The following is a 254,785-nucleotide window of genomic DNA, read 5'->3' on the forward strand; positions in this document are numbered from 1 at the left end:
CATGAACAAGCATGGTGTTGGCCAGCACAGGAGAGCTGGACTCTGTAGACTTTGATTGTACTCTTGTACTCTTGTAATCTGAGGATTAACTCTATTGGAATTCACAAGCTTTCTTTCCCCACTCTTTCTTCTAGCACAAAGAATAGATGTTGAGATAGACATAGCCAAGTAAAATCTCCAGTAATTTGTACTCATTCATATTCTAATACAGAATCTTTGTACTTAGTCATCCGTACTTGTCTTTTGAATTTCTTTTCCAGACTGGTTAAGACTTTGCAATCGCACATTTGTCTTACTGGGCTTCTCCTGCTATAATGACTGGGTGGCTCAGGAAGGTAAGTGCCTCTGATCAAGCTGATTTGGAAATTGAAACTGTAAAACATAGATTCATCCATACCACATTATGACCAACAAACTAGAATAGGCCAGAGTCACATAATCATGTGGGACACCCTTAGATTTTCTATGAACAGAGGCAATGTCTCAGAGAAATGACAATCTTTTTCTTAAAAAATTTTGGATGACAGGTTGAAACAAAATGTAGATAAGCTCTGCTCAATTAGGTTTTTTTTTTTTCTCTTGGTTTACTGATTTTAAGAATGGCTTCTTGGAACACCATCTTATAAATATAGATGAAATACTGAGTAGAAAATCACTATTTTGAAACAGTTACTGTAAAAATTGATCCAAGCAAGAATCACTAATGGGTGCTAAAATTTGAAAATATTTGGTGAAGACCAAGATAGTTATAGTTTCAAAAGATCTCTTTCCTTTCTGTTTTTATGATAACTGTAAGAGATGTCATTTTTCTTAAGAATTATGTACCAAAATATTTAGGAGCAAAGGGGCATGATGTATGCAGCTTATTCACCCATACTTCAAAATAGATGTCTGTGTGTATATAAGTATATATACAAGAGGAAAGCATTATAGAGCAAATGAGATGAAAAGTTAGTGATTGGTAAATCTGGGTAAAGTATATACAGTTATTCTTTGTAACATTCCTACAACTTTCTGCAAGTTTGAAATTAATTCTAAATAAAAGTAAAAAAAAAAACCATTTTCTTAGAAAAGTTATAAAGAAAAAACAGACTTGATTTAATAAAAATTAAAAAATGTCTATACTTTGAAAGTATAATCAAATTTAAAGGTCAAATGACAGCAATGGAAAAACACAATAGATAGAGTTCATATATGTTTCTGATATCAAATGAATATCTGTAAATTAAGAAAATATAGGAGCACTTGGGTGGCTCAGTCGGTTAAGCGTCCAACTTCAGCTCGGGTCATGATCTTGCAGTTTGTGAGTTCCAGCCCCGTGTCGGGCTCTGTGCTGACAGCTCGGAGCCTGGAGCCTGCTTTGGATCCTGTGTCTCCCTCTTTCTCTGTCCCTCCCCCACTTGTGTTCTGTCTCTCTCTCTCTCTCTCAAAAATAAATAATAAACAATAAAAAAATTAAAAATATATAAATAACTCAAATATTAAGTGTAATGCATACAAAAATGCACTTAACAGAAAAAAACAAATGCCAATGAATGTGAATAGATGCTTAATTTATAACGAATCAAAGAATTAAAACGAGGGTAATTTCATGCTTACCACTGTTAGCCAATTTATAAAAATTGATTATGTTAGGGAAAATTGAAGGCTTCTTTATTTTATTTATTTATTTATTTTATTTTTGAGAGAGAGAGAGAGAGAGAGAGAGAAAGAGAGGGCAAGAGCGCATGAGTTGGGTAGAGGGGCAGAGGGAGAGACAGAGGACCCCAAGCAGGCTCCACATTAACATGGTGGCCCATGCAGGATCGAGTCAGCCACTCAACCAACTGAGCCGCCCAGGTGCCCCCCCTAGGGCTTCTTTTTCTTCTACTCTCATGAAGAAAGCACGAATGGACTAACACTTCTATATTTTTCCACTCCCAACTCATTCTATTCAATGAGGATTGGTTAGATTGGACAGAACCTGATCTGCATTGGGCTAAGCTAATCACTATATTACATTGTGAGCTCCCATGAGCTAGACACAGGGTGGAGTACATTATATACATACATTATTTCAGTCAGCCCTTAAAACAGTTCTATACAGTTGGTACTATTATTATTTCCATTTCATCAATATTTTAGCTTTATCATATATTAAAATTAATTAACCATAAGAGAAGTAATTCCAACCACAGGAGAAGGGGTTGGTAATTTACCAAATAGTGCTGGACCACTGGCAAGGTAGTTAGGGGTTTTGAGTATTTATTCATATTCCTACCCTATATCATAGACCAAAATAAATTCTTGATGGACTAAAAATAAAAGGTGGGGGGTGCCTGGGTGGCTCAGTTGGTTAAGCATTTGACTTTGACTCAGGTCATGATCTCGCAGTTCACGAGTTCAGGTCCCTGTCTGTGCTGACAGCTTAGAGCCTGGAGCCTGCTTCAGATTCTGTGTCTCCCTCTCTCTCTGCCCCTTCCCCATTCATGCTCTGTCTCTCTTTCGCTCTCTCTCTCTCAAAAACAAATAAACATTAAAAAAAAGTTAAAAAAAAAGAAAAGGTGAAGAGAAAAACCTACAGGAAAGTGTAGGTTAAGTTATTACCTATTCTCTGGAAAGGGAAAGACTTTATAAATAGAAACGACAAGAAATTATCAAGGAAGAGATACACTTATCACATTAAAAGACCTATTTATCAGGGTCAACCGATACCTACCGACATCATGGACTGACTACCAACTAGGACTTATTTGGAGAAAACACCTAGGGCAATGTTAGAAAATGAGCATGCTGAGGTATGCAGGGTGACATCGAACATACTCTTGAGTCTCTCCTACCAAATGCTGGGCTCCTCCAGGGAAGAACTGTGTATTCTGCTCATCCGTGTGTCCCTGGTGTCTTGTGCTGACTTGGGCCACCTTGTGCATTCTGTTCTGTGTTTTCAGAGACTGGGGAAACAAAGGAATGGTATTCAGGTGTGGCCAGAGAAGCATGACAGGAAGGTACAATAGCGTGTCCTAGACCAGTGACATAGATGGGTCATGAGAGCGCTGGAACAGTTTAGTGCTCTGAAGCACTTTGATTAACTGAGTTCTACGCCCATACTTCTAACTTCCCTAGGAATGTGGATGGATTGCGGGATTATTCTACTGTGCCCAATAAATTGTCATTAAAAGTTTGGGAGACTAAAGCAACTCAACAAAAGTCTGCTTTTCTAGACAGCCAACTAAAAACGATCAATTCACCACATCATCTGAATTACATATTATCATATGGAAACCCCCTTGTACATGGTTTAGAAAAAAAGCCCGTGAAAATAGATTACATTTGTGGAATTACATTTACATATTATCATATCGAAACCCCCTTGTGCATGGTTTTAAAAAAACCCATGAAAATAGATTACATTTGTGGAATTATATATAATGACTAATCTTTAGTAATGTTTTATTACTATTATGTAAAAATAGTATTGTGCCTTTGCACTTAAAAGATGAGGTTTAGAGCGTGTGACAGCCCATTTGGCTGAGTCGCGTGAAAAAGAGGGATGAGCCACGGAATGGTAATGTCACTGGGTTTGCATTTGCCCTTCCCTAATGACTAGTGATGTTGGGTGTCTTTTCACGTGCTTACTGTTCAGTTTGCATATCTCCTCTGGAGGAATTTCTGTGGAAGTCATTTGCCCATTTAAAAACTGGGTGATTTATTTTGTTATTGTTGAATTGTAAATGCTTTCTGTACAAATCCCTTACCAGATAAGTGATTTGCAGACATATTCTCCCATTTTGTGGCTTGTTTTTTTCCATTTCTTGATGGCGTCTTTTGCAACACAGAAGTTTTTAATTTTGGTGAATTCCAATGCAGCTGTTTTTCCTTTTGGTGCTGTTTGTGTGTGTGTGTGTGTGTGTGTGTGTGTGTGTGTGTGTGTCACATGTAACAAACCACTGCCTAACCCGAGGTCATAAAGAGTTATTTCTATTTTTCTTGTAAAAGGTTTTTTTTTTAAAGTTTATTTTGTTTACTTATTTAGAGAAAGAGAGAGAAAGAGTGCACATGAGTCAGGGAGGGGCAGAGAGAGGGGGAGACAGAGAATCCCAAGCAGGCTCTGTGCTGTCAGCAGGGCTAGAACCCACGAACCATGAGATCATGATAACCTGAGCCGAAACCAAGAGTCAAAGTCTCAACCAACTGGCCCACCCAGTGCCCCTCTTGTAAGAGATTTTTAGTTTTAGCCCTTACACTTCTGTCTGATCAATTTTGAATTAATTTTTGTGTATGGTGTCAGGCAGGGTCCAACTTCATTCTTCTGTTTGTGGAATGCTCTGGATTTAGTTTTGACTAACAAGAAAAGATCTCATTGGTATGATGGAAGCCCTGGGCAAGCCCTTTTGTGAGGGCAAAAGTCAGAGGTCAAAGGTAAGGAATGCAAGGACTCCGGGAGTATGGAGCCAGACTTTCTAAATACGTATTCAAAAACTCAACAAAATTATATCCTTTGCTCTGAGACATTAAAAGGGATTGTGGCTCCAGAGGACTAAAAATGAAATTCTGACTCCATGAGAATCAGGAAATCTGATGAAAGGAGAAAGAAGACAACATTTAAGGAAACATGCACAGCTACAAGTTTGGGTGATGAGCTCAGATTTTAACGCATCATGTGCAACAGAAAATAGGCAGCGCATATAATCCAAACTGAATGTTGTGTAAGCTAATGAGAAAAATTCCAAGAAATCTAATGCCAGAATGAAGTAAAGCTTCAAGAAATGAGGGAAGAGTGAGGCTGAAGTACATTCCCAGAAAAAGTGCAAAAGACTGTAGTTTGTTTGCCTTTAGGAAAGGAAGTGGTGGGTTGTTGGGTCACCCAAGAGTTTTCTAAGAACAAAATCTAGTAAACAAGGAGGGCGGGAAGAAACTTTTGGAGGTTGTGGAGATGTTTATGGCATAGGTTATAGTGATAGGTTCCCAAGTGTATACTTTTCTTCAAGACCATCATGTTATATACATTAAATATGTACAGCCTTTTTTTTTTTGTATGTCAATTATAGCTCAAAAAAAGTGATTTAAAAATAAATTAGTGTGGAATTAAAACATGAAAGAACAAGTCAGGTCAAAAAGAATTTGATTTCTTATTGTGATCAGATTTCTTGAATTATTGAGCAGGGGACAAATGTGTTTTGGCTTCGGCATACAGATGGGTCAAGGCTCTTGTTACATCACGATGAAACAGAGAGATCCGGTCTTCCCCGATCCCTCTGCCACCAACTGTGATTTGTGGCTCTCTTCTTTGCCACCTTAACTTCGACTATTGGTCTCTTTTCTTGTGGCACCAAAATGTGGTGTTGACATATATTGTGTGGCTACTTGGACATTATTAATTTTTTTCTTATTTTAGAGAGAGAGAGAGAGAGAGTGAGCAGGGGAGAGGGGCAGAAGGAGAAAGAGAGAGACTCTCAAGAAGGCTCCACACTCAGCACAGAGCCCGATGTGTGACTCGATCCCACGACACTGGGGTCATGACCTGAGCCAAAATCAGGAGTCAGACACTCGATTGACTGAGCCACCCCTGGTCCCCTGGACATTCCTTTTATCTTCTGGTGTTGAAGAAACCAGAAGGCTCAGTGAGTTTTGGTGAAGAAACTAAGCCTCAGTAAGTTTTGCTGACTAGGTTAATGTTACACAATGAGGAAGTCTGACAGAAGAATTTCTGCAAATATACTGATGCTTCCCTCAAGTTTAAGCATAATTATTAGACTGAACTGATAGATATATTTTATGTTCTTGGGGTTTTATACATAGCCACATGCCCTTAGACTTACTGGTTGCTGCCTGTGGATCTCACACTGTCTGAAACGAGAAAGTTCACTTGAGACAGATACAATGAGGTAAATCCCCTGACTTGACCCATAGTTATTTATTTACTCTTTTCTCCGAAGTCCAAGGTAACTGAGAGGCACCTGGAGGGCTCAGTTGGTTAAGCGTCTGACTCTTGATTTTGGCTCAGGTCAGGATCTCATAGCTTTGGTGAGCTTGAGCCCCGCATTGGGCTCTGTGCTGAGTGTGGAGACTGCTTTGGGTTCTTCCTCTCTCTCTGCCCCTCCTCGGCTCTTGCTCTCTCTGTCCCTCTCAAAATTAATTAATTAATTAATTAATTAATTAATAAACTTAACTTTTTTTTAAAGTCCAAGGTAACTGAATTAAATTTTATAGGAATAAATTCTCCTTGAGAAATTTTCCTTCATTTCTGGCCAATATTTAAACTATGGAGACTCTTGGAAAGGCTGGGACTAACAGCTGTTCTCTCTGTGGAAAAAAAGAGACTCAAGGTTCCGCATTTACCCGTGACTTCTTCACCCCTTGCATTGTTTCCTTTTTGTGACCATGGCTCTTCTTAGGGGCTCCCATTGTCCTTGCCAGTAGTAGCGACAGCCAAGGCCATTCCAGAAGCTCAGTCAGAGCCAGTAAGAAGGTGCGAAACTAAAAATCATGCTTTCTTAGTTCCTGTGCAATTTTTCAGCACACCTACAAATGCTCTAAAAAATCTATTAAGAAAAGGGAGGGAAAGAGGGTGCACATTCACACTTCTTCGACAAAACTGAGTGAACGCCAGGAGGTGTTGCATGTTACAGGGTTTTCACCAGCATCGTCTGTAGAAATAGGGAGAGGGTTCTAGGATGTGGGAGAACAGAGGGCATCAGGAAGGGATTGGGTGGGTGGGGGCGGGACACCAAAGACTTTGCTTTCTCCTCTGGCTGTGTGAAGAACAAATGTTTGTCCTCTTCATCTTCTTCTCCTCGTCCTGTCCCCCTCCCTCCACTTTCAAATTAAATGCCAGGAAAATCCTGTCATTCAATTTGAGTATTCACACTGATGTCTATTGCACAGCTTTTCTAAGTGGGTTATATTCTCAGAGCACACTGGGAAACAGATGGTGGTGGAGTGGTCGTTCTCTCAGAAACCCTCATGGGGGAGGGTAGCACCAGCTGGGTAACTTCATGGATAAGCCCTGTGTACACCATTTCTTTTTAGGCCAATTCTGCGCACTGATAAAAACTAGATGAACGGAGGCTTGTCTCCTAAGTTTTGCGATGGCACATCCTACGTACATCATGGCCGGGGCTGCCACTGGACAAGGAGAATTGCAACAGGGGGAGGAGCCACGAGGGAAAGTACTAGAAAGGTAGGCTCCAGCTTGTCTTTGGTGTTCTCTTAGGAGTATTCTGAAATTAGTTGGTCACACCATGTCCCCACCTCCACATGAGAGACCATCGGAAGGACGCTTAAAACCTGACCTGAAAGAAACCTAGCCGGTCTAAAGAGTCATTTATCTAATTGTGCAGAGTAGTGATTGGTGTAGGAGGAGTGGTAAAGAATCCTGACCTTTTTCATGGTTCTCTCAGGGACTTTTCTTAGGAGGGAGAAGGTTTGGTTACCAGGTTTTAGGAGAAGAAAAACTGGTTAGGAAACGACAGTGTAATGGCACCTCCTTCTCTGGTGGAATTTCTGTGAAGTACATTTGACATGGTATAGTCAGGTATAAAAATGTTCGTAGATTTTATCCATTAATTCAGTACTTAGATATTTACGCTAAGGAGACCATCTGAGATTCAGATAAGCAGACTAAAACCAAATATTTTTAGTAGTACTATTTATGTCAGTTGGAAACCACCTAAATGTTGAATTAATAAAAGAATGGATGAGTAATTGACGGCACATTCACATAGTCATTAAAAGTAATTCTTATGAACAGAATTTCAAAATATGGAGACATAATTAGGGTGAAGTATTAAATGAAAAAAAAGAAAAGCAGGACATACAACTACAATGTAGTGAGAACTCAACTATGTAAAAACAGAATGTATAGAAAAAAAGAAAATTGTGATTTGATGGGCTTATCACTATCTTTATTTTTTACTTACGTTATTAAATATCCTCAACTTTCTCAAATAACATGTATTATTTAAAATGCATTTGTAATCTCCTCTCCCAAATTTCTGGCCATCTTTCGAAGTCAAAGCTTTTATCGCTTTTACAGTTATATTCCCAATGACCGTATTATTCTGTGGGTTAAATATGACTTATGGGAACCCAATTTCATGTTTGCAGCCAGTCAACCTCACAGATTGTCTGATTCTTGGTTTATAGGTTAGGAGTTTACAACTTTAACATTCCACAGGACTGCAGGGTTTTCTTTGGTAATGAGGTGAAATCTTCATGTTTGACAGCATTTGCTCCACAAATTATGATTCTCACTGAGTCATGACTCAGGGGTGGGTTTTCATGGAACATCGAGTATACTGTCCTCAAATTACATAGAGAGGAAGGGTCTTTCTGAGGAAATTCAATGCTAGAGCTTTGCTGTAAACTGCAAAATGAATTGAACAGCCTCTAAATAGCTCAGAATTCCTCCAAGGATGTGTTATTTTCCTTAACAAAATATGAACCATGTTTTGAAAAAGACCCAATTTTTTTTTTTTAAATGTTTTTTTTATTTTTGAGACAGAGAGAGACAGAGCATGAATGGGGGAGGAGCAGAGAGAGAGAGGGAGACACAGAATCTGAAGCAGGCTCCAGGCTCTGAGCTGTCAGCACAGAGCCTGACACGGGACTCGAACTCACGGACCGTGAGATCGTGACCTGAGCCGAAGTCGGACGCCCAACCGACTGAGCCACCCAGGTGCCCCGACCCAATGTTTTTTGATGATGAAAGGTAATATCTGGTGAGTTTTGCAGGTGAAATAATTCCTTGGAATAGCCTAACTCAGAGACAAAGAGAAAAACCAATGGGGAAATAGGTCGGGTGAGCCTAGGGGAGAAGGAATGAGGAGCTAAGGAAGACAGAGATACAGACAGGCAACAGGAGAAATTTGTTCACTTGTTAAGTTTTGTCTGAGGTGTGAGAAGAAAAAGTAGTAGCTGGTAAGGATGCTTGGTGAGTCGTCCTAGATAGCTCTGGATTGTAACGTGACAGATAGGTAACAGACACACAGAGAACATAGCTTTCAATACCCGATTCTCCTCTGTCCGCGACACATTACTTCTCTTCATACTTAGCTCAGACAGTAGAGTTCTGTCGCCCTCAATCCATTTGCTGGGAGTGGGTTGGGACACACTGTGAAAAGCATTCCCTTTGGGTTTTGTGTGTTCCATTTACAAACTATGAACTCATGGAGTTTCAGAGTGCCGAAAGGTATCTAAGTTGTTTGGGGAGAATAAGGAACGGAGAGAGAAATCCAACCCTTTCTAGCAGTGCTTTCTAAAGGCTTCCTCTGTAACCTCTGGTTTCCTGAAAATAGCAGGCTGTGAGACGACTTACAAGGAGGCTGTGCCAGTGGAATGTTCTATTTTAAAAGAGCGATAACAGACTTAGAGGTAATTACTTTAATTTAAAATTCATTGAGTTAATGACCATAAACGTGTGTCTTTCCCCCCACTCTGTCTTATAGGCTAACCATTGTGATTCATGGTCATAATTAAAAAGCACATAGAATTACTTGCTCAACACCTGTCCTTACCAGTTTTCATAGGCGGTAAGCCTCGGCTGCTCCCTCCTCTGTGTGATAACTGAATTGACTTCATCAGAGCACAAACCTTCGCTGGGGACAGTTCTCACCGGCTTCCAGGTATGTCCTGGGGAGGCGGGCAAGCAGTTGGTGGTGCAGGTGTCTCTGAGGCCAGTGGTCGCAGCGTTGAAACTAGATGTTTGAAGATCTTTATTCCTGGCATTGGGGGGAAAGGGAGGTGTTACTTTATCATCACATTCTCCTGCTACTTTCTACTTTCACGACTGCGAGCAACTTAATGTGTCTGAGTCCTAGCTTTCCTCATTTGTCTATTAGGAAAACAATGTCTTCCTCCTTGACTTATTGGAAGGACTGAGTGAGGTAATGGATGCGGAAGGGCCTGTGACATATTAGGTCCCCTGTAAATGTTTATGACATCTAGATGCAGGTAAGACAGTCCGGGATGTAAGTTCCTCCTGCACTAGCTGTCATGAGTGCAGGGGCAATCACGTTCTTGCTCACCGGACAGCCAGTGCCTGACACATAGTAGGCACTCAGAAATAGTTATTTACTGAATGGATGTCTGGGCTATTCTTTTACTGCAGTATTCAAGGGATCTAGAGTTTTGTCTGGGGTTGAGGTCAAATCCAAATACATACTGAAAAAAAATTGTAAATGCTTATTTATTTTTGAGAGAGAGAGAGAGAAAGAGAGAGAGAGAGACTGGGGGAGGGGTAGAGAGAGGGGGAGATACAGAATCCAAAGCAGGCTCCAGGTCCTGAGCTGTCAGCACAGAGCCTGACCCGGGGCTCGAACTCACAAATGTGAGTTCTGAGTCGAAGTCAGACATTTAACCAACTGAGCCAGCCAGGCACCCCCCCCGCCAAATGCATATTTTTAATTTAAGAAACTGTATTTCTTATCAGTATATTATAACGTTTGTTCTTTGTAAAGAGAAGTTATATATCTAAAATTTCATAGGTGTTAAAAATTATGGTGCTTTATCATTTAAAGCAAGGACTGGCAAACTTCTTAGTAAAGACCAGATAATAAATATTTTTGATTTTGTAGGCCATATGGTCTCTTTACAACTCTTCAGCTCTGCCATTATAGCTGGAAAGCAGGCACAGACAGTAGTAAATGAATGGGCACGGCTGTGTGTTTATAAAAATTTATTTATTAAAAAGAGACAGTGGGCTGGATTTAACCCAAAGACTGTAGTCTGTGAACCTTGATCAGAATGTTGAAACCCTGGTTTACAATTACAGAAGAAACAGATAGATGTCATACGGATTTTGTTAAGAAGTAAAAAAACATTTATGCAGTACTAATTCTATGTAATTATACTAGTAATACTAACATATTGTGTAACATATTAGGGCAAGGAAGGCTGCATTGTTATTCCTATTTTTTGAATAGGTGAGAAAATTGAAGTTCAAGAGGTATTTGCTCCAGATGTCAGGCTAGTAAGATTCAGAGCGGGATCTGCACCCTCCGATCGCAAATGTGCTGCTGGTTCCGTGTTGTATTCTTCGCCATCTCGTAGCTTTGACCCTCCTGCGGTCCGTGTGTCTCTGTCCCATTGGGGTAGGGAGTGGTACTGATGCCAAGCCTGGAGCCCTCGGCTTGGGATCTAGGAGAACTGAGGGCTTTTCTGGAAAGGGTGATTGATATCTTAAGAGTAACTGCAACTGCTAAAACAAGCTTGGTGTGTTTTCATCTTTATTATTGTTGCTTTTTGTTGTTTTAGTGGTGTGTGTGTGTGTGTGTGTGTGTGTGTGTGTGTGTGTGTGTGTTTGATTTTATATGCTGTTACCCAGGCTTTTAAGTTTGGAGGATAAAACGATGCATGTGAGGTCAGCAGTTTACGTAAAAGATCCATTTTTCATTAGATTCAAAGGCCTCTATGCTGATATTTTCCCCAGACACATTTTGTTTCCTCGGTGATGTGATGTAAAATTAGAAGAAAAAGAGACTCTTGACAATCTTTCAAAAAGACTGCCTTTATGGCACCGGAGAATTTTAATCATATTGTGTTGCATCACCAGCTGGCAAAGACTTCGGTGAATCGTTCTGGCATTCCTGAATTTTTAATCTGGGCAGAAAATGACTAGTTAGTAACGAGTTAAAAGATTGGTTCATAACTCATGATGCGTTGTAACATACCTAGGAGGAGCCGTCCGACTCTGCCCTTGATGAAACTGTGTTCTCACAGCCTGTTGACACAGAAAGCCTTGCCAGCTTGCCTTGCAGTGTCGGGTTAGCGACCTCCAACATTCCTTCAAACTCTAGTGTAATTTGCTGACACTTTAAGTCACTGACATTAGAGAGACTGACTTTTTTCACTCACATGAGATTATTATGTATGCAGAATCGCACACGATGCTTAGCACATTGTAGGTGCTCAACGGATTCTCACATGCTCCTGAGCAATTTATTACCGTACCTGAATATTTAGCTACATTTAGTGGCAGATGTCATCGTTGCTGATTGAACAATCACACCACACCAAATTTTTAGGCTTGTAGGGTACAGTCATCTGTAGTCAGACCTTTGTTGCATTATATCGGAAGATAAACAGGTGATTATTTGAGAGGATAAACAGATGCCATCCTAGATGAAAGATATTCAAACAAGCTTTGAATCTGCTCAGGCACCCAGAAGCCCAAAGCGATGCGAATTTCAGCGCCAACGACAACACATGTGACAACCAGAAATCCGCACCCTGGATTTAATGTAAATAGTATCTTTTTTGAAAGATGATGCTAGACCGCAGCCGTGTGAAGTATTGATCAGCTGGAATGGAGTATTAATTGATTACACGTTAAAATTTTCCAGCCTCTTGTAAGTCATAATCAATGACAAAATTCAACTGAAAAATGATGGTTTTTAGAATTTTGTGGAAAAGTTTAGAGAAAAAACCCACAAGCATTTTTTCAAATGAAAAAAGGAAGGGAAGAGAATTAACCACATTATTTGCTTTCTACACTCACTATTGATAATTGAGAGGCCCTCTCGATGATCAGTTACGGATTTCCATTGGTCAATATCTTGCCTTGTAAAACTGGCTTGTACTTACTGCATTTATACACTACCACTAGCTGCATAAGCAGCTTATATTCTCCATATAGATGTACGTACGTTATCTATAAGCAGCTTATGTTCTCCATAATGGCAATATCCCTACTTTAAAAAAGTTTTCTTTTGAATTTCTCTGTCTCATATAATCATATTTGTGGGGCCGGAGCTCTGAAATATTATTGTCTGTCAAGATGTTAGGAAAGGAAGACGAAGCTGTCAAAAAGGGAACCAGGCCAGAGAGGAGTCCTCATTCTGTCCCTAAATCTTGTCAGTTCCACAGCTTTCACTCTTCCTAACTCTTCCCTAGTTACAACCTTTGTTCTCGATTCACTGACCCCCATGTTTATAGCCACAAACAAATCAGGACTGCAGAATGTTAGAACTAAAAGCAACATCAGAAGCTATCTGACTCAGTTTGAAACTTTGGTTTTTTTAGTGCTGGAATATATTTGCCCCATGAAAACTTTATTAGAAGGCTGATAAGAAAAAAAGGGAAAAAGGAAAGAAGGGGGCAAAGGAAGGGAAGAGGGAAGGAAAAAAGAAGGGAAGGAAGGATGGACAGAAACGAGGGAAGAAGGAAGGAAGAGAGGAAGAAGAAAGGGAGGGAGGAAGGGAAAGGAAGAGAGTGAGTGTCTGGGGCTCTAAAATTCCTTGAGGAAATAAATAAGATAAAGAGATGAGCAGATCACAGGATGTGGAGATGAAATTGGACAGACTTTCTGGAGATACTGGCACACAGTTGATCAGTTCTTAGCTTCCTAGCAAAGTAGTTTTCTTCTGGAAAGCACCCCCACCTGGTCTATCAGCAGATCTTGATAATTTCCATCCTCTGATTGGTATTCAGCTATTCTAGTTGATAAATTAAATCGTAAACCCCATTTCCACCCCATGGCTGCTGCAGGAAAAAAAAAAGAACATTGAGAATAGCTTAACATACATTTTGCAGTCAAAAAAAGGTTAGAAAAATATAGAAATGGGAGTATAAGAGAATGTCCAACACAATGGTTATATGAAGTATAATAGTTCTCTTCTTCTCTCTCTAGTATAGGAATTTGGGTTGAAAGGTGTAGGTCAAATGAGGCATCTCAAAAGAGACCCAACTGGAAAAAGCATAGAAAATACAAACACAGTAAGTTAAGGGGAGCCTGAATGGCTCAGTCAGTTAAGTGTCTGACTCTTGGTTTCAGCTGGGGTCGTGATCTTATGGTTCGTGGGTTCAAGCCCTGAGTCAAGCCCTGCGTCTCACGTCAGGCTCTGTGCTGACAGCGTGGAGCCCGCTTAGGATTCTGTCTCTCCCTCTCTCTTTGCCCCTTCCCTGCTCTCTCTCCCTCTCTCTCTCTTTCTCAAAATAAATCAATACACATTAAAAAAATAAGCATGGTAAGTTAAATATTTTAGTGGAGAGCATAGAAGGTTTAAATTTGTTTGAAAATACATATACCACACACTTCTCTTTTTTGTTCTCTTTAATCAATCAATGACAATTTTACCCTGGATTCCCAAATGGCTCTTGGAAAAGTGCCCTTGTGGGAGGGGCAAAGTTCATATATTTCCACTCCCGACGGGGTGTGGATTGAAACTTACCCAGCCAGCTGTTAGCAGCAACTCTGAAGGCAAGAAGGTAACTGCGAGCATTGCCTAATATCGTTTTTAACAATGCATATTGCACTGGAAAATTATTTCAAATTATAGAAAGCCAAAAGAGATTTGGCTGAAGCCAAAGGATGTGGCATTTTTATTATTAAGTCAATGTCTTTTAAAAAAGAGCAGTTGGTTTGATGACGTGTTGAATTTCTTGTAAATGTGGCAATACTTGCTAGGAGGTATTGGCAACATCTGTCACCTTCTTTGGTCCCCCTGCACCCGGTCAGCTGTCTGATGTACCTGCTTGATTTTCTTAAAATGTGGATGTTTGGATAGTTTTAAAAATCTTTACATACTTGGCAGATTGTATTTTATCTTTTTGTTATTTCTGTAATATAAAATGATGCAATATTTAGAATATCTATTTTTAAACATCACAAGTAAGATTTTTTTATTTGTCACCATTAAATATCTGAATTTTAAGCAGATTTTTGGACTGGCGGCTCATATCTATTAGCCCATTCAACTTTAGCACTGGTCTCATCCTCAGTAGCTTTTCTAAAACTACTACCTTCACCATGAATAGATTGTCAGATTGTCTATATTTTAAATACTATGAGTTGCATTTCTCTTTTGCACCATAAATTGGAAATGCTTTTTTTTAAAAAAAATGTTTATTTTTGAGAGAGAGACAGACAGAGCGTGAGCAGGGGAGGGGCAGAGAGAGGAGACACAGAATCCGAAGCAGGCTCCAGGCTCTGAACTGTCAGCACAGAGCCCGATGTGGAGCTCGAACCCACGGACGGTGAGATGTGGAGCTCGAACCCACGGACCGTGAGATCATGACCTGAGCCGAAGTCAGATGCTTAACTGACCGAGCCACCATTTCCAGATGCCCCTGGAAATGCTTTTGATTGCATCTTTCACAACTATTTGTTTTTCCATATTGTTTGTCATTTAGTTAGCTGTAACCAGAGCTGAGTATTTATTCTAGCAGTAGACCATCTACCTGTATAAAGTTGGAATTTCATTCTTGGGTTATTAATGGTTTTTTGATCATTATGAATATCACAAGACATGAAATATTCTGGGGATATAATTTTTTCTCCCTACTATATAGTAAAGAACAATTTTCCCCAAGATTTTTTTGGGGGTGTTGGAAAACCTATCTTGTCTAAACTTTTATATTTTCACTGTAAAGGAAACCAATTTTCACAAGTGAACTATTCCTAAAACAGTAGAAAGTTAATCAAAAGTTGATTCTGCTGTGTAACATCTTTATCGATTATAGGTGCCTGCAGAATGTATGCAGAGTGAATATGAAATACAGAATTATCATCTAATATTTCAAACATTCGAATTATTTGCAATGAAAAAGGGGCAGATGTTAGCAAATAAATCCATAAAAGCTTATTAAGTGCTCTTATTGTGCCACGATTTATATTCTTTACTGATGGGGTACAAAGATGAATATAAAACATGAAACCTGCCTGGAAGAGAATTGTGCTTTGGAAGCAAAGACAGAAATATAAAAAAATAATTCACCTCACAGCATGATAAGGGAAACAGAAATATGAATGTCGTGTGCTTAATATCTTTATACCTCTGCTATAATTGCAAGATTAGAAAGCACGCGGAAAATAAAGACAATTGATTTGTCAATAGTGTGAGAGAAAAATTCAAATTTATTGTTGAGGTTTCAGAATATCATTAATGATGCCTGATTTTCTTCCCTCTGCACGATAACTTTGAATTTGAGAACCCAAGTGCTTTTGCTTCATTAGAGGTTAAATAATGAATCACTTATTCGGAAAGAACTGTAGGCAAAAATATGCTGATATTTTTATTGATATCCAAGTTAGTTTTCCTTTTTCTCCTGAATAAAAATTGCCAATTAGCCCCTGCCTTTAAAGTTATGGTGATATGGTAGGAGGTGATACTGGGGACAGTAAGTACGAAATGACCTAAGTCAGGTCTAATTTGGGATAAAGTTGTTTGCAATCACGCAGTTCCCATCTATTTCTATGACACATTTGCATGGATTTTAATGCAATGTGTGGGAGATTTTTAAGTAAATGTTCAGTGTAGAGAAGCAATCTCTCAGCAGATTAGAGGAGTCTTGGAAGGATGCACTGGAGCTCAAGATGTTCCTTGGCAGAGAGGTTGGTCAGAGCAGTCCTGATGGATGCCCAGTGGTGGCCACTGGTCAGAGACACCAATGAAACCAATAATACGTGTTTAATTATTTTATTATCCTTATTTTACATGATTATTTTCTTATTTATTAGAAGAACATCTTCCTGTCATGAAACTACGTGGTGGGTTAGTCGAGCCATGGTCCTGCGGAGCACAGGATTATCTGCTCCAACGGCAGCGCGTGGTGTAGGAAGAAAGACGGTGGCTTTGATGTTGGACTGAACGGCCAGATTTGTAGACCGGCTGTGTCACTTAATGATTGGATTTAAAATGAAGATAATTTCTAACTTACACGGTTGTTGAGAATTAGAGACAACGTGTGTGAAATGCCATGCATATTGTAGGCGAATTAAATGGTAGCTATTATTATAAAGTCATCATAGGTGGGATAGTATTAATTCCTTGAGCTGAATAGATTTTTGAAGGACCTTACTATTTTAAAGATTATTTCAACTCTGTTTGGAAATAACGATGACTGAAGTAAATTATGTACAAGTTTTTCAAGTTTTGGAGTATTAAGAAGCAGCTTACATCAGCAATCAGCCTTTGGGCTTAGACTTAGCTGAACTAACTTCTTTGTGTGGTAGATGTTTCCCGAGCGGATGTAAAGAACCTCCTGTTAATGCTTAGGGAACATCCTAATTGCATCTGGAGACTACATTTCATTGTCAGAAGTTAGTCTTCAATTTTCAATAGCATCCTGGTTCTTGTGTTAAACACAAATAAAGTTGCAGTGTCTGAAAATTTGCTGCCATGCTTAGTGATACATCTGCAGTACATTTTAAAATAATTACACTTTAGAGGGGCGCCTGGGTGGCTCAGTCGGTTAAGCGTCCGACTTCAGCTCAGGCCATGATCTCACAGTTCGTGAGTTCGAGTCCCAAGTCGGACTCTGTGCTGACAGCTCAGAGCCTGGAGCCTGCTTCAGATTCTCTGTCTCCCTCTCAGAGCTCATGCTCTGTCTCTGTCTCCTTTAAAAATAAATAAACATTAAAAAAATTTTTAAGTAAAATTAAACTTTAAATATATATATAATTTATGTATATATATATATATACATACATCAATATATAGAAAAGTCATATATAACCGTATTATTATGGACCCTTCCTGTACAGCTTCTTTCACTCAACATTGTACTTGTGAGATCCATGTTATTATGGGGTGACTAGAGTTCACTCAGACCCATGGGTGTGCGTATTCCGTTGTAGGACTTGTAACCCACAAACTGTTTATCTTACTGATGATGGACATTTGGTTTGCTTCTGAGTTTGGGCTGTGACAGAAGTGTTTGTATGAATGTATTTGTGCACACAGTTTTTTAAATCTGAAAATGATTTTGCATCTCTGGAAAATATCTGTTATGGTTACATTTTAGTATGATGATGATTAGATCTCTACTGTCCATTTGTTGGTAAGTTGGTCCCACTTGTAAATCCAGTGGATTTGGAGACTGGTTTAGTCCTACTGTTTTCAGATTAGTACTGATGTAAAGGGATTTTTGGTAAGGACAAGAAAACTGACCTTAGAGTTCTTTTTATTTTACTTTATCTTTTGTTGTGACAACATGACATGACTTTTACTGCCCACCAAAGCTTATCTCTAATGAATAAAAACAGTGTTAAGTGGACTTAAAAATGTTAACAGTATTATATTTTTAAATTGCCTGTTTGAATATTATTAGGATAATGTTCGAATAAGTCTTGATGAGGGCTGTTTAAAATTTTTTTCCTACATAATACTCTTTTGCCTTTTCCATTTCATTTTGTGAATTAATACCGTATTCTCCTATCTATGCTCTTATATCCCCACTGGAGCTGCTTCTAATGTGGTACGTGCTCTATCAGAGGGTGGATTTCTCAGAGGCAGAGACTGGGTCTCATTCATTTCATCCTTTGATGTGTAATCACTGCCCCCCAATGGGAGAACTCGATAAATGTTTAAAGAGCAATTAGGTCACTGTCAAATTTGGCCAGTTTCTGATTTAAAAACAAGCAAAACGACAACAGTACTCCAAAGGTAATTACCAGATGCCATTTTAATAAATTTGTTATTATTTATTTATTTACATCCCGATGAATTAGCATATAGTGCAATGATAATTTCAGAAGTAGATTCCACTGATTCATCTCTACGTATAACACTCAGTGCTCATCCCAACAAGTGTCTTCCTTAATGCCCCTTACGCATTTAGCCCATCCTCTCACCGATAACCCCTCCAGCAATAAAGTTATGTTTCTATATTTTAGAGTTTTCTACAACCCCAGGCAAGATTTTCCTATAATAAATGCTCACCTATAGTCATCTAACATATACTGCGACTTCCAGGCTGGTTTTCCATTACTACCATTCTCACTTCTCCCTTGGAAGGCGGGGCAGAATTAAAGCTCCATAGACTCTCATGGACACTCAGAACCAGTCCACGGGGTAGAAGCAGCTAAGGCTCAGAAAAGGGACTTGTTGCTGGGGGAGAACATGATAGTATTTGGAGCCAGGTTGGGAAACTCCTGAGACAAAATTTAGCATGGGCTCCTCGTTCTTTATGCACCAATGGGCAGAGAGAGTTTGAGGGTGCACTGCAGCTCCCAGCGTGAATAAGGGTAGCGGCAGAATTAGAAATGGGTACAAAACACCGCATATTCCAGGAGAGAGCAGGCCTGGGCGTGGAGAGGTCATAGCCTTGCCTTTCTCCGGGCCAACTTCGTGACTGGGTGCAAATCACTTCACCGCTTCGGGCCTCGGGTTTTTTTCGTCTCAAGAAGAAGGGAGTTGGCCTGCATGAGCAATCACGTCCTTTCCACAGCAGGTTAAGACTCCAGTCGTTCAGTTCCATGCATCTCGTGCCGGAAAGGAACACCCCACCCCTCTGATGCCAGAGGCACATCCACACAAAGAAACAGGGTAAAGTTGAGCAAATGGCTGGAACATTTTTTAAAGAGCCAGATTGGGATAATGCAGTTTTAAATCCAAATCTCTTCTTTTCCTTTAGTGTTGTGTCTCTAGGCTTCTTTAATAGCAATGAACAAAGAGCCAGAATATCCACTGCTTTTTCCTTTGATGCCAAACGTTTTAGTTAAATATCCACCTTGGTTATATGAACGAGGCTTTAAAAAACATCAGACTACTTTTTATCCAAAATTTTATGATTTAACGAAAGCCTGTGCAATCCCCTCAACCCAGACCACCTTGACTTTATCTGATTTCTCTACTTTCTTAGTAAATTTGTTCCTAAATGGGTAATGCCAGCCACTGTTGTAGAGTGAATATGTTGGATGTGTAGATTTCTGAGGTGTGAGGCATTACTGAATTTTGAGGCATGCTCAGGACATAGGTTTCTTGGAAAACACATAACTGAACCCAGTTTTATCAGTACAGAATGAGAAATACAAGTCATGTGCAAATTTGGCAGGAAAAAAAGTAAGGATAAAAATGGACTGTAAGCTGAACAAGGGGGAAAAATACCAACGTATAGTGGGCCTGTGTTTGGTCAGCCTATCCTATACGGAGGGCAACTTAGCAGAAATAGAAGCTACAGCAGAAACAGCACGTAGATTAGGCCAACGTGTGTGATTCGATTCTTCAATTCTTTACTCATCTGGTATAAAGGGACTGCCAATATCTAGCCTGGAGAGTTGTGGGGTTAAAGCTAATATATGTAAAACATATGTCTGGCATATTTTATTTTATTTTATCTATTTTATTTTATTGATCTTACTTATTTTTGAGAGACAGAGACAGAGCATGAGTCGGGGAGGGGCAGAGAGAGAGGGAGACAGAATCTGAAGCAGGTTCCAGGCTCTGAGCTGTCAGCACAGAGCTCGACATGGGGCTTAAGCCTACAAACTGTGAGATGATGACCTGAGCTGAAGTCGGGCACTTAACCGACTAAGCCACCCAGGCGCCCTTATCTAGCACATTCTAAAAAAGGTATCTCATGGTATCTTTTTGAATTAGGTTTATAGACTAAAAAGGCCCATATCAAACTGGGATGATTCTAGAACCAATGTACACCGTTCAATACAGTAACGATTTCTTAATGTTTATAATGTGCCACATGTCTGATGATAAAAAAACACAAACAAGAGGGTTCACATTTCCCTCTAGGAAATACACAATATCCATAGACAAAATGACAAAAGAAAAGACATTTCATAGGAGAGGGATGGTCCAAAGTGAGATCTATGTAAGATTTTCTTTTTTTTTTTTTCAATGTTTTTTAAAAATTTATTTTGGGAGAGAAAGCATGAGCAGAGTAGATAGGGGCAGAGAGAGAGGGAGAGAGAATCCCAAGCAGGCTCTGCACTGTCAGTGTAGAGCCCAATGTAGGGCTTGATCTCATGAACTGTGAGATCATGGTATGATCCGAAATCAGGAGTTGGATGCTTAACCGACTGAGCCACCCAGGTGCTCCTATGTAAGATTTTCTTGATACTTCTAGAATAGATTATTGTGGGGGGCAAGGAATCTGTCCTCAAGGAGTCACTTCCTTATGTTGGTTCTCTATCACCTGTGGTTCAGCGTAGAATTTCTAAACTCCCAACATCTTTCAAAATCAATGATATCTTGAACAATATCAATGACTGACAGGGGCACCTCAAGTCCTACAGGCTGCATGTGGAGTGAGTCAGAAGGATGTGAGGTGACCAAGGACATGGCCCATGACAATTTGCTGGGCATTCCTCAATCCTAGCATGCTGAGGGGAGAGCACAGGCAGAAGACTGAAGCAGAACCGGGAACAGCCTGTGGAGAAGGAGGTGGAATGAAGTTTTCTTGATTGCAAACTTGACTTTGAGGACACGGTTGCCTGTAAATTTGTCTTACCTGAATAAAGGAAGTTCTACCACAAAGTGGGTAGAATTGTGTCCCCCAAAGATTGGTTTAAGTCCTTATCACTGGTACCTGTGAATGTACTCTTCTTGGGAAACAGGGTCTTTGCAAATGTAATCAAGTTAAGATGAGGTCATACTGGGTTAGTGTGGGCCCTCATCCAATGACTGGTGTCCTTACAAGAAAGGGGACATTTAGACTCACACAAAAGACACAGGGAAGAACACTGTATGAAGTTGGAAGCGGAGATAAGTGATACCTCTATAAACCAAGGAACACTGAGGGTTACTGGCAACCACTAGAAGTTGGGAGAGAGGCAGGAAACCTTTTTCCTGACAGCCTCCAGAATGAAGTGATGCTCCCAACACCTTGATTTTGGATGTCTGGTCTCCAGAATGAAGACAGGATAAATTCCTGTTGTTTAAGCCACCTGGTTTGTGATAATTTGTTATGGTAGCTCTAGGAAACTAATTCGCACCCCTAAATGAAAACAGACTTCTTTCTGTATCAATAGCAGTATGGACATCAATATCTATGTACCAGGATGACGGTGACCTTAGTTTTCTGGTTTTTAATAACATATTGAATCATTGTATATTACTGTATCACGTGTATTTAAAATGAGAACTGTTTATTTGTTTTCCTCTAATCATCATGTTCTCTTTCTCTGTTTTGTTTTGTCTTTGGTTTTAGACTATCGTCAATTTCAGGATGGATTCTCTGGTTGCAGCAAACACCAAATTTGGCTTTGATCTTTTCCAGGAGATAAGCAAAGATGATCACCATAAAAACTTCTTCTTCTGTCCTCTGAGCCTCTCGGCTGCCCTTGGCATGGTCCGCTTGGGAGCCAGAAGTGACAGCGCACAGCAGATAGACCAGGTGTGGATCAGTATCTCTAGGTCCACTCCCAGGGTCATACCCTAGTTCCTCCTTGGCAAGCCAAGCTGTTCCCGAGCCTGGGGCTTGAGGGGGGAGCCTGGTCTGCCCCGGAGCTTTCATTTACACCCCGCCTTGCTTTCTCTTCAAGGCCCAATTAAACCTCTGCCTCCGGTATGACACTTCTCCAGCCTCCACAGTCTGATAGCCGTTCTTATTCATCTTCTCCGTTTCTGTCTGTCTGCATGTCTGTCCCACTTTCTCTCCATAGTTATCCATACCGATACTGCTAGCAATATATATTTTTTTAAATTTAGAGGAAGAGAGAGAGAGAGAGAGAGAGAGACACCACGAACCGGGAAGGGATAGAGAGAGAGGGAGAGACAGAATCCCAAGCATGCTCTGTGCCATCAGCGTAGAGCCCAATGTGGGGCTCGAACTCACAAATGATGAGATCATAACCGGAGATCAAGAGTGGGACGAGCCACCCAAGTGCCCCACTGCTAGCAATATTTTTTAATGTATGTATGCGTTTTCTTTCTTTCCATAAATAAATATTTAGTAAGCCCCAGTTACATATCTGGTGGCTAAAGATCACAGCATCCTCCTTGACTCCTCTCTTTCTCTCTCACTTGTCATCAAATTCCAACAGGCTTTCCTCTCTATACACAACCAGAACGTAGGCACTCCCCACTGTCTCCCTGAGGTCTGACCACCACCATCCCTTATGGATACACTTCCTCATGGGCTTCCTTGTTTCTGCTGACGGTCTGTTCTCAACCCAGCTGCCAGAAGGATCCTTTGAAAACCTCAATCAGATCCTGTTTCTCATGTGCTCAAAACCCGGACTTCTGACTTCACTAATGATAGAAGCCGGAGTCCTTACAGTGGCCCATGAAGGTCTGGTACCTGAATCCAGACAACCAGGTGACTCCCTCTCTCATCCTGTCCCTCCCCACTCCTCCAGCCACACTGTCATTCAGAGTCCTTGGGTAAGCCGTGCCTACTCATGTCTTAGGGCTTTTGCTCCGTTCCCTTTGCCTGCTGGCTCTCCTCCCCCCACTCCCTCACCCCAGATATCTGATCTATAATTTGCTTTCTCCTTCAAGTCTTTGATCAGAGTTTACCTTCTCAACCAGGCTTACCTTGCTTGACTAGACCAGCAGTCTAATGCTGCAGACTGGCCCCCAACCCTGTAAAATTCCCTCTTACCTTAGCTACTTTCCCCCTACTTGGCACTTCTCATCTTCTAACATACTGCATACAATAATCATTACTATGTGTATTATTTTTCATATGCTTCCCCCTCTAGAATATCATCTCCCAGATGGTGAAGGTCTTTATCCTAGAACAGTACTTGGCTTATAGTAGCCATCCAATATAAATTTGTAGAGTGAATGAATGAAAGTGACAAGAACAACTTCCCAGATAAACTTTAGGCTCCTGAGGTGGGTCTTATAACTTCCCTGGATCTAGCATCCAACACAGAGGTTATATGGGAACCCAGGCCCATACGGAGGAGCTGAATTCTTGGATTAAGGTAGAATGTGTCTGAGCTCATCCTGCTTTATGCGTTTACTTTGATTTGGAATATTATGCCATCAGCAAAACTCAGCTTTAGAGTGTGGTTGGCACCCTCCACGTTCAGTTTCAGATGTTCTTTCTCCAGGCCCTTGGGTTTCACCCTGCTCAGCAAAAGTGTCCTGGGCAGGGCAAGGCATGCATTTGTCTCCTGCCTTTCTGCACTGCTCTGGGTAACTTGTCTTTTGCTGTCCTCGCTTGCTTGATTGGTTGGAAGGTCTAGATCAGTGCTAACAAAAATATAATTCAAATCCCATATATAATTTAAAAAGTTTTAATAGCCATACTAAGAAAGTAAAAAGAAATAGGTGCAACTAACTTTAATAATGTATTTGATTTTATTTAACCCGATGCATCCAAAATATCTTATCAACATGCAATCAATTAAAACTTTAAATGAGATCTTTTACTTTTTTTTTTTCATGCTAAGTCTTCAAAAATCCAATGTGTATTTTACACTAACAGTCTGACTGGCTCAATAGCCACGTGTGGTCTCATGGATACCTCCAAATTCGTTTAGTTTGGTTACATTCATTCTTTTTTAAAAAAATTTTTAAATCTTTTAAAAGTTTATTTATTTATTTATTTTGAGAGAGAGATCAGGGGAGGGGCAGAGAGAGAAGCAGAGAGAGAGAATCCCAAGCAGGCTCCACACTGCCAGAGCAGAGCCCGATGTAGGGCTCAAACCCATGAACCTTGAGATCATGACCTGAGCTGAAATCAAGAGTTGGACACTTAACCAGCTGAATCACCCAGGCACCCCTCTTTTTTTTTTTTTTTTTTTGAAATTTTTGCTTATTTTGACAGACAGAGAGAGAGCACGATTGGTGGGGAGGGGGTGGGAGGGCAGAGAGAGACTCCCAAGAGGGCTCTGTGCTCTCAGCCCAGAGCCTGACATGGGGCTCAAACTCATGAACTGTGAGATCATGACCTGAGCCAAAATCGAGAGTTGGATGCTTAACTGACTGAGCCACCTGGGTGCCCCTGGTTACTTTCATTCTTAAATGCAGACCCAGGAGATAGCATGCAGTTTCCTTTCCTTCCATTCCACAGCCAAGTAAAACATCCACTATTCTTTAAACTATTGTTGTTTGACCACGTAATCATCGTCCCTGTGACACTGTAAAAATGTTGCTGAAGCTATTCAGACTTCCTGCTGTTCGTACTGTCTGAAAGACCCCGTAATCGCCATCATGCAGGTGCTACACTTCAATGAGTTTTCCCAGAGTGAAAGAAAGGAACCTGATCCCTGTCTGAAAAGGAAAAACCCAGAAGAACTCGCTGATGGCTCTCTGGAGGGGCAGAAGGAAACAAGGGGGTCTCTGACTCTGCAGGTGAGCCACCACAGACCCCTTCCCCTCTTCTTCTGAACCACTCATTCTGGCTGTGCTATATTTGGCAATGGTTTCTTATTCCCAAACATTACGTTGTGGCCATCATCGTCAGCAACAATAGCAATAACCCCGTATGACCTCCAGTTCCTTTCTGATTATGTATCTCAGATGTTGTTGGCTATCAGCCAGTTTTCTCAAGAGTAGGATCTGGTATCTTCTGCTCATGAGAAAGACGATTAGATCAGAACCCCATTACGCACCTAGTTGTACAGGCCACAGGTCCCCAGGATGGAGCATGGTTGAAGATGAAGGGAGGGAAGGGGCATGGATCCGCTGTGGGAGTCTTACCCTCTTTCTCCACTTTTGCCTCTTGTGTTTCATGCTGAAATCTCCTGACACGCAAAGCTTTTACTGGTTGTCTCACAGCAGGAGTGGGAAAGATATTCTCCAGGTTATCCATGCTCATACCTTAGAAAGTTTAAGAAGAGGGTGGAGAGAAGATGGTCTTTTTCTTGTATCTTTTTGAATATAAAGAAAAGTAATGTGCACTGATCTCAAGTGTAGTGTGCACTGCTGAGTCCCCAGATGTATTATTGTTCCTGGATGACCTTGATACAAGTGGGAGCCACGATCATCTCTTGGGACCACTTCCTGGCCTCTCTTCCTCTCAGATTGCTCCCCCACATGGTAACAAAGTGAAATGACGACGTGCCTTAGTGGCATTTCATCCCCCTGATGAAACCACATTTTTTTCTTCTTTTGTTAGGCTGAGTCTTCCAATGACGAGAGTGGACTGCTCAGTTGCTACTTTGGGCAGCTTCTCGCCAAGTTAGACAGGATCAGAGTTGATTACACCCTAAGCATTGCCAACAGGCTTTATGGAGAGCAGGAATTCCCCATCTGTCCGGTGAGTTTGGTATGGCTGGTGATTAAAACTATCATATAGCATACTAATTAAAAAAATCAGTGAGTAGCTGGATTACTCATCTGCCATCTGGAACACAGTCCTCTCTGACAGGAGGATGTGCCGTGGACTGGTGGGCTGTCTGGGGCCCACCTCTTTCTCTCCCACACCTTCCATTGCCCTCCTCCCAGTTTTCAACTTTAGAAGTTTATGAGGCCGGTGCTGGTGGGTGGAAAGAGGGTCATGTAACTAATAGCTTTTGGAACTTTTTGGTAATGGCCTTCCTTCTTGTGACTGTCTTTCCCCGTGAAGATGCCTAGTAGATACACTTGGTAGGTCTTCTTCCGGCCCCTCCCCAACCCCCACCAACACTTCTCTAAAATCACCTTTCATACCACGATCAGGACACCCCTCGATATAATTGTATGCACCTATCAGCAAAATGGTGTAGCAGAAGGAGACTGCATTTGGATCCAAAAAGGTGCTTGGCTTGTCTCCCTGGCTAAGCAGTGTGTATGTAGAGCAGCACGCCTCTGAGCCCTGGCTTCAATTTCCTCTGTCACCACTGGAAGGAGCCACAGACTTAGCAATAAACTTGAGGGGTGTGACCACAGGCAAATGTGTGATACAGTTGGCTAGGCTGGCCTCGTAAGGGGGCAGGCCGAGCACACTTTAGCCAAAATAAGTATGTTTTCTTACAATGGAAATGAGATTTTATATACTGATTTTTCTTTTAAACTAGCTGTATTGAGGTATAAATTCACATATCATATAATCTACCTATTAAAAATGTACACACCAGTGGTTTTGGTATATTACCTTATAACTTTTAAAAAATTGTGGTAAAATACAACATAAAAATTGCTATTTTAACCATTCTTAAAAAATATTTATTTTGAGAGAGAGAGAGAGAGCAGGAAGAGGCAGAGAGAGAGAGAGAGAGAGAGAAAGAATCTCAAGCATGCTCTGCACTGTCAGCACAGAGCCCCATGCGGGGTTCAAATTCACCAACCATGAGATCATGACCTGAGCCAAAATCAAGAATCAGATGCTTAACCGACTGAGCCACTCAGGCGTTCCTTAACCAGTTTTAAGTATACAATCCGGTAACCTTGATTACATTTACAATGTTGTGTAAGCATCACCTGATTTCCAAAATGCTTTTATCATCCCAGAAACTCTAACTAGTAAGTAAGGTTTTAATTCTTAAAAATAGAGGAATGTTATATAGTTAAGTCTCTCAAGTTACTTGATATTCATGTTGCAACATCTCCACAAATGGGATGTCCAAGGTAAAGGGTATCTGGTAGGAAAGGCTTGTGCCCTTGTAACTGTGGACTGCTTCATGAACAAGCACTCTATATCCTAAATTGTCACCACAATGAGTGAAATGCCACTGGCTAATTAAGAGTGGGGATAGCTAGAGACGACACACATCCTGTTTAAATGACTGGGCACATCTCTCTCATTAGGCTTCTCCTGACTGCCTCACTCCTGTTAGCACAGTTATCTGATTTCATTGCACTATTTCCCTTTATTTCAATTTAACAGGAATACTTAGATGGCGTGATTCAATTTTACCACACAACCATTGAAAGTGTTGATTTCCGGAAAGACACCGAAAAGTCCAGACAACAGATTAACTTTTGGGTTGAATCTCAGTGCCAAGGTAAGAAAGACCAAACACATTATGGCTGGTATTCCTTTCCATTTAAAAGGAGAAAAGTCAGCCTGGTTTCTCAGATGGCTAGTCTGTCAAGGCCAGATGCTCACAAACATGGGCCATGTTCAAAGCCCGTTTTGCAGGTACAAAGAGTCAAATGCTTAGATGCTATGTTACTTACTGATGCTTCTTTGCTCCATCATAAAAGGTAAAATCTTTTCAGGCAAGCACACGCCAGCAGGATGTTAACCGTTTCCATTTAAAAAAAAAGTTCAGTAGAAAGATTGTGAAGAGAATCTAGTTATTCAGAGGGAAATGGAAATGATAAAATCTCAATTTTTATCAACGCTTCACTAAGTACATAGGTGTTTTCTGGGTAAAGGGGGTTTAGAGCTAGTGATGAATAGTGAAACTATGGATTCAATGTAAAATGGAGTAAGTTAAAAAAAATTTTTTTTAAATGTTTATTTATTTTTGAGAGAGAGAGAGAGACAGAGTGAGAGCGAGGGAAGGGCAGAGAGAGAGGGAGACACACAATCAGAAGCAGGCTCCAGGCTCTGAGCTGTCAGCACAGAGCCCAAGGTGGGGCTGGAACTCACAAACCATGAGATCATGACCTGAGCTGAAGACTAACACTTAACCGACTGAGCCACCCAGGAGCCCCTGGAATAAGTTTTTAAAGTTTATTTATTTTGAAAGAGAGAGAGAGAGAGAGAGAGAGAGAGAGAGAGAGAATCCCAAGCAGACTTTGCACTGTCAGCACTAAGCCCAAACCCAACCAACCGTGAGATCATGGCTTGAGCCAAAATCAAGAGCCAGACGCTTAACTGACTGAGCCACCCAGGTGCCCCCAGAATAATTTTTTAATGTGAAAATCCCCTGTCCAGCCTTTTCTTGGGAGAAGCACCCAAACTCCAAAATTATTTCCCCTCACTTGGTCCACATGCCACAAAAATTCCCATTCCTTCAAGGTTCCACTCAGTTGCCAAGAGGAAAGTGTGTTCACTAAAAAAGTTCGTATTAAGGCATGACTATCTACTTTTTCCTGGTTAGCCAACTCTTCTGGAATATTGTAAGTGTAGGTGATGTCAACATAATCTATTATTATGGGGTTTAAGTGGAAGTCTTGCAGTAAAAAGCTCTACTCATCTTTAAGGACTCAGCATGCATTCAAATAACTGATGGTTTGGTACTTGGAGGTGGAAAGGGATGGGCACTGAAAATGGATGATTGCTTGACAGCCTGGGATGTTCCAGTCTGCCTCAGGGCTGTGTTACTGTGGAAGGAACCTAGAGCCAGAAGGCCCCACAACTGATCTCAGCTGACCTTGCTGATTTTTGGCTGTGTAGCCTCACCTCTCGCTGGCTGTGGTTTATTCCTCTATAAGAAGGGATAACAATACCCACTTCTTGTGGTTGACGTGGGATGGAATGAAACAGCACACGCGAAAGCCGCTATCAAATAGGTTTTATGTCCTGGTCTAGCACATTTACATGCATTTTTGTTTATATTTAAACATATACACTCTGCTGTGATGAGTGCTTAAGACAGGAAGTTTCCACAATAGTTCTGTTTCTCCAGGAGGTTATAATATAATCAGGTGGCAGGGTCTACTTTGAAAAGTAAATCATGGCATAGGAGAGCTGATGGCAAGTTCCAACCACAATGATTCAGTGAATTGAAGCAGACTCAGTGCTTTAGAATGGGTCCCTCCTTGGGTTGAGTGACAGTTCCTTCCCTATAACTCCCACCCTCACCTCTGCCCCCTCTGGGACGATGAATGGTGTAGTTTTCTTGGGTTCATTCTTGAATCAGACATGCTCTATCCTTGGGGATGTTAAGTGGCATTAAGAATAATCTGTCTATGTGAATCCCTCTGACATGATTCATATGCTGGATATTCTCTGGAACCTTTTTTTTTTTTTTTAAGGTAAAATCAAGGAACTCTTCAGCAAGGATACTATTAACAGCGCAACTGTGCTGGTTCTGGTGAATGCTGTTTACTTCAAGGCCAAATGGGAAAAATATTTTGACTGTGAAAACACAGTGGATGCACCCTTCTCTCTAAATGAGGTATGATATTAGAACACACGGTTTTCTATATATTCTGCTCATAATTGCCACTAAGAAATTATGATTTCAGTATGTACTCTCAACTTGAAAACTTCAAGTCTGTGGGTTGCAGCATACAATATAATAAGAATATTTTGTTATTAGCAAAAATCAGTACCTGAAATTGTTGAACATCTTGGTGCCAAGATGAGCATTTTCCACTCACTGCGCTGAGCATTTTCCACTCACTACTTCATTTGTTTCCCAAAAACGACATTATGAAAGTGGGTGTTATTATTTTTCTCATTCTAGGAGAAATGGGGGAGGGGGAAGAATGCAAGGGTTAGGTTACTTAGCTAAATTCATACATTAGCATTCACATCTGTGAGTATTTGTCTCAAAAACCCACGTTCCAAGCCACCAGACTGTAGAATGGAGTAAAGGGAAAGATCAGACTCCAGCCTGTCACCTGTTAGCAGGCACTGTACATCCTCATCTGTAGACTGATGACCCCGCACGTCCACAAGGTGTTTGGGATGGTGCCTTTCTGTCTGATGGAAGCCTATGGAACAAGTGTTGTTACTTAGCATTTAGATGGTTATCATTTAACCAAGGCTCCAACTGGGTGGGTCACGCAGGCCAGAAAGGGCAAGATGAGGCCAATAGACTGGGTGGTGCAGGCAGGGAAGGTAGAAAGCTGGTGGGGCTTGTTTCCACTGGCTGGACTGTAGGTAGATGCCTGGATAGACAGTTTACCAACAGGTGGGCTTGGCAGCTGAAAAGCCTATTAAAACCAAGGGGAAAAAAGTGTTGGTAAAGGAAGGGCTGACTGATCAGTGGGCAGAAGACTGTTTAGGTTGGATCACTGGTGTGGCTCAGAGCCTCTGGTGAAGACCCTTCTCATCGTAATGGAGCCCTGTTTTCAGGAGTGATGGGGCCGTGTGAGTCTGTGAGCTACTCTGGCAGTCCCGTGACTTGCCATCTTGTCCACTACAGAATGAAAAGAAGACCGTGAGGATGATGAATCAAAAGGGCCTATTTAGAATTGGCTTCATAGAGGAGCTGAGGGCACAGATCCTTGAAATAAGGTATACCAAGGGGGCGCTCAGCATGTTTGTCCTGCTGCCGGCTTTCTCTGAAGATAACTTAAAGGGCCTGGAAGAGGTAAGTCTTCACTTTCAAGTGTCTACGAAATATTTCATTGTAGATCTTTGGAGAGCGGCCCAAGTTACTATTTACTGTCCTGAGGAAGGATGGCACCTTGGCTCTCAGAGATATCAAAGAATATATAAGAATCTGAATTTGTGGAGATAGGTCTTCCTCTGGTGTTTAGAAAAGAACAAATATCAAAAAGGTTGGCTAAGACTTTCCTCTCCAATCTCACAGTCTTCTACAATTGTTCTCTGGACCTATGAATCCTTTTCTATGAATTACCTGACTTCTGGTCCGTTAATTCCTTTACATACATTATCTTGTTCAGTCCTTGCAAGAGCCTAACGGCATTATTTCTGTTTTATAGAAGAGGGGGTTGAACTTCACAATGTCAAGGCTTGGCACGCAACTTGGTCAACTGAGCTTTGCTGGGCTTCGGCACCCAGACACCAGTCTGTCAGACACCAGAGGACAGAAAGCTTACTGTGGGGAAAGGTTAGGGAGGGAGCAAGGGCCTTCGACACCAGAGGACAAAGAACTCAAATTGTCTTGTGACTTCTAAAGAGGAAAGAGACTTGCTTGGGGGAATTTAAATGAAACAGGAGTATTTTGAGGCTTAGGAAAGAACCTCGAAGATTGCTACTGGCTGTTGAAATAGACTCAAGCCCTTGAAGTAATTGGGGCATCCTTTGCAGGCTTATAATCTGACCCTGAACATTATCTTCTCCCTCTTGTAGCTTGAAAGGAACATCACCCATGAAAAAATAATGGTCTGGAGCAGCTCGGAAAATATGTCAGAAAAACCAGTAGCCGTCTCCTTCCCACAGTTCACCCTAGAAGACAGCTATGATCTGAATTCTACTCTACAGGGCATGGGCATCACGGATATCTTCGAGGAAAGGAAGGCTGATCTTACTGGCATCTCTCCAAGTCCCAATTTGTACCTGTCAAAAGTTGTCCATAAAACCTTTCTGGAGGTGGATGAAAATGGCACCCAGGCAGTAGCCGCCAGTGGTGCTGCCAGCATGGAAAGGTCCATACCATCCTGGGTGACGTTTAATGCCAATCACCCTTTTCTCTTTTTCATCAGACACAACAAAACCCAAACCATTCTCTTCTATGGCAGGGTCTGCTCTCCTTGAAAGGAGCATGCTGTCTAGTGCCTGGGACCTGGAAGAAAATGGCAGTATAGTCTTCCCCTGGCGCAATGTGTGCATTTGTGTTCTTGCTAATATCCAAAGCTGATGGAATCCTATCACAGCTCCATGCTCCCTTCCTCCAGCCACTGGCTCGTGTGTGTCCTGATCCTTCTTTCACCCTGTAGCTGACTTTTAACTATGTGCATTAGTATGAAAGGCCCTTGCTCCCTCCCTAACCTTTCTCCATGCTAAGCTTTCAAGCATATAATTCACCCTCTGTCATGGGCAGGTCAACATAATGGGGATGGTACTGACTAAGTTCCCTACCTCGTTATGAAGGAATTCTGAAAGTCCAAATCATTAGACCACTTCTAGGAGATGACAAACTCAGAAACCACTTTAACATGCGTGGCAAGAAGAAACGTTTAAGTGGAATGTGTTTTGGAAGCTCAGCTCTATTTCTATGGCTATTAAAACCATGGCCGGTCGCTGGGCAAGATTCCCTGCCTCTTTCTCGCCCATCTTCTACTGCATGGAAGATGCCCTGTGAGGTGCTTCTCATCTGGCAGAAAGTGGGGCCTGGGGTGGATTTAAGTGGGAGCTCAAGACAGAAGCCTGCCCTGACCAGCACTCATTCTGTGCGGGAGGATGGTGTTTGTTTTGTGAATCTGACGTTGACCCAGGAGAACCGCAGTGCATTTAAAAATTAGTCCCGGCTTTCCTTATTGAGTCTCCCAGGCCATTGTCATGAAGCACTGTCCTCTGTGTCTTCTTCACCCCCTTCCTCAGAGAATTCTCCTCTGTAGTTAACCCTAAATACTCAGCATGCAAGGTGGGGGAGGGGAGCACTGCCCTTACTGCTGACTGCTGGGCTCCCCGTCCCCCTATCTCTGTAGTCTGGCCACCTGGAAATAGAACTGTTTCCTCCTGGAGATCTCATGCCTGGTTACAACCTGAGAGCAGGCCTGGGTCTGGGAATGATGTATGTGGAAACCTTTGTCAGGAAGGCCCTTGGCTTCGTATCAGGCTCTAGTCTACTGAAAGCCTGATGCCTGAGTGTTCAAGGGTCCAGGACCCGGGACCTTAATCCCCTGATACGTCTGTGTGAATTCTTATTCTTGGCCTTAGCAGAATGCTCTGGAATGACCACTAACAACGCCTAACTCAAAGACCTGGACAGTCATTAGAGCTCCGTTTCCCTGCCCTGCCCTATGGCTCCCTCTTCCCAGTTGCCACTGTGTTGGATAAGTGTGGCTGTATCAGTTTTTGTAGGGGAAGGCAGGCTAACTTCGCCTGCTGTCATGCGGGCCCCCTCTCCCCACTTCTCATCTACATTAATGGTTTCTTTGTGCTGTGAACAACTAGTTCCATGTTCTCCATGCAGTCTTTTCATTGCCCAAGGTTGTCTGTGGTCTACAAATTCCTCACTGATTATGTGAGACAGTGTGTGGTGGCTCCCCCAAGTCCTTTCCACGGAACGCACGTCTCCTGGGTCAAGTTTATGTCAGATAATCTAATACAAAGTCTCTCCTGTGGTTCCTTTTGGGGTTGATGTTTTGATGACTCTGGGCCTGACCTGGTATCATTGCTGGATACTGAGTTGGATAACTACGGCCCCCATGAAGGTTTGGCACTGTCTGGCATTGCTTACGTTTTTATTCTTTCCCTTGATAAACACATCTTCTCATTTGTATTGGGGTTTCTCAGAATTTTAGTCACAAAGGGAAAATGTAACTATTTACAAAAATGAGAAAGAGTGAGATTCTTAAACTTTCCTGTAAATCAGTAAATATATTCTTTACTAATCTTCGATTGATTAAAATGTCTCTTCTTAGTAAATAAAGCACTTTGTCATTAGTTAAAATATGTGCAACATGTTATGTGCCAGCTGACTTTTTTAGTGACAGAGACCTAACTTGAAAATTTTTTCATCCAAAATATAGAAATACACAATCTACAGAACTAACAATTCATCTCAATTATGTAGGAAAGATGTATCTTGTGCCAGGAAATCTTTCCCACCTTTCCACCATGCTTACATATGAAGGCATACACAAAAGATGAAGGCTTACAACAGCTCTAAAACCTGGGAGTGACAGCCAATGGATCATCAAATTTGGAAGACATTTCTGCTGACTACAGGTTAAGAGCCGGATGGAAAGCCTAGTCAAGGGCTCCCTGTATCATGCCACCCATGTGTCAGTCTGCTTTGTTCCCTCCCACTACTGCCTCCCCTGGGGTTCAGAAACATAAGAGCTATGCCAATTTAAATTCCAGACATCCATCTCTACTTTGTCCTTGCTGCTGTCTCCTAGCCTCTGTTTTTCTTTCTTTCTTTCTTTTTTTTTTTAATGTTTATTTATTTTTGAAAGAGAGAGTGAAAGTGAGGGAGGGGCAGAGAGAGGGAGAGAGAGAGAGAGAGAGAATCTCAGGGAGGCTCTGCACTGTCAGCTCAGAGTCCAATGCCGGGCCCCATCTCATGACCATGAGATCATGACCTCAGCCAGAATCAAGAGTCCTATGTTTAACTGACTGAGCCACTCAGGCGTCCCTAGCCCCTGTCTTTCTTATCAGTTTTTTCCTTTCTGTAGCCATTTGAAGACTGAATGAAACTCCCCCAGTACAACTCATAGGAAGTGAGGACAGGTATTGGCACTTTCCCCCCAAGGCAGTTTAGTCTTCACAAGCAGAGTAGTTTTGGTGGGATAAAGACAGAAAGAACCCTGCTGGCAATGTTGTTGGGTTCATATATTTCATTTACCTCCTCCATTCAGAGTGTCAGAGAGTCAGATCATACAGGGAGGCAAGAGCTTTCTGACAGTCCAGTGAACTACAGTAGATGCAAGCCTATAAGAAACTGGGAATTATGTTAAAATCAGGAGCTCTTGACTCTTCACTCTTGCACCAGTGAGACTGACCCTTTAATATGGCAGCCAGAGGCAGAGAGAAAATGCAAGTCCGTGCTCTATAATTGATAGAAAACCAGCCAGAACCTGCAAATCGGGGACTGAGCTCCTCCATTTCTAGTTCAAGATTTCCTCCACCCAGCAATGTTGACAGGTAAAACAAATGAGGCCATGCAGATTCAAAAACAAATGATTCATCTACCCCGACTACAAACGTTCTGGGAAGAGAACCACGAATGTGTAGTACCCAACAGGCTCTCTGGCACTCTCTAGTTCACAGGCTCCGTATGTTCTATTTTATTTCAACCTGGGCCCTTCTTATGATTTCATATATTATCTAATGTATATTTCCCCTTGAGCTGGAGCAAGCTAGAACATGTGTTGCTTCATCCCTGATTGATGCTTCCTTCCTTTGGATGTATGGCTTTTTTTTTTTTTTTTTTTTTTTTCAGTATCATTAACCTTAGGCGGAAGCCCTATGATTGGGATGATGGGTGAGGAAGCTGTGTGGTTGTCTCTGTGGGTTTCTTTGTTCCGTAGTTGAATGCCAATGTCAAATGTATTCTTCATCCACATTACTTGTGTTGTATTCTTGTTTTCCCCAATCCATTGTCTTATTCTTTTATTTTTTTACTCAATAAATATAATACAAGGTACGCCTGTGTAGCTCAGTTGGTTGAATGTCCAGCTCTTGATTTCAGCTCAGGTCATGATCCCAGGGTCATGGGATCAAACTCCATGTCCACACTTAGCATGAAGCCTGCTTGAGATTCTCCCTTCCTCTCCCTCTGACCCTCTCCCCCACTTGTGCCATCTCTCTCTCCAAAACAAAACAGCTAGCTAGCTAGCTAGCTAAAACATAAGATTTATCCCAACATACGGCACACACTTTTTACCCATTCATTCTGTATACTTAACATTTAATTTAGGAATTATCGTATTTTCATTGACTGTTTCCCTCCTAAATAATGTTACCCATCAGGTGCTTCGAACAATGTTTTAGCTACAGGTGAGTGAAAGGATTTGAGAAGCAACCAGATGCACAACAGTGGAGCTGGTGGAAACCCACACACCTTTTCTTGACACACATGGGTTCTAAAGAGATCATCCCAGGTTCAAGGTTAAGGAAATAGGGAAAAAATATATATACAGCTGTGAAAAAACAAACAACTAATGCCAAATAAGGAATAAATACATCATGCTATAGAAAAAAAAAGTGAGACTTCAGAAAATGATTCGTGGCAAGAACCAGAAGAGAACTTTAGAAAACTTTTTGGTATGATTGACAGATTTTAGGAAGGCATGCATCTATGGAATTGGAGCAGAGATCTATGAAAATAAACTGTGATGAGGTGTGAAAGAATTTGAATGAAATATAAAGATTTCCAGGGGACTAAAAATATAATATCGAAATTTAAATAGATTTTAGAGGCAGTAAAGAAGCAGAACTGATGCACTGGAAAATTTGATTAGTGATGACTAGGGTGTGTTTCAGCATTTGTCTTAGAATATACAGGAAATAAGAAAAGGGAAATCTGCAGCTGTAGAAAACCTAAGAATTATGGTGTTTCTGAGAAAGCAAGTCTATTAATTGGCATGAAATTAATAGCCAAAGACACAATTAAAGAAAACTTTCTTAACATGGATAGTCACCTGATTACATAGATCAATTTCCAAGAAAAGTAAGCAAAAATTGGCTTGCTAAACAATTATAAAAATAAAAGGCTGAGAAGATAATTCTCTTAGCATTTGGGCAAAAAAAGAAAATCGTTCATTTACAAAGCATAAACAGAGGGTCCCCAGACATTCCTGTTGTATTAAATTTCTGAAGACAAGGAAACCTAGTCTACAGGTTTGAGGGGAAACATATGATTAAAGAATTTCTTGCCCAATCAAGTTGCAAATGCAACAGAAAATCCTTCCTGGCTGTATCTCTGCATATGTGGGCATTGTATGTTTAATATCCAACACCTAGCACCATGCTATAAACACAAAGGAATTGAAACTAAATTCATGTTGCTTTGAGTAGAATCCAATGTAGTCAAAGTCTCCAAAAGGTAAGGTAATTGTAAAAATATGATTTCAACTGACAATCAAAGGAAGAAGAGAAATACTTGATTTTAAATTCTAATTATGTCCCCAAACTGTTGGCAGCTGTGACTCTTCCCTTTGGCACTATTTTTTTGTTGTTGTTATTGCTGTTGTTAATATCATGTCCAGGCACGGATGAATTTCAATATCCAGAATAAGACTGCAGTCATGAAATCTCTGAATTGGAAGAGTAATAGTTCTTGGTATTTCTTGAGTATTTATGTGCACTGGTATTGATCAAAGACCTTTATGTGTGTTAACCCATTTAATCCTCTCAATCATCCTCAGAGGCAGGTTATTATTAGTGTCCATAGCTAACAGGTGAGGAAACTGAGGCACAGAGAGAGTAACTTACAAAGTCACCCAGGTTGCAAATGGTTGAACTAAGATTTTGAACCAGGCAGTCTGGCTGGATGTTATAACGTGGATTTGTAATCACTGCCCAATATACCCTTTCAAATAGAAATAAAGAATATAAGACGTCATTTACTTCCAATTTTTTATTTTGCAAGCATGAACTTTGATGGTCAAGGAATTACTTGAGAGGAAGTTTTGGGTTTCGATGTTCTTTGAGCCTCGAGGTGGAGAATTCAGAGGCCAGGGGAGTACCAGGTGGGCCACCATCATGGTGGCAAGTTTGAGTAATTCAGTAGAAGGATTTGGGCAGGTGTGCCTCTTCCTGGCCCAGCCCGGTGCCAGGCATTGAGTGGCAGAGGTCTTTGCCCCCAGCTGTAAGTGGGTCCACTTGAGACACAGGGGCAGAGTCATGTCCCCAGGTAACTGCCACTGTCACCAAGATGGCCAAGTTCCCACTCATGGGGTATAAGCTGCTAGCAGCCTTGCCAGGAAGCACATGCAGAGTCTCTCACTCCTAAGTTGCTAAAGCAGGAGGTGGTAACCACAAAAGAGCATCCACAGACAGTCTAATGAGGAATCTCAAATACAGAGATAAGCATGTGACATAGATTACCAAATGTGTGAAGGAAATAACCGCATGAAAGAATTCAGAAATCAACTTTGACAGAGTTAATAGATCAAATAAAATACATTAAGAAATATAAAATAAAAACAGGAAGTTAAGATTTTATTTAAAGCTCCTGGAAATAAACTTAATTATTACAAGAGGTCAGTAAGCTGACTGAATAGCAGAATGAACACAGCCAATGAGTCAGCTGGAAGACTGAGCCGTGAAATTCTACAACACGTAGAATAGAAGGATAAAGAGAAAGAAAGCACATTTAAAATACTGTAGTTGAAGAAGCTCCAACATTCATTGGTGAGCATTTCAGGAACAAAGAGAGCTGAGGGGAGGAAGTACTCCAAGATACAGAACAAGAAAAATACACAAAATTGAAACAAATTCACACAGATTGGAAGGGCCCATTGAGAACTACACTTCACACCGTGGCAAAATTATGGAAGATCAGGGAAAGAAGGGAGTATTCTCAAAGATTTGTGAGTCAAAAGAGATAGAATTCATAAAACAGAATGAGAGTCAGATAGAGTTTAGGTTGCTTGTGGGCCCTGCAAGACGACACAGGGCAATATTTTGAAATTCTGAGAAAAAGGAAATGCAATTAGAGTGTGTACCATACAAACTGTTAGTAAAGGGGGACAGCAAAATGCATGAGCAGGGACTTGTAGAGACTGTCTGTAAGCTAAGGAATGTTTAGAAGTTCTACTGCAAAAAAATTTTAAAAGATGAATCAGAGAAGAAATGGTAAGCTATGAATAGCCGTGATGCCAAAAAAGAAAAAAAAAAACAGGAGTCAAATGGGATGAAAGCTTAAATTAGAATTATTAAAAAAATGAAGATTCAGACGATCTCAACATGAGAAGTGGGAGGTGGTAGGGTTGAGGAGTGAAGAGGGATTCACTTTAGACATTATGTTTAACATTTGTGTTAAAAAAATTTTTTTTAATGCTTGTTTATTTTTGAGGGAGAGAGAGACAGACAGAGTGTGAGTGGGGCGGGGCAGAGAGAGGAAGACACAGAATCTGAAGCTGGCTTCAGGCTCTGAGCTGTCAGCATAGAGCCTGACGCGAGGCCCGAACTCACAAACCATGAGATCATGACCTGAGCTGAAGTTGGATTTGGTTAACTGACTGAGGCCACCCTGGACCCCCTAATATTTGTGTTAAACCAAAGGTTGACCAGTTGAAGAACTGAGATAGGATACATACTTGCTGAAACGTTAGGAGAAAAAAGAATGAAAAGTACTTGATCAATTCAAAAAAATGTGATGAAGAAGAAAAAAGAAACAAGAAAGCATAGTGTACACAACATGTAAAACAAGGTGGTAAATAAGTCCAAATAAGACTAGGTCCTAGAATGATCTTGAGGTTCCTGAGTTCGAACCCTGCGTTGGGGTCTGTGCTGACAGTTCAGAGCCTGGAGCCTGCTTCGGATTCTGTGTCTCCCTCTCTCTCTGCCCCTCCTTCACTTGTGCTGTCTCTCTCTCTCTCTCTCTCAAAAATAAACATTAAAAAAAAAAGACTAGGTCCTAGAAATGTGGATAAGTTAAATTGCACAGTTACAAGACAGACTGCATTAAAAAGAGAAAGGTTTATTTATAGACTATTACTAGGACATAGTAATAACAATAGGAAGATTAGAGTAATGATAGAGAAGAGGAAATACCAGAGAAACATTAAAAGAAGTGAGGATAGTAACAATCAGATGAAAAAATTAATCAAAGCCTATATCAGTAACAGAAACAAAGATAATCATGACACATATTTCTTTTTGTTGTTGTTCATCTCCATTCTGATTTGAAATTATGATTTTAAGCATTCTTCCTGTTCACAATTGCTTTTCAAATGGTATTTAATTCATTAGGTAGTATGCAGCAGCTTTTGGTTTTGGTTTTGGTTTTTTTTTTTTTTGGCTCATGGTTGATTTCTCGGGGATTATTTTCATTAACTGAAAAGTTTTGATTTTCACTATTTTCTTATGGTAGTTTTGCACGTTTGTTGGGCAACTTTTTCTGTTCATACTGAAATGTATAGGAATTTTGGGCTAAAAATGACAGGTTACTATAGGAAGGCAATGTGTCTTGGATCAAGAATGCCCAATTCTGTTGGCATAGTTAAGTGCAGCTTGCAAAACAAATGGTGCCTTATTGCTATGCTTGTTGATCTATGTGCACAGATATTTGAAATTAAGTGCCTTCCATTAAACGGGGCAACAGTTCCCCCAGAAGAATAAATATTGGTAAAGAGAGATCAAGTCATTATGCAGAGATTTTATGATCATCTTTCTAAAAAATCCAAATGAGTTAGCTGACAGTTTAGCAAAGAAGAAAGTTCTTCAAGGTAGTTGGCTAGTTATCCAAAATTTTTTTAAAAAGTTGTTTTTACAGCAGTAATCACTATTTGCAAGTTCAACATTCTTTAAAACTTAATAGCACTTAGTTCTACTTGATATTTTCTTGTAGAATGTAAATCTGACAAGAGAAGGGATGTTTTACATCTTATTCATTGCTGTTCCTCGGTACTTAAACCAGTTATCTGACATTGGAGAAAATGCTCAAATAGTCCTTGTTGAATAAATGAATGAATGCAAAAAGCAAAGACTCTGTTCACAAGAATATCAAAACTATAAAATACCTGAATAAGTCTAAAAAGAAATGTGTTTTGTGTGACGAGTAACACAAATATGGAAATATTAAAAATATATAAACATACAGTTCAATGAATTGTCAAACAGTGAACATCTATGCCACCACCATCCAGGTAAAAAAAAGTATAACATCATCATTACTGCAAGGCCTCCCTTGCATCACTTTCCGATTTTTACTTTCCTCATCCTCTTCAAAATATAACCGGTATGCCAACTTGTAGCATTGTAGTTTAGTTTTGCCTGCTTTTGAACTTCTTCTTATAAATGGAACCCCACAGTTCTATTCTTTCGGATTTGGCTTCTTTTCTTCAGTATTGTTTTTGATGCCCACCCATTTTGTTGACTCTAGCTTTAGCTCATTTCTCGTCATGGCTGTATAGTATTTTATTGTGTGATTACACCATAATTTATTTCTATGTTCTACCATCGGACGTGTCTTTCGGTGCCCATGAGCACACATTTCTGTTGGGTGTATAGCTGAGGTGGAAATGCTGGGCCATGGGATATGTGTATGTTCAACTTTAATAATGCGTTTTGATTAATGAAACTTTTTACCTTTTGTGTAGTCCAATTTATTAATCTTTACTATTAATGTTAATTTTTTGTTGTGTTTCATTTAGCTCTGCAGGTCATTTAGGCTTGATGTTTTGCATGTGGTATGAGGCAGTAGTCAAGATTTATTTTTTCCCCAATGGATATCCAACTGTCTCAGCATAGTTTATCGAAAATATCACTTTTCCCCCACTGCTCTGCAGTAATACTTAAAAAAAAAATCTAGTGTGCAGATATGCACAGACACCTTTCTAGGCCTTTCTTTTGCCCTATCCTTTGCCACACTTTATTAACAAGTCTTGCTACCTGATAGAACAGGTCTTACCTCCTCCTCCTCCTTCTCCAAGAGTGTTTTGGTTATTCTCAGAGCTCTGAATCAGCTTCTCAAATTTTTGAAAAGCAACAACAAAAAAAACCTCCTGGGATTTCAACCGAGTTTGCAATGACCAATTTTGAGAGAGTTGACATCTTGGCAATATTGAGTCTTCTAAACCATAAATAAAGCATTCCTTCATCTATTTAGGTCTTCCTAATTTTCCTGTATTATGTTTGATCTTTTCTATGTGGAGGCTTACACATCTTTCATTTTTAGTAGGTATGTGATGGTTTGGGGTACTCTATCAAATCATATACTTAAAAATTTTTTCATTTTTTTTGCATTTCATTGTGTTGCTAGTATATAAACAATATTTGATTTTTTATAGAGACCTTGCATTCAGTAATTTTACTAAACTCACTTTTAAATTCTTATAACATATGTGTCAATTCCTGTGTGAATGATAATTTTATTTCATTTTGGGTCTTGAAACTTAATTAATTATTCAATTGCCATATCACATTTGCTGAATTCTGTTTTTTGTTGTTGTTGTTGTTTGTTTATTTTTTTCTGTTCTTTCCCTCCAAGCCCTGGTTTAATTTTGAATGGAAGCAGTGATAGTGGCATACTTGTTTTATTTTTGATCACAAAGATAAAACTGGTTTTCTATTTCATTCTTTCTCCATTTCTTTCTATCTATAAACTCTACTGAGGGGCATGTAAGATAAACATGTTTCTGGTTCCTAATGTGAAGATGACAATTTCCCCCAATGAATGTGTCAATTCTAAAGGTTCCAATCTAAATACCCAGGGGAATTTTCATTGGCCTTGGTAAACTGATGGAAAAGTTAATCCAAAGGAGAGTATTTGCAAGAATTGCCAAGGACTGTTTAGAAAGCAAAATCAATGAGAGATCTTGGGTGAGATATGAAGACACCTGGTCTTGGTCAGCTTCCCCAGAAGCAGTGCTGCAGACAGGGGTTCTTGTTCAGGGAATTTTTTGGATGGGGAGGAGAGGAGAGGGTTTCCTCTCCTTGAGAGAGGAAGCACAGGGAATGGAAACCTGTTCATCAGTCATGTGGTCTCAGCTAGAGATTAGATTCACTCTGATCCTATGGCAGAAGCTCTGGAGGAAAAATTACACCACGAAATTCATGTCCTGTCTTTTTGTATCTTATGCCAGTGTGTCAAACCTGAGGTGTGCGCTGGCTGGAGGTGGGGTGCCGCATGGTTCCCCACTGAACTGTCAGACAAAATGGCGGCCAGGCGACAGGAGCACTGGCTGGCAAAAGGGATCTGGTTGGGACCCAGTGGCATCCATTACATTATAGTCTTGGAGAAGAAGTGTTACATGCCAGCGTCAGTCACAGACTGATGCACGGATGTAGAGGTTGTGTCCAAACTTGGGATAGATGGGAACCCTCTAGCACTCTGGTTCAGGGCTTAATTATTTTCGTCTCTTCACCCAGAAACATTTGAACTACTCTTCTAATTGCTAATGTATTTTCTACCTTTGGGACAGTTTTGATACTGGGAGGGAGAGGCTGATGAAATAGAAGGTTAGGGAGGGGTGCAATGATTGGAGGTTGTGACGACATTGAAAATTAGGTTTAGGAGGAACAGGGATAAGACTCCATAGCCAGAGGGAAGAATTTCGGTGTCCAGTAATTTCCAGCAGGAGCAGTTCCTGGTGGTGACGACACCTAAAGTATGACCATGTGTGTGGACCATAAGAGGAGAGGGAAGATGTCAGGAATGTGCGAGCTGCCCCTGGCATGGACTATGAAGATGTACAGAGGGGCAGTGGGGTTAGAGCAAACAAGAAGACCATGCCTAGCAGGGGTGGTGGGGGTAGCTATGGTTCGGGAAGGGCACAGCGAGACAGGGTAAATCTCTAAAGGGAACACTGAAGGTGTTGAAGGAAGAAAGGCTTGGAAGGAGCAAAGGTAGGAGAGAGACTAGGAATGGGGACTTTGCTTCCTGATCCCAAAGTATGAGTGTTTGTCCCAGGGAAGATTGTGGGATGTGTGGTCCCTAGGGGAAAGCCAGGCCTCCCTGTGAAAGTGCCTGATAGAGGAAATGCTTTAGGAAAATGTGGAGGGCTTGCAGAGGTATCTGGGCCATACAACAGAGTCTAGGGTCACAGAGAAAGGAATTAGAAGACATATACTGATAGGGAGGTTCAAAAATGGAGCATTATTGCCGACTCAAAGATTTCATACCATCTAAAAAAAACCCTTTCTTGGCATCCAAGGTCAACTCCACAACCAAGTATTTTTTCTTTCCAAACCTTACTCAACTGGCATGTTTCTCAGTGACAATTAGAAAGCAAAGTTAATTAAATACTGCTTTGAATTTGCTTGAAGAGTTGTGTTCAGGAAAAAAACAAAACAAAACAAAACAAAAAACAGAAAGCAAAGTGTGAATATTGAGATTGGTACACACTTGACCATGCCCTTAGAAGGTACATCACTGAGCTGCTTCCTTAGGCAGACATGCGGGTGAGAGGGAATAGCTAAACTGTCCTTCTAAGATTTGTTTCTTGGCAACAACGATGAATCTTCACACCCTTTACCCAAGACCAATGCTGAGAATAATCCAAGCACTGTTTCTTTAATGGACTAGTACAGCCAGTAGGGATGCCTCAGGGTTAGCAGGAAAAACTGGAATTTGGAGGTGTAATCTCTTATTGAGTTGTTTTTGGAAACAGTGTTGTTTTCTTGATACAATGAGCTTGTTGGGTGTTATGAATTATTGGTCCTTAGCCCAGTGTTTGGTACACAGTAGACTCTCAACCAATGCTTACTGAATGAACTAAAATGAGGGATTTCATACTTAAAGAGAGAATGCTTGAGAACAAGAGTGGTGAAGTGCATGCGTGTGTGTGTGTGTGTGTGTTTAGCTACCTGCCCAAATTTTTCTCACCACTTTTTGTTTTTTTATCTTGTAAGGTAGTTTTCTTTCATTTTCTTCTTTTCATTCAGCATCCTAAAATAAGGAGCAACTGCTAAGTTAACTTTATTGCAGAGACTGGGCTTGCTAGGACACAGCCCCATACTTCCATGGTAAGTAAAGCACGTATTAATTCAGATCTTTGTCAGGCTATAAACCAGTGGTTTCCAACCTTGGCTGCACATCATAATCACCTGGGGTGATAAAAATTCTGATGTCTGGTTCCCACCCCAGCAAATGCTGACTTTGTTGTCTGGGGGTAAGGCTTGGGCATAGTTTTTGTTTGTTTGTTTCCCAGGAGATTTTAGTGTGTATCCAAGGTGGAGAACCAGTCATCTAAACAATTCTTTCCAAAGGATCCTGAAGATCACTGGGGATGAAAGCCCGCCCTCTGATGGTTTTTCCACCTGAGTCATAATCTATTTAACTTGGTCATTCTCATGCTACTCTTTGGTCTTGGGTTGAGCTCCTGCTTTTAATCTTATTTTGCTGTCTGGCTGATTTTGATCTTCTTATGCTTGGGCCTCCAAAATCCTTTGTAAGGAATTAGAATTTAAACTCTATTCCTCTATGTCTTAAGGTGCACCCTTTGTGAACTACAGTTCACAAAACAGTTGCTGAGATCAAGTGCACAGCTTCATGGCCATGAGTGGAAGAAATAGGAAATGTAATCCTCAGCTTGTCATAAACCGTGTATGCTAATTTTATTAGAGAAATTATCATTGAGAAATCAAAATTGTTTTACTTGAAATGCAAAGATAATGACTAGGGAGAGGCAGGGAGAGACAGAGAGAGAGCTATAAATTAAAGATCTCAACAACTCCTGCTACATATGCTTCCTGGTTCCTTTCCTAGCCACCTCTGTCTCTCCAAAATCCAGGTAAGTCCTTTCTTTAGCTTCAGCTTAAGACTTCAGTGTTTTGGGAACACTGATGTTTGTTGATTTGAAAGAATTACTTTTATTGTGCATAATTTTCCTTGGGCTGGTTTTATTTAATTCAGTGCCTACATAGTCATGACAATGTATCATCTTGTTTGACTGTAAGTTAATTGATTTTATTTCTTTTTAAAAAAGTTTTTTAGTGTTTTATTTATTTTTGAGAGAAAGAGAAAGAGAGAGAGACAGAGACAGAGAGAGAGAGAGAGAGGAAGCACAAGTGGGCGAGGGGCAGAAAAAGAGGGAGATACAGAATCTGAAGCAGGTTCCAGGCTCTGAGCTATCAGCACAGAGCCTGATGTGGGGCTCGAACTCACAAACTGTGATATCATGAACTGAGCCGAAGTCAGACTCTCAACTGCCTGAGCCACCTAGGCACCCTGATTGATTTGATTTCTGAGTTAACTCGTAAGGAATCCTTGAAAGGAAACTTGGGGTTGAAATGGAAGTTTTAACAGCAGATGTGGAATGCCTTCACAGGGATGGGCCCTTGATTCAAAAACCCCTCAAAGTATTTTGGCTTTCAAAAAATTTTCTTCCACACTAATCTCATTCTTGTTTTAGGATTTTTCTTAAAGCCTTCATTCACTAGTTGTAACATAGCTGGTGGTGAAGAAAGCATAAAATGTGTTGTAATTGCTTATTTTAGTAAATAGTAATTGCTCTTTAAAATTGTGTGTGTGTGTGTGTGTGTGAGATTACAAAAGTAATATGAACTCATGGCACAAGCCTGAAACAATATAGAAAAAGTAGAGGAAAGAAAACACTTTTATCTCTACTTAATAATCCATGGCAAAGAGATCTGTCATTGCCCTTTAGGGAAAATTCAGACAAGACTCCAGTTTTCATGCAGTTAGGGACTGGGGTTTAAGATAGTTAATCCATCCAGTCACTCTCTGCACTAGATTTCAATCAGTTGAGAAATACAAAGTACCTGAGAAGGAGCCACTATGGACTTTATTATTTTAAGGTTGGTTCGGAGACCTGAGATCAGGAATTCTCAGGCCCTTCACTGGCCTGGTCACGGGCCAGCAGCTGGGCCATCAGAAGGGAGCAGGAAAGGGCTGGGCCTGCCTGGGGGGAGGAAGCAGTGGGCAGGCAGACACGGGCAGACTCTGGCAGAGAACAAGAGAAAAGAAAACCATTTAGGTGTCAACCCTGATGCCTAGGGAAATGAGAACAGAAACACCGGATGATGCCAGATTGATTTGTGTCTCCTGTCCAGAGAAGGCCAAGGAAAGGGGTGAGAAGCAGGCAGCAGTGACTTTTCCCTGGGAGGATGAAAATCTCTGTTTCCTGAATCAATGCACGGACAGGAAGAGAAGCAGGACGGGTTCCTGTGACAGAAAGCAATTCAAATAGGTGAAATGAACTTGTTTGGTTTTGACTGTTGTTGCTGTTCTAGATCTTGCTGGGATCTTCATGGATTCGCTTGCTGCAGCATACACAAGGTTTGGGTTTAATCTCTTCCAAAAGCTGAATAAGACAAAAGATGGCAACATCTTCTTTTCCCCCGTGGGCATTTCAGCTGCCATCGGCATGCTCGTCTTCGGGACCCAAGGAGCCACCGCGGCCCAGTTACGGAAGGTAAGGAAGCTGTCCAGGCAGGCTCGTCTCTGGGGGCAGCCCTCCGGCATTACCCTGAAATGGGGCTAGGCAACAGAGAATCCAAGTGAAGGCACAGGACAATTGCAGGTCTATGAGGGAAGTCCTCCTCCCTCTCCAAATATCGCCAAGCCATCTGCTCCCTGGTGCTTGAAATTCCTTTGAGGGGGTGCTGAGTGAGTGGCCTTGTCCAAAGTCTTTAACCTCACTACTAAAGACACAGCATGAAGAACAAAACCTACTGGAAGAAGTTGCGTAATCCCCACTAGCCTATAAAAGACGCATCAAAGATCAGTACATGAAAGGATTAACCAATGTAGGTGAGATCAATGGGCAATCCAGACCTGTGCATGATTTTGCAAGGAGAGAAATGCTACCTGTCTACCACTGAAGTTTCTTGAACAAACATTCAACACCCCCAGACTGATTCTATGTGAGGGTTTCTCTATTCTGACCACAACCATAATATATTCTGTCCTTCCAGATGCTCTCTTCTGAAAAAGAGGCAGGGAACTCAAGAATCAAAGCCGAAGAAAAAAAGGTGAGGAGATATGTGTTACAGTCTTCAGTAAGTCTGCTATGTTGATATGGGCTCCCTGGGAAAATGTGTAGGAGGGGTAATAGTTTATGCTTGTTTTTAATCACTGCAGCCAAGTAGGGTTGCTGCTATTATATAGTAACAAACCCTTAATATATATATATTTTTTTTTTAAACGTTTTTATTTATTCTTGAGACAGAGAGAGACAGAGCATGAATGGGGGAGGGTCACAGAGAGAGGGAGACACAGAATCTGAAACAGGCTCCAGGCTCTGAGCTGTCAGCACAGAGCCCGATGCGGGGCTCGAACTCACGTACAGTGAGATCATGACCTGAGCCGAAGTCAAACACTCAACCGACCGAGCCACCCAGGCGCCCCAACAAACCCTTAATATTAAGAGGAGATTTTAACTTTATTTTAAAAAATTTTTTTAATGTTTATTTCCTTTTGAGAGAGAGAGAGGGAGAGAGAGAGAATGAGTGCAAGAGAAGGAGACACAGAATCCGAAGCAGGCTCCAGGCTCTGAGCTGTCAGCACAGAACCCAACACGGGGCTTGAATCCACGAACCGCGAGATCATGACCTGAGCCGAAGTCGAATGTTTAAACCGACTGAACCACCCAGGTGCCCCAAGAGGAGACTTTAACTTTAAAGCACCTTGACCACTCCGATTTAAATATGCATGGACTGAAAAGTCCCTATGGCAGAGTGAATGGGTTTAGGAGTTAAACAGATTTGAGTTCAAAGCCTGAGCCAGTCACTTAACCAGCCATGCTACTTTGGGTAAGCTATTCATTTTCTTTGAGCCTCTATGAAGTACCCAGTGGAGGTCTGGAACATACTGCTGACTCACCCAGTAATAATGGCGGTAGTAGGCGATACTATCACTACATTCTATTTTTATTTTAAGCTCCCTTGCTGATATTTTACATTAACGATGTATTAGCACAGGACCAATGACTTCTTAGGGTCACTTCTGGCTCTAGGGTTGTAGTATTGCTCCTCAAAGGACAATCTGCTCGAACATGGGACAGTCCAGAGGTCAGGGCTGGCATCTGGGGATGGTTAGAGCTCTCGGGGTGGGGGAAGGCACATCTACCCTGACAGTAGTCATGGCTCGGCACCAGATGCTCATAAAATCGTGGCTCCAATCACCCAGCAATCCGAGCTGTTCATTTCACAGTCCCACATAGCCAGGTTGTCTGGTTGGCTCTGGGGCATATGTGGAGAGTCAGGCTTCCTTACAAAGTTTGTGTAACAGAACTGGGTCAGATAGCTGCTCCACTGTCCACTTGACCATGGAGCACAGTTGTTTTCAGAGCACTCTCCCTCCCAAGCATGGTAGCCTGGACAGAATCTTTGCAGGAATTAGAAAAAGGAATGCCCCCTTGGGGGGTGACGGTTGAATTTCAGCTTTGTGCAGGGCACAACCTGTACAAGTCTGCATAGCAACTCTGTCCACACCTCAGGACTTTTCTGGGACCCACAGAAGCATGAAGGAGAATAGAATTACTGACTGAAAGGACATTAGGACTGAGGCATGTCTTGGAGGCCACATGCTCTAATCTCCTCTTTCAATAGATGAGAAAGCAGAGGAGTACAGTGATTTGCTCAAAGACATGCCAGATGCACATTTCATTATCACATAAACTTAGAGTATTCTGAACCTTGCTTTTAAAAATTGAAGATAAAATTTTAAGATATCATGTACAAAAGGTATTAGGAATTCTTATACACTTCTGCAATTCTGAATAATGCAATTCTGAATACCTTTTAACTCTCCCTTCTAGTGTAAGAAATAAACTATTGAGGGGGCACCTGGGTGGCTCAGTCGGTTGGGCGGCTGACTTCGGCTTAGGTCATGATCTTGCAGTCTGTGAGTTTGAGCCCCGTGTCGGGCTCTGTGCTGACAGCTTGGAGCCTGGAGCCTGCTCTGAATTCTGTGTCTCCCTCTTTTTCTGCCCCTTCCCCATTCACACTGTCTCTGTCTTTCAAAAATGAATGTTAAAAAATAATAATAATAAAAAAGAAATAAACTATTGACAAATTAGCTAATGCCCCCAAGTACTTTCCTTGAACACATTCCCAGCCTTTCCTGAAAGAAGAAGTTCCACTATCCTGAACTTGGTGTTTGTTGTTTCTGTATTATTTCATTGCATGTATTTTTTTTTAAATTTTATTATTCTTTGAAACCTCATTATTTTGGGCTCAGGATTGTATTTATAAGATTCATTTATTTTAGGTGGATACTTGTAGCCATTGATGATTCATTTTCATGGCTATTAACCCACTGATCCTGTTCATAGGTGATTTCTTTCTTGTTTCCTTTCTTCCTTCTTATTAAAAACAGATGACCCTTCTTATACAAGCCTTGTAGTTTCCCTGGATGAGAGTCTCTCTAGTCCTGAGCTTTCAAATATGGTAGCCACTGAATTGGCTATAGAGTATTTGAAATATACCTAGTTCAAACTGAAAGGTGCTGTAAGTGTCAAATATACATCACATTTCAAGATCTTAGTATGAGCAAATAATGTTGAAGGAAAACTGTTTTACTACTCACAACACTTCTAACACCGAATGTGTGAGTTTCCTTGTATTAAACAATTTTGACACTAACTGCATGAAGTCAGTGCAGACCCCACACGTTAAAGAGCTCCATTCCACAAGACTTGCCCTACTTCAGATGCTAATTGCAAGGAAGTAGGTTCCCAGATTATTCACACTTCTGCCCAACTTGGCTACAAATCAGAGGACCCCATTACCCCCTACTCAAATTTGATAATTTTCTATAATGGCTCACAGAACTTAGGGAAACACTGGTTTCTTGTAAAGAATACAAACAAATAGCCAGATGAAGAGGTATATAGGGTGAAGTCTCAGATTTTCCCAAGAGTTTGGGGTGCACCACCCTCCTAGAACGTGGATGTGTTCACCAACCCAGAAGGTCTTTAAATGCTGTAGTTTAGGGATTTTTATGAAAGCTTTATCATAGAGGCACTTTCAGTGATTAGCTCTACCTCCAGCCCCTCTCCTTTCCCTGGAGGATGGGAGATGGGACTGAAAATTCCAAGCTTCTAATTATGGTTTGGTCTTTTCCAATGACCAGCCCCCATCCTGAAGTTGTTAGAACAACAGATGCCCCTATCACCCAGGAAATTCCAAGGAATTTAGGAGTTCTGTGTCAGGAACTGGGATCAAAGAGAAAATATCGAAAGAAAAGATGCTTCCTAGCACCCAGGAATTTGTAGTCAGCAAATTACAAGGTTTAGGAGCTCTGTGTTAGACACCGGAGAAACAGACCAAGTATACATTTTTTTATCATGTCACAGATAAAAAACATCTTGTTAATTTTTATATATTATTTTTGTTGAAATAATATATACTTGTATATTTATATATATATAATTATGTATTATAGTTATGTCAAAATGATGTTCTAGATATATTTGGTTTGATAAAATATAATACTACGTTTGATTTTATCTGCTTTTTACTTTTAAGAATGTAGTCACTAGAAAATTTAAGATTATATATGTGGCTGGGGCGCCTGGGTGGTTCAGTTGGTAAAGCATCTGACTCAAGAAATGATCCTGAGGTTGTGGGATCAAGCCCCACATCAGGCCCCATGCTGAGTGTGGAGCCTACTTAAGATTCTCTCTCTCTCCTCTGCCCCTCTCCCCCACTCACGCTCTCTCCCTCTCTAAAATAATAAAAACTTTTAAAAAAAGATTATATATGTGGCTCACATTTGTGGCTTGCATTATATTTCTATGGGGCAACACTGGTCTATAGTACGTATCTGGAAGGTAGGGTGTATGTATGTTCAACTTTATTAAATATCACCAAACTGTTTGCCAAGGGGATCATACCAATATCTGTACCACTTGGCAGTGTATATTGGCCCATTTCATACAGTTGTACAGAGAGAGTGGGACCTGAAACCCCACTGGCCTTGAAGTCACCAGTCATTGATATTCAGGGATAGTTGACCCTTGAACAACATGGGGTTGAATGGCACAGGTCCACTTAGATGCAGATCTTTTTTTTGATAAATACAGTACTGTAAATGTATTTTCTCTTCCTTATGACTTTCTTAATAACATTGTCTTTTATTGAGCTTACTTTATTATAAAAATACAGCATATCATATATATAACATATATATTGTTTTGATTTTGAAGATTGAGAAGACAGAAGAGATACATCACCAATTCCAAGAGTTTTTGAGTGAGATAGGCAAATCCACTAATGGTTATGAACTAAGAATAGCCAACAGGCTCTTTGGAGAAAAGACATACCTCTTCCTTCAAGTAAGTTTAGCTGTATCCACCACATCTGTGAGTGGTATTCATGAATGGCCGATGGCCCATTTAGGACTGTGGGTCCTGGAGGCATACTGCCTGAGCTGACTGCCTGGCTCAGTCCACATCACTGGGTGTCCCCCTGCCTGTTCTCCAGACATTCAGGCCCTTTGGGAGCTTCTTTTTAATTCTGGCAGTCTAAATCTGCTTTTTGCCTTAACCCTATCGTACCTGCCAAAAACGTGCCTGGAAGTACTCAGAAGTGATTTTCCCAGGTCCTAAGACACCCTGATAACAATGTCAGCCATCTTTAATGTACAGACACATTTTTTAGAGATGTTGGAAATGGATAAACTGAATTTCCGTTTTTCAAAATAAATTAAATTTTCAACCTCCTTCTATTCTTTCCCTGTTCCTCCTAAAGAAATACTTAGATTATGTGGAAAAATATTACCACGCTTCTCTGGAACCTGTTGACTTTGTAAATGCAGCAGACGAAAGTCGAAAGAAGATTAATTCCTGGGTCGAAAGCCAAACAAAGGGTACAGTATGGATGGGTCATTCATCATAAAATGCTTCTTGAGCACCTGCTCTGAGCTGGACACTCATAGGGTGCCAGGGTGCACAAGCCTTTGGGGGGTTCAGACTTGAGATAAGTTTGTTAGGGTTAGAAGGGCAGGGCTAGGCATGAGGAGTGGGAGAAGACACTACAGAGAGTGGAATAGTCTCAGCAAATGGGAGAGAGCCAAGGGGGCCCCAGGGAGGGACCAAAGGAAGCCAGCTCCATAACGAAGAATGATTTGAACATGGCTGTGCCTCACAGTATCTTCGGGACTCCTGAAACTGGACCCGTGTCTGTGTTGGGTTCACATCTTTTCCTTTATATGAGAGCCTTTCTTTTAGTCTGGGTCTGTAAGAGGAAATGTCATAGAGTGTCTCCTTTCTCTTGTCAAGTGAGAGACATTTAGCTCTCCTCCCACCAAGATCTTTATGGCCTCCAGCTGGGGCTTCCTGGCCTTCATCTCCACTAGAGCATCATGCTGGGACGGTAACAACTTTCAGCCCCATCCTCAGCACAGAACTTGACAAAGCCTCACTTCATGCTCTCTCCTTATCCCCTAGTATGAGCCAAACACACAAGAAATACCAGAGAGGACTATTTAATATGGAAATACACTTGGGGGTGGGGGGCAATAGCTGATACTTTAGTGTTAGAATTTCAGAATACATTTTTTAAAATTCCAGTTATCAGGAAGACATTATTATTTCACAATACAATTTTTCCATCTTTATACTTAGACCAAAAAATAAAATAAAATTTGAAGAGCAGGAAAAAAGGAGGGTCTATCAAAGGGTTGACTGATGGCAATATTCTTCAGAATTTAGTGTGGGAGGGGCTAAACCCAGAGACAAAAACATCAGTTTCTTTTCCAATAATATAATAAATCCCTAAATTTTGGGTGGTAACTATATCAAATGGGTAAAAATAAGAGCTTACACTTACTGCGTGCTTCTTATGAGCTGGAGAGCGCTCCAAGTGCTCTACACGTATTAAGTCATCTACTCCTCATAACCACTCCATGAGGCAGGTTTTATTCCTGTTTTGCAGATGTGGAAACTGAGGCACAGCAAGCTTAAATAACTTGCCCAAGATTCCTCAACTGGTAAGAAGCAAAACTGGATGCTAACAGAGGCAGTCCGGTCCCAGAACCTGAACGCTTAACCATCGTACTTCAATTTATCCAATGGGACACACGGGCTGTGGGCAAAGCGAGGGCCTCCCTACAACCCTGCCAGCAAACCCTTTGTCGGCAAGGCCCTCAGGTGCTGGCCTGGCTGAGATTTTAGTGACGAGTCAAGTCCACCTTCATCATATCTGCCTTGCCTAGCACTTGTGATTTTGAAGACGGGCCAACTTTGTTGTTGTTGTTGTTCATTTGCAGAAAAAATCAAGGACCTGTTTCCAGATGGTTCTCTAGACAGCTTCACCAAGCTGGCGCTGGTGAACACAGTTTATTTTAAAGGGCAATGGGACAGGGAGTTTAAGAAAGAAAATACCAAAGAGGAAGAGTTTTGGCTGAATAAGGTATGGCCCCTAATTTATGTATGTGATGTGTTGACACGTGGAACGTACACCCTAAAGCCCTACTTGAGCAAACGAACGTGGTAGACAGCAAATACTGACTGGAGGCCCTGATCTTTAGCACTATTTTTGGGGGAGCCAATCACTTTGGTGGGCGAACCTGGCTGTCTTCCGCCTCCTCTGACACTGCACGCTCTATTGCTTTGTTGCAGAGTGCGAGCAAATGTGTGCCGATGATGACACAGACCCATACCTACAGCTTCACTTTCCTGGAGGACTTACAAGCCAAGATTCTGGGAATTCCGTATAGAAACAATGACCTAAGCCTGTGTGTGTTGCTGCCCAATGACACAGATGGCCTGGAGAAGGTAACACCTTGCATCTCCCCAGTCTTGCTTTCATCTCCTGAGGCTTTGTGTCCCAAAGCTTGTTTCTGGGTAAGCTTGGAAACACGACTACTGATCTGGAGCTGGTGACGAGCAGACACTGTTCCTTACTCTGTGCAGCAGCTACAGACGGACGTCTAAAAAGGGGCATTAAGCAGTATCGGGTTTCCAGAAAACAACCAATACCGAAATAGTTGGGGATGAGCGAACACGAACATTTAAGGTCATATGGGAGTTCCAAAGATCAGCGACTATTCTGAGAAATGGTTGATCTCTGTGCACCTTTTCCCCAGAAAAGAACGGCATTTGCACATACGGCAAATTTTGCATCCTGTTCAGTAGGCTATTAGACTTCCTGAATTTCTTTCTTGGAACTTTAATTTCTTTTTATTTGTTTAAAAAAATTTTTAAGTGTCTTGATTTATTTTGAGAGAGAGGGCACAAGTGGGGGAGGAACAGAGAGAGAGGGAGAGAGAGAGAATCCCAACAGGCTCTGCTGTTAGCACAGAGCCTGATGTGGGGCTCTCAGACTCATGAACAGTGAGATCATGACCTGAACCAAAATAGAGTCGATCGCTTAACTGACTGAGCCACCCAGACACCCCTAATTTCTTTTTAAAGATTTTATTTTATTTTTTTTTTGGAGCAGTTTTGGTTCACAGCAAAATTAAGAGGAAGGTACAGAGATTTCCCATTTCCTCCCTGCCCCCACATACACAGTCTCCTCCATAATCAACATCACTTACCAGAGTGGTAATTTTTTTAATCCAAAGATGAACCTCCATTGACACATAATAATCGCTCCAAATCCATAAGATCTTTAATCTTGAACCCTTTGATTTAGTCCCCCTTCATTTAAACCTAGTCTAAGATAGCTCCAAAAAGAGGTCCAGTACATGGAAAGAACTTGATAAATGATGGATGCTATATTATTATGATACTAGATGCTGTTCTCTGGCTGTGAAACATCTCTAGTTGCTTTGCATGTTGGAAAAATTTGGGATAGCAGAATGGCAATATGTATGAAAGCTTTAAGAGTATTCATACTCTGACTCCAAAATTCCAGTTCAGAAGAAACAAAATTGCTTTTCTGAGTCAAATCAGTAATTTCTGCATTAAATATACTAAGATACCTAGTTCAAAATTCATTATCACCATCATCATCATCATCATCATCATCATCATCATCGCTATTTTCAGATCCACAATATCTATCAGCATCTATCATGCTGCATACTTACTAGATGATCGTAAAATGAGTGGATGAATGTTTGGCAAAATTTATCAGCTCAATGGAAGTATTATCTATCAGTCTGAAGATATTTAGGAGAGATACAGACCTCTGAAAAAGTTTACATTAAAACAAGTAACATGGACATCCACTGTAATTGCAACTATGTAAATATATATATCATGTTAAGTAGACATATATATTATGTAAGGTATATTATTACATATTTATTACAGATAATTCATATAAATATATGACTTATTCTATATAAATTATACATTATGTATGCATAAAAGAGTACAGGGGAATAGTAAAAAATGAAATAATATGTGGATTGATAGAATAAGAAACACCTTATTTCTCATCCTTAAAAATTCATTTACTACTACTGAGTTTTCACATACATAAAGATGAATAAAGAAGTATAAGACAAGTGCCTGCTATAAAGACAACGGTCTAGTGGAATAACATTTCTTTTGTGCATTATTAAAATTAATCATTTCTAACAGCTTCAAATCAGTGTTACAGTGTTCTAACTTTGTGTCGATAATCATACCACTTTTCCTGCATAGATTATAGATCAAGTAACTCCAGAAAATTTAGTAGAGTGGACTAACCCGGGGCATATGGAAGAAAGGAACGTGACCTTGCACTTACCGCGGTTTGAAGTGGAAGATGGGTACGATCTGGAGGCCCTGGAGGCCGTCTTGGCAGCCATGGGGCCGGCAGACGCTTTCAGCGAGTACAGAACGGACTCTCCGGGGCTGTCCTCACACTCCGGGCTGCAGGTGAAGAAGTTCCTGCACAGGGCCTTTGTGGCGGTCACCGAGGAAGGGACTGAGGCCGCAGCAGGCACCGGTGTGGGCTTTGCTCTCACACTGGCGCCGGGTTATGAACATTTTCATTGCAATCACCCTTTCCTGTTCTTCGTCAGGCACAATGAGTCCAACAGCATCCTCTTCTTCGGTAGATTCTCTTCTCCTTAGGACAGTCATGGCCTTGGTGGAAAACCAGTGTTAGAGTATCAGTTAAGACTACGGACATAGCCCGTTCTTTAAGAAAAATTGTCTTACTTGCTTGCATTCCAATCTTACCATCAAAATCAATGACCCGGTGACTGTAACAGGGTGCGTGTGCTTATAATTCTCCTTAAAGCTGAAACATCCTTTTGTTTGTGCTCGGTAAAAACCAAGTTAAATCGAGGCTCGGTAATAATCTGTTGATTTCTTTTGGAAGTAAATCAACCTCTTGTGGTTTTGTGTACTAATGGCGAGAAACAGACTCTTCAGAAAAGACACAGACTAGTGATTCTGGGAGTCCCTCTAGTTCCAATAGTTTGATGTAATACACAAATAAAACAGTAATTAAAAAAATTTTTTTTTAACATTTATTTATTTTTGAGACAGAGAGACAGAGCATGAATGGGGGAGGTTTTTTTTTTTTTTTTTTAACGTTTGTTTATTTTTGAGAGAGAGAGAATGAATGGGGTAGGGTCAGAGAGGGAGGGAGACACAGAATCTGAAACAGACTCCAGGCTCCGAGCTGTTAGCACAGAGCCCCAAGCGGGGCTGGAACTCATGGACCGCGAGATCATGACCTGAGCCAGTCGGAAGCTCAACTGAGCCACTCAGGCGCGCCTAAATAAAACAGTAATTTACTCGATTCATGTGTTACTTTTTTCTTTCTCGGCAAGTGCAGCAAAGTGCATAGAAGAAAGAGGATTTAGAAGGATGTCAGCAAAACATAAATTCAGGCTTAAAGCCAGGAAAAAATAAAACAATGTATCAGACAAAGGATTCCCATATTTTCATCTTCTCTTCAAATGGAGCATATTATCTGTTGTCAGTTGTGTAAGCCTTTTGATATTGTGAAATAAAGGCGATTTTGAGAAGATACATATTGTAGCCTATCAATTATTTTTAACAGCTCTATTGAACTGTAATTTACCTACTATAAAATCCACGCTTTGGAAATTTATGGTTCAATGATTTTTGGTAGATTTCTATAGTTGTGCATCTGTTACCACAATCCAGTTTTGGAACATATCCATCATCCTACAATGTTTCCCTGATGCTTGTTTCCATCCCCAATCCCAGGCAACTATTGATGTGTTTTCTGTATTTGTAAAATTTTCTTTGATATTTCATATAAATGAAATTGTTAAATATGTAGGTTTTTTTTTTTGCATCTGACTTCTTAGCATAAGATTTTCAAGGTTCCTCCAAGTTATAGCATAAATCAATACTTCATTCTTTTTATGGCTGAGTAATATTCTGTTACATGGATATTTCAGATTTTGTTTATCCATTCATCAACTGATGAACATTTATATTGTTTCTGCTTTTTGGCTATTGTGAATAGCTCAGCTATGAACATTTTGTATACAAGTTTTGTGTGGACACATATTTCCATTTCTCTTGGGTACATACCTAGAAATGGGATTAGTGCCTTTGTGTTTGTCATTTTGAGGAACAGCCAAATTGTTTTCCAGAGGGGCTGCAACCATTTTACAATCTCATAGCAATGTAGGAGGGTACCAATTTCTACTCCTCTTCGCCAATACTTGTTACAGCCGCTCTTTTTCATTTTAGCTGTCCTGGTGATTGTGAAGCAGTATCTGACAGTTTTATGGCGTCTTTTGAAGTGCAGAGTCTAATGTAGCAATATTATCTTTGAAGGATAATGTTTTTGGTGTATCTAGGAAACTCTTTCCCTAATCCAAGTTTACAAAGATTTTCTCCTGTTTTCTTCCAGAAGTTTTACAGTTTTAACTCTTCCATTTAAATCCATGGTCCATTTCTGCGTGTGTGTGTGTGTCTGTGTCGTGAGGTAAGGTCTAGGTTATGATTTTTTTTGTATACAGATGTATCATTATCCACAGCATCATTTATCAAAAAGACAATTCTTTCTTCACTGAATTGTCTGGGTACCTTTATTGAAATCAATTAGCCATAAATATAAGGTTTTATTTCTGGTGTCTCAATTTTGTTCTGTTGATTTATATGCTTACTGATATGACCATACTGCATTGTCTTGATTACTATAACTTTGTAGTAAATTTTGAAATCAGTGAGTGTAATTACTTTGTTCTTTTTCAGAATCCTTTTTGGTTAGACTAGGTCTTGTGCATTTTCATGTAAAATTGAGAATCAGTTTGTCAATTTATTTAAAAAGCCTACTGGAATTTTGATAGGAATGGCATTAAATCTATGGACCAATTTGTTCAATACTGAATTTTCTAATCCATGAATATCAAATGTCTCTCCATTTACTTAGTAATTTCATTTCTTTCAGCAATATTTTATAGATTTAAGTGTACAAATCCTTTTTTCATTGAATTTATTTTGACAATTTTTGATGCTATGGTGAATGGGATCATTTTAATTTGGATATCAAATCATTAGGTTGTATACCTTAAATATGTACACATTTATTACACATAAAATAAGAATAAAAGAAGCATGAAATAAGATGTTTAAAGGAATTTAAAAAGGAATTTAAAAGGAGTGTTAATGGGTATTTTGTTGAGTGATTTTTTTTCTTTTTTAATGTTTATTTATTTTTGAGCAAGCGAGAGAGAGAGAGAGAGAGAGAGAGAGAGCGGGTGAGGGGCAGAGAGAAAGAGAGGGAGACATAATCCGAAGCAGGCTCCAGGCTCTGCACTGTCAGCACAGAGCCTGATGTGGGGCTTGAACCCACGAACCATGAGATTATGACCTGAGTCGAAGTCAGACACTTAACCGACTGAGCCACCCAGGTGCCCCTAAACTGAAGTTTATTTAAAAAGGCAAGGAAGCAAGGGAGGAGGTGATTCATCTGAGTTATGAGTAATAAGGCTTTAGAAAGTACAGTGGCTCAAAATGCAGGTCGGGATGTTCTGATAAGAAGACAGATATGACAGAGGTGTCACCAACTACAATGGCAGTTCAGGATCTTAACTGGTGCTTGTCCACCAGCCTCAGTGATAGAGCCTCCTCATTCCACATATCCTTGACCAAGCGTCCGGGATCTCTTTTTTTGGTTTCACAAATGTCCTCAATGGAGCTGGGCAGGTCTATAAGATGGCCTTGGGACAAAAAGCCAAGTGACCCAGTTGAGCAACATCCTATTTGGCAAACAGCAGAGGAGCTGTTGGTGAAGTCCTTTCTGGTGCCAATCTGGGTGAGGTTGCTAACCATTAGTACGAAGTAACCACAGTACTAAAGGCCCTTGAAAGGTGACATGTTCTGGGCTTAGCCAATCATTGTTAACTTATCTTCCAGCCACAGTAATCTGTGTAAAGGGTGGGAATGTGGTCTGGGACTTCACATAAAGATGGGAGGAGAGAAGCTCTCTTGAGGGTTACTAGCTGGAAGATAATCTAGGTATTAGCTGAAGTCAAACACTAGTCTTCTCGTGACATAGGAAGCTTTCCTTTATATAGAAGATGAGATCAATACTGAAAACAAGTGATCTGAAAAAAGGAGACATCTATCATGTATCTACCTGCCTACCTACCTATTTACCTACCTACTTACCTACCCACTACCTACCTGTCATGTATCTATGGAGAGAGAACTTGATACACTGTTTTCACCACTCTACCAAAAAAGCAAAACAAAACAAAAAAACCCCTGAGTTTTGTTACTCGGTGCCTGAAGAATCCTGAAGAATATATAGCCCCCTTAGACAAAAGCTTGAAAGATAGCAGGGAAGTTGGGACCCACGTTTTTGGGAATGCCTGAACTCCTAGTTGTTTTGAGGGATTGATTAAAAATATTTTCATCTGCTGCAGATATTGGGAGTGCCAATGGCACAGCCGATATGCTGTAAGAGAAGAGAAATTTCTCAAGAAGAGAAAACTCTCAGAGTTTAATCTTAAAAAAGATTCCACTTGTTTTGCAAGTCAATCTTTTGCTTCTTGTTCTCAGAATGAATTGGATAATTCACATCTGCTCGAAAATAGATAGGTTGGCTAAGATCTCATTGGAAATATAATCGCAGTAGATCAAACTCTATGCATAGGAACGTGTTTACAGGGCGCCTGGGTGGCTCAGTTGGCTAAGTGCCGACTTCAGCTCAGGTCAAGATCTCTCAGTTCTGGGTTCAAGCCCTGCGTTGGGTTTCTGTGCTGACAGCTCAAGCCTGGAGCCTGCTTTGGATTCTGTGTCTCCCTCTCTCTGTCCCTCCCCTGCTCATGCTCTGTCTGTCTGTCTCACTCTTTCAAAAATAAATAAACATTAAAAAAGAAAGAATGGGTTTACAAATAAACACAAGCTCATCAGAATGAGCTCGGAGCTCTATGCACAGGGAAAAAGACACGTGAGATGACTGGGGTTTCAAATATTCTCTTATGCAAGGCATTTCAGGACACTGTCATTTGGGCTTTCATGGTGGTGGACTGCATTCGCACTACTAGTATTTGGGTCAAATGTAAACTACTGCGTATGTTACATTCTTTGGAAGCGACCTGCTTTTCAGGGAAGAGCAGAATGGGTGAAGGAGTGGGTTGATGTTGTGGATGTGTGAACTATGGGGAATCAAATGGGAAGATGCTTCTGAATGAAGACTCAGGAGTCCGATTACCCGAATTTGATTCCCGCCTCCAGCACTGACTGACTGTGCGACTTCCAGGAAGCCTAGAATGTAACCTTTTCTATTGCAATTTCCTCATCTGTAACATCGGGAGATAACTCAGTAAGATAATGCCCTGTCTGGTCATCGCAGAGGTTAAATAAGACTATTTCTACACAGTACTTAAGAAAATGCCTGGCACTTAAATGGTCAATAAATGTAAGCTGCTGCTTCCTCCTCCTCCTGTTTCTCTTTCTCTTCCTTTTCCTCTTCTCTCCCTCCTCCTCCTGCTTCCTTGTTATTGTTCCTCATTGCTCCTCAATCCTCTATGCTGCTACTGTTCATAGTCATCAAATACAGTGATTCTATCAGTTTGTGTCCCAGGAGGCACAAGATGGCACATTCCATTTACTTCGGATTTTTGAAGACACTGTTTTCTACACAAACCTTTTATTTGGAATAGTTTTAGATTTAAAAAGTTGCAAAGATGGTACGGTGAGTTTCCATAAACTCCTTGCCCTAATGTTATCATCTCACAGCACTAGGGCATGTTTGTCAAATCGAAGAAATCAATGTTGGTACATCGGTCACTGTGGCAGGCAGCATTCTACGATTCCACCTGGTGTCCTAGTCAATCCAATACTAATGTAGGTGTTGCTGTGAAGGGAATTTGCAGAAGCAACTGAGAATCCAAATCAGTTCACTTTAGGGAAGGGAAATTACCAGGGTGGGCCTGGTCTAATCCCATGAACCTGTAGCATCTTGGTCTAGAGCTCAGAGACAGGGATGTCAGAGGCAAAGCCCGAGGGATTTGATAGAAGCAAAATTCTCTTGCTAACTTTGAACATGGAGGATGCTATGTGGCGAGGCCCTGAGAGTCTTCAGATGTTTACGGTGACCCTTAACTCACAGACGGTAAGTAAGTGGGAAACTCAGTCTTGTAAGTGCAACAGATAAATTTGACCAACGACCCAGCTGAAGTGTATTCTTCCTCAGAGCCTCTAGAAAGGAGCACAGCCTGGCTGATACTCTGATTCCAGCTTTGTAAGTCCCTGGGGGTAGTCCCTAAATGGGATTTGGTCCCATTGTGCCAGGACTTCTGATCCATAGAGCTGTGTGGGAATATTTTTGGTACTTGATTATGAAGTAATAGAAAATTAACATAATTACTATTGGGTAAACTCCAGGCTTTACCTGGATGTTACCATTAATTTTTTCATTAACGTCCATTAGGTGTTCTAGAATCTAGTACAGAAAATAACAACACGTCTCGTTGTCATATCTCCACAGTCTCCTCTGATCTGTGACAATTTACCAACCTTTTCTTGTTTTTCATGACCTCGGCAGTTTTGAGGGGCACTGGTTTGGTATTTTGTATTTGGGGCTTGCCTGACTTGTTTCCTCATGGTTAGACTGGGGTTCTGGGATTTCTGAAAGAATATCACAGAGGTGAAGTGCCTTCTCATTACATCATATGAGGAAGAACCTGACATGTACGTGACATCACTGGGGATGTTAACCTTGATCTCCTCCTTCAGGTAGAGCCTGTCAGGTTTCTACACTATAAAGTTGCTATTTTCCCCCTTTCGTACTCTATACTCTTTGAAAGCAAGTCACTAAGTTCCATTTATCCTACTGGCGGTGGAGGGATTAAGCTCTATCTTCTGGGGGGGAGAGTATCTACTTATGTTATTTGGGATTTTTCCATAGGAAGGTTCAGAAGAGACTTAAAAAAATTAACAGTTAATTGGCTTGACAGAGATGCAATTTACATAAAATAATTCACCTACTTGAAATGTAGAAGGTGAATCTTCGTAAATGTATGTATCCATGAAAACACCACAACCAAGATGCAGAATATTTCCATTATCCCTGCAAGTTTCTCTTCTTTTGCTTCCCGGTCAACCGCCAGCCCAGCAACTGCTGATCTGCCTTCAATCACGTCAGGGTAGATTTGTCATTTCTAGGGTTTCATTCGAGTGGATTCAGATAGGATATCCTCTTTCGTGCCCCCTTCTTTTTGCTCAGCGTTGTGTTTTTGAGATTCATCAACGTTGCTGAGGTGTCGGTAGTTTGTTACTCTTTACTGACAAACACTATTCTGTTGTCTGGAGAAACCACATCTTGTTTACCCACTTACCCACTGATGGGCTTTTGTGTTGCTTCTGGCATTTGGCCACCATGCATAACACTACTATGCACATTTGTGCGCGTGAGTCTTTATGCAGACGTATGTTTTCATTTAGACATCTAGGAGTGAAATTGCTGTATCATATGATACGTTTAAATTTCTAAGAAATGTTCTCCATGTTCCACTCCTACCAGGAGCGTATGAGCAGCCCAGTCGCTCTGCATTCTCACCCGTGGTTGGTGTGGCCAGTCTTCTCCATCGCACACATTCTAATGGGTGTGCAGGTGTTCTCTCACTGTGGTTCTCTTCTTCGGTAAAGTGTCTGTCCAAAGCGTTTGCCTGTTTCTATTACATTGTCTTGCCGTTGTCGATTTGTAATTGCTCTTAATATATTCTGAATACAAATTCCACGTCAAATATACGGATTGCTTTTCTAACTCTCTTCTTTCATTCCGCCCACCCCCCGCCGTCTGCCCAGGATCCAGTTTATTCTGCCTTGGGGAGAGTGGTGGGTACCACCCTGTGCCAGAAGAGGGAGGGCCTGAGGGTCAGTTAAGGCCCGTGGCAGGACGAGGGTGGCAGGGCATGGCGCTAAGCCCCTGGAATGTGGTGAGGCCAGGCTGGGGCCCCAGAGGTGGCTGTGGGAGGACGGCGCAGATGCCCCTGCTGCCAGAGCGGAAGGCACTGGCTGGGGCTGGGCTGGGGCTCCAGGGCTATGGACCCAAGCCACACAGGCACCCCAGGAAGCGGGGCACAGGGTCATGTGACACGGAACGTGACACAGAGGCACACAGCTCAAGAGTAAGCACACGGACAAGTGGGCAAAGATTCACAGGCCAGAGGGGCACCCAGCCATGGCCAAACACGTGGATAAAATGGCGGTGTCATACCAGACCACAAGGGACACGTGGCACAACAGGACATGTGGACTCGATGGCCACAGAGGGCTGACCTAGGCCATGGAGTGCAAAGGACAGGGTAAGGGGGCTTTTGGGCTCGACTGCACAGCAATCATGGTAAGAGGGCGGCAGGGGCTGGGCTGGAGGTGCCTGGGGGTTAGCACCCCGCGCAGCCCCTCTGGGGCTCAGTCCGTCTTGCACACTTACCTAAGCTGCTTCCACCTCATCACAGACGACCAACAGGATGGCCACGTCCAGGCTGGCCCTGCCCAGGCGGGGGTCAGAGCCCCGGCAGAGCGCCTTGAGCCGCTCACCGCTCACAGTCTGCAGGCGCGCTCGCACGCGGTTGAAGCTGCGCGTCCCCACGTCCCGCATCCGGGTCTCGATGACGCAGGGACGTGTTCACGCGAGAGCTGGGAGCGCCCGGTGACCCCGGGTTCCGGGCCTCCTTAAGTTGACTTTTCCACACCAGCTGCGTGGGGGTGGGTCTTGACCGAGAGGCGGGTGGCCCGGTGAGGCCCTGGCTCGCCCCCTTCAGCCCTTGTTTGCGCACGATCTCCGTGACCCCCGTGGAAGCATCCTCTGGAGTCGGGGTTGGGGCACCTCTGGTCGTGGGTGAACTTCACGGTGAACGCCTCCGGGAGGCGCCGGACCACTTGGGCCTCAGCCACACAGCAGGCGGCGCGTGCTGTGTGGTTGCTAAGGGACAGAGGGTCCTAGCCCGCCGGATGGAGGCCTGGGGCGAGACCGTCGCCGCACGCAGTCCCCAAAGCCCAGGTAGGCCACTGCGGGCCCTCGTGTAGCTGCGGCTGCCTCTTCACGCGCCGGGTGGTGGGGAAGGTGATGCAGGACGCTAAGGACACCCGGGATCCGGGCCCCGGAGACCCCCGCCCAGCCTCCCGGCTTCCCGGCCCGCCATGGCAGGACGCCAGTGCCTGGGGGACCCCGCGCCCCATGCCCGGTGTCCCTGCCGGGCGCCAGAGAGGGGGCGCCCCCGCAGTGGGATGGGTTACATTTTGATGAAGTCCAGTTCGTCGCTTTTTTTCTTCTATGGCTTCTGGATTTTCTTTTTCATTTTGGTCTTATTTAAGAAATCTTTGCCCAAAAAAGAGGTTAGAGTGGGAGAGAGCCAAAGCATAAGAGACTCTTAAAAACTGAGAACAAACTGAGGGTTGATGGGGGGTGGGAGGGAGGGGAGGGTGGGTGATGGGTATTGAGGAGGGCACCTTTTGGGATGAGCACTGGGTGTTGTATGGAAACCAATTTGACAATAAATTTCATAAATTGAAGAAAAAAAAGAAGAAAAAAATAAACATGTTGAGCAAGAATTAGGTTAAAAAAAAAAAGAAGAAATCTTTGCCTACCTCAAATTTGCTAAGACCATCTTCTGTGTTTTATTTATTTTTTTCCCTAGAACTTTTATACTAATAGCTTTTACACTGAGGTGTATGATTTATCTTGAGTACGTTTTTGTTAAGTAAGGGTTAGGGCGCATTGGTTTTCATGTGAATTTTCGCTTGTTACAGCATCATTTGTTGAAAAGACTCTTCTTACCCCAATAATTACTTGCCTTGGAAACTTTGTGACATATGTATGTGTGGGTCAGTTTCTGGTTCCTCTGTTTTATGTTTCTTGTAATTTTTTTTTTTTAAGCGTTCATTTTTGAGAGACAGAGAGACAGCATGAGTGGGGGAGGGAGAGAGAGTGAGACAGAATGGGAAGCAGGCTCCAGGCTCTGAGCTGTCATCACAGAGTCGGATGCAGGGCTGGAACTTACGAACCAGGAGATCATGACCTGAGCCACCCAGGCACCCCCTCTGTTCTTTTATTTATTTATTATTTTTTTTAAAGTTTATTTTTACTTATTTTGAGAGAGACAGAGTGAGTGGGGAGGGACAGAGAAAGAGGGAGGGAGAGGATCCCAGGCAGGCTCTGCACTGTCCGTGCAGAGCCCAGCGTGGGGTTCAAACCCGTGAAATGGTGAGATCATGACCTGAGTCCAGGCTTAACCGACTTGAGCCCCCCGGGCACCCCTGGTTCCATCAGATGTCAGGACCGCCCCATCCTTGTCCTGAGGTTTACTCTGTCTAATAATAATAATGTAGCCACTCAAACTTTACTATGACTGGCGTTGGCATGGTGTATTTTTTCTATCCCTTCGTTTAACCTAGATGTGTCCTTGTATTTAAAGGTTTTATTTTTATTTTTTTAAACTATCATATAATGGGATGCTGTGGTTATCTTCTGGAGGTAGAATGGACCCCCCTCCAAAAAAATTGCTTGGACATTGAGACTGATGATGCCAGGCATGCACGAAGAAGGTATGAAGAGAATCAGTACTCAAATACTGAGGTTCCGGGTTTCGGTGCCAGGAGGGCTTTACTGTGGTTAGGAGTTGGCCCTGGGTAAGAGCTCCTTAACCTGGTTGTCAGGGCTTGCTTGGTGCCCTGCACTTCCTGCAGGTGCCAAGGGAGGGAGCTCTAGGGCTTTCTTACCAGCGAGCCCAGATGTGGGTCCCAGGGAGAGAGCCATGGGACTTGAATGCCCTCAGCAGTCAAATATCAAACTTGGAGCTGGACTGTGTTCCATTGGGTGTTGCTTTTTCTGGCGGTCTGACAGTTTCTGTCCTTGAAATAGAACGTTTAGATCATTATGTTTGATGTAACTACGCTTGCGTTTGGGTTTAAATCTTCCATATTGCCATGTTTTCTGCTTGTTTCATTTGTTGTTTCCTTTTTCTTTTTTTCTTGACATCTTTCTGATTGAGAATTTTCAGTATTACATTTTTTAAAGTGTTTGATAAGCTAGTTTTTTTAAGAATGTTTTTTTAATGTTTATTTTTATTTTTGAGAGAGAGACACACAGAGACAGAGTGACAGAGAGACAGAGCGTGTGTGGGGCAGGGGCAGAGAGAGAGGGAGACACAGAATCAGAAGCAGGCCCCAGGTTCTGAGCTGTCAACACAGAACTTGACCTCATGAACTGTGACCTGGGCTGAAGCCGGACGCTTGACCAACTGAGCCACCCAGGTGCCCTGATAAGCTAGTTTTCATTTTAGTTTTTTTTTTTTTTTTAATTTTTTTTTTTAACGTTTATTTATTTTTGAGACAGAGAGAGACAGAGCATGAACGGGGGAGGGTCAGAGAGAGAGGGAGACACAGAATCTGAAACAGGCTCCGGGCTCTGAGCAGTCAGCACAGAGCCCGACGCGGGGCTCGAACTCACAGACCACGAGATCATGACCTGAGCGGAAGTCGGCCGCTTAACCGACTGAGCCACCCAGGCGCCCCAGTTTTTAAGAGCTTATTTATTTTGAGAGAGAGGGAGTGAGAGAGCACATGCACGGGCGGGGGGGGGGGGGGGTGGGCAGAGAGAGAGAGAATCCCAAGCAGGCTCCACACTGTTAGCACACAGCCTGACACGGGGCTCAAACCCACCAACCTTGAGATCATGAGCTGAGCTGAAACTGAGAGTCGGTGCACAACTGACTGAACCACCCAGAGGCCCCTTTAGTATTATATTTATCTCCAATATTGATTTATTAGTGGTTGGTTTAGATCTTCTACACTTTGCATATTTAACCCTTCACCGACCATCTTCAGGAAATACACCACTTAATTGTTAATGTGCGAACTTTCAAAGAGTGTGCTTCCATTTTATGCTCTCCTCCGTTTTGCTCTTCTAGTGACAGATTTTATTTTTGTTTCTTATAAACCTTGAAATAGATTGCTGTTGTTTTTGCTTTAAGCCGTCAATTATCTTTTGAAAATGAGCAAAAATGTCTTTCATAATTACTCACAGTTTACCATTTTGGTCAATCTTTAGTACTTTCTGTAGATCCGAGTTTCTATTGGTATGATTTTCTTTACCGTTTAATGAAATTTTGTGGGTGAAATCAAGCGGCTCTTTGGCTAGAGGTATGGAGGTGATTGGACTCCTAAGGCACATATGATGGACCCATGGGGACGTAAAATTGGACTTTTCTTGCCTTGCTTGAGACTCCACATTCACGGATAGAGCCATGAAATGGCAAGCAAACAAAATTTTTAAACCTCTGGTTTTCAATAGTAGAGCGATCAGCCACACACGGCTACATTTCATTTAAATTAAAGTAAAAAAAATCAGTTCCCGTATTCCTTATTTATTGGGTGCATAAAAAATTACACCAAAATGTGCGAGTTGAAAACAGTAAATATTTCTGATCTGATTTTTCCTGTGGGTTAGGAATCTTGGTAGAGCTTAGCATCAGAAGCTGTATAAGAAAACAGAACGTCCTTTCTTTAAAGTTAAAATTATCACACACATTTTCTTTTAGTGTCCCATGGCAGGATTCTGGTGGGACGAAGCATAGTCTTTGTAACTGTGGAAAGTGTTGGGGAAATAGAACTAAACACTAAAGTGTTCTTCCAACCTAGAGATTCTCTTGACAAAGGTGGTAGAAAAAGAAAACACTTTTATTATTGAAGAAGCCTTAAACCAGAATGTGACGCGTATCACAGGCCATTCACTACGAGAGTATAAAGGCAGAGGGCAACCACAGCCTGTTATATAGCCAAGCAGATGGAACTCATAACATACATATTCTGAAACAATAAACCATAACTATTCCTCAAGTAAGAGGACTTGATAGCACCATGTGTCACAAACAGTTCATCCTAGATTCATCTGGGAATTGAGGTGACCATCTGTGTGAGCTACTCGGCTTTATCCAGAGGAAAAACAGACTTCTATTTTTAGGGTCGGAGGCAGTTTTTGAAACCTGGCCCTCTGACTTAGGTGCCTACCCTTCTAGAAAACTGGGAGATCGGGGTGCTGGCTCCCATGAAGTTTACATTTCCAAGAGGTGGTTCACGGGTCCTTGAGAAAAGGCTTTCCTCAAGCCATGAAGCTGACAGAAGGCTCAATCTTCAAAAGGGGGTATAGACATTTCAAAGAGGAGAAAGTGCTTAGAATTACACATTTTCTAGAGTAAATGATGAGAAAAAGGAGAGGAGGGGAATCTCTTGTATTCAACAGGAAGAATTAAGCCTCTTATTTTTAATTTATTTTTAAAAGTTTTTTTTAACGTTTATTTTTGAGAGAGAGGGAGAGAGCGAGAGAGAGCAAGCACAAGCAGGGGGAGGGGCAGAGAGAGAGGGAGACACAGGATCTGAAGCAGGCTCCAGGCTCTGAGCTGTCAGCACAGAGCCCTAGGCAGGGCTCGAACTCGTGAACTGCGAGATCATGACCTGAGCCGAAGTTGGACACTTAAGCAACGGAGCCACCCAGGTGCCCCTATTTTTATTTTTTTTTTTAATTTTTTTTAATGTTTATTTATTTTTTGAGAGAGACAGAGACAGAATGCAAGTTGGGTTAGGGGCAGAGAGAGAGCGAGACACAGAATCTGAAGCAGGCTCCAGGCTCTGGGCTGTCAGCAGAGCCGGATGCAGGGCTCGAACTCATGAGCCATGAGATCATGACCTGAGCCGAAGTCAGACGCTCAACCAACTGAGCCACCCAGGTGCCCCAAGGTGCCCCTATTTTTAATTTGTATTTGCCCTTAACGTTGTTGGCATTGACCTTGTGTTTTTGCATTTACTATTAGGGCAGTTAGTCGCAGCCTACTTACCACAGCTGTCCTATCTCACTCCAAAATTTATGTAAGACAATGCGGTCGTAAATATACTTTCAAGTCTCTGTCTCTTGGAGCTCATTACATTGTTTTCTTTATCATCGTGTTTACTGTCTTGAACTGATAGTGCCAGATTTTTGGAAATAGTATCCAGCAAGCCCACTTATTAGAGTTACAGAGTGTAGAAAATAGCGACTCCTCGTAGACAGTAGGATAATTGCCGAGTTTTCTGTTTTATTTCGTATGAGTCATGCCTTGTTAAACCAAATCACGGTCATCTTGCTTTTAGCCACCGTATTAGAATATAAGGTGCCGTTTCCTCAGTTCTAAAGTGTTACTGGATTCCAGGTGGAGCAGCAGTTCTCTCCCAGGTTGCTTTATGTCTCTGCATCAGAGTTTGGAAAAGTGTTCCAGGACCCCAATATGTGTATTAAGCCCATCAAGGGCGTTTACGAGGTCTGGCTCACTGAGCTCACACAGACTAATCCCCTGGGTTTTAAAACTACTCACGTACGATTCTCTATTTGTGATGGCATTCTGCATCTGCAAACAGACGGTATCTCATTGCCACATTGGAAGCCTGTCACTGCGGGATGTGTCGGCGGAATGACCGGTTCTCAGCGGTGTCAGCGTGCGTTGCCTTCCAGGTCGTTGATGTGCCACTCTTGGAGTGGGCGTAAACATCACCTCCCAGGCGGAAATGCGGACGGTGCTCCGTTGTGTGCAGGTTATCTTCACTTCCCTTTGGTCTGACCGCTCAAAAAACATACTAAAAACGCAAGCTATTGTTTTTCTTAAAATGAGTGTTAGATAAAAAATACAGGTCAAAGAGTCCTTCTTAGGGAGAAAGCAATTACATTAGTAGTCTCAAGTGAAATATGAATCATCTTAGGCAATCTTCTGGGTTGTGCGTGTTGCCGGTTTCCACCCATTTGGGTAGACAGTGATGAGACACAGAAACAATAGCAGTCTTAAATGTTAAGATTCTAGAAGGCCGGGGTCCGGCCTTGGGTTTCTGTGCTCTGGGACATCCCTGTCCTCTGGGCAATCACACACGCATAGCCACTTGGGAGGGAGAACCCTCAGGGAAGTTCTGGGCTGTTCTGTCTATTGTAAAATGTCTTCCTGAATTTATGAGTTTGCCTTTTCTTTATGGGATTCTTAAGTTTTTTGGATATTTAGTTTTCTGATTGCCCACCAGCTATTTTCTGACCGGTCTCAGGTACTTACCTGTAATATATCGCATTCATACTCCTCGTCTAGGTCCAGACCTTGAACTCTGCCTTGATCACTAACATTGGGACGTTTTCCCAAATTTTGGCCTGCTTGTGTTTTGAATCCAGTTCCCATATTCTGGCCTTCAGGACGCTTGGCTTATTTATTTATTTTTTGGTCACCCTATTATATATGGGAACCCACTGCCTGATTCAGCATGGCACACTGTAGGGACAGAATAATTGTTAGTCGAATGGCCTACACTACAGTGCACACAGTGAGGCAGATAACACATTTTCCAGATGTTTATTATGTCTTTTATAGTAGAAATACAAATGAGTTCTTATAGGACAAATGATAGGCTCCTGAGTGGTTTATGGGGAAAGACTCAGTCATTCGTTAATTTGTCACATTGTCACTGACCACCTGTGTGTGCTTCAGGTATACAGCATAAATAATTTGGGCAGACTCCCTGTTCTGAGGGAGTCGGTAGGATTGTCCATTGAGGGTTGTCCCCAGAGGACGATATCATCTCATAAGGGAAGAAGGTATGTATCCTTCCATTTATAAACAGAAATAGTTTGTGAAGCTCGGCTTTCATCTTTGACTATTGTGAAAATTGTGTCAAAAACTGACATAAAAATAGCTTGAAATGCCAAATGTTATCTCATGACATTTAACAGAAAATTATCTGGAAATGAATTTTCTCATTAAACTCCCTCAAGTCTCATATTACAATTTAAATATGGTCATTTTTAACATCTTGATGACCAGTGAAGGCAACTTGGTAGATCACAGATCACAGAATTTCATTTTTTAATTTGCAGTTTCATGATGCTTCCATATGACAGGGACACCGGCGTATATCATTAAATATGGTTAAATGTATATGAACACATTGAGCATTGGCCCGGAGTTGGTAAGAAGGAGGTTGCTCTTAAAAACAAATTTAATTAAGAAGTCTTTTCCACCCAAGTCCTTCCAGAAACAATAGTAATTATGTGTGTTTTGTGCAATTCTCTTCCTCATCCTTCTCGGCTCACTTTATTGAGTCATAATTTACATGAAAGAAAACGCATGCCCTGTAAGCGTGCACATCAGTGCCTTTCGAAAATATAAACTCCTGTGTAACCACCAGCCAATCAACTTGTAGAGCGTTCGTCCCACCAGAAGTTTCCCTTGGACTCTCTTACCATCAGTATCCTCCCCAGCTCCAGCCCCAGGAAACCGCCAGTCAGCTTTTGGTCACCGCAGGCTCGGCTTCGTAGATGTGGAAACACACATTACGTGTTCTCTCCGTCCCGCTGCTTTTGCTCAGCACAGCGTGTGGGAGGTTCATCCCGCGCAGGAGTCGGTACTTTTCTTCCTGTCTGTCACCGAGTCCTATTATTCCATTGTTTGTCCATTCCCCTGCTCATGCATATTTGAGTTATTTCTGGCTTTTGGCCCTGCGAATAAAGTTGCTCTGGACATTTGGGTGTAGTCCTTTCATGGATACAGGTTTTCAGTTCTCTTAGGTAAATATCGGCGGGGGGGGGGCGCTGCTAGGTCATATGTTAGGTACCTGTTTACTTTTTATAAGAATTGGCCACACTGATTTCCAAAGGGGTCGCACCTTTCTGTGTCCCCCTCCAGTAGCGTATGGGCGTTCTTGCTCCGTATTCTCTCCAACATTGATATGGCCAGCTTTTAGAACTAAAATTAGAGTTTGGACCCCTGTGATGGGTGCGAGGTGTACTCTGTGGGGGCAGAAGCTCGAGAGCACGTAACTATCCATTCCTTATACAACTTTTCACTGAGGCATTTCTTTATTTATCAATACGGAGTCAGTATATCCTGTGTTAGGCAACGAATTATAATGTATTACTTTAAAAATAAAGACACGAGATTTGAATTTTCCATCCATTTCCCTACGCAGGGCCCCAGTGCAGGCAGCAGTCGCTGGTTGCTTCTCTGACTGGCCTAGAATGCAGGCAAAAGTTTTCAGTTCTCACAACTAGGTATCATTCGTGCCCTCTACCGCATAGGATTCCGATGCCTATGAGCCTTTGTCTTGCGTGCTTTTGTAAAGTTTCTTTTGAACCCCAAATAAAATAACAAGCAGTTGAAAGTTGTGGTCTAAAGGCATTCCAACAATCAAGTCTTCGAACCCCCCAGAATGCTATACCAGTTTCGCCTTCATTGAATCATTAGAAATGAGTGAAGACTGAATTTAGAAGACTGAGCGTTGACACTCTGAATTTACTTCGTACTGAAAACTTTCTTTTAAAATACTATTCAGGATCCCAGGTCTTGGGCCAACCTTCTGATCCTTTTACATTTGTCACCAACTCATTCCTCTCATTTCTTTTCTTCAGCCTTGTCAGGTAGCCCAGAGCCTCTCTGTGCATCCAGACAGCCGCGGGCCACCTTGCCTTCCTTTCCCAGCCTGTTCACCGCGTGGTCGCTCAGTTCTCGTGGCCGAGTCTTATCCTTACGTGCTGAAATATTTACTTGCTCTGCTGTGTTCTTGGGCTGCTGAATTCTGCCGGAGAAAATTTAGACCTTTCTCAAATCCTCCAGAATTCACGTTTTATGAAATCAGCGGGGATTCAGTACTGACTGAGAAGGATTTGGAATGAACACAGTCCTTTTAAGCAAAGCTGTGTCCTAGAAACTAAAACTTGTCAATACCTGATCTTTGTATGTTGATGTACTTCAGAGGCAGTTCTAGGCCCTCCTTTCTCATCACGTTACATTCTCTCCCTAGGATCTCATTCTTGCCTTTAGCTGCCCTTTTTTATTTATTTTTTTTTAACCAAGTTTTAGAGTTCCTGAATAAATATGGAAAAACTTTTATGTTGAACATGACAAATTTAGAGCTTCAGATCATATCCTGCACTGGCTTTCTGGACTCATGTATTCTAGTGCTTACTGGACAAGTCCATTGAGATGTCTCAAAAATAATTAAGGGGCATCTGGGGGGCTCAGTTGGTGAAGTGTCGGACTCTTGATTTCAGCTCACGTCATGATCTCATGGTTTGTGAGTTCAAGCCCTGTACCTGCGTCTGCACTCACAGTGCAGAGCCTGCTTGGGATTCTCTTTCTCTCTCTTTGCCCTTCCCCCCTGCATGCGCACCCCCCCAAAATAAATAAACTTAAAAAAAAAGCAGTTAAAATTCGACAGATACAAACCTAAACCCACGATCTTTTCTTCCTTCCAAAACAAAATCTTCTTCCATGCGACCAGTTGGGTAGGCCAGAAACTTGGACATGGTTTTTGGCTTCTGTCTCTCATTTCTGTCATATATAATGTGTTGCTGGAATTCTGTGCACTTTACTTGTGAAGTAATTCTTACATATCTGGTTTTCCCCAGTGCCACTTCTGACATTCTGATGGCTTACTGATTAATCTCACTGTATCTACACTGTTCTTTTCTCTCATCCATTTATATCACAATAGCCAGAGATATAATTTTAAAATGCAGATATGATGATCTCAGTCTCATCTTTGGGAAACAAACAAATGAAACCCGTACTGGCTTTCCATTTGTTTTAGGATAAAATAGAAAGTTGTGAACGTGGCCTACGGCACCTTTCATGTTTGGTACCAAACTACCTTCAGCCTTACCATGCTCTGCTCCTATTTTGAATTTTCTTTTTAATGTGATAGTATATTTTTAAATTATCTTTCCTCTGTGTGGTGGGTCACTTGTACTTTGTTGAAACGAAAAAAAGAGGAAAGCAACAAATAATTTGAATAAATGTTTTATTGATCATCTATTTCACAAAACAAAAGAAATTTAGACAAGTAAGGGTGCTAGATGTCACCTAAATTCAAATAAATGTGGGTATTTTTAGTACGTTTGAAGAGTAGATATGGTTTTTGAAATAGATATTATTCAAATTTAGTAGAAGATAGAGTATTAAAATATCCTTTTACCTCGTGTTGAACATTTTGTCCAAAGGGGAATTATCATGGGGAGATAAAGTAGGTTTACATGTGTTTGTAGAAAGAGGGAGATAGATAGACAACCATTACGTTCCCAGTGATGACTATGAGATTGGAAAGGAACAAAAGAATGAAAGAGAATATGTTATTTTTAGCAGTCAGTGTACTGGAAAAACTGCATTTCTCAGTAAGTAGTGGCAGGCTAATTGTATCTAAGGGGAAGAGACTCTGCCCAGGAAGAGAATGCAGTTGGTCTTATTGTGCTTGATGAAGAACAGGAAAGGGTGATCACAACGAAAATGGTAAGTTGGCAGTGATGTATACCCAGCATTTACGTCTGTAGAAGCTGTGGCCTCGGTGCCCTCTTCAGTCACCTCCACAAAGGACTTGTGGAGGGCTTTAGACACCGCGAGATCCAGGCTCCCTGTCATGCCTGAGAAGTTGGCTCTCTGTGTATTGAAGGCATCCAGCATCCCCAAGGCTTGCAGCGTGGCCTTGAGGTCATAGTCGTCTTCCACTTTGAACCGAGGTAAATATAAATCCACCCATCTATCGCTCATATTTTGTGAGCTCGTCCACTCTGCTAGTTTCTCAGCGGTGAGCTGGTCTTCAAGCTACAGCGGTAGAAAACAGGAACAACCGACATGATTCTCATTGGACATCAAACATGATTTAACATTGGATTGAATTATAGAAACCTTTTATTTTGACAGTAAATGTAAATACAGGAGATTCAGTTTATTACATCTTATCTGAGGAGGCAAAAATAACACAGTCATAAAAAGATATTATACAATTGAAAAATGTACTATATATTCATGACTGTGTTATATTTCTGTATCCATAAATACATATGCATTGTATAAATATATACACATGGATACATATGCATACATATATGCGCGACAGAATTATTAAATCAGATCATTTTGTGAGAAATGAACTATGTATCTATTTTTTACAGTCCCCACATGACATGCTTCATTTTCAAATAGACTCGTCTTGTTACTATCCTTGTATACCTAACTTTTTACACCCTGATTTAAATAATGATGATAGTGTATGTCCTACTTATATTCCTTTTTCTTGCTTGACCTATTTGTAAACATTTCTCATACAGATATATAGTACTCTAAACAAGTTTAAATTGTTACACACTATTAACACTAAATTGATGATTCAACGTATACATATTTTTAAACATTCACTATGTGTCAGTCGCTAAGTTAAACTCTTGGCGATAGGAAGATACGCCATTGTTCCTCGTTCTGAACCTTTCAATATTTTGAGCTCCTTGCCTTGTTGGATTCGTTACTTTAAGTTAAAATCCCAGGACTGGGATTCCTGATGTTATTGATCATGAGGATTGCTGAGCTGGAGTATGCACAGGGTCGTGGCTCTTCATGTGTACTGCCGTATTACTTTCCCTGAGGATCTCCAAAGCCCAGCGTTAGCACAGTATCTGTTTTGGTTGCAGCAAGGTCACTGGGATGTCAGCAGCATCACGGGCTGTTGGAGTCATTGCAAGCTGCCATCTTTGGATTGTCTTTTATGCGTCAGATACTATTGTTGGTATTCTTCTATATTAACTTCATTATAACAGTTTTAAGAGGAAAATGGTAGTCCCTCCACACACATTTTTTGTTTGTTTGTTTGTTTGTTTGTCTCTGAGCAATGAGACTCTGAATGATTTTCGAGCTCCTAGCAACAGAATACTTCCAGATTGAAAAGCTAAATCTGTTTGTCCGTTGTCTGCAAAACGACTGTGATTTAATATTTCAAATGTACCCTTTGTTGTTTTAATTTGCTCGTTTTGTTTATAAGTGAGCTTGCAAATATTTCCATGTGTCACGTTGCCTACATATGAGTGCTTATTTCCTTGTCTTCACGTGAATAGACTGGAATATATTAGAAGTTCTTATGGTTGCAAAATATTAATGTGTGTACCTAGGTAGGTTTTTCAGAATATTAATGGGACCTGTGATGTTGAGATTTTCTGTATAATCTTCTTTATCACGCTGCAATATTTAAGATCTTTACTGTTTGAGGGGCGCCTGGGTGGCTCAGTTGGTTAAGCGTCTGGCTTCGGCTCAGGTCATGATCTCACGGTTTGTGAGTTTGAGCCCCATGTCGGGCTCTGTGCTGACAGCTCAGAGCCTGGAGCCTGCTTCAGATTCTGTGTCTCCCTCTCTCTCTCTGCCTCTCCCCCACTTGTGCTCTGTCTCTCTCTGTCTCTCTCTCTCAAAAATAAATAAAATGTAAAAAAAAAAAGATATTTACTTTTTGGAACACACAGCATTCCAGATTCTGCTTAACAATTCTTTTTTAGGCCGTTGGCAGAGAAGAAATGACGTACTCTGTACTTGAACTCTGTCAGCCACCACCAGCTAACTGTGATCATTGGTGCAGTGAATGACGCACACAAGCATTGTACTGCTGGGAAGTCAGGCAATAGTAGGAAGAATCAGAGATACAAGACTGTACCTTCTGCAGACCGTCCACTTCATTTGGCAACAGCAACATCATGCTTAGATCCTTGCCTTTGTATGGCATTTCCAGGATCTTGGCCTGTACGTCCTCCAGTGAGGTGAAATTGAAGACACTGGATTGTTTCATCATCTGCACGGGTTTGCTTGTATCCTGAGGTAATTGACGTGGCAAACAAATGCCAAGTGAGGCATTATTCAACGGAAGATAACGCTATTGAGATACACATCCTCCTTCTAACAGATGGTAGGGTTCTTCAAGTATCCCCAAGTAAATAGAGTCAAAAAAATCAAAGAAGAGGACAATGCAGCCATGACAAATTCTGTTTTCTACCTGCAGTTGTACACACTATCAGATAGGAGTTGAAAGTTAACATTCCATGTATGACTGTGTTACATCATTATAAATAAATTACAGGGGCACCTGGGTGGCTCTATCTGTTAAGCGTCCAACATTGGCTCCATTCATGATCTCACGGTCTGTGAGTTCAAGGCCCGCGTCGGGCTCTGTACTGACAGCTCGGAGTCAGGAGCCTGCTTCGGATTCTGGGTCTCCCTCTCTCTCTGCCCCTCCCCAACTCATGCTCTGTCTCTCTCTCTCTCAAAAATAAATAAACATTAAATAAATAAATCAATTATAATACCTTGTTCAGCCAAAATTTTTCCTCCACCGTATATTTTTTATCAAATTTCTTGTCCCACAGTCCTTTGAAATAGACTGCGTTCACCAGAACCAGAACGGTAGACTCAAGAGAGTTTTCGGGAAGCAGATCCTTGATTTTTCCTGCAAAAGTAAGAACATCAGAGGTCTGCCGTAGAAGTACAAGTGGTTTGTTTGGAAGATGCTCTGAAAGTTACAAGCAATCATTAATTATTCACACAAGTCAATACTTTAGGGACAGTGAGCAGTGGTTCTCGAGGTTCAGCTTGCCTCACGGCACCAGCCTGGTAGAGACACCCCTCGTTGTCATGGGAAAGGTGTTCAGCTTCTGTTTTTGGAGGACTTCGGTCACCACACACTGAAGAGTCATACACTGGGGTCAGCTGCTCTTGCAAGCGACTCCACCCCCCTCCCCTCCCTCAGTTCTTCCACTCCTCCCTCCCTCCTTTCCTTTCTGTTTTTCAACTTTAGGCTCATGGCTGTGAGGAAATAGGGCTTGATTGTTCTTTAGGACAAATGGCGCGAGCTCTCTAGTCTGAAACATATGTGCTGTCAGACACCACTCCCCGCGGTGTCTTCCTCTTTATTCTCCACTAGAATAGAGAACAGAGGATGTGAACCGAAGACAGGGTCTGAGCAGAGTGTTGAGGTTCACAGATATCCGGTCATCTCTGGCCACGAGCAAACACAGATTGCCAGCCGTGTTTCCTTGTAGTCGTCTTTCTGTTCTACCTCCCGGGCTCCCCTTGTTACTCTCCACGTTGACTTGGACCATTCGGTCATCTGCAGTGCCCTTCTCCATCCTCTCTTCAAAGCCAAGCCCCGCCCCACGGGCATCCCATAGGGTGTCAAGAATAGGTTTCATGCACAGCAGGGACTCAAAAGTGTTTTGATTTGTTTTTTAAATGGGAGAGCTCCCATACTCTACCATTTGTTTGGCTTTCCACCCAGGAATTAATCTTCTTACGAGTTTCTTCTGCTGCCTTTTGAAAATCAACAGATTCCACACTGGCTAGGTAAAATTTCTTGACGTTATCCATATATTCCTTTGATGTGGGAAGGAAGGAAGGACACAAAGAAGAATTAAGAGTAATTTGTCAGTAACTATGTATTCCCAAGTTAATTATCTTCAATCTTGACAAGACAGAGTACAAGGAATCTAGACGAACCCTGGAGAAATCTACTTTTTCCTGCCCATGCATATTTTACACAGTTACCACGTGGGTAACGTGAAAAGGAAGCACAGGCTGGTGCAAGAATGAAGTCTTCGAAGGGCAATGCCTTCTGTACCTAGGCTGGGACAGGAGAGGCCGTGCGTTGCAAACTGCAAAGCGTGATGCCCCAAAGGAGATGGTGTGCTTCTGGGACTTCTCACCAGTACTGTCAATCCTTAGTCTTCCATTCTGGGCATTCAGTCTTCCCTGGTACTTCCCCAACTCTCCTTAGAGACTCACAAGCCTGCCCTCTCATCAGTATCCCATTAGTCATTGCCCATCAAAATTTATACTGTGTAACAGTGGTGTCAGCTCACGAGGGGCATCTCATGACTTCCTATGCTACTGAGGCTTCCCTTGGGTTATAAAGTAATCCCTGAACCCACACTGTATACTGGCAGATTGTCAGGTTCTAGGAAACTTCATCTGGTATAGTTGAGGCAAGGGAATCTTGCACCCCGTGTAAATGCTCCCCATGTGGATCAGCCAGGTTCATCTGCCTGACTGTCTCCCGTTTGGTCATTGAAGGACTGACGGCCCAGGATTCAAATAAGGTGTGGAAGGCCAGGTGAAACTTACTTGAAGAAATGGAAACTTGTTTTCTCCATAGAACTTGTTGGCAATGTTCAGTTCATATGCATCAGTGGGTTTCTTTAATTCCGTTAGAAGCTTTTGAAATTGGTGGTGCACATTGCCCAACTTTTCAACCTTCAAATATCAAAAAGTAAGCTCATTGTAGTCTCTGTCAACGTAAATATAAATACTAACCCCGTGTATATCTATTAGATCCGAAGGTAAAGTTTGGTATTCCCACAGATGACATTCATTGTTGTTCCCTGATTTTCGGTGGATTTACTTAAATATTCTTCAGAATCTTTACATTCAGCCTCTTCTAGGAAATTCTTTGTTCCTGCTCTAAATAATCCAGTCTTTTCACTTTTGAACTGTAGATGCAGTACAATTCCACCATTGGATTGCCTTCTAATTGCTACAAACAATTAGGTTAAGCTTCCCAGCTAAACGTAAGCTCCCTAAGGACTAGAAGCATATTTCATTTTAGCAGCATCACTGGTATGATAATGTTGGATTTGTACATTTCAGTTACATTATGACATGAAGTCCTGTGCCCTCCTAGATGATATTATGTTCTAAGACCTACTGACCATGACCTTCACTCATGATAGCCGTACTCTTACATGTAGGAACAGTATGTGCCTGGTAAGGACTTCACATTGGTATCTGTGGGTCTTTAGACTAATTCAGATGAAAAAAGAAACTCAGAATTAAATAAACTTTCCAAAGAGCCATGGGTAGCCAGCGACAATTTTTGAACCTAGGCCTGTCTGAATCCAGAAACTTCCACTTGCTAGCTAAGAGATTTGGACCATCAGGTTATAAACTCTATAACTCACATAATCATTTTTCACAATTTACTTGGATGTGTGCTTATTCCTCTTAATTCCATTTGTGAATTAATTAAAATGATACTATTTTAGCAACAGTTTTATGATTACTGTAATTATTGTTTTTCTATGATGACAATACATAAAATTTGTCAGGGTTTCCAGTAATCTAGGCACTGTCGTAATGTTTTACATCTGTCTGTATGTACTGAGGCAGATTCTTTTATTACTCCCAGTTCTCCAGGCTGAGGTCACTGTGCCTCAGAGCAGTTGTGTCTTGTTCACGTTCCCCAGTGGTGAACAGCAGAGCAGGAATTTGAAGCTCTTTAAGAACAGTAGTGATCTCCACTCCGGAAACAAAAATACGAAAGAAATCAATATGTAATATGAAATGAGAAACAACTCTGTCCAATCTATTTTGCTTAAGATTTCTCCTAAAAGCTGACTTTTCCCAGTTTATCTGAAATTCCCGTTTTAAAGTGGGACCCTCTTGGGTGTGTGATTCTCCTTCTAGACCCCAGTGCTCTGTGACTCACGTGATCTGTCGTAGTTCTTCCTCTCGTGTTGTGTGTGGCTTCGTTGAGGTGAAGGACCTGGAAGAGGCAGGAAGTGGGACAAGAAAAGTACTTAAAAGATCTGGAAGTCAAAAAGAGAGAAAGAACCCCAATACAAACAAAACAAAACCTCATAGCAAACCAAACCAAACCAATACGCAAAGGAAAAAGAGAAAACTGCAGCGTAAGCATTTGCTCCTTGAAAAACGACCGCAAAGCTGATTGATCAGCGGCCACTTCAAAGAATCCTGTGTTGTTATTCATTGTTCAGGAAACGTGAGGATGTTTTCCATGGATTTCAGTCAGCGCCTCACTTTGACTGTTACTCTTCCATTTAAGCCTCTCCTCTACTTGTTGTGCAGCTGTGGGAGTTCATCCCAGCTCCCAGAGGAAATGTAGGCACAGGGAGGCAAATGGGGCAGAGCCCAGGGGAGGGCGTGTGCTCCCCACAGCTCTGTGCTCACCCAGTTATGGGAATGTTTGCCCAGCCTCCTGTGCTGCGCAGCCGGATCTGTGGTCATCTGCACCCAAGCCAACGGAGAGATCCGTCTAGGCTGGTCAGTGTGTAGGCAGCTGACACCTACCTTCCCAATTTCGAGGGCGGTGTTTTCTTTGGCTCCTAAGTAGGTCATGGCTAATGCTGATGCGATGGATAAAGGGGAATAGAAGATGTTGTCATTCTTCTTTGATGGTTTGAACTGCTGGAACAGATCCAATGCAAAGTGGGTGTTTGCTTCACTGAGTGAATCCATGGCGACCTTGATGTGACCTGAAGTTCCTAGAGAAGCATCAGGTTCATATTATGGCTTTACTGAAGGGAGGGTTAGTCTATCATGAATTTTCCTAAAATAATTTTTTTTAAATGTTTATTTTTGAGAGAGAGAGAGAGAGAGAGCTGAGGAGGAGCAGAAAGAGAGAGACGCAGAGAATCTGAAGCAGTCTCCAGGCTCTGAGCTGTCAGCACAGAGCCTGATGCACGGCTTGAACCCACGGACAGACCGCGAGATCATGACCTGAGTCTAAGTCCGACACTTAACAGACTGAGCCACCCAGGTGCCCTGGTATAATGAAATTTTCTGAAAAGAAATGACTTTTATTTGGATTGTGGGATTTTGGCAACTAAAGTTTTTCTTCCTTTTACTTTTTAACCCCTTGCAATGTACATGTATACATTTCATAATTAGACAACTATCAAAATTACTGTACACATAAAAAAAAACTTTTGTGAGAAAGTAATGGAACTTCTTTCTTTCTTTCTTTCTTTCTTTCTTTCTTTCTTTCTTTCTTTCTTTCTCTCTTTCATTACTGGCAGGACTAGGCCTCGGTAGAAAATGCTTTATTGCAGATACTAACACACAGATTCATGTCATAACATTCAGCCGTGTCCCATGAGGCACCTCTCTGCCTTTTCCTTCAAGGTTCTGTGGGTGCCAGACCCTCTCCCCACCCCCCATGTTCCACAGGGGGCATTGCATAATCAGAAATAAATAAATAAAGGGTAAATCAGATGAAGAAGGTGTTTCAAATGTACTCTGGCAGAGTAAGTAGAATATAATCGCATGGAATGAAATAGACGCATGCTATAAAGCGTCATTGCCATTATTTTCAGAAATGATTCCAGTTATTAAGCTGGAGCGGCTGGAAGCACTTACCTGTGTCCCTGGAGGAAGCAGAGGTGGGCAGGGAGCCTGTCAGCCTGTTTGCAGTGAGTGGGGAGATCCTGAATATATATACCTCTCTCCTGCCACCTTCCGCTCCTCCTTGCAGTTGGTATTTCAAGTAAATCAACTTTTGATTTCTTAATCAGGCTAACCGTGACATGTATCCACTCAAAATATTTATGAGAATAAAACATGATTGTTCCATTACTGTACTTCCTTTCCACATGCAGCAGAAAATACTGCAGCCCTGCAATCCTCGGCTCTTAGGAGATGCATGTAGGTGTCTTTTCTAGTACCAGTGAGGATAAAGTTAAAATGCCAGCTTCCTCTCACCCACCTGCTACAGCCACCTGGAAATAACCCTTAAAAAGTCTTCTCTTGGATGTTGATGTCTTTAAGGCCCACATCAAACAGAAATAGTGAAAAAGTTTACATTTTCTGTCTCCTGTTCTGAAACAGGCTTGTTCAGCCTGTCCATTTCCTTAGTAATTATTCTGTATAACCAGGAAAATAGCTCGAGTTCTGTCGAAAGCTCTACTGCCGAGGTGGCCCAGCAATAGCCAGGGAACAAGAGTCTGTTGTCTTCCCCTAAAGGCTGTGCCTTGAGAACTGTCCTCCTTGGGACCGCCCATGCCCCCTCGCAGCCAGTCCCGGATTTTCTCTGTGTTTGAAGATCAGTGTGGGGCTCATTTACCTCGCGGTGTTCACCTGCTCACAATGAGAAGAACAATCGATATCAACAGGAACCATCTCGAGTGGCAGCATTCTGATTTTTTTGTATAAATATGAATCAAAAATAGATCGTTTGAGCTCCAGAATCATGACGTTTATCTGTCACTTGGCCTTCACTATTCCGGTGTCATATTCATGGACTGGACACCATAGTCAGAAAAAGTGGTAAGAAAAAATGAGGAAAAGGTGTTCTTTGAATGCCATGGTTAATTCTTCTATCACTGGAACCTTACGCTGCTCACGTGCATAGATGGGCTAATATTAAAAACCTGACTTCTATCGAGTGCGGACACCTTTAACAGCTTATTAAGGCAGGTCTCTTTGTTATCCCCATTTCACAGATGACAGAAACGAGGCACAGAGCAGTTGAATAAAGGCTCAGGTTTCTAGGGGTAGTAAATTGCACAGGTGAGCTATCCAGGCAGATAAGCTGGCTCAGGAACCTGCCTGTGTATCCGCTACCCAGACTAGGTTAGACAGACTCTGGGTTTGAGATGACATATCTCCTTGTGTTTAAGTGAAAGGAACCTTCTGCACTCTCAAAAGAAAATAAAGTCTTCCTACAAAATCGGAAGAGGTGAGGCTCAGTCAAATACTAAGTCCCACGGTCACCAGGAGAGGAGGCTGGGCTTTCAGATGCCCGTTTAGGGCTCCGTCCTGAGACAGCCAAGAACAGCGAGTGGCGAACCAAATCAGGGTGATTTCCTTTGAGCGTGAGGCTCAGAGAGAGAATCAAATCATATCCAACCCTCCCTTCCCCCAGACAGCTCTCTCAAGCTGGGGTTTAGTAGAAATTAATAGGAGGGCGGGGAAAGAGGCAGACGAAAGAAAGTGTTTTTCCCCAGATACACCGTACCCTGAAGCCTGGCTGTGGTGGGGAGAGGGTGGTGATCGTGGGACATCTGGCACAACATCTGCCCTGCCATGAGGGTGGGGGCTATTTGTACTGCGGGTCGAATTTATAGTTCACATGCTATGAGCTTCCTTTTTTAAAATGTAAAATTCACTAGTTTGTAGTACAGTGACAAGGTTGTGCAGATCACCATGAATTAATTCCAGAAGAGTTTCATCACCCCCACTAAGAGACCCCTCCATGGTTCTCCCTTACCACAGTCTCTGGAAGCTACTAATCTTCTTGTCTCTGTGAATTTGTCTGTTCTGGATTTTTCATTTAGATGGACTTGCAGGGTGTATGGCCTTGTCTCATGTTCCTTCCACTTAGCGGTCTTCACCCATATTGTAGCATGTGTTGCTGCTTCGTTTCTTTATATGACTAAATAACGTTCCATCGTGTGATAATAGCACTGTTTGTAATCCATTCATGTGCCAGTGTACATTTGGGTTTGGTCACTCTTTGGCTATCGTGAATGATGCTGACGTGACCTTTCGCGTAGAAATTTCAGCATGGACGTATGTTTTCATCTCTTGGGCATATACCAAGGAGTGAACTCACTGTCAATATGGTAATTCTGTGTTTGATTCTGAACCGCCAGACTATGCCATTTTATATTCCCACCAGAATATGACGGGGTTATGTGTGGGAGTTCTAGCACGCTTCTCCAGCACTCGTTACTCTTGTGGGTCCTTTCTAACACTTGCCAAGGACAGGGTCTTGTGTCTCTGCACATCATGAATTCACAGGAAGATTCACCTACAACAATGTCCCAGGAGCTCAGAAGATGGAGGGAGGGGGTGGAGGTAGGGGGCCTGACCCCTTGGGCATGGCTGCTTGCTCTTAGCTCTCCTCTAGCCCCCTGTGTGGAGTGAATTCTGAGTGGGACTGTTATGTAACAGGACCCCGGAGTTGAGACTGGATGAGGGTAAGGGAGGAGGAAGACTACTGGGGTTTTGAAGAAGGAGTGGGTCCAAAGACAGAAGTAAATGACAAGAAAAAGAACCACGATGAAAAATTACAAACACGAGGAATAGGCGCTTCTCTGTCAAGCTCCTATTCAGTCACAGGAGACAATCACAGGCCATTGTCACCAGATAGAAATGGGGTTTCCTGGAGGAGGAGGAGAAGGAGCAGGAGGGGTTTCTCTGGGCTCCAAGAGAAAGGGACCTGACCTCACGGGACAGAAAAAAAGCAGCTCAGGCTGGGCTTGGAAGGAAGAAATTTGGTGACAATGTGGGATCAGTTGGCTTTGAAGGGAACTTCTGACCGAGGCCGAATTCTCCTGAGACTAAGCTGCTAAGATTTGTCATGCAGAAGTGAGTCTGAGGAAAGGGGACTCATTATAAGGACCAGGAGTTTGCTTAAATTTAGAGAGAGCTTGGGCTCACATGAAAAATAACTTCATACTTTTCTTCTGTTCCCAAAAAGCATTCCTGGCACATAATAGACAGGATTGTGACATCCTGATGTCTTACACTGTCACAGAAGACTCAGCAATTCTCAGACGTTTTCGCATGTGATTACCTGCCAACTTGTGTCTCTGGGTATTTTCTAAATATACACCAATATCATTAACCAATGATATTAGGTTCCAGGAATCCAGGAACCCAATAAAACTTAGGAATGTACACTTTCAGGAGCCATCCTCCTATTGTTAATGCCTTTATAGGTTGGTGAAGAAATATCCCCTTGGTTTTCCTGACCCTTACTTCCTTGTGAAGGGCATGATGTGTCAAGTTGCACATCCTAGGGGAAATCTTATTTCTTCCTTCTTACGAAGCATATGCTTGTGTCTGTTTGCAGGCAAACTGGTTAGTGGAGACTAAGCATCCAGTAATAGAATATCTGCCAATTACTGTATTCCCTGCAGATACAGATATAGATACAGCTATGTATACATTGAATGACATCAGAATGGGGTTAAGTAGCTTTGTAAAAAAAATTCACAGAGGATCACTCATTCCGCTAAGATTTAAAGAGACATCAGTTAGGGCAGTGGTCTCCTGTGTAAGTATATCATGGAAGACAGACAAATCCATATTACCCCCACCCATTTCCCCATTTCCACACCTCCAGCACCACCCAGAACAGTCATCCTACTCTGTGCTTTCGATTGAATCCAACACTGTTCCTTGTTGTTCTCTTACAACTCCCTCCCTGATTCATGGTGACATTCCTTTGGCAAGAAACACCAATGTAGGCATGGGCTCCCGCTTTTCCTCTTCCTCTTTGCTTTTCTGAAATAATGGATTTTCCCCATGACTGACTGCATGTCACTTGATCTTTCCTCAGAGGCTCCTTCTCACTCCCCCAACTTCATACTGTGAAGCCAGGATACATGGTCTTTTCTTTCTTTTATTTCCACTGCTTTTTCTAGCCATTGCTTTTTTACTGTCTTCAATGACCTGTTTTCAGTTTCCAGCCATGAGGGTATATCACCATGTGCCCACTGACCGTCTTGTGTGTTACTCCTTAATATTCACCAGGTCATCTGTTACCTCTGCGCCCTTTTATGGTTTTAGCTCTTCATTCTAAATGCTTCCAGTATTCCGGGTGACTTCAAAACTTTCATAGTCAACAAATGGAATCCATACGTATTTTATTTTACATTTCTGTTTTAGCTGAACCTCCTTCTTTGTGAAAAGCTTCTCGTGTCTTTTGCCCTTTTCTTCACTGGATTCATGATGTTTCTTATCTATTTGCTCTTTATATGCTCTTTATATAAGGTAATGTTGTTGATGCCTTCTTTGGAGTATCAAAGGAAAGGCAAAGTTCTAGAGGGGTAAAGAAACTTGAGTATATGAGATGTTGGTTTGCTGGGGATTTAATTTGCTTTTCCAGTTCTACCCTTTGCTCTTTCAACTTCCTGTGGGTTCCAGGAAGCTGAGACATAGGGAGCCATAATCAAGGTCTCGTCCTCTGACAGACAGTTGCATTTGGCCAGTGTTGAGGCAACAAGAGTCACCTAGCTTCCTCTCAGCTAGGTTGCCAAGGGATGAATGCATTTATTTCCCAAAAGCCACAGATGCTATTGGGAAACCTTTTCTGTAGCTACAGCTGTTTTCTGGATTTTGGTAACCTCTCCCTTTGCTCTTTAGGTCTAGGGATGGCAGTGTCTCCCCACTGTTGTCAGTCTTGTGATATTCACTATCTTTTCTCGGTTTCTCTTAGACCTGACCATACATTGTATAGTCTCTTTATTAAACTTTCCTGAATTATCCATCTTGACTATGTCATTTGTTTTCTGCTGGGCCCTTGACCAATACAGTAAGTAAATTGCTTTAGACGAAATATCTTCAAATGGAAATCAGGTTGCTCACGTATTGAGAAGCACGTGCTGAGAGCAAATGGGGCATTGGCATATGGCAACAAGTTCCCATTGATGGAAGCAAGACATAAAGTGCAGTGGAAAGGTGTGGGGACATCAGGTGGCTGTGGTGCTTAGTTGCTATGGTGACAACTTTGATTATAAAGATTGTGGGATCAGCTGCTTACTTATGATGGGCTTGGGAAGTTCAATTCCAACTGAAATCTGAAACATGTTTTCCATGGATCTTGACAAGTAAATACTAAAAGATATAATACGTTTGTAGTGATAAGATGTTTCACCTTTCTAAGAAAATGCAATTAAGACAACAGTGAGATTAACACCAGTAACAGTTTTTAAATACTCAGGATTGGTGTTATGTGGAAGAAGAGAATTATTGATAAAATCTTGGTGAAGATGTTAGTACAACTACTTTGGGAATATTTGGCAGTATGTGCTTAAGAGTCAGCAGTTCTCGGGATGCCTGAGTGGCTCAGTCAGTTAAGCATCTGACCCTTGGTTTCAGCTCAGGTCATGATCTCATGGTTCTTGGGTTTGAGCCCCACATTCTATACTGTCAATGTGGAGCCTGTTTGGAATTCTCTCTCGCACTGTCTGCCCTTCCCCTATTGTGCTCTCTCTCTCAAAAATAATAAGTAAACTTAAAAAAAGAGTCGGCAGTTCTCTGTCTAAATATAGTACACCTTAGATGTACCCCTACATGCAGTGCTCAAGGATACACGTGTAAGGGGGTTAATTGCAGTACAGTTGGCAATGGCAAGAGGTAGAAACAATTTAGATGTATATTAATAGAAGACTAAAGAAATCATGCTATGTTCATCCAACGGAATATTGTACAGCAGTGAATGTAAATGAACCAGATATTCATGTATCAGAAAGGATAGATCTTTAACCATAATGTGCCGTGGAGAAAAATCATGGGGGAAAGGATATGTAGTTATCATTGTTTTTTGTTTTTTTGTGTTTTTTTGCAGTGTGGGTGGGGAAGGTAGGGAGCTTCATCATTGAGATGTAATTCTTGGGAACTAGGGGGCACGCCTGCTTCAGAAATGGAGAAATGTCATTGGGTATCATATAGCACCTATTTGTGACCAATGATAATTAGCATTGAGGGCCAACTGCTCTTAGAAAATCTGTCCAAGCAGGAGGCATCACAGTCCCAGACTTTAGCCTCTACTACAAAGCTGTAATCATCAAGACAGCATGGTATTGGCACAAAAACAGACACATAGACCAATGGAATAGAATAGAAACCCCAGAACTAGACCCACAAAAGTATGGCCAACTCATCTTTGACAAAGCAGGAAAGAATATCCAATGGAAAAAAGACAGTCTCTTTAACAAATGGTGCTGGGAGAACTGGACAGCAACATGCAGAAGAATGAAACTAGACCACTTTCTCACACCATTCACAAAAATAAACTCAAAATGGATAAAGGACCTGAATGTGAAACAGGAAGCCATCAAAACCCTAGAGGAGAAAGCAGGAAAAGACCTCTCTGACCTCAGCTGCAGCAATTTCTTACTTGACACATCCCCAAAGGCAAGGGAACTAAAAGCAAAAATGAACTATTGGGACCTCATGAAGATAAAAAGCTTCTACACAGCAAAGGACACAATCAACAAAACTAAAAGGCAACCAACGGAATGGGAAACGATATTTGCAAATGACATATCGGACAAAGGGCTGGTATCCAAAATCCTATAAAGAGCTCACCAAACTCCACACCCAAAAACCAAATAATCCAAGAAAACCAATAAACCAAGAAATGGGCAGAAAACATGAATAGACACTTCCCTAAAGAAGACATCCAGATGGCCAACAGGCACATGAAAAGATGCTAAACGTCGCTCCTCATCAGGGAAATACAAATCAAAACCACACTCAGATATCACCTCAGGCCAGTCAGAGTGGCCAAAATGAACAAATCAGGAGACTATTTGGGAGGGAGGAAGGGTAGGTGATGGGCATTGAAGAGGGCATCTTTTGGGATGAGCACTGGGTGTTGTATGGAAACCAATTTGACAATAAATTTCATATATTAAGAAAAAAAAAAAAAGAAAGAAAATTTGTCCAAACACCAAGCCACATCAAAACCGTCTGTGGTTTGTCCTTTCAGGCTTGAGGTTTAGCTAGATGGGGACAGACAGCTCATCTATTTCTATATCCATTGTACTCTAACCCCATTATACCCTGTCAACATTCCTGCTAAAGTCCATGCGTGGGTGGTTTTGTCATAGCCTTCTGATGGCCCTTTATCCAGTCCTTGACAGGGAATTTTCTGAATTGTCACTGTTGACTCGTCTCCCTTGGGATTCTACCTTTAGTGCTCTATATCTCTGACCCCCCTCCCACTGCTACCCCTCAGTTGCAGGTTTCTGCTTCTCCTGGGGGTCTTCTGCAGGCGCTCCCTTTCCAGCCTACCTGGGCCCCCTCGCCACTCTGCTTCAGTCCATGAGTTCCCTGGTCCATTTGTCTCAGTTTAGAGCATTCCCTTCCTCCCTTTCCATCTCTAGTGCCATTCATACAGCCTTTCCTTTTCATTAGTTTTGGGTTGATGTTTATCATTTTGATTGATTGATATTTTAAATCATTTTCATCAGTTCTGTTTTAAAATTTCATTCTATAACTTTTCATCTTATCAGAAAGATTACACTGCTGTCCACCCCTTCCGTTTTGGGCTTCTGGTGATGTTTCAGTAGAATTAGCCTGTCTTTGGAACATAAGGAGAGAGCATTCTTTCTGTGCTCCAAGTCTAGCAGTAACCAGGAACAACTGATTATTGGCTGTTTACATTTGGGTGAATGTTTCTTGAAGATTTGTTTGAATTTAGGCGTGGTTACATAATATGTTTGGCCATCATATTTTTAAGGCATCTTTAGTGACCCGTTGTCCATGCAATGGGTTCTTAGTTATTTTCTGTGACGTGGTAGGCTAAATGCGTGGTCTCCAGCACAGGGCCAGAAGCAGGGACGTCACCGACAGGGGAAGTTTGCCAAGGTTCCTTTTACATTTGGGTGACAAGTGACTTAGCCTCATACCCTGAGCCAAAATTCCATGACCATCCTATCACCATATACTGCCCATCTCATTAACCTCTGGAACAAGCCTCTGCATTCTGGAAGTGACGCTGCCTTTAACATCTGTCTCTCCAGACTGCCAGGAACAGTTATCATCACCTCCTTCAGTTTTCCGGCCACCCAAGCATGACAGATCTACTTTCATAGGTACCAGTAATTATACACCACTGCGCAAGAAACTCCTGGCCTTGAATTGTTCCAGTGATGTCTTCCCTACGCTATGAGGAGTACTTGACAAAGCGTATTAATTCATTGTACTTTTACCTAAAGTGCAATGAATTAACATGGATTCCTGAAATTCAGGGCATTAAGTTGAATTTTGGTCAGTATCAATTTGATATACAATAGTATTCCAGTGATGCTTGGAAGTACATGTGCTTCTTTAAAGGTGTTTTTTAATTGTTGAAATACTTGATGCTTGCTCTGGTAAGTAAAGATTGTTCAGAAACGTAGGCAGCAAAATACAGGGGGAACTCCTCGTCCACTCTCAAGCACGGTAGTGGATTCCTAGGACCACCATCGTTAAGTACCTAAAAACTGTGTGGATGGAAATGAACAAAATGTATTCTTTCACCCTTGTGGAAGCTAGGACTCTAAAATCAAGAGGTTGTGAGGACCATGCTCCCCTGAAGGCTCTAGGGGAGACCCCTTGCCTCTTCCAGCTTCTGGTGGCTCCTGCTGTTCCTTGGTTTGTGCATTCGGTCTGTGCCTTTGTCTTTGTATGATCTTTTCCTCTGTGTGTCTCTTCTCTTCTTCTAAGGACAATTGGATACTGGATTAGAACTTACCCTAAGCCGGTATTTCCCCGTGTTAACTAATTACGGCTGCAGAGTTTCTATAGCTAAATTAGGTCATACTCTGAGATACTTGATAGACATGAAGTTACCTTTACTGTACTTGTGCAGTGCGTATTCACTCCACTACAGTTAACACTCCCTTAGCTGAAGTCAAAACTTTTAACAGTGGAGAAGAAACCATCTAGCTGTTTTTACCTAAGTACAAGACACATCCCTGCATCCATGTGCTCCTGGGTAAGCGTGAACAGCCCAGACACTGGGTAATCCATGGACACCAGACTGTACTTCTTCGTGATCTACTGACGATGCTGGGGTCAAGACTGTAGGTGTTAGGATTGACACAGCAAGTGGACAGGCCATGGCACTGGCAGTAGGAGGGACTTGCAGCAGCCCTGAAGGAACCATCCGACCGAGGTCATGGCTGCTGTGGTGCTCATCCACACTCGGCCTCATGAAACAAGCTCAGAAGGAGCTTCACTTTGGCTTCTCCATTGGTTTTTGGACCACTTCTGGTGGCAGCACTGGAGAGACCATGGAGGTCAGGCCCTAGTTTCTAGAGCGGACAGTGAGGGAACAGTAAAGGAAGGGGGCAAGCTATGTGAGTGGCCCTACCCCAGACTTCCCAGGAGTGCTAGTTCCAAAGGCAAGATGTGTTTAATGATGGACCACTTCTGGCTTAGCCCCCTTGGTCGGATGATGTGTATGTGTGGTTATAGGATGAGAGGCGGGGGGAAGAGAGAGAGAAGTGGGGGAGGAAGACTATGCATGGAGAGGCAGGGAGGGAAGGGAAGAGAGGGAAGGAGGGAAGGAAAGAGACAGAACGAATGCCACCAAGGTGGACCGGTGGGTCATGGACCCTTCACAGCCGACTATCCTAGAGACAAGAGGCTTCCCCTAACCCACACATCTTCCAAAACAGCAGTCCTCAGATTAGAATAACCCCAAAGGTGCCCACAGAGACTTTTATAGGAGAATTACAAAATTTCAAATGCATGTGTCCTCTTCTCCAAAATTTATATGCCTGAAAATGTCCTGTGTTCACAGAGGCAGGCGTCCCAGTTCTTCCACATTTCACAAAAGAAAAGCAAACTTGTCACCTACTTCAGATCTTACTATAGGGATGCCCAGGAGGCAACAAAGACAAAACTCTTTCACGATTAATTGAGATACTTCACGCCCACCCATAGGGCTTCTCCCTTTCCCTATTTTCGACAGACTCCTGTCATCTGTGAAGAATAGAATGTCAGAAGGGAAGTATTTTAGCTCATGGTGAGTTCCGAATCAAGAATATATATAAATGAAGGCAGAGTGACCGTGGGAGTAATGATAATTTTTCAATAACACAGCCCCTTTAAGCCTCTGACTATTATCAAGATTGTGTTAAACGGGAGAGACAAGCAGAAGAGCATCTCAAAGGCTACTGAACACTAAATAGGACTTTGCTACTTACTGTGACAAATTCTTTTCTGCTGTGCCAGATACTGTCTCAGGTGCAAGAAGATACCAAACTAACTGGTTGTACTGAGTGTTTTACCGGGTTATGTATTTTTCAGATACATCACATAAAACCTATGGAATTTATTTCAGATATGGTGTGTATTATTCAGTTCACATATAAAATCTATTTTTTCAAATCTCATCATGAATATTTTTTCCTATGAAAGTGAATCTTCATTTTATTTCATTTCTAAAAATGGTTAATGGTTCAACCTGCTCCTAACAAAGTCCAAAAAAATTTTTTTTAGCATTTATTTATTTTGAGAGACAGCAAGCGGGTGAGTGGTAGACAGACACACGCAGAATCCAAAGCAGGCTCCAGGCTCTGAGCACAGAGCCTGACGCGGGGCTCGAACTCACGAACCGTGAGATCATGACCCGAGCCGAATTCGGACACTCACCCGACTGAGCCACCCAGGCGCCCCGCAAAGTCCAAAATTTTGTGTTAGATGCAGAACCAATGATTTTTTAGCAAGATACATTTTTATCTTAAACGAAAAAGCACAGGGAAATGTTCTGATTCATCTCATTAAGAGATGTTTCTCTAATTGAAAAAAATAGCTTTTGTGTTCAATAATTACGCATCAATTTTTTAATATTTTCCTCCAGTTTTATGCTAATAGTAAGTGTAGGGATAAGAAAACATATTTTAAACATTTAAAGCAATATGATCATGGGAAGTAAGAACATTTTATATTTTAAATTCACAAACATTTTCATTGGAAGGAAGGATGACCAAGTTATCAATAGAAGACTTTAAGATATAAAAATATTAAATCAGGATGAAATTCTTTGAAGAAAGTGAAATGGAAATATAATTTCCAGGTGACGAAGAATGATTTAAAATCTTGAAAAGTGAAAGGGCTTGTTCGTGTGTTTTAGAAACGGGTAAACAGTAGGTACTATAGCTTGATTCCATTGGATGCCTTTTAAAGAGTGCTACAATGAGTTTATTTTAAAATAGCCACACGCATAACATGTCATAAGTTATATCCTTTGTAACTGTGTTGTGGACACAAATTTAGGTGTCAACTAAGACGTGTGTGAGGCTTTAAAGTTCCGGGTTGCTCTTGAGCAAAGGGTCTGGCGGTCACTCTTGCAGGGTCCAGATCCTTGGTGTTGCCGTCTGCTACCCGCTTCAGGCCACACCACTAGTGACACTGTGTGGCAGTGGCTGCAACAGCAAGTCAGTAGCACGAGACTTCCTGGGAACAAGAGAGGTTTCTGGTATTTCTTCTGTAAAACACATAGAAGACTGAGATTCCCCCTCCACATCTGCACATAATAAATGTTCTGGGATTCTTAAAGTTGTTAAGAGAGGGAGAATCCAGGGAGAGAGAATGGCATCCTAAATAGGATGGTGGATGGATTATATTTGATCTGATCATAAAGACGAATGTGGTCTTATTTTGTATTCATTAAAGTCTTAGTTTCTTCCAACAAGGGAAAGCGCTGGGCTAAGTCACATCGCAGGTGAATTGTATATGATACTGCAAAAATTAACCTCAATCCTTTTCAGACGTCTCCAAAAACTGAAGTGGAGGGATGACTTCCTAACTCATTCTCTGTGGGCAGCATTACCCTGATATCAGAGCAAGAGGGACACTACAGCAAGACAAGTACAGACCAATATCTCTTATAAATATTGATACTAGAATCCTCATAAAGTACCAACAAACTGACTTCAGCAGCGTACTAAAAGGATTATGCATCATGACTAGGTAGGATTTATTTATGGGATGCAAGAATAGATCAACAGATGGAAATCAATCAATGTGCTACGCCACATTAACAGAGTGAGGAGGAAAACATCATGTGACCATCTCGAATGATGTAGAAAATCATTAGACAACATTCAACACCTTTTCATGATAAAAATACTCAACAAATTAGGCATAGAAGGAGATCTCCTCAACATGATAAAGGATATTTCTGAAATACCCACAAGTAACATCATATTGCAGAGAGAAAGACTGAACTCTGTTACCCTTTTTCCATTTCTACCTCACATAGTATTGGAAGTCCCAGACAGAACAGTTAGGCCAGAAAAAGAAATTAAAGACATTCACATTGGAAAGGAAGAAGTACAATGATCTCTGTATTTAAGACGATATGATCTTATATGCAGAAAACCCTAAAGATTCCACAAAATGTCTGTTACAACTAATCAATAATTCAGGAAATTTCCAAGATATGAAATCAACAAACAAAAATTGTTTGTATTTTTGTACTCTAAACAAGAAGAATCTGAAAAGGAGATTAAGAAAACATATGCATTCACAACAGCATCAGAGAGAATTAAATACCAGGGATTAACTAGGTAGGCCAAAGATTTATAGAATGAAAACTACAAATCATTGAGGAAAGGAATTAAGACATAAATAAAGGAAAGACACCCTGTGTTCTTGGAAAGTTAACATCGCTAAAATGACAATACTATTCAAATCTATGTACAGGTTTGATACAATCCCTATCAAAATTCCAATGACTTTTTTTTTTCTTTTCCAAACAGGAAAACACATTATTTATTTATTTATTTATTTATTTTTTAACGTTTATTTATTTTTGAGACAGAGAGAGACAAAGCATGAACGGGGGAGGGTCAGAGAGAGAGGGAGACACAGAATCTGAAACAGGCTCCAGGCTCTGAGCAGTCAGCCCAGAGCCCGACGCGGGGCTCGAACTCACGGACCGTGAGATCGTGACCTGAGCCGAAGTCGGCCGCTTAACCGACTGAGCCACCCAGGCGCCCCAGGAAAACACATTTTAAAATTCAAATGTAGTCTCAAGACATTCCCAGTATCCAAAAAAACAATCTTGGAAAAGAAGAATAAATTTGGAAGTTTACATTTTCTAGTTTCAAAACATACTATGAACTTACAGTAATCCAAACAGTGTGGCATAAAGACAGACTATATACCTGTGGGATAGTATAGAAAACCTGGAAATAAACTTTTGAATATATGGCCAAATGGTTTTTGACAGGGTGTCAAGACCATTCAGTGGAGAAGAGGACAGTCTTGGTAAAACTGGATATCCACATGGAAAAGAATCAGGTTTGGGCTCTCACCTTACACCGTATATATAAACATTGTCAAAATGGGCCAAAGACCTAAATGCAAGAGCTAAAACTAGAATGTTCTTAGAAGAATGCATAGTGGAAAACATAACATTGGATTTAGCAATGATTTCTTTGATATGCTACCTAAAACATGGGCAGCAAAAGACGAAATTGATAAATTGGACTTGATCAAAATGTAAAACTTTTTTTTTTTGCATCAAAGGGCACTATCTAGAGAGTGTAAAGCAATTCGCAGAATGGGGAAAAAAACATTTGAAAATCATAAGGGATTAATATCCACAATATATTAAGAATTCTACCACTCAATAACAAAAAACCAAAACCCAATAAAAAGTTGCAAAGGACTTGAATAGACATTTTCCCAAAGAAGATATACAGACGCCCTCCAAGAAAATAACAAGTGTATGCAAGAATATGAAGAGAACGGAACCCTTGTGCATTGCTAGTGGAAATGTAAAATGGTGCACGTGTGTGTAAAACAGTTTGAGGAACCACCATATTGGTGATGGCTGCACAAGGGTGTGAATGTACTTAATGCCACTGAATTGTAGAGTTAAAAAATGATGATGGTGGTAAGTTTCATGTTAGGTATATTTTAGCACCCTCACACACATGCAAGTCATGATTTCTGATTTAAGCTGTTCTCCCAACATTATTTCCCAATCTTTTTATCATCTTGAGTCAACTCCCTTTCACATTTCCCTCCAAGCTTCTATTAACTTTCTTTCCTTTCTCAAATTCTCTACTCATCCTATAGCATTATCACTTCCAGTTGATGTCTTTTCCTATTTCATTAAAGGAAAGAGAAAAGGATATTGTTTTGGAACTTTTTGAGCTTCTCATCATCTTCTAAGCTTCAGACCTATGTGCCCTGCACTTGTCCTTCTTTATGTTCTCTTATTCACATTTTCTATTTTCTCATGAACTTCTTTCATTATAACATGCCTTTTCTAAACAACCTCCCCCTCTTGTGAACTCTTTTATTCTTAGGTAAGCAAATCACTTTCTTCTAACCACTCTATGCAGTAAACTTCTTTTGTCACTCAAGGTTTTGGGAGTCTACAGTCCACATTTTCCCTTCTTTACCCACTGCAAATTTAGCATCTTACCAGTATTTTAGCAGCATACTTTTTGCTTAAGTTAATTATATAGACTTTCTGAATTTCTAATCTAGTAAACATTTCCAAGGTTAATATGTGTAGAAAGGATTCTTCTTGTGTGATCTGCAGACCCTGGAAGTTTTCCAGAGCTCAAGATGGGAACCAGTTTCATAAAAACACTAAGACCTTATTTGCCTTTTTCACTCTGTTGAGATTCATACAGGTGGTGCAAAAGCAATGATTTTTAAAAGTGCTGGCACTTTACCATGAATCAAGGCTGTAGCCCCAAACCATACTAGTATATGGATTCTCCGCTTACACACACACACACACACACACACACACACACGCTGTTTTTGACTTCATGGTCTTTTTGAACCATTAAAATATTTAACTGAAGATTTTATTGAATCTACCTCACAAAATTAGGTGAGGTGACATGAGAAGTATGCATAATGTAACCTGCAATTTTTTCTTAAGTATGGGGTTATTCTTGAAAACAGATTTAATTAAGACACGTTCTGCCCCCCCCCCCCCACTTCCAAAAACAGTAGTTACTTTGTGTACTTTGGACAAACCTTTTCCTATTCCTCTTTGTTTATCAATTTTATTGATTTATAATTTACATAAAATAAATTCATGCATTATAAAAGTATAGTGCAGTGACTTTTGACAGATGTAAACACCTGTGTAATCACCCCCCAATCAAGTTGTAGAGCATTCATTTCAACCAGAAATTTTCCTAGGGCTGTTTTATCATCTTTTTCCTCTCTAGTTCCAGCCCTAGGAAACCACTAATCAGATTTCTGTTAGTTTTGCCTGTTCTAGGACATCATGTAAACAAAAGTATATAATATATACTCCTTCTGTCCCACTTCTTTTGCCCAGTGTAGTGTTTGGGAGTTTCATTCACGTTGCTGCAGGAATCTGTAGTTCCTTCCTTTGTATCACTGAATACTCTTCCATGACCATTCGCCAGCTGATAAAAATTTGAGGTATTCCCAGTTTGGGGCTGTTATGAATAAGGTGTCTATAAGCATTTGCATACTAGTCCTTTTGTGACATGTGCATTCTGTTCTATTGGGTAAATTTCAAAGCGTGGAATTACTGGATCGTATGGTAAGTATATGCTTTAACAATGAATGTCTCTTTGTACATGTGAGGAAGACTTTCTCTAGAAGTGAAATTGTTCATCCCTGAGAGATTTAAAGCTTTCTGGACTGCTGTCTCCAAAATGGCAGCGTAAGAGACCCGAGCCTTCATCCCCCCACAGAGATGAACAATTAGCTCTCCTTGAACAAAAACAGCTCACGCACACACAAGAAAGAGAGGATAATCACGTGACATGATGGCGGTGTTAGCCAACACAATGGCAATGGTCCTATTGCAGTATGTAAGTGTATCAAATTAATAGTGTGTTCACCTTAAACTTACACTGTGTAATGGGTCACTTATATCTTAATACAGATGGAAAAAATAACACAACCACATTGTTTTCCGAAGTGGTTGCACCCTTTTGTATTCCAGCTGGGAGAGTATGAGGGCTCCACATTCTCTCCCCACATAGTTTGAACAGTCTTCAGCAGCATCGGCTGTTATAGTAATGGAACCTGCTGTTTTTTGAGTGTCTTTTATAAGCCTAATACATTATTGGTATGATTATACATTAAAAAATTTTTTAAAATATAATTTATCGTCAAGTTAGCTAATATACAGTGTATACAGTGTGCTCTTGGCTTTGGGAGTAGATTCCCATGATTCATCACTTACATACAACACCCAGTGCTCATCCCAACAAGTGCCCTCCTCAATGCCCATCCCCCATTTCCTCTGTCCCCCACCCTGCCATCAGCCCTCAGTTTGTTCAATGTATTTAAGAGTCTCTTATGGTTTGCCTCCCTCTCTGAAACTATTTTTTCCCCTTCTCTTCCCCCATAGTCTTCTGGTAAGGTTTTCAAATTCTACATATGAGTGAAAACATATGCTATCTGTCTTTCTCTGACTTATTTCACTTAGCATAATACCTTCCAGTTCCATCCACATTGTTGCAAATGGCAAGATTTCATTCTTTCTCATTGCCAAGTAGTATTCCATTGTATATATAAACTATATCTTCTTTGTCCATTCATCAGTGGATGGACATTTGGGCTCTTTCCATAATTTGGAAATTTTGGAATTTTTGGAACAACCATATTGTTGGTACCACTGCCATAAACATTGGGGTCCATGTGCCCCAATGAATCAGCCCTCCTGTATCCTTTGGATAAATTCCTAGTAGTGCTATTGCTGGGTCGTGGGGTAATTCTATTTTTAATTTTTTGAGGATGTTCCACACTGTTTTTCAGAGCGGCTGTACCCTATTATACATTATTTTTAATCATTATGACAATGCTAAGGAGGAAATTACATTAATCCTTCTTTTCTTTTATTCCTAGGAACAAGGCTCTAATTGGTTTTTGCACTCCTAAGCTCAGAATGCTTCTGCACGAAATAGTGGGCATCAGGATAATTCTGTTTGTCCACTGTCCATTAAGTCACCTTGTTCTGATATGTATAAAATGATACTCTCTCGTTCGTTTCGTTTTCTTGGTTTTGCTCATTGGTGGACTCGCCCATGTCTTTCATGTGCTTCCTGAGTCTGTGAGTTTATTTCTTTGTCTTAAAATGCAGATTGGACTACATCAGAAGTTCTTATGGTTTCAAAACTGTATGAATGTGTGCACAGGTATTTTTTCTGAGGTGAGTTTTCACAATATTCATCAGAACATTAATATTAACATCGGTGATGTTAACATATTCTTAATTCCTTTCACACCAGATTGTGATATTTAGAATATTGATGTTTTGCAACATTGCAAGGTAGCCAGGTTCCCATAAATTCTTCTTTAGGCTGTATTTAGAGAAGAAACAAGATACCATCCAATTTTCGTATTCGTGATAATTATGTTCTTTAAAGTCATCATGAAGCACTGAATTAGTGGATACTGAACCATTCCTCTTTTGGGAATTATAGGGTTAGATTCCTTTGAGCCTCTGGTCACCATATTTATGTTAGCCAATGAGTACATCACCTTGTTTTCTGCTTATAGACACTCTCATTTAAATGTATGTTGTTAAGTCCTCAGCATTGATCTCCTGGCCAACTGCACTATAATTAATGTCTGTACAAACTTATCTAACCCATATATTTTCTATGATCTTGGCTTGCATGTCCTCCAGTGAGATGGAATTGAATTGATTTGTTTCATCGTCTGCATAGATTTGCTAGTATTCTGCAGTAAATTAATGTGGCAAAAAAAAAAAAAAAAAGTGCCAAGTGAGGCATAAGTTAAAAAAATGACACTGAAATACAAAATACTTTCTCCCTTTAAGAGATAAGGTAAGAAATCTGTGAATGAGTGACATGTGAATATCTTAAGTATTTTATTTTTTGAGAAATCGTAAGCAAATCGTGTGTTTTGAATTTAACGTATGTTTTGGTTTCCACATGCTCATTGTTAGTATAGAGAAATGAGATTAACTTTTATGTGTTGATACTGTATCCTGCAACGTTGCTGAACTCACTTATTAATTATAGACGTTTTCTGGAGATTCCTCTATAGGAATCTGGGATTTTCTATGTAGACAGTCCTGTCTTCTGAAAATGAGGAGCGTTTTCTTTCTTCCCAATACATCTTTCATTCTTTTTTTCTTACCTTATTGAAGCAGCTAGAATTTCCAGGACTATGGTGAATAAGAGTGGCAAGAGGGACATCTTGGTTTTGTTCCCGGTATTAAGGGAAAGATTTAAATATTTCACTTTTAAATTTACTGTTAGCTGTAGGTTTTTTGTAGATGCTCTTTAGCAAGTTGAGGCAAACTTTGCCTTTATTCCTATTCTGCTGAGGTTTGATCATGGGTGGGTACCGGATTTTGTTAAATGTTTTCTGGATCATTTACTATGATAATATGATTTTTCTTCTTTAAACTGTTGATATGGTGGAGACTTTTGAATGATGGACCAATATTTCATACTTGGAATAAATTCCACTTGGTAATGTTATCTAATTTTTTCTATACATTATTGGATTTGAGTTGCTAATATTTTGTTGAGGATTTTTGCATTTATGTTCATGGAGAGTTATTGGTTTGTAGTTTTCTTTAGTTTTTTTAAATACTGTCTTCATCAGTCTTTGGTATCAAGGTAATGCTGGCCTAATACAATGAAATGGGAAGTGTTTTTTCTCTTCTGTTTACTTTCTATTTTCTATTTAGCATTCATTTTTCTTTAAATGATTGTTGAAATTTTTTTCATGAAACCATTTGTACTTGGAGATTCAATCCTTATAAAACAATTACGATGACCTATTTCACCTTAGTTTACTAGTTTATGGTTAGCATAGAATTGGATCATTTTTTCTAAATTGTCAGAGTTATCCGTTTGAAGTTGTTTGTAGCTTTCCCTTATTACGCCTTAATGGCTGCAGGATCTGGTAAAATATCCCTTGTTTTATTAATGATATTGATATTGGTCTTTTTCTCCCTCACTTTAAAATTTCATTGTTGTGAATTTCAGAGAGTGTTATTTCAGTCATCAATATAATTTCTAAAACGAATGAGGTAAAAAAAATTTGTTAAAAATTTTTTTTTAATTTTTATTTATTTTTGAGAGAGAAAGAGAGAGACAGAGCATGAGCGGAGGAGGGGCAGAGAGAGAGAAGGAGACACAGAATCCGAAACAGGCTCCGGGCTCCGAGCTGTCAGCACAGAGCCGACTCACAAACCATGGGATCATGACCTGAGCCGAAGTCAGTCACTTAACTGAGCCACCCAGGCACCCCACCATTTATCATTTTGCTTTAAAAATTTTTTTTTAAACATTTATTTATTATTGAGAGACAGAGAAAGACAGAGCATGAACGGGGGAGGGGCAGAGAGAGGGAGACACAGAATCCGAAGCAGGCTCCAGGCTCTGAGCTTTCAGTGCAGGGCTCACTCCCAAACCGTGAGATCATGACCTGAGCCAAAGTCGGATGCCTAACCGACTGAGCCACACAGGTGCCCCCCCCCCCCCCCCCCATTTATCATTTTAAAAGTCATTGCTTGGAAATTTAGAAGATTCACCTTTTGCACTGCTGGTGGAAATGCAAACTGGTACAGCCACTCTGGAAAATAGTATGGAGGCTCCTCAAAAAACTAAAAATAGAACTACCCTATGACCCAGCAGTTGCACTCCTAGGCATTTATCCAGGGGATACAGGGGTGCTGTTTCAAAGGGGCACATGCTCCCCACGGCTTATAGCGGTGCTATCAACAATAGCCAAAGTATGGAAAGAGCCCAAATGTCCATTGACTGATGAATGGATAAAGAAGATGTGGTATATATATATATATATATATATATATACAATGGAGTATTACTCAGCGATCGAAAAGAATAAAGTTTTGCCGTTTGCAACAATGTGGATGGAGCTAGAGTGTATTTTGCTAAGCAAAATTAGTCAGAGAAGGACAAGTCATATGACTTCACTCATATGTGGAATTTAAGATACAAAACAGATGAACATAAGGGAAGGGAAACAAAGATAATATGAAAACAGGGAGGGGAACAAAGCAAGAGACTCTTAAAAACAGAGAACAAATTGAAGGTTGCTGGAGAGGTTGTGGGTGGAGGGACGGCTAAACGGGCAGGAGGCATTAAGGAAGACACTTGTTGGGATGAGCACTGGATGTTATATGTAGGGGATGAATCAGTGGATTCTACTCCTAAAATCATTATTGCACTATATGCTAACTCACTTGGATGTAAATTAAAAAAAAAAAAAAAAAAGAATTAAAAAAAAAAAAAAAAAAGGAAGAGTCAGATGTCATCAAGGTAAAGCGACCTGATTGGTCAAGGTGCAGACTGACTACCAGTAGGTTCCAGTCCTAGTCAGGTCCCGACCAAGTAGTCAATTCTAAGCTTCCTTTTTTTGTCTTCTGTAAGGTGAGCACTTTGACCTAAGTGAACTTGGGGGTCTCTCTCAGCTCTCGTGTGTGTAAGCTGAAACCCATCCATTTTACATGCAGTTGAGTGAGGGTGTCAGGCCAGTTTCTTCCACACCCCACCAATGTCTCCCAGAATTGAGGCAATTGGGTTTGGGGACGACAGGACCTAGAGACCAGCTCTGGTGCGTCTGCTTGTACCACAACACGATTTGGTCATTTGTTCACTAATGATGTATTCTGTCATTTGGTTCATCATTACTAATTAATCTAGCGTGTTTTGTGTGCTTGCCCTGGGCGGGTTTCGTCCTCGCTTCTGTAAGAGTAAAATGAGACCAGTTCTACCCTACGTGGCTCCGCCACTCAGTTGGCAGAGTATCTGCCACTAAACGCACATTCAGCGAAATGAAGAAGTAATTTGAGAGGCCGAGACACAGAGTGTGCTTAGACTCCGTGTACAAGGTAGCAACGCTGATGCTCCATGAAGCTACCTGAAAAATCTGGGACCGTTGTTTAAACACAATCAATCTTAAAGCCTTAGGACCCTTTGCCACCCGCCCCCCCCCCCCCCAACAAGCTCTGGCGATTCTGCAAGCTTTTGTCCTTTAATACATTGATCAGACGTGAACTACAAATGTTATCACCTCGTAGTTCTTCATCGTGCTGTGTAATTGGAAGAAGCAATTCTAGTTGGCCTCTTCCTGTGAAGCAGCGAGTTAGTCAACAGAACGGTCTTCTGACATTGCTCCCCTCCCCTCCCCACCCCTCTCCTCCCCTCCCCTCCCCTCCCCTCCCCAAATGAGACTGTTTTGTATACACAAGCTTCAGATAACAGCAGCATATAATATTCACCACTTCCTGCTCTCAGCATTTCACTGGTTGAAAATCTAAAAATAACAGTATGACTGCACCATAACTCCTAGCTGTCAACCTGGGTCCTCTCTGGGTAAGGCTTTGTGCAGCTGAACTTCGCCTCCCCGTCCCAGGAATACAAGCACCGTGGAATGCAGCCCCCCAGGGGCATGCCAGTGGAGAGAGTGGTGCCAGGTCAGGCTGGGGGGTGGTGGTGGTGGTGATTTTTTGGGGGACTGAGAAAGTCAGGAGGCACACCAGCCTGTAAGTTCTTAAATTCAGGGCCTGTGGCCGTCAGAAGAGGGGTTGAACAGAGTTCACAGATACATCAGATATTTCTAGTTTGGGCACCATGGATGTTCCCTTTCACTTCAGATTCAATCACCCACCACTCCGGCCAAGGCTTAGGCAGAGAGGCAGCGAGGTGGGAACTACAGTTCCAAGATGGAAGCTTCAGTGCCCATAGATGCGAGAGAGATACTCCCTGGGATAAAGGGGAATTAGCAGCAGACGTCAGGCAGCTACAGAAGAAAGCACTCCTCTTTATAATCGACGAAGATGCTGCACTGAAAAATCTGAATTACTGACAGAAACTCAGAATTTCCTGTAACTAAGTAAAAAGGGCTTCTCTATTACTATTTTTACTATTTTTTGAAGTTCATTTATTTTGAGAGCGAGTGAGAGAACCAGCGGGGGAGGGACAGAGAGAGAGGGAGACAGAGGATTTCAAGCAGGCTCTATGCTGATAGAAGAGAGCACGAAGCTCGAACTCACCTTGAGAACTTGACCTGAGCTGAGGTTGGATGCCTAACCGACTGAGCCACCCAGGTGCCCCTCTATTTTTATTATATACTTATTTTCGTAACAAGAGCATCAGGAGCCTTCTGAAACAAGGGTGGAGGAACGTTTGCAAAACCTGGATGTCTCAATAGGGTCCATCCAAGCCAGCTCACCACTTGCCACACAGTCACTGAAGGACACATCCCTGGTGACAGCTGCTTTGTGGTTTTCTCTGCCAGTCGCAGCATGCTAAGCACAGTGCCTGGCTCATGGCAGGCCCTCCATAAATATCGGTTGAGTATCCACGTATGCCTAGTGAGGAAGGCTTAGAAATGAAGGCTGGGAACCACCACCTGCCACTCCTCTGTCGCTTACGGTCATGTTTGCCAACTAAACATGCTTTACACAATGAGATCAGCTGATCATTGACTCCACTCCTAAAATTCCAAACTAAAGGATATGATAGCAGAAAACTGAACTGACTGCACCCCCCTAGTAACCTCTGCTGAATGGACAGAGCGTGAAAGCCGCGTGCCTTCATAAGGCCTATGATTGTTTTGTGAGTCAGTTATACTTTGCACTTGCTTGGAGCCAAACATGATGGGGAAGGGAGGCAAAACAAAATACCTGCTGTTCTTCAGTAACTTTTATGTTGTTTGGTCTTTTTGACTTATCTATCGCTGAGTAGCAAAACTTCAAATAACCATTTTATTTGCTCATGATTGTATGGGGTCAGAACTTCAAAACCGGGCACAGAGGGGATGGGTTGTCTTTCCTGCATGGCGTCTGCTGGGACTGGAAACTCCAGGATGACCGCTCACTCACATGTCTGGTGCCTCTGCGAGGCTGTCGGAAGTGGCTTGGGAGGCTGGCTGCGGTGGCTCAGCTGGGGTCAGGGTCTGGGCCTCGGATTTTGCTGTTGACTGGGTTCTTTGACTCTCCTCTGCTGTTTCTGGGACTTTTTTCTCCGCTTGATCCCTCCGTGTGGCCTTCTCACATTGTCCCTCAAGCATGGTACTGGGACTTAATGGTGGCTAAAGACTCCCCACGGCACAGTGGCCAAAACTAGTGGGTCTTCTTAAGGCTTATGTCCAGGACAGGCATCGCATTGCTATTTAAAACAAACACACACACACAATGAATAGACTTTTTCATAGAGCAGTTTTAGTTTTACCGAAAAATTGTTCAGAAAGTAGAGAGGGTTCTCTCTGTACCCTCCATAGTATTCCCTGTTGTCAACTTGGATTAGTGTGGTTATATTCGATGGATGGATCTCGATACATTATTATTAACTGAAGTCCATAGTTTACCTTAGAGTTCACTCTATGTTATACGGTTCTTGGGGCTTTGGCAAATGCATAATGTCACATATCAACCATTACAATATCTATAGAAAATTTTCCTGCCCTAAAACTTCTGTTCTCCACATATTTATCCCTGCCTACTCCCTGCAAACTGCTTATCTTTTCAGTCTCTACAGTTTTGCCTTTTCCACAATGCCATGTACTTGGAATCAAACAGTATTTAACCTTTTCATGTTGGATTTTTTTCACTTAATCGTATGCATTTAAGATCCCCCCGTGTCTCTGCATGGCTTGATAGTTCATTTCTCTTTAGTGCCAAGTGATATTCCATTGTATGAAGGTACCACAGTTTGTTCATCCACTCAGCTACTGAAGGGCATCTTTGCTGCTCCACTGTTTGACAATTGTGAAGAAAGCTTCTATAAACATTTGTGTGTAGGTGTTTACGTGGACATAAGTGTTCACCTCATTTGGGTAAATACCTAGGAGCATGATTACTGCATCACGTGGTAGAACTATATTTAGCTTTGTTAAGAAACTCCCAAACTTTCTTCCAAAATGGCAGCACCATTTCGCATTTCCAGCGGGTGAGAGCCCTTGTTGTGCCACATCTTCACCAGCCTTGGGGGTTTTCAGTGCTTTTGATTTTGGCCATTCTGCTAGATGTGTGGGGCTATCTCACTGTCGCCTCAATTTGCAATTCGCTAATGGCAAATAATGTTGAGTACCTTTTTGTGTTTGTCACCTGCATATCTCCTTTGGTGATGTCTGTTCAGATCTTTTGCCCCCTTTTTAATTACGTGGCTTATGTTTCTGATAGTTGAGTTTTGAGTTCTTTGTATATTTTGAATACAAGTCCTTTATCAGATGTGTGTTTTGTAAATATTTTCTCCTGGTCGGTAGGATTATCTTCTCATTCTCTTCACAGTATCTTTTGCAGTGCAGAAGTTTTACATTTTAACGAAGCCCGACTTACCAAATGTGTTGCTGGGAGAATGCTTTTGATATTGTATCCAAAAACTGTGTTGTTACCTAACCCAAGGTCACCTAGATTGTTTTCCGTATTGTGTTGTAGAAGTTTTATAGCTTTGATTTTGCATTTAGGTTTGTAACCAGTTTTGAGTTAAGTTTTACGAGCAGTGTAAAGTTACTGTCTAAATTCATTTTTAAAGATGATTGTCCAGTTATTCCAGCATCATTTGTGGAAAAGACTATTCTTTCTCCACTAAATTGCTTTTGCTACCTTTGTCAAGGTCAGTTGTTTTTATTTGCATGGGTCCATTTCTGGCTCTCTATTATGTTCCATTGATATATTTGTCTATTCTTTCACCAGGAGTACCTTGTTTTAGTTCCTGTAGCTTTATAGTAAGTTTTGAGGTCAGGTAATATCAGTTCCCTACCCAAGAAGACTTTGTTTTTCTTTTTCAGTATTGTGTTGGGAATATGTCAGAACTAGTAGGTAAATAAGTGCTGGAGAGCTAATGCACAGCCCAGTGATTATAGTTAACAATACTGTATTATACACTTCAAAGCTGCTAAGAGATGAGATCTTAATTGTTCCCACTACAAAAAAAAAAAATAATTATAGGACATGGTAGAAGTATTACTTTAGCTACAGCTACAGTGGTAATCATATTGTAATATATAAATATATCAAATCAACATGTTGCACACCTTAAACTTACCCAATGTTATATGTCAATTTTGTTTCAATTTAAAAAATAGGATAACCTTCCCATAGCTATATTCTTATCCTAAACAAATATCGTGTTGGTTATTCTGGATCTTTCGCCTGTCTACTTAAACTTTCGAGTCAGCTTGCAGAAGTCTACCAAGTCACTTGCTGGGATTTTGATTGGGAACGTTTTGAATCTGTAGGTGAAGGTGGGAAGAACTGACATCTTAGCAGTATTGAGTCTTCTTATCTATGAACATGGAATATCTCTCCATTTATTTATATCTTTGATTTCTTTCATGAGACTTTTGTAATTTTCCTCATATAGGTCTTATAATATTTTGTTAGATTTACATCTGAGTATTTCATTTTGGGCGTGCTAATGTAAATGGTGCTTTGTTTTTAGTTTCAAATTCCAGTTGCTCAGTTGGTTGAGCGTCCGACTTCGGCTCAGGTCACGATCTCGCGGTTCGTGAGTTCGAGCCCCGCGTCGGGCTCTGGGCTGATGGCTCAGAGCCTGGAGCCTGCTTCCGATTCTGTGTCTCACTCTCTCTCTGCCCCTCCCCTGTTCATGCTCTGTCTCTCTCTGTCCCAAAAATAAATAAACGTTAAAAAAAAAATTAAAAAAAAAATTCCAATTGTTCATTGCTAGTCTATAGGAAAGAAGGAATTGACTTTTATATATTAACCAAAACAAAATTTTTGACACATTCTAATGTTTAAAGCAAGTCACAGAGGGAGGGACCACAGAAGGTATAACTATTGAGAGTTTCATTGAGGGCCATCAATGTAAGAGATCACATTGGAGAAGTAATTTATACACATGAACTATTAGAGAACCACAAGAACCTCCTTCCATTCATGCCCTAACTTGTATGATACTGATGAAGTCCTACAAGAAATATTTGAAGTCAGTGTCTAGTGTGGGCAATGGGAGGCTTTGTGGTTGAGACCCCGACAGACTGGTACCAGTGCCCAAACCCTCTCCAAGTGCAAGGGACTAGGATTTGCAGTGTATGTCCTAGGTGCTTCTTGACTGTTCCAGGGTCACTAAGGTTTGGTGACTTTCTCCTGGTTTGTAAATTATGTCTGAAAGAGTATTATTTTAAATACTAATTCTAAGCCTAACAGCCTTTTAAACTAATTATTTTAAAGAGGAAGAAGAAATACGAATTATCATTCTATTCTGTTATAAGATGTATTATATAGATAACCGAGATTGTGTAGTATTGGCAAAGGGATAGTCACAATGATCAATGGAATAAGAACTGAGAATCCACAAGAAGATTCACACTAGTATGCCCAGTAGATTCTTGACAAGGGTTCAAAAACTATTCAGTGGAAAAAGGAGCATTTTCAACAAATGATGTTGGGGAAATTGGACAGCCATAGACCCTCCCCTCCAAAAAAATGAAAGAAAAAAGAATCTTAAATTTCACACGAGTGAAAATCATATGGAATTTGTCTTTCTCTAACTGATTTATTTCACTTAGCATGATACCCAACTCATGTTGTTGCAAATTTAAGAAACAAAACAAATGAACATGGTGTGTGTGTGGGGGGGGGGCGATGGGGGGAACAGAGAGGAACCAAGAAACAGACACTTAACTATAGAGAACAAACTGATGGTTACCAGAGGGGAGGTGGGTCCGGGATGAGGGAAATAGAGGATTAAGGAGGGCACTTGTGATAGTGCTGGGTATCATATGAAGTGCTGAATCACTAAATTCTATACCTGAAACTAATATTACACTGTATCTTAACTTGCTGGAATTTAAATAAAAATTTGGAAGAAAAAAAAAAGAAAAAAGAAAGAAAATCTTGACCTAAACCTCATACAAAAATTAATTCAAAATTAACTTTTATTCGTTAAAAAACATTTTTTTTAAGGTTTATTCATTTTTCAGAGACAGACAGAGATAGAGCATGAGAGGGGGAGGGGCAGAGAGAGAGGGAGACACAGAATCCGAAACAGGCTCCAGGCTCTGAGCCATCAGCCCAGAGCCCGACGCGGGGCTCGAACCCACGGACCGTGAGATCGTGACCTGAGCCGAAGTCGGACGCTCAACTGACCGAGCCACCCAGGCGCCCCTCAGAATTAACCTTTAAATGTAAAATGTAAAACTATAAAAATTTTTGGAAAAAAGAAAATATTGGGAAAATATTGGGAAAAGAAAATATTGGGAAAAAATATTAAGGAAATGTTGGGAAAACAAATTAGATTATCTAATTTAAAATAGAACACTATTATTACTGTATCATTTACATATAGTGAAGTGTTAAAATCAGTCAGTTTACTCACTAATGCCTGCACCGAGGTGTATGCCCCTTCCCAGTTAACCCTGCCCCAAGAGGAACAACCGCTGTTTTGATTTTTTTTTTTTTTAAATCGTATGTACTTACCGGATGCCTGCGTAGTTTTTTTTGTTCCCCTCGTCTGACTTCTTTCACTCAGCATTAATGCTTTTCACATTGACTCAGTGTTATTGTATGTGTTGGTAACTTGTTTCTTCTCAATGCTTTGTAGTTTTCCAGTATATGGACGTGTCATAGTTTGTTTATATTTTCTCTTGTCGGACATCTAGTGTTCAGCTCTTGTGTTTGAAGCCACTGTCAACATTCTCGTACAAGGCTAGGGGTGGAAATGCGTTTTCATTTCTCTTGGATAAATACTTTGAAGAGGAACTGTTAGATCACAGGGTAGGTGCACGTTTAACTTTTGAAGAACCTGGCCCTTTTCCCCAAGTGGCTGTCCGATTTTACATCCCCGCCAGCAGGTGTGCGAGAGTTCTCTTTGCTCCAGTTCCTCGTCAACCTTTGGTATGGTCGGCCTTTTTTATGTACTCATTCTAGCGACTATGAAATGTTACGTCTTTTGTTTTAGTTTGCATTTCTCTGATGACTAATGATGTTGAGCACTTTGTTCTGTGCTTGTTGGCCATTCATACATATTCTTCGGTGAAGTGTGTGTGCAAATATTTGACCATTTATTTGTCTTCAACTTTTTTGGTTGTAGGTGTTTGTGTGTTCTAAGTACCTATCCTTTTTCAGGTGTATGTGTTGTCAGTATTTTCCCCCGATCTGTGACTTGCCTAGTTTCTTACCAGGGTCTTTTGATGAGACTTGTAAGAGTTTTTGAGAGACCAGTTTTTTTTGTTTTTTTTTTTTTAGTTTTTTCAGTTTTTTTGTTTGTTTTAGGTAGTGAATTCCTCTTGACTTACCTGAAGAATACCGCAAGTATACGGACTAAAGTATGGAGACCTATCGAGGGCTGAAGGGCCCACCTTTCTAGTACTTGGAGTTGCTTGTTGTAGTTGAAAGGCTCTTTCTGTGCCTCGTGGAAAATAAAACAGTAGCATTGTTGATTATTTTTCTTGGGTCGGTGCCTCACACTCTTTCCATTTTGTTGCAGCCAGGTCTTTGTCGAGAGCTAGGGAAGTGCCCTGAGTGTTGTTCTCCAAACTCTTGGTTTTCACGTGACTTGACTTCTTTTGAAAGAGTAGCTTTATGTCTGGGAAAGTAGGAGTTCTAGTTTCACTGGAAAGTCCTGTTTTTTGTAAATGTTCCATCAGAAAACTGAAATGTTTGCAAAAAAAAAAAAAAATAGATGGAGATTGGCTGGGTGATTACATTCCAAGGGTCTGGGAGTGTACAAACCGCAGCAAAATGTACCTGTTAGCACATCACTCTCACCTTGTGTCATGAATCGTGTGGTTCCAGCCCCAAGTGACAGTCAATGAAGTCTTTTAGGTCTTATCAGGCCCTTCTTCACTTTTCCCAACCTTCACGTCTTGCCCCATCTCCGTGTGAAACACATCCCTTTCCCCTCCTGTCAATAAAGAGATGAGCAGTTCAGTTTAACAAATGGTGATTGAGTGCTTACTGAATGTCAGGCATTTGGCAAAAATGTGGTCTCTGTCCATAAGGAATTAACAATTTGGACAAAACTTTTAACTCTCATATATGCAAAATTTTTTTAATGTTTTTATTTATTTTTGAAGGAGAGAGAGAGAGACAGAGCATGAGTGGGAGAGGAGCAGAGAGAGAGGGAGACACAGAATGCGAAGCAGGCTCCAGGCTCTGAGCTGTCAGCACAGAACCCGACGTGGGGCTTGAACTCACAGACTGTGAGATCATGACCTGAGCTGAAGTCGGACACTCAACCGACTGAGCCACTCAGGTGCCCCTCATATATGCAAATTTGTTTAAATGTGTATCTATTTTTTTCTGCTCTACTTTTTTGTTTGGGAAGGACCATCTGTCATTTTGGGTAAAGTTGGTTCTTCCATCCGCATAGCATCTTGCCACATTATATCTCTTTGGGTGGTTTTACTCATCAATTTTTCTCTCTTTTCTCTTAACAATAGCCGCTTGTCCATTTTGTTTTTCTTTTCTTCAGTACATAGATTTGGTACCCAAATCTGCATCAAGCTGCCTTGTGGACCTTTCCTAATTCTGTGTCTAGGTCAAATAAATGTCCATTAAATATATATATTTACTATAGTCTCTCAGGAAAATGTCAAAGAAGTGGTGTTGCCAGATAAAATACAGAACACCCAGTTAAATTTGAATTTTAGATAAATAATGCTTTTTTTAGTGGAAACGTGCTGTATATAGTATAAATTTGTTTCATACAATATTTGGGATATACTTCTGTAAAATTATTCCTATAACTGGGCATCCTGTAGTTTTACTTGCTAAATTTGGCTACCCTACAAAGGGGGATGACATAATGCAAATGAAAATTCCAGAAGTCATAATAAATGGTTACAAATGAAAAAAAAATTAAATGGAAAAAAAAGAAAATTCCAGAAGTCAAATTCTCCATCCCTTTCTATCTCCCACATAGAGTAGGTGCTCCTGAATTCCTCCTCACCCTCTCTTCCATGCTAAGCTCCCAAGAACAACTTACTCAATAAAGTCACAGATAAAAGTTCTTCAACTTTGCTTCCTCTAGCGTTCTTATGTTACAACTTCCCTTCAAGGGTGTGTTCTTTTCTAATATGTTCTGCAATGGATTACAGCCTACATTCTTCCTTTAGAACACCATTAAAGCAATTTCTGTTAAGATTACTTATGCCCTCTTGGTTGCCTCCAGGTTCTTTCTTAAAATTTTTCTCTAACTTCTTGTTTGTTTTTTTTTTAAATTTTCTTAATGTTCATTTATTTTTGAGGGACAGAGAGAGACAGAGCGTGAGCAGGGGAGGGGCAGAGAGAGAGGGAGGCACAGAATCCGAAGCAGGCTCCAGGCTCCAAGCTGTCAGCATAGAGCCCGACGCAGGGCTTGAACTCACGAGCTGCGAGATCATGACCTGAGATGAAGTCAGACGCTCAACCGACTGAGCCACCCAGGCTCCCCAGATGTTTCTTTAACTCCTGATGGAGGCCATCATCAAGATGGTCTGCCCAAGAGGAGGGAATAGCTGGGGACAGAAATCCAGCCTGTACTCTGTCTCTAGCCCATGCTAACTGTCGTAGGCTATGAGGTCCAGTAAATAACACTCTTACCTCACCTGCGTCTTGAAAAATATTGAGAGAAAAGTGAAGAATTAGGGAGATGGAGAACAAAATATTTATGACAGGTCAGATAGGTTGAAAGACTGGATTAGGTATGAGGCAGCAATGGATTCTAATTATCATCCACAGGGACACCTGGGTGGCTTAGTGGGTTACGTGTCCAACTTCGACTCGGGTCATCACCTCACTGTTCATGATTTCGAGCCCCGCGTTGGACTCTGTGCCGACAGCTCAGAGCCTGGAGTCTGTTTTGGATTCTGCGTGTATCTGTCTCTGCCCCTCCCCCACTCGTGCTCACTCTCTCTCTTTCTCTCTCTCTCTCAAAAATAAATAAACAGTAAAAAAATTATTGTCCACAGAATTAGACAGATGTACAACCTAGTCATAGGAATTCCTGGACCCTCAATGTGGGGCACTGCCCCAGGAAGTACCTAGGGCAGGACGAAAAGACCAGAGTCTTTTGTGCACTTCCTTTGGGTAGCTAGCACCCACATAAGGAAACTGGCAGCTTTTCTCCCAAATCTGCCTACAGGTAAGGTCATGGCTTAGAGGGGTGGGACAGCTGTTCTGAGCCACTGGACATTCTGTCACCCACCTAATCTAGCTGCTTGGGAGGCTATGGGTTGTGCACATGCTTTCAATGCCTTCGTGCGTTGCAACCTGATAACATCTCCACTCACATGTTGCTTCCGGCTCCGCCGCTTTTCTGATGCCCTGGTGTGGGATGTGCACGCTTGACGTGCGTACAAGTACGACCCGAGTTAACGCCCACGGGGTCACTTTTGACCAGTGGGGATAAATGCTTCCCTCACTTTTCCTCTATGTGGACAGTTCTGAGATACATTTTATAAGGTTCCTTTGAAGGTCCATGGGATCAGGTATCGGTGGCCACCTTACAACAATCATCGTATTAGCTTTTTGCCTTTTCCTGGACCCCTTCTTTCTCTTCTATTCCCTGAGATCATTCCTGAATTAATTCCAGGCAAGCAAGACTTTGTCTAAGGCTCTGTTTTTGGGGAATCCAGGCTGGGACACTGGGGAAGGAGGAGTGGGTGAGAGAGTAAAGAGGGACAAAGAGTGTTATGTTAATGAGTATCCTTCCACCTGGAAGAAAAAAATCAAATGGAGTGCAAGAACTTGTTCTCTAGCGGAAAATAACAGGGGTTCCGTCTAGACCAAGGATGGAGAAGATCTTGGATCAGCTCAATCCTTAGATAGCAAGAAAGCTAAGCAAATCCGCCTTTTCCTTATTAGATCTGCAGGGAGATGAGACAAGCTGAAGAGGTGGAAGGTGAGTGCTAGCCATGGACACGAGGCTTCCAAGTGGATGGAAACCCCCAGGCAGAATGGGCTCATGACAGAAAACACTTGCCCTGGGCAAAAAAGACTGGACAGATCTAGGACTCTTTTTAGTTCCGTAGGGTTCGTTGTATACACTTGTTTCTATGAGAATCTTATGGGCCTGGTGGCTATTAGGGCCACAATTTTACATCTCACTCTTCTGGCTCTTAATGTCTTTTAGAATGGTTGAGTTTCGACTAGGGGAGAACATCCTGTTGAAAAGAAAAATCACTGGCCATAAAGGGCTTTCTCTTATTGCAAGCGCAGTGCAGTCTGCCATCATAGTTTAAGTGTGGACAGTGGTATTCCCCCGGAGAGGCTGGGCTCTGGATCACACGGGCAAGAATAGCCTCTGGGAAGCTAGGCTTGTCTCTTGGTGCTGATTCTCGACTACTGCACAGCCCCCCCTTTTTTTTTTGTCTCCAGCTTTGATCTCTACCCCTAATTTGTAATCTTTCTTGCATGGTGCTGAATCATACCTCTGAACTCAGTTTAGGTAGAGGTGGCTTGTTGTTCCTACCAAGCTTTTAAACTGAAACCACAGAGTAAGTCCTGCTTGAGCTCATTCTTATGTCCTTTATATGGGACAGGAATTACCTGCCAGCAGATTGCAGAAGCTTCGCACAAAAACATCTACTCCGCGCAACAGAGCTCAGAAAATCTCGGGATGAATGGGCCTCGGGCCAGGAAGCAGCCATCATGGCTGGAATCTTTCTGCCACAGCCGAGAGCTTTCTTTTTGAATTGCTCTGTGCCGTGCACACGGAAACAGCAGTCTTTGGAATTTTGAACACGGCCCTGCCCACTTGAATATGTTCCAGGTACTCCTTTTAGAAAGACAGCTTATTTTCTCGAATAGAGATTAGGCTTGCAAATGTTTCCTCCTTAGCAGGGCAGAAGGCGGGTAAGCACTGCACACTTGTCCAGAAAGCACTGGCCGTCCTGAGAGTCTCCTAGAGGCAAGGCAGCTCCGGGTGGCCTCTAGAGGGACTTCCTTCCCAGGGCTGTGCTTTCTGCCAGGCGGATGTGGAGTGAATCACTAAGGACCCAATGGAAAGGGAGGGGCAAAAAGTGAAGGCTTTATATTTCCTCGTCAGGGACACAGCTCCAGTCTCACCTGCCAAATTGTCCGCTTCACCCGGGAAAGCAGCAAAGGTAAAGAGAAGTATTTCTGTGCTTCAGTGTTTCAGCTGCGCTTGTTGCCAGACCCGAACAGATAAGAGCAGTAAAACAGGACGATTGGACAGGTGTGTAATGAGCCACACGAGGGCGAAGATTATTCTTTGAGCGTGCCTTTTGCCGATCCCTTGATGAGTACATTATCATGCTTGTTAATACATTAACGTGGATGGTGTGCATTTTTAAAATCCTGGAGGCAGGCTGACTTAATTTCCAACCTCTGATTTGTTTAGCAAAACAGAACTCTGTTGATACTTTCTACTTACCAATAACCCTTATCCAGAACGGAGCTGGTTACACATGGCCGTGGCCTCTGTGTAGCAAAACTCTTCTTGGTTCTTTAGAAGATCTTAACTGCACTGGACTGGCCTTATCAATAACTTGATGTCCTGGGAAGAATGCCTTCCAGTGCTGTGTCCTCTTTCAGTACTTTATTGCCAACATCCCCCTCTAAGACATGTCCTCTCTTCGCGTTTCCTGAATAGTTTTTTATTTTTTTCCTAGAAATCCCCCTTCTTAACCTAGAAGGGCTGCAGTTTCCGGCATCTTTTTCTTGGTTTTCTCCCACGGCAGCCTCCAGGTGACCTATTCCTTTTGCTTGGGAGGGGTTTTTTCAGTCTAAAAGCAGGCAGGACGATACACTACAAGGAATTTTCTGCAATTCCTTCCTTCTTTGGGAGCTCAATTCAAAGTCCTTCTACTTCTAGGGGCACGTCAGCTCTCCCTCATCTCCTGGGTGGAACCTTCTCTGGGGTCTGTGCATCTTTGGTAGGATTCTTTGTGCCTTGGGACTTCTGTCCCTCATGGCATCCTCTTTTCGGCAACTGACTGCATAATATTAATTAGACCAGAAACTGTAAACCGTTTATAATGTTGACTTCTCTAATATGTGTTGGTGATTGGGTGGTTGTGCAAGACACTGATAATTTCACCGGTAGATTTTCCCTGCCCTCAAAGAACGCTAAATCTAGTGAGGAAGTTACTCAGTTAACAAGAATCGGCGAATTCATCCACACATTTGTGTCTCAGTGTTTTCCAAAGACAATTACTCAGATGTAGGGGAAATTGTCAGTCAAGGTTACTGCATAAAATCTATTGAGTTTAAGATTAGTAGGGACACTCTGTTGTACTAAGAAGAGTGGGGCCTTGGAAAGTGAATGATGAAAATAGAGATCTTAAGAGCTAGGTTAACGATAGTGAAAACTCTATCTTGCAAATAGACATGCCAAATGCCAAAGTTCGTGAATTAATTAGAATTATGTATTCCCAGTAATTGTTGAAAAACCTAAGCCTAATGTTTCTCTTCTTGGTATTGTGAACCAAATGCTTGGAGAGCTAGAAGATCTCACTGTGAAGTGAGGCAAATAATACTATATTTAGTAACCATTCGTGAACAGATTAAGCCTATTAATGCCTTATATCTTGGATATAATTTTTCTGGTAAGGTGCTGTCCTTATCAATTAGGGATAATAGTCACAGTGCCACAAAAGTAAAATCATGTTACCTCAAATAAAAGCTTATCTGAATGTGTCCAGTGGCAAGTGGAATGAGCATAGGTTTCAGAAGACGTGGACTTGCATTCATGTCATGGCCACCCCACGTATGCCATGTGAATTTCTCAACCCCTCACCGCCTTGTCTGCAAAACTGGGGTAACCCGACCCATCCTGTACGACTTAAACTCTGAATAACGTATGCAGTGCTTGGCATGTACATGGAGCCTGTGATGCAGTCCTTTCCTTTGTGAAGAGATCTCACACAGGAGCATCGGGGGGTCTGTGTGAGGATGCCCATCGCAGCAGTGCTAGTGACGACGTGAGGAGGAGGCCGTCTGGGCGTCTGTCACTGGGGAATGGATTGGCAAAATGCAAAGGCACAAAAGCACAGTACTTGCAAGTAACAGATGATGTTTCCAGAGTGACACGGATGAGTCTTAAAAAAGTACTCGGTGAAAAAGAAATTACTTGGTATAAGCTCATTTATGAAAATGAAAAGCTACATAAAGAAACAAATATTTTTTAAGGACACATGTAGGTATAAGAATATGCTTTAAACGAATGATAAGTGTTGTCTATGGGGATGGAGGAGAAAGAAAATGAATTGGGTTGAAGTCAGTTAGCCAAGAAGAGAATTATGGCCCAATGATGGCTGTGCCAAGAACTGAGGGGTGTGATTACTTCTGCTTTCTATGCTTGTGGTTGAAAAAAGAGAAAGAAACCAACAGATTAGTAATATAAAAGTAGGTGGCTCATACAGGTGGTCTATCAGTATATTCCAGACTCTTTTGCTAGGCGCCCCCATAACTGTAGGGCTACTGTTCACTCTAATATGTAGGCAGGTTTTTAATAATGACAATATGATGATGAAGATGTAAGAAGAATAAATTTACATTCACTTATAAATCTGAAATCTGAAATTTCATTCTAGAACTTGATTCCATTAGCTAACCCCATTTACCGAAACGCAGAAGGCAGTGCCTCGGACGTGCCTCATTATTGGACCAAAACTGGTTTCATTATTAGGGTAGTGAAATAAAGAGCTTTCAAGCTCTATCCATGTCGCTCTGGAATAACAACAATAATATTGTTATTATTAGACCAGCTACAGAGAGCTGTATTAAAACTAACTTGAAGAACAGTATCCTTTTAAAGGCACATGCTAGTATTTTCATTAAATAAGATTAGCAAAACCTTTGTGTTATACCTTTAAAAAAAATTGTCCAAAGCAAAGAAAAATACAGTCCAGGCTTGTTATAATATAACTGCTAGGCTCTATTATACTATCTTGGGTGGTCTGATGATTTGAATACATAGCACTTAGTCCTTAATGATTATTTTAGGACAACCAGTTTTAATTACAGGGATGTGTCATCACCATTTTTGCCATATAAATTTGGTGGGTCATTATTTTGAAAGTCTACAAGCGACACGTTTCCTTTCAGCTGTCTCTGCCCGAGAAGCGCTGAGCTGTGCACCCTCCTCCCAGCCCCAGTTCTGAGGCATTCACCTTCAGCTTAGCTTCCTTTGGCTCTAAAGGCACAGAGAAGTATGTTTTAGTGAGAGGTATGACACGAATGCCTACATCAGTAGCCAACAGAGTCATGCCCCAGAGAACACACTTCCAGTGAGCTCAACTCAGATATGTACTGAAAACAAGGCAGGTTAGTAACTAAAATAAACATACCCGGGCGGAGGCCGTGGACTGGTCACCTGTCATAATAGCCTACAGAATATAGGCCTAGACTTGAATTCTACAAGAGTGCGAAGCTGTAATCTAGAAGATGAGAGGAAGAAGAACAAAGTAGTTGTAGATCGCTGGGGAACTAAATAAGGGAGAAAGATGTAGCTGTGCTAGAAATGTGTGAATGTGAGGCAGGTGGGCTAATGGGTCCTAGCGGACAAGGACGTAGGAAGAAATGCCTGGGGAGGCTGGGGTGCTTTTTGTTGCAAGTAACAGAAGACTCAACCAAAATGAGTTAAAATATAAGGAAACATCATCCTACATGATGAGAAATCCCAAGGTAGGACAGATCCAGGGTGGATTAATCCATCCACTTAATGGTGCATCAGCAAGGACTCAGGTTCTGTCCACCTTTCCTCTCCGACGTCTGGCTTATCCTCTTGGGCTGGCTACATCCCGGTCACACAGTCGCTGCTGTGATAGTAGTCACATGAAGACAAAACAAGAGGAAGAAGAGGGATGTCTTCCTCTTGTGAGTCTCTCTCTCTCTCTCTCTCTCTCTCTCTCTCTCTTTTTTTATCAGAGGGAAGCCTCTTCTAGAAGCCCAGCAATGACCTTTTGTCCTTATTGGCAAGAATCACGGCACCTTCTGATCGTTAAAATTTTATTTGTTTTCCCCCAAACTTGACTGAGCAATAACTGCCGAATATAATAGTATATATTTAAAAGGTACAATGTGATGATTTCATATTCATAAACACCGTGGAATGATTCCCAGGATCACATCCAACCCCTGACACAGTTAACTTTCTGTGTGTGTGCGCACGAATGCTTAAGATCTACTCTCAGCAACTTTCAACTAACTATATGATACTGTATTATTAACTAGAGTCACCATGCTGTACATTGGATCCTCAGAATATAACTCAAAGTTGGTACCCAATTAGTCACTGTTGCAGGAGACAGAATTACCTCACTTGGCTGAGGCCAGTCAAGGCTGGCCCCTGGGGTATGGAGATCCTGAAGCCTTCTCTGAAGTGCATGGTTACATGAAAGTGGATTCATGAAATCTGTGTCCTCTCAGCACAGAGGAAGGGAAGGGGAGGGGAGGGGAGGGAAAGGAAGAGGAAGGGAAGGGAAGGGAGGGAGGGAAGGGAAGGGGGAGGGAAGGGAAGGGGAAGGAAAGGAAAGGAAAGGAAAGGAAAGGAAAGGAAAGGAAAGGAAAGGAAAGGAAATGAAGGGATGAGCAGCAGGTAGTTAATGTTTTTACAGTGCTATCTGGGGAGAACTTGAAGGTATCTGGAAAGAGAAAAGTGTTCTCCTGTGAGGCTGTGAAGGTGTGCAGTCTAGTGGTAAAGCAACTTGTTTGGCTGAACTTGTGTAGCTAGAGAATTTCTCTGTACAAATTCCAGGATGAGGAGGATCTTGTAGCATGGACATTAAGAGCCTGAAGACCTAATTCCTTCTGTTCTTCTGCCGCAGAACAATTACTTTTAAATGTTCACAAATGAGAGTGAGACAGCTTTGAACCACTGGTTGAAAGGAACACTAAATCTTCTATTCATTAGTGATTTCTATTCATTAGTGACTTCTATTCATTAGTATGTAATTTTTCACGAAGCAGTGTGCTCAGACTCATAAATTCATGAAATTTAATAACCGAACTCTATGTATTACCTGTACTTCCAAGTAATATTCTGAGATTTTTTTCCCTCCATGTGTTCTCAGGTAGTGCTTGGCATAAAATGGATCCTCTCAGCACAGCAAACGTTGACTTTTGCCTTGATGTGTTCAAAGAGCTGAACAGGCACAACGTAGGAGAAAACATCTTCTTTTCACCACTGAGTCTGCTTTATGCTCTAAGTATGGTTCTCCTTGGGGCCAGAGGAAACAGTGCAGGGCAGATGGAGAAGGTATGGAACACAGTAGAGATTTCCACAGACCTTTCACGTGTTCTGTGCACCCGTCTGGATCAGCCAGATACACGCATCTTGATACCAAGGAAATTCTGCCGTCTTGTGACTGAAGAAACACATTTGGGAAAATCATATTTCTTAGAATAATGGTTAAATGATGCAATACTTATAGTGCAAATAACACAATAAATGCAACACAGTCTCTTCCTTCCCATTGGTGTTCCCATGCATACCCTTCTGTAGTTTACTTTTGGAGTTCACTTTTTTTCAGTGATTTAAATATGACAGAGAACACATGTGTGATACTATTCTTGCCCTCCAGGATTGCAACCAATAGAAAAACTTAATAACACTTTAAAAGCTCTCAAGTGTAAAAAAAATAATTCATTAGTACATTTGACGTTCACAACAGCCCTATGTGGTAGGTAGGGATTATTATCCCTATTTTACACGTGGGGAAACAGAAAGACTAAGAGAAAAGGGGTGACTTTTCTGGTTACAAAGGCTGATACATAGTGATTTTTCCATTATATGTATTTTTGATCGCTATGGAAAGTCTAGGTGAATATCACTTAACAACTCTTTGGATACTTATACATCATATTATTGTTTGTCCTTTATTTCTTTCCTCCATATTTTGATGCACTTTCATGATTTTCTTGGCTTAAAGTAGATATTGTAAAGGGACACCATGTAATGTTTTACATGACCCTAGAGGGTCACTGTCATAGTGAAGGGCCTGAGAACAGTAGGAGGGGGCAAAGGAGCCTCATTACTGTCTGGAGACGGACAGACAGTTGTCAGGGAACCTCTCTCTTGATCTCGGTTTCCCTACGTGAATGGGGATAATAGCATCTACTTACGAAGCTCTTACGAGGATTCAGTAAGATATGCCAAAGCTTAGTTCGGTACCCGGAAGATGACATCACTAAATGTTAGCTGTTATCATTGGTCATTTTCTGAAATGGAAAAACAGTAACTTGTAAATATTCACGTTTATAGACTGTATGTTGCTTTTGATATCAATTGACTCCTCTTTTTCCTTCCTAGGTGCTTCACTTTAATCGTATTGCAGAATCCTTAAAACCAGAGTTCAAGGCCTCAGCTAAGGTATGATAGTATCACTACTGAGCTATCAAATGCTCTTCAACATAAGAGCACCAAGGACTAATAGTGCAGGGGTTGAGTGGCAGAGCCTCTCTTTGGCCCCTAAAGGACCCAGAAGCATTGTCTCTGTTGGTCAAGTCCTTTAGTCTTCCTGGTAATTGCTACAGCCTATACAGTTAACATAATGAAAATAATTACAGTATTAAAGTCCCCCAGCTTTTATAATATGTCTTATTGTTATTCTTGCTCAAGCTTTCTGTTCTTTCATGGACTGTGCCGTAAATCTCAACATGGGACTGAGTCTGCCAGCCTCATCTGTGAGGGAGTAGATTTTTGCAGTGGGGTCACTGAGAGAGGACCCATTGCCTTATAGTTAGACCTCAGGAAAACGGGGCCTGATGTTGCCCAGCCCACACTGCCTGGGACTGTGATTCCCACTTCTCTCAAGTAGGAGAATTCCTGTTGACATCAAAATTAGAACTCACACGTGATATGGTTATGTGTTTGATTGTGATTGATTCAGAAAACACATAAATACATACAGGTTCAAAAAATACTTGCTTCACAGAACCCAACTTGTTGTGAGGAGATTAAAGCACGTCCGTAGTTTGGGAAACTTTGCTTCAGGGAATGTGGGTAGACCCCAATAATGTCCTTGAGTGCAGATGCCTCAAAGCCGTATGTCTAACAGAATTGCTCCTGGGAATGGGTTGGATGGGTGAGTGAGATCAGTTCAGCAAAGGGCTAAAGTGTTTGGTTCCATGGTCACACAGAAAATGGAGACGTTGGAAGGAGCGTGACAGAGATGATTCTATAGGTACAGGGACAGCAGCAAAACTTGGATCGTCACCCTAAAGACCCCACTAGGATCTCTTTATGAAAACTTGTGCTTTTGGATTTAACCATAGGGGCCAACAAGTGTTTGTGTGTTTTGCAATAGCTTACAGTTCTGCACACAACTTGTGACTAAGGTCACAGAGTGCTGAGATTGTTGTGCTGGAGGAAATCTAGAGAAGGAACATGCTTTAAACTCCCCAACTCTTTGCTTGTTAGTATTCCCTACCCTTTTATTCAGAGGCAAACACCTTGCTGTCTACTTACTGTTTCCACATTATTTATAACCCTCCAATGGCAAGAAATCAAGCAACTTAATACTCCATCCTTTGTTTATTGGTGCCTCAGTGCAGCCAAGCTGGAAGGATTCATTCAGCGTTTGGAGTCTTATTCTCTCAAATTAACCAGCCAGACTCTAACTATACCCTCAGCATGGCCAACAGACTCTACGGGACAAAGGCGATGATGTTCCATCAGGTAAGTCCGTCTGCAGTGGTGACCCACAGCTGTCTTGGCATCCTCTAGTTTCAAACCATAAAATAAGGGAAGAGTGAGAAGAGCCACATGGCATTCATCTGTAAGAGATTAAATTTTGAGCTGACTTAGAGTTTCAGTGAAATGGTTTTATCAAAATCCCATTTAAAGTTGTGAAATATCACATAACAATTTTATTTTTGCAAAAACCACCAAAGTTGTCCAAGCAGCAAGGTCAGGGATGAAGCACAAAACAAAGTAGTTAAGAATTCTCTTGTGGATCACGAAAAAGCAAAATACGTTTCTCGCCCCTTCTTCAGAGGTCTTTAATGGCAGAGTACTAAGAATCAATGGGAAGCATACCGGACTGGGAGCCAAGAGATGTGAATTCTGTTCCCTGTGAGACACATGACTTTGGGAAAGTCACCTTTATCTTTAAAATGAGAGAATTAGACTTAAATCCCTTTTAGCTTCAAGATTCTAACACTATTTATAACATTTCCCAACAGTAGTGTAATATGTAGTTTTATTGAGTGTTTACCATGTGCCGTTTACTCTACTTAATACGTTGTAGGTCTTATCACATTAACTGCTACATAGTCCTAATATAAGTACAAAATTGCCATTAATTCTACAATTGTGAGGCGGATTCTGAAAAGTCAAGTTGACAAAGGTAGCCGAGATAATTAAGTGGCAAAGCCTGAGTGCGACCCCTATCCAAATCTATCTTCCTGTTTTAATTGCTGTGTTATCCTGATGTGATTAAGGTGAAATGCTAGCCTCAGTGACATAGCTTTTATTTGACCAATTTTATTTAAATGCTGGCTCGGGGAAGCAGAATGAAGTCCTGAATTTCTAATGTTCTCCTCTAGTCTGGTAATGTAGTCTGTGTCTTAACAGTTGATTGTCAGAATTTTTGCAACTTGGGGTGGTCCATCCTGGGGTGTGGACCTGTTTCAGAAGTGTTGTTTCCTACTGTCCTAAAAGCTTACAGTGACTCTTCTATGGAGTGCCTGCTGATGTGGTAGGGATTAGCAGTCATGGTCCCTAAAGTTGGAATACTCTCTCTCCTGCCCCGTGTCTTCCCCAAACAGTGATCTGGACGTAGGTAGTAGAGAAATGTTGATTTGAGATAATGACGAATGCATCTGTTCCTAAAATGTGAAGCTCCTCATTAGTGTCGTGCAGATTGTCATGATCTGTATCTTACATGAGATATTATTATCCCAGGATTCTGTCTGGAAAAACTTTCATCTCATGGATTAAGGACAATCACTTAAGCATGTTCTAGCCACAGTTGGACCAGCTCAGGACAAGAGTCATCCCGAGGCCCAGAGTTTGCTCTTAGCAAGCTTTCCTTTTGTTCTATAATGGATTTAGGCACAAGAGAACCCAGTTAAGCAAATGGCAAGCCACACCCCAGGCAGCCACTTTCATACCTGCCATATTTCTAAGTCTTGTATCATCCTGCTCAGTTCATGGTGGGGCCTTGGGTCCTACTATGGACATACCATAGAGGTATGTCCCCAAGGTCTCAAGAATGGAACAACAGGCAATTTCATTTGAGTCGATGTAGATTTGACTGCTGCCTTGGCAGTGAGGCAGTGGAAAGTTCCCAGTTCTAGAAATCAAGGGCCATGCATGGGTGGTAATCAGTGGTGGGTCCAGAATGTCATATTGGGGCCAGCTTGGGAACTTGGTTAAAAGAGAGGGCTAGGTTCTTTATACTGATTTTGCACACTGTTTTTACTTGGATTACTAGTATAGGTGAGTAAAATAGTGAATTCCTTAAGTTATTTTTGTTCACATTTTACATAAAGTTGAAAAAATGTCAATTATGTCCACTGGAGAATATGATTACCATTTTAATTATAGTGGCTTTTAGGGAGGTTGATACAAATACCACGGGGAGACCAAGCCCTCTGTTAGGCCTCCAACAAGCAAAATGTAATCACCCTGGTCCTGAATCACTTCGTCATTCTAGTCCTCAGTTTTCTCATCTAGAACGTAGGGCAGTGACTCCCATTTGTCTGTTTGAGAGGACAGAGCAGTGAGAGTAAATTGTAACTTGCCATTTTGCTTTGAGCATTTTAGAACAAAGAATGCCAATGATAGGGCAGAAGAGGCAACCAAACACTTCTGAACATTCCCTTTGGAAAGCTGTTTGATTTGTTTAAATCCATTTGCTTTATTAAGAATAAGTATACATGGGGGTGCCTGGGTGGCTCAGTCGGTTGAGCGTCCCACTTCGGCTCAGGTCATGATCTCACGGCTCGTGAGTTCGAGCCCCGTGTCAGGCTTCGTGCTGACAGCTCAGAGCCTGGAGCCTGCTTCAGATTCTGTGTCCCTCTCTCTCTCTGCCCCACCCCTGCTTGTGCTCTGTCTCTCTCTGTCTTTCAGAAATGAATAAACATAAAAAAAAAATTAAAGAATAAGTATACATGGATTCGGCTTCCTTTCAGACATATAAACACGAGCTGCTTTTGTCTCTGTGTTGCGATTTTATTTTACTTATTTTTTTTTTAAGTTTCATTTTTTTTATTTTGAGAGAGAGTGTGCACGCGCAGAGGAGGGATGGAGAGAGAGGGAGAGAGAGAATCCCAAGCAGGCTCCATGCTGTCAGCTCAGAGCCCAAGACTTGGGGGTCAAACTCATGAACCATGAGATCATGACCTGAGCCAAAATCAAGAGTTGGATGCTTAACCGACTGAGCCACCCAGGTACCCCTCTGTGTTGTGATTTTTAGAACACATAGAGCTGTAGGCTTTTGCTTCCCTTCTACTGTTTTTGTGTTGTGCTATTGTCCTTTCTTTTTACAGCAATATCTAAACTGTTCTGAGAAACTGTATCAAACCATACCGCAAACTGTTGATTTTGAACGGTCTCCAGAAGAAACGAGGAAAACTATTAATGCTTGGGTTGCAAGTAAAACTAATGGTAAGAATAAGTCCCACGGGTGTCTTCAAACTTTAATTGGACTGTTTTGATAAACTCCCTGAGTCAGTGCTAACAAGGAAGCTGGGTGACCTCCAGGACCTAACATAGATCAACAATGGAGGACAAGAAGGGAGTATTTTGGAATATTCTTTACAATCATTTGTCCTGATTGTGAGCTAAGCCAGGTGATTCTGAGAATGAGAAGAACAGTATTTCTACTTTATAGAAGGGTTGTACATTCTGCAATTAAAATGTAATTAAATTGAAATCCGCCTTTCGTGATTTTAAAATCAATCTTGCAGTTGTCAAATACTTCTTTAAAAAATGGCAGATTAAATATTTAGATTTAAAGATGTGTTCATTTCATTATTTAAAAACATCTAGTTAAGGAAATATTTAAATAAAAAAGAGAGAGAATAATATAGTGAATCCTTATTTACCTCTCAGCTGCAAGATTTATTACTTAAGGCCAATTCTCTATCTGTACTCTCACTCTTCTCTCACTGCCTCTTCCATGACAAAGCCCAGATATCTTTTTTCAGGTTGTGTCTCTCAAAAATATAAATTATTTAAAAGAAAATACCACTGCACCATTGTTACATATAGGAAGTTAAAAATAACCGTTTATATTAACAAATATGCAGCGAGTTTTTGTATTTCCCCAATTGTCTCGCTTTTGTGTGAATCAGGACTCAAGTAACATTTATACATTGCAGTTGGTCAGTATGTTTCTTACGTCTGGATTTTAATTTAATTTAATTTAATTTAATTTAATTTAATTTAATTTTATTTTATTTTGAGAGAGTGCAAGTGGGGGAAGTTTGGGGGAGCAGAGAGAGAGAGAGAGAGAGAATGAATCTTAATCTCCATGCTCAGTGGGGTAGATGATGCGGGGCTTGATCCTAAGACCCTGGGATCATGACCTGAGCTGAAATCAAGAGTCAGACGCTTAACTGACTGGGCCACCCAGGTGCCCCTTATCTTGATTTTTAAAATAATTTTTTTGACTGAAATATATATATATATATATATATGTGTGTGTGTGTGTATGTATGTGTGTGTATATATATATATATATATATATATATATATACTTACAGAAATATATACAGTATATGTTTGCTGTTCAATGAATTATCACAAAGCAGAAATTATCACAAAAGCAAATGCCCTCAGGTAACCCCCCTCTACCTTTAGCAGGTCAGAGAAATAAAACATTAGTTACTAGGAAGGGCACACTCCAAGGCCACTCTCGTGTTTCCTCCCAGAAACGAACCCACCCTATTGCCAAACATTAAGATTTCTCTGACTCCTTTTACTATATATTAGTTCTGCCTATTTTTAAATTTCATGTTAACTGGAATCATAAAGCATGTGCTTACGGTTTTTTAAGCTCAACATTTTGTGAGATTCATCCCTGTGACTACATGTTGCATGGTTTGCTCATTTTCATTGATATCTATCTTTGTTCTCTGAAAATACCTAAATATATTTATTCAGTCTACTGAGTCTTAATGAACACTCGGAACATGTTTAGTTGGGTCTATTATGAACAGCACTGCTATCAGCATTTTGATTCACTTCTTTTGGTACATATACTGTATGTGATTTTGTTGGATGGATACCTGGAAATGAAATTGCTGACCATATAAGGTATGTGTGTATTTAATTTTAATAGATACAAAACAGTTTTATTTTTTTTTAATTTGTTTTAACGTTTTTATTTATTTTTGAGACAGAGAGAGACAGAGCATGAACAGGGGAGGAGCAGAGAGAGAGGGAGACATAGAATCTGAAACGGGCTCCAGGCTCTGAGCTGTCAGCACAGAGCCCGATGGGGGGCTCGAACTCACGGACCGTGAGATCATGACCTGAGCCGAAGTCGGACGCTCAACCAACTGAGCCACCCAGGCGCCCCCAAAACTATTTTCTAAAGTGGTTTACCAATGCACTTGCCCAAGCAATGAATGAGAGTTTTATTTGTTCCTCAACTTTGCCAACACCTGTGAGTCTTATTAACTTTAGCCATTGTAGTGAGTTTAGTTTTAATTTGCATTTCCTTTTTGAATTATATCATTGAACATTTTTATACACTTCATATCTTCCTTTGTAAAGTGCCTGTTTAAATATTTTGTCCATACATCAGGATGATTTGTCTGGTTTTTTTCTTACACATTTTTAGGGAATTCTTTGCATATACTGAATATGTATGTTGCAAGTAATTTCTACCATTTTGTATCGTGTCTTTTCCTTCCCTTAATGGTGCCTTTGATGAATAGAAGTTCTCAATTTCAAAGGAGCAAAATGTATCAATCTTTTCTTTTATAGTCAGTACCTTGGCATACTTTTAAATAAATCTTTTGCCTACTCCTACCTCATGAAAATATTTTTATGTTGTCTGCTAGAAGCTTTACTGTTTCACTACAGTCAAGATTCATTTAAAAGTTCATTCCACTCCACATGGACATCTACTTCACATACCACTGTTTATTGGGAAAAGGTTCCTGTCACCATTACACTCCAATGTACATTTTCTCATAAGCCGGATGATCATATCTGTTTCTGGGTTCTTCAGTGGGCTCCATTTGTCTATTTATTTATTCTCATGAAAATACCACAATTATAGTAGCTTTATAATATGTCTTGATAGCTGGAAGTCTAAGTCCATTGTTGATCCTCTCCAAAGAGCCTTGATTTAACTTGATCTTTTGCATTACACATACATTTTATTTATTTTCATTTGAGTATAGTTGATGCACGCTGGTAACATTAGTTGCAAGTGTACAACATAGTGATTCAGTCTATACATTATGCTGTGTTCACCGCAGGTGTAGCTCCATCTGTCCCAACACATCACTATTACAGTATCCCTGACTATGTTTCTTAGGCTGTGGTTTTTGTTCCCTTGACTTACTCATTCTATAACTGGAAGCCAGTATCTCCCTTTCCTCTTCACCCATTCTGGCCAACCCCCAACCCCCTCCCCTCTGGCAATTACTACTTTGTTCTTTGTATTTATAGGTCTGATTCTGCTCTTTGTTTATTTATTTTTTTAAGTTTACTTATTTATTTTGAGAGAGAGAGAGAGAGAGAGAGAGAGTGAGCACAAGCAAGCGAGGGAGGGGCAGAGAGAGAGGTAGAGAGAGAATCCCAAACAGCTCCACACTGTCAGTGCAGAGCCTGATGCGGGGCTTGAACCCATGAACGGTGAGATCGTGACCTGAGCTGAACCACCCAGATGCCCCCGTTTGTTGTTTTTCTTATGCAGTCATAAAGAAGGATGAGATCATGCCATGTGAGACAACATGGATGGATCTAGAGGGTATTATGCTAAGTGAAATAAGTCAGCCTGAGAGCAGATGCCATATGATTTCACTCATAAGTGGAATCCATGTACATTTTAAAATCAACTTGTCAATTTTTGTCAATATTCTAGTTGAAATTTTAGTTGGAGTGATATAGAGTCTATAGAGTTGGAGAAGAACAGGCATCTTTATAATATTCAGCTTCCAATCCACTTCCACGAAGTTTATCTCTGTTTAGGTCCTCTTTAATGTCTTTCATTAACATTTTGTATTTTTCTATGTTAATGTCTTGTGACAAATGGTTTTCAGATATTTGAGGTGTTTACTGAATTTTTACTAGTATCGGTTATTCCAAATTTTATTTGTTGTTGATGTAGGAGTGTATAACTGGCTGTCATATATTAAGATTGCTGAGTTCTCATAACTTTAGTTTACTCTTATATTATTTTAGATTTTCTATAAATACAGTCATTTCCTCTTCAGCCTTCCTTGCTGCTTTTCTTTTCTTATTGGCTAGGACCTTCCGCTGAATAGAGGTACTGATATTGGGCATCCTTACGTTGTGTCTTGTTTCTGGATTTATATCTTGTTTCTGAATGGTTTTGATAATATGTATTTAAGCATAATGTTTGTTGCTGTATTTTTATGAATGCATTTTTTCAGATTAAAGAAATTTCTGTTTCTGGTTTACTAAGACTTTTAGGCATAGATACTAACCATATCATATTGAAGCCTTCTCTGTATCTATTTAGCTATGATTTTTGTTCTTTAGCATACTAATTTAGGGAACTACATTGATTTTTAATGTTAAACCAACCTTTTTGTCCCAGGATCAACAAAACATGATCATGGTATGTTATGCTTTTTGCATATCACCAGATTTGATTTCCTGATACTTTCTTTAGAGGTTTTGCACCTGTGTTCATGAAAGAATTTGACCTTAGTTTTTATTTATTCAAATATTCTTGTCAGTTCAGGTATCCAGGTTATGCTCACTTCATGAGACCAGTTGGCAGTGTTTCTCCCCTTTTTCTAATTTCCAAAAGAGAGTTTATGCAAGATTGGTGTGAATTTTTCTCCTTCAAATATTTGGAAGAATTCACGCCAATCTTACATAAACAATCTTACATAAATTCCAAGGTGAGCCCTCTGTGCCTGGTGTTTTCTATGTGGGAAGATTTTGATTAGAGATTTGATTCCTCTAATAAATAGAGACCTACTTATATTTTCTGTTTCTTCTTGTGTACGTTTTTGAATTTTTTTCTCACGGGTTACAGCCATTTTATCTGAATTTTCAAATGTATTAGCATAAAATTGCTCATAATAAAGTTGTATTACCTTCTTAATGTCTTTTGGTTATATAATGTTTTCTCTTTTTTTATTTCTGGAAACATGAATTGTGCATTTTTTCTTTTTTCCTAATTAGACTTGTTATGGATTGGTAATTTTTTAGTCTTTTCAAAGAATCAACTTGTGTGTTCCCTATTGTAGTTTTTTTATTACATGAGTATTTATGATTATCATTTATTTCCTTCTTTTTACTATCTTGGTATTAAATTACTACTCTTTCTGTAATTTTCTTGAGATGAACAGTTGATTTTCAGACATTCTTTTAATATATGCATTTAAGACAATTGCTTTCCCTCTAGGTATGACTTTAACTCCATCTCACAATTTTTCATTGTATTTCCATTATCGTTCAGTTCAAAATATTCTCTGATTTTCTTTTTTTTAATGTTTTATTTTTAGAGAGAGAGAGAGAGAGAGTGTGTGCGTGCATGCGCACACATGAGCGGGGAAGGGCAGAGAGAGAGGGGGATAGCGGGTTTGAAGTGGAATCCGTCCACACTGGAGGCAGAGAGACTGATGTGGGACTCAAACTCATGACCTGAGCCAAAGTTGGATGCTCAATCAACTGAGCCACCCAGGGGCCTCAAAATATTTTCTAATTTTCATTGAGATTTCTTCTCTGCCTCAGGGGTTATTTAAAAGTGGAAATTTTCTGGTTGTTTTTTAGTTACTGATTTTTAGCTCAGTTCTGTTGTAATCAGAGAACATAATAATCAATTGTTTGCAATTTATTGAGACTTTTGAGGTAAAACATATGTTTTAATTTTGGTAAAATTTTCATGTGCACTTAAAAATAATGTGTATTCTTTAGTTACTGGGTGAGATTTTTTAATTTTATCGGTTAGGCTGACTTTGTTATTTGTGATGTCTGTGTTTGAGTGTCTTTGCTTCTTTCTTGACTGCTTTTTATCATCATTTACTGAGAAAAGCTGTATTTAAAATCTTGCACTATGATTGTGGATTTTTACGTTTCTCCTTTTAGTTACGTCCAATTTTGCCGCACATATTTTGAGGCTGCGCGTTTTTAAGTGCATAGGTATTTAAATTGCCATACATTCTCAGTGGATTGCTCCTTGTGTTATTCTGAAACATCTCTCCCACCTTGCCAGCTCCTGAACTTCATTATTTTTTCACTAGCACTGAGACACTGAGAAAAGTAGTTCTTAAATTCTTGGTCTTCAGTTTCTGTCATGTTTTTCCTTATCGAGGCTTGGGGAAACTTTTGAAACTTCACTATACCTTGAGGAAAAAATTATTCAGAAGTCCCTGTTGAGCTCATCTGTTTGTGTTTCTCCTGCCTATGAGATCTTTACCCCTTCAGCGTTGACTGCCTGGCTTCCTTTAGCTCTAATTTTTTAAAAACACTTTTTTTTTAAACATTTATTTCTTTAAAAAATTTTTTTAATGTTTATTTATTTTTGAAGGAGAGAGAGAGCACAAGTTGGGGGGTGGGAGTAGAGTGAGAGGGAGACACAGAATCTGCAGCAGGTTCCAGCCTCCGAACTGTCAGCACAGAGCCCGATGCAGGGCTCAAACTCACAGACCGCGAGATCATGACCTGAGCTGAATGAAGTCGGACGCTCAACTGACTGAGCCACCCAGGCGCCCCATGCAGTATTCCAATTCTTCCATTCCTTCTTTATAATCTGGATTATGAGAAACTTCTCATAAAATATTTGGTTATTCTAAGTACAGTTGATATGAGGAAAACAAAAAAAAAGGATGCCAGATTCCTTCTCTTCAATACCAGTTTTTGGGCCAACGTTTACTCCCTCTGAGCATCCTCGAAGACAGCCAATGAGTTTTTTCCCAAAGATTTTTTTAAATGTTTTTTTACTTATTTTGAGAGAGAGCGAGAGCGAGCTGAGCAGGGGAGGGGCAGAGAGAAAGGGAGAGAGAGAATCCCAAGCAGGGATTCAGTCAGCATAGAGCCCAACGCAGGGCTCGATTCCACGAACTCAGAGATCATGACCTGAGCCAAAATCAAGAGTCGGACGCTTAACCAGCTGAGCCACCCAGGTGCCCCGTTTTCTTTTTAAAGTATCATTATGAATTCATAAATTTAAACATTTTGAGATGTTTCCATTTATTGTCTCCTTTTAGTCAGGGGTCCCATCTTTATATTGGCTCCTAAGTCCTTTTGACCCTACTCTTATGGAATTTGATGGCTTCTTTGCTTTCTGATTTTACCAGATGTTCCAGACTCCTGTCCTACTGATGACCTAGAATTACTTCTCGCGGGAATCCTGGATCATTCTCATGAGAAATGATATTAGAGACCATAGCCTGGGTACAAGAGTTCCCATTGATACTGGCATGGTCATTGTTTAAGGCCTTCTCAGTGAATATATTTTTTAGATGAAATACAGCATAATTTCTTACTGATACGACCAATTCAAATTCCGGTTCAAAGGATTTTTACTTAACAGCCCTCCCTTTTTTACATCTATTTCCCTTTTATCTTGTGTCAAAAATCCCAGATTCCAGTGTCACCAATATTATTGCAAAATTGCATCATCCAACAATACACACAGTCTCCAAATAACAATACTAATAAAATATAACAGTAGCTTAAGATGTTGTTTGGAGTTCTTTTTGTCCTTTGGGTCTATCCCACTAGAGATGCACGAAGTACCATACTGAAATCCCCGTCTGTGTGGTTATGCCATCAACTCATTGTACTGGTAGTCTCTGAGGTTTATGAATGTAGGCAATCATATTCCTTGGTACAGGAGAAATAAAGCTTATTAAGTAATAACATTAGGATGAAATAACATCAAAGTATTAAATTAAAGCTAATTGCATTTATGAAGAACATGTCAGTAGAACAAAATAAATACTTCTCTGCGCCTAAAGACTGCCCCTAACATATTTGTATCTCACTATTTCACTTATCAGTGAAGTGTCAACAATATTTTGTTGATGGGTGGACTGATGGGTGTTATTCAAGTTTAGTAATAGGTGACAAGATTAAAATATGCATTTATTCAGTTCTTTGTATTAAGTTAGAAAATGCTTGGAAAGGTCTACATATTTTCAGATCTGTTAATTTACTTAGAACAGTAGTGGAAAAATTAAGCTTAGAGTCTGATGTTCCAGATATCCTTATGTTTCCTATTGCTAGCTTGTATTGAATTAAGGTTTTGTAAATTGCAGCGTAGCAGGGTGCACCAAGGGGGCTTGGTGTTCAATTTGAACAGTATATTAACAAAGCAGTAAACATCTTGTATGTTTTTTATAAATTCTGATTTTTAGATATGTATTTACTTTAAGTGTTGGTATATACTTGTGATACACGAATTGCTAGTACATTGTAAGAATCAGTGAATCTTTTGAATGCTTAACCTATTTGGATGTGGTGAAGTGCTGGTAAGTATGAAGCCTGATAACTATTAAAGGGAAGCCATAAGAAATTATTAAAGATTTTCTAAATAAGCAGTAATGTATAGGAAGGCATTGGATATGACTAGGTATCAGACAAGTGGATCATTAGCTAATATACTAGCTACTCTCCAGATGCCATCTTCTGATTAGAAATAACAAAGCATTCAATCCTGTGATAAAAACTTCATTTGACAAGGACAGCCTCCATGGCCAGGAGATAAAAGGGTTCTTCTGGTGTCTCAAATTTATAACTAGCCTTAAAAAGGAAATGGTTCCAGGGCTGCCTGGGTGACTCAGTCGGTTTGAGCGTCTGACTTTGGCTCAGGTCATATCTCACAGTTTGCAGGTTTGAACTCCACGTCGGGCTCCGCACTGACAGCTCAGAGCCTGGAGCCTGCTTCAGATTCTGTGTCTCCCTCTCTCTCTGCCTGTCTCCTGATCGCGCTCTGTCTCTCCCTCAAAAGCAAATAAACATTAAAAAAAATTAAGAAATGGTTCCAGGTTTCTAGTGAATGTTCAACTCTCTGTTATCAATAAACCCAAGTTCTAATCCAAATATATTATCTTTTTTTTTTTTAATTATTATTATAAGGAAAAGTCACAAACCTCTTTGGAAAGGGCACAATTGATCCTTCTTGTGTAATGGTCCTGGTGAACGCCATATATTTCAAAGGACAATGGCAAAATAAGTTTCAGGAAAGAGAGACAATTAAAACCCCTTTTCTGCTAAGTGGGGTAAGTATTTTGTTTTCAGACTGATGATAAATTCTGGAGAATGTTAAGGCCAATTTAGAAAGTTTCAGTGAAGACACTGGTCTAGGTTTCTTTCTTTTTTAAAAATGTTTATTATTTATTTACTTATTTATTTGGGCAGGGGTAGAGAGAGACAGAGCATGAATGGGGGGAAGGCAGAGAGAGAGAGGGAGACACAGAATCCAAGGCAGGCTCCAGGCTCCGAGCTGTCAGCACAGAGCCTGATGTGGGGCTCGAACTCACGAACTGCGAGATCACAACCTTAGCCGAAGTTGGACACTTAACCGAGCAAGTCACCTAGACGCCCCTCCATAGGTTTCTTTAATTGTGTTTTCTGTGAATTTTACTTTCATTTTTCCACACGAAGTGCCAGTAATCTTTCTCATGGGGCCCGTAACTGGAGCCTTTGGACACTGGCACCCCTCTCGCAGATAAGAGAGCCTGTTCCCGTAGCCATGCATTCTGTCCACGTATGCTGGGGTTGCTTTCTCAGCACAACACAGCTCTCCGTATTACTTTTCTGCTAGAGAGCCTCCAATTGGATTAGCAAAGAAAATGATCCTATGATGTCATTTTTCCACATAAATCATCTTAGGTGGTAATGCTAGCTTCGTTTTGAATGCGTCTCAAGCTAATATATAAAAGATATTTTATATGTAGATGACTGTATATAGTATTTGAACTAGACAAGCTCTAACAATGACTTATTTTAAAATAAAAAATTCATAACCTTTGCAAAGGAAAGTAATAAAGGGTGTCCTTTATTGGTTTTATTTTACCCACGCCTTTAGTGTTAATGCAAATATTCGTGTTTTGCAAAAACATCAGCATACGTACATGTGCATGCAAATATGTGACTGTTGTACCTAATGAGAACCCCCCCCCCTTTTTTAATAGGGTAAAAGCGTACTTGTGGAAATGATGTATCAAACGGGAACATATAAATTAGCCTTCATAAAGGAGCCGCGGATGCAAATTCTGGAGCTGCCCTACGTGAACCACAAACTAAGCATGATTGTTCTGCTTCCCGCGGGCACGGCCAGCCTGGAACAGGTGAAGTTAGAAAATGCTAATGTGAAGAGGAAACACATGTGCATGTGTGTGTGACGCTAGTGTGGTCAGTCCCTAATTCAGTCACACGCTGGGTTCAGCGGTAGGCCGCAGGGGCTGTGAGAGGAAGGGGGACCCTGGGCCCTGCCTTCGGGACCATGCATTCCAGGGGGAATAATCTATTGTTCCATAAAAGAGGGCACAAGGAGGCAAAAGTGCCATCTTGTACTAATACATGCACCTGCTGCTTACTTGACATTTGGGAAGCATCTTTCTCTAGTGATGGATTTGTAATGCCGGTTAGGGTCTTAGTACACAGCAATCTGATTAAGCCACCTTCCACTCGGGAGCAGTTTTTCCAACCCAGTTATAACATGCTTTCGTGAGGCAACCACTCTTTTTTAGCATCCTGCTATTGTAGGGGAAATGAGTGCCACAGCCATTGAGAAAAGGTCATGGTGGTGGCAGGGGTTTGGGTCAAAGCCCCCCCTCTCTGGCTGCAGCCAAAACTGCCTAGCACAGAAGCAGGCAAGCCACTGACATGAAGTGAGCGCACCTCCCCAGCCTTGCTGGAACTCTCCAGTGCTCTGCGGGAATGACAAAGAGGAAGCTGACGTACATGCACGGACGGGATGGTCCCAGTCAGAGGTTTCTAAGGCAGGGAGCGCCTGCTTGAGGTTAAACAATGTGGCACGGGCGGGTGGGGCCTAGGGAAGGCTTCTTGAAGCACCTGGTTTGGGATGTGTGTGTGTGGACCTCTAGGAAGAGAAGCATGGCTGTGGCCAGGAGAACAGGTGTGATACTGGCGTGGCCGATTCAGAGGGGCTCAGACCTCTGGGCACCTGTTGTGGACTGCCAGGGAAGATATTTGGAGGCAGATAGCATTTTGGAAGCAGTGTAGAAGTGGTCTTTATTAGCTTGTGATGCATTCATTTATCTATTCGTTTAGCCATTCATACACCAAACATTGTTTATGCTGAGAATTCTAGTGGGTTCTGGAACATAGAACATAGACGTAGTGGGTTCTGAAACATAGACAAATGTGTGGTTCCAACACACAGTTATAAGTAGCATGTAACAAGTGCCATGATACTTTGCCGGAAGTCCTGTGGGAGTAGAGAGAGTAGACAATGAGGGGATCTGGAAGGCTCCTGGTAGAGTAACCTTGATGTCTCACAGGTGGAGGGGTAGAAGATGAATAGGTGAACAAGGGTACCCTGGGGTTCCAACTAGAGCAAAATGCTCATGAAAATGCCCTAGAGATATGAGACCAGTAAGACAGATTTGCATCATGGTAACTCAGATTAGGGCAGAAAAGGACAAAAGGAAAAGATAGTTTATGTCTGATTGTATATTGTCAGGATGGAGAGAAGGTGACAAAAAGTTTTCAACTCTTGTTGTGGGATGATGGGCTTTGGCCTGCTGGTCTTGGAGCTGTGGGGAGGACTGGCTGGAGGGATCACATGCCCAAGGGGAGCGGTTTGAAGGGCTTACACGGAATGATGGCACTGGGTGGGGGGATGAGAAGGGGCCTGGTAGGCTGCATGGCTGAGCGGAGGTGTGGAAGGTGTGTAGAACCTCAGTTCTTCGGGACTTCGGGAGTAGTCACATAGCAGAGGCAGTGAGGGCAAGGGCAAAGTCAGGAGGGAAGCCAGTGTAATGAGGGGTTCCTGGCATCACAGAAGTCAAGTGAGCAACAAATTTGTAATAGAGGGTGTGATTTAATGTTTCGGAGTTGAGAACCAAATCAAGAAATGGTGACTTCATCCAGGAAACACAAGGACTTCAGAGGCAAGAGAGGGAGTTTAGATGAAGTCTGCATCTGAGGGAGTTAAGGCAGAAGACTGTAGGATACACGTTTGGGGCGTTTACTTATGAAACATCGATGAAAAGTAGACAATAGAATGGGGAAGATGTGGCTGAATGCAACATTCTTTGTGTTTTTTGTTTTTTTGTTTTTTCCCAGATAGGACTTGAGCATATTTTCAAGGTACAAAAGAAAGCAATACATGAAATCATTCACACTGAGAATTATAAAACGAATGGCATTTAATGCCACAGGCACGTGTTTGGCTTACATGGGCTCATCTGTGTTTTGTCTCTTAGATAGAGAAACAGCTGAACATGAAGACGTTTTACGAGTGGACCAGCTCTGCTAACATGATAGAGAGGGAAGTTGAAGTCCATATCCCCAGGTTCAAACTTGAAATGAAGTATGAGCTAAATGCTTTGCTAAACTCCCTTGGGATGACAGATATCTTCAACGAAATCAAAGCTGATCTCTCTGGAATATCACCAGCCAAAGGCCTGCATTTATCAAAGGTCATCCACAAGTCATATGTGGATGTCAATGAAGAGGGCACCGAGGCAGCAGCAGCTACTGGGGACAGCTTCGTTGTAAAAAGACTCCCCATCCGAGCTCAGTTCATGGCGAACCACCCTTTCCTGTTTTTCATAAGGCACATCCCTACCAACATGATCGTCTTCTGTGGCAAGCTCGCCTCTCCCTAAACAAGTGGGGCTGAGGGGGGCTCAGGGTCACAGAAGAGGTACAGGGACAAACCCATGACTAAAAGTAGCTCATCCCTTACACACCTCTGTGCCTTACTTTGCTCATCAGCAAAATGGGTCTAGGATCTCTCTCAACTTATACCTTGAATTGGTGAACCCTAAAATTATGGAAATCATGGAAGAAGATACATTTACAAAAAAAGCTTCTCTGGTTCTCTTATCTTTGGGGCCTCATTTAAGTGCTATCTGGGTGACATGATCAAGTCAATGAGAACAGTTTTCAAGGGTTAGATTTACTTGACTTGTATGTATCAGTGATCTCTTGAACAAGTGACCAATCTACCTTCAGAAAACTAAATTAAGGGCTTCAGCTTTGGTTGGATTTTTAAATATAGTTTTCCTTGCATGTGTAGACATAACATCATGAATTTTAGTTCAAAATTCTGTATTCATTATAATAAATATATAAAATGCCTTCAGTTCTGTGAAGATTTTTAATATACTCCAGTAATTAAATGACTTACCAAAGGAGATTGAAGAAGGAGGAGTCTAAATCAACATTTTCGTGGAATTTTTGGCCAAATGTTTTCAAGCCCTAAATTGGATAACTGATTTTTCTTTTTGCCTCCCTCCCTTCCTTTATTCTTTCCATTTTTCCTTCATTTTTCTCTTTCCCTCTCTCCTCTCCTCTCTCTCCTTCCTTCCTACCTTCTTCCCTCCCTCTCTCTTTTTTTTCAATAATGCAATGAATAAAAATTCAGAACAGCAAAAACAGAAATCAATCAGGAGATTTTTATTTAAAAGATAACCTTTTTAAAAAAAGAAATCCTCCTTAATTTCTACTCAAGATAACATGAAGTGATAATCAGATAATGATGGCCATGATACGTTTACTGCCTTTTCAGTGCCCTCTTCATAAATGCTTCCTACCAGAACTCTCTCAGAGATGTGAACAAAGCATAGGGGCCCTTCAGTTCTCTCTTCCGTAACCCAATCTTAGAAGGGGCAGTCCATAACAGGCCACTGCTTCCCCCCTAAGGTGATGGGACACCCTCTTTTTCTACTGACAGTGGTGGCAGCCAGTGATGGCTTTTTTTCCCCATCAGGGCACTGAAGGATGGGCTATCCTAATGATCCTTTATAAGCCCATTTGTCACATGGCATAAAGCCAAGAGGCCACCTTGGCCTACTTCACAGAATAACCCAGTGGTCCCCAAGCACAGAGGGTTTAACTGTGCTACAGTGGAGATACCTGAAGCAACAATGATGGGTGGAGAAAAGAGTTGTATCTTGGCATCTACTATTCACTTTAAACATCCTAATGAAACGATGACTAGGACCTGTCCAGTGAATGCCGCGTCCTTCTACATGAACCTGGCATATGCTGTATAGGAACTCAGGGGTATCACATAGGCCAAGTGCTGTGGGCTTGACCATAGCAGAGCATCATGGCGATCACTTGGCTTGGCCTCTGTCTGTTAAAAAGACTCAGACTGAGTGTCTGCTCACAGGCTGCAGTCCTAGAACCCCAAAACCCGCTTGAAGGGATGGGGACTGAGCTGGTGATGGTCATCATTTAGAGTCAAAGCCAGGAATAAGTCTCAGAGAGGGGTCTTCAGAAACACCAGTGTGAGTGCTGGGATAGGAGAGGAGGACTTGGAGAGACAGTGACTAAATCAGCCTGGGAGAGCAAAGCTGGGAGGGGTGCTGGAGTCATTCTCCGAAGTCTGTTTGTAGGATGGGGAGCTTTTTAGGGCACCCAGGCACCCGTTGCAGGGAGTATGGCCAGAGTTGCAAAAGATGAGTCCTTAAACAAAATGCAGTTAAGTGAAGGTCCTCATGCTGAAGTCAGAATGAGGCCCCCTTTTATTAGGGAAATTGCTAAAGACTACGTGCAAAAAGTCAGCTAAGCGAGTGTGTTAATCAACTTAATGGTTTTGTTTTTCAAGGTTGAATTTCTAGATGATTGTTCTTTATGACCAGGAAGGGTCAGCCATGAAGGCCCTGGACAATGCTAATGGCTCAAGGCATTCCTTAAGAGCAGCTGTGAAAACATGTCCTAAGGCCTTGCACCTGCTGCAGCCTTTCCCTTTTGAGGTCTTTTCCTTTGACCTTTTTCTCCTACATCTCCCCCAGATACAGAGAACACAGCTATTTTCACTCTTTCAAGAGCTAACATTATATGTCAATTATATCTCAGTAAAAAAAAAAAAAAAATGGGCAAAGGACCTGGAAAGACATTTCTTCAAAGAAGACCTCCAAAAAGCCAACAGGTACATGAAAAGATTACTCAACATCACTAATCGTCAGGGAAATGCAAATCAAAACCACAATGAGATATCACCTCACACTTGTTAAGATGGCCGTGTCAAAAAGAAAAGCACTAACCAGTGTTGGCAAGGATGTAAATAAAAGGGAACCTTATGCACGGTCAGTGGCAGTGTAAATTGGTCTAGCCATTACTGCAACAGTACAGAGGTTCCTCAGAAAGTTAAAAACAGAACTACTATAAAATCCAGCAATCCCATCTCTGGATACATATCCAGTGGAAATGAAGTAAGTGTATTGAAGATACATCTGTACTCCCAGGTTCATTGCAGGACTATTCATAATATCCAAGACAGGAAAACAACCCAAGTATCCATCACCGAGAGCCATGAAACTGTTGAATGTGACACCATATGGGAGGATACGTGTATGACTAATGCCAGATGTTAAATAATGGGGAAATTCAGAGGGATGGGCAAAGGGAGTAGATAGGAAGTCTTTTTGCTTGATTTTTCTGTAAAGCTAAAACTGCTCCAAAAAACTTAAAGACTAATAATTAAAAGGAAAAAAAAAGTAGGGAGGAAATCTCCTTTACATGGATTTCAAAAACCAAAAAGTCTCTACTTTTTTTTTTTAGGTGTTTTCTGATAGTATTTTGTTTTCATTTCTATCAGTTTTACTCCCTTTCATACTTAAACACTCTTCTTAGTTTATCAATCGTCTTTTTTTCTATTTCAGGAACACTGAACCTCCAGATCAGTGTTTGGTATATACAATGTCACAGTGACTCAGGCAAAATTGCTGCTTTCCTAACTGCATTCACATCCTCACTATAATGTACAGGGAAGCCTGGGACGCCCCCCTGGACAGTAAATAGCATCAAACCAGATTCTGTGTCCTTGTGCATTAACGGGGCATAGAACGTTGGACTTTTCTCGGATCTCTCTTTTCGGAGTGACCTCCTCCATGTGAAATTACTGCACAATTAAAAGATGAAGTGAAAAAAAATATGGTACAGTGAGAGATTTGTCTGTGTGTTTACTGATAAGTACAGCTTTTTCCCTTGACTTCTAATTTTTTTTTTTTTTTCAGGAGTAGAATGGAATGGCAGAAATGAAGACTTAATGGAGACACTTCTTGGGGAGAAATCCCCCTCAGACTTCTGCATTGAGGAATCTAGATCCTTCTCCCCATGCTGTCCTTGGAGTGCCTGGATTAATGGGGTAACCAAAATACTGGTGTGACTGGCCCAGTCTTGGCTCACCTCTATTTTCCTTGTGTAACAACCAACAGCTTCCCATTTCATGCTCAAAAGTATCCTGGTTTGGATTATAAGTTATATGGTTTTCCTACCTTAATCCTACTGGATATTATGTCATGGTCTGTGGTCAAACTATCAAATGGCTGTTAGTTACCTAAGGCAACAGAAAAGGGCAGCTGGAAGGAGGCTCCAGTTCTCTCGGCAGCTATAACACTGATGCTCGGCCAGCTCTTGGTGTTTGCTTTCATGTCCCATGTTCCTTTGATTCACTTCCTGAGAGTGTCATCCCTCTTCTTGTTTTGGGGCCTTTCTCGGGGAAGCTGCTCCTTCTATGTCTTATTGTGGGGGAACCTTCTCCTTTTGTTTCTTTCCATTGGTGGCATTATTCATTAATTTTTGGAAGATATATTTCTGGAGCACCTAAGTTCTAAGCCTTGTGTGTATTATTATACATATTATTTATGTATTTTATTCATTATATATATATATATATATATATATATATATATATATATATGAATTTATGTATATATAAAATGAATACCAAAGAGCCTCAGAGCCTCAGTCCTTGTCTTCATAAACAGAGAAGACAGACTTCAGAACAGTAACACCACTTGGGTGCTGGGCGCTGTAAGAAGGCTTCGATGAGCAAGGACAAGCGTTGAGTGATGGGTGGGGACCTCCTAATGCGGAACGCTGTAAGCCATTACAGGGAATGAGGACTTTCTTCCGAGACAAATGACTTGATCAGATTTGCATTCTATAAACATCACTTGAGCTTCTACATGGCCACCTTTGTAACGGGAAAGATGCAGTATAAGCCACATAAAGTACATCATAAGGAGTATTTTCCACGTTAACAATTATTTTGACAGAACCCGAAGAGGCTAGAGGTACGGGTACAATGCCTGCTCATGGTTTGTTTTGGTTATATGCAGATAGCATCTTTGACAATTTAGGTGTGACAGTGAAGGCGCCGTTAAGATGCTTAAATGGGTGATGGAAATGTCCAGTAATGTGGACATGAGTCGGCGTCGCTCACAGCAGCTCTGATACATCTATGCCAAGAATCCCCCAGTCTAGTCCCCAAGCATCTTTGACCATCAATGTAGAAAAGACTCATGTGAAGAGGTAATAAGGCTGTTGGCTGACATTTACCAGCGTGGGTTTGGCAGGGTTTCTAAGTTCTGTACGCAATCTTCAGATTTATTTTTTAAAATACTGCTTTCTATTAATTAAATCTTTGTAAGTCTTACAGAACTTACACCGAACCAACAGACTCTTCCTGCGCTTGTTCCCACTGGTTACTGTGGGTCCTCCAGAATCCCACCCCTTACTTCCATAGTGCCCCAAATCCTCTCTGGGACTCCCCACTTTTCCCTTCCCTGTGGTTGGCTCAGTGTCGAATCTGCTCCCCTCTCTCTGGTGCCACAGAAGCCACCTGTGATGTCACTAATGGGTCCACGAAGGGGCCACCCTCTGTTGGTGCTGTGTCCAGAACCGCACTGGGTTAGGCCTGGACCTGCTGCCCCTGTCCAGGGGGCCCAAGGATTTGGTGTGAGGAGGCAATTCGTTGCTTGCAGTGGAAGCTGGGGTCGGAAAACTCTCACTACCTGTTTGCCGTATCCCATCCCGTCATTCCCAAGCAGGGCTGCATTGCTGTCCCAGTCTTGTTCAAGGATGACGCAGAGGCTATTTGAACTGTCCCACGAAGCTTTTTGCCCTGAGACTCAGGCTTGAGTGTGGGAGGGACATGACCTGAGCATACAGGTGGGCTGCTTATACAATTGCCCTTCATCTCTGAACCTGAGCCACTGTCCTTGGTTCATGGACGCCCTGACTCTCCTCCCGAACATGAATTCTTTCCAGGATGCCTCTTGGTTCCTCGTGCATATGGGCTCCAGTGCGCTCTCCCACCTGTGTGCCCATGCCACCTGAATTCCTGCATGGACCACAGGTCCATCTGGCCATGCTCCCAGTTTTCACTTACACATATCAGCCTCCAAACTTCTAATTCGCAGCCTCACTACACACAGTCCCTCTTCTCTGTTTTGCTTTTCTCATTAATACTTGTCACTCTCATTATATATTTCATTTATTTAGTTTAGTGACAGTCTTTCCCCACTAGTATGTGAACTTCATAAGGGCTGTTTTTTAAAATATTTTTTGTTGTCTCAGTGCCAGTAATGCATAGAGCATAACAGATGCTCAATAAATGCCAGTTGAATCAGTTGAGGAATTAAATCCTTAAATCCTTCAATACGTCGAGTGTCTACTATGTTCTTGATTTGGGAAATGAAGCGCATTTATTGGTCTGAGTGAGATATGCTGAATGGGGGCTAATGCAGTGAACTTGGCCCATGGCAGAACTCATGTGACAATTCTAATAGGATTGCTTATAGTGAGATTAAGATGACCCCAGGCTGCAATGTGGAAAAATGTTTTATTTCTGCATGCGCAATCTCTTCTGATAAAGAAGGTGAAAGAGCCTGTATACTCCGATGTAAGATAGGTTTAAGATGCACCTTGTGTTGAGCTGGGTTTCCCAGAACATCTAAACCACAGTTGAGGAGAGTCCATGACCACTGGAGTCAGCTGACCCATTGCAATGATGCTTATAAGTGAAAGGGGACATCCAACCTGTCTAACTGAGTGCAAGGTGCTGATAACAGCGAGCTGAGCAGTTTAGCGGTTGCTAGTTTGTTAGGACATCATTCAAATCAAGTCAAATTGTTAAGGATGGTCAAGAGTCTTCTGGCATCTCCAAAACAAAATTTCATCGTGTTATATAATGTAACCAGGTTTTGAAATTACTTCGGCTAAATTTTACTCAGCTTCCTCCCCACCCCCAGATTTTTATTTAAATTCTAGTTCGTTGACATACAGTGCAATTTTGGTTTCAGGAGTAGACATTAGTGGTTCATCACTTACAAGCAACATCCAGTGCTCAGCACAAGTGCCCTCCTTAATACCCATCACCCACCTAGCCCATCCCCCAGTCACCTCCCTCCCTTAACTGTTTGTTCTCTATCTTTAAGTCTTCAAGGGTCTCTTACGATTTGTTTCCCTCTCTCTCTCGTTTCCCCTCTGCCATATGTTCATCTGTTTTGTTTTCTTAAATTCCACCTGTGAGTGAAATCATACGGTATTTGTGTTTCTCTGACTGACTTATTTTGCTCAGCATAATACACTCTAGCTCCATCCGCATTGTTGCACATGGTAAGATTTCACTCTTTTTTATCGCTGAGTAACATTCCATGGTATTTAGAGGCCATCTCTTCTTTATCCGTTTTGTAGTCGGTGGACATTTGGGCTCTCTCCATAGTTTGGCTGTTGTTGATAATGCTGCTATAATATTGGGGTGCATGTACCCCTTCAAATCTCTACTTTTGTATCCTTTGGGTAAATACCTCGTAGTGCAATTGCTGTATTGTAGGGTAATTCTGTTTTTAACTTTTTGAGGAAGCTCCGCAGCATTCTCCTGAGTGGCTGCACCAGTTTGCATTCCCGCCAACGTTGTAAGAGGACTCCCCTTTCTCCACATCCTGGCCAACATCTGTTGTTTCTTGTGTTGTTAGTTTTAGTCATTCTGACACGTATGAGGTGGTATCTCATATTCAGCTTTTATGCTAAGTCACCACCTCTTTGCCAGTCAGTGTGTCTTAGGCTCTTCCTGCTGGGTGAGACCATAGTATAAGATGTGTAAAGAACATAATCTGCTTATAGGAGACCGTGATGGCAGTAATGGCAGTGGGAACTAAGTTTATTGAGGTGTTACTACATGCCAGCCACCATTTTAAGATTTTACCAATTTGATCCCCACAACTGTATGTGATGTCCCTCGGTCACTTGGACTGAGTAAGAATGAGTAACTTACCTAAGGTCACACTGTTGGTTGTAGGGCCAAAATGTGAGCCCCAGCAGCTTGACTTTAGAGTCTGTGTTCTGTCCTCTGCGCCATTGCTGTAATGCTACTTGGTACATTTGTGAAAGTTGGAGCGGGGGGTTAGATTGGCAGTTTAAAGGCCTGTGTTCTAACTCTGCTTCTGCCACACTCCCCTTTAAGTCCTATAGTCCTTAAACACTTTGGGCTAATTGACACTTGCTTAAAGGCTCTAGATGTATTGGGGCAGCTCCCCTTCCTATCACTAGATGGCAGAGTTGGTGGCGGGAGGGAGGGGAAGGTGTGGTATAGATGTATGTATGGTATTTACTTTGTAAATCTCTATCCTACTGGTAAAATAGTTTATGGGCTATTTCAGTTGGTATTATAAATATTCATTACATTTCTACTCATTACATTTCTTTCAGTTTGTATTTAATAGTTCCCCCTTTTCCTGTCTATTTGTTCAATGTATACAGTATCTACAAAAGGAGTATAAGTCAGATAGCAGGGAATTTGGCTGCCTCGCTCATGACAATGACCAGAACAGTATCTGGCCTATAGTCAGGACTCAAAATTATTTGAGGTTTTCTTTCTTTTTTTTTTTTTTTTTATGTTGTAAGGATTTCCTTTCCCTTTTCATTTTGAACAAATGTTAGTGTTATAGAAAAGTTGAAAACATAATACAGAGTTGCCTTATATCTGTCACTCCATTTCCTGTAATGTTAACGTCTTACATTACCTTAGTGCAGATATCAAGAATATAAAATTAACATTGGTACGGTCTTATTAATTAAACTACAAACCTTACTTGAATTACGCCCATTTTTTTCCCTGCTAACGTTCTCTTTCTGTTTTGGGCCCATACTTAGGGTTTCACATTATATTTAGTTATTATGTTTTCTTAGTCTTCTCCAGTTCTGTAAAAATTCCTTGATTTTTTTCCTGGTGTCATGACCTTGACAGTTTTTATCGATCCATTATTTTACAGAATGTCCATTAGTTTGGATTTGTCCAATGTATTCTGCTAATTGGAGTGAGGTGTTGCATTTGGGGCAAGAAAACCAGAAGAATGATGTGCTTTCATCTGTGCACCACATCAGGGTGTTCATGATGTTGATATGTCTTATTGATGGTGATGTTTACCTTGATCGCTTGGATGATGTGACGATTGCTAGGTTTCTCCATTATAAAGTTACTTCTTTATCCCTTTGTCTTACTAAACACCTTTGAGGAGATTTTTTCTGGAGATGATGCAAATCTAGTCTCCCCTCAAGCTTCGCCCACCAATTTTAGCATCTTTTTCTGCTGTACATTGCCGTATGATCCATTTGGCCAATCGCTATACTGTTGGCCTCAGTTTTTATTCTTCTGTGACCCTCTAGGTACTTGCACTGGAGTGTGGATAAGAGACAGCGAAGTGTGCATATATTGTACACCTACTACCTATTTGCTGGTTCAGGTAAAGATTATTTTACTGACATGTAATTAAATTCCCCAACTGGATCTCTCTGGACCTCAATTTGGATATTTTTAAAGTAAGAAACTATGCTCTGAAATAAATGTTGGAAGCAAATTTCAACAGTAATGAACGGAATAGGATCCACCCTCTTATATCCATTGAAAATTTAAAGAGACATTGTATTTGCAAAAATTTACCCAGTGTATAAACATTAGAAATCATAGGTAATCATAAAGAAAAAAAAAACCTTATTAATTCTTCCTTGAACTCTAACCTTTGTTAAGATTATGCCAGTATCCTTTATAATTTTCCTATGTATATATACACATATATTTCAATTTCTGTTTTAAGAAGGCTTATATTGCATATATCATGTTAAACTTGATTTGTGTACTTAAAACATTAAATAATTCTTAAGAGCAGTACAGTGTTCATTTACAGGATGCAGCAGGATTTCTATAAATAATTCCTTATTATTGTATATTTTCAGTTGGTTTACTTTTTAAATTTTAAACGTATCAGATGATAGCTTGCGATAATATTTGAGGGCTACTTGCCCCCTTGATGTCTCAGATCCACCTCTAGGCTTTCTGTGTACATTGGCTTCATGAAGCAAGAGAATGCTCTGGGTAGTGAAAGGGTTCCTCAATGGATTTTCTAGTTAATAGCCTTGAAAGTCAAGGTTTTGTTTGCATATACCTGAATTTGAGAGACTAGGCTTTCTGAATTTCCAAGATTTGGCACTAAAAATGCAGGATGCAAACCATGAGAGAAGCAGAATATGCAGTTAATTTGACACATGTGTGTGTACATTTCTGCTGAGTACGTATATAGGGCTGAAACAGCTTATACACAGACTTATAATCAGTTTGAGATACTGCCAGAGAGTATCCCAAAGTAGAGTTTGCACTTTATACTCCCACCAGCAATGTATGAGAAGTTCTTGTTCAAATCTTTTGCACATTTTTCTATTGGGTTTTCTTTCCTTTTATTACTAATTTGTAGAACACCCTTCATGTATTTGGATAACAGATCTTTGTCATAAATATTTTTTGCAAACATCTTCTACCAGTTTCTGGCTTATGTTTTCACTCTCTTGAAGGTGTCCCTTTGATGACCAGAAAGTTCTTAATTTTAATGGAATCAATTTATCAATCTTTTCCTTTACGGCTAATGCTTTTTGTTATCCGTTCAAGAAATTTTTGTCTAAACCTAGTTAACGAAGATATTCCCCATTGTTATCTTCTAGAAGTTTTAGTGTTGAATCATTTCCCTTAAGAACTATAATCCATCTGGAATCTATTTTTGTGAAGGCTGTGAAGTATAGGTCAGACTTCATTTGTTTAAAAGAAGTATGGCTATCCGTATTCCCTCCCTCTTCCCCTACTTAGTGGTGTCTTTGTTTTAAATAAAAATCAAATTGGTTGATCTGTTTCTAGCTTCTCTATTCTGCTCTATTGGCCTGTTAGTCTGTCCTTCCACTAATACCACTCTTAATTTCTATAGCTTTCTAAGTTTGGCATCTCCTAACGGAAGGCTCCAACTTTGTTTTTATATTTCAAGGTTGTCTTCTTTTATGTATATAATTTTTTATATTTGTATATAAATTTTAGAATTAGCCCATCAGTCAAGGGGAATTAAGGAGGACACTTGTGGGGATGAGCACTGGGTGTTATATGTAAGTGAGCAATCACTAAATTCTATTCCTGAAATCACTGTTACACTACATGTTAACTAACTTGGGTATAAATTTTAAAAAAATAACAAAAAAATATGGGCAGAGGAAATGAATAGACATTTTTCCAAAGAAGACATGTAGATGGTCAACAGACACATGGAAAGATGCTCTTTATCACTCATCATCAGGGAAATGCAAATCAAAAGCTCATTGAGATACCACCTCACACCTGTCAGAATAGCTGAAATCAAATACAAAAAAATAACAAGTGTTGGCAAGGATGTGGAGAAAAAGGAAACACATGCACTGTTGGTAGGAATGCTAGCTGGTGCAGTCACTGTGGAAAACAGTGTGGACATTCTCCCCAAAATTAAAGATGAAATTACCATATGGGCCAGTAATTCTGCTACTGGGTATTTACCCAAGTAAAAGAGACATTATGTGCCCCTGTGTTTATTTCAGCATTATTTATAATAACCAAGTTATGGAAGCAATCCAAGTGTCCATCAATAGATAAATGGATAAAAAGATGTGGTATATATATACACATACATGCTATGGAATACTAACTACTCAGCCACAAGAAAGAATGAAATCTTGCCCTTTGCAACAACATGGATGGAGCTACAGGATATAATGCTAAGTGAAATAAGTCAGAGGAAGACAAATACCACATGATTTCTTTCATTCATATGTGGAATTTAAAAAACAAAACAAATGAATAAAAGAGAGAGAGAGAGAGAGAAACCAAAAAACCAGACTCAAATATAAAGAATAAACTGGTGGTTGGTTGCTGAAGGGGAGGCAGGTGGAGGGATGAGTGGAATTGGTAAAAGGACTAAATACACTTATAATGAGCACTAAGTAATATACAGAATTGTTGGAATCATTATACTGTACGTATGAAACTAATACAATACTGTATGTTAATTATACTTGATTAAAAAATGTCTAAAAAATAAAAAAAAAAGAATCAGCCCATCAGTTTACAAATACATACACATAAGTTACTGGATTTTGGTTGAATAGCAAAAAAAAAAGTCTATGAAAAAATTTTGAGGAATTGACACATTTCCAATATTTAGTTTTCCATCCATAAGCATAATAAGTCCTGCCACTTAGACTTTCTTTCATGTCTCTCAATTACATTCTTTTAATGTTCTGTGAGGAGGTCTTGACCATTCTTGGATTTTTGGATCCCTTTAGAAATGTCATCAATCTTCATATTTGCTAATTCAGCAAGGAAAATGTCAGGGCAGAAGATGAGATTCAGAGTCATGAACAAGCCTGCTAGGGAAGACTCATTTCTGTGCTGTCCTGTCTCTGTTTTGATTTGTTTGTTTTGCTTTTTTTTCTTGTGGTGGTGGTTGTTTTTCGATGCCTTGAGGTAGGTGTGGGATCCTCTGTGGCCAAGTATCCAATCCATTTTTGAGTAGAAGAACCCTGTTTTATTCACCAGTTTATAACAAAGCCACCCTGGGAATTCACTCTTCGAACACTTTGCCAGTGGTATCTTGGTGGAACTTCTGGTACCCCTGGTTTTTAAGACCTTTTTTTTCATGAAGTTCCTCACTCTAACATGTCTTCTTATCTCAGGAAATCTCCTTCTAGGGGCTTTCTGCCTTTGTATCCATCTGAATTTCTAGGTTCCACTGGAACTCTGCTTTCCAGTCCCACCAGTCTGCAGCAGCAAAAGAGGGTCCATGTGAAGCCATTCTCCGCTGGTCATGTCACCTGATTCTCTTCCTCCACTTCTTTCTTCTATTTTCATGTCCAGGAGGGGAGTGCAGGGTCCCATCACTTACTCCCTCTGAGTCACTGCTCCTTGTGATAGTGATTTGCAAGTCAACCCTGTTTATCTTTCCCTGGCATTTCTGGTACTTACATAACTCTCTTCCCTGCCATCAGTGATGTACTTTTTATCATTACAATTTCTTACAGAATTTCCATTAACATTATATGGGGGATGGGATGAGGGGGTGAGAATTAAATGTATGTTTTCAAATCTCATCTTTTCCCACAGCTTTAAAACCGTTTTACCAGTTAATACATTAGAATATGGAGAGGTGTTATCTTCAAAACTCTTCCACCTGCTTCTGATGTTGAAATCTCTTAAGGGATCGGGGCGCCTGGGTGGCTCAGTCGGTTAAGCGGCTGACTTCGGCTCAGGTCATGATCTCGCGGTCCGTGAGTTCGAGCCCCACGTCGGGCTCTGTGCTGACAGCTCAGAGCCTGGAGCCTGTTTCGGATTCTGTGTCTCCCTCTCTCTGACCCTCCCCTGTTCATGCTTTGTCTCTCTCTGTCTCAAAAATAAATAAACGTTAAAAAAAAAATCTCTTAAGGGAAAAACTCTTTCCTCCAAGATTAGAGGGATATCCAAGTACGGGTTTCTTTGGGAAAGTGATTCTGATAAAGGTTCAGATTAAGAAGTAATGGCAAATATCACTGCTTTTGAGGTAAGAACAGGTTTTGTTACTGGGGAAGGGGTCAAAACCTAAGGGAGATTTGGAGGGCATTGGGCATTTGAATGGGAGGGAATGAGGAAAAGGGATGTACGCATACTTATACCCTAAGTCTAGCCTTGGCAATGGGTCTGACTCTTCCTGTATCCATAGGGGTGAGTGTGTTTGTGGTGAGGGGGTGAGGGGGTACAGGGGATGTTGTTTCTATAAAAGCCTAGTGACCTTCAGATAACTTACTGTATTTTGCCATGCTTACCCTTTCTAACCTGGCACTCACCCCATGGACCAGGGCATCCAGTAAGATGGAGACTGGGTATCCCCAGCCCAAATAAATGGAAATAGAGAACAGAAGTGGTTCCATAAATCAGTGATGCTGGCTGACTTTATTTAACACAAGCAGGGATGTCTCCTTATTTCAGCACACAGACACGACATCTCCATGTTCCACTGTCACAGGGCCATAGCTGTATTTAACGACAAAAGCAAAGCAACAATAATTTTGCGAGGTGGATAGGATTTTTATTTTCCATATAGATCATGGTGCAATGCAAACATGAAAAGTCTTCTTTCAAAAATAATTTAGGAAATGTGCAGGTGGATATGAAGGATGTTTATAGGCCAACCAAAAATACTGCTTGGGCCACAATTAATTAAGTACATATTTTTCAAATGCTTATCAGGTCTCTTACGTTATATTAAATCTTTGGGATTTTAAAGTAGCATGGCTTGCTTTCTGTGCTCAGGAAAAGATCTTATAGGAGGGACTTAGAACTGGCAAGGTAAAATTGTATCTAAAAGGTAGAACATTCAGTAAAATATATGTTGAAAACATATTATCAAGAATGAAAGAAATCAATATGGGTGCATGCTCATATAGAAGATGGTGAAAATGGGGAGACTTGACATGGACCTTGAGTAGTGGGTAACAAGTAGATAGAAGAATAGAACATGTAGATAGAAGTTCTCATTATAGATACAGATTTTCCAGGACTGCCTCAATCTGTTATTACGTTAATAACACATTTATTAAATGCCTACTATATACTAAGTACTTTGCGTATGCTACCTATAATCCTCTCAACCATTAATCCTCCCCGTTTTTCCCCATTACCAAAATCCTCCCCATTTTTCAAATAAGCAAAGCAAGACTTAGAGAGCTTGCCAAAGGTCACATGGGTACAAGGTGAGGAGCTGGAATTTCCAGTACACCACACCCTTCTGTATTCTGCCACCAAAAGTGTGCTTCCCAGAAGACATATCCTGACGTCTGGTTCGGAGTATATGGTCTCTGCCGTGTATTGGGTCATCAGTGTTTCTCCAGAGTCGCACATTGCCATCTGTCATTGGCACAAACGATCCATGTGTTGCAAGCTTATCTTGAGATCTGGGACTTGAGTCGTTTCATCTTCCAGGGACACCATTTGAACTCTAGATAGTGAGTGCCCTCGGAATGGTCTCAGTCCTGGGCAGAGGACAGGACTGTCTGAGTCCTGCACCTGGTGCTTGGCCCCTCTTGGCTCTGGCTTACCCCATGTGCCTCCCTTCTTTGTGTTCTATTCTGCTGGCTCTGATCCTTGGCTCTTGACTGATAACCTGCCCAACATCCAGGTACATACGGTTTAGATGGGGATGTTTTCTTTCTGTGGTTTACTTGCTCATGAACAAATAGTAGGATGAATAACAGACACTATGGCACCACCCTAGGCTTCCTGCTGAGCAGGGGGCTGCCGTGTGCCTTCCTGAGCTGGACAGGGAAGCCTAGTTGGTATGCCTCTTTGGTGTCCCCTCCATGATTTTCGTACTAGTGCAGTCTGGGAGGGGGGAGGGACTTCCGTGCATTGCTGTCACTACTGCTGCTGTAGTGACCGGCCTCTCCCTCAGGGGTTGAGCCAGTGGGAATTCTGGAGAACTTTCCCTGGACCTTGGCAGAGGTGAGGTGGGAGGAGTGAGGAGTAAGGAGGGAGGAGGCAGGAGGAACCTGAGCCCATCAGTGCAGGTGGCAGAACTGCAGTGGGAGGAGGTAAGTGGCATTCTTATGCATGCTGGGTTATTCTAGAGTATTCTCAGACACCCGAAAATGGATGACAACCCCCAGAGCCTGAGGGCTGTCTGTGTGAGCATTTATCTGCCTTCAGAGGAACAGCTTTGCCTCCGGCATCTGGGTTTCTGGAAGTCAGACAATGACTTGCTTGGTAAAACTGTAGCCTTCTCTTGCTTCCCTGAAGGCATTGTAAACTCCCCTGTCCTACTCTATTCTCTTCAGGGTCGTTGTAGAGTGATTTTGCAATGAGGATGACAGTGGATGGCAGCCTCTATCCCACTGGCCGACATATTGGATATAGGAAAATCAGCTTTGTTCTTTACTGTGTGTGAAAAATGCCTGCCAATTGCAGAACAAAGCCATGCTTATAAAAGATAACTTATGCACTGAATGAATATACTTAATTCTTGCATCTGGGCTTTCTATCCCCCAGGCGTAACGACACGAATAAATATGTGTGAATGAATGAATGGATATTTACAAGCTAGTGTTTTCTACTTTTTTTTTTAACAGCAAATGATCTAAAACCCTGATGACAAGTTGCATTCCCCCCAAAAGTCTGCTACGTGTTAGACGCTCCCTGTTGATTGATATTTTCATTATTATCAATGATATTTGGCAACTTCTAGCAACAATGGTGAGAGGCTTGAGCTTGTTGTTGTTTTTAGTAATGTTTGGAGCTTTTGAGTACTTGATAAACTTATTCAGAATCAAAAGTTCTCCAAAAAAAGCCAAAGCTGGGTACAGCTGAGCTTTAGAAGGTCTCTGTACTGTAAATGTTGTCTTCTATAATAATTTATAGCCTGGATATCTCTGCTAGTATTTTTGCATTCGATACAGACGGACTAGGGAGTGGGCTTCTCATGGGGCCCCCAAACGGCATGACACAAGAGGAGGGGAAGGAAAAGGACTTTTTAATTTGTGACGCCCTGACCTCTGCGGTTAGAACAGAACTACAACAGGAAACCTCGCATTTAATCAAAGTTGTAGCTGGAAGATTTTGATCCAAAGTCTATGGTGGAGTTTTCAATGCTAACATATTTGAAGAGAAGCTTATATTTATATTGATAAATCAATTTGCATTTATTCCTTGACAGGGATGAAGTAAAACTATTCTGGAAGTTTATCTTAGAAAAGAGGTGTGAAGTCTTTTGTCTGGCTGAAAAGTGCTGGGAGATCCATATAGAGCGGACTGAAAACCTCAGTTTCACACTAGGGAAGTGTGCTATTCTATTCATGTTTCGTGACAGAATATGGGGTCTGGGTTTGCTCCAAAGCAAACACAGATTTCCTCCTTTATTCTTTGAGAAATAATCAGATTATGTTTTCCTGTCTGAACTTGGTAGTGTTGCCATAGGTGATGCTGCCTGGAACACCAGCAAATAGATAAAAAGCTCCACCTGTGACATTTTCTAGGTACAAGCCCTCTAGTCTTAGAATGTTCCCCAGAGGCGCAAAGATGGGATAAGGCTGGTTGTCCGGGCCATCCAGAGAGAAGCTGGAGCCCCAAGGACTGTAGTGCATGAGATTCTCTGTGCCCAAGCCCTTCCCTCCAGCTCAGTCAACCTCACTGGCTTCTCTCCTTCCTTGTTCCAGAAGGAGTTGGCGCATCGTCTCTCCTGGAAAGCCTCCTGCAGTTAGTTGCTCTGCCTGCCCCAAAGCTCTTTCCAAGTATCTCCAGCCATCACAGAGCATGGACTGTTGGAAGGAGGCAGGGAAAATGTTAGTAATTTCCTAGTGCCCACAGTGTTCAATCTGAAGTGTTGAGTTGAGGTGGCATTTCGGGCCATAGCTAGAGGATTCCTGTTTGTTTGTTTTTTTTTTTCCTATTTCTGAAATGAAGGAAAACAATTTTTCTATACTTCTTTTCTTCTCATTTCCCCTCCTCTCCCCCACCTTTTTTTCCCCCATTTTTTCTTTTCCTATGAGAAGTTGAGAAATTTTGGGGTTAGAGGAGGCATGAATAGGGACAAAAATCGGGATAAGATGAGAAGGACCCTGATTTCTTTCTACTGGTCCCCTTGGCATTACAATTAGCCTGTTTTAATGGCAGACACTGGAGTTTGCAGGTTCACTTACAATAGGTTTGCAGGTTCACTGAACAGAATTCACTTACAATAGTATCATTTTAAAGGTGAGTTAGTGAGGCAAACTTGAAGAATTTTAAAAATCTTTATTCAACTATGGACAAGAATTGTATCACATCACCAGTAAAAAGCCTACAGTTCTCTATATAAGATCATTGTAATGGTTGACCAATATGTTATTACCTGTCACCAAAGGTGGAAACAAATAGCAATAACATTTATTGAGATAAATATTAGGGATTTATACATGAGACTTTGAAGTTTAAAAGTAGGAAGGTACTCATCTCAGGGCACATGATGTTATGTAATGAGAGCATGCCGTAGGGGATACAAAGTAAAGACCGGAGCTGTTTTCTCACACCTGTTGCTACCTGTTTTCAGGCTCAGATTATGAACTTTGATGTGTGCCAGGTCTCATAAAATCATTACATGGGGTGGGTTTATGAAGTGTTTCAGCAAAGTGGTTGGGAATGTGTGTTCCTGCACATGGACAGTGACTGGCCATTTCTGTCCGTGGGGCACAGAGCATCCATTTATGAGTGGTTTGCTCTCAGCCACACCCGCAGGACCCGCAGAAGGATCCAGTGACAACACCACAATCTAACAGCAGTCCCAGCCCGGTCTCTTGTTAAAGGTTGTGAAAGCCAGGCAAGCCATTCATCTCATATGACAAAGTGGGTCTGGACCTCCGCTCCATCACAGTTGAAATCAGGGTGGAGGATAAACAGAGGTTGCTGCTCAGTATTTTGGGGGGAACTGGTGAAGGAGATTCTGTGAGATTAGAAGGCATCAATTACCTAGGGTGGTTAGGCCTGGCACTCCAAGACTTCCTGGCAGCTTCCTCCAAGACTCCTGTCCTACATTTTAGATTTTGCCAGTTATTTCCAGAGTTTTGGGTGGACTCAGAGTGTGTGTGTGTGTGTGTGTGTGTGTGTGTGTGTGTGTGTGTGTGTGAGAGAGAGAGACAGAGAGAGACAGAGACAGAGAGAGAGACAGAGAGAAGGAGGAGAAAGAGAGATGTAAGGAAATGGAAACACTTACAAGGACTCTGATTTGTTTGCGGTTGTCATAACAGTGAATTAAGTCTTTCTTTTCTCAAATTCTCTACTGCTTCCCAAGTTAGTCACCATTACCATTTTGAAAGTTTCTGTTCCGTGTTTCGAGTTACAAACATAGAAAGTTTATCTTCCTTGTCTAGGAAATTTGGTTAGCTACAAAACAAAAATTTGGATTCTGGATTTTCTGATTCTTATGGAGTCAAATGATTGTGCATAAATTCTATTTATTACAGCATGTGTACCCTTGGAAAAGCAATTGAATCGCTTGAAATTTTCAGCTGAAAATAGGAATAACAATAGTGACAATAATAAAATAACGATATTGTGGGATATGCTTGTGAGGGTCAAGAGAGAGGCTAATTTGCTGTTGCCTTTTTATAGTTTTAGTTGGTGTAATAGTTTTAAGTTATAAAGTTGGATAGAAGTCTGTCAAGAATCAATTGTGTGGTTTGCCAAAGTCTTTAATCTCATTGATTTCCAGAGGGGCATTTAATGCTTTAGGGTAGGAGTTGGCAGACTTTAGCTCTCAGTCCAAAGCTGATTTTGTAAATAAAGTTTTAGTGGAACATAGTCATGTCCATTTGTTTACTTACTTGCTATGTCTGCTTTCACGCTACAACTGAAACATTGAGCTGTGAAAGATGGCCACACGGCACACAGACCCAAAATATTTACTGTCTGGTCGCTCGCAGAAAAAGTTTGCCAACCTCTGCTCCCAGGAGTTCCTGATGAAATAAACGGTCTCGAAATTTCTGCACTGCAGTACTCAGTCTTTCATATAATTGTCAACACTGGACACCACACTTAGCAAAATATCAACAGAGCTCCCCTTCGAGTTCACAGTCTAGTTTGCCTCTCTGGTAAGTTTTAGTTTCTGAGGGGTGCTTTCCTGTTCGCTTGTTTGTCCCTCAACCACAAGTGGCTTTACCAGGAGGGTGTGTTGCCCACATATTCTAGTAATTACTTCTTCAAACCTTCAGTGTCACATTGCCACATTCTCACAGCACCTGGCCCCGCCCCTGTCATGCACACACTTGGTACAACTGCCATCGCTAACTTTGGCCTACGTGGCAGGCAACAAATGGCACGATTGGTGTGACTTTAAAATATTTACAGATATAAAGCCCCAGAAATCTTTATTAGTATCATGACCACAACTTAGCCCAACTGCCTACCCGTGCCCAGAGCCTGACACCATCTGCGGAGATGAATTCTTTTTCCTCAGATATTTGTGCATGTCCTGGCTGGTGAAGAGTGGCACATGGGACTTAAATTTTATAATAAACAAATGTTCACTGCCTAGAATGGATTAGTTAATATAAAGTGAAGCAAAAAGTCATGAACTCCTTTCTTAAAGATGCTACCTGATTCACCGAAACCCTCAGAAATAGAACCACTGTCTAGAAACTGGCTCTAAACACCAATGACTTGGCTCTTATCATCCAGTCTCAAATCTTCTGTGTCTGGCCCCTGGAGAGGCAGTGGTTGACTGTAGAGAGAAGTTTCTGGGACAGTTACAGGGAAAAGATGCTTTAGTGCATGGGCCCGTTTAAACAACCGATCCTCCTAGCATCTGGATTTTTGGTATATGTGACATACACAAGACTGTCATGGAAACCCTGGTGGCTGTGTGTGATAGGCTTCCCTCCCTGACCCTCCCTCCAAGGTGAACGACCACTATGAGGCCCCTCCTCCCCACCTTTGGCACAGAGCCCAGCTCTTCAAAGGCATTCTCCCAGCATCCAAGTTCACTTAACAGCAAAGAGCAAGAATTTTACCTTTTGGCCAGGGTCCAGGAGCTTTAGTAAGCCCTAAATATTTAAGAAAGATTTCAAAGGGATGCCAAGACTTGATTGGAATCGTCACTGGACCCACTTCTTGGTGGGTGGCTATCAAGCAATTGTAATTGATCACATGCATGGGTACCCATGAAATAATACTTGCCCTTCCTGTGAGCAGTGCTTTATGATCTATTCTATTTGTTTGTTCTCATGTGTCCTATACTATTCTGTCTTATCATGTACCAATGTATTTCTTTTTTTTTTTTAATGTTGATGTCCATCCACTAAATTTATTTCATTTTCCCCAGTGGATTATAATCTGCAGTTTGAAAAGCAACGTTCTAGGTACATTACTGACTCTTGCCTACTAAAATTGATGGCTAGGAAACAATATATATTTTCTTTCACACACGACACAGCATGACACAGGGACCTAATGGAGCACTCAGGCCTCTCTGGACATACACATCTTTTTTCCTTCTACAACTGGATGGGTTAATTTAAAGTCCTGATTGTCTTTTTAATTTCATTATCTAGCTTTTTCTCTTCCTTTCTTATTTCCCCTAGTCTTTTTTTTTTCTTTTTTCTTTCTGCCTTTGACCACTAGTTCCATCGGCTACTTAAAGGGTTGCCATGTTCCCTACTGTCCCTGAAGACTTGCATGTGTGGCTCTGGCTTCCTTTCTTCCCCTCCAGACTGGATCAAGTCCACTTGTCTCTGCTGGGTTTCCCTGCTCCCTCTAGTTCTCAATGAACTCTTATTTCTTGGTTGTTCAGACAACACCCCCCTGTGGCACTTTTCATGCTGCCTTGTAATTGTTCATCAACTGTCTCCTTTACCAAACTTTGGGCTCATTGAAGGCTGGGACGGTGTTTTAATTTACCTACCACGGCATCCCCACGGTGTGGCGCAAGCCTAACATCCAGTTGGCTGGCCCCTGATGAAGATTTGTTGGATCAATGAGTAGATAATTTGGAACTGCTGACTGGAGGGGGAAGAACCACTAGATGAAGGATTTGAATGGGCAACCTTATTAAAATAAGTTCTATGGGGCGCCTGGGTGGCTCCATTGGTTGTGGCTCAGGTCATGATCTCACGGCTTATAGGTTCCATCTCCACGTCTGGCTCTGTGCTGACAGCTCAGAGCCTGGAGCCTGCCTCAGATTCTCTCGGTCTCTCTGCCCTTCCCCTGCCCATGCTCATGTTCTGTCTCTCTCTCTCAAATATAAATAAACATTAAAAAAAAATTGGTTCTGTTAATAGTCTTCTTTGGTTTTGTGAATGATGCCAAAATGTCCATAGAATTTCCTCCCGAAATAATACTGTGAGGTTTTTTCCCTCTTCTCTCTGGTGTACAGTCTTTGCATCTTCATTCAGGTCATCCTTGGCCAAGACATTCTACTACTGCTGAGTCTGACTTAAAGATTGTTATGTGCATTAGTATGTGGATCAGATGGTAGGAGACACAGTGGCCTCCTAGACATGTTTATGGGCTGCAGGGAAGTGGGAAGAGATTATATGCATATTAAGGATCCTAGCTTCAGGCACATTCATGAAAGACTGCATGTGCCAAAGATCTGATCTGCATGGTTTTCATTGGCATGGTTGTTGATTGGGTATCGTGGCTGTCTCAGCCAGTGCACATGGGGGTTGGTGCATGGAAGCAACTGGGCTTGTTCTCCAGCAGACCAGATATCTAAGAGGAAGTACTTTCCCTTGCAGTGGCATTTTCATCTCAAATTTTGTATCGATTCAATTGAATTAATCCTATATCTATGGAATATAAGAATATAATTCATTTTATCAATATTTAGTTAAAATTTAACTTTAATATGGTTGATGGCTTTCAACTAATTCAACATGGGAAACGCCACTTCTCGGAAAACTCACCAACAAGAGGAGATTGTTTAGTCCTCTCTTCTTTCTGTAATTTCATTTATGGAAGGACTGTTGTTAGTTTCTACTAAGATAGAGGTTATTGTAGTGATACAACAGACACAGGCATTGCCTTCATGGGGCCTAAAGTATAAAGGAGAGACAGACATTAAACAAATACACATATACATAATTGTAAGCTCTTATAGCTTAAGAGCTATAGTTGTCAGCTCTAAAGGCGTATAAGCAATGATGGTGGTTTGGACTAAGGTAGTCCAGGAAGAGATGATAAGAAGTGGATAGACCTGGGATAGGTTTTGGAGTAGGAGTTCACTGTAGGACTTGGCAATGGATTGCATAAGTATGGGGGAGATGGAGAATTCAAAGGTTACCCTCAAAATTGTGTGCTGAACAACTGGACAAATAGAAGTTCCATTTACATAGAGAGAAGGGCTGAAAAGGAAGAACAGGTTTGGGGAAAGATCATGAGGGAAGATCATGAGATGCTTGTGAGATGTCCAGTAGACATTAGAATATAGGAATTAAAGGGTCTGGAGATGCAATTTTGGGAGTCCTCGGTGGTGGGTGACCGTGGAAGTAATGGGAGTGGCTGAGATCTTCCAGAGAGAGGGTGGGAAGAGAGGACCAGCGTTTACAGCAGGAAGCAAACAGGAGGATCCCACAGAGGAGACTGAGGATGGGTAGAGGCTCCACTAGACTTTCATCCACCTCTGAAGATGTCCGAGGGGCAGGGGCACGCGCAGGAGACAGAGCGAGAGGCCTGAGTTTTGTTGATCCATTTGACCCTCACTTGTTCTGTGGCTTTGAGCATTTTCTCTCTTCACAACCAACTGCTATGAACACTTAACTTTTTAAAACAGATAGGTAAAATAAGGGCTCTATTAAACGTGACCTCTCCAGGTATGAATATTTAGGAAGAGAAGAGTCACTTAACATAATGACACATTTCACTATATTCAGTGGCACATTCTAGATTTATTTTTATGTATTTGACCATAAAACAAGAACTATATAAATATCATAACATTTAAAATTAAACATTGAATTACTCTCATGCCTATAATATTAGCAGATAATTGCGAATTAAGAGGCTGATAAGATATGTTTGAGGTTAGGTCATATCCTTACTTTCAGACTCCATCAGAAATAAAGGGAGGGGGGCCCAGCTACTATAGTCTAGTGTTAAACATATTCTGTAACCTTGGGAATTGGGTGGATGAGGTTAGCCACAGACTCACTTTGTAATTATGGAAAGGAATAAAAGGATGGATGAAAGTCCAACTCCAGAAAGAGATTGAGCACCCTAACCAATATCACACAAATCTCTGCTTTTCATTATCAAAATATAGACATCATTTTTCTGAACTGCTACAGGGAATTGTTGAAATCTTTGTCTTCTCTATGTAGCTTTGTGCTACAAACTTTCTTGCTGCTTATGTTTGAGATAGTCTAGTTTCAGTATTGAAAAACCTGGTAACTAATCCACTTCAAATTTATTAGTGGGTCTAAAAAAGGCCCACTCATAAATAATTTTATTTTAAAATAATCCTGGGGAAGTTACAGCCAAAACTAAATTTGGTAATGTTCCAGTTCATCAGCTGCTTGACCTAAAGGATTATTACTTGTCCACATTTTAAGTAGTTGTTGTTAAGGTGTTAAGGGAATATAAAGCATTTATGTAGAGTACTTTAAATAACAGAAAGTCAGAGAAAGGTTAGGGGCTGGAGCTAGGAGAGTTGCAGGTGTTAGTGATAGCTTTGATTTGGGTTTAGTGAGGCAGAAATTAGTGGCCATTGGGCAAAGAAGACTATAACTAGCTTCCTTTGTTAAAGATCGTGTCCTTGGAACGTGCACTAAGTTATTTTACTAACATGCACTAAGTTATTTTACTAATTTTTGGCAACTTGAATTCTATCATCTCACCATGCCATGCTTTGAGAATTCCATGACTTGGGAACATATTCCAGGCCAAGGAACCCAGAAAAGAACAAGTTTGACCTGTGTTTCTAAATGGGTCACTATAAAGAATTGCATTACAAAACAATTACAGTTGTGTAGTATTTCCCAAGTTATGAAAACAGAAACTGCATGCCATTTACGTGGTATGAACTGAATTGAAGGCAGGCCCAACAGTGAAACTTACCCAACCTTAAGGGTAAAAGAAAATTCTCCCAAGACTTGGACTCTTATGAGTGATGGATGATCTGACACGTTTGGGTGAATTGTTCTCCGTCACTTACAGCCTTGGTCCCAGGATCTGGAGTAGAATAATGTGAAAGCAGATGGGATTTGGTTATCTAACCTACGAAGATGCCACCTCTGTTCTTCTGCAGACTGTACCCCAGTGACACTGGGGTTTTTGGATGTTTCACGAGACCAAATTTGTTTTCTGTCTGATTCATATTCAGGTAAACATGGAGTGACTGAATAGTCTGGCCCTTTGAAGGAAGTCAGGTCTCTGCTTGTTTGAGTTCTGACTGTCTCTATCTCTTTCTACATCCCTTGTATGTTCTTTCCTGCTCCTTCCAAGCTGCTGATGGAAGTGTCCTGAGGAGCCTTCATACTAGTCTTCCAGGAGTGGCTGTCATCAGAGAAACAAGGCTAGTCTCCTTAAGGAACACATGACTCAATGTATTTTTAAAATCACAGACATTAATTCCACTATACTCTGTAATGGGATGTTTTTCTTGAAAAATAAATCTAAAATTCTGTAGAAAATTGAAGTGAGTTGAAAATAGTCAAGACTGTTTTGAAAGCGAGGAGCAATTGGAGGGACTTGCCTTAGCAAATACTGAAACACACTTTCATGAAACAGTTTTAATTCACTGCAAAGAAATGGACAGATGAATGGCATGGAATAGAATGCAGAGATAGACTTACATAGTTAAAACTTAGCTTGTGATGAATGGGAATCACCCAGATTTGGAGGGAAGAGAGTTTAAAGGAATACTAGTAGGATAATTGATTATTATTATTATTATTATTAAATATGTAGATCTTCATTTCATACCAAAAAAATAACAGAAAGAAACAAAACAAACTAGCAGAAGACATGGGCAAGTAGATATTGAATCTCAGAGCACAGAGGGAATTTTTAAACATAAGAGCAGTAGAAGAAATCACGTATTTTTAATTGCATAAACATTTAAAATAGGAGTGGGGAGGAGGGGAGGGATGTGTAGGCAGAGCACAGAGGATTTTTAGGGCAGTGAAACTGCTCCGTATAATACTATATACTGGTGGCTATGTGTCATTGTACATTTGTCCAACCCACAGAATATATAATAAGAGTGAACTCTAATTTAATCGACTATAAACGTTGGGTGATTATGATGTGTCATTGTAGGTTCATCAGATGTAACAAATGTACCACTTAGGCGGGAGACATTGTGTGGGAGGCTAGCTATGAATGGGGGTAGGGTGTATACGGGAAATCTGGTTACCTGCCACTCAGTTTTGCCGTGAACCTAAAATTTCTCTTAAAAAAAAGTCCATTAAAAAAATTTATTTTATGTATGAATTGCCTGGTCACGACTTTTCTACATTTTTTCCATCAAGTTTTTGGTCCTTTGCCCTTCACATTTAAGACTTCTTTCCATATTCGAAGTATAGACCTTGTGTCTGTGGTGTATGTTGTTAATGTTCCTATAGCTTGACTTGGTTTTTGGTATTTTCTGACACGCATTAATTTTAATTTTTTAGTCACATTTATTAAGCTTTTCTTTTATTGTCTCTGGATTTTTACAAAGCCTTTTTCTTCACAGAAGTTAAAGAAGAATTGACCAGTATTTTTTTTTTTTCTAGTACTTCCATGATTCAGTTTTTTACATTTAGATCCCTATCCATTTGGAGTTGATTCCTATAGATGGGGTGAGATATGGATCTAATTTTATCTTTTTCTACCCAATTGTCCTACCTACAATTGACTACCCAGTTGTCCCAGAGTTGCTTATTTAAATGTCCATCTTTATTCCATTGATTTGAGATGCTGCCTTTATCATATTCTAATTTGCCATAAGTATTTGGATGTAACTGTGGACTTTCTTTAATGTTTCTTCTATGCCTGCTACTTCATTGAATTCTTTAATTGTTTGATTTGCTCTTATTACTGATTATCTATGGCTGTCCAGCTATACTATTATAGCATCTAGAAAATACATGTGACTTAACTTATTTTTTTCGTCCACTCTTATTCTTCTGATTGAGTTCTCTTGTCTAAGGGAATTTGCTCCTACCTTCAGTGCAAAGCTGAGTAGTAGCAGAGATAGTGGACATCTTTTTTCTTCAGCATTTAAATTATTTTTTTTAATCACGAATGGGTATTAAGTTTTGTCAGTGGATTTTTCATCATATGTCCGGATAATCATAATATTTTTTCCTTAGATTTATTAATATGGTATATTATAGCAGTAAAGTTCCTAATATTGAGCTAACCTTGCCTTTCTGTAATAAATTCCACAAGGTATTGGCGTATTGTTTTCTTAATGTCGTATTGGATTCTATTTGCTAATATTTTGTTTAGAATTTCTGCATCAATATTTGTGATGTGTGGTATGTGTCCCCTCCCTGCCCTACTGTCTTCCTCTGGTTTAGGTAGCAGTGTTACACTTGCTTCAGGGAAGGAATTGGGATGTTTTCTTTCCTTTCAGTGTTCTAGAATAATGAGCACTGGGACTCTGGTCTTTGGAAGTTTGGTAGAATTCTACTGTCAAACCATCTGTACCTGATGTTTTTTTGTGGAGTAGTTCCTTAATAATGCTCTCTATTTCTCTAATGGAAATTGGTCTAAGTTTCTCAGCTCTAATCTGGTTTTAGTAATCTGTATTTCTTTAGGGAATTATCCAATTCAGCTGGATTTTCCAGTGTATCTGCATTTATTTGTTTGTGTGTCTTCTATTTCTTACAAAAGTGTTTGAAACTGCTAGTTGTAGCATTTTCTAATAGCTGTTTTAAAATCCTCATTTGGGGCACCTGGGTGGCTCATTCGGTCAAGCATCCGACTTCGACTCAGGTCATGATCTCACAGCTCGTGAGTTCGAGCCTCGCGTCGGGCTCTGTGCTGACAGCTCAGAGCCTGGAGCCTGCTTCGGATTTGTGTCTCCCTCTCTCTCTGTCCCTCCCCACTCACACACTCTCTCTCTCTGTCTCTCAAAAATAAATAAATGTAAAAAATATTTAAAAAAATACATAAAAATAAAGTCCTCGTTAGATAATTCCAACACCTGTATCATCTTGATGTTGAAATCTATTAATTATCTTCTGTCATGTGAATTGGGATTTTCATGGATTTTGGTATGATGATTAATTTTGAATTGTATCCTAAACATTTTGAGTATTTTGTAAGGAGACTCGGGTTTCATTTCAGTCTTCTCTTTGGTAGGATTTAACACATTTATTATTACAAAGCACATCCTGGCTCCCTTTGGTAGGCTGTGGTTTTAGTGTCGATTTAGTTGCCACAATCTTTGCAGTACTATTCTGGTCTGCCCCACTTCTGCATTATCCAGAGGCCTGTGTGAAACTGCACCACAATTCCCTTCTCCCAGTGTTTGCTTTATTGATTCTGTTTGGTTTTACAGATGAGTGGAACAGGGGTGTGCCTGGGGCTTCATATACAAATTTGAAGGATCTTTTTTTTCCATCTCTTGCCTTTGTGTGATCCTTCTCAAACTCTGTAGTTGGGAGAGGAGGGGGCTACTTGTTTGTTGGTTATTGTATTCTTCATTTTCCTTCCTTCAGGGTGGTCAGAGTGGACAAGATCCCACCTCAAAGACTGTGTTCTCAGTGTAAATGGGAAGGAGTAGGGTTCTATTTTCTGTGGCTGCAGCCACCACCAGTGGCCAGACGTGTGACACTGTTTGCTTGAGGTAGGGTGGGGACGCTCACCGTGGTTTCACCCCACCGTCTCTGCCGCAACCAGGCCAAGGTGAGGGGGAGTTGGGGCGTTGCTTCCCTCACGACAGCTGCCTGTAATTGTTTGGGTGCGGTCTAAAGGGCTCTGTCCTGCCGGGCTACCCTCTTCCTAGACCTCTGGCTGGAGAGAACAGGCTTTCCTTCAGATTTCTTTCCTGTCCCTGGTAGTACTTCCAAAGTATGGAACACAGGCTGGAATGTATAGGAGGATAAAGACCCAGCTGTGCCTCTAGTCCTGAGGTTCTAGCCTTTCTTCCTCCTTTTTTTTCCCACCATTCACAGTTGTCTCATGGCTTTTGTCCAGGGATTTTAGTTGTAATTCATAGGAAAAAATGGGGTGGGATGTGTTTTTCCTATTCTGACTAGAACTGGAAACCATTGTCATTATTATTATTATTATTATTGTAATTTCAGTTTCTATTTTCCCTTTCCTCTAGGAGTTAACAGGACGTTTACTCTCTATGTGGAAGGGTCTTTTTGTGCTCTGTGTTTGTTCGTAAACTCTAGTTTTGCTGCGATGGGATCAGAAGGTGTTGTTGGCAGTACTCCCTTTGTTGAAGCCACTGATGGATGCTTTCTTTGTGAGCCAGTATATGGTCAAGTTCTATGAATTAGCCATGGGCATTTGAGAAGAGTGTATTCTGTGTTCTCAGGATATAAAATTCATATAGGTCCATTAGATTTACTCTGATGACAATGCTGTGTAAATATGTTAGCATCCTACCTTATTTTATTGCCATGTCTTTCTCTGTCTCACACACACACACACACACACACACACACACACACGCCAAAGAATGTTACCACCCTTCACCAGAATAAAGGGGGATGATAGTCTCATGAAATGTAATCAGAGTGGGAGAGAAGCTGAACTTCCAAAAGATGTGCATGCACTTCGCGTGGTGGGGAGGAGCGGTGGGTCCCCTGCCGTTAGGTGTTCCGTGGGCGGGGATACTGCAATCTTGAGTAAAACAGGAAGGGGTGAATGGAAAGTGGGGCATAATCGTGGTGAGGAAATATGTATTTGCGATACAGGGAAGGATATTTAGCTGCTGCTGTGAGTGACAGTTTGGGGGTGGGAAGAGAGATCTAAAAAGGATCTAGGAGGGACTTTTTGTGTGGCAGGCTTTGCAAAGTCCTTAGAATGGTCTCTTTAAGGAAGCTAATAAAAGGAGTGGGATATGTGTTTTCTTTGAATGTGACTTTTTTTTAGAGTTTATTTATTTTGAGAAAGAGAGGGAGAGAGAGAGCAGGAGCAGGGGAAGGGCATGGAGAGAGGGAAAGAGAGAGAATTGGGGCCCAATGTCACAACCGTGACATCATGACCTGAGCCAAAATCAAGCGTTGGATGCTTAACCTACAGAGCCGCCCTGGCGCCCCCAGAACCATGATGTTAAAGGATGAGGAAATAAAAGGTTATAGAAAAACTAAATACAAAGGTTTCCCCTGCTATCCTTTTGTAAGCTGAAATGGCCTCAAGCGAAGAAGAAGAAGAAGCGATTACTATTAATTTACATGGCAAATATTTGAGTATTCCCTGACCCCAAAATAACCCCTGTTAGGCTTTCCTGGTACCTTAGGACACAGATGCACCAGTAAATGGAGACAAAGCCCAGATGCTCACACACACAGTTCAAAGGTCTGGGGCTTGCTGCTGAGACGCCTTGTGCGGTTCCCCGGAAGGAGCTGGGCAAGTACCACTCTCGCTGCTAGGTTAGTGCTGCCTCTGCAGTGGCTCCTGCAAAACTCATTTTGTACCTTTTCTCATAAAAGAGAAACTCCTCTTTGGAATTATTTCGGTTAGACCTACTGATGCAGGTCTTTCCTTAAAAGCCAGGTGGCTTAACTTGGAGAAGTGGGGGATGTCTGTACATCACTTATGTTCAACTTGACCACCAAAGTTGTTCAAAGCTTCATGAGTCTGCGGATTTAAAATCTTTATTTTTCACGAAAGATAGGTGATATTCCAGTTGGGGTGAAAATGTAATTCAGGAAACCAAATGGGGCCGATTATTGCATTTATTTGGGAAATTGGCATTCTGCGATGGAAAAGTGGACTCTAATTTGCTTCTTAAGCTAGAACTAAAAGAGTTCAAATAGGAAAGGTTACTAAGAAGCAACAGTGATGACTCAATTCTTTGGGAACTTACCACTTATTATTCTGTTGTTTGTGACCATGACCCCAGTGCAAAATGACATGGCAGAAATAAGTGGAAACCAATAAGGCCTCCGATATTTGAAATTCTCATGGGAAAAGATTGTAGGACGTTCCAATGACTGCATTCATTGAAATGTCGGAGGAGAATGCTCCATCACGGTATTTATGGCCAGGTGAGAGCTAAGCTCATTCATTTCATAAATAAAAGGGGGAAGAAGAAAGTGGAGGAGGAAGACCAAGAAGGGAAGATTGGGTAAATACATGGAATTCTTTTGTGCCCTGCCCATCTCGCAACAACAGAGAATACAAGAAATAAAAATAGACCTAGCATTCAAAGCATTTAGGATGAATTAACCATGACGCAATATGATATTAAGCCATGGAACTTGCTGCTGCAAGGTTTTACTCAAATAGATAACTTAGATTAGAGGATTAGATAGGGTACACACAGTTTATAATAAAATTTCAGTGTCTGCAATTCAGAACAAACGAACGAAACACCAAACAAAACAAAACGCAAATGACTTCAGCTTCCAGGGAGGGAGTGTCGTAATCTATTTTAAGATGTGTAGGAAATTTCCCTTAAGTAATGTTTTATTGCTATGCTTTTTGATGGATTTTAATAATAACCTCCAAAACTAGCACTGCTGAAGAAGAGGCAGAAGCGATGCAGTATGAATTCGTTGCTTTTCAAAGGAAGTGGCCATAACTGTATTGTAACAGTTAAAAATTGTGTAAAGAGAAACTTCAGGGAGAAAAGGTGAAAACATCATTACGTCAGTAAACAGTTTAGTGTAGTGAGAGGAATAAGCATTTTGGAGGTCTGCAAACTTCCTCCCAGTTTTCCTCCTACTCTCTCGCCTCTTGCTTCTGCCTTGGATGCTTATTCGATCGGACTGAATCCTACCTAGCCCACCAATGAGAATTCAGCAAGCCCGTGGATTGCAAAACATCAACCTGAAATGACAGGTAGATCTTGATTAGACTATTTGCATACCTCAGAGTGTTCCCTGCCAACTCTAGGAGCTCACAGAGGAATATTTGGTGCTGAAGAGGGTGACGATGATGGTTGTAGTAGAGGAAACAGTCAAAATACGGCAGCCTAGTCCTCAGGGGTCTCCTACAGGTCTCTGTCCCAGCTCTCAAACTTGACCTACACATGAATGCTATAAGGGACCCCAACTGGTCTCTTTCCCCTTCAAGCAGTGAGGACATGAAATGTGTATTTTATCCTTTTTTTTTTTAACTTAATTTAATGGTGTACTATTGTTCTCTTCCTAGACTGTCATTCCAATAGACATTTTAAATTGTTGTTGTTGTTGTTTTTAATATTTAAGAGAGACAGAGACAGAATGTGAGTGGTTTAGGGGCAGAGAGAGAGGGAGACACAGAATCTGAAGCAGGCTCCAGGCTCCGAGCTGTCGGCATGGAGCCCGACGCGGGGCTCAAACTCGCAAGCTGTGAGATCACGACCTGAGTCGAAGTCGGATGCTCAACCGACTGAGCCACCCAGGCACCCCTCCAATAGACATTTTAAAATTACATTTTATTGTTTCTGAAGCACATGCAGAGACAGAGAGAGAGAAAGTAGTCTAAAGCAAACCCTGTATCCACCAACCAGATTGAACAGATTCAACACGTGGCCAGTATTGTTTCATCCCCACGTCATTCTTCCACATCGTGGGGTTATTTTGAAACAAATCCTTAATAAGGTGTCAATTTTAATGCTCAGGTCAGGTCTTTCCGATGCGAACATCCTCTCCCGGAGTAGCCTTCCTGCTTCTCTTCATTCTAAACACACAAGTTCAAAACCGGCATCGTCCATGCCGCAATCGTGACGACTTCAGACTGCGAGGATCTCAGCCTCTGTCCACTTAGACTCTAAACTCTATACACTTAGACTGTGTATTATTTGTCAATGCCGCTCTGTATCTCTCCTTCTTTGTATGCATTTTAATGTCCTTTCACCCTAAGTATACTGAAAAGTCCATGAGGACAGGGACTTCTTTTTTCACTCCCCGTCTGTGCTTTAATCACGCCCCTTTTAGAATCTTACTATGGAAGGCACGTAATAAAGAGTTTTTGTTCTGTTCCTTGGGAAAGTCAGCACTAAGCCGTAGGCCAGTCCCCTTTCAGAGCACCCTTCTAGATTTGCACCCTCCAGTATGCCCTCCCCGTTAGTATTCTTTCACCACAGAAACTGTGTATTCTCAGCCCAACTACAGAGCTCTCTAATCAGAGTTCACAGCCTCCTCAACCCATACCTCATATAATCCTGAATTTATTCTGAGTACTTGCTACAAATTCTTCTCAATGGAAGCTGTTTACTCCCTATGAACTCCTTATCTGAGGCCAGGAGAAGAAGGTAGGAGGTTTACTCTGGCTCCCCACCATCATTTTCAGAGAATTTTTCTATCTTCTTGTATTGCCCTTTCTCCTTTCTCCCATCTGCCAGATTCTTAGTTACCCCCTTAGAACTCTAGAGGACTTTGGCATCTTAGTTACTGTTTTTGATTTTGCTTCCAAGCGTTCCTGGCTTGAACATTCACGTTGGTATGCCATCTGATATCTAGCCTCCTGTCTTCCTCAGCTGCCCATTTCTCTGAGCACGTGTGGACCTTGTTATCTGCTGAAGAGGGTCCACTTCTGAAGTTTTGAGCCCTTTACCCCAGTCACATGTACTGACCTTTGTGTGGCCCACATTCCCAATAAACATGCTTAGTAACATCTTGTCTTCCAGCATAGTGATGTGCATAATCTTATGTTCCATCATTTTTTTAATAAACATTTTTAAAAATGTTTATTTGTGTATTTATTTGTTTATTTTGAGAGAGGGAGAGAGCACACCCATGAGTGGGGGAAGAACAGAGAGAGAGGGACAGAGAGACAAGGAGAGAATCCTAAGCAGGCTCCACTCTGTCACTGCAGAGCACAACGCAGGGCTTGATCCCCTGAACCGTGAGATCATGACCAGTGCCTTAACCAGGAGTCGGATGCTTAACTGACTGAGCCACCCAGGTGCCCCACATTCCATCTTCTCTGTAGCCCGCCAAGGCTCACCATGCTCAGAGCAGTTACGGGAATTTCGGGTGGGAGCCCCCTGTGTTGATGTCCATGGTTCTGAAACAGTCTCTGCTCTGGGATATTGTGAAGATGGTCATGCTCTCTCTTTACTACGCTATGTCTAACCTGAACTTTGTGCTCCACCATTTCAACCACACTTTCATCAACACTAACTTTGAATCCACCTCATCTGCATTTAAAATTCAAAACCCAACCATTTTTTTTCTCTGCGCTGCTCTTGGACTTCCTGCTGCTACTGTGGAGAAGTCACGCGACCTTGCTACTTAGATCCTCTTCGGGTATTTAATTTCTAGCCACAGCTGGTTGCCTGGACTTTGTAAGTCTCATTAGGGGTCTAGATCCTTGCTGTGCCTATCTTGTAAATGGAGAAATGTCTCAGGGATCCTTCCCAATGAGGTTTTAGTCTTCTTGCTCTGGACCCTTTGTCTGGTAATCTCAGTCATGGTTTCAGTTACCATCCCGGTGTCAAAGATTCCTAAATTCGCATCTGCATCGCCAACTGCCTCTTTCATAGACCTGAATTTCCAAGTACTTTTTTTTTTTCCATCTGGGTGTCCTCTAGGCATCTCAAATTCAACATATTAAAAGCAGACCTTGTTACCTCTTCTTCTCCTGTCCCGCATACTCTTCCTGCTGGGTTCTTTGTCTCTGTTCATGACATCGTCCGTCACCTATCCAGGCGGCAGAGCCTACGGGGCCTCCAGCCCTCCACGCCACCTCACTAGGTACTTGCCGGGCTATTCCGAGAGCACACTGTGTACAGCACTTCCCAAGGGCTTGCACTCCTGCTGTTCTGTCTCCCCGGAATGCCTCTCATTTTCTCCATTTCCCAAGATCCAGCTCAAATGCTTGTTCACTTCTGAGGCCTACTTAAGACTCCCACTTCCAATTAATTATTCCTTCTGTAGAGCTCTCACTTGTTTGCTTTTCTGTCATAACATTTATTTTACCCTAGGCCCTTTCATTAATTCAATAGTATTTATTAAGGCGGAATGAAATACCAGACGCTGTCATATACATGAGGGAAGAAAGAGAGATGCCTTTGGGTCTAGATAGACTACTTTGTTTTATTCCCCAGACTTCTGTTGGAAAGAGTGGGCATTTTATTCACTTTATATTATGCCTTTAAAGAGAATATATGCCTAGTGGGCCATTTGAGGACAGTAACAGAAAAACATGCTTCAGATAAAGCCTTTGTATTAAATGTTAAAGATAGAAAGTGCAGGGGCGCCTGGGTGGCTCAGTCGGTTAAGCGGCCGACTTCGGCTCAGGTCATGATTTCACAGTCCGTGAGTTCGAGCCCCGCGTCGGGCTCTGTGCTGACAGCTCGGAGCCTGGAGCCTGTTTCAGATTCTGTGTCTCCCTCTTTCTGACCCTCCCCCATTCATGCTCTCTCTCTGTCTCAAAAATAAAAACGTTAAAAAAAAAACTAAAAAAAAAAAAAAAGAAAGTGCAGTAGTTACTTTAAAGAAAATGCAGACATATTTGGGTCATATGATGGCTCGGTAGTCCCCCAAAGTGCCTGCTTATTATTGTTTAATTGAGGCAAGGAGCCTATCCAAAGGATGTTCATGCATAGGCATTTATGGGCACCACGGGCGAGTGAGAAAACAAGAACAGAGGAACCTCTGTTATTCGTCTGGTCCTAAGGATAAGCATCAGCCAAAGAAACTGTTAAGATGACAAATCCTGGGAGATGCATCCCTGCTAGGTGCCTGGCAATACAGTATAATATGAGCAGGGAAGGGACCTTCTTCCCATTTCTTCATGGGGCCAAATGAAGATGTTGAAAACCCCTCCATGACAGTTGTGAGGGCACCAGGAAGGTATTCTTGGTAGGGACACCAGTGCTCCCTCATTAAGCACCAGCAGCAGTAACAAGGGTGAGGGAGCCTCAAGGATCCTGGAGGTTGAGGATGTTGATGAAGGTACCAGAACAGACAAGAAATATGGAAGGCTTATGTAGTGGTTCCAGCTGATGAGCAAATTTGTTTCCTTGGGAACCCTCAAGCATCATAGCAGGCTTCAGTCCTGGGTAAATAAGTGAGGGCAAGAGACAGTCAAATTTAGCTTATTACAATTTATGAAACCTCATCTGTACTCATGAACTGGTGAGGCCTTTGGAAATTGGGGTTGTTGACGTGTGGCAAAGGAGAAGAATTGACGTGACACACCAGTTCCCATGGCTGAACTTCCTTCCCAGACTTACGTCACTTTGGGATTGGTTAGTTCTAAATAGCCTGTTGCAAATACGGTAGTAAGAGAGTTGCCTGGGTTAAAGTGGAGAAGGAAACAATGATGAGAACTTTAATTATGATTGACTCTTGGTAATTCCAGGAGGATTGGCCAGTTTATGTGTCACTCGAATCTCTTACCTTTTACCTATTGGCTGTTTCACCACTTGGAAGTACTTTCTGCCTACAACAGGTAGATAGATGGTAGGAAGAATTTGGAATTCAACGTATTTCAGCTCTGTGCAATGAGAATACAGAGAACAGGAAATCCATCTGTAACCCTGTCTTCCGTATTAACAACAGCCTTCTCCATCAGAAAATTTATTGAAACTGCTAAGTCAAAATCAAGTTTCCCAGATTAATTGTGACTTTATTTTTCTCTACTGTTATATTACTCATAGACCATCATGGAAATAAATGATCCATTTGATTCTGGATAAGCTAGTTGGATCTCCTTCTTCCTGGGAAAGAAACAAGACTAGACAAAATTGACAAGCCACTGTAAGATTATGGCCCCTTCAGATTCCAATAGCTCTTTACAATAGAGGATCCAGTAATTTGGGTAAGCGTTGGCGACTCTTTGGAAAACATTCAGCGAGAAGAACTAGGCTTGTAGTTCCTTTTGTGCACAGCAGACGCATGTGGGTACAGCAAGGAGCTCAAACATGTGATGTTAGCACAGACACTGGAATGTATGCCCCAGTATGGTATGTTCTGATGGTAAAGGTGTCAGCACCCAGTTGGTCCCAACCTACCTTTGTCTACACGTGGCCACTTAAGCAAGGGGCAAACCCATTTCGATGAACTCTAGCCAGTATTCTAGGAGGGAGAATCTAGGTGTTGTAGATGTGGCTTTCCATTGCCAGATCAGAAGGGTGGAGAAGAGTCTGGCTGAGTGACAATAATGAACTAACACCCCAAGTTTCAGCTTCTACCTGAGGCTGCTGCATTCAGGTGTGCATCTAGAGAAGCCAGGTGGGATTACAAACCCAACAGATATGTTTCTGGAAAATTTCGGGCCAGAAAAAAACTGGGATAAAGGGAAAGTAGGGGAAGGATGGAGGACAGGACAAAAAGAAACCAGTGAAAATAGTCTGAGGTCCAGATGAACATCTGAGTCTGAGGAATGATGAAAATATTGTATTAAATTCTATTTTAGGCCCTTAAGCTAAGCACATTTACACAGGATAGGGTTGAAAGGAATTAGAGGATTAGAGATCATCGACAAGGTGTGATAAAACTTTGTAGAAAACTCAGAGTCTCTGCTGTCTTTTTTTAATCTGTTGATGATCCTTCTCACAAAGGATATGTTTTGAGACAGGCTGATAAATACTGTAGATCCTGAATTTTTTTTTCATGTTTACATTAAAACCATTGGCATTGTAAAGAACAGAGATGGGCAAGTTACACCTTTACATTTTGGGGCACCGGAGTGGCTCAGTAGGTTAGGCGTCCGACTTCAGCTCAGGCCATGATCTCGTGGTCTGTAAGTTTAAGCCCTGTGTTGGGCTCTGTGCTGACAGCTCAGAGCCTGGAGCCTGCTTCAGATTCTGTGTCTCCCTCTCTCTCTCTGCCCCTCACCCTCCCCCACTCACACTTTCTCTCCCCCCCCCCCAAGACAAATAAAAATTAAAAACAATTTTTTAATTTGACTCATATACAAACTGAGTGAATCCCATAATGACCGTCTTTATCCAGAGACTATTCTGAAACCTGGGGCGAAGGTCTAAATGCTTGTTAGCTTCTTTAGAGACAGTGCTTGCTCTGAGTCACAGGGAATCCATCCCAGAAGGTAAGTCTACACATCAATAAGCAGGTGCTTGGGCAGGGAGGGTGTAGACTGCACCCGCAGACAGCCTTTAACACCTAATCCTAAGGTTTTTAGAAAAAAATCTACTTAGGGACGCTTGTTTCTTTTTATTGGCGGGTGGTGACTCAGGCTTTCAGCTTGCCTCTTTCAGCTTTTGTCCTCTTCCTAACTGCGCAGGGAACACATGGAGGCTGAACAGTCCAGAGCAGCATGGAAATATTTCCTTTGTGAGAATGCATCACTTTGAGAAAGGAGATCAGATTCTCATCACTGCATTGTGCACCAGGGATGTGGGTATGAATATGCATTATTGATTTGCATATTCAAAAGGCTTCTCCCATTTCTGCTGCAGTAGGGAAGAGGAAAGCTCCCTGCTGAATCTCCAGAAAGATGTAGAAAAATGGCCAATGATTTCATGCAGAGGCCTGAAATCTCTCCAGGTCGCTTCTCCGGAGGGATTGCTAGGTTTGGGGGTTGCTGGAGGGAACACGGGGACCCCTGGTCTCCATCATGCACTGTGTTGGTCTGGCCTCTTGGCCTTCTCTGACATCCTACTCTTTACCTCATTGCCACTCTGTTTATCTTGGGCTCAGGGTCCCCAGCCCATCCTCCATCAAAATCTGCACTCAGGAATAGACCAATTATCAGTTAACGTACAACACACTTGCTCCTGTTTTGGAGGTATTTTATTTCCTTATGTATTTTGACCGACTTTTTAAAATTATGAAATATAACTTGGATACATACAAGTACATACATACGTTTTATGTATGCATATTTACATATGCAGTTGTATATGTACACAGTTTAACAAATAGAACATTTTCAGAACCTCTGACACCTCCCTCCTCATTCTTTTACCAACAAAAACTTCCCTCTCCCAAGAGGTAAGTAGAGCTAAGTAAAGGGAATCATTCCCTTAACATACATAGTCTGCCCACCTATGTAGGCATCATTAAAAATGCAATTTTTCTTGGCCGGATCTTTTCATAAAGGGAATCGTAATGTGTGTAGTCTTTTGTGCCTTACTTCTGACTGTGGCTTGGGACCCCACCAGTCACGGTGATTTCACGCATCAGTGAGCAGATGAGGACATATTCTTAGCGTCTGGAATACATGTCTGTCTCAAGATAGTTTGAGTCGAATGACCATGACCTGCTGTGGAGCACAGTTTTGGGGTGTGCTAGATGAGCAACGGTCTGGGAACTGTTCTTGCATCCAACCAGGACTGAGGGGGTCCCAGGATGTGGGACTTTCAGGCAAACTGGAACCAATAGAATACTCAGTTCTTTTGCCCACATATCAAGCTCCATGCCAACAGTGGTCCCTTCCCCCACTCTTAACTCTCAGCTTTCACTCCCAACTGCCCACTAGTCCTAAAAGTCTTCCCCATTCCTCCTATGAAGGAGGATGAAAATCTCTCAAATATTTTGAGAGAGAGAGAGAGAGAGAGAGCGAGAGCAGGGGAGGGGCAGAAGGAGAGGGAGAAAGAGAATCCCAAGCAGGCTCCAGGCCCAGCAGAGCCTGACTTGGGGCTTGTTCCCACGAGACCATGAAATTATGACCTGAGCTGAAATCAAGAGTCGGATGCTTAACTGACTTAGCCACCCAGGTGCCCCCCCAAATCTCCATATATTATGTATCACTGTATTATTTCATAGGGATGGAACTATCACACTAGAGGGATAGTAGCAGTAAAACTCCAGATTCTGGAAGGCAGAATGCTACATAAAAACAGTTGAAGTGATCCAACTTCTTATACTGTGTGTAATCACAGGTAATACGATATAGCAAAGGCAAAGTGAGCATTGAGGAGGATTAACATTTTCGAGGGCCCATCCTGCAGCCAACGCTGTGCTGGTGTATACAGTATCTACGTATGTGCACATGCATTCATATGTTTTCAAATAACAATAAAAATAGTACTGATCTGAATTCTTATTTTACAGATGGGAGAATGGGGGGCTCAGAGAAATGAAGTTATTTGCTCAAGGTCACACAGCTAGTTGAGTTGCCTGGCTGGAATGTATTCCTAGATCTAGTATTTTATCCATCTATTTGCCAAGTTCATATAGGATCTAAGCAGTGAATGGTCTCTAAAGGAGACCAAGGAGACCTCAGAGCTGATGGAGTAGACCAGCAGTGCCCTCCTCCCTCCCCCTCTCACCCTCCTTCTCCCATAACAGGAAAAACAACTCTCAATGCTTCTGTTTTTAAAACCACTTCATTAAAGTATGATTGATTGTGGTGGTGATTTCATGGGTGTATACTTATCTCCAATCTCAAGTGCTTGGATCTTTCTCCAGACATCTCAATACCATGCTAATGTTGCTTGGTTTTTTGTTTTTGGGTTTTTGGGTTTGTTGTTGTTGTTGTTTTGTTTTACATTTTACTCTTATGGATTATTTGTAGACTTCGTTTCATGGAAGGAAGATATGCTTCCTGGATTCCCCATTCCCCACCCACCCCCTACAATTTCCTCCCAGCATCCTTAGAAATCATGAGTCTTGTTTAGATAAATACTTGGTTGTTTAAATCATTACAACTAAGAGAATATTATCCACAGCTGAACTATAAAATGCAGTGGGGGGTGCCTGGGTGGCTCAGTTGGTTAAGCATCTGACTTCAGCTCAGGTCATGATCTCACTGTTTGTGAGTTCGAACCCCATGTCGGGCTCTGTGCTGACAGCTCAGGGCCTTGAGCCTGCTTCAGATTCTGTGTCTCCCTCTCTCTCTGCCTCTCCCCCACTCACTCTGTCTCTCTCTCTCTCTCTAAAAAATAAATAAACATTAAAAAAAAAAGTGTAGTGGGATATATGTTTCATTGTGGAATCTGTGCTTTCTCACTAATTAACAATTATATTCCCCCCCACCCTTTTTCGTTATTTGTTTAGTTTCCAGGGTTCCTATCACCAGCTCATTCCTCTCTGGTGGAGATAGGTATTACGCCATGTTTTATATACGTTCTAACACATCTATCCCTCTGATGGGATATTCACCTTAGAGAACTTTCAACTTTCAATGATCAGGAGATCAGGATATTCCCTTTTAGCATTAAAACATACAACTAAATGAAGGCAGGGTGGGCGAACGCTTGTAGGAATAGCGTGTAAGGCAAAATGAGAAACACTATCTATGTGAAGTAAAACCTGACGACTCCTGAAAGACTGAGCTCCCCTGCTCTCCCAAAAACAGAAATCCCCAGTCTTGGGGCCAGAGCAGTGCCTCCCAGCACTCTGTCCTCCAGCTCTTTGCTCTCTGCCCTCCTCTAGGGAGGAAGCCTTTCCATATGGAAAAATACCACGTGTCCCACGATACATGAATATTTACATATACTACATAAAAATACGATGTGATGTTAATATCAAATTAGATAAAATTCCATGCTAAAATTTGACTATTAAAACCTATCTGTTTTGACTACTTTGAATTGGATCTGTAGGACGTATGTGACACATTTCTCTTCATTTGCTTTATAAAGGGCCTTAACATAATTGCATTTTAATGCCATTATTTAAAATTTCCATGGTCATCACAAAAGGAAGCAGGGAGTGTCTGAGTCAGAGGCTTTATATTTCAGAGTAATGCAAGGAACTCTTTCAGACTCACCCAACCAGCTGCTAACTTCCTCTATGAAGAGAGTAAGGTAAATATTTCTGAAGCCCACAACTTGAAGTCTGGCAGACACTTTGAATGAGAGTCAAAGAGGTTAAGAGAGAAAGGTAGAGAGAGAGAGAGTGCGAGAGAGAACAGTGGCTGTTTCACTGTACCTGAGGGTCTGAACTCATCAAACAACATCAAAGTCATTGTCTAGTCCTGTCGTCAGCTTCTCTGTCTTCTGGCTTGTCTATGGCTGAGTGTATGTGGTGTCGTGGGGAGGATGGCAGGCACCATCATGCAGGGGATCAGCGACAAGTTGAATACCTCATATTCCATTTTGGAATAGAGAAACATTCTGTACAAATCTAGATTCTGTATTTCCAGTGTTTTTCTCCAAGGCATTATGGGTTGGAATATACTAAGTTTTGAGATGAGAACTGAACTTTAAAAATCACTCAGCAAGATTTTTGATGACAGAGTTATCAAAATTTGAAACCATATTCTGAAAGAAATAGATTTGAAAATACTTGGGTAGAAAAGTAACTACTGATAGCCTTACATCTGATTTATATGATAGGAATAAAAATTAAGCATGCTCAATAGTAGTTTTTACCTACTGCTTTCCCCCTCCAGTATGTGTATTCTAATTCAGTAACTATAGGAGTTTTTATTTTCTTCAACAATGTACCATGAAGTAAGATTGCTTTTCCTTGTATAAACAAAATTATCCTGAGATTAGGTAATATTTTGATCAATCATTTAAGGCACATTATTTATCAATCAAGTATAGTAAGTTTGGGTCCATAAAATATCACTATAATTTCATGGGGTTTTTTAGTGTGTTTTGTCCCTAGTTTTTCCTATGCTTTATTTAAAAATTATTTTTCTTGCCTTTTATTAGACTTAAAAAACTTCAGTGAGAACATACGTATCCTTTTGTTTTGACATGAAAAATGTAGTTAAGAAGGATAGCACATTTCTTGCATTGAAATATACCATTAAGTAAGCAAATGGGCTTTGGGCTCCTGTGGACTTTTAGATCCTTAAGTTGGATGTTTGGGATTTAAAAACCATCATGAGTCTTTGTTAGTTTGTGTTAACCTGTAAATTGTAAATTTCATGTCTGTACATTAAACTAAAATGTTTGTGTAAAGAATGTAAGAATACAGTATATCTTTAGTGGAATGAAAAATTAATCTGAAGCCAGATTCTGTCTTGATTTGGAAAGAATATTCCTTGGTTGCTATGTCTGGACCATGGCCTAATGGGTAGAGTCATGCTGACATTTTCTGTGGCTTCACGTAACTTATTTTCTTCTTCAACTTCCTTCAGTTATTTAACTGGGACCCAAATCACTGGATACTTGTGCATATTAACTTATTTCTGTTGGTGCTTGTTTATTTCTTTAAAAGATGCTATGCAAAGTAATTATAGGAGAAAGGAAAATCACACTTTTCCTTATAATAATAAGGAAATAATACTCCAATAAATACTAATGCTAGTATTTATTCATGTCACCAGATGGAATCTGGGGAGTGTATAAAAAGTAATTTGACCTTAAATATAGTTATCTATTTGCCAATGGGATTTAGACTTTATATCAAAAGAGAAGGAAAGAATCTTGCTTTCATTTCTGGAAACTAACCGTGCACCTGCGTAGAGAAAGATAAAAACAAGTATGTGAAGTGGAAACATACTATTGGCATTTATTTTCAAAATGCATAAACATGTCTGTACAGGAACGTTTAAGGATAAGTGATCTGGTACCATTAATTAATTAATTAATTTTGAAGTTTATATATATTTGAGAGAGAGAGAGAGAGAATGGGTGGGGTAAGGGCAGAAAGAGAGGGAGACACAGAATCCAAAGCAGGCTCCAGGCTCTGAGCTGTCAGCACAGAGCCGAACGCGGGGCTCGAACTCACGAACCGCGAGATCATGACCTGAGCCGAAGTTGGACACTTATCCGACAGAGCCACCCGGGCAACCCTGAATAAGATGTAATTTAGAAGGTTACGGAAGTGAAAGACTTGACCCAGGTCATACAACTGTTAGTAACAAGTTTGGGATTAGCAGTGGGTCCCTTAAGGAACTCTTGGAACCTGCCACACCATTAGGTGTAATGTCACAGAATATTCAAGGAGAATAATTTGGAGGATCCATGTTAATCCATTTAGTCAGGGCAACCCCACCTGTGGGACTGGGGATCAGTTTGAGTATTGTGGAAAAAGTCTGCAAAGAAATACCAGAGCAGATACCTGAAGAATTCCATGCCGGTGGCAGCCTTCTATATTTCGGAAACATTATCAAGAATTTGAAGACAGCCTCATTTTCATCCTAGATTCTAAATTAGCTGTTATACCTTAGGTTCTCCGGTAAGAGATAGACCTCTGTGTTGGAAGGTCATGTGCGTGTTTGTGATTCATAATACGGTTAATAGCATTTCCATTCCCCCTAAATTAGAAAAAGGTGTGACAATAACAACTACAGGATTAAGGATGTATAATATTTGAAATTGGGGAAGTCCTGAAAAGAGTTAGGATATAGGATCACTCTAAGCACATGTATGGTGGCTATACTGGAGAGTAGAAAATTATGTGTTCAATCTCCAAATGTTAACCTTTTTTAAAACTACAGATTTAGAAAGCAAGGACTATAGCTTCTTTAATAGACTGTCTAATGTCCTAATATTTGTTTTACTGCAAAGAGCACTTTTGCTCTATTTCAGCTTAGGAAGTTGAGGTGATTCACTAAACGGCCCCAGGAGGGGGTCTGCTTAGGAGGTGAGAACAGAACTGTCTGAGGCCACCGATGCTAGAAATGCCCTATGAAGGACAAATGGGAATCCGTCCTGGATGTGAGTAGGAGAGCAGAGGCAGAGACATAGAGACATTGCACTAATGTGTGTCCGTGTAAAAAAGATGCATGTATCATGATGTTGCCAGGAGAGATCATTTTAGAGTTGTTGGTAACAAGGACACTGGACCAGAGGAAGTTGCTTTCTTTTTGTTCTAAGTTATTTGATGGTTACCTCCAAGGCTGAAGAAATGAAGCTTCAGATCTAAAACAACAGATGAATATAAAAACCTTCTTACGTCCAGAGGGTGTACTTGGAACTCATCCCGTTTCTCTGCGTTCTCTAGGCTGCGCACCGTTCCGCAATGGCCTCCCTTGCTGCAACAAATGCAGAGTTTTGCATCAACCTGTTCGGAGAGATGGATAACAGTCAAGGAAATGGAAATGTGTTCTTTTCTTCTCTGAGCATCTTCACTGCCCTGGCCCTGGTCCGTTTGGGTGCACGAGGTGACTGTGCTTCTCAGATTGATAAGGTCAGTCTCGGGTTGTGCCACTGCCCATGGTTCCGGCAATGAATCTTTTAGGGCAGATTGTTTTCTGCAAGAGCATATTCTACTGCAATGGTCCCATGTAAATGAGGCCATCTCAAGGAGGCGAAGGACACACGCTGCTCCTAGCGCTTGGGTTTGAGATGAGAGACAACAGGAATTTTCTCAGAACTGTCGCTTTGATTCTTTACCTTGGTCAAGTGGTTCTCGAAGTGTGTTTCCTAGACCTGCTGCATCAGCATCACCTGGAGAACTTGTTAGTGTTTATTTATTTTTGAGAGAGAGAGAGAGACAGACAGAGACAGAGCGCATGCAGGGGAGGGGCAGAGAGAGAGGGAGACACAGCATCCGAAACAGGCTCCAGGCTCTGAGCTGTCAGCACAGAGCCCGACGCGGGGCTCGAACTCACGGACTGCGAGATCATGACCTGAGCCGAAGTCGGACGCCTAACCGACTGAGCCACCCAGGTGCCCCCTGGAGAATTTGTTAGGAATGCAAATGCTTGGACCCCACCTGAGACCTAGTGAATCAGAGATTATGGGGATGGAGCCCAGCAATCTGTGGTTTCATAAACTCTGCAGGTGCACGCGAAGGCTTGGGAGCCAGTGCCTCAGTAGAAGTAGATAAGAAAGAAGCACAAGCAGAAGATGCCAGGGTCCCAACTTAAACATGAATGACCTGGGCACAAATGATGCAATAGTACATTCCAGGTAACAGCAGCCTACCTGAGTGGTTTTCACATTGTCACCAACAGCCGTAGAAAGCGCTTTTTACGTTACCCTTCGTACACTACCCCGAACCAGGCTGGACGGGGAAGCGAAACGATCATGGTTTCCCTCTCCTCTTGGGAGTTGTAGGAGCTCGATGGCAGGTGAGACAGCAGGTCCACGCTGCACGTGGAGGTCTTTGTCATCCCTTTCTGCCCCCTCGTTCCCCCCATTATTTTCGTTCATAAATTGGAGCTAGAGGAAGCTGGTCCGTGTTGTAACCTTTCGCAACTAAGCACTTGTTAAAGAGTGTTTGTGCAGGTAATTTAGAATTACTCATTAGAATATTATTAGAATAATTCATTTCTCTCTCCCGATAGCTCAGTGAATATTTGCTGCTAGGGAATAACCAGGATGGCCTCAGGATGCCATTTGTTTCCAAGAGCCGGAGTGAGTCCCAGCCAAGTACACTGAGCACCTTTAATGCGATGACAGCAGCTATAACTGCTGGGAACTTCGTCAGTGTCAGGCTCTGGGCTAAGCTCTACAGATATCTTATTTGCTGCTCGCAGTGACATCAGAGTAGGTGGTATTACCTTGATTTCGTGTGTTCCCGTGCCACCTTGACTAGCAAGTGGCAGAGCTATGATTCAAATTCAGGGTGACCTTCTAAATCAGGGTTTCAAAACCTTGGACATTTTGGGCCAGATAGTTCTTCATTGTGAGGGGCTTTTCCCCCCACTAGATACCATTCGGGTACCTCTTTCCAGTAGTGAGAAGCAAAAATGCCTCCAGATATTGCCAGATATCCCCCAGGAGGCAGAATCAAAAGAGTCGAGAACCATTCTCCCTAAAGCCACCGAACTGAAATGCAGCCCGAAGTACATTATTACAAAGCCTCAGTTTTTATGAAGTTAGTGCTTTGATAAATATATAGCCTTTGGGGGGGGGAGGGGGCGGGTGAGGAATGTAGCCACTAATAAAAATGTATTCATTCATTAGTATAAGTACATAATGCTTTAGAACCAAGGAAGGCAACTTGGTCTTGGAGTTAGAAAATTAGATCCAAATTCTGGTTTGGGAAAATTAGTTCATCTGTGTTAGCCTCAGTATCCTTACCTGTAAACTATAGGGTGGGGGGGGGGGAGGGGGGACTTGTTGGTACCCACTTAAAAAATAGCTTAAAAGGTGTTTCTATTCCAAAGACGTGGAGACTTCACACCTATGATGAAACACCATGCCTTTAACACGACAGAAGACACAGTTACTTGTTATTGTATGATGTCAGGTTAGGAACTTTCTTGGGCTATTGACTGATTCATTTCCTGAGGTCTCTTTGCGAGCCCCTCTCCTGCCCCCCTCCCAAGCTGCCTGGCAGGACCAGTCAACCCTTGGGAGGTGGGTCACAGTGAATTCAAAGAGCCTGTATTGCTGGGGTCTGTTCTCTTATAGTCACTGACGGGATCAGTGCCTTTCCTGAATTACTTTTTATAGCCCCTGCTCTTACAACCTCTTATAAGAAACAGGTAAGAGGACCCTCTCTCCCTCTCTGCCCTTCCCCTGCTCTCTCTCTCTGTCAAAATAAGTTTAAAAAATAAAAAAAAAGAAGTATGTAACAGGAAAAAAATGACAACTGTAGGCACAAAACCATTCACATAACTCATTTGTACAAATATTTAGTCCTCTGCAGTATACCTCCTTGGAAATCGATTGTTTAGCTTCCCCCTCTCGCCCCCACAACCCTGGCCCAGTTAGTTTCTTGTCGCAGTGCCCGACACTTGATTGTGTGTGTCACATATGTATATTTGATCAGTTTAGTCTCTGTGGCATCCATCTATCTGTCTCTCTTAAGCATTGCCATGGACCAGTGGTCATTCTTATTTTTTATTTTTGATGCTCGGATGGTCACAGTTGGGCCAGGAGAAATCCCTTTAAACTTGTCCCTTTTTTTTGTTTTAAAATTTATTTTTATTTGAGAGACAGCGAGCGAGCAGGGGAGGGGCAGAGAGAGAGAGAGAGAGAGAGAGAGAGAGAATCCCAAGCACGCTCCTCACTGTCAGCACAGAGCCCAACATGGGACTCAATCCTGGGAACTGTGAGATCATGACCCGAGCCAAAATCAAGAGTCAGACACTAAACCGACTGAGCCACCCAGGTGCCCCCTAAACTTGTCCTTTTTAAACAGTCCTTTTAGATGGCTCTAAATCTTTGCTACCCGACCCGGTGTTCTGGGCCTGTCCTGAATTTTCTTGGTTCAAGATAGGTCAGCTACTCTCAGCAAAGATGTGATTCCTTTACTGGATAACAGTACTGAAATCCAGAATCGGCATGAAATCTGCAGTCAATTCAGTGGAGTTCAGGTGACATAGCAGGCTGATTCCCATTTGAGTGAAAAAGCAGAAAAGTACATTTATTTACAAGATCATGTGTTCAGGTTCATATTTTTTCATTTAGCTTTAATATTACTGTGCTTTTTAAATACAATGGTTTTTAAAATTTAGTTTTGTTTTCTTTGAGATGCCTACTTCCTCTCTTTTCTCTCACATAACATTTCATTGAAATAAAGTATGTCATAAATTTTTGTCTTAAATCATGTCTTTATATCACAGTGTTTTTTCAAAGTTAGGCAAATTTGAATTTTCTAAAACAATTGGGTTTTACCAAAAACATTTCAAAAATAATCACTGTAATATGTTACTTATTCTACCACTTCTGTGAGAAGACATAATAGTTTTATCATTTGGCAAGAATACACAGGTAGAAAGAAGTCCATTGGGATGCAGATAATTCATAGTCTTTTTTTTTTTTTTTGGAAAAAAAATTTTTTTAATGTTTATTTATTTTTGAGAGACAGAGTGTGAGGTGAGGGAAGGGCAGAGAGAGAAGGAGACACAGAACCTGAAGCAGCCTTCAGGCTCTGAGCTGTCAACACAGAGCCCAACGCGGGGCCGAACTCCCGAACTGCGAGATAAGGACCTGAGCTGAAGTCAGATGCTTATCTGACTGAGCCACCGAGGTGCCCCAGTCTTTTTTTTTTTTTTTTACCCTCAATCCAAAGATCCTGAAATATCTTACATTGTGTAGATCCAGGATTTTCCTTGTTTGTCGTTATCTGAATATGTTACCAGTTATGAACAAGAAAAAGAAATTCTGATTTTCCTACATGGGTCAATCAGGGAATATGAGACCACAGGACTACTGGCATTTTGGATTGTGATATCTATGCCCTTTGATATTTTATTTCATATTTATTACATTTGACTATTTACTAGTGTCCCTGTTCATCTTTAGTCATGGTAATTTTATTGTTGAATGTACAATTTCTTAGAGTTTCTGAAAATGTAAAAACATGTATGTATCACCTCAATATTGTACCAGTCAGGTTTACTAAAAGCCAATTGGGAATATCAGAAGAGATGGCCAGATCATTATCAAAATAGATTAAAATTAGAAATGATCAAAGAATGATGTTAAATGTTTGTGCTTGTTAAAACTTTATTCAAAAACTTAACAAGGATGATTTCTAGGGATTCAGACACCTTTTATAATATTGCTTGGGTTCCACAAAAGTTAGTTCAGGAAAGACGTTTGCATTTTTGAGTCCTGACCCTGTCCCACGATACTTTATGTTTCTGGTACATCCATATATTCCCAAATGCCCATCTATCCAATGTCAAGGCAAAATGAGAAAGGAGGCTGATAGTTTTCATGCTCCACAATGGCACAGTCCTGGGGGGTGGGGGACGGCGGGATGACCCCCTCGTTGCCAGGCATGGTGAATTTTAAACTGACTACCAATTTGTGTATTGAACGTGCCTTGTTACCTGTGCCTTATCTCTCACTCCATCTCATTAATTATTATTCCAGATTAAGAGGATGTAGAAATTGAGGTAGGCTCCAATTCTCCGTGACCTGTTGAGACTAACAGTGACACTCATAGCCTTCATACATTTTCATATATTTTACTGAGCTGTTCCATTTTCTCCTACCCAGTAAGATGGTGCTATTGATTAGGGTCCTGAAGCCTTGAAGTTGAAAGCCTGCATAGAGGCACGGATAGCAGCACTGACTTAATTAAATTCCCATGCGTAATTTCTAATGGACTTCACCCCTTCTCCCTCCCTCCACCTCCCACTAGGGATATTGTTCAAATGTAGCACATACGAGCCCTTCAGGAAAACCTACATCTTTCTTACAGAAAATCTTAGCTGTTTCTGTGTATCATCCACCCACGCCTGGGAGTCAGAACACATTCGGTTTGCTCCCGACAGTTGCATAAATGAGTATCATATGCGTAGAACACTCTATGAGAAGCTGTTTTGCATTTCAGATCCTGTGGACATCAGGGCCTGGGGAAATTCAGATAAAGTGCAACAGAACATTAAAGCTTGGGCAGAATAGCAATTATGAGAGCAATGGGATTATAATATAAGAGCCACACAGGAAAAGCAAACACCTAAAATGATTTAATTCCAAATAATTGAAGAAGCTGAAATTACATCTCTCAAGTCCCAATTTCGCTTCACATTTAGGATTTCCTAGATGTTCAGTAACTACTTCTCCCTTTTCCATCTTGGTGCCTACGTAATTAGCCCTAATCTTGGCCGCCACGTAGGTAAATAAAGTTTCCATTTTTTTTAATGTTTATTTATTTTTGAGAGAGAGAGAGAGGGAGGGAGAAGGAGAGCATGAGCAGGGTAAGGGCAGAGAGAGAGAGAGAGGGAGACACAGAATCCGAAGCAGGCTTCAGACTTTGAGTTGAAGGCACAGAGCCGGACGCGGGGCTCAAAGTCGTGAACCACGAGATCGTGACCTGAGCCGAAGTCAGACAGTTAACCCACTGAGCCACCCAGGCGCCCCAAAGTTTTTTATTTGATTTCAGTTTTTTATGTGATTCGTTTTGATCCTTGTCTACGTTTAGTCAGTGAGTAATTGTAAGATTGTTCCACCAGAATGAGCAAACCAAAATAGTTATCAAACACATTTCATTTTGTAGCCATCAATTTATTAACTCTGCCGGCTGGTGGCACTTGCCCCGAGTAATCTGTGTTCTAACCATGTCAGTAGGGTGGCTGCACCTGTCCCTGCTGCCCGGTGTGCTAATAAGCACACACACAGATACAGCCATTAACAATGAAGTATCTTCCTTGCTTGGTTCTGTGGGGTCTCTTCTCATTCATCAGGACCTGGTAACTGCTTTTCTCCTTTCCTGTCTGCAGATACTTCACTTCCACAGGGTCTCAGGATGGGGAAACTCTTCTAACACTCAGGTAAAGACAATACGTTCTTCTAGGGAAGGGGAATGTGGGGCTAAAATTCGAGAAATTACTGTCTCGCCGATGTATTTAATTATGCTCGCTGTCTCCTCAAAGCAGAAGAGTATGTCTCACTCGGATTGCCATATTGTGGTATCTCAGGAACAAGTTTTGATAATTTACTTGTTAATTGTTAATTTCCCAATATTTCACCATGTGTTGGCTGGATTTTGGCAAGACAGTATGGAACTAAATGTTTTGCTTTTATCCTTTGATATCCATGGCCAACTTAGAGAGGTAAAATGAATTATTTAGCACACATATGAGGCAGATTCATTATCTGCTGTTAAGAATTTTATTCTGAGGTTAATTATTTTAGTAAAACTTTTAATTAACTTTGATCACAGATACTATTCTGAGAAGGGCAAGAAATCGTAAATTTCTGTGGCATTGCTGCTTTTATGAGCATCATTCTTTTTCAGTTCTTTTATAGCACAATATACATGTTTTATTTCATGTGTAAATGAGAACGTGGATATATTTGCCATCCCATAACACATTTTTTTATAATCTTTTCAATAACAGCCAGGACTTCAGTCTCAGCTGAAGAGAGTTCTCTCCGACATAAACACATCCCATAGGGACTATGAGCTCAGCATTGCCAATGGTCTTTTTGCAGAAAAAGTGTTTGACTTTCACAAGGTAAGTGCGGCCTCCCATGTCACAAGGTTATTTCCACTCTGGATCCCAGTCTTGTTCGATCCATCGTCTGTAAAAGGGCTTGTGTCTTTCTACAGAGCCAGACAATGGTGATTTTTTTGTTTCTTATAGCTGCTAATCATGTTCCCAGATATCTTTGAAATATCATCACTGTGTTTCCAGAGTACAGCTTTACGTCTTTAGCTGAGGGATCCCCACGTTCAGGGTCACCAGACTGAGAGGCTCCAAAACCAGAAGAGACAGTGCTCTCTGGCAGTGAGGCAGAGCTATAATCGGGTGGGAGGAGAAGGCAGCTCATTTAGGGTTGTCCGTGGGCAGCAGAAAAAGTCTACCCACTTTTCCTCTAAGCTCTGTGATCCTGGGATCGCTGTGCATCCCCAGAGCTGAGTTCACCTCCTCTGTTCTCAGCTGTGCCCCGTGATCTCTCCTGCCAGCAGTAACTTTGCAGGGCGATCACTTACAAGAGCCTCTTGTGGGGGACGTAGGCAGGTAAGGACCCCGGCAGGGGGGCAGATCGGGCTGGATAGAGGCAGGGATATGGTTCACTCGAGGTCAGCAGGTGAGTGGCTCATACTGCTCGTGAAGTCTGAGCATTTGCTGTGGCATCCCACTCACCCAAGGACCAGGGAGACCCACACTGTGTTCTCCGTGCCACTGTGCTCGATCCATGCGTTCGAGCCATCGCTGCTGTGACAACCGGAAGCTGGTTAGTAGATGCATTCAAGCGGATGCAGTGCCCGTGATTTTCAGGGCGTGTGTGTTCTCCCTTTTAATTCTCCACTTGTCAGACAACCGTAAAGCTTTGCTTCCATGCCCTCTCCGGGCTAATCTCCACTTGTATCTTTGCCAGCATTCTGTGTTCCACCCAACCATCATCGTCTCCTCTGTCTGTCACCCACACGGATTCTTTGCCCCCTTCTGACGCCACTCCCAACCCTTTGGCAGCCTGCCAATTATGAGGCATGAAGCCACTTTGTTTTTTAATGTTTCCAAGAAGAATCCCACACAAGCTTTACAGGGGCCACCCTGTATGTTCAGATCCACATTTTGTGTCTCTTTTCCCACACACTGCCGAGTTCCTGAGGGACTGCCAACTCTGTTGAACAGGAAGTCGAGGTGTCTATCATGTTACTGTTCACAGCACACATCCGGGTTCCCGTATCCAGCACTTAGTGTGTGTGGGGAGCAGGGCACCCAGAAGCACTGTGAACGTGAGATCTGACCATGAACATGGAAAATAGAGACACTGCCGTCTTTTCCCTCCCAGACATTTACAAGTAGAGGTAGTTATTCTAAAGAGTCCTTTTTGGGGGTGCCTGGATGGCTTAGTTGGTTAAGTGTCCGGCTCTTGATTTCGGCTCAGGTCATGATCTCACGGTTCAGGAGACTGAGTCTCGAACTGGGCTCCTCGCAGAGTGTGGAGCCTGCTTAAGATTCTCTCTCTCTCCCTCTCTCTCTCTGACCTTCCCCTGCTTGTGTTCACGCTCTCTCTCAACAATAAAAAATAAAATAAAATGAGAACTTTTAAAAAGTTTCTCTACTTTGAGAGAGGGACAGAGCATGAGTAGGGGAGGGGCAGAGAGAGAGGGAGAGAGAGAATTCCAAGAAGGCTCGATGCTGTCAGCACAGAGCCCAATGCAGGGCTTGAACTCACAAACCATGCATGAGATGACCTGAGCCGACATCAAGAATCGGATGCTTAATCGACTGAGCCATCCAGGCGCCCCATAAAAACTAGTTTTGATTAAAGATGTAACTATTGTTAACTTTCAGTTGTCCGATCAGTACAAAGATAGATCATCTCCAATTTTTTTACATTTTGTTTTACAACAGTTTTTTTTTTACTCATATCTGAATATGGATAAGTCTATGAGAACTGATGAGGATAATAATAACGTATAAATTGTCTTTACAAAAAGTAAGGTAGCATAGAAGACCTAACCACCATCTCCCCATACTTTCTCCCTCCTCCCCAAATCCGTGCTAAATCTCTCTTGGTCAGACCTCTGAGGATGTCATTCCATTACTCCCCCAAGCTCTGCTATCATTTTGGGTAAGTTCAGTGTCCTGCGACACCCAGCTGTGAGGTCACCTTCCCTCCTTATAGTCTCCTGACCCTCTCTCTCTACCATTACAGTGACAAATGCTCAAGCCACACCCTGAAACTCATCAACGCCCAGAATGTTGCACTCCTGAAATCTACAACTTGAGTTTCCCCTTAGTGGCCACATCATCCCATACTTCTCAGTCTCTCATTATTTCATGCCCACTCTACCTGTTCCTCAACTTGCACTGACTGAGTTCTGCAATCTTTCCCTCTCTGCATCGGCTCTCAACGTATCAGCTGTCTCTTTCCCCCAACAGAACCCCACCTGGATCAACCCCATGACTTCTCTCCACAGGTGCACCTCAGCTCCTACGTGACGCTTGTGCCACGCCTGGATATGTGGTCACCACCGCAACACCCTGGGCTCCCAGCCTAGCTAGGTGTTCTCAGTGCTGACCGACAGTCAGCTGTGTGCTCATGGTCATTTCTTTCTCCCATTCCTCACAACAGTTATTGAAATCTCTTCTGCTTCTCTCAATTTCCCAACAACCTCTTATTGCCACCATCAGTTTCAACTGGGTCTGTGCCAGGAGCTCCAGGTCTCTGATGCCTTAGATTTTTCTAGTTGGCCCTGGAGCAGGAGAAGGGCCCAGTGCTGTGGGAGCCCATGTGAGGACAGGAAGTCGTGGGATTTAGTGGAAAAAAGCCTGGGCTTTCTTCAGTATACTTGCTGCCTCCCCTGGTCAGAGAATCACCACAGTAACAGGATTTCAAACACTGCCTTTGGGTGGGTGGATGTCTGGATCATGAGGGGTTGCCCGAGACCTCAGGGTGACACCCCTTTGCTCCTTAGAGCTGCCGCTCTGGGCTCCTGGAATGACCAGCCAGAGGGAAGGGATGGCTCTGCTCGCCCCCCCTCTCACCCCCACCACCCCACTGCTCTCCACCTGGTCATGACCACAGACTGGGACTTGATCCTAAATCTTCCAATCGTTTGCCATGTACCCAAAAATAGTTTCCATCCCTGGCACAAGCACTTTCAACTTTCAAATGTCTTTTTCTTTAAGAGAAAATTAATTTAATACTGAAATGAAATATATGTTGTAATATACACAGGATGAATATTTTGTCCTAGATAGGCAATTTGATCTTAAAGTTAATGGAGGAATTTTCAAGAGACAAAGCAACAGTATGACTCTTTCTTAAAAATGAACACATTATGTACGTTCATGGAACAAACTGTATATGGAGACAAAGGATTGGACATGAGTTGTCTTACGTTTCAGCTTCTCTTCTACAGGTAGAAGCACATCCACCTCAGAATAATGTGTTTTCATTTTTACGCAATAAATTCCCATCTCCACTTGTCTTTTACTTGACAAAGACAATAGAGGCCATCGGGGGGATCCACATCTAACTCACACCCTGCCCCCTTTCCCCTTCCCTTCATTTTCAGAGGGGATACTTTGTTTAATGGATAATTCATCCATTTCTTTTTACCTCTTCACCCCCAGTTGCTTGGTGACATGTTTCCAGCAGTATTTTTCTGGAATCTCTCTCACTCTACCGTCTTCTTCCTCATAGCATATAAATGTGCTCCAGGTACACATCTTCTAAATTTTTCTCTCCTTTTTTTTTTTTTTTTTTAAAGCTACCCCATGATTCTCTTCCCTTTTCTGGGCATCTCACTCTGTCAATCTAAACTTGAAAAGTCAAGCTTCTCCAATCAAGCTTCTGTATAGGCAGAATCCGTTTTCCACCCTCTCTCACTGCTCTCTCTATTGCAATACACCTTCTACCTTCTACTTCTCCTGAAGCTTCTCTTACCGAGGTGACTAATGGCTTCCAGTGGACACCAGGCTGTGGGCTCTTGGCAAAGTTTTGATCTTATCTGCCTCCTTAGCGTTCACACTGCTGTAGCAACCCTGAAAACTTTCCCCTTTCGTAGTTTCTGTGGCATTGATTTCTCCTGTTTTTCTATCTTCTCCTTTATCTCCGTTTCCTTTGTTTATCTTTATTCGGCTACTCATCTCTGAAATAGGAGTGTTCTTTAGAGTTTTGCCCTCAGGCAACTTCCAATTTGAGTCTACTCGCTGCCTCAATTCAGGACCTTTCTATATCCCTCGGGATAAACTCTAAGGACATTTTAACAAGTTCCTCTATCTCCAATCCATTGTTTTTCCTAGGCTGATTTCAGAGTCACCTTTACAAAATGCACATTTAATTACATTACTCTCCTCTTCACATCCTTTCAATAACTCTCCCTAAAATAAAACGAAAGCTCCTTATCCAAGGAGACAAGACATGCTCTTCCTCTGTCCTGGCTTGTGCCTCCACCTGACCCATTCACCATAGGCTTCAGGCATCAGAAACTCCTGCTGGGCTCCTGAGTGTGCAAAGATCCTCTTACTCCCCTGAGGGTACTGCTGCCTGGAGGGCTCGCCTTTTCTGCTCTTCCTCCTCAACTTCACATCTTCCTTTCTTTCTTTCTTTCTTTCTTTCTTTCTTTCTTTCTTTCTTTCTTTCTTTCAGTTTTATTTATTTAAATAAGCTCTATACCCAATGTGGGGCTCAAGAGTCACATGCTCCTCTGACTAAGCCAGCCAGGCGCCCCAACTTCATTTCTTTCAAGTACAGGCAAGTCTAGGGGCTTGAGCTGTATCTTAAGTGCAGGAAGTAGCCCGGAAGCCTTCCTACTGCTTTCAGTATGAAGGGGGTGATGCAAGCAAGGGAGGCAAGCTAGGAGGCTGTTGACGTGTTTGTGATGAGAAAGCAGTGGTAAAGCCAAGGGAATGGGCTTTAGTCGTAGTCGCTGTTAGCCTCCCCTAATCCATTTCAGATAAACTTACGTTCAAATAGCGTGCTTGCTGTGCAAATTCAGTTGCAGGCTTTCCAGCTCCCCTTCCAGCCATATTTTCATATTTCTAGCCATATTTCCCCATCTTTGAGTGAGGAGTGAGTCCTCGAGTAAGATGGTGGAAATAAAGAGACAAGTTCAAAAACAGATTTGTTATATGCTTAGTTAATGGTGTAAATACAAGAACTGTGTATTGCTTATAGACTTACTTATTACTGTAATTATTTATGTTTTTTAGAACTATATTGAGTGTGCTGAAAAATTATACAATGCCAAAGTGGAACGAGTTGACTTTACAAATGATGTAGAAGATACCAGATATAAAATTAATAAATGGATTGAAAATGAGACACATGGTGAGTGCAACCCTATTTTTCTAAAAGATTTGTCAGTGATATGTGAATCCTGAGAATGGTCAACTTCAGAGCTGGAAGTCTTTTGTAAGACGTGAAAGGAAACAGTTCCTCCTAATCCAATGTAATGATTGCTGTTACTGAAAATTGCTTGTGCACTGTTGGTGGGAAGCAAATTGGTGCAGCCCCTGTGGAAAACAGCATGGAGGTTCTTCAAAAAGTTAAAAACAGAATTATCAATATGACCCAGTAATTCCACTCCTGGGTATTTACCCAAAGAAAACAAAAACACTAATTTGAAAAGATATATGCACGCCTGTGGTTACTGCAGCATTATTAACAGTAGCCAAGTTATGGAAGCAGCCCATGTGCCCATCAGGAGATTAATAAAGAATATGTGGTATATGTATCTATATCTAGATAGAGAGATAAATAGATAGATAGATAGATAGATAGATAGATAGATAAGAGTATTACTAAGCTATAAAAAAGAATGAGATCTTACCATTTGCACCAATGTGGCTGGACCTAGTGGGTATTATGCTAACTGAAATAAGTGAGACAGAGAAAGACAAATATTATGATTTCACTCATATGTTGAATTTAAAAAACAAAACAAATAAAGAAAAAAGATACAAACAAACGACCAGACTTTTAAATACAGAGAACAAACTAATGGTTGCCAGAGGGGAGGCAGGTGTGAGTATGAAATAGGTGAAGGGAGTTAAGATACACTTATCTTGATGAGCACTGAGTAATGCGTAGACTTGTTGAATGATCATATTGTATACCTGAAAGGAATATAACACTGTATGTTAGTTATACTTCAATTAAAAAAAAAATAGAATGGCGGTTACCAAGGGCTGGGGGTTGGTGCTTAAAGGGGAGTTGTTCGGTGCATTTAGAGTTTCAGTTTTGTGAGATGAGTTCTGAATATGTGATATACAACAAAATGTTTACCATTAATGCCACTGACCTGTTAGATGATAAATTTTATGTTTTTTCACTCACATTAAAAAATGGGGAGCAAAAATTTCTCACAATCCTAGCACCTCAACAAATCACTGGCTTCATTTTCCCATGTTCTATTCTAGTTCTTGGCCTCATACATAAGGAATAAGTTGACCTAGTTATGTTCATAGTTTATGTTCACGTCTGTGTCTAGATTTTCTTCTTCACATTCTATCTCTGACATTTTTACAGGCGACTTTGCAATTTTTCATAACCATTTAATTGCATAGACCAAGTATGAAATAAAGAATGTAAACATAACCCTTAATAATTTTTCTACTTCTTATATGGTGGAATGATAATATTTGAGACATACTGCTTAAATAAAATATATTATTAAATAAAAAAGAAAGAAAATTGCTTTAGTATTTGTCCACAATGTGGTTTTGAGTAATTTTAATAATGGGAATGCTTTATACTTTTCAGAAATCTTATCTATTATTACATTATCTCATTGGATTGAGAAAGAATCCTGTGAGACAAATACTGATTTTATTATGACCATTTCATAAATTAGTGACAAGCTGAATTAATATACTCAATTATCCTCATTATCTTACACCTGGTTAGTGAACAAAGACTAAAAGTGGTTTATAGGATATTATTTTCAATGACCACAGCATTATATTTCATTCTAATGATTAATCCAATATCTTTCTGTTTTCTTCTTGGGTTGAAGAATCGCATTAAAATTATGACATCCTACTGTGAAATGTATTTTTATATGATTGCTTCTCTTACAAGATGCGTAGTTTATCTTTCACTTTAAAATTCTCTTCATTTATCAAAATAATATATGTGTCAAAGGTAGTATCTTCCCGAAAAAGTACATTGCTTAATTGGTTGGTAAGTGTCTTGCACAGCTAAAAACTGAATTCTTGCAAATGTTCTGGTTTAGTTCAAAACAAATAAGAAAATGTATTCACTGCTATTTTGCTAATCGGTCGATTCCAAACCGAGTCATTTCTTTACCAAAGGCTGACCTTGGTTTATACTCTGAAAAACACACATGTATTTGCTGAGTCTGGTTCTGTTTCAAAAATATGAGACATGACTTGCATTCTTCAATGCAAACATACTATAATTAGCCCTGGGAATAAGAGTGCGGTGTCTCAATTTGCTTTTTGTTCATTGGTCATTACCTCAGTAGAGGGTTACTTTGACCATTAGCCATCACATGTTTCAAATATACTACTCTCAAACCAAGAAAAAATATGCAATTGCTTTTTCTTTCTTTTAAGTTTATTTCTTTATTTTTGAGAGAGAGAGAGGGAGACAGAGGATCTGAAGTGTCTCTGTGCTGACAGCAGAGAGCCTGATGCGAGCTCAAACTCACGAACCATAAGACCATGACCTGAGCTGAAGTCAGAAGCTTAACTGACTGGGCCACCCAGGCGCCCCTGCAATTGCTTTTTCTAATAACTGAGTGGGACTCTATTTAGTGTTTAGTGTTTAAGGGTATCAGATTGCTAATACGTTTTTCCATCTGGACCAATGATTAATTTCTCTTCCTTTTTTATTCAAATCTATCCGAAAATTATTCTCATTTTGGTAAGCATTGGTTCTTAATGCTGAATACTTCAGAATGCTGCCAACATTTCACCAAACTCACCCAAGTCTTGTTGCCCCTTGCCCATCCTCCGCACACTACCAGAGCACCCCTTTTGGAAGGTAAATCTGACCCATCATGACCTTGTCCTTTCTTATCTTCCAATGGATCCTCAGCAATCATTTTCCATTGCCTTCAGGATAATCCAAAATTACTGCCAGACATTCAAGACTCTTCATTAGTTGGCCCCTCCCTCTAACCTTTCCAACCCTCCTTTCCCTAATGCATCAGAATGTGCTAGGCTTTCCCCAAACACACCGTGCTTTTCCAGGCTTCCATGTCTTCGAATAAAGAGCTTCTGCTATACGCAATTTCTCTCCACCTCGCGCCTCACCCTCAGCTCAAGCAGAGGGCCGAGCCAGAGAGGGCAGCCCTTGTCTGTGCTCCCACAGCACACTGAGCACATGACTATGGTACCAGTGTGGGCAGCTCCCTGAACTGGACTGTGAGTCCAATGTTGGCAAAGACTATGTCTTTCATGGTTGTGATTCAAGCATCAAGAATAGGGTTGACGTCGAGCAAAAATCTTGTTATGTGGAATGAAGGAAGTAATTAGCCCTCTCAACAGAATGGAGTTAAGTTATATCTGGGATGCTGTGGCCTCGTCCAGGTGGTAAAGGTAGTTTGGGCTTACCAGCAAGGAGGGGCTTCGGGAGTCCTCTTTCTGGGTTGGAATCCTGTTGCCGTAACTTCTTGTTGTGTGATGTAAAAATTACTTACTCTCTCTGTGCTCCAGCATCCTCAACAGAAAATGGAAACAATCATAGTGCCTACCCCACAGAGACTTTTGTGAGGATTAAACCAAATCTTGCACACAAAGTATTTAGAGAGTACTGGACAGAGTGATTGATTGCTCATAGGCTATGACAAATATCATTGTTATTATTCTAATTATGTCATAAGGAAGAATATCATGTTCATCTTGTCTTTTTAGAAAAATTACATTAAAACTTAACATTTTTTTCCTCTACTTGTTTTTCAAAAGGCAAAATCAAGAACATCTTTCAAGAAGGTAGCATAAGTTCTTCCGCTGTCATGGTGCTGGTGAACGCTGTGTACTTCAAGGGCAAGTGGGAGTCGGCCTTCTCCAAGAACGAAACCCTAAACTGCCGTTTCAGATCTCCCAAGGTATGGAAATCTATTCAATTAAGGTTCTTTTGCCAAGAGTATTCCCACACTTGATCTTAGCCAAAAGGCCGAGAAGCGATTGCCAATAGTATTCCTTTGCAGAAATTATGATATTTACATAGACAAAGGATGGACTCATCATTTCTTTGCTCCTTTCTTCCACTGCTCACCAATGCTTTGTGGTGGATTGCTTATAAAACACACTTTCTATTCTCCTGATAATGCAGGTTATGGATCACAATTGGAGGTATCCCAGAAATTGACATTTCTTAAAATATATTCAAAATTGAGAAAGGTAATAAAGTACGAATTCATTTTTAAGATATTCTAGTTGGATGCCTGTAAGAAGAAAATGGGACAAAAGCGTGTCCTGTATTTTTCTTCTGATTCTAACTGTGGGTGGGGTGTACGGTTCTAGTCATTTAATACCGATGAGTTTTCCCGAGTCAAAGTGAGGGTGCATTTGTTTCCTTTTACAGAGGAAGAAGTTATGTTTAGTAACGTTATGCATTTCCAAGTGTCAGTCCTAATCAACTTTTGTAAAATATATATTCTTGTGTTTTTTGTTTGTTTTTTGTTTTTACCAATTTGTACACAATAATCTTAGAGTATAGTAGTAGCATCAAGGCTTTGGAGTCGGAAGTACTGTGTCGGGGTCCCTGCCTCGTGTCACAGAATCTGCGTTGTCCTAGGCAAGTCAGCTTAACCACCGTAGACCTTCCTACCCTCACAAATAAGGCGATTCCGCTAACTGACCTGTAAAGTTTCTTTCAATCATTCAGCCTTTTATGTTCATGCAGAGAAGACTAAACTTGATAAATATTGCTATGAATACTGAAGATGTTTTCTTTCATTGGAGGTAAAATACAGACCAGTACTATCAAAATCACACAATTTTAGATGAGGTCTTATTAAAAAATCTATAGCATTCATTTTAAATTATAATTCTATTTAATAATTATTCATTACTTATATAGACATTTTCAGGTAAAACACTAGGTGCAAGGCCATGTACCAAGTTCTAGGTATATTAAGTCACATCATCTCTACAACGGTCCTATGCAGTAGAGACTATTTTTACCCACATTATATGGATGAGGAAATGGAAGCACAGAGAGGTGCTAGCCCAAAGCTATACATCTGGGAGTTTTAAACCCAGGCAGTTAATCCCAAAGCTGGGAACCAATGCAATGCAATCACTATTGGCAACAGGTCAGGAAGAATCTACTGAATCGACTGGACAAAGGCTAAAGACTATTCTTATTTTATTGTGAAATAAGGTGGGCTTATAAAATGTTTTTTGTGACTTGACTTTCAGTGTCCTGGGAAAGCAATCACCATGATGCACCAAGAACGGAAGTTCAATTTGTCTGTCATTAGGGACCCGCCCATGCAGGTTGTTGAGCTCAAGTATCATGGTGGCATAAGCATGTACATAATGCTGCCCGAAAATGACCTGTCCCAAGTAAGTTAATACTGCCACTTTCACTACTGGGGATTTAGAAGATTTTTAAGATATTATTGATTGTGTTTTTATGCATCCACTTGATGATTTCAGGCTGTAAGAATCAGAGATTTGCCTGCTGATTCCTTTATTGGACAAATATTTAAGGAGTACCTACTCTGTGCCTGACACCATTATAGATAGATGCTGAGATTGACTTACTTCAGTTTAGCCTAAATTTTAGTTGAATAGCTATGAAATTGGCACCCTCTCAAACCTCAGCGTTGGAGGGAAAAGGGTATGAGTTTAGGTCTTTGCACTTGACCATCAAAACAGTCTTGCATGTGTTATTAGAACTTTGATAGACCATTTTAGGCAGGAATGATACAGTGGGGTTTTGGGCCTTTGAGCATCAAAATGTACGGTCTCACCGAGTTTCTGTGTCTCTGCGAAAAGTGTAGGTTAGGGACTGCCCTGTGACTGATGTAGCCAGGGCAACAGACCAGCACAGTGCAAGGGACAAAAAGAGGCATCCCAGGGGCCCCACAAGGCCACATGGCATCACCATGTCTCAGATCCTGATTTTCTTCCAGTCCTTCTTTCTCGTTTCCTCCCTGTGAATTTGGCCTCCTGAGCCTGTGACCTGAAATCCCAGAAGCCTGGATCTTTGGTTGCTCTCTGTACTTCCAATCAGAAGGAATAATAGACGCCATTCAGTGAGCACCTACTGTGTGCCGGGCCGTGTGCTCTGAGCCTCATTCATGTTGTCTTATTTGGTCCACACAGCAACCATGTGGGATAGGGAAAGGAGGCTCATGGGATTTGGTCAATTTGTCTGATAAATACCTATGTACAAATGTGTGTGTGTGTGTGCACATACATCAACTACCCTAAAAAGTTACATCTAAAGTTTAAAATATTTTTGTGTTTTGATTTGTAAAATAATGAATGTTGCTTGTAAAATAACTGGGAAGTAAAAAGAATATGAAGAAATGCTCCTCCTACCCAGAGGCATTATTTTCCATTCCATCTTTTTCCTATGATTTAGAAACTTTGGACTTTAAAACTTGGGACATGTAATTTCTACAGGGACAAAACCACCCAATCATTATAATGATTTTCATTTAGCTTCATTTTAATTACCTTTTTGGACATGGACAGCAAGAAGAATGTCATAAAGTTGCTATTATTAAATCTAAAGTTGACAATATAAAATATTGGTATTCCTATGAAATCAATAATTCACTCGATCATCTTTATCAACATTTTAGCACACATCAATTATTTTAACTTCAAATAATCTACAGTAATAGAGAAAGTAGCCCATATAAAACAAAAAGTAGATAACTCGAAAGATAGATTTGTTCTTACACTTATTGTCTGAGTTTTTCTTTTCTGTCATGGATTTTCCTAATGATGTTTCAATCAGATTAATATAAATCCACTATATACCTACATTATCCTACATAATGGAATAATGAGGAAGTTGGCTTTACAGTGAGCCATCAAATGAGGAAAAAATTCTAAGTCAGAATGAGACGTTATTACCGACTAACCATGAACTGGATAATTTACACACATAAAATTTAAATTAGGCCAAATTTGATTATATAAGTTTAGGTTCTTGATAAGGATAGCTGTGAAAGGCTGTTTAGGATTCTAGTGAGCCTGAATTTGAGAACAAATGTCTATATATAAGATTTGTAATCAGTGTGCGTGTGACTAGTCTCTGATCAGTTCTCAGTATTCAGGAGTTAGTGAATTCCACTCATGAATCATCTGGGGCAACAGTGGTGCTGGAGAGAGAGCCATGGGCTCCTAGCTGTGTAACCGAGGTGCCCACCTATGCAGTTCAGCACATTTCCTTACAATGTCTTGAACTTCAGTTGTCAAGTTGGGTAGGAGAGCGTGTTTGGATCCAAGCCGCCCAGATGGTGTAGGTGACGGTGCTGGAAGGTAGTGATCACCTAAACCCTCGAAGCTAGAGCTCTGGGCTCCTTGCCTTGGGCCACCTGGGGTCCATTGGTTCTTCCCGCAAGCTGTGCAAACATTACCATTTTCTATGTCTTTAGTGATGGGAAATGGTCGAGAAATGCTGACTTAAATGACCACTAACTTCCTTTCTCCCTCTGATGATCTCTGATACCCTAATTCCTTCACTTGCCCGTTGTTCCACTTTGGCTATATTTGTGGCTATATTTGTTTGTATGGGGGCAGAGAACAGAAATGCCTGGAAATACAAGTCATACCTTGTCACAGCAGAGCAAATTAAACAAGTGATTTAATAGAGTGCTTGAACTGTTTGTGTTAATAGTTTCCCATTTTCAGACTCTCCAAAATCCATTCACATACTTACATGCAAATATCTAGGAGAGGATAATTATGGAAAACTGTCTTTGTAGTTGATGATATTTCATTTCTCTCTTAAGCATATATTTTTTTTTGAGAGAGATAGTGTGTGGGAGAGCAGGGGAGGGGCAGAGAGAGGGGGAGAGCACTAGCAGGAGAGAGGGGCAGAGGGAGAGAGAGAGAGAGAGAGAGAGAGAGAGAATGAATATCAAGCAGGCTCCATGCTCAGTGCAGAGCCTGATGTCGGGCTCGATTCCACAACCCTGGGATCATGACCTGAGTCAAAATCAAGATTCCCATGCTCAGCCAGCTGGGCCACCCAGATGTGCCTTAAGCATATGATTCTAAATTGCCTTTTCAACATTCCTACAGATTGAAAACAAGCTGACCTTTCGGAATCTAATGCAGTGGACCGATCCGAGAAAAATGAGCTCTCAGCATGTCGAGGTGTTTCTCCCTCGGTTCAAGATAGAGAAGAATTATGAAATCAAGCATCATTTAAGAGCCCTGGGGCTGAAGGACATCTTTGATGAATCCAGAGCTGATCTCTCCGGTGTAGCTGCTGGAGGTCGTCTGTATGTGTCCAAAATGATGCACAAGTCATACATAGAGGTTGCTGAGGAGGGCACGGAGGCGGCCGCCGCCACAGGGAATAACATAGTAGAAAAGCAGCTCCCTGAGTCCAGGGTGTTCAGAGCTGATCACCCGTTCCTCTTTGTCATCAGGAAGGATGACATCATCTTGTTTAGCGGCAAAGTCTCTTGCCCTTGAAAATCCAGTTGGTTTCCATTACAGTAGTTCCCTGCAACATCAAGGAACCACCACAAGGGAATAGATTTGAGTGTGACGGAAGCACATGGTGTTTCCCTTGCATTTGCTTCCTTCTAATATTGGTCGGGCAGATGATTTGGGTGTCTTGACCCTTCGCAGACACCTGGTGGCTTGTCCTGATCCTGCTTTAGCCTTTCTACTACCGTGTGCCTCACCCATTTCTAAGTTCACTCTCTTTTTACCCCCACTCATTCCCGCCATTCTCCCCTGGAGCCCCTTGCACCCAGAGCTGGGCCCCGTCTGGGAATTGTGGAGTTGCTCTGCTGGCATTGACGATGCAGAAGCGGCCCTCGGATCTTGTCTGAAACTCTGTAGTTATCCCAGCTACTGGATATGGATATCCCAGCTACTCCGGTTTCATGGTTAACGAGCTCGGAAGGAAGCCCGGCTACTGAACCTGGGTGTGAGGGATAACCTTTCCTTGCCGACCTAAGAAGACAGTAGAGCTTACTTTCACACATCTGATTTGAAATCAGTGTCTAATTTAGATGCTAAAAACTATAGATTTGGGATTAGGGGACAACGAAAATATTTCGTCAATAACTTCAAGTTGATGTCTTTCAGTCTTTCCTTGATACAGACTTTTTTTCCTTGATAGAGACTTAATATGTACATAGTTTTTCAAATATTAAATATCTTTTCACCACTGCCATTTGTTATTTACAGTAGATATCTCATGTGCTGTGTAGTTTACAAGTTTTTCCTCTTATTTATCAGAATAAATAAATACAACAGAGCTGGACAGTGTGATTGTTCTCCTCTAACCAATGGTAAGACGACCAGCACTTTCTTTATCTGGTAGTCCAAGCAAACAAGCAACAAGCGGAAAGAATGGTTTTTAAGTATAAATCTGATTTGGTTCAATGTTGCTAATTTATTACACATGAAAGTTACTTTTACAGACACATAGGCTGATAAGGTATTTTAAATACTAAGATTTAAGTTCATTAGGAAAAGGATTTGCGTATGTGAATATTTATAATAAGACATAAGTAACTTTACAAAACAGATCAAAAATAAGTTGAGAATGAGTAGACCAAGCTGAACTCATTTAGAATTTTATAAACAGGAACAGCCTATTGACTTATGTTTTTATCACAGAAGACTTTCACCTGAATAGAAACTAAATAAATCTGGATAGTCTATAGCATGGCATTGTGGTGCATAAAACTAGCCCTGGCAGCTATTTGATTTTCAACCATTATTTTGGAGTCCGTGAATACAGCACGAATGAGTTAATGTGACATGATTTGACAGATGTAGAAAAACCTCCGACCGAATAATCACTAACCTGCCACACCTGAAATAACTATTGTGTCTTTAAGAGATATTTATGGTGGGGGGTGGGGGGAGTGAAATTAACTGGTATGCATCGGTATCTTTTTTTTTCAGGAACTAATTTTTCTGATTAACCCCATTCCCACCTATTGCCATTCAAAAATGACATACTTCTAGATTCTGCTCTTAGATGATAAAGATACAGGATGAGGGTACAGGAGCATGAGTGGTGACGGTAGCCATAGTGTTCAGAAGCATGGACGCTCCTCTCTGCGGATAGCATTTTCTGTGGGACTCGCAGCTACTGAGGTTTGAAGCAAGCATCAGGAAGACTTCGGTCAGGTCTGTAAGGAGATAGTTTGGAAAAACTCGTAGAAGCTTGCCCTACAATTTCGGTTGGTTGGTCCTGCCCACATGGCCACCTCATGGTTAAGGACCCTAGCTCACGCAGAGAAGGTCTACCTTGTCTAGTCATGATCTAGGCTTAGTTTGGTGTTACTTTCACAAGTCTGTAACTGTTGTCAGTACACCCCTGGCTCAGTGACAGCAAAGGTAACAGCTGTTGAATTTTGTGTTAGCATTGAACTTCATGCTTCTTGAGGCAGGAGCCATGCCTGATTTGTTTCTATAACCAACACCTCTAGAACAATGCTTAATGTATAACAGGCACTCATTGTGTCTTTAAAATAAGTGTAGTTGTGAGTCCCAAGGGTGTGATTTGAGACGGAAATGAGACCTCAGGGACCACTTTGGTATAAGATCAAGTCATTGATCTTGTAATTGATTTCTTTTTATACAAAGACTACTTTTTATCTTTTAGGGTCATATTTTTTTTTCAGTCTGCTTATTTAACCATAAGTATTTCCAAATCTCTTCTTCACTTACTCAAAATTCTCTCTCTGTATGATCCCATCTAAACACGTGGCTTCCGTAATAGATGATGGCACCTATCTCTATGTGTAACTTCATCCAAATTCACTACTGCCTCCTGAAATGTCCACCTGAATTTCCTAGAGTAAAACTAAACATGTCTCAGCTAAAACACATCACCATCCTCCACATGATCTTCTTGGGGGCCCACCTTTAGTTAAGGACAAATGTTTTCTAAAACTCCAAGCTCAAAACACCAAGATTATCTTTGTGTATTCCTTCTTTTTCACACTGGAAAAACTTTCACACTGGTCTTACTACTAAAACGTCTCTTGAATTTATCTCTTTTTCTTCCTTCCCATGAGTACTGCTTGAGTTTAGGCAAATTCAAACTACTTCTGTAGTTTGTTGCTTATCTTTTCTTCCTGCTTCTTGTGACTTGTATTTCCCTTTCACTCTTAAGCCCAAAGTTGTGAAGATTTCTGTTTCCTTCTTAAGAACAAAATTTTAATGTTTATTTATTTTTGAGAGAGAGAGAGAGAGAGAGAGAGAGAGAGAGAGAGAGAATGAGCGGGGGAGGGGCAGAGAGACAGGGAGTCACAGAATCCAAAGCAGGCTCCAGACTCTGACCTGTCAGCACAGAGCCCAATGCAGGGCTCAAACCCATGAACCTCAAGATCATAACCTGAGCCAAAGTTGGACCCTTAACTGACTGAGCCACTCAGGTGCCCCAGAGATTTCTGTTTTCATCCGGAGATGCCAGTTATCTTCCTGAAACACAGATGGGAAGAAGCCAGTGTCTTATAAAAGACTTGATTCCTCTTTACCACCTAAAGACAGAGTCTAAACTCCTGCATGGCACTGCAGGCCTTCCCCAATTTTCCTTATCCTCCTCTTTACCTCGTTTAGCCACTTAGCCACTCTCCGACAAGACTCTGAACTCAACACACCTTGGACTAATTGAAAACCAAATCCAATATTTCATATTGTTCAACCTGTCCCTTCTGAGTGACATACTCTCCCCATCTTCGCTTAATATCCATCCACTTGTTCAAACATCTGACCATGTTCATATTCCCTGGGGAGATCTCTATTCGAGTAGACCCACAAAACACATCGTGCCTCCTTTTACGAGAGCTACGCTCACATTTCTTGCTATGTTCTGTTAGTGGGTGTGTGTGTGCGCATGTGGCTAGGTTATAAGCTCTTTAAAGGCAGGGTATGGCATATGGTTGGTATGGTGAGTGTCCCTTCCTCATCTCAAATCAATAGGTCCTCTAAAGGACCCAAGAAAAAAAACTCGGACAGTGTGGTATAGATGGAGGCTCTGGCCAGATAGTGGGGACCCTTGCCAGCACCTTGTCAGTGCCTCCTTGAGGGCGTGCTGCGTGAGTCAGGTGCCAAAGCCAATCTAAAGGCAAGCTCTCAAAGGTGGGTGAGAGCACTGTTGGATCTTCTATGTTTGCAGGAACGGGAAGAAGCTGTTTTCCACCCATTCTTCAATGAAGAGGAAGAGCAACATTGTCGTCGTCCTTACCCACCGTCACTGCTTCATCATTTCCAAAATGTTTTCGCGGACCCCATCTCGATTCTGCTTACAGTCCTGTAAGGTGGAACCTATTATGATTCTTAATGTTATTTATTTTTATTTCATCAGGAAAATTGGGGTCAGAGAAGCTGGGCAATTGCCTGACATCACGTGTGCTCTTTCCATCGTAACACGCTGCCTCGGACGTCCTTCCGAATCTCACTTGCACCTTGGTTCTGCTCAGGATCCTCCCATCTCATGCTCCAACACCTCACATGGCTCACTCCTTCTTTGGCATGCCTACCGACTGACACCACGTGTCTCGGATGACCTCAGGCTTTCCTAAAACACCGCACCTCTTATAAATTTGGGCAAATCCAAAATTACATGACTCTGTGTTCTTATATTTGGGCCATTTACACTTTTATGATTTAGGTGATTAACTTGACTCTGTATCATTTGTCTTAGTAATACACTTTTTGAGAGTCTATATAGGAATTATAATGATATTACAGACTCTTCCAATCGTAAACCCTCCTAAGTATTAACTCTCTGAGACAAGAGACAATTATCTTCTGCTTGCTTTGTAATTTCTCTTCTGCACGTTCAACACCCCTTCACTGACTGACAGGTTCTAGTCATCAACAAACAAAGCCAGCATATGTGTCTGTAATCTGGTTATCATTTGACACTAACATTGCATTTCTGTCCTGACCGACAAACCTAGAATTTGTAAAGAGCCATGACTAGAACAGCCTTCATAAGCTTAATCTTCCCTATAGATGCCAGCAGCACCTTGAAGAAGAGAAAGCCACAGTGAGTTTACCTCCAAGTGGTAAATGTCGGCTGTTAGAACTTAATTGTGTTATGAGACATTTCTCTGATATTCTCTGTACTTCTTCTTTCTTGCCTGTGGCACGGCAAACCAAAAACAAGAATGCCATTGTACTTGAAACTTGAAAGTCATTTAGTGAAACTAAGGTGACTAATCTTTTCTAAATATTAAGTTTTATGATTGGCTTGTAATTTGAATGATGAAAAATAATGTGCTTGGGTATACTCAGTGTGTTAGGAGGGAGAGAAAAGGGAGCAGAATGGAAAGAGAGTGTGGAGGGAAGAGAAGACAGAAATACTTTTCTAGATATTTTTAAAACATTTCATTTTTAAATGTAAAATTTCTCTCCAAGTGTGTCTCTTCAGAAAGGACTTGTCGACGCTGCTATTAGTTTGAGTCTTAGGCTGGACAGAACTATCACAATTTTTGCAAACCATAGCAGTGTGATGAGTTCTGTGAATGAGGCAGAGATGCTGTGAAAGTGTGCGGCAGGGGCTTCTCAACCAGCCTTTGTAGAACAGGAGGGCTTCCTGGAGGAAGGAACCTTGTAGCTCAAACCAGAAGGAGGAGTAGGTAAAGGGACAAGGAGGAGAGGGGAGGAGGGGTCCAGTAGAGGCGCCAGAATGTTTAAGGCCCACCAGCGAAAGACCCTGGGCTCCTCTGATCACTGCAGGGGTGACCGCGGAATGTGAGGGCAGAGGGCTGTGAAAAGTAGACTGGTAGGAGCTGGAGCAGGGCCCCGGGAACTACTATGTGGGGTTTGCCTTATTCAAAGTTTGGTGCAAAGGCAGGAAAGGCTTCAAGGAGGAGAGCGACGGCTCTCAAGTCTGCATTTTGAATGATTGTGTTTGCTGCGTGGACGCTGATATGGTGCTACAAGACTGTTAGCAGGGAGAAGTGGGAAGTGGTCCAGCTGGGAGGCAATGATGGTCTGGACCAGAATGCAGGTCTTAAGGGTAGTCAGGTGACAGGTGTCGTACATAGCCTTTGGTTGAATGAATATGGGGTCAGGACTTCGTGACTGAGCGAATTTGGGGGCAAAAGATAAGGACTTCTCAAGATTCAATTTAGCACTCTTTAAATGACGGTGACATCAGGCAGCCAGAGCACAGAGGGTGGACACCAGAGATGGGGAAGGCTGAAGCACAGGGGCACCAGTGTGAGGCCACTAGGAGCTTTGATTGTCGTGCTCCTTTATTTTTGAAATAAATGCTCCCTTTAAGAATCAGATTAAAATACCAAAACAAGCACATATATAAGAATTTACATGTACAAATTTAAGTTCAAAGACTGCTTGACTCTCATCGGCTGGATTAAAAATCATTGTTACGTATACCTCAGGGGTGCCTGGGTGGCTTACGTGGTTAAGCGTCCAACTTCGGCTCAGGTCACAATCTCATGGTTCATGGGTTTGTACCCTGCATTGGGCTCTGTGCTGACAGCTCAGAGCCTGGAGCCTGCTTCAGATTCTGCGTCTCCCTCTCTCTCTCTGCCCCTCCCTTGCTCATGCTGTATGTCTCTCAAAAATGAATAAATGTTAAAAAAAAATTTAAGGAAAATCGCTGTTATATATATACGTCAGTTAATGAATTCTGGGTGGAAGCCATCCATCGTAACACAGAGAAAATTAAATGCAAGAGCCATGATCCACTAAATGCGTACTGTTTCTATGAAATTAGGGCTCCAGGGGTGACTGTATACAATTATCTGTCCATTTAACCATCTAGGACAATAGGCAGGAACACACAGCCTCACTCCTATCTGTTAATCAGAGTCTTTATAGAGAAGAGGCTTTATATGCAAGATAAACCAGTACATGCCCTTTTGTTAGTAGTGTTTACAGCTAACAACAGCACAGGAAGTCATTGAACACACCCAGCCAACTCTTTGCAAAGAGCCCCATGGTTCTGTGACTAGCCAACCAGTGAATAATTTACTTTTTCTTTTAAAATATCTGTTCAGCAGATACTTTATCTGAACATCATCTATAGATGATGAAAGTCTTGTGAAGTTGATAGACTTCTTTATTCACTGGGACCCCTTCTCCTCCTTGAATCCAAATCCTTCTACATGAGAGAAGTCAAGTTGTCTGTATTGGCAGACAAAATATTTCAAGATGTATTTCTTTGAGAGACTGAAGAAGATTTTAACAGTCATTTGGAAGTTCATTTCTCTCCAGAGCATGAATATTGACCCTTTTCTCTTTCTCAAGAGTCCCTGTGCCCTTCTCCACTCCTCAACAAGGGACACCACGTCTCCTGCATCCCTTTTAAATGAGTCTTTACCCCGAAGGGAGGATTGCAGCCTGGAGTGCTTCGGGGAGGTGAGTGGACTCTTGAGAATACAGTCTGAGCATCCAGGATGCCTCATCTGTCATAAGTCATTAAGTTGCTTCATTTCTTCCCTTTACCTTCTGAGAATCTGAGAACCCAAGGGAACAAAGGGGTGTTTCCTACTGGCTTGTGTGCCATTTTCTTTTCCCACTCATTAGGGTGAAGCCAAACACTGACACTAATCTAATATGATGGGTGTTTGACAATTCGGTTTTGTGAAGACACTAATCCAAGTTTTTATTCCTGGATGTGCCATAATTTTATAAAATTTTCTATCAGTTCACTATAAAGTTGTATAAAGGGAACTATTGGATTTGTTTCCTGTTACAACTCTAATTTGTGTCTATTTTTATGTTACCTGCACAAATCAGGGGTCATATGATGGAAATACAAAGGACCTAAATCCTGCTCCCCATCCCCCCACTTTTTTTCTTTTTCTTTTTCTTTTTTTTTTTCTTTTACTTTTTCTTTTTCATTGCCTTGAACTTGAATCTTTTTCTTCCATGAGTTATATTCTTCTTCCTCTGGACATATTTGTAGTTTGGATATCATTTTTAAAAAGCAGAAGCTTTTCTATGTATGAAAGGAGTTGGTACAAATGGCTGGATCTGACTCTAATTGCACCTAATTAGTGTGAGATAATAATTTATTGCGGTGATTCTTTATGAAAAAGGCAAAAATGTATGCCTTATTTTTAGCAAGGAATGCATTTGTACTATAGTGGTTTAATTTGTAGGGGTAAAATCAAAGCCAAAAGGTGTTAGGGAATTTAGATGAAATGAATGAACTCAACCGGGAAGCCTAGTACCAATATATAGGTAAAATCTGCAGTTGAACGCAAACACCCAGAATTATCATCTTTTATTTAAGTTACTTCCCTCTACTAAACAATTTGAAAACATGAATCCATTCTAGTCTAAGCACTGTATTAAATGCATACTTAGTTATATTAAACTTATCTAGGGCTTTATTTCCTCTTGTGTAAGATGAGACAGTTGGGCTAGATCAGCATTTTCCAACTGTGGGATGGGACCAATTAGTGGGTTGCAAAAACAATTTAGTGAATTGCTACCAGTGTTTAAAACATCAAAAAGGAGAGGATAGAAAAGAAAATATCAGAATGAGTCATTAGTCCTAAGGGGAAGTATTTTTTGCGCAACTCTTGTTTCCATTTTGAATACCTATTCTGGATCACAGTGTAAGGAGTATTTCTTCATTGGGGTTTAAAAGTCTCTGAAGAAACCCTGTTTAAGTTCCCTTCATGTCTCACATTCTGATTTTATACCACATTGGTCTTCCTCTGAGTTGGAGCTATAGTTGATCTGTAACTTTCTCCCTGTGGGAATCCTGGCTACATTTGCCATGAGAAGTCTAAAATACTCAACAAGGGTTACTTCATCCTTGGATGCCTCTGTTTCAGAGAGAACAACATTTCCTTCATCATGTCTCATCTTAGGAGTCAAGGAAAGAAATGTGTTTCCAGTTCCCAAGACAAAAATGCCTCCACTCTGCCTTTTAAACATCAGTAATTTATTGTCATAGCCAGAGGGTGCTATGTAATAAATATACGCACATTACATTTAATTTTTGAACATCTAATATATTCTGTAATTATAAAGTAGCACCCAATTTATTGTATAAAATCCATGGCATTAAATGTTTCATTAAGATTTTCCACATCTTGGGGCACCTGGGTGACTCAGTCAGTTGAACATTTGACTTCAGCTCAGGTCATGATCTCATGGTTCGTAAGGTCAACCCCGCACTGGGCTCCGTGCTGACAGCTCAGAGCCTGGAGCCTACTTCAGATTCTGTGTCTCCTTCTCTCTCTTCCCCTCCTCCTCCTCCTCCTTCTTCTTCTCTCTCTCTCTCTCTCTCTCTGTCTCTCTCTCTCTCCCTCTCTCAAAAATAAATAAACATTAAAAATGTTTTTTTAAATAATAAAAAAAGATTTTCCATATCTCTTGAGTCACTACGTTGACCAGAGAAGCAGTGTGTTTTACATTGCATACATCAGCTGGCTTATTCTCTACTCCTTTGCATAAATACTTTAAATCACTTCACAATGCAAAGAAAAATGACTTGTGCAACCAAATTCTGAGAAGACTTTGGGTGGTGAGTACTGGAGTACTGTGTTTGTCTCTGTGTTGTAGACACAGCTGTGGGCACACAGAACAGAATTTCAGCCCATCTGAAGACAAGGTATAAATGCAAAGTAAACCGTAGCTTCTTTGACACGATGTTTATAACTGCTGATGAGTCGTCTGAGGAACTACAGGAGAATGTATTTGGTTGTAATCAAAGGACAGTGAGAAGCACCATGGTTTGAGGGGCGGGGGGCGGGTGGAAAGGAGGCACAAATGTAAAACAAGGCATTGTGGTTCTGTTTTCCACTATTCACACTCACTGAGGGAGCTTTTTGATGTCATGTTTTCCAACACCGGAGAGAGCCATTCCTGTCACCCATCTTTATTCCCAGGTTAAGGTAAGGACTTTCATGGTGACTGAACTCAGGCTGAGTGAGAAATTTGCTCGTAGATGGCTACAACACGTACGAAGAAACTGTGCTCTGTGGTGCCAACGTTAGATCTTCTTTTTCTACGTTGTGTATCTATCTGGTAAATTAGAGGGTAAGATGCTGGCCAGTGTGTCAGGAAAACTGGGTGTTCCTGGTGAATTGGATGTTTTCTAGCTGTGTGGACTTGAGTAAATTATGCAGCCCTGCTAGGCTCACTTCAGTTTCCCCATTTGTAGAATTAATTTGGGGACCTGATACTTTCCTTCTCAAATCTATGACTCTTCCTTGAGTTAAATCCATAATCCTTAGAAGGGGGGAGGGAGATAAGAGTATTGAATAATGTTTCTATTCAGAGGCTTTATCTACATTTCACACTCACCACAACCTGGTCGGGTGACTCCTATTTTGCACTCAGAGATTTATTTTATGGGTAGGTTCAGAGAAGTTAAGGAAGTTACTCACACGTGTAGCAGAAGGCAAAGTTCATATTAGAACTCAAGTTTGTCAGATTTAAAGGCTCTCTGTTATCAAGACCCGTGATTGGCCATTTCAGCTAATTATCCTTTCAGCAATCATATTTCTCAGATTCTGTGGATCCAGTTAGAATTAACTGGTATAGCCAGAGGACTGTTTTTGCTTGTAGGGTGGCCATGAAAGGTTACCAGGAGGTAGATTTCTCAAACAGTTGAATGAGGGAGGAAAAAAACCCAATGGGTCAGTGTCTCACAAACTCTGAGAAACAGATCTTAGCCTGTACATCTGTTTCTATTTTCTTGTAAACTTGAACCCCATCTGACCCATATTTTTCTCCCCCCACTCGATCCCCAGAATATACAGAAATATACTGGTGTCTTAGAGAATTTTACATCCCTGTTGATGGGAAGAGAGTGGTAGCTTTTAAGCAAGTCAGAACATTTCTGGTCCCTATGAAACGTCAGCTTCCTAGCTAGCCAAATTGTTTAAACTTGATCCTCTCTGTGTAGGAACTCTTAAGGCTGTTTTATTGGAACCACACCCCTGGGTTGGGAAAATTGCTTCTGGGCCCCCGGATATTGGCAAGACGATGTTGTATAAGTTAAATACTTCGGTGGAAAATATAAAGATATTTATATCTTTACTCAAACTCAGCAACTATATTTTTCTTTTTCAGATGTTTTTTAAGGAAATGTACCATGTTGAGTTTTTTCCCCTTTAAAATGTGCAGGAAAAAGAAGGCATTTTCCTAAAACACTTTGACTTTCCTAAGGGTAAGATACTCCATTGACATCAACAGCAGACAACGGGAGAATTTCACTCTGATTCCGATATCTTAATGGAAACCCTTTAAGGTGTCTGTAGTATAATAGAACAGTACAGCCACCAGAAACACAGACCTGCAGCCTCCTGTATCCAAAACCCTGACCTGGTGTCCCAAGCAGGGCCAGGAGCAAGGACAGGCAAGCAAGGTTCCCAAAGGAGCAAAATTTAAGGAAGCACTCATTCTTAGGTGCAGGCCCTGCGACTTTATGACCCTGAGTGCCCGTGCCTCCTGAAATTTTGCTCAGTGGGTGGCTCCTTCTTAAGGACGTACTCACTGCCAGGGACAGGGCCACACAAGCAGAGGGTCAACACAGTAAAGTGAGTGCTTCCCAAAATTTTGCACCCTCGGGTCTTCATTCATCCTTGTCCCAACACTGATCCAGGGGGCCCAGACTCCAAGTGGTTCTTCAGAATAGCCCCACACAGTACATGGGGTCCCATTATCTGATTCCACCAAGCACCAATAGGAGCAAAACTCCTGAGCCTCCCCATTGTTCTTTAACCTCATTTCTCTAGACATTGCCCAGGGGAAGGGAGAATTTAGTGAATGAAGAAGGAATGACAGACTGTCCTTCATCTAAGAATGCTCCATTTACTTGACTTTGCATAACTCCCTTGGAGAGATTCAGAGCTTTGAAGCCCTGCTGTGGTTGTGAGTGGCCACACGAAAGCGTCAAGTCAAAGTAAGGTCTTCCAGCCCGACAGCCTAGAGCAGGGATCTCCGTCTTTCTCAAATATTTGAGGACTGAAAAAACAAATTTTATTATTATTTTTTATTCTAGAGAGAGCACACGAGCAGGGGAGAGGGTCAAAGAGAGAGAGAGAGAGAATGAGAAAGAGACAGAATCCTAAGCAGGCTCCACACTCACCACAGAGCCCAACGTGGGGCTTGATCCCATGACCCTGGGATCAGGACCTGAGCTGAAATCCCACTGTGGGAGGTATGGACTTTGAGATGTTTTTCCAGTGAGGCAAATGGGTTTTTGGTCGTGTGTCCTTACCCTCTCACTCAGTCAGTCCCTTTTGTGCACTTTTGAAAGACTCAGTGAGGTCATGTGTCTACTGGGATCAAAGCTATAACCTTGTCCTGTTTGTCATTACCCTAACCAAATGAACTACACTAAACGAAGGGCAACAACAATAATGACAATAGTCACTGACCTATCTGACCACCCACTATCTGCAGGCACAGTCCTGGCTACTTTACAGCTATTACATAATTTAATCCTCACAAGAATCCTGCGAGAAAGCGGTCGCTTAGCCACTGCCAGAGAGAAAGGAGAGACCAGGAGAACTGAAGTAACTCTCCTAGGGTCATGAGGCTAGATTGTGGCAGAGATGGAAAGGCATTTTGTTCCAAATCTGTGTTCTTTTTGCTTCCATAAAGCCCCTCTTAGAGCATTTTGATTTCACGAGATAGAAGTAACTCTTTGCCTAACGTGAAATAAACTGCTAAATAGTGCCGGTTGCATGTGCATTTTTGTTGTGTGTGCACTTGTATTCCAGAACTCAGTGAAGGAATGATCGGTTCTGCTTTGATGTCTTTTTTTTTTAAGGTTTATTTATTTATCTTGAGAGAGAGAGAGTGTGTGAGAGAGAGCAGGGGACGGACACACACAGAGAGAGAATTCCAGCAGGCTCCGTGCCGCCAGTGCAGAACCCGATGCAGGGCTCGAACTCACGAACTGTGAGATCATGACCTGAGCTGAAATCGAGAGTTGGACACTTAACCGACTGAGCCACCCGGGCCCCCCCTTCTGCTTTGATGTCTTTAACAAGATGAGCTATGACCTCACCATGCGATCGTCTTCTTTTCTCCCTTGAGTCTCCTCTCCATCCTGGCTGCAGTGCTCTTTGGGGCCGGAGGCCATGATGCATGGCAGATGGAAGAGGTTATGTCACAAAGGCACGTTCAGCCATGTCTAGAAGAAAATCATGGGAGGATATCAAGCACTTGTCAGGAGATTTCATAGCTGCCCCACTCTGTAAACATAGGAGAATGTCCACCTTCATTTCAGGTTATCTATCAAATTGGCTCTTTCAAAAAGGGTTCAGAAGGTAAGGTTTTCCACAGCTCTGTTCTGAGGGGCCAGGGGTAAGGGAACGCAGCTGAGGCCAAACAGGCACACTGAGCCAGGTAAACCTTAGCCATTACAGAACCGAGAGTCCCCACCTCCACCCCCACCCACCCAACAGGCCCTTCCTGTTGAGGTTCACATAAAGAATATTTTCAAGGATTTATAATCTATGCCATGAAATTTTCAGAGCGATCACGAGCGCCTTAATTCAACCAATAGTTTGGGGTGACTGGAAGAAACATTTCTTAGTAGGCCTCAGTCAACATGCCTTAATCATCTCTCTGCTTATTACAGAGGGAATGCTTACCTCAAATGATTAACAAAGCTTCTCCCCAGTCAGGATTTCAAGTGGAAATGGATTTGAAAAGCTGGAGTCAAATTCTGAATTTAATGACATTTCAACTCAAGAAAAATTACCTGTAAAAGCTCTCGTGTTCAATTTTGTTCTGTTTCTGTGCATTGGAAGACTAGGTCCCAACTGTCTTACCCACCATAGATGTTCAGTCAATACTTGTTTGTGGACAGGGAGAAATAGTCGTGCCTGAGGATGCTGAGGGCTCTTCACAAGTTGTCATGGGATGAGTATGTGCAGAGTCACCTCTTCCTGTCACCCCTCCTTCAACATGAGGGATAGCCTGCTCGCCGGCGGCTTCATCTACCCTTGTTCTTGCTTCAGGTTTTGCAACCGGAGACGGCCTGGCCCACTGTGCTGAGGGCGCAAGTCAGGCAGAGTCTGGAGCAGAAATAATTTATTGCCTCTTCTGCCAAGCAGCCTGAGTTAGCAGAGAACTAAAGAATTCACATTTTTTTTTCTTGCTGCTTCACATACAGAATGGAGGAAAATCCCTCATATTTTCATCCTCTTAATGATTCTCTCTTACAACATTCAAAGACAGAGGCGGACGCTCAAGAGTTCCAGGTTCAACAATCGTGCTTTCTTTTGAGGAGTCGGAGGATGCTGGGCACTGAAGCTACACCAGGGGGCGCCATTCATGCAGAGTCCATGAGTTATGCAATATTATGTCCTATGATGTCGGACACTGACAGGCAAGCTCAGAACCAGGAGTCATTCAGCCCCCACTCTCCACTCTACGCTTCCATCTGGAAGCCAGCAGGCAAGAGGTGGCTCTTTTCTTTGAAGTCCTCCAACAAGGCAGAGCTTAATAGTGTGAGGTAACTTTTTAACGAACATTCAGAAAATTCCACATTGTAGAAAGTTCTTCCTTGCCTTCAGCTAAAGTCTACCTCTCCATTACCATTGGCCCTTTACTGGCTCATTTTCCTGTCTTAAAGACATGCACAAAAATTATATCCTCTTCCGTGTGTATTTTAAGAAAGTTGAAATATTTGTCCTATATCAACTGCCTCTTTATCACATTTCTACTAACCTTTTAAATATATGAAGAGCATTCCAATGTTTTATTTCAGCTGTCTTCTGATAAAGGTCTTAGGAAGCTACAATTACACCTTGGGTTAGTCAGTAGGACTGTAAGAAACTTAACCTTTGTGGGGAAAATGATACAAGCTACTGGAATCTCCAAGGAATACTGTGATCATCAAATCAGATACAGTTTGTGAAAATAATTTGACAATAATTATCCATTGTATTAATTTAATCATCATCTTTGCATGCTTGGTGAGTAACCAATGATATTAACTGCCCGCAAATGATGTTAAGATCCCTTCATTAATTCACACAATCATTTCATTCTTCACTCAGCAAATACTTACGGGATTTCTACTATGTTTCACAACTGGGAATGTAGGGATGAACACAGTTAAGTGACAACACAAATGAATAAGGCCGAAATGACTTTTAAGCACCTTCCAAAAACTTTTAAAAAAATCTTCATCTTGCATTCTATCACAGGGATTATAAAGATACACACACACACATGTAAGTGCCTACAACACATCTCTAACACAGTAACATTCACTCCTGTTTCAGAGTACATGAAAGGTTTTGTTTTCCAAACTCACCTTTCTTCTTTGAAATAATACCTTTTTTCCCCCATGAGGAACAAGACTAAGAAACAGATAAAAGAAAGAGGTGATGAAGAAAAGAAAGTTCATAAAAATGTAAACAGCTTAACGTTTATGGCAAGAAATTGATTTCCTATATCACCATCTGGTCTGTTGGAGCAGCATTTGAACAGCCTTTGTAAATAATTCTTTGTTTCCCACTGTAGATGCTTGAATGAATTAACAAGAACTGCAAATTCCTTAAACACAAAGGTATGCATAGTTCCTACTTCTCTTTTCATTTTTTTTTTTTTAATGGCAGTTCATGTTTAGTCCACGAGGAGGAGGGCTAAAAGTTTAAGGCAATAAAACAGGGTATTTATTTCACATGCCCTTTCAGTCTAGAATATAGATCTAGATAGCGAAACTCCTGCACATGCTGTTTTAAAATGATCACATTGAGGTTTGGACAAACGAGATGATGAAATGGACACTGTCAAAAAAAGTTGAGAAAGAGACAGTCTTCAAGAAGAAATGTTATTCCCTTCCTTGAACAATAAGTACAGAGGGGAGATTAGTATTAGACTGACTTCATAATGGAATCCAGAAGCTACCCAGACAGAAGTGCCTGGACCATAGTCAGTGCTCAAAATATGTAAATATACTATTTTTTGAGAAGGTAACTGAAGATGGTTTATCTTTATGAGATTTATTGTTAAATGCCTTTTTCTTATTGGTAATTTCTACAGAAACAATGTAATACATTCCTTCATTTATGTAAGGGGGTCTATAACTTTCTAGAAGATGTGACCTTCTAGACCACTGTTACCTATGGTGGGCTACTAAGACCCAACTTCATTGCCCAGAATTCTTATTTATTACAAAATATAGCAAACACATTTTTTTCTGATGCCAACTATACTAAAATTAGTATGTCTGTATGAATGTGTGCTCAGGACCATCTTGTGGAGGAGACAGGGCAAGCTCCGACCAGGGCATGGACTGCGCCATTGTCCCTCACACCCATAGGGTGATTGTGACATGCTGTGGCACCTGCTCTCTGACCATGGTCTCATTGTCAGAGTCAGTGAAAGGCAAAAAATTCAATTTATCCAAATGGTGGAACGAGTAGTCTTTGAATCTTTTTGTTTGTTTGTTTTTCTGAAATTGCATGTCCAATGCAAACCCAAGACCCTCTCGTCTAACCTCAGCTGATACTTAAGTGGGGATGATATGGCCCCTGTTTTCAAGTGTTTTCTAATTTCACCCTAGTGTGAACAAGAAACAGGGGTCCATTTACACATTCAAACACTTCTGTCAGAAATCAACATGTCCAGTCAAGTCCACATGGCAAGTGGACTATTGGCAGAAGGAGCCCATCCATGCCTCTGAGTTAAAACAAAGCATGTTTGCAGAAGGAAGGTAGAGAAGCCTTTCCTTCCTTCCTTCATTTAATTTATTCTAGCATTGTTTGTATTATCAAAACTGTAGGAAAATAAACAAGAGATAATGTACGTATTGAGATAGATATTGCTATATGGAGAACATACAATATATTTTATATATGAGTTTATTTCACACTTGATCTTAGCCAAAAGGCCGAGAAGAGATATATATGAGTTTATTTCATACACAAGGGTTTAGGCTTCTAATTTTCAAATGTTAATTTGTGACATGTTCAGTCACGTTTCAGATGAGCCTGGTTGAAGCATAAAAAGAATACATTTTACATAGTTTATGATTAAAAGCGACAACACTAATGAAATTTTGATATCGGTAATAAAAAAGGAATTGGTATCTTGGAACCCAAGATATCTGACACTAATTACTGATGGCATTAATTCTTCTGTCAGATTATCCTAATTATGTAGTTATGGTATAAAGTACACCCTCAGAGGCTGAAAAGAAAGATAAATGTCCTTTGTCATTGACATAACATCCTATAATAATTTGTTCATTTTACTTCAAAATATGCCTCAAATATGACAAATGTATATTGTTTTTTAGTTGGTCCTAGTCCTGCATACTTGAATTTTGTATAGTTCTGCCTCTATTTACATATGATTTCTACCATGTATGGTCTAAATGGATTAAAATCATAATTTATTTACCACCTCTCTTCTTTTTCTATGCTCACTTAATAGGAATATTTAGACTGCATTGAACAATTATATAAATTGAAACATGAAATTTTGGATTTCAAAAATAACTTAGTAGAAGCCAGAATGCAGATTAACTCATGGATTGAAAATAAAACAAATGCTGAATTTATAGGTGGCAACATTGGAATCTGACTATAGTTTTGCCACAAACTCACTATCGAACTGTGAGATGGTCATTTAACCTCTCCAAACCTTGATTCATTCACACCATGAAGACAGTCCAGTAAATTATTCCTGTGGTTCCTCTGAGCTCTTCAATTTGATAATCTTATGAAAGGTCAGTGAAATGGCATCCATCTAATATAAGGTGCACAATGACATTGACAATGCTTTGTGGTGTACTTCAGTATCCTTGACCTGGGTCGTAACATCGGAACATTTTAGAATAATGTTAAGAGCTCTGAGATGGAAGCAGATTCAGAGGCACAATCGCAGTTGGATAAAATGATCTTAAAGAGGGAATGGGGGTGGAATTAGTTGGTCTTTATAGTCAAACAATTTTTTCCTGTTACGGTACTTAACATTAATGCATCTTCGTGGGTATGGACAGTCAGCCCTGGTTTCTCAAATGAGTGTGAGTTGCAGAACAAAATTTTTTTTTCTGCTTGAGATTGCATTGTTTAGTGTCTGGTCTGCCTACTTCCTGATAGACTCCATCCCCAACATAGTCTAGATGAGTCATGGAACACTTAAGCCTTCTCCTAGTAAGGACAACTGGAATGAGGATAAGCCAGAGAAGGTGCTCTGTTAAGAATGAATGAATAAAGGGGCACTTTGTTCGGGAGTGTGTTCATTGTGTCACAATATCTCCTGCCTCTCTGGAAGAAGGAATGGATAATGTGCGGCTCCCGAGGGAAAACCAAAACCAATAGGTGGGAATTACAAGGAAGAAGGTTTATGGTCCAAATGGGAAGGGCCTTTCTTGAGGGCTGAGCTGTGCCACCATGGAGCCTGGCTGTTTTCTAAAGAGGCGAACCACCAACACAAGGGCTTCTCCGGTGGGTGCTGACTGGTGTCACTAATGCTGTGGGAAGCGCTCCTTGACGGTCTTTTTCAAATTTCAGATTATTTGATTCTAATCCTTTACCGATGTTACTGTGATTTAAATTCAGTCTCTTTGGATGCCTGACTAATGAGAATGTTGGTTTGAGTTGAGGTAGAAACGTAAGTCGGTCAGTCTAGAATTCGAATTGATGGTGTCAACACTGGAAGATCTCGGCTTCCAAAGATGTCTCTGAATGTGGGCGAGGGAAAACGGTAGGCACTTACAGAAAGTGTACAATTATAATACATGTTGTGCTCGTTATAGAGTGATCACAAAAGGAAGAAAGTAGGAATTCCCTATGATGATTTAGTTTTCTTTCTCCCCCCCAAGTGAGTCTTGGACGGTGTGTCTAGGCATAGGTTCCGGGGCTTTCAGTTGCAGCTCGTGCACACGGCTGCACTTCTCTCTCTTGTTCTTATAGAACCTGCTTTCCAAAATGGCTAGGGAAAGTAGCCTTGCCTATTCATAGCCTCACATCCAGCCCTTAGAATGCTTCACATTTGGGTACAGTTTTTGTCTAAACACAATTTTTCACATTTTGCTTCCTGCATTCTTTCCCATAGGTTACCACGGAAATCACTTAGGAGAAACAGAAACACTTAATCGTTTCAGTGACCGTGAAAGAGACTGCTGTGGTCTGCCTCTGCCCCAGCTCAGACTTGACGGGTGTCACGAGGGTGTAACTTGCACGTGGGCGGCTTTGGGAATGACTGATGTCTTTGACCCCCTCAGGGGCTAACTTGTCTGGCATAATTGCAGGAGGAGGCCCTGTGGCCTCCAAGATCATCGATAAGGTCGTGCTAGAGGTCACTGAGGGTGGTTCAGAGTGAACATTTACCAGCCAAACATGCAAAGTGGAAAATCCTGAAATCTTCAAGGTGGACTGGCCTTTCCTCCCCTTAGTTTTAGGAAACTAAGATGATTCCCTTCTTTGGCAGACTCTCCACCGCTTAAGGAAGGGATAATGAATTTATACTCAAATAACTGATTCTTTAAATTAGCTGGATTGTACGAACTGGAAGAAAGCATTTAACATAGTTGCAACTGAAACAGATAAACCATACTTCTTAGCAATGTTTTTCTTTCAGCTATCTCATGTAGAATACCCAACCCATTCTTCCTTGGTTTGGCTTACACTGATTAAACGAATTACAGCATGCTGTTAATTGTACTTATTTTTTTTAAGTTTATTCATTTTTGAGAGAGAGAGAGAGAGAGAGAGAGAGAGTGAGAGCACAAGTAGGGGAGGGGCAGAGAGAGAGAGACACAGAATCCGAAGCAGGCTCCAGGCTCTGAGCTGTCAGCACAGAGCCCGATGTGGGGCTTGAATTCACATGTCGTGAGATCATGACCTGAGCCGAAGTCTGTCGCTTAACCGACTAAGCCACCCGGGTGCCCCACCAATAGTTGTACTTACTAAAAAATTATGATCAACACCATTTCTTTTCTTTGATAGCCTTCAACTTACTCAGAACCTCGTTTATAGGTTGCTAAAACTCAGAATGCCTTTTTTCAAAGAAACAATGTTGTTCAGTGTGATTATATTACCAAGGTAGTTCTTCAAAACTTGTTTCCCTCATCTGCAGCTGAACTATGGTATCAGTGAGGAGCTAACCTTCGCTGGGCATGGGTACGTACCCGGCACAGAGCGAAACTCTGAGAGGAAGGAATTATTATTTTCTCCACTTAAAATGTTTTTACACGTTTATTTATTTTTGAGAGAGAGAGAGAGAGACAGAGACAGAGGGGGACAGAGGATCCGAAGCAGGCTCTGTGCTGACAGCAGAGAGCCCGATACAGGGCTTCAATTCACAAACCGTGAGATCAAGTCGAAGTCGGACACTTAAACGACTGAGCCATATTTTCTGCATTTTACAGATGGGAAACCGAGGCTTAGGCTTAGTAATTTAACACACAAGTGAAAAGTGACAGACTGGATTTTCAGACCCAGAGAGTTTGATACAAGCCCTCAGCCCTTGACCATGATAAACCCTGCCCTATTTACTGCTTTGTGTTGTGGGACTCAGAACCGGGGCCTCTGTGGCACAAAATGAAGCAGAAAGGAAAAAAAAAAAAAGGAGTCTATTCCTCCTTTCCTTCATGCAGGAATGGGCACAGTTTAGAAATAACATTTATGGAAGATTTGCAAGCTTCCAAAGAAGTTTCATACTTGAAATCATTTCATGGGCAAGTGTGCTTTATTTTATGTGCATTCTTTTTTTCTGTGTGTAACTGCAGTTCTTATCTCTCACTTCCTCTTCGTCACGCTCTTCTTTCTTCTGGCCTTTAGGGGCTCATTGTCGCAAGTCCCTCTCCAGAATGGAATGGAAAGAGCCCTGGATTTGGTGTCGGGAGATCTCAGTTGAAATCCTGTTTCTGTGCACCTAGAAGCTGACGGGCTTGGGGGGAAGGCATCCGCTTCTCAGAGTTCAGTCTCCTTCCTGTGCAGAATGCACATTCCAAGATGGCCTCCTTCACTAGGCTGCTGGGAGATTCTAAAGGAAGGGCTTGATAAGCTGTTAACTTTAAACTCAACACCTAATAAACAAATAATCCAGTCAAGAAGTGGGCAAAAGACATGAACAGACACTTTTCCAAAGAAGACATCCAGATGGCTAACAGACACATGAAAAGATGCTCAACATCACTCCTCATCAGGGAAATGCAAATCAAAACCACAATGAGATACCACCTCACACCCGTCAGAATGGCTAAAATGAACAACTCAGGTGTTGAACAACAGATGTTGGGGAGAATGCAGAGAAATGGGAACACTTTTGCACTGCTGGTGGGAATGCAAACTGGTGCAGCCACTCCGGAAAACAGTTTGGAGGTTCCTCAAAAAATTAAAAACAGAACTACCCTATGACCCAGCAATTGCACTAGTAGGTATTTATCCAAAGGATACAGAAGTGCTGATTTGAAGGGGCACACGCACCCCAATGTTTATACCAGCACTATCAACAATAGCCAAATTATGGAAAGAGCCCAAACGTCCATTGACTAATAAGTGGATTAAGAAGATGTGGTATATGTAGAAAATATACTATACAGAATGGAATACTACTAGGCAATCAAAAAGAATGAAATCTTGCCATTTGCAACAGCGTGGATGGCACTAGAATATATTATGCTAAGCAATAATAAGTCAGTTAGAGAAAGACAAGTATCATATGATTTTACTCATATGTGGAATTTAAGAACCAAAACAAGTGAACATAGGGGAAGGGATGGAAAAATAAGACTAAAACAGAGAGGAAGGCAAACCATAAATCCAGAGAACAAACTGAGGATTGCTGGCGGGGTGTTGGGTAGGGGGATGGGCTAAATGGACGATGGGCATTAAGGAGGGCACTTGGGATGAACACTGGGTATTATATGTAAGTGATGAATCACTAAATTACTCCTGAAATCATTATTACACTATATGATAACTAACCTGGATTTAAATTAAAAAAAAAAAAAAATAAATAAATAAATAAATAAATAAATAATTCTATTGTAAATAATAAAAAAAAAAAATTACAGGCTGCCAAAATGCACAGCTATCTGGGGCCCTGCACAAGGGCCCCAAAGAATGCTCTTTGGGTCATGCTTTCTTTTGTTGTGTCTCTTCCTACTTCTCTCTCTGCTTACTCCTTCTCCATGTTGTCTGCAGGCTTGATTATCTAATGCCAATTCCTTACTTACCCTAGTGGTGTCATTTTGCAGTCATTCTGAATTTCTAGTTTTGTCTGGTGGGAATGATTCAGAGAAACAGTTTTGAGCACTTTTCTCAGATTTTTAAAATTCGAATTGTATCTCTCTTTTTAAGTGAGTTGAGGACACATTCCAACTCACAACTAGTTCAATCCCTTTGTTTATGACAGAACATTATTTTTTTCATTTTGCCATTTACCTTTAAACTTGCTGATATAATAAATCTAATATTAACCACTTCCCTTAACTCATTTTATGGGTAACTTTGAATCAGGTGAGTCATTCCAGTGATGCGGATTCATTGTAATGAGATTGTTTCCCAATCTCCACTACCTCACAATTTAGATTTTAATTGCTTTAGGTTGGATATAGCAATTATATTTTCACAGGACTGAATAAAATTCCGCAACATATAACCACTGAGGAAATATTGGTGATGCTGCGCTATTAAAAGTTTACTGTTGCGTAGAGTGTTTTCCAGTGCATCACTTTGCACAACCCATGTGGGTTGGTTCACGCTAATAACACATTCCCAGAGTTTGTTGTAAATAGCTTCCATTGTCTCAGCTGACCTTTGAGTCCTCATAGTTTCCATATGAAGTGCTGTTGGAGGCAGCCAAAGAGGTACAAGAAGACAATTAATGCCAGAGAAGCCAAGGAAGTAAAAAATAAAAGGTGGGGAGCAAAGCATACAGTATGTTGGAACATTTTAACTATGGGGTTTTTTCATTTTAATGCTGCGGGGTTTTCTTCCTTTTCAACTTTCATATCCTTGCCCCTAATCAGTTATGCAGGGGAAAGAAAGAAAAGAGAAGAGAAAAGAAAGAAGAAAAAAAAAAAAAAAGACGAGAAAAAAGAAAAGGAAAAAGAAAAGAAAAAATGTAATTAGTGGAAAGAGGGACTCACACAGTTTTGTGAACTGTTTTCTACGAACATAACGTTCTAACATTCTAGGAGCCTAACCTTTAGTTCAAACAGAATGTACAGAGGCTGAATATTAAGCCATTGTATCTCTAATGGAAACAAGACAATCAGTTCCCCCTCCTGAAGCCTTTTCTTGCCAGGGATATGCTTCTGGAGGGTGTAGCAGCCAGTTCTGCTGAGGGAGCCCTCTGGTTATGGAATGCCAACCCTTCCTCTCCCAACAAATGGAATCAAGAAGCTTAATTGGCCATTTTTTTTAATATGGTGACTTTGGTTCTGCTCATGAAAAAGTGTGATAAAAAGAAGAGATATCTAAATCATTTTAGTATCTCTCATAAATGAATTTGCTGAATGCGTGGATTTGTCCACAAATGGTTCCATTGATTATACTTTCTAAATTCTACATTGGCTTATATCATCACTTATCTGACCAGGTGTCCTGGTTCATTGATGATTTTTTCTCTTCAAATTCAAACCATTTTGACTTTTTTCACTAGACTTGCATTTTGATATTGATTGGATAATGGGGGGCTGTAATTGTGTCTTTTCTGTACCCTCATTATTTTATACCTCAAATTCCTCTGCCTTCTCCCTCCAAACTACGTCACTGCAACCCTCACACACAATTTCCATACTCTTTGTCTCATGACATTCTTTGCCACTTTCTGCTCTTCCATTTTTATTCTGTCAGCATGTTTCTTTCTGTTTTTCTTTTGGGGAAGTAAATTTTTTCTGGGTTTACTAGAGTATTACTAATTCCCTTATAGACTTAACTCTCTCCCCAAACTGATACTAATTGATGTCAAACATAATATGAGAATAAGACGTTTTTCTTTCCACTATCATGTGCGAGAGCTTAATTTTAATCATAAAATCATTACTGAATATAGAAGTAGTTTGACACCTTTGATTAATATATTTTATTTTAAACAGGATAACATCCATTTGATAGAAGGAAACAATGCAGTCAAAATCAGATCGCGGGGAGCGTGGATGGCTCAGTCAGTTAAGCGTTTGGCTCTTGGTTTCCACTCGGGTCATGATCTCACAGTTTTGTGAGTTCAATCCCCCCATCGGGATCCGTGCTGACAGGGCAGAGTCTGCTTGAGAATCTCTGTCTCCTTCTCTCTCTGCCCCTCCCCCACTTGGCTGTCGCTATCTCTCTCAAAAATAAATAAACTTAAATTTGTTTTAAAAATTAGATCGCAATTTCTATTTCCGGGAAAGAGATATAAATAGATAAGCATGTTGCATATAGGACACACCAAGAATCATATACAGAAACTACCACCCATGGGTACACTAAATTTCTTAACATCCAAAGATGGCAATTGTAAATAGAATTATGTGAATCCCAGCTGCCTCATGAGGACAAGTCAAAATAAAACAGAAAATCATGTACCCATTAAGAGGAGAAAATATCTGTGTAAAAGAAAAAAGAATACATCCATAAATCAATTACTAGTTTTTTAAAATTAGAAACCTAAATATTATTTAGAATTACTTTTGACAAGCATCTGTTTTTGAAAATAAGTGCTTTGAAAAAACCAACAATGGTTTCTGGTAGATAAGATGGATTAAAGAAAAATGCCTTTACATCAAATAAAGAAGGTCTGTTTCAGAAGAGTCTGGAATGTGTGTGGAATATACACAGACAGGCAAAAGTGACCATGGAGATGCATAATAGCACAAACAATGGGTTCAGAGGAATTCCTTACTTCATACTTGATGAAAATATTTCATTTCTCTTCATCAAAATTTATATCTTCTATGCTTCACCTTGGAAAGCTATACTTAGATCTATACATGAATTGAGAATATTCATGAAGTTGAGTCAATAAGCCAGCCACCACCTGTAGCTTGAACATTAGGGAACATGGCGCCACCCAAAGATTTCTCCTTCCACCTTCAACATAGCAACAAGGAGACTCCATTGCACAAGAAAACCTCAGCTCCCTCACACAGCTCTCCTTCTAGAATGCCTGAGGGCTGTTCCCTGTGCAACTCTGTTCTAGCAGATAGGTACTGCTGTTTTAAGAAAAATTTGGCATGAGATTAAAGATAAAATTTGAAATGAAATGTCTTATGAATTAATCTCCTTGGTCTTGACATTGAAAAATTGAGAACAAGGAATGAAGGGAGAAAATCTGTCAAAATGATGAATAAATCATTAAGTTGAACACTTAAAATAAGCTTCACCTGGCTCTATCTTAGACCAAGACATCTAGGCCAAAGGATCAGGAATAAACACTTGTAAATAATTTTATGGGAGTAATTAAAATTTCAGAGCAGAAAACCATATACTTCCATATGGAGAATAATATTTGAGAAATATAATTTAACAAGTGTTCTATTTAGGAAATGTTTCTAAACAAAGAACCATGAAAGCTATGGACTATAACTTGTACAATATCTTATTTTTCCTGATTGAAATATATATACTTTTCTAGAAAAGAGCCTTCCCTCTACCCCTATGACTGTTCTACAAAAAAAAAATTTTTTTTTCGAGAGCACAAATGAGCAAGGTGGCAGAAAGAGAAAGAGAGAGAGAGAGAGAGAGAGAGAGAGAAGTGGGGCTTGCTCCAAGCAGGGCTTGTGTTTACCTGAAGCAGGGCTAGAGCTCACCCAATGGAGGCAGGACTCGAACCCATGAACCATGAGATCATGATCTGAGCCAAAGTCAGATGTTTAACTGACTGAGCCACCCAGGCACACCAACAAATATTTTTTAAAAGGAGTTACTTTCCTTATGATAATATTGTCTCTCTTTCATTAATTTGTACCACATTTAAATTAGTTTAGATATTATATACATTAGCTTGTTCTTCTTTATCAGGCACAAACTGCCCTAAATCTGGCCACTTGAAGCCCCCTCAAGGCAGATTCCAAGTTATTGCGACATGTTTTCATCATGTTTGAAGCACTTCCTTACTCCTTGGTCCTACAAGATATCCCAGGACTACTCTGTACTTTCCCTGTCTAATTTCCCAAATCAGCCAATTCTTTGAGAAGCTCTAGTTCCTTTTATTAGAGAATGGTATTTAGAAAACAAGATTTGGGTGCCAGAAGTGCTCCTTGCTTTATGGGTATCTTCATTTCTAAGACATTTCGGTAGGCAGAGAGAGAAAAGTACCATGAAGTGATATGATATATAACAAATGTAATAACAAATATAATTAATAGCGTATCGTATCATGTCATATCATAATGTGTATTTACACCGGTAGCCACGTGTCAAATCCAGCCCTGCAGGGTTTGTCTTCACCCTGCTCCATGTTTTATTTGCAAATCGCTCTCCCACAGTGAAAGACCTGCTTCTCGGAAACATCGATATATTTACTTACTTCCTATAATGCATACAAAAATATTTTGGAATCAGTTTGAAACTCTTGTTAACAGGCTGAAGGTTACTTAGGAAGGGACGTTTCGTGAGTTCTTACTGACCCCTAGTGTTTTTCTTTGCTGCTTCTGTAGTTTCTCAAATGGTTCTCCATCAAGGGTTGCCGGTTGTACCTCCGGTTTTTTCACCCTCAACATTAATGGCATTTTCTGCCAGATGAATTTTTGTTGTGGTTGACTGTCCTGCACATTGAGAGCTACATAGATTTAGTAGCATCTGTCGCCTCTACATAATCGAATAGCACCACTTCCTCCCAAGTTGTGACAGTCAAAACTGTCTCCAGACATTGCTAACAACCCCTACTGTTCTTAATTTTCTAGTTGACCGCAATACTATCTTTGCCTCAGAGAAGGAATGGAAATCCTGCCAAGTTTGAGGATTCAAAAAAAAAAAAAAAAAGGAATAAAGAGATTAAGATCATTGAGGGCAAAGCCCTCAACTCAGGAATGAGGATTTTAGAGGCTAGGCTGATCCAATAAGGGGCTTTTCTTGACTAGAACATGCTACCTGTAGATTGACCTGGGAAGAATTCGATACTATGACCAGATTCCCTGAGCATTATGATCCTACACTGTATAAAGTATATGGAGCTGATTAACTAAGTGAACTGGCAATTTGACATCATCTTGGCTTCATGAAGAACTAAGAAATAAGCATTCTAGGATCCTGGATGCCTTTATTGATAGGCCCTCTGTGTTGATGTGGGTCTCAGTTGGTTCCAAATTCCATCACTTGTCCTGGGTATCTATGTAGGAGGGAAGTCATAGAGAATATTTGCTCTGAATTACCCCTTTTCCTCCAAATAGCTTCATTGGGAGTCATGGGTAAACCCCTTTCTAGTCTGGGGCGATCTCCTATAGGATGTGGGAATTGGAGACCCACACCTTCATAAATACTGCCCCATGTTCAAATGCTTAAATCCTCCCTCTACATTGCTCTTGCAAATCTCTGCCAGGTTTTTCAAAAATCTATCCCTACTAAATTTTACATTTTTGGATTTGATATATTCTGAATGTATTATCTTACCTACAGAAGAGGAACATATTTCCTCTTAGATTCGTGTCATCTACGAATTCAAACAACTGGTCATCACTGCCTTTGGTAGTCATTAAATAACATAGCCGATGGCTCTGTTTGCCCTTTAGGGGGATACCAGTAGCCCTTAAAAACCCTGTGGCCAAAAACTTCAGCTATGGCCAGAAATTTATATTAATGAACAATACGTTTGGGTTAATGCCTGAGAAGATTTGTTAAAATTAAAACGTAATATCTTTTAGTGGTAATCAATTAAGTTTTGAAGGTAAGAGGACCAGGGATTGAAGCCAGGCTCCAGTGCCATGGGAATTTGGAGACTTACTTTGCCTCTCTGGCTCTCTGCTTCTCCAGTGAAAATAGGAAAGACTAGTGCCAGCTTTGGAGCACTGTTGTAAGGATTAACATGGTGGCACGTATAATGTACCTATCACTGTCCCAGTACACGGTTGACCCTCAATGAATGCTTGTTCTTTACTAAGTTGTTCCAACATTCCCTTCTGGCAGAAAATAACCTGAATAACTACGTGTGCCTGCTTTTTCCAAAGTACTTCTGGTTTAACACCTGCATAGAACCAGGAGTTCCTAATTTTATATCCTTCTTAGACTTCTCTAAAGAGTTCTCCCATCAAATGTTAACTGTCACCATATTTACTCTAGGGGAATGCTTTTTTTTTTTGTTTTTCATTGGTTTTTTTTTTTTTGAGAATGGTAGGGCAGGAGGCTATCATACTAAAACACACCAGTCTTTTTATTTGATGCAAAACTAAACACACACACACACACACACACACACACACCCTCCAATACATCTTAAGGCTACTTTCCCACAAAGTGAGGTAGCGCATTTACTAGTTTGAATTATTTTTCTGGAACAAGACTGACCCCTAGAGGACAGGTGTTGCACTTAAACTACCAAGAGCCAATGTCAGCTACTAGTAAGTTACAGAGTATGGAGGTGGTAGAAGGAGGCAGACAGATGCTGGAACTGGCAGGGTATGAGTGAGGATCTTACTTCCGCACTAACTAATGAGAAAATTTTCATATCTCCTTGATCTCCTTGTAAAAAGTGTATACTTTTTACAAACTTATTGGCATGTTCTGTACAATAAGCTGCATTTTAACAATATTTGTTCTTCGAATCCATGAGCATGGAATGTCTTTCCATGTCTCTGTGTCATCTTCGATTCCTTTCACCATTGTTTTATAGTTTTCAGAGCACAGGTCTTTCACCTCGGTTAGTCTTATTTCTAGGTATCTTATTGGTTTTGGTGCAGTTGTAAATGGGATCCATTCCGTAATTTCTCTTTCTGTTGCTTCATTATTGGAGTATAGACATGGATGAGAATTCTGTATGTTGATTTGGTATGCTGTGACTTTCCTGAATTCGAGTATCAGTTCGGCCAATTTTCTGGTGGAGTCTGGGTTCTCTACATACAGTATCATGTCATCTGTAAGTAGTGAAATTTTACTTCTCCCCTAGTGATTTGGATGCCTTTTATTTCTTTTTGTTGTCTGATCGCTGTAGCTAGCACTTCCAGTACTATGTTAAATAACAGTTGTGAGGGGCGCCTGGGTGGCTCAGTTGGTTGGGCGGCCGACTTCAGCTCAGGTCATAATCTCGTGGTCCGTGAGTGTCGGGCTCTGTGCTGACAGCTCAGAGCCTGGAGCCTGTTTCGGATTCTGTGTCTCCCTCTCTCTCTGACCCTCCCCCGTTCATGCTTTGTCTCTCTGTGTCTCAAAAATAAATAAACGTAAAAAAAAAAATAACAGTTGTGAGAGCGGACATCCCTGTCTTGTTCCTGACTGTAGAGGAAAAACTCTCCGTTTGTCCCCACTGAGGATGATATTAGCTGCGGGCTTTTCATCTATGACTTTTTTATGTTGAGGTATGTTCCCTGTAAACCTAAACCTACTTTGTTGAGGTGTTGTTTTTTTTTTTTTTAATCATGAATGGATGTTTTACTTTGTTAAATGCTTTTTCTCCATCTCCGGAAATGATCATATCGTTCTTATCGTTTCTTTTATTAATGTTGTGTATCATGTTGCTGATTTAAAATAATTGAACCACACTTGCAACCCAGGAATAAATCCCACTTCATTGTGGTGAGTGATTTTTTAAAATATATTGTTGGATTCAGTTTGTTAGTATTTTATTGAGAGTTGTACATCCATGTTCATCAGGGAGATTGGCCTGTAGTTCTATTTTTTAGTGGAATCTTCATCTAGTTTTTGTATCAGGGTAATGTTGGCTTTGTGGAATAAGTTTGGAAATTTTTCTTCCTTTTCCGTTTTTTAGAATAGTTTGAGAACAATAGGTATTAACTCTTCTTTAAATGTTTTGTAGAATTCACCTTTGAAGCCATCTGGCCCTGGACTCTTGTCTGTTAGGAGTTTTTTGAATTGTGATTCAATTTTTTTGCTGGTTATTGATCTGTTCAAGTTTTCTATTTCTTCCTGTTTCAGTTTTGGTAGTTTATAGTTTTGGGGATTTATTCATTTCTTTCAGATTGTCCAATTTGTTGGCATATAGTTTTTCATAATGTTCTCTTATAATTGTATTTCTGTGGTGTTGATTGTTATTTCTCCTTTCTCATTTGTGGTTTTGTGTGCATCCTTTCTCTTTTATTTTTAATAAGTCTGGCTAGAAGTTTATCAATTTTATTAACTTTTTCAAAGCACCAGCTCCTGGTTTTATTGATCTGTTCTACTGGGGTTTTTGCTTTGTTTTGTTTTATTTTATTTTATTTTATTTTATTTTATTTTTTAGTTTATATATCATTTATTTTTGCTTTAATATTCATTATTTCCTCCCTCCTTCTGGATTTAGGCTTAATTTGTTGTTCCTCATCTAGTTCCATTAGGTGTAAGCTTAGGCTTTTTATTGAAATTTTCTCGCTTCTTAAGGTGGGTCTGTATTGCTCTATACTTCTCTCTTAAGACTCCTTTTGCTGCATCCCAAAGGTTTTAGACCATTGTGTTTTCATTTTCATTTGTTTCCATGTATTTTTAAAATGTCTTCTTTGATTTCCTGGTTGACCTATTTGTTGTTTAGTAGCATGTTTTTCAACCTTCATGTATTTGTGATCTTTCCAAATTTTCTTGTGGTTGACTTCAAGTTTCATAATGTTGTGTTCAGAAAAGATGCATGGTACGATTTCAATCTTTCTGTATTTGTTGAGGCCTGATTTGTGAGCTAGTATTGGTCTATTCTAGAGAATGTCCCACGTGCACTTGAAAAGAATGTGTATTCTGTTGTTTTAGGATGGAATGTTCTGTATATGGCTGTTAAGTCCATCTGGTCCAGTATGTCATTCAAAGCCATTGTTTCTTTGTTGATTTTCTATTAGATAATCTGTCCATTGATGTCAGTGGGATGTTAAAGTCCTCTACTATTATTGTATTATTACCAATTAGTTCCTTTATGTCTGTTATTAATTGTTTTATATATTTGGGTGCTTTCATTTTGGGTGCATAAATATTTCCAATTGTTAGATCTTCTTGTTGGATTGTCCCCTTTATTATGATATAGTGCCCTTCTTTATCTCTTACAGTTTTTGTTTTAAAATCTAGCTTGTCTGATATGTATATTGCTCTTCCAACTTTTTTCGACATCCATTTACCTGATAAATATTACTCTGTCCCCACACTTTCAATCTTCAGGTGTCTTTAGGTCTAAAATGAGCCTCTTGTAGGCAGAATGTAGATGGGTCTTGATTTTTTATTCATTCTGACACCTTATGTCTTTTGACCGGAGCATTTAGTCCATTTACATTTGGAGTAATTATTAATAGAGTAATTTGGAGTAATAATTAATATGTATTTATTGCCATTTTGTTACTTGTTTTGTCACCGTTTTTGGAGATTTTCTCTGATCCTTTCTTGTCTCTGTCACTTTCAGTTTCTCCTTTCCACTCTAAGAGGCCCCTTTAATATTTCTTGTAGGGATGGTTTAGTGGTCATGAACTCCTTTAGACATCCCATGCCCATGGATTAGAAGAATAAATATTGTTAAAATGTCTGTACTATCCAAAGCAATCTACACATTTAATGTAACTCCTATCAAAATGCCAGCAGCATTTTTCACAGAGCTAGAACAAATAACACTAAATTTGTATGGAACCACAAAAACCCTAAATAGCCAAAGCATCCTTGAAAAAGAAAAGCAAAGCTGGAGGCATCACAGTTCTGGACTTCAAGGTATATTACAAAGCTATAGTAATCAAAACAGTATGGTACTAGCACAAAGATAGACACATAGATCAATGAAACTGAAATGAACCCACAACTATAAAGTCAATTAATGTCCAACAAAGCAGGAAAGAATATCCAATTGGAAAAAGACAGTCTTTTCAACAAATGGTGTTGAGAAAACTGGACAGTAACACGCAAAAGAATGAAACCGGGCCACTTTCTTAAACTGTACGCAAAAATAAATTCCAACTGGGTTCAAGACCTAACTGAATCCCAAGCAGACTCTGCACTGTCAGTGCAGAGCCCAGTGTGGGGCTCGATCCTACAAACTATGAGATCATGACCTGAGCTGAAATCGAGAATCGGTTACTTCACTGTCTGGGCCATCCAGGTACCCCAAAGTTTAAGTAGCTTGCCCAAAGTCACACAGCTAGTAAGTGGCAAAACCAGGCTTGGAATCCACTACCTACCTCTGTAGCCTGTGGGTTTAGCTATCATGCTGTTCTTTTATCATTGCGTTGATGGTGGATTTTCAGTGGAGTTAATGAGACTTAACTAAAGGTGGTGTAGTCAACAGAGTAGAGCAGTGTGGAACTAGATGGTGTGTTATGCTCTTGGGGCTTAGAGGCACATCCTCTGCTGATCTTGGGCTCTCAGGGGTGTCTCCTAACACCTACCACCCCCCGAAACCCAAATCCAGGCATCTGAACACCTTTAACTTCGTGCCCAGAGAGTATTAGAGTTCCAGCTCTGATCCTTACTATCTGTGTAGCCTTAATGTCTTTTGAACTTGTTTTCTCCTCTGAAACAGAGTAACAATAGTACTAAATGCGTTGATTACTGTATAAATTAAATTAGATCACATGTAAATCACTCAGTACAGTGAACGCATACGGTAGCTACTCTACAACTGTTATTTGTCACTGTGGTATTATTGTTATTGTTATTAATTACATCGAAGCTGGTGCTCTTTTCACTGGAAAAACATATTGTCTGTATATAAGTACAAAAGTAGGGGAAGCAGAAATGAGGTGGGTCCTTCAGCACAGCATTGATGGAAGGGGGTTGTGGGTGGAGGTGGGAAGGAGGAAGCAGTGGTTCCTGGAGGGCTCACAGAGAAGGTGCCGGAATGGCGGTGCAAAGGATGTGGAGGGTGGCTTTGGGTGGCTGGGGGGGCTTGAGTGAGCACCACGAAAAATAGCTCAGTTGAATTAAATTCACTCAACAGTCACCGAATGCTTGCTTTACTCAAAGCAAAGATAAATATGATACACTGTAAAATCATGGCCAAGAGGGCAAGACAGACAAGTAAACCATTGCCTGTTGGAATTTGGGGGGGAAGGAACCAGGTATGTGCTGAAGGGTTAGGGGAAGTTCTCAGCCCCGGAAATGGTTATAGCAAGAACAAGGAGCAAGACGCACTAGAAGTCAGATGTGCAACTTTTTACACCCCTCCCCACCCAAAAAAGCCAAAAAAGGAACTTTAAGGATTGCCAAAGCCAAAGGAGGCCCAAAGCAATGATAAAAAAACTGGGATATGGAGGCAGAAACTGAGAGTCAGGAAGGAATCAACATGTTTGAACGAGTGAGAGTAGCTGGGTGGGGTGAGGTGGGGAGTCGGGAGTGGCGGATACTTTACACAGCTGTGTGTGCCCTTGGCTGAGTTTTAAGACAGTAATAAAACACTCTCCAATAAAGATAATGTAAACCCTCATTGTAAATCGGATTAAAAACTTTTGACTTATTGAATCAAATGCATAAATTAAATAGTAAATAAAGCAACAAAAATTTAATACTAATTACAACAATAAATTGTCAATGAATGAGTGTTCACAACTTCCCTCCACCCCTGTTTCCCTCTATTCTCTCTGTTTCTGTTAGGTGGGGAGCTTTCTTGCCTCACAGATTCGCTTCCAGGCAGGAGAAGCTGAGTAATGCATATCACAAAGAGGAAATGAAAAGAGGCCAGAGGGTAAATGAACCTATACAGTCCTTTAGGGCTGACCAAAGAGAGGTGAGGACAGGGGCCGAATGAATTGTTGTCCAGCGAGAGGTCCGGGCTGAAAGAAGGACAGCAGAGCGGGGAGCTTGGGCGAAGAGGGGACTGGGCTGGGAAAATCATGGCAGGGGTGCCTGAGTGGCTCAGTTGGTTAAGCATCTGACTTCTGCTCGGGTCATGATCTCACTGTTCTGTTAGTGAGTTCGAGCCCCACATGGGGCTCAGGCTCTCTCCTGTTGGCACAGAGCCTACTTCAGAACCTCTGTCTGTCCCCCTCTCTCTCTGCCCCTTCTGCCCACCCAAAAATAAATGAACATAAAAAAAAAAAAAGAGTGGCAAAGGGACTTACCAGGTCATGTTCTGGGTTCCCAACTGGAAACCCTTTAATATTCTCCCAGGAGATGAAAGTAAAGGGTGGAATTGGTTATTTCTGGTCTCTACACTGTCGGCACAAGGCGTGCCGTGAACCACATGTTCCTGGCGTTAAGTGTTTAACTCAGGTCAGCTTTGTCTGGGTGGAACCTCAGGAAATGACCAGAGCACAGACATTCAGAAAGGGAGAGAAAAAGTTAGCTTTAAGCTTCCCAAGGAAATAATGTGCAAACTCACCACGTTTTCTGAATTTACGTGAATCCACTCATGGTGAGGAAACCACATTCATACACCTGTCCTATTCACGAGCAGGGCTTCAAGTGTCAACATAGCAAAGTTCTCTTAAGGGGGTCCAGGCTTATTCAGGGTTTTATTCTTTGAGGGACCATCACCAGATCTGAGCGTGTTATTAATGATCTCAGGATGCCATCTGTTTGTCCTTGTATGCAAGGTGTTGAATCCCACTGGAAGCAAGGAACAGTGTCAGGGTTTTTTTTGTTTGTTTCCACACTAACGAGGTTTCATAGTCTATTATAAAAGCGTGAAAGAATAATTAGAAATGAACAAATGTGGGCCAAGGCTACCGAAAAAAAACCCAAAAAATCAAAAAAACAAATAAAACAAAAAAACAAATAAACACCACCAAAACCCAAAAAACATTAAATGAGAAAACTGCATGAAGAGCCAAGAATGAACAGTAATGCAAAATGTAAGACAGAGAGAATCACTTGCCACACAGGTGTGTGGGAGAGTGTTTTAGGCAAACATCCTTTGACACTGATTTCACTCATTAAAAAAAATTTTTTTTTAATGTTTATTTATTTGCGTGTGTGTGTGAGAGAGAGACAGAGCATGAGCAGGGGAGGGGCAGAGAGAGAGGGAGATACAGAATCCGAAACAGGCTGCAGGCTCTGAGCTGACAGCAGAGAGCTCCATGCTGGGCTCGAACTCACAGACCGCGAGATCGTGACCTGAGCCAAAGTTGGACGCTTAACGAACTGAGCCACCCAGGCGCCCAGATTTCACTCTTTTGTAAGCCAAAATAAAATGCTTCAAACCTCTCCTCGGAGATGGAGATTGTTACTTGAGAAACCATTTGTTCTGCCTTTTTATGTTTGGGTGTTTCTGTGGCCAACTACCTCTATAATTGTATTTTTCGCATTGTGTCCACATGGGCCGTGATACGCGTTGACTTTCGGCTTCATTTCTTAAGCTATGCAGGAACTTGAAGGGACCATAAAAAATAGAAGATTTTGTGAACATCTGCTTGAAAACTTTCCATGTAGATTCATTGTCCTTAGAATGACGATGTTTCCTTCCACGTGCGTGTTTGCTGGGTCTGCATTCCAAACATGTTGCAAGAATACGTGCACCGTGGGGTTGCCACACGATTCAGCAGCTGCATGATGTGCTGCCATGACCAACATGCAGGAAATGGGTTTGCGTGTGGAGCGATCTTCCTGTGTTTCCTCATGATTAGAAAGCCATATTATCAAGGAGGAGTGCTGGGTCAGCAGCTCTGTGTTGATGTGGCAACTTACTAGATATCCTGGGGTTCTTTTCTGGAGCGGGCGTGAAGGCTGGAGCGAAATGGTTGAGGCAGGCCTGCCAACGACCAAGGTCTTCAGTACAGGTCTATGTAAAAAGAGTGGGATCTGGGGACATTTGTGGCTGAAGCTTCTATACCGCTGGAGATCCCAGTAGTGTTTGAGAGGTTTAGAGGTGTGGGAGTAAATGGGCCAACCCTGTCTGGGCAGGTATTCCTGTAGGAGGAGGGCTCAGGCTCTGCCATGACCACAGGATCAGAAAGTCACGTAAGGTTTTAAATCAATTTTATTGAGAAAGTTGACTCAATCATGCAAATCATTCAGCTTACCAAAAGCAACACGAAAACGATTGAGGAAAGACTTTGATGTCCTTCATTCAAGGGAACCAGTGTATGGATCACAGGCAGTGGGGGGCCATTCTGGAGCGGGGGCAAGAGTGAGTTTTATGGAGCATTAGGAGAGGCAATGTGGAAACAGGACATGATTGGCTAGGAAGCTGGGGATTTCCTTATAAGGGGATTTTCTAGGGTAAAGTAAGCTACCTAGAGCTGAATGGCAGCATCGTGATTGGTCTGGGTTAGGTTTCCTTGATAGGCATTTCCTGTAAGTGCAGGTTGACTTTGGTTTACCTTGTGATGTGGGCCAGGCCAGTGGCTAGGGACTCCCATCTTGTGGGTCCAGATATATAAATGAACTTTATCAAACGAAAATGGATGAAGCATTTCCTACATGCTGGGTGCTAGGCTGGGTGCTGGGACAGAGCAGCACACAGTTTCTTAACGTGGAGTTTTTCTCTTATTAATCTCTCTCTTGGAGGAGGCCACCTGTTTTAGGTTGCATTCTCTCAGAAGGAGACCTCAAGCCTAGGATTCCTGGAGAGCTGATTTATTTAAGGAGAGACCTCCAGGGGAAACCAGGAAGGGCTCAGGGGAGGCAGGATGAGGAAGGAGAAGAAGCCACACCAGGGTGGAGTTTCAGGGGAAGTCCCAGACTCACCTGATCCCGCGGGGAGCTCTAGAACATAACACTCAGGACACAGGAGCTGGGCTTCTGTATTCTCACATCCGGCAGCTATTGGCTATGGGCCTCCCATGGGAGATGTAAAACTCACAGGCACTTCCAGCTCTCATTACTGGAGACATGGCTTTACCACCCACTGGAAATTTTCTGAATGTTCCGTTGCAAGCCTGTATCAGCAAGTGGACAGAAGCTAGAGGGTGAGCAGGCGGGCAAGGTACCAACAGTGTCCCCCACCCACCAGCGGGGGAGTTGGTAGACAGGTCATAAAGAAGAAAAGAGCACCCCGAACCTTGCTACTCAAACTGTGGCCTCAGACCAACAGCATCTGGCCTAATGGGATCCACCAACAAGGAACTTGTTAGAAACGTGGAGACTTAGGCCCAATGGAAGACTAGTTAATCAGAAACCAAATATTAATAAGATCTCCGGGAGATAGGTATGCACATTAACTTCCAATGGTCTTGGCTCCAGAATGTTAGAAAAGATGATCTACAGACCTCCTAAACTGGCAGGAATAAGCATCACGATCTGGGCTGCAACATGGTGGGCTTAGAAAGTTCTTAGTCTGAAGGCCCTCTGGCCTAGCAGCTGAAACCAGGGGCAAGAGAATGCGTTCCTGACTGCGGGCAGGGCAGTGCTCGCTTCCCTACCTGGAGCTCTATCACACCAGGCTTGCAGGTCCCAAATTTCCAGACTCTTCAGTCTCCATTATTTCAGCAGGAACTAGGGTCTTTTGGGGAGGGAAGTGGGGAGAGGATGAGGAGGAAAGGTTTGGGCACTGACAGAGGAAAGAGCAAAATATAAAATAATGCAAGATTTAGAGTTGACTCCACAATCTAAGCTTGAAAAGCATATTGAAAAGTCACAGCAGGTAAATCACTTGACTCAGTTATGCATCATTAAAGGAGTCATGGCACAAGTCATGCATGAGGAGAATACTCTGGGGTAAAATATGTTGGTCACCAGGAGGCCCCCAACAGGACAAAAATGTCTCTTCCGCAACATTGAAACTTCCTGCCATTAAAGTCACACTGTAGTCAGTCAGCTGACACCATCTCCGAGGGGACACCATCTCTGGAGGGCTGCTTGCAGCACAGTTTGAGGGCCATCTGGCTAAAGACTCAGATGACACACAGTCGTTTAACCTCAGGATATTTCTAAAATGACACACGAACATCGTAGTTTTGACTGCTGTTGATTTAGAGCAGTGAGCTAGGAAGGCAAAGGGAATTGAAGAGAATGTAACAGCAATAACTTTTAGGAGGCAAAAAGTAGGTTGCTTATTGTGGGTGGTGGTTGACTTAGGAGAACCAAGAAACCTGAATCCTAGAAAGTGAGCAATCAGGAAGACTGATAATAAATGTAATGTATCCACAGCATGTCTCTAAAGGCTGAAGAATTAGCAGCACCAGGTACCTTAGGGATGGAAGCTTGAGCCAAAAATAGACCAGTGGACCTATTGGTAGTCTGCTGAAGATTCAGTCTGGCATTCCGATCCTCTCCCACGGTCCGTGCATCAGCATGCCGCCCCTCCCCCTCTAGTAAGGAAGGCAGGTGACTGGGAGTTGATTCTCCAGAGACAGCAAAACAGATGGTGGTAGCCTGTAGACAGCCGAACGCCAGACACAGCTAAGCTCAAGGCTGCCATAATGAAAAGAGAAGAGTAAGGAAAAGTTTAAATTTTGAATTGGATAGGTCTCCATAGGACCCAGAAATCCCACAGCCATTAGATCAGAACAGTTTTCTCCAGGCATTGAAAGATAGTAATATTGGGGATCTCCCAAAGACACAGCCCAGATTGATCACCCTACATTCCACACTTTTCTCCCTTTCGGCCAGGCTCCCTTCCGAGCAGAGTTTCCGGTTAGCTTTTTGATGTTCCATTCTGAACCAGGAGCAGACTAGCAGGTATCTACAAGTGATGTAGCGGGATTCTCGCACAGATGGTCGTGACACTGAGGCTTTTTAATTTCCAGCAAGAAACTTTTATTCGTGCCGGCACCGCTCAGTTGGGTTCATACCCAAAGAACTGAGCACCGAACGCCACGTGGCATAGTTTTTTGTATACATTTTCTATTTCTTTGTCTCCCGTAAATGGTAACACACATAAACATGCAGTCTGATTAAGTGGTCTCAGTTTACAAGGTCATGAGGGATGTTGTCACCTAGGCGCACAGCCAGGTTATCTTGAAGTTTTCTCTCCCTTTTTTCCTCTCTCCTTAGGGAGGGGACCCTACCACCTCCCCCCGCTTTGATGCTCGGACCCCTCTATTTTGGGTCAAAGTGCATCATGTTCGTTTAGAGGTCTATATTTCCATAACATCATTACATGGGTGGCCGTTTTTCTCTCAACCGTAGCCTCGGTGAGACTGGAGACAGACCATACAATCAAGGGAGCTAAGCAGGGTAAGATCAAGCCCCTTCCCGCGGTATCTAATAATGAAAGAACATCAAAGCATTTTCCACGCTTCAGATGCTTCTCCCAGCAGCTGTCCAGAGGGGCTGGAAAACAGTTCAGAAGCTAAAAGAGTTAACGTTCCACAGAACAACTTGGACCAGAGACAGCACAGGAGAAGAGATAAACCCATAGAGGAATCCCTCTCTGTTCACTTTGAAGGACTGTCCCAAGGTATGCTATTTCCGTACGGCTTCTCTGCGATGAATACGCTGGGTGGATGAGTACCTGGTTGGGTTTGTAAGCTCTGGCCAACGAGGAAGTTAGCTTCCCTTCTTCCTCTGTATCACTTTCCTTCTCTTTCCCCCTGGATGCCCCAGAATTGCACCGTACAAGACCCATGAACATGCGAGCTTTTCCTTAGGCTCTTTTGCCAGATAACACAAGATACTACACCCAGGCCTGAGAATGACCACACAGAGCAGATGGTTCACTCTCTACCCACTGGTTCACATGGGCCTCTGGAGGATTTGAAAGCAGCCTTTTAGGGCATGAAGCTATTGATTTTTATTTTCCTGTGATTACAGAAAATGCCAAATGTATACAAAAGCAGAGAGAACAGTTTAATGAGCCTCCATATACTCACCAGGTAGCTTTGGTTATTGTCACCCATGGCCTCTCTTGGCTCACCCATTCTTCTACTCTCTTTCTCCCTCAACTTTGATGGCTTTGAAGCAAATTCTAGGCATCATCTCATGTTACCCACAAATACTTAAGTGTCTCTTACTAAAGGTGATGGGTCTTTAAAATCATAACACAATACCTTTTATCATAACTAAAAAAATAACTTCTCCATATCATTTAAAAAAACCCAACATTCTTTAAATTTCTCTACTTGATTTAGAATTTTTTCCTTTTGTAGTTGGTTAATTCAAATAAGTCCACCATATATATACATATGTATATATACATATATATAATTCCTCTAAGTATCATTTTAACTCATAAATTTTAATGTATTTGAAATGTTTAAATTCATTTCCATTTTAATTTTTCTTTCATGCTCAAATTGCCTTATTTTTGGTCAGTGGGAACTTTTTCACGTTGGCTTCTGGGTCCTTTTGACATGACCCCAGTAGTCTTTAATGGCCTCTTTGCTTTCTGCCATAACAAGATACTCATATTCATCCTGTATTTCCGGCCCCGGGCCTAGAATCAGTTACAGTAAAACCTTGGTTTGCGAGCATAATTCATTCTGGAAACATGCCTTGTAATCCAAAGCACTTGTATATCAACACGGGTTGGTTTCAAGAACCGTTGGCTCCGTTGCGACCACGTGCTGTTGAGCACCGTGTCTTCCTTATATTGCAAGACATGGCTCACTTATTAAGTTGAAATTTATAGAAACGTTTGCTCATCTTGAGGAATACTCGCATAACAAGTTACTCGGAATCCAAGGTTTTACTGTATTTTTTTAAGTAGCCCTAGTTGTCTCTAGCAACAAAAGTTTTAGAAGTTACTACAGGAGAACATCTTCCCGACTGTGAGATGGAAAAAATTTCCTTAAAAAGATACAAAATGTTAAGCACATAAGGAGAATACAGATATATTTAACAGTATCAAGACATATCTTAAACACTTTCAAACGCCAAATTAGAGTATTTTGGCAACGTATATAATCAACAGTATATAGAAGGAACTCCAATAAATCAATTAGAAAAAAAAAAATGTTTCTCCAAACTTTCCTTGACCAAAATAAATTTCAAATGAGGATTTCACATTCACAAGAGAGGAAATCCACATCGTCACAGTCTTATGAAAGAATGTTCAATCTCTTTGGCAATCAGGGAAATGCAAATGATGACCTACCATTTTAACCGTGCTCAATGGTCAAAAATCAAGAAATCTGACAATATCAAGCTCTGGAGAGGTGCGTGACGGGGATGTCTTTGTATAGTGCTGTTGAGAATATATATTAGGAAATTGGCGAATGCGTAAATAATTTGTAATATTTTAATTCATTCAACTCATTGCTATTCCATGGAAAAAATGAACTATACTGGGATGCCTGCGTGGCTCAGTTGATTAAGCGTTGGACTTCAGCTCAGGGCATGATCTCGCGGTTCATGAGTTCAAGCCCTGCATCAAGCTGTCTGCTGTCAGCACAGAGCCCGATTTGGATCTTCTGTCCGCCTCTCTCTGCCTCTCCCCAGCTCACACTCTCTCTCTCTCTCTCTCTTCCAAAAATAAATAAACATTAAAAAAGAAAAGAACTATACCTAGAAACAACCTGAGTTTTAGAAACATAATGTAGAATGGAACAACCAAGATCCAGAAGACTACGGAATATGTAGAATTTTAATAAACAATTTGGCATTGTATTGTACATACCCTGGAGAAACTCTTGCATTATCTGTGTACCTATGCAGAGTCTCTCTAGGGCGGGGGTCAGTGAATTACAGCATATGGCCTACCACATGCTTTTGCAAGTAAAATTGTATTTGAATACAGCCACACCCATTTGTTCATTTCTGTTTCCCCACCACAGTGACAGAGTAATGGTAATAGAGACCAGATGGCCCACAAAGACTAACATATTTACTATCTGGCCCTTTACCAAACAATTTGCTGCCCCCTACTATGCTACAGTACGTGTAAGATAGTGCCAATTTTTTTTGAACATTTATTTATTACTGAGGGACAGAGAGACACAGCGTGAGCAGGGAAGGGGCAGAGAATGGGGGAGACACAGAATCTGAAGCAGGCTCCAGACTCTGAGCTGTCAGCACAGAGCCTGACACAGGGCTCAAACTCACAAACCGCTAGATCATGACGTGAGCCAAAGCCTGACGCTTAACCGACTGAGCCACCCAGCCTCCCCTAGATACTGCCAAATGTTACCAAAGCTCACAAAGAAGCGAAAATAAACAACCTATTGTTTTCTCATATTTTCATGATAAGGATATACAAATAAAACCAGGGAATGATGAATAAAAATTCAGAATAGTGTTTTCTTCACGTAGGAATCAGAAGGTAGAGGATGGAATGGGGAGACATACATAGTAAATAGAAGTTAATGGCACTATTCCTTCTATGCATTAAATATTGTACTAGAAATATAACAAAAAGTAAATTTAAAAAACCAAAATAAATAATTCCAGAAAAATTTCTCAGGACGGAATGACATAAGCTTCCAGATTAAAAGAGGCTGAGTACCAGTAGAATTGTACAAGAGTAAGTCCACCATTATGAAATTTCAGGACATTGCAGACAGAAATTCCGTAAGCTTCCAGAGATCAAAGTTAACGTCATAGACAAAAGATCAGAAATTAGAACAACTTTTGAGTTTTTACTAGCAAGGCTAAATACTAGACTATGACAGAAAATGCCTATTGGTATTTCAGAAGGAAAATATTTTTTAGCCTAGAATCCTATACAACACCAAACTAATAATTTAGCAAAGGGGAAGGAAAAGGCATTTTGAAGTATTCGAGATCTAAAAAGTTACTCCCTGTGCCACTTTTTTCAAGTTGCTAACGGAGCATGTGCTCGACAACATTGGGTTAGTGAACCAAGAGAAAGATGATGAAGAATGTAGGATAAAGAGAATCCAATCCCAGAGAGACATCAAAAAACAAAAAACAAAAAACAAAAAAAAAGAACAACAGAAAACCCCACAATCCTCAGATTCTAGGTCATCACAAGAGGACAGACTTTCAGGAGCCTTGAGACCAACTATTTGGTCTGAACCAGATCAGAGGCTCTGAGCATCGTTATTTTAAGAAAACGAAATTGATTAGATACTTCACGTGCATTACATATAGTACTCGTTTGTCTTACAACTGGAAGTGTGTGCCTTTTGACCATGTTCTTCAAGTCCTTCTTCTCCCCAACCCTTGTCTCTGGTAAACCCAAGTCTGATATCCTTTCCTATGAGTTTTTTCTTTCTTTTTTAAACATTCCATGTATAAGTGAGATGATATAGTATTTCCCTTTTTCTATCTAACTCATTTCACTTAGCCTAATGCCCCGTGGGTCCATCCATATTGCAATACTCCTGCCATTCCTCCTATTTTATGGCTAAATGATATTTCATTATATACATACACAACTTCTTTATCCAGTTATCCATCAGTGGGCATTTAAGTGGTTTCCATGTCTTGGCTGTTGTAAATAATGTTGCTATGAACATGGGGGTACAGATGTCTTTTTGATTTACTGTTTTCATTACCTTTGGATATATTCCCAGAAGTGGATTTACTGGATCATATGGTAGTTCTATATTTAATTGTTTGAGGGACTCGATACTATTATCCATGGTGGCTTCACCAATTTACAGTCCCACCAGCAGTGGACAAGGGCTCCCTTATCCTCACATCTACACCAACCTTTGTTATCTCTTGTCTTTTGATGGCCATGTAACGGTCATGAGGTAGTATCCACTGCAGTTTTAATTTGCGCACAGCTAATGACTAGGGATGTTGAACATCTGTCCATGTATCTGCCTTTCATATATCTTTCATGTATCTTTGGAGTGATGTCTCTTCATGTCCTTTGCCCATTTTAAATTGGGTTATTTGTTTTTATTTATTTATTTGTTTTTTTGCTATTGAGTGTCATTAGTTCTTTATATATTTTGGATATTAACTCTTATCAGATATATGGTTTGCAAATACTTTTTCCCATTATGTAGGTTGTGTTTCTACTTTGTTGATGGTTTCTTTTGCTGTACAGAAGCTTTTGAGTTTGATGTAGTCCAATTTGTTTATTTTTTATTTTGCTGCCTGTACTTTAGGTGTCATATCCAGAAAATCATTACCAAGATCCTTGTCAAGGAACTTTGTTCCTACGTTTTTTTTCTAGAGGTTTCATGGTTTTAGGTCTTCTATTTAAGTCTTTAATCAATTTTGAGTTAATTTTTGTGAGTGGTATAAGCTGTGGCTCATTTCAGTCTTTTACACGTGACTGTCCAATTTTCCATTTATCGAAGGGACTGTCTCTTCTCCATTGAGTATTCTTGGCTCCCTTGTCAAATATTAGTTGACCATGTATTATTGTGTTTATTTCTGGGCTCTTGATTCTGTTCCATTGATATGTTTGTCTGTTTTTATGCTAGTGTCAAAGTGTTTTGATGGCTACAGTTTTATAGTATAGCTTGTAATTGGGAGTGTGATATCTCCTGCTTTTTTTTTTCTTGTCTCATTAAATGTATAAAATAAGATTTATCTTGCTGGGAGAGATTTGTGGTTGAGTTAATAATAAGTATATATAAACTAAATACATTAAAAATGTTTATTTATTTATTTTGAGAGCAAGAGGGAGAGAGAGTGTGTGAGTGGGGGAGGGGCAGAGAGAGAGAGAGAGAGAGAGAGAGAGAATCCCAAGAAGGCTCCACACTCAGTATGGAGCCCTACATGGGGCTCAATCTCAGCATGGTGAGATCATAACCTGAGTCCAAATCGAGAGTCAGACACTTAACCAACTGAGCTACCCAGCCGCCCCTAGATACATTTAAAAGACAAGATAATTAAGAACTCTAGAAAAACAAAACGTGCAAAAAGTACAATTATAGAATATGGCCCAACTTGAATTCCATGCACTTAGTCGTAATAATTAAAAAGCAAATATTAATGTAACAAAAATTTAGATATTATTATATATGGCAGGATGGGAGATGTGCACACGTGAATCTCTAAAGACCATGCTTATATGGCTACTTCTTAAGCAGTTTTAGGAGAGATATGGAGGAAAATACCAAAAGAATTAGCTAAAGGAGTTAAAAAGAATTCCTTTCCGGAGTGAGAAATCCGAGAAGAAAAATTACATATGCTTTTAATTAAAATTTTAAAAATAAGTTACAAAAATGACACCATAGACCAAAATCTGATGTATTAAATAGGATCATCCCTTCCCGGTTTAACCAACTAACCAAGAAAATACAGCGATATCTGGAATTGGCCTCTCCCTTAAAAGAAATTAATTAAACAAGTCAGCTTGAATCTACGAGGATGAGATGCTTTTTTTTTTTTTTTTTGTAACGTCTTCAGCACATTACATAATCTTTCCATTCATGTGAAGCTGTTCTTCCAGAAACGAGTGTTGTTTGGCAGTCAGAAAGTGGGGGGGGGGGGGGGGGGGGGGAGGGGGGGAAGCATCCTCTGCTCTGACACTCAGAAGCTGGTCTGACACAGCAGCCAGGTCATGTCATTCTATTAGATATAAACCTTGTCACAGAATCCCAGCCTCAGACAAGTTACTCTGAGACCACGCAAAAATGAGACAACATAAGCCCATGTCATAATTTTGTTCAAGTACAGGCAAAAGCAAGTTCACTCGGCTGTCCATTAAAGAGCAAACACACCTGTCTCTCACCCAAAAATGATTGATTGCTACTTCTTTACCATTTACAGTTTTATCTTCCCTATAAATAAGATTTATGGAGATACCAATCAAGGAATTACACCTCCTCCCTTTTCTGACAGCAACCAATGCAGAGCAAAGCCCATCCATTAGAACGGTGGGATGCTGGATGATGCCTTGTCATAGGCAGCATGGACAAAGGAGGATCCAGTTTTACATTGTGAAACACTGGGCAACTCAAGAGTGAATATGACATTGTCTCTGTCCTTGAGTTTCTAATAGCTTCTTAACCACAGGAACATAGAATAATACATTTCAAAACTGGAAAGAACATCAAAGTTATTGTCAGTGGAACAAACATCGACCTACAACATTTGGGTTTAATTTAATTCTTACCATTTATTAACACTGAGGCGAATCACTTGACTACTGTTCTGTTTTCTTACCTGTGAGACAATGACTTATCCTACTTAAACAATCGCTGAAAATATTAAATAAGATCATGTGCATTGAAATATTTTATAAGCTGTATGGGACCATCATAATGTGGGGAGCCCAAAAGGAAAGGAAGCCCCCCAAAGTGAAATGACCTACCCAAGATCATATTGGGTATTATCAGATGTCAGTATAACATTCAAGTGGAGATAATTACCAACAGCACTTCAGCAGTAAAAATAATGATAATAATAATAATATCAATTGCTTATTATGAGTAGACATTCTGCCTTTCACTTTTTCTACATTATTTCATATATAACAAAAAATATTTTAGTCTTTCACGTAGAAGGCGAGGCTCCTTTTATATCTTTCAGTTTTATCCAGAGCTGACGGAATTCATGAACATTATTATATTTTATATGACTATAGCAGAAATTTTGGAAATGCAGGATATGTGCTTAACTCTCTACATTAATATAAGAAGAAAGAGGATCTTATGCTTCAAGATCATGATGCTATATTTGAATATCATGCAACATAATTTCAATTTGAGTCAGGCTAAATGCTCATGACTCTTCATTAAAAAAGTGTGATGACCAAAGATTCCTCCTTGATGGTAAAGTTTTCCAACAAATTTTGAAATGGGTTTTATGTGCTCATGTCCAGGAAAACAGGAACTTGTTATGGAGTAAGAGTTGTTAAGCATTTGTAACCCTAGGAATTGGCCACAAAGATATGCGTCCTTGAGTGTTGTGGAAAAGTCTAGAACTTTCCTTGAATAAATGGTATGGATTGATTCTTTATCCCTCCACATATTTGGGTTTCTTAGCATCACTGGATGAAATATGAGACTGATACAGTCCATAGCCAGTTCTGATAAATCAAAGAGCCTCTGCACTCTAAGAAGTCATTACTATAGAAAAGTTAAATTGGAACACAGCACTACACCTTGCCTGTGTATGAAAAGAGACAGAAGCACTTTCATATTAAGGCAACAAGCATATGGGTAAAAATATTGAAATGACTAAGAAGTATGATTGAAACAGTGCTGGAAGCATGGTAAGGGCAAAACTCACCGAGAAATGATATACTTTGGGAGATAATTCATTCAGATAATTCATCTGACTCAGACTTCAGATAAAAAACAAACACTGTAAAAGGATAGATTAAGTCTGGAATGAAATCTCTCTCTCTCTCTCTTTCTCTCTCTCTCTCTCTCTCTGTCTCTCTCTCTCTCTCTCTCTCTCTCTCTCTCGCTCTCTCTCTCACACACACACACACGCACACACAGCCATCACAAGCCCTGACCTGATGGAAATCTGAGATGTTCTGATCTTTGTATGATCTCATTAGCCTACTCACTTCAATGTCAAATACATAAATCATTTAAATCATTTCTTTCCCTGAAGTTAATACTCTTGCAATTCTATTAGTAGCATGGTGATTAGCAGCAGCTTCAAAAAATTTTTTCCCATTGAAAGTTTATATATTTCTGTTTGTAGTCAAATGTCCAAAACTTAGAAAACTGAGGCAAATGAAGTAGCCTTCTTCCCTTGTGTCCTTAACCACCCCCACCCCCACCCTCATTTTCTCTTAGCTTTTAGTCTCCTTTCCTAGTGCTTGATACTTGAGCACTGCTTACAGCTCCTGGGGCCCCAACTCCTAAGATGCCTTCACCTGAACCCTGGAGTAGACGAGGTACTTTCCCTGCCACAGGCCTGACCCTCTCTGTGTCTACTGTAGCTAGTCACGATCAAGGTCTCTATTCTTTTGCTGATGGAGTCCTATCTCAGCACCTGCCGCTGAAGTTCTCCAAACTCCTGACCCAGGATCCTCACATTCAACTCATATCGTTTGATGGGATTCACCATTAATGGCTCCCTGTCCCAGAAGATAAAGTTTTCTATCTTCATAGCAAAGGAGGAAGGAAGAGAAGGAAGGCCACACTTTGAGGCTATCTCAGTAGTGCTAAGGAGGATCAAACTTAGAATACAAGTTTGTCTTCAATTCAGTCCAAAAACATTAAGTGAGCACATATTATATTAAAATTGTGGGAATAGAAACTGAGATACACAGTTTCTGTTCGTAAGAGCCTTACCAGGGAGACAAATGTGTAAAAATAGAACTTAAGAGTTTTCTAAGTACAGCAATAAAGCGGACCACTAATGCTAACAAATTTGAGCGTTAAGTGCCAGGTATTAAAGACTTATTTCACAGTATTTAAATTAATGTTATTGGAAAAGAAGGCAGAGGCCAGATCACAGATGGACTTGGACTCCGACTGGACTTTGTCTTGTGTTTACTGAGGACCCGATGAAGAATTTTCAGAAGAGTCATAGCTAGGTCGGATTTACATTAAATAGATGCGGCTTACGGCTTAAGCGACAAGACACTAGAGACGCGGAGATGACGGAGACCAAAGAGTAATAGTTTCAGAGAAAAAAGAAGAGCACATCCACTCAGGAAATATTCAAAACTAAAGTTAGTGGACTAGTTAAATGATAGATGTGAAAGTGGATGTAAAGAAAAGAATCAAGGATGTTGCTTCAGTTTTGGCTTGGGTGTCTGATAGGCAGATGGGAAGCAGGTGAGGAGGAACAGGGGGACAGAGGTCAGGGATGGATGGACAAAGACAGGCGTTCAAGGGCGGGTGTCCACTAGGAGTCTTCATCCGGCCATCTCAGGATCCCGGGAGAGGTCGAGGTTGAAGACAGAGTTGCAGGAGCCTTTGCTGTCTCCTTTCCACCCCTTCTGCTCTCGTCACCCATGCATCCCACTTACATTCCCGTATTCCTGTCCACGCGTTCCGTGAATTATGACTAATTAACAGAGGGAGAACTGAGCAATCATTTCCCCTCCTTCTCCTCACTTTGACACAAGTCTAAATAAGGCTGTCTTCATTTGAAGGCGACGTAGGTACTCTGACCCCACCCTGTGATAAGATGCATCACCGTGCCCCCGTATATCTACTTTTTTTTTTTTTTTTTTTTTTCGCAGTTCCTTTCTAGAAATCAGGGATTCTCCCAGTCATTTTATATGGGACCAAATCTGAAATCTGTGTCTAAATCATTTATGTATTTTAGTAGTAAGTGTCAATTGGTCTCTGGTCTTTTTATGTACTCTTAATGGGGGAAAAAACAAGATACGCAAATTCGTAAAGAGGGTAAAACAAAAGTAATCGACATCTGGATTTGGAATGCATTTTCTGATTATGTTCTTATTATTATTATTATTATTTTACCTTCTAAGTATGTTTTATGAAAATTACCATTAAAATGTCTTACTTTTCCAGGGCGCCTGGGTGGCTCAGTCGGTTGAGCGTCCAACTTCGGTTCAGGTCATGAACTCAGGTCCTAGAGTTCGAGCCCTGCATCCGGCTCTGTGCTGACGGCTCAGAGCCTGGAGCCTGGCTCAGATTCTGTGTCTCCCTCTCTCTGCCCCTCCCCCACTCATGCTCTGTCTCTGTCTCTCTCTCTCTCTCTCTCTCTCTGTCAAAAATAAATAAACTTTAAGGTATCTTTAAAAAACAATGTGTTACTTTTCCTAGGCATACAGTACTGGCCTAGATGTACTCAGCACACACTAGATAAAAGAGACTAAATTAAGACTTGTTAGGTAATATAAATAATCCACTTATCCAAAAATAATCCACAAGGGTAACAGGTTACACGGATCCAGTGTTGTATCATTAGATCCTTGACGGAAATGCATCACCACAAGCACAGAGTTTCATCTGGTGTGTAGAATGAGTGAATTCATGACTCACAATGCATTCGGGGGCTGCTCTGGAAATTTGATCTCTCTCTGCATGCTTTTGGCATGACAGGTTGTAGGAAGGTTATTGCTTTTCTCAAGTAGCTGAATCACAGAACACTGGATATTTGTTCCCACAGCCTGCCAGCCGTGGCATCTATGTTGGGGTTATCACTTGGCAACAAGATAAATACCCTGACTGAAGTGTTACACTCCCTAACAGAACTTGTCTCGCGTGCAGACTTTCTCACACTCGTGGCTAGCCCAGGGCAATACCTTAAAATAGGCAAGGTTTGCTTTCTGTTGCCCTGGATGAGGATACTGTCCCTTTCTGTGGCTTTGGCTCACTCATTCAAAGCCACCTCGGTCTTTTGCTTCTCTTCCTCACACAGCCCGAAACTCCTTTTCCTGGCCACCTCTCCCCACTCTGTCAAAACGCTTTCTGCAGGAATTTAGAAACATGTATTATTTCTCCTAGAGCCAAGATGAATTTTATTGCTAATTGTAGAAGGAGGTGTTCATTCTCTGACAGAGGTATTTCAAAAAGTATATACCGCACGATGTCTTAGTCAAGGTGGCCCCAAAGTAACACCAAAGAAGTGGCTACTTTCACGTTCATTTGCTCCTGCTTACGGTGACAGCTACTGAAGTTTCTAGGGTGCACCATGCTATTGAAATACTAGGGCTGGGGCGCCTGGGTGGCTTAGTCGGTTAAGCGTCCGACTTCAGCTCAGGTCAGGATCTCGTGGTCCGTGAGTTCGAGCCCCGCGTCGGGCTCTGGGCTGATGGCTCAGAGCCTGGAGCCTGCTTCCGATTCTGTGTCTCCCTCTCTCTCTGCCCCTCCCCCGTTCATGCTCTGTCTCTCTCTGTCTCAAAAATAAAAAAACGTTAAAAAAAATTAAAAAAAAAAAAAAAGAAATACTAGGGCTGATTAATGTTAACGATCTTCGTTGTAAAAACAGTGTTTCAAGATATCTCATGGAAAGTCACTGGTAAGATAAGATTCTTAGATGGAATTTTATGTCAGAATGGGACTTCCCTTTTGGCCTGCAATCGTATCACGCCTTGGATCATTTCAGGGGTGACATTGCTGCTCGTGGAGAGATAGTTCCCAGCAACGGGCAAATCACACGGGAAGGGTGACTGTGGAAGCACCAGTGGTTGTTCATTCAAAGTGGAAAAGAGAAAAGAAGTAACATTGCAAGGCGCTGGGCATGAAGAAGTCATTCAGCAAACACCTAGCGAGCACTCTAATTTGAGCCAAGTGCCTATCTCCGTCACCGGGGAAGACGGTCGTGGATATAGAGTCATGGTACTTACCACGTACGGGGAGACAGACACTGAGGGGTGGTTAAGGGCAGCTCCCTCAGTGACAGCTGGACAGGTGTTTCCGAGCAAAAAACACAGTGCCTGTAATCTCCAAAGTAGAACATTAGAACTTTATTAAACAGTTGCTTTCTTATTTTGGATCTTATTTGTCCTTTCTGCATGTTTCACTGTAGTGCTCCCGGGAAGAAAAGATACACCTTGATATAGACACTTTGATCACGTATTTCTGGTTGTCAAAGTAATGCACGCCTATTGTGGAAAATGGGGGGAATTGTTTAAAGTCAAAAAAGAAATTGACAAACATCTCTAAACTTACTAGAGTCACTTTATATTTTGGCACACTCCCTTCAGGTCCTCTTTCTGCACATATTTTATTTCTATAGTTGAGGTTGTACTGCATGTATAATGTTGCATCCTATTTTCCCCATATGATGATCTCACACATTTTCCTGGAGGATAAGATAAGGAACCTGCTGTTTCCTTATTCCCAACTTCCACAGAAGTGAGCTGACATACAGCTGCTGCAAGTACTATTTCAGGTTCGAGAGACTTCACCTTGTTGATTTTATGATGGTAAGAGTCACTGTGTCGTAGCTCTGGTCTTCTAAACCACTTACTGATTGGAGTATTTCAGTGGTCTCCTGGTAGGGGTCTCAGCCTTCTGGTTCTCCCTCTTCTAGACTTTTCAGATTCTTTTTCTCCTTCTCCTCCTCCTCCTCCTTCTTCTTCTTCTTCTTCTTCTTCTTCTTCTTCTTCTTCTTCTTCCACTTTTTACAAGCAACTTCCCTTCCCCAGAGTTTACGCGGGATGTCTTTAGATTAGATCTCAGCTCAGTCTGATATCAGGTCCCCTCTCCTCTCTCTCCTTCCCCTACAACACCGGCTGCACCAAGCAGATCTCAGACAACTGCTCAACGGTCTTCGCTTCCCACTTCTGCAATTCTAGTGCCTTCCCCTTTCAATCTTCATTTTTTTTTTTCATTTCTCTTTATTGTTTCCTTGAGGCCCTCACACACATTTATCAATCCTTCCGCCACTCAGTTTGGCTTTTTATCACAAATTGCCTTTTATGCTTCCTCCAGCGGTTTGATGTGTGGCCATAGTTTCTGTTTATACTGAGCTCATAAAATTTCTCTAATCTAGGCAGGAAGGCAACTTCCAAATCTGGCCACCAACAATCACTCCATTATACTAGCTAACCCTGTGGAACACTTACTGTGTGAAAGATAATACGCTAAGCATCTGGCAAACATGATCTCGTTGATTCTTCACAGAAGTGTATGCCATTTAGGAATGCTTAAATAATATAGACTTATTATTTATCATCTCATGTAACAATAACAACAAGAATGAAGACCAGAGGTAGGTCATTTCCAGAACTGACTTGGGAGTGCTCTGGTGTTAAGTCCCTGCTTTGGCATCTCTGCAAACCTCTTGGCCTTCCTGTGTA

General features: G+C 41.2%; 5 protein-coding genes and 1 long non-coding RNA gene across 16 annotated transcripts; 4 read left to right on the forward strand and 2 right to left on the reverse strand.

Moving 5' to 3' along the window:
• The first annotated feature begins 21,882 nt into the window (after window positions 1-21,882).
• SERPINB12 (serpin family B member 12) lies at window positions 21,883-31,875 on the forward strand. Of its 2 annotated transcripts, none has more exons than XM_042910732.1 (7): window positions 21,883-22,050; window positions 24,828-24,962; window positions 25,729-25,869; window positions 27,418-27,535; window positions 29,460-29,602; window positions 30,578-30,745; window positions 31,471-31,875. In XM_042910732.1, the coding sequence occupies exons 1-7, from the start codon at window positions 21,883-21,885 to the stop codon at window positions 31,873-31,875; spliced, it is 1,278 nt and encodes a 425-aa protein (XP_042766666.1). The 2 variants fall into 2 exon arrangements, with proteins under 2 accessions (XP_042766666.1, XP_042766667.1); XM_042910733.1 differs by having other exon boundaries at window positions 24,828-24,908; window positions 25,735-25,869.
• A 14,696-nt stretch (window positions 31,876-46,571) lies between these two features.
• SERPINB13 (serpin family B member 13) lies at window positions 46,572-56,378 on the forward strand. 3 transcript variants are annotated; one of them, XM_042910736.1, is made up of 8 exons: window positions 46,572-46,835; window positions 47,338-47,421; window positions 50,089-50,091; window positions 51,573-51,701; window positions 52,117-52,234; window positions 53,636-53,778; window positions 53,988-54,143; window positions 55,965-56,378. In XM_042910736.1, the coding sequence occupies exons 1-8, from the start codon at window positions 46,671-46,673 to the stop codon at window positions 56,376-56,378; spliced, it is 1,212 nt and encodes a 403-aa protein (XP_042766670.1). In that variant the 5' UTR covers window positions 46,572-46,670. The 3 variants fall into 3 exon arrangements, with proteins under 3 accessions (XP_042766670.1, XP_042766669.1, XP_042766668.1); XM_042910735.1 differs by lacking the exon at window positions 50,089-50,091 and having other exon boundaries at window positions 47,338-47,406; XM_042910734.1 differs by lacking the exon at window positions 50,089-50,091 and having other exon boundaries at window positions 46,654-46,835; window positions 47,338-47,394.
• Window positions 56,049-64,292, reverse strand: LOC122203709. Its single transcript, XR_006195308.1, has 2 exons — window positions 64,183-64,292; window positions 56,049-56,390 (listed from the first exon to the last, which is right to left on the reverse strand). It is a non-coding gene; the product is annotated as an uncharacterized LOC122203709 (long non-coding RNA).
• A 188-nt stretch (window positions 64,293-64,480) lies between these two features.
• On the forward strand, window positions 64,481-142,111 carry SERPINB11 (serpin family B member 11). Of its 5 annotated transcripts, XM_042910730.1 has the most exons (9): window positions 64,481-64,752; window positions 120,743-120,927; window positions 121,981-122,040; window positions 123,220-123,348; window positions 126,165-126,282; window positions 134,914-135,056; window positions 135,972-136,127; window positions 138,231-138,295; window positions 141,996-142,111. In XM_042910730.1, exons 1-9 carry the CDS (start codon window positions 64,704-64,706, stop codon window positions 142,018-142,020), a joined length of 930 nt encoding a protein of 309 aa, XP_042766664.1. In that variant the 5' UTR covers window positions 64,481-64,703; the 3' UTR covers window positions 142,021-142,111. The 5 variants fall into 5 exon arrangements, with proteins under 5 accessions (XP_042766664.1, XP_042766660.1, XP_042766663.1 ...); XM_042910726.1 differs by lacking the exon at window positions 141,996-142,111 and having other exon boundaries at window positions 138,231-139,284; XM_042910729.1 differs by lacking the exons at window positions 64,481-64,752; window positions 141,996-142,111 and adding an exon at window positions 115,741-115,810 and having other exon boundaries at window positions 138,231-139,284.
• On the reverse strand, window positions 74,945-81,802 carry SERPINB3 (serpin family B member 3). Of its 2 annotated transcripts, none has more exons than XM_042910738.1 (7): window positions 81,635-81,802; window positions 81,033-81,089; window positions 79,673-79,801; window positions 78,808-78,925; window positions 77,863-78,002; window positions 77,217-77,309; window positions 74,945-75,346 (listed from the first exon to the last, which is right to left on the reverse strand). In XM_042910738.1, exons 1-7 carry the CDS (start codon window positions 81,800-81,802, stop codon window positions 74,945-74,947), a joined length of 1,107 nt encoding a protein of 368 aa, XP_042766672.1. The 2 variants fall into 2 exon arrangements, with proteins under 2 accessions (XP_042766672.1, XP_042766671.1); XM_042910737.1 differs by having other exon boundaries at window positions 77,217-77,372.
• SERPINB7 (serpin family B member 7) lies at window positions 142,028-203,644 on the forward strand. Of its 3 annotated transcripts, none has more exons than XM_042910723.1 (8): window positions 142,028-142,126; window positions 182,455-182,640; window positions 188,582-188,632; window positions 189,203-189,319; window positions 194,480-194,597; window positions 198,200-198,342; window positions 199,661-199,807; window positions 202,508-203,644. In XM_042910723.1, exons 1-8 carry the CDS (start codon window positions 142,028-142,030, stop codon window positions 202,904-202,906), a joined length of 1,260 nt encoding a protein of 419 aa, XP_042766657.1. In that variant the 3' UTR covers window positions 202,907-203,644. The 3 variants fall into 3 exon arrangements, with proteins under 3 accessions (XP_042766657.1, XP_042766658.1, XP_042766659.1); XM_042910724.1 differs by lacking the exon at window positions 142,028-142,126 and adding an exon at window positions 175,857-176,005; XM_042910725.1 differs by lacking the exon at window positions 142,028-142,126 and adding an exon at window positions 179,277-179,357.
• The last annotated feature ends 51,141 nt before the right edge of the window (window positions 203,645-254,785 follow it).

Source organism: Panthera leo, chromosome D3 (assembly GCF_018350215.1).
Source record: "Panthera leo isolate Ple1 chromosome D3, P.leo_Ple1_pat1.1, whole genome shotgun sequence".
Taxonomy (NCBI): domain Eukaryota; kingdom Metazoa; phylum Chordata; class Mammalia; order Carnivora; family Felidae; genus Panthera; species Panthera leo.

Coding starts and splice junctions, on each gene's coding strand:
- SERPINB12 (XM_042910732.1), top strand. CDS start 21,883: ATGGATTCTCTGGTTGCAGCAAACACCAAATTTGGCTTTGATCTTTTC. Junction 25,870..27,417: donor AGGAATTCCCCATCTGTCCG/GTGAGTTTGGTA, acceptor TCAATTTAACAG/GAATACTTAGATGGCGTGAT. Junction 27,536..29,459: donor GGTTGAATCTCAGTGCCAAG/GTAAGAAAGACC, acceptor TTTTTTTTTAAG/GTAAAATCAAGGAACTCTTC.
- SERPINB13 (XM_042910736.1), top strand. CDS start 46,671: ATGGATTCGCTTGCTGCAGCATACACAAGGTTTGGGTTTAATCTCTTC. Junction 52,235..53,635: donor GGTCGAAAGCCAAACAAAGG/GTACAGTATGGA, acceptor GTTCATTTGCAG/AAAAAATCAAGGACCTGTTT. Junction 54,144..55,964: donor ACACAGATGGCCTGGAGAAG/GTAACACCTTGC, acceptor TTTCCTGCATAG/ATTATAGATCAAGTAACTCC.
- SERPINB11 (XM_042910726.1), top strand. CDS start 64,704: ATGGAGGCCTGGGGCGAGACCGTCGCCGCACGCAGTCCCCAAAGCCCA. Junction 64,753..120,742: donor ACGCAGTCCCCAAAGCCCAG/GTAGGCCACTGC, acceptor ATGTGTTCTCAG/GTAGTGCTTGGCATAAAATG. Junction 136,128..138,230: donor GCACGGCCAGCCTGGAACAG/GTGAAGTTAGAA, acceptor TTTGTCTCTTAG/ATAGAGAAACAGCTGAACAT.
- SERPINB3 (XM_042910737.1), bottom strand. CDS start 81,802: ATGGATTCACTCAGTGAAGCAAACACCCACTTTGCATTGGATCTGTTC. Junction 81,090..81,634: donor CCGCCCTCGAAATTGGGAAG/GTAGGTGTCAGC, acceptor TGCCTCTTCCAG/GTCCTTCACCTCAACGAAGC. Junction 79,802..81,032: donor GAAGAACTACGACAGATCAC/GTGAGTCACAGA, acceptor TGATATTTGAAG/GTTGAAAAGTTGGGCAATGT.
- SERPINB7 (XM_042910723.1), top strand. CDS start 142,028: ATGGAGACACTTCTTGGGGAGAAATCCCCCTCAGACTTCTGCATTGAG. Junction 182,641..188,581: donor GTGCTTCTCAGATTGATAAG/GTCAGTCTCGGG, acceptor TCCTGTCTGCAG/ATACTTCACTTCCACAGGGT. Junction 194,598..198,199: donor GATTGAAAATGAGACACATG/GTGAGTGCAACC, acceptor GTTTTTCAAAAG/GCAAAATCAAGAACATCTTT.